General features: G+C 49.9%; 9 protein-coding genes across 15 annotated transcripts; 6 read left to right on the top strand and 3 right to left on the bottom strand.

Annotated features, from left to right (window-relative positions):
* The first annotated feature begins 943 nt into the window (after positions 1–943).
* Positions 944–53474, top strand: NXN (nucleoredoxin). Its single transcript, XM_075720063.1, has 8 exons — positions 944–1261; positions 39171–39288; positions 40622–40755; positions 41170–41270; positions 41825–41931; positions 47728–47907; positions 50589–50713; positions 53292–53474. The coding sequence occupies exons 1-8, from the start codon at positions 944–946 to the stop codon at positions 53472–53474; spliced, it is 1266 nt and encodes a 421-aa protein (XP_075576178.1).
* A 3365-nt stretch (positions 53475–56839) lies between these two features.
* MRM3 (mitochondrial rRNA methyltransferase 3) lies at positions 56840–59050 on the bottom strand. Its single transcript, XM_075719942.1, has 4 exons — positions 58779–59050; positions 58247–58491; positions 57680–57847; positions 56840–57471 (listed from the first exon to the last, which is right to left on the bottom strand). Exons 1-4 carry the CDS (start codon positions 59048–59050, stop codon positions 56909–56911), a joined length of 1248 nt encoding a protein of 415 aa, XP_075576057.1. The 3' UTR covers positions 56840–56908.
* A 91-nt stretch (positions 59051–59141) lies between these two features.
* GLOD4 (glyoxalase domain containing 4) lies at positions 59142–65741 on the top strand. 7 transcript variants are annotated; one of them, XM_075719702.1, is made up of 9 exons: positions 59142–59231; positions 60848–60897; positions 61636–61756; positions 62581–62725; positions 62933–63069; positions 63401–63487; positions 63774–63848; positions 63936–64022; positions 64615–65741. In XM_075719702.1, exons 1-9 carry the CDS (start codon positions 59142–59144, stop codon positions 64678–64680), a joined length of 858 nt encoding a protein of 285 aa, XP_075575817.1. In that variant the 3' UTR covers positions 64681–65741. The 7 variants fall into 7 exon arrangements, with proteins under 7 accessions (XP_075575817.1, XP_075575819.1, XP_075575818.1 ...); XM_075719704.1 differs by having other exon boundaries at positions 63735–63791; XM_075719703.1 differs by having other exon boundaries at positions 63735–63848; positions 63990–64022.
* A 486-nt stretch (positions 65742–66227) lies between these two features.
* Positions 66228–69434, top strand: GEMIN4 (gem nuclear organelle associated protein 4; the record flags this gene model as incomplete). The annotated part of the gene is made up of 1 exon (XM_009486539.2): positions 66228–69434. A coding segment is annotated over one exon (3207 nt), but the record flags the coding sequence as incomplete, so codon positions are not given.
* Positions 69435–71814: 2380 nt separating this feature from the next.
* On the bottom strand, positions 71815–75868 carry TLCD3A (TLC domain containing 3A). The gene is made up of 5 exons (XM_075720098.1): positions 75747–75868; positions 75177–75260; positions 72888–73101; positions 72597–72692; positions 71815–72084 (listed from the first exon to the last, which is right to left on the bottom strand). The coding sequence occupies exons 1-5, from the start codon at positions 75866–75868 to the stop codon at positions 71815–71817; spliced, it is 786 nt and encodes a 261-aa protein (XP_075576213.1).
* A 336-nt stretch (positions 75869–76204) lies between these two features.
* VPS53 (VPS53 subunit of GARP complex) lies at positions 76205–142804 on the top strand. The gene is made up of 22 exons (XM_075719500.1): positions 76205–76313; positions 79103–79183; positions 79659–79708; positions 80492–80558; positions 95759–95845; positions 96125–96240; positions 97397–97516; positions 103162–103240; positions 104470–104613; positions 105760–105902; positions 107141–107282; positions 108844–108945; positions 112762–112856; positions 117865–118107; positions 119584–119731; positions 120674–120756; positions 124591–124669; positions 129608–129756; positions 135032–135101; positions 138610–138747; positions 141800–141904; positions 142280–142804. The coding sequence occupies exons 1-22, from the start codon at positions 76230–76232 to the stop codon at positions 142448–142450; spliced, it is 2496 nt and encodes an 831-aa protein (XP_075575615.1). The 5' UTR covers positions 76205–76229; the 3' UTR covers positions 142451–142804.
* Positions 142805–150050: 7246 nt separating this feature from the next.
* On the top strand, positions 150051–153573 carry RFLNB (refilin B). The gene is made up of 3 exons (XM_075720131.1): positions 150051–150248; positions 151845–151954; positions 153243–153573. Exons 1-3 carry the CDS (start codon positions 150051–150053, stop codon positions 153571–153573), a joined length of 639 nt encoding a protein of 212 aa, XP_075576246.1.
* A 4295-nt stretch (positions 153574–157868) lies between these two features.
* LIAT1 (ligand of ATE1) lies at positions 157869–160546 on the bottom strand. Its single transcript, XM_075720097.1, is given in 4 exon segments — positions 157869–157933; positions 157936–158361; positions 159541–159738; positions 160504–160546. Coding segments are annotated over 4 exon segments (732 nt in total).
* Positions 160547–174473: 13927 nt separating this feature from the next.
* RPH3AL (rabphilin 3A like (without C2 domains)) lies at positions 174474–206301 on the top strand. Its single transcript, XM_075719687.1, has 8 exons — positions 174474–174550; positions 175910–176053; positions 178041–178170; positions 182204–182290; positions 191639–191813; positions 198691–198804; positions 199277–199459; positions 206267–206301. Exons 1-8 carry the CDS (start codon positions 174474–174476, stop codon positions 206299–206301), a joined length of 945 nt encoding a protein of 314 aa, XP_075575802.1.
* Positions 206302–209608: the final 3307 nt, after the last annotated feature.

Raw genomic sequence — 209608 nt, 5'->3', positions numbered from 1 at the left:
CCTCAAGCTTCGGCGCCCTAAACCCATCCTCTGGGCTCGGCCTCGCACACGCTCACACTTTAATTCTGCTTTGCCGGCGTGCGAGAGCGGAGGGTGCGCGTGTTCGCACGCGGAGGCGTTTGCCGGCGAGGGCCCGGTTGCAGCGTAGGCACACGGGCATCGGTCTGACGCGGCTGAGGGTCCGCGCTGCGGTGAATTCCGCGGGCTTGCGGATTACAGACTTTGCTTACAAAGAGCAAATACATTTTAAAGCCTGGTTTGCACGCCGCTGTTTATGCTTTATTTCCTTTCTCTATTCCAGCCTAGCCGGTGGAATTCAATGCGGCCGAATTTATTTGCGTTTACACTTCGGGATTGGCTTTCACGTTTTGCCACCCGCTATCGATTAAGGGTAAACACGGATTTACGTTAGATTTTTGAACACAGAAGGGAACTGCTCTCCTTCTGCAGGCTTTGTGGGAGCTTGCGCGGCCCTGAGACACCGGGCTGGGAGTCGGCTTCCTCCAGGCAGGGATTTGCAGGACGGGGGGCCCAGCGGGGCGAGGGGTTTTGGGGACAGGGCGCGGGGCTCAGCGGGCTTTGCAGGATGGGCGACTCGGGGCGAGGGCGAGCTCGCCCCCCCCCCCCCCCCCCCCCCGCCGCGGCCGGCGCCTGGCAGCGGGACCGGGCGCTGAGGCAAGGCCAGCGCCGGCCCAGGCTGCGGGCCGCCCGCCGCTCTCCCCGGGACGGCCGGGCCCCGGAGGGAACGGAGCCTGGGGCAGGCTCCCCGGGGCTTCCCCCCCGGCCCGGGCGCTCCGCGGGCAGCGGGGGGGCGCGTGGGGGCGGGGCGGCGGCGCCGGGGGCGGGCGCGGAGCGGCGCGGCGCGGCAGCGCCCCCTGGCGGGGCGGGGCGGGGCGGGGCTGTGCCTGCGCGGGCTGCGGAGCGGAGCGGGGAGCGGGGCGGGATGGCGGGCGCCCTGACGGAGGTGCTGGGCGAGGTGCTGGTGGCCGCGGACGGGGAGGAGGTGGCCGTGTCGGCGCTGGCCGCCCGCGGGGTCTCGTTGGTGGGGCTCTACTTCGGCTGCAGCCTCGGCGGCCCCTGCGCGCAGCTCGGCGCCAGCCTGGCCGCCTTCTACGGGCGCTTCAGGGGGGAGGCGGCGGCGGCCGGCGGGCAGCGCCTCGAGATCGTCTTCGTGTCGGCCGAGCAGGAGCAGCAGCAGTGGCAGGAGGCCGTGCGGGCCATGCCCTGGCTGGCGCTGCCCTTCGCCGACAAGCACCGCAAGGTGAGACCCGGGGCCGGGGGAGCGCGCCCCGGGCTTTGTCTGGGGGCGGCGGGGCTCGGCCGGGCCCCTCCGCGCCGCCGGGGCGGGTCCCGCCTGGCGCGGGGTGGGCGCCTTCCAGAAAGTTCCCGAGGGGAACGGGCCGGGGGTGGTGGTTGGGGGGGGGGGGGCGGCTGCCGTCCCGCGGGGCGACGCCGCCTCGCCCGGCTCCTCCGGTTGCCGGGGCCTGCGCGCCGCAGCGGGCGGGGAAACCCCGCAGGCTCCGTCCCCCTCCGTGAGCGGGGGGCGCCCGGGGGTCGCGGTTGCAGCGGGGCGGGCGCTGGCCTCGCCGGGTCCCTCGGAGGAGCGGGGCGGGCAGGCGGGGCTGGGAGGAGTCGCTCCTCCGAGCCCGGACCCGGGACCGCGGCTCCGCTCGGCCTCAGGACAGCAGGCCCGGGCGAGGGCCGGGGCAGGGCGCCCGTGGGCTCCGGCGTGGGTTTGGGCACAGAAAGGGGCCGGGGCCTCTCCCAGCCGTGGGAGGACATTTGGTGGTTGAGGAGCGAGTCGGAGCCCGGCTCCTCTGGGAGCTGCTGGCAAAGCTGCCGGGCGAGTTTGTGCGATGCTGTGCGTTATTCGTCTTCCTTCAGCAGCTGGTGTGCTGAGTACTCTCCAAGTTACAGCCTCTCATCCGCAGAGTTGAATCGGAAAGGCAGATACGGGACAAAAAGCGCTCCGCAAGACCCAGACGGGGAATGCTGTGCGGGACAGGAAGGCAAAGGCTGAGATCCCAACGAGCTCGCAGTGTTTTCTCATTTAAAAAAAAAAAAAAACAACCCAAAAACCTCTTTACAAATCTAATCTTTGGAAGCTATTTAGTAAGAATTAAAAAGATGCTGCCCCACAGTGCCATTTCTAAACATCTTTCTGGCGCATCATTGCGGCTGCTGGTCTCGGCGCTCCGCGAGGCACGTTCTCCGCTTCTGTGGGGATTGAGGTAACGCCGGTACCTGCGGGGCTGGGGGGTGGCTGAGCCCCTTCCGGCATCCCCCATGTTTGGGCTCTGTGAGGCTGCACCAGGATGAGAGGGACCGCTTCGGAGCGGGTCTCCAAGCCCTCCTCTGCCAGCACTTTGCGCTGTTCGTTAGGCAAAGGAGTCGTTTAAGCAAAAGTTGTCTTGTCGTCTGGCTGTGCCGTGTGATTTCCCCTCTGCTGAGAAGAGGCGTAGCTGGTTTGAAACCCGGATTTGGCTTTTTTCCTCGTTTGCTGCAGGCTTTTGTCGCTCAGCCCCCAGTTCTGCAAAAGCTCTCGCGTGTTTAACGCCGTGCACCTGGATGATGCTGCTGAAGGCCACCAGTTTGTCCCTTTGAAGTCCAGTCACTTCTAACTGGGGGCTTGCATGATGGTCACAGGTCGGGGGCTGAGATCAGTTTCATTGTAACAGAAGCTTCATCCTTCAGAGAAATTACAGTTTAATTCCGGTTTCTTTAAAACCAAACCCTCTTCCTACAGGGACGTGAAAGTGGTTCCAATTAGTAGCTGGCCACTTCCGTACAGAACATTTCAGATTGTTTAGGTGGTGGGACTTTTGCTTGCCATGTTTGCTTTAAAAATTCCACTGCAACGTAGTTAAATTGTTGGGAAATCATCAAAGTGGAAGGTGGCATTAATTTTACATGCTGGCCAATGCTTCCATCTATTAGATTGGAAGAAAACATGAAATAAAAAGATTATGGGGTCTTGAACTCTTATTCCAAGAAGCTCTAAGTTAAATTCAGGATTATTTTTGTGCAGAGTGTAAAGTAATTGAAGGTCATGCTGTATATTTTCAAAACTAAGAAGATGTGATGTGGCTTTGGAGGAAGCTTAATCTATGGATAACAGAGAACCTATTTGTAAGTTATAAGGGCAATTATGTCAGGATATCAGATTTCTAAACAGGAGATTTATAACCCGTAGTTCAGGCAGTTAGAAGTTTCCTTGTGTAATAGGCTGATTTTTAAATAGTCAGGTCATTAACCTGACTCTCCAGAAAAGCACAAACTTTCTGTGTTTCAAAAACATGCCAGCAGGACCTGGGGATGTCTAGCATATGTTCGGTACCTCGCAGGCTTAATTTGTTTAAAAACAAAAGCATTAGAAAAATGTAGGCAGTCCTTCTGAGTTATGGTTCCTTTGCACTAAAGGCTGTTCCTAAACCCGACGTGAGACAAGCCCGAGAGAATCATATAGATTTATGGGAAGAAAGGAATCTTATAGATACAGAATAGGGATAATAGAGAGGTGTGGGAACGTTGGGCTGGGAGCCCTCAGCTGAGCTGGCTCAGCCCCCGGAGGAGCTGCGGAGCCTCCATCCTTGGAGGTTGCAGGGCTTGGCTGGGTGAAGCTGTGGCCGGCGGGGCTTGTGTTGGGACTGCAGGGCTCAAAGACCTCCAGAGGTCCCTTCCAGCCAACGCTTCCCGTTGTGGGTTGGTTAATTTAACTACCAAGGTCATGGAAGCTTTGGGGAGAGATGACTTCCTATCCCATGTTGGCTGTAGCATCTCTTTTGTCGCTCAGAATTATTGAATAATACGGCTATTATAGTCCTGGTTTCCTGCTGAAACATTTATCCGTGTGTGCCTTGTCTTTTCTGGTGTACTCTGCGTTTTTTTGCATTTCTTGCCCTTCCAAACCCTGGGCATTGAACGTTGATAGCTCTGAAAAACCAGGCTCCTTTCTGGGCTCGCAGAAAAATTCCCACAGTCCTAAAAGTAAAATACCATTTTACTCTCATGGTTATTGGTGAAAGTAGTATGGGTTGTCAAAGAAAACAGCCACTCTGCGTTGAATGCCTCAGTAACTCAATAATGCCGGGGTGCAGTTACCAAGGGCATAACAGCCTGTGCGTCTTGCAACAACCAGTTGAATTTGGGTAACTTTAGCATATAGCAATTTCTGTCTCCAAACCAGTAATAAAAGAAAGCAGTACAAGTCAGCAAACATCTGGACGTGGGGAAAGCCTTTGATTAATGAGGAGGATGGCATTATGCCTCTGTCTGAGCCACAGCCAGCCATATTATTGGTTTTTTTTTTTTTTCAAGAACAAAACCGTAACATGCCAAATGAGATTGGAGGCCTTTAACTCGTGATACACATCCCTCAATTAAGCTGTTTCGCCCCGGATTTGGGTAGCTATACACCGCTGTTGATAATTGATTTGTCTTCCGATAATGCCTGGCGTTGCTGAGCAGAACATGGGGGAGAAATGTTGCTCCATGTCTTTGTTTCATTTGGGGTTTTGGTTTAACATCACCCTGTTGTTATCTGCTTGCACGAACAGCTGCTCAAGTTCTGGAGGGTTGATTTAATAACAGCTTTAATTCCTGGTTGCTACTGAGAACCTCAGTAATGTAAACAGCCCCCATCTGTCTACGTGCCCTGATGTCCGCTGGCGCCCGCGACGGGGCAGCACCCTCCCCGCTGTCACGACGATCCCAGACTTCTCCTGGTGAGCTCTGGAGCATCCCAGCTGCAGAGTCCACCTAGACTCGGGGTGAATTTGGGTGCTCTTTGAGGGCTTACGGCACGCAGGCTTTTTGGAGGAGGGCGGGAGTGTGCTGTCCTGCTGCACTGTGTTACTCTGGGGCATCTTGGTCATTTTTGCTATAAAAAAAAAATCAGCCACATTCTCCATCGAGTAGGTCCTGTCACATGGGTCCACGCAGGAGTGGGAGAAAAGAGGGTCAGGGTGCTGGAGGAGGAAAGACTGCAAGCGGGTCTCTGCTGGGAGAGAAGCTGTTTATCTTTTGCCGTTGTTTATTTGCCTTTGCTTTTGTTTTTACTTGTTACTTACTTGGCCCGGTCGTCTTCCTCATTCTTTTTAATCTTGACTTTTCTAATTACGCTTACTTGGTGCATCCACGTAGCGCCGCAGTGGTGTAGGGTCTGTGCTTTGCCTCTTGTTTTGTGTTTGCTTTCCGCTGTGTTTTATGCATCAGCTTGAGCGTTGCCCAGATTCTTCCTGGGAAGGCAAACCCGTTTCCACTGGAGCTGAAATACTTCTGCTCTGGTTTTGAATAAATGCAAAAGATGTTGATTATCTTTCTGTGATTGTTCAGTCAAATAGCTGAAAACAGTTTGAGGATCTCTTTGCTCACGCTGATAAATACACTTTGTTTGGGACAAAGTGGTTTTCTTCTGTCTTAAAGTTGGATTTGTATACCCCGCTCTATGTATTTTCTCCCACGTTCACATGAAATGTGTCTTGCTGAATTGCGTGGCAGGGGCACGTGATCCACGTGTGACAAAAACGTCCGTTCTGTCTCGCCCTAAGGAGGGGGAGAGGAGCAAGTTGGTAGTTTGGTATTTTGTTGTTTTAGTGGCTTGACTGCTACGGTAGGTGATCAGAGATGGACATGGACAGAAAAACGCCCCTTCTGTGCTGGGAGTATGTCTTCTTCGGCACTGCAAATAAAACAATGCTCTTAAGATCAATGCGTAAAATGTGACAAACCTCGTGCTTGTTCACAGATATCTCTGCAAAGTCTTTTACAACAAATACCCGCTCATTCTTTTTTTTCCTTTTTTAAATTATGTTTTCTCCCCCCTGCCCACCTTGCCAAGAAAAGGGCTTTTTCTTTCCCTGTGCTTAAAAGGATCACCTACTGTAGGAGCCTCTCCTAGTAAGATGCTGGGTACTATAGTTTTGTAGGTAGTTCGTGCAAGAAATGGTGGGGAGGAGGTACAAATGTCATTAAATTAGACTGTACACAATTTTGGGGGAGGAAAAAACCTCAAACCCTTGATTACACCCTGATTTTCAGGGTCTCGTAACTTTTCTGTTTGAAATCGCCATCTGCTGAGATCTGGGAGGCAAGTGGTCGGCACAGATGTGGGATTTGTCTAACAGAGAATTTTGTAGATCACTTGAAGCAGCTTTTGAGTTTCATAATACAAAAATATCTAGGTAATCACTTTCAGCTGTATTCCTGACTTTGTATTTCTGGGGTGGGAATGTATATGAAATCTTTGGCTCGCGGAGATGTAGATTTGAAAAATATGGTCTTTTCATGACATAAGGCTATTGAGTAAGCAGCAAGGCATTAGCAGCACCAACTGATTCTTTGTTTGCTTTGAAACTCGCTGGTTCTGAAACCTAAGAATGGGAGGTCTATGAAAGGAGCAGAGAGAAGCCTGTGTGCTGTTTTTCATTGTGGCATCTTAATCCAGATGTTGAAATGAAAACGTTCATTTAAAAATGCATGGTTGACAATTTCATTTGTTACTCTCAGGTTGCAGAAGTAAGCAAAGCAACTTTACTTTTTAAAGTAAGCAGTGCACGGTTCTTCTCCAAAAATGCATTCTTTTGGGAGCTGAACAAGTAACAGCTTTACAAAAGAAGGTACAAAATCACGGAGCGTTTTTCTGTGCGATTTTGGAGAAGTACAACAGTGAGCTTCAGTTATGACTGAGGAATAAGCTATTCAGTATTTCCACATCGTGTGGACCACATTGAAGCCAAAACATTCTGTAATTCTTCTTGTTGTTGTTGATGCCGCTTTTCCAAATTATGCCTGAGTATGTTTTATACAGCTTTGCAGTGACCGTCCATACAATTAGCAGTCGTCTCTCACACCAAGACCCTAATCCTTCAGTGAAATCCCAGGAAGCATTCGCTGCTGTTAGTAGACAGCAAGTCTGAGGGCTGCGTATTGTCCTGCAATGTTGCAAAAACATCACTGACGTCCTCGGAGGTTGGATTTCCCCGTACATCCAAACTGTGGCCTGCCCGAGTGCTTTCCCCAGGAGAGAATTAGTATTTTAAATGCCTTGCTGATATGTCATCTGCCGTGTTGTTTATTGCATCCTTCAGTCAGTAATTGCCCGTGTTTGAGGGCCAGCTCTGAAAGTCCTTGGGCACCTTTCCATCGTCAAATCCTCCCGGCTCCACGGTGGGGAGAAGCAGTGGGAGCTTTTGCTGCTCATACACGGTTGGGTCTTGGACTGGGCTCTGCAAGTGCTGTCCCAAAAACTGACATCAGGTTTTCCGTTGCCTTTTTGGATGGTGGCTTCTTCGAGCAGTTTGATAACGTTTTGGTTTGAAATGCAGTAAGCTGCCTCCTTGTTTAATACTGGAAGCAATCCTTTTGTACCATTACCTGTAGGTATTTCTTAGTACTGGGAAAGCTTGCATGAAATTCCTTGTGAGTTCATTGTTAGCAGGGACAGGTTTTGAGAGAGTCCAGGGGGTTTTGAAATTGGAGTTTTTTGATCCTTTCTCATGGACATACTTTTAGTGTTTCAAAGCGGCGTATGGTAGGGTTAGCTCACGCGGCTGGGGTAGGGTTTCACTTCTCCCGAATCGCATCTGGGTAGAGCTCTCTGTTTTGCATTCCTGTTTTTTTCAGCAACGCTCCCAGCATGGAAGTTGGGGTATGGTTTTAATCTAAGTGAAGTCAGAAGATATTGCACTTCTTGGTGATCAGACCAGGGGGATTCTTGCCCCAGCCCCACGCACCCTCCTCCCCAGCAAGGCAGATTCAACGTAGCGATTGTCTGCTCCTCGTTGCTAGAGTTTTGATGTGAAATGTAGGGAAACTGAGAGGGTACGGGAGGCTGTGATGCAGCGAGCTGAACTCTAAATTCAAGAAAATAAGTTTGAGCAGCGCTTGCCTGAGTGTTCGCTTGGCGAGAAGCTCGTTGGTGTGTGCGGATTGCTGCTGCCTCCTCCTCCTCTTTCTTCTTCCCCGCCCACTTTTTATCAGGGAAACAAGTTCCAAGCAAAATACTCCAAAGTGATATTTAATTACTCTTTAAAATGCAACTATTTGTCTTATCAGCCATGTGGATTTCTGTTTGCTGCTTTGATTTGACAGTTAGTAGTTTGTAATTTTTAAAAAGCTTACACACTCCAGGAATCTGTGATTTTTATGCCTTTGAAAGTAGAGATGTCGAATTAACTGCAGCTTTGAACTATTCACGGATAATTTCAGGCCCCCCGCTTTCAGCAAATAACAAGCTGACTCCTGAGCTTTCAGGCTGGCTTGAATACTGAATTATCGTGACTTTATAGCTGTGTGTCTTCTCTAAACCAGTTCCATGGCACATCACAGCACAATGCACGATAGATTTGAAACATTTTTATAGACAGATCGCTTTGTGCTCATGCCATCTCCAGATAATAACAATTAGGAAAGGGGGGAGTAATGCAAGCGTGGGGAGGGTGCTTGGATTCATTATGACTTGGGCTTTGTGCACATTAATTCCCCTCCGCTCCCGAGGTAGGAGCCCCGGCTGGGGACCGGGGGGTGTTCGGCGGGGGGAGAGGGCTTTCCCCCGGCGCTGCCTTGACGTACCTCTGCAGGGCAGCTTCCTCCGGGCTGGCTGGGACTGCTGCTTCTCTGCTGATGCTCTGTAGGCAAAAAAAAATAATTAGAGTTAAATCTGTAGGTCGTAAGGTAAAGGCATGGCCAGTGGAGAAACTGGGAGCGGGATGAGTTGACAAGTAAGCAAATAGACATATTAAATTCTCTCGTGGGAAAGTGAATTATACAAGTATTTCAGATTGCAACGTGAGCTTCTTGTGTGATAGCTGATCGCATTTTCATCATCTCAGTTTTCCAAAGAAAATGTAGTGTCTTACTGATTTGGCTTAGAGTACGCACAGTTAATGGAAGGGTGGAACTAAGAAGATGCAGGAATGGTTTCTGCATACTCTCACGTCTGTCTTTCAACACGGCGAACAATTGCAACCAACAATTAATATGTAAAGAATTTGCGGTCTTTATTTAGTGCGAGCGACTGCTTTGGTTGTGTCAGGGCGTTAGCTGAGCTTTTGCAATCTGATCAGCCCCCCCCTGCTCGGAGCCCAGCAAGCCCCTCTGGCCTCAAAACGAAGCGATGGGAGGCACGGGGGAGCGCGGGGGTGCTGGCTCCCTGCCCGAGCAGGGAGGTGAGCGCTGGGCACAGAGCCTAAATGCCGGGGAGGATCTGCTCCGTAAAGGATGCGCTTCGAATGATAGGTGCCATCGGAACTGCAGAGACCAGGAACGGTGCATGGCAGCAGGGAGAGCATCTTCAACGGGGTCACAGGGAAGCAAAGTCCAGGCAGAGCAAACGTGGAAGCCGAAAGCTGGTAATGAGGAAGGCAGCGGGGCTACCCAGTGCTGCCGGGGGCAAGGCTCGACAGCCTCCTCAGGCAGACAAAGCTCTGTAGCAGCCGGGTGGTGTGAGAGGTTGCGGCGTGTGTTTTGCACCCGTGAAGATCTGCAGTGGTTGAAGCTGTCCTGCCCAGCCAAGCAGAGAAACTCCAGGGTCCTTCAGCAACATTTGGTCTGTCTTTGCAACTGTGCCTAAATCGAACCTGACTTTAAAATATTTTAATGGAGAGAAGGTGCAAAGGTCCCTATTTAAAATGAATTTGCCAAGAGTTACCAGATTTTTATTTTGTGTCTGAGGTATAAAAAAATAGCTGGTGGCATCCTCAGATGTGAGCGGGGGCTTGGTGTGGCGGGCCCCCGGGGAGGGGGTGGCAGCCGGCGCAGGGGGTCAGCTCCCACCGGGAGGGATCTCTGCGAGGCTGGGCTTTGACAGCTGAGAAGGGAGCATTGTTTTATGTTTCAGTGCAAGGATTTAAGAATCTGGGTGAGAATTAGGTAATGTTTGCAGAAGAGAGTAGAAGGCAACTGAAATGAATTGCAACTGCACGAGTGAGCCGAAGAGAGAAATTCTAGTTCTCCCTCGTTCCCAAGAGATTCCCACTGGAGAGATGAAGTCATAGCCATTACTTCATTAGTGTTAACTCAGGATGCTGACAAATGAGCCCTCTTGATTTGTGCCGGGCTGGTTGAAGAGAATACTGCGCTGGCTCTCACCCCGCGCCTCGGCAGTCGCTGCCCTTGCCGTGGTGTTGGCAGAAGCGCGCGCCAACTCCCCGGCCGCGCTGATTCAGCTCAGTGTTTTCTTCTGAACTGCCACCGCTTCGTCCCGCGTGCCAGCTCCGAGTTGGCTTTTATAAATCCTGCTGCGCAGAAGGCGGCCGCCGAGGGATGGGTGGGCAGGCAAGTGTGAGCAGCAGCCTTGTACTTGCCAGAACCTCTCTCCATCAACGCCCCAGCCCGTGCCCAGTGCGGGGAGCGTTAATGGTACCCAGCGGTCCGAGCCCCGGCTTCCAGAGCAAACAGACGGGTGTAGGATCTCACCCTCACAACTTGCAGCATTGCTGTGGGAGTCCCTTTTGGAAAAAGTGTGAAATTTATTGTAATACGTGCTGAGGATCTTATGGCGGATCTGAGCTGCTAAATCCTCTAAACCTGAGCCCGCAGCTTCATTGACAGGGCCTCTCACTTTGCTCTGCTCCAAGCTTATGGTTTCACTGCTCCAATATTTTTCCATACATGGAAGCATTCCTGCCCCAGCCTGGGCTAATCCTGACATGCCACTGCATCTGGATGTTAGCTCATTTCTCGCAGCTGACACTGTGCAAAGGCAGATGTCTGAACTTACTTTTGTCTAAATAGATTTAATTCAACCAGCAAAAGTCTCACCCCGTAGGTAAGCAGGGGGGTGGGTGGGTGGGGAAGTGGTTTTCCATTTTATCGACCTCCCAGGGCTGTTAGGTGGATGAATTGGTCCCTGGTAACGCCGTGCTTTGGAAATGCTTGGTATTTAAATTGCAAAGGGTACAAACCATGTTTTTGTGTCTCCAGCAGAAGCCAAACCCATCTCCCTGCTGTTGCTCGGCAGAGAGGAGCCCCTGCCCACCCATCTCGTCCCAGCATTGCGTGTTCCCAGCCTCTCCCCTCTGCTCTGACGGCTCTTCAGAGGCTCCATGCTGTTTGGGGCGTATTTAGTAGCTCGGTGAGGGTGGGAGTGCTGCGCTCTGGCAATTGAGCCGAATGCCTTAGTTGTACGGGAGAAAGAGATGCTTGTGCTAGTGAGCTGCTGTTTGAGCCGGGGACCTGTTCCTAATCCTTCCCTCGCTGGGATGGGTTGTAAGTTTTAATTAAATGTCTGTAAGGTGCTCTGCAATCCTCTGCTGAAAGGCCCTGTTTAAGGGCAAAGCCTTCGTATAAAAGCTAGAGACCTTTTCCACCCGTCGGGAAAGAGTTGGAGCTAAAACTGTGAGACTGAAGCAGTTGAGTCTGAACAGATGTTGGTTCTCCCCATCTTTGATAGCTCAAAAGGATTATTCTGCCTCTCCCAAAAAAAGGAGGAGAAACACGGTGATTTTATTAGCGTTGCCAGGGATCTCGGCTCCATCCCCTCCTGCTCGCTGCTGGTTAAAAGGTTGCACGCTGGGCTGGAGGTGTGCGTGGAGAGTTTCGGTAGTGGGCTGCGCTGTTGCGTTCGCAGTGCGGCATCCACTTGCCCAGCCCCTTGCTGGGGGTCCCGGGCGAGGGGGCGAGTCTCGGTTTGCCCTCTCTTCGCTTGGCTGCTGCTGTTGTGTGCAGGAATAAGACGACTTGAACTCAACCAGAGGGAAGACAGCAAGGGTAAAACTGGTTTCAAATTAACCAAGCCGCGTGATGGTGCGGGAAGGAGAAGACAATTTCCAGGTTTGCTGTTGGAGCCGTGAAGCAAGTGAAACCTCCTTTGCGTGACTGTTTCAGCCCCTGAGAAGTGAGCGAGTCCAAGAGCCCGCAGGTGCCTCCAGCCCCGCTGAGGGACCCCCCGCCCCTCCCTGTGCCCCTCCAAACGCAGCCCAGGGTCTGGGTGACAGCAGCGCTGTGGTCCTTGCACGCCTACTTGGGTCTGACGGGATTTCGGCATCGGACAGATCACCAGGATGTTAGAAATGTTTATTTTTTTCCCCAAGTTTTTCTGGCTACTGTTCTGTCGCTCTCAGAGCGAATCGAAGGGCACCAAGCTACAAATCCTGCCTTGCAAGTACTGCCTGGGTGTAGGAATGCACTTCTTTTATCAACTGATAGCTGGTGTTTTAAGAGGGCAGGGAGCTGTGCTTATTTCCTTCTGAGAGGCTGATGACTCTACAAGCTTATTTTTTAGGGTGCTCCCTTTTAAATTCTGGTTTGTGGCTATAAGGCAGAGGTTGCATCACTGTTACGTTACAGCCTGCTTCTAACGAGCTCTTCCCTGTAATCTCCGCGCTCGGGAGCTTTGCAAATGGCTGCATGCATTACAGGGAAGTCCTGCTGTCTTCGTCTGACGGGCAGGGAAACTGAGGCAAAGAGGGAGCTGGATGAGTGACCAGAGCAGGGCTCTGCAGCCGATGCCGCCGGGATTTCCCGGTCCCAGCACCCCAGTCCCATGGGAGCAGCCCTGTTTCCCCAGCCCCATGCAGCACATGAACTTGAGTCCTGGGTCGTGCTCAGCTTCCCTGCCCGCCGCCACGTCAGCTGCAGCCATTGCCCCCCGCTGCTGCTGCCGTCGTGCCGCAGGCTTTCAAAATCGGTTCGTTCCAGGCTTAGAAAAGACCTGGTTTTGTGTCCTAAGTGCTGGATTTTACAGATATAGAAAGGGAAAGGTCTCAATGCCTGCAGCTTGATCTTCTAATCTGAAAGCATGGAAGTTTTTCATAGGAAGATTTGCTGCCCAGCCTTCTCAATGCAAGTTTGCACAAATATGTTTTATTTCTACAATGGGTTGTAGCAGCTGGATGCCGCCCACCAAGATTACTGATATTTAGGTCTTTGATTTTGGTGGAGACACATAGCAATAAATTAAATGAGTAGGGGAGTTTGAGAGTGGTACAGATGGTGGGAAACTGAGGGCAGGGACAGCTTAAGTGCTAATGTATGGCACAGCTTTGGCTCCTTTCTTTTTTAAAGGAGTGGAAAAAGCTATGGGCTGCTCTACCAGCAATTTTGCCTTCCCCTTGTCTTCAAAGACCTGCAGGCCACCCCTATTGCAGTGCTTCCTTGACGGTCAAGAAAGGAACGCCCTGTGCATGCTTCTGCCTGCCGGCACAGCGATGCCCTCCGTGCCTTTCTGTCCTCTCGCGAGCCCGATCCTGGCTTGCTGCGCGCTTGGGTGCTCTCTGTCTTCGGTTTTCTGCTTTCCTGGCAAATGCTGGGAAAGCCCGACTGTTAACTGAGATTTCTTGAATCTTTGTAAGTCTTTCACTTTTTTCCCTCATTAGATCTGACCCGTTTTAGGTTTCGTTCAGCTGTGGGGATTCAAGTGGAACGATTTCATTCCCTTATCCACCTCGGTCTGCGTTAACTCGCTGTGTCTCCTGACTGACGGTTTAATTATTGTGTGTGACAGGAGCAGCCAGGGCCCCATTTGGCAGAAGGTGTTTATCACTTAGGTGGTGCACAAAGTAGATGTCTGCTGCCTTGGTCGCTCCCAGGATGGGTTTTTTGCCTAGAGAGGCAGTTTTCAAGGCAGTTAATTGCCACGTTGTGAAGCAGAAGGGTAGGTGGCTGTCCCTGCCTTTCCCTGTGGGCATATCCCCGCTGGCTGCATGGGGCCAGTGGCTTTTGAGGTGGAAAGATGGTGACGTGGTGGGTTGGGGAGAGCCTCCTAGGATGGGAAGAGCTGTCTCGCGGGGGGGGGGATGGTGAGCGTGGGAGGAGCAGGCAGAGGGATGGGGAGGGATGGATGGAGAGAGGCGCGGGGACCAGGCTGGAGCGGGGAGCGGTGCCTCGCCTGGAAAGTCACTTTGCTCCAGACAGCCCGGCTTTGAATCACAGGAAGGCTCCGGATTTTACTCCATTTTAAAAATGAAACGCCCTGTGAGCCCTGCATGTTTTATGTTGCTTTTTGGCTCGGGCTGGCCGAGCAGCAGCCCTGTGTTGGGCCGCATCCAGCATCCTGTTTTTGATGTTTGTCTCCATGAGGATTTGCTGCAGTCTTCACAGCTGAAAAAGTGGAGTCGTCTGCATAAAACCCAGTAACTCTAGGTTCAGAGGCCACCAAATAACACCTCTGTCTGTGGCCATCCCTCTAATTATTAAAATAATAACCCCAGGTAGAGCTTACAGCCCCGCTGGCGGCTCAGGGTCTGTTGTGCTGGGACCTGTACAGACAACCGCATAAGAAAGAGACGGTCCTTACCCTGCAGTTGGTTATCTAAAGGAAATGTCCCCCTCGCGCCGTGGGGAGAGGGTGGGTGCCTCTCAGCAGTGACAAGCCAGGCTGGCAGAGACGCCTCCCGCCTTGCGGGCGCAGAGGTTTGGGATCTGGAAGGGGAAGGCAAGCGCAGACCTCCTCCACGGCTGTGCCCTACGTGAGGTGATGCGCTTTGCGTGGCCGCGAGCTCGCAGAGTTCTTCCCTGCCAGTGGCTGGTCCTTAGTTTTGTCCTTGTGGCTGCTTCTGCCCGGTGGCTTGGCAGGAGCCCCGGCCATGCCTGACTTCCCTGCGGCTGCCGCAGCCGCCCGTCTCTTCTCAGCAGCTGGAGGTCCGTCCACGCGACCGTGAAGGTGTGCTGCTGGCCTTCACGCCGAGATTTGGGAACCTCACCTCCTTTATGCAAAAGCATTTATTCCAGCCAAGCTTGTGCAGCTGGTATGCGCTAGGCTGCTCAGAGGAGAGAGGACCAAAGCAAACAGGCAGAAGTTTGTCGCTTGGATTCGGTCACTGTCCCAAACCGACTGGGCGGTTTGGGTCAGCGGGTTAAACTAGCATTAAAACGTGCTGAAAGCTTGGGGACGGGTGTCTGCCTGCCCGGTTACAGGGATGCCCATCGCCCTGATGCCAGTGCACCGAGTCCATGCGCCTCCTGACTTCATGATGGTGCTTTTTCTTCTTGGGACTTGAAACTGGAGATGTGATTTACACGTGGCATGTGGCTGGGGTAGAATTAAGTTGTGTAAAAGCCGGTTACCTGCGGTGGCTGCCATCTCTGGCTGAGCGCATCTCCGGCTGCTTCCTCCCCTCGGCTCTCGAGAGCTGGAGCGAGGATTATCCAGAACAAATCCTGTTACTCAGCTGCTTCTGTGGCGGAGACCTGCTGGGCGCAGGGATGAACCCCTCCTCGCCCCAGCAACCCCAGCAGCAAAGCAGTCGCAGGACAGGAGTGCCCCATGGGACATAAATCACGTTGCTGTTTGCAGATGGGTGAAGATCAGGGATTTTTAGGGTTTCTTTGCCAGAAAGTGGCAGTGTTGATTGCCAGGCTTAGTAGTGAAGAATTTGAAGTTGTGATTCATCCCTCAATCCACGTCTTAAGTATGCAGTGGTAAAGCTAGGAAAATCTGTGTATGTATAAAGTGTTTCCTCTTATGCAGCTGAGACACCCTTAGGTGCAGCAGTTATTATTTTACTTAATTGGGATTGAAACACCAAACGCTTAGAACGTGCCAGCTCGTGTCTGTTGTGGGGAAAACTCAATTACTCAATAGAAAAGTCTTTTCATCCTGCTACGCTGAAGAGAAAATAAGATCAAATCTATTGAAAAGAAAAATTCCTGACATTTTTTTTGTCATCTGCTGAGATGGTTATTCAGGCCCCTGGAGGTGGCTTGGCACAGGCGGTTCTTGGTGAGGACACAGATTTGAGAGGCAGCTCCCGAGAAGGAGGGTGGTTCTTTGGTGATGCTCAGACTTCTGGTATTTGGTTTGATCTTCTACTTTTCAATTACTCCAGCAGTTAGCGCAGTTACAGGTTATGCCTTGCCTTTGCTGTTCTCTATGTGCTTCTTGGGCGGTGTTTGCTGGCCCTGAGGAGAAACCAACCTTGTGCAAAAGTGCATGCCGGTGCTGCAAAGGCACCGGTATGTGGATGTGAATCATCATCCGTGGGGATGTTTGCTCCGAACCTCTGCAGCCGGTGAGATGGTGCCTGGCTCCGAGCAGCTCGTGCATGGGATGGTGCTTTGCCCACGCTGCCTGTGTCCACCTACAGCCGCTTAGTGACATACAAACAAGGGGCAAAGGCAAGCTGTGCCTGCTGTTCTCCTCCACTTGTTAAATAATTACAGTCAGCCTCGCAGAGCTGAAGATGAGACAGAGCCCACCGGTGACGCGTGGGGTGTTGGTGCCGCGGGCTCATTGCCAGAGGGATGCTGAGAACGCGAATCCTGTCAACAAGAAAGAAAACTTGTTCTGTAGCTGTGCAAATTAGATGCTGTGCCGCAGAGGTAGAGAGGAAAACCCCTGCCTCACCTGAGCTTGGGCGGTCACTTTTCTCACAATTTTGTTTTGTTTTTTCTCTGCCATCACTGGCAGCGTTTGCTTTCAGAGCATCAAGCTGTCTGAACCAGTGTGTAATTCCTGTGGAGGCTACATCACGCTGACGCAGAGCTGCCAGACACCTTCTGATTTCAAAGTTGGGAACTGCCATTTACTCGCACGTTTTCAGTGTTTCTTGTTTCTGCTGGTGAAAGCACCTACCGACAGAGAAATGGGTGTCGATGTGAGCAGCGTCTGCTGCAGCGCAGAGCCTGTTGTTCAGCGAACCGGGTGAATGAACAGTCGCACTCCAGCTTCCCTGTTAAGAGCCGCTGAAGAACACCGCAGGGTTTTTCCCCCCTTGCTTAACTAAATGTTACTCAAGAAAATAAGTTTAATCAAGTCCAGACCTTTTTGCAGGAACTGCTGTGCTCTTCTCCCCCACCATGCTCTCCTTCCCCTCGCAGTGAGCACCGTGCCGGCTCAGCCAGCGCTTGCCTGTTGTGTTGGAAGAGCCTTGTTTGCTTGGTGGGGTTGAAAGATCCTGCAGCGGCCATCCGAAGAAAAGAGCAAAATCCCAGTGGTCTGGCTGCCGCCCCTCTGCTCTCCTGCCTGTCGCAGCCCGTCTGAGCCTGATTTCTGCTCAGGTATGAGCTCTTTTCCATTCTGTTTACGCTCCACTTACCAAAAGAGGTTGGAGCCAGATGATTTTTCTGCAGAGGATATAATTTCATTGGAGAGAAGCGGGAGTTGGTAAAACAATCCATGGGATTAGTAGCACCTCGGCTCCTGGAGGATCTCCCCACCTCCTTCTCGAGTCTTACTTCTGTTCTTTGAAAGCTGAAATTTCCATTGCTGTTGATGCCCTGCCAGGCATTCTAGCAGGGTTACTTTCCCTTGGATGCAGTTCAAGAAACTATCGTTCCTTTTCTCTATCGTTTGTCATCAAAGGGCGGGGAGCGCCTTCCCTGTGCTGCCCTGCGGCCTCCAGCGCTGGCAGGAGTAGATGGCCATGGCTGCTCTGCAGACCCACCACGCTAGAAATGTGAATTAGAAAAGATTTTGGTGGCAGGGAAGCTGAAGCATTTGTGTCCTCAAGAAAATACACTTAGACATTTAAAAAAAAAAAAAAAAAACAAAAACACCCTCAAAATCTGTTCAGGGTACTGGCAGAGGTCTTGGTTAAAGCCCTCCTCCACCAAAGCAGCGATCCGAAGGTGAAATGTTCGTCTTTGTGATGTGCTTTAGGTTTGTAACATTCAGGCAGGAGTGGCCTAAGGACTTCTGAGAGACTCGAAGCACGACATTTTTATCTTAGTAAAGACTGCTGAAGTCAGAGGTTTTAGGTAAAAAAAGTCTTGGGGCAAGGGCAGCCTCAAAATTGGGGTGGTTTGGGGTCTACGCAGGCTGGAGCCGGCGGCAGGTCTGCCTTCGCCAGCCGTTGTTGCTGTGCCGGGTGCCGCAGCACGGGATGCTGTTGCCACGGGGGGCTAGTTGGGAGAGGACACCCACCCTCCTGCATCCCGCAGCCATGCCCTCTGCTCGGGCACAGCCCGCTTTCTCTGGCACTGGGCATGTGTTCCAGTTTTATCGTATCTTCCTTGCTTTCGGGGTTCAGGCTAACTCTTTCACATAATCGTAGCGTGTAGATTAAAAAAAAAATAGTTTGTTAGAACTGGGGAAAAAAAAAAAAAAAGAGCACTGAGTTTAGGAAGGAAAAGAAAGCCCAAGCATAGCTTTCTGCTGCTTGTAGGAGGAGCTGGCTACAGGACAGACTGTTTTCTGGTGGCTCCTCCATGCCTGTCGGTGTGATATCTTTAATCTTGGTGATGTGTGTCATTTAAGTAGACTGTGTTGGGTGAACTGGTGTGTGTCTGCTTCCTGGATGTCCACCTGATTTACCTGATCTCTCCTTATCCCCTGCCTTGCCTTGTCATAATGAAACTACAACAGGTTTTAGGGTTGTTGGGGGAAAACCCATTTTCCTAGAGAGAATATAGAGGTTCGCTGGATTTTCAGAGAAAATGTATGAGCTTTACTGATGGGAGAACCGGCCGAGCGAGTTAGCGGTAGATTTGAGATGTTAGCTTTGTGGCTTTTGTCTACCAGAGCCTGAGCAGTATTTGATGTGCAGACATGTTTTCAGACATTTTTCATAGAGAAGGTGTTGGCAGGTCTGTTGTTAACACCCTTGCCTTTAGGCCAAACTATTGAAAATTCAAGTTCAGCTTGAATCTCATTTCAATGGCTTGGAAGGCCGCAGTCTGATGGGCTGAAAAATCTCATCCAACTCCAGCCCTTATTAGGAGCTTAATATGAAGTGCAGCCAAAGCCAAATAAGGGGGAGGGCAGAAAAAAAAAAAAAACCCAACTAGTCAAATGGAACAAGAAATGTGCATCCAATTTACAGTATTCCTCTGCAACCTTAATTCAGCCCCCTGTATGCGTTACGATGCAGTTTCTCATTACGGGATCACGTATGGTTTTTTTCCATAGCACCCCTGCCCTTGCTGCTCGGGGAGGGCAGTCAGGGCGGCCCAGTGAAGGATGGGGTTGCGTGTGTAGGACCTCAGCCCTGCACGGTGCAGGACTTGGAGGGAAGGGAGTGAGGCAAGTCATGGAAAAATAGCAAGAGTAAAGCGATGGTTAAGGAGACGGGATTCCTGCTCTGCTTCTGCCGCAGGGCTCGTGTATGGCGCCGGGTAAATTGCTTTTCATGCGCAACGAGGGACTTGATTTCCTAGGTCCCCAGGCTGAGGGTTGAGTTGCAGAAGTGCCGAGTGCTCCTGCTGCAGATGATCTCATGGGAAGCTGTATGTCAAACATTTAAAATGCTGCTTGGTGCTATTTATTTTTTAAAAAGGGAGCTGTAGGCTGATTCTGGAACTGGATGCCCAGAGCTTCTCTGTACCTCTTTTCTTCAGCTGTAAACTGGAGGTGTTGTGAACGTAGTTCTCTAGGATTTTATGAAAATAAATTCACCATCGTTTGAGAAGTATCCCAGTCTGTAGTGGCAAGAGACCTTCATTTTTGCCTTGGAGCAGCACATGAAAAGTGTGAAGAGGGCTGAGTGCCGCGCATGAACAACCAGTCGAAAACCAAAACTGAATAATTCCTCACTTGTTGGGCGTCTTCTATTCTCGGTAATAACTGCGTCAGGGCTGTATGCACACGTGGTATGTGGCCATGCTGTAAAGACCCTATGCAAGTGGACCAGATTAAAGCTACAGAGAAAACTAATTTCCAGCACATCCTAGCTTTTCAGGGCTTGGCAACTGTAGTATTTTCTTAGTGCAGCCCTTCAGATGTAATATGGTATAAATTACAGGACTAGGCGAGTAAGGATTTGTGTGCAGAGGGTACAGGCATTGCTGCGTCGCAAACCTTACGGGGAGGAGGTCGAACGGCTCGATCCTGAAGGTGGTAATTCTTTTGCATTTCTGACCTGTAGCAGAAAGTGGGAGGTTTTTGGATCATCCAGGAAGGACCTTGTGTGTAGTGTAGGCTGCTAACGCCAGACGTCTGCTTTTGGCTTATCTGGACGTGGGTTTCATTTGATCTTTAGGTTGGACCACTGTTGTGTGTTGGAGCCTCACTTGCGAAATAACTCCTGTGTCCATCGAAGAAAGAGGTTGAGGAAGTTATTTTTTCTGTGGTTTTATGGAACTCTATACCATCGTCTGTCTCTAAGGAAGATGTGACGCACGATGGCTTTGCAACTATGCGGCTTGATGGAGAGGCGCATAGCTGCGGATGCTGTCGCAGGGATGCTCCAGCAAGAGGTTTGCAAAGTCGAGAGGCAGCTAGCGTCCTTCTCCCTTCTCCAATATCCTTTGGACTTTGTTCCAGCTTATCTCCTTCCCCTCAAAGTGCGGACTGGGCACTGCAAAGCTCTTTGTGGGAGGAGCAGCAGGTTTCATACCAGCCTGGCAAGGAGAGCCCCACCAGCCGTGCTGTCGGGAGGAAGGGCTGCGCTCAGCTATGCTCCTCCAGGGCTCTGCAAGGTTTCGGACGCAGCTCGCTTAAATCAGCAGATGTTGTCAGGCATGCACAGGCAAAACCTTGCTCTAATTCACTAATTATAAAAATTCCTGGCAGAAGCTCCATGTGAGTCAGCTACAAAAAAATTACTTAGGAAAAAAATAAGTTTATGGTATAAGGCTGACTTTAGCACACAAGAAGAAGGGAAGCTGGGGCTTTTTGTAAATCCAGATGGTCATCCAGCTTTAGCTCACCGCGTCCTTGTCTGTAGAGAGCGGCGAGGGGAGAAGCAGAGTGGGGAAAGCCCAGGGGCCTCATCCTGCTCTGCCCAGAGCTCTCTGAAGCTGGTGGTGTGGCAGGGGGTGGATGCAGAGTTTCTTTTCCACCGCCACAGGAGAGCCGGTGCCCGGCCCGGGAGCTGGTGTGGCTCTGGCTTGTGAATCGGGGCAAGGCAACCCTTCGCTGCCAGCCCTGGGGATGGAGGAGGCTGCTGCTGCCTGCTCAGCGTTCGTGTTTGCCTTTCACCTCGCTGCGCACACTGACCGGCACGGGGAACCGAGGAAAACTCGGATCCGGACAGGGCTTGAATTACCTACAAAGGGTGTTTGCAGCGCTGTCTCCTAGGGAAGCTACCTTTTTTTTTTTTTTTCTTTATAAACGTTGGATTTTATTTTATTTTTGTTACAAAACCCACATAACTAATTTCCCTTGGAATCTTTTGCAGGCGTCTGCTCTGAGTGTGTTTTGGCCTCACTGCCCAGTGCTGGTTTTGAATCCCAGTCCCAGTGGTGGGAAGTTTTTAGAATTAATGCCAGTTGTATTTTTTTAGTAGAATCGCAGTGTCCGCCTGTGGGTTTTAAACAAATATCCTTGGCTTTATGTTTTGCCTGCAGGTAGCCCGTATCCAAAGGGTGTGTAGTCAACAACAGTGATTCGGCAAGGATGCAGCATTTCCCCTTTGTCGAAAATTACTTTGTATTTGCTTTTGTAACCTAACGTGCACCTTCCCGACCCCGCTGCTGTACCTAGCTGTTCTGATCCACTGCAGCAAGCAGGATATGTGCCTTTGCAGGGGGCTGTAGCACAGGCTCCCAAGGGAGGTGCGTGGAAGCCCCATCAGTGAGTAATTTAAAATTACACCTGGGGAATATGGAGCAGGAAAGAATCCTGCCTGGTGCCTCTGGGAATGGATGCATCTTTAGAAGGTTGAATTTTCAGCTGGACAAAACATACTTGCTTGCACTTAGCATGCACTTGCACTGAATTTTCTGCCTCTGCTGGCTCCCTTCTCACTTTTGTACCTGGTTTTAAGATGCGGCTCCTGAAGCAGAAGATAATTTTTGCAGGATGTAACACCATCCTGTTGATTCCGACCTTCCCTTTATATCCTTTCCGGGATGTCTTTTGTAATACAACCTCACTGTGCTTCCTCTCCCTCGCTGACCGGCCAGCACAGGTTTCTGGCAGGAAGGTGAGCATCTCTGCACACCGCTCTGCCCGCCGAGGCGTGCCCCATGGACGCTGGCATCCCTCCCTTCGACGGAACACCGAGTGCAGCCTCTCCAAACTGCCCTGTCTTGCCCAGGAGTGGCTGGGATCCTGGAGGGCTGTTTTCCCAGGCAAAAAAAAAAAAACTTTGCTGGGGTGGCCGGCTGCTGTGGTCAGCCCGTTGCAGCCACACGTGCGTGGTTACAGTGATCCTGTTGTTCAGGTGCTTCTCGGCATTTCCAGTACAACAACTAGTTTCAGCGGCACTAAGTTGTTCGCAAAGTTGCTGTTGTTTGGGTTTTTTTAATACGCTGTTCTCAGAGAAGCTTTTAAGAACACGCAACTCCCCGGTGTCTCTAGTGTGGCAGTGACAACTGTAGTGCTCGTCAGCTGGATTTTTTTATAGTCTGTTTCCCTTTGGTCAGCAGTTTTTATAGTTCTTTTCCCTTTGATGTTGGTGACTGTCAGCAAAGAAGTTTGAAGCTGGTCTGATAGGTAATAGCTGATAGATAATGTGAAATACTAGTAAAGAAATGAAAGGCGAGCAGAAGACCATGCAGTGATGGTACCAGCAGGAACACCCAGTGAAAGCAGTTGATTTTAGTGTTGAGGAAGGTTAGTATAAACATGCCTTTTACATGGGATGAGAGTGGGAGGCAGAAATCCTGAAAACAGGTTTGTATCTGCATGAAGCTTCCGTCCCTGAAGAGCCGTCTGTATCCTAGAAGAAGCTTTTATTTATTCCTTGGAATCCGGAGTTTGGAGAGCACGTGTTGACCATGCAAACTCTCAGCTTTGCCATAAATCTGTGTTTTGGCAGTGCTTGTCCAAATGCCATATTATCCAGATAGGAATAGATAGGGGATTAAAGCAGAATCCTTTGCTATTTATGGACACCCTTGGGGAATATGTTGTAATATTCTTTTGCATCGACTACAAGGTAACCACAACAACCCAGTGATGCTGTACATGCTAAACCTTCCCTGTGGCCCTCCTGTAGACCTGCAGAGGGGGAAGGGGGGGATGCGGTGAGATATTTCAGCTTGCATATCTGAGATAGTGTTCTTTGGTCTTTAACAATCTGCCACCTGGTGATTCCCTGGGATTCAGAACAGAATCTGGGACACGTGCTTAATTTTTTACAAATGGGCTGGGCTGGGACCTTTAAATCTCTCCTTTAATAAGCAAGTGCAGACTTGGAAAGTATTAATTATTTTGTACTATCAGTAGCAGCATCTTTCTGTAGAAGTAGCTAAGTCCTTCCCTCCCGCTTCATAACTGTCTTTCCAAACCCAGGTCCCGCGTATCTGGGTGTCCCTCTTGGCGCGGGAGTGGCGGAGCGGGCTGGGTGCCAGCGTGCCAGACGGAGCCTGGAAGCGTTCAGCAGAGCTGCTGGCTCAGGCTGTCCTGACGCCCTTCAGCGAACTGAGCAGCAAGAACTTACCCGAGAAGGGCTTTTCTCCCCTTTTTGAAATTGTCAGCAATCCAAAGTGCCGCATATGTGCGCACAGACTTCAACCGTTCAGGCTCCAGCTCTGCCCAGTGGAGAGAGGAGGCCCTCAACCCTCCTGGAGAAAACACAGAAGATCCAGTCCAGCTGTGTTTGAGTTTTACGCTGCTGTATATGGGGGAACTGGAGGAGGGTCTGTGCAGGTGGGCCTCGTCCCTCGGCCGCGTCCTGGCAAGCAGTACCACCGAGGACCGGGCACCTGGACCCTCAGACACCCCTTCATTTGCCCACCGCCTGGCAGAACCACGTGTGTCGTTCATAACATGCACAGCAAACGCCATGAACTTCATAAATTGCAGACAAGCAAAGTTTTTGTTTAGGGGCGCAGCTTTACAGACCAGCTGGCTCCGGTTTGATTTCTCCAGGCTTGGGGATTTCCTGGGTTTGGCTTTTTATTCCAGCTGCCCAGCCCCAAGCAGCCCCTGGGGCATGTGTCTGCAAGGGGGCCAGGCTGGGCTCCTTGCCCGCTCCGTGCGGGGGGAGAGCAACGCAAAGACTGTGAAATGCTGGATTCTCTTACAAAACTCTTTCACTTTTTATTAAGGAGCAGCAGGTTTGTTCTGGGAGTGGGGGAGCACACCTTGCTTCGCGCATCTGCTTCGTGCAGGGCTTAATGCTGCCCATTTTTGTACGTGCTCGCTGAGAAACAGCAAAAATCAGGAGCAAGCGGTTGGCTGGCACTTTCTTTCTCCTTTACGTGCCTGTTTAATTGGATAATATTGCATGGCCTTGCCTTTTTGTTTACCTTCGGGTTTGTTATGACAAAGAAGATGGATTTTTCCTGGCTCTTGCACTCACAGCATGTAAACCAACACGATGCAGTACATGGTCAGTGCGTGAAGCCTGCCGCGACCTGGGAGCTCGGGCCTTTCTTCAGTGCGCCCCGTTGACATTGACTTGTTGCTCAGTGACTGCGTTGCACCTCTGCGACCGGGAAGCATGTCTCTTCTCGCGCTTGTAGCCACTTGCTCGTTCCAGATTGCTTTTTCTGGAAATAGGGGCATTTGAGAGAAGAGATACCTCTGACATATCTCTTTCTTCGCCTCTGGACCTGGTGAATTCTTGGGAAACCATGGGGAAGGAGTCTGTCTGCATCTTCAGCTGGTTTTGCTCTCCCCTTTTAGTACAAATTGCCCCCTAATCTTGGGATGATTTTTGTACAGACTTTTCCTCGAGTCCTGGATTTCTGAGCCCTTATTTCCCACGTAGGGAATTTTTTTTCTTTTTTTTTTTTCCCCCTGTGCATCCTAATTCCTGGGTGATTTCTGTAATTTATCAGTGCTAGCTTGTCATCAGAGACTTGGGATAAAAGGCTTTGTAGTGTGCTGCTTAGCTGGCTGTATAAACATGAAAGTACCAGGTTTTTAACTGGCTTGCTCACATAGCTTTCCTCTGCAAAGCTTTAGCCAAAACACTCCGCTAGATAAAAGGGATACTGAGAAAGTCCAGGTCAGGCGGAGCTTGTCGGAGAAGGGGTATCACATTGATCTTTGGTTTAGTTTTACTTTTATTTCTTGTAACTTCTCAGTAAGAGCAGGGAATGAGGATAAATTGTTTTCATGTCTCGGTGGTCAGAGATTAAGATGGATGAGGCAGTGGGCTGCCTGGAAGAAGCTGTTAAATAAGAGCCTGGCCGTGTCCCCTCTCTCTTGCATCTTGGATGAAGTTGGCTTCATGCTTCCCAGGCGCCCTTCCCCATGCTCCTCCTTGAATATCTGCGCTGGTGAGTGATTGCCTTGAGTTTTCTGAGCTCTTTGAACTAGAATAAATGAGAAGGGCTCTGGGGATGAGGCCTCTCATCTGTCACTTGCCTTTCACCTCTGAGGACACAGGTTTGCATCAGGTGTGGCATTAAATGCACGGGGTTTGGTGCCCCTTAGGTCACATCCTGCTAAGCCTGCCCAAGCTGCTGGGTGTTTGCTGTAGCTGGCGCAGATCCGAAAACCCAAGAGTTTTAGATCCAAGCATTGTCCCGTAGAGTTTAAGAATAAAGAAAGGACGAAGGAGGCTTCGGGTAAGAGGCAGTGTGGTGTTTGGGTTCAGCCTCTGGGGTTTCAGGGTCTTCGTTTGCCATTCTTTGTGCAAGTTTTCACGGAACAGGAATACATCTCATTTGCATCCCAGATTAAAATCTGCAGGGAGAAGTTTCCAGGAGACTTCGGACAATATTCATCCTGTTTTGGGAGGGCACAGGAGGGGTGTACCGCTGGGAAGTGGGATTTTCGGGCTGGTGTCTGTGGGAGCAAAGGCACTGCGTTCGTGGTGGGGGGATGTACCGCAGCATCATTGCGCTTTAGGTATTTAGTGAATTCTGTTTGTAAAAGTGGAGTCAGTTAATCACCAAAAATGCCTGCAGGCTGGAAAACGCGAGACCCTTGGGTAGGGGAAACGGTTGTGTTGGAGCCCCAGTATTTTGCCCCGTTCATGAGAAAAAAGCCCTGTTTGAGGTAGGGCGGAAGGTGTTGCTGTTTGGCACCCGTGCACGGTGTAATTAGGACTCGCTTTACATGGCAGATGTGAAGCTGCTGTGCTGGGGCAGAGCAGGAGCTGGGCTGGCTCTGCTGTGCCCTGCGGCAGCTCCTGTCCCTGCTCCAGAGCAGCCCTGCCATGCAAGTCCTCCCTCTCCTGCTTCTCTGGTCAGCCTCTCGTGGATGATGGAGAGGCTCCCGGCACCTGTGTCCTTGTGCAATGCTCTCTTAATGGTGTTCTTTTGTTAATGAGCATCTGAAGATGATCCTGGCTGGATCTGGGTGCAGGCGGGGACTGCCAGTCCCTTGCATTCTGCTTTGCATGCTCAGGCACCGATGGGGAAAGAGCGTCAGAGAAATGCTCAGCTTTGCACCCGACGAACAGGGCTCTGTGGGGTGCTGCAATAGCTGGGCTTGAGTTCTAAGGCACCAAGAGAATTCCCTACAGAAAGGCATCGCTGCTGTTTGCTGCTGCTGCTGGAATAGCCCCTGGTTGGCATCCTTCATATTGTCACTAAGATGAGACTGAAGCTTGAAGAGGCCTTTTTACTCTCTCAGCTCCTTACCCCCAGCCAAAAGCTTCGGGGTGGGGAGGAGCTGGTGGGTGCAGGCAGGTCGGGCAGGACGCTGGGCACTGGCCCTCCGGTGCGTGGCGGGACGGCTGCTTTCCTGCCCTTTGATGTGCTGCGGGGTATGTAATGAGCATCTGCCCTCTAAGAGAAAACAGATTTGAGTTATAAAGTTGAAAAAAGAGGGAGCAATTTTGCTTAATCATTTTCACACAGATCCACAGGCGTTTCTGTAAGAGCGAGCGGCATCTGGTTCAAGGGCAGCCTTGGCTGCTTTGGGCTCTTCTGCAGTCTCAGGCAGAGATTGATGTTCCAGATGCTGTTCCCAGCAATCAGATCAATGACATGCTTATTCAGACTTTTCATTTTTTAAAGAAAAAAAAAATAGATTATACTTTTTAAGACCATCTGAAGTATCAAAGATCTGTGAGCCCTTTCCCCCGGGCCTCCCCCCCACAGTAGGGCGCCGCAAATTATTTCCCTATTTATGAACACCACTCAGAAAGCAAAAGGAAGCAAGCTGCGTGCCTCGGTACCTCGATATTCACCCGTTGCCTCCCTCCAGCTTCTAGTCACTGCAAGAAATACAGGATTTTTATATTCCAAACACAAAGAATTCATTTCAAGGAGAAAGGACTCAAATGCAGAAGTGCCCCTGTGCCCCGCAAGCTGCACAGGCTGTCCTGGTATGCGCTTTCTGGGCATCTCCAGACTTGTTTGCCTATGTGGGAAAATTACTGAGCTACAGGGAAAGCGCTGGAAAGCTGTGGGGATTTGATTTAAATATGATGAAAATGCAAGACCGCTGCCTGGTTGGCTTGTCGGCTGCCGGCACCCATCGAGGTGGCTGCGAAAATGGCTGCTGTGTTTGCCACTGTGAGTTTGCCAAACCCAGGCTTGTTATTTACCCATTTCCATCTATAGGGACGTCAATGTTGCCCGCTTTGTGGTGGTCGGGGTGTTGTTTTGGAGGTGGAGAGGCTCTGGGAGAGACCAATGTCACTTGCCAGTGTCCCTGGATTTGGCAGGAGCTCTCCCTGCCTCGCCACAGCGAGTCCCATGGGAATGAGAACCCTGCACCAGCTCTCTTATCTGCTGCCTTGGCTGATGAGCTGTAATTACCAAGATCACAACTGCTGTGTTTACCTTGGGATGCTACGGCTACATTTGGCTCCTGGCATACCCTTCGGCTGTCCTGGAATGAGAGTTTCTGGTGGCGATCTGGAAAAGCCACTCGCCAAGAGAAGCAACAGCATCTTGTCTGTCTCAGGCCGGCTGCTGGGCTGGACCCTGAAGCCCATGCTTGGCTTTCGGCGGCATGAACGTGTGGCATCGAGCAGACTTATGGTCTTTGCCACGGTAGATGTTGCAGGTTAATTTTTGCCTATTCGGGGTCTGCATGCGCGTGAGATACAGAAAAAAATTCTACAAAGCGAACTGGAATTAAGCTGCAGGTTTTTTTCTCATTAGTGTAAAATCATAAAATCTGGTGTTTCTGATGTCTCTAAGGAGAGAAGGCGAATTAACTCCTGGAGAATGTAACCGGAGGATACTTAAAAGGCAAATTGTTCGCATACTTTAAAATTTGCATGAATGTAGTAAAAGGTCATCGTAACTGCAGTCTCCTCCTCGGATCCTTGCCTGCCGGTGGCTGATTGCAAGAGCCTGTTGCTAAGTGTTCCTGGAAACGGAATAAAGATGAAGCAAGATAATTGAACAAGAAGGAGGGAGAGGGGGGGAAAAAGCTTGGAGCTCGCAGCCGAACCGCAGGGCTGCCAAACGAGAGGAGTATGTTGGAGTTTGACTCAGTGGCTGCATTTAATCAGTTCTGACCCAGGGGTGGGGAAGGGGTGACCGAGTCTGAAACTTCGTGGCAGATCCTTGGTAAAAGCCACTTGGACGCAAGCGGATGATTTGCTTGCGTTTTCCCATGGCTCGTCCAACTCCAAACACGTTGCTTCCTAGCATTGAGGCTGGAGTGGGGATGGGAAGGCAGACCATGCTCCCATGGCGCTTTGTGCTCTTTTGCTGGATAAAAGCTCTCTTCCTGCAGCATGCGTTTTGTTAGCCTGGGATCTTTTTCTGGATGGTCAGTAATCACGGAAAGCAAAAAGGATAAAACAGGAATGCAAACAAACAAATCCAGAGCTTGACTAAGGCGGGAAGCCTTCAACTCCAGATGACTTGAGGGGTATTTTCTGCCCGTCTTGGGTCAGGCTCCTCTCTGAGGAAACAACTGCTGGTTGTTTCATATGTTGCATTATCAAATAAACCCCTGATGCAGCTCCTTTTTGTTGCTGAAAAGACAAGGAATCGAAACTTCCTCCTTAACTTTGGTCTTTCTCTGGTTGAAGCTCTCTGTAAAAACACCAGACTTTCTCTGTCTCCATGGATCGATTTCCTGGAAACAGTTTTAATAACTGTTTCTGGAGTGATTTTTATCATCCCAGAGCATTTTACAAACTCTGAATATAGTAACAGCTGAAATACAGCCACATCTGAGGAAGGTCGCTGCCAGCGCACAGCAGTCTTTGGTGTTTTATAAAAGAACGCACGATCGGCTCTTCCTTTTGCACAGAATCTCCCTTATTCCCACCAAAAAGATGAGGTAGCACTCCCGCCGTCTAGCCCTCTGCGTCCCCTCCCAGTTTGCCGTCGACTCGAAGCCCCCGTGGCGGAGCAGGCGCCGGGCACCCTCCTCGCTGAAGCTGATTTCCAAGCCTCCCCCTCCAGCTGGGGCTGGCTGTCAGCAGAGGGAATTAATATGCCGCATCTTATCTGACATTTTGAACGTCCCCGTGGGATTCGCGTTGTCATCGGTTCCTGGCAGCAGCCTCTCGTTCTCACCGCGGCTGCCTTCGTGCCGTGCTCGGGGCGGCGGGAGGGATGCTGTGCCGGAGGCTCGCTCGCACCAGGGGTCGGTCCTGCATTCCTGGTGCTGTATTTCATCCGTGTGCTGACTCACAGGCTCTCACCCCTTTGAGAAACTATATATTTTGTGACTTCCATCAGTCAAGTCAGGATGTAGCTGGAGCTTTTGACCTTGGTACTGATTTATCTCTGTCCCCGTTCGTCTTTTTAATTGGTTCGGCAGTTGCAAGACATGCTGCCCAAGCCTTAAAATAAAGAAGAGGGAGCCCCAGCCTGCTGTCTCATTCCTCCCCGGTCGATGGCTCTGGAGCTGGGGGCCTCTTGCGTCTCGGTGCTGGGTTTTGTGGGACGGATCGGGTTCCCTCGCTTGCCCTGCACCTGGCCCACCATGTGCGTGTGTCGTAAACCCCACATCCCCTCCCTGCTCTGCCTCCGTGCCTGGCCCAAACCACATCTCTGCTCCTTCCCTCCCACCCCCCCCGATTTCCCTGTCCCTCCGCCTTCTCCTCGCAGCTAATGCCACCCGCTTTGCTGGAGCGCAGCTCGATGGCAAAGCCCCTCTGCAAAGGAGCAGTTGAGTGGGGAAATGGCTTCTCCAGCCTCCCGCCTGCTGTCTTGTGCTGCAGTTGAGATGTTCGTGCATCTGAGCTGTGGTCGGCTTTGTTCTGCTCCGGTTTTTAATGTGTGCAGCTGATAATTGCAAATGCAGGACTCGCAGTGGCCACCTCCTGTGTAGACATCAGTGGCTCGGTGTCGGGCAGGTTTATGTTCCCGGCCTGCGGCCTTTGTGCAGAGTGGGGGAGTGTCGATCTGGGGAGCAGGAGGAAGAGAAGTGCTCGGCGGGAGAGAGTTTTCCAGGCAGCCTGACCCGTTACATCCATCCGGCCTGTGTCACGAGTTGGTCTGATGGAGTTCCCTGCAGGGCACCCAGCGCCGGCTCGCGCCACCGCAGCTCTGGGGCTCGGCCGTGCCTGTGAAGTGTGTTAAGAGGACATGGAGGCCCTGAGAGCATCGTCATCGGTGGTTTAGCCCAGAGCAGTTTCGTCAGTGGGATGTTTGCACGGGATGGACTTTAATGGCTCCAGAGGAGCAATCTCCTGTGAGCACCGCGGCTGCGCTGGGTCGACGTGGGCTGTGGGACCCCTTCCACCCCAAGAACTGAGGAGGAGTGGGATAACTCCAAGCTGTCACTGGCAGGGACTGCTCTTTCCAGCTGGAGCTTGAGAGCACCTGGGTCTGGTTAGCTCCCGGCATATTTTGACCTGAGTGCAGTTACAGAGTGAATCCCTCGAGCTGTGCCGCCCTTCCGAGCTGCGAGCAGAGCCCATTGCCTGTCTTGCATGCAAAGCCCAGAGCTGCCTCGGCAGCGTGGGCTGCGAGCAGGCGCCGGGGCTGTGGTTACAGCCTTTCTAGCTCTGCGGCTGTGTAACCTTGGCATGAAAATCCTCCTTGGGTTGCAAACCAAGAGTGCTGCCAGACTTGAGATTCAGTGCCGTAGGCTCTGAGACGCCGAGATGGATGTGGCTGTAGGGAGGGCCAGACCAACCAGTGCACCCTCTCCTGAGATCCACTGGAGCAACTGGAGGAAAGTGGTTCCTTTTAAATAGTCTGAGTGTTTGCAGTGGTGCAAGCGCTGTGTTGAGTGGAGGTTTTTGTAGTGAAGTGTCACCAGTGATGCTGTGGATGAGCTATTGCATTTCAAAAGACGCTGCGTAACTAGCAGGTTGCCCAGCCAGTGGGCGCATCAGCAGCAGTGGGCACAAGAGGATATTTGGAGGTGTCTTGGTAGTTTTTCAAGGGTCTCCCATGTCGCCGGTCTGGGGGATGTCCTGGTGCTGGCGTGTCCCGGGGAGGTCGCTGCTCACGAGGCTCTCGGCGGTGCGGCATCCTGAAGCCCTCGCTCCCCTGGGTGCGTTACAGTGCTAACAAATACTCTATTGTTTTCCAGCACTTTGTTGGTCTGATTGTGTAAGGTTCCCTTTCAGATTAACTGCTGAAAACAAAACAGAAACCATACTAATACCTCATTGTGTGCATTAAACAAAACAAAAAAATGCGATTTCCCTGCAGATTTAAAAGGCTTTTGTGTTTGGTGGGAACTCTGTCTAAACTCGGGGCTTTTCAGAAGTCTTTGTTTCTTAATGATCCGGGATTGCAAGGCGATTGACCTCAAGATTACTACCAGCGCTTGATGCCGGCTGCTTTTCCAGCGAACGGTAGCAGCAAAAGCAAAGGCGGTGGGTAGGAAAGCCAGGCTGTAATGTGCGGCGGTTCTGGCAGCCGTCCCACTTCCAATGACAGATGAGACCGGGGACCAAGAGAGACCCTGAACTTCGATTCAACGTCCCAGACTGCCGCCCCACCCCTCGCCTTTCCTATAAACAGATGGAAAAATATCCCTTCCCCATAGAGAGAGAGAAATTATTATTTTTTCTTATTACCTTTGTGTTTACATAGCTGTTTCTTACTCACTGCTAGTCATTTGGGGGCGTAATTTATAGGGGCCGTGTGTGATACACTTCTACATGTGTCTTAAATCTTTCCCACAAACACTTTAACTCCCTCCGTCCTCACTGCTTTTTATGTGTTTGTCTTGCTGTCTTACCTACCTACCAGGAAAGCGTGAAAAAATGTCAGTGAAAACAAGTAACAGAAGGTGGGCTCAAGGTGCAGGCAGACCCCCTGGGTTCTGCACCCATCTTTGTGCAAGCCCTTGTGCCCCCATTCTCCTGGGGTAAAGGGAGAGCGCTTGGCCCAAAGCAGAACCGCAGGGAGATAAATTGTTTATGAAATCTCTTGAGATGCTCACATGTAAGTGTCCTTTTAAGAGATAAAGCAAGGCATGCACATGGAGGAAAAAAAACCAAAACATTTCTTGGAAATGCAGAGAGGTGTATTTCCTAGTCCTGGGTATGATGCTGCATCCTTAAGTTCTGCATCGTCTTTGGGCTGTTGAATACAATTTGAGGAACACCTGGAAGAAAAGAGGTTTATAAAAGACATCCTTGTAGTGTTGATAGACCAGCCTGTCTGTCGCATCCTCCCTGCATGATTTGCTGCCTGCGTTGTTATCTGTATGTTTAGACAAACGCTACTTCGCCCTGATCCTGGGATCAAATCAAGCTGCCAGCCCAGCACCGCTTTGAAACTCGCACATATAAAACAACCAGGCCACCTCCCGTGTCGGCTCCGGGCCCTGGGGCTTTGCTCTCCATAGATCATGTTAACCACTCTTCAGATCTGCTCAAATTAAATGTTTTCCTATCAGATGTGGGCTGCGGAGGATCCAGCCTGTCAGCCTGCTTGTGCGTCAGGAGGAGAGGAGGCAGCTTGTGCTCCGAGCCAGGCGTGCGCACGCCAGCCATATGCTGCTCTGCCCTCAAATAAAATGCTCAGCTCGCAGTCGGTTGGACGGCTTAGCCCGGGAAATTGCAAAGAGCAATGGTGCCGGCGCTGGGCGACCAGGGTGATAAGAGGAAGAAAACGGCAGGAAGCGAGGGGGCCGGGATGTGAGGTTGGGCTGGCCCGCGTCCCTCACCCCGGGGCTTTGGCTGTGCAGCTCCTTGGGGGGACAAAGAGCAGCCCTCCGCTGGTGGCTGCCTTGCCAGAAAACCCCGCGGAGAGGATTTCCTTCCGCTTCGGATCCGACGCTTTCACCTTTGCGTTTTGTGGCTGGGAAGAACAAAAGCCCGGGGCTGCAAGCTGGCTCCTGCCTGGGTCTCCCCTGTCCCCCCGCCGGCTGCGGGGCGATGCAGGCGGCCGCAAGCCAGACCGTGCTGGGCCGGTCTCCCACTGTGGAGCCACAGCAAGGAGAGGGTGGAGGTGGCAAGCAGGACTTCTGATGTATTTGTTTATTTTTTGATCGCCTCAGGTCATATTGCTGGAATGTGGCTGGCAGCAGGCACTGCTGGGCCGAGTGCTGGGGGAAACTGGTCCTAAGGTTGGTTTTAACTGGGCTTTCTCCCACCGTAGGCAGTGTAGGGGCAGAGGGGAACGATAACACGGTAGCCTGGCTGCCCACCGGTCCGTGTGTGCCAGCAGCCCCGGTGCCCTGCGCCGTCAGTCTCAGCCGTTCGCATCAATCCTTACTGCAATTCCAAATCCTCCCTCCTCAGCTCATTAATGTTCTCGGAGCAGACGTCTCTCTCACCATTGTATTTTGTAAGTAGATTTTGATTTGCTTTCAGTGAGAAAGAGAAGCACAATAGGCAGTAATTTATCCCAAGCCTCGCTCCGTCTCTTCTGTGTCGCAAGGTCAGACCTTGGCGTGCACCATCTGCCCTCGATGCCTCCCCCACTACGCGGCTGCGTGTCATTCCCGAACCGCATCCCTTTCATTTAAGGGGGTTCCTGTACGCACGAAGGGAAAGGAGCGGCGAGGGAGGGCTGGAAGAGGAGCCTTTGCTCGAGCTGAGCTTGAATTGCAGGGACAGGCGTGACCTGGATTTAAATCGACAGGGCGAGGGAGCAGCCTGTTCTGCAGCCCTGTGCCTGCTCTCTGCAGAGCCTGGGTGGCCCCTGGTGCTTGTAAACCCTTTAAGGCACGATGTAAAAGCCGCAGTTTAACATTGCAAGCGAGCGAGGACAGAGAGGTCCCACGCAGCGCCGGACTGCGGGAGCGGAGCGGTGGGGACGGCCGCGGCTGTCTCGCCAGCCCGGAGCCGGTTTGCGCAGGAGAGCTGGAGGCAGAGCTGGGAAATGGGCTCTGCCGGTCCCCGCGGCCCTGGACCAAGGGCGCTTTCCCACCCAAGCACTGCTTGTGGGTTCCTCAGGCAGACTTCATGTTTCAACCTATGGCTCTGGAACGAGAGACCAGCAACAGCCGAGCTCATGTCTGTAATGGAAACCCCATGCGCACTCGCATGGGCGCTCATGGGGCTGCTGGAAAGCGGGGTCTTTTCCATTGCCTCACCGAAGGAATTGCGCAGACCCTGGGGGTGTTGCCTCCAAGGGTGGATTTTTAGAAGAAAAGTGGCTTTGCATTTCATTTAGCAGAAAGCAGCAGCCATCCCCATTTGGAACATGTTCATTATCGCTGAGGGATCTGCGTTTGAGTTTTTAAACCAGCGTTGTCTGGCTGTCGCTGGTCAGGGTGGAAGCATGGGTTGCAAGATGAGCAGAAGCAGGGTCTGCCCTGCTGCTGGCGTGGGCAGGTGTCTCTGAAACCTCCGCATCTCCTGGGTGGAGGCGGCTCTGTATCCTATGGCAGATGGAGGCGTGAGAGCTTTTATTGTCCAGGTTTGCACAACAGCGGAGAAGTGCAGCCCCCAAGGAGGGTGGGAGGACCACTTTCCCACCGGCCAGGGCTCATTTCACTGCAAGCAGTTGTGCTTTATGTTTGCCAGCGTTAACTGCTGCAGCTCAGGATTTATGTTAGTAAGTGAATGCGACCAAGGGCTGATAAATCAATCAGCACAACCAAAAATAGCACCCGGCAGCTGTTGGAAGTAGGGGATCCCTTCCCCACCAGTCCCTTGCAGAGCAGGAGAGGATTTCGTCTGCCCCGGCCGGGTGCCAGCCCTGCGCAGAAACAGCCGTGGGCTGCTGGGGAGACCTCTCGTCTGACACCTTTATCTGGAAAAATTACTGCGGCTGCCTGCAGACTTCTCTCCATGGTGCCTCTCGGCCAGGCATTTCCCAGTCACCAGGGTGGGGGAAATAACCGAGCCAGCCGCCGGTGCGGAGAGCGGCTTTGTGACCGATGCTGCGTGGCCTGACGTCTTGGGATTGCCTCAGACCTCAAATAATAAGTGATTGGTTTAAAGCCTCTCGTGGCCGGTCGTGGATGGAATCGCAGAGGGAGTCCAGGGCTGTGGTTTCCAGGTCCTCCAGGACAGCGTGGTGATGCTTTGTGTAGGGATAAGGTTACTGGAGGAATTTGGTGACTGTGTTTTTTCCACTGGACTGCTGTACTTAACCACCTGTGCAGGAGCCAGAGAGGTTTCTGTGAAGCTGATCAGCCTGCATGGCATCTTGCGAGGGGGTGTATTTCCTCGCTCCTTCTCCAGCGGGCGTCCTGGGGTGAGTATTGAGTTTAGCAGGCGTGCAGCCTGAACCAGGAGCGAAGGGCGCTCTGAGAGGATCAGCTCCTTTCGGGCTGAATAGTCCGTAGATTATTTCCACATCTGTGTTAACTTTGGCTCGATCCCACAGATTTGCAACAGCTGTTGGGAAGCGGAGCAGAGATCCCCTTTTTAAATGGATGATCAAATCCTCAGAGTGTGGAGTATGTTATTTCTATGTCATCCTCTTCACGGCAGGAAAAACAACTTTTAAAAGTTGCTGAGGCAGCACTCTGCCCTGCTGCCTGAGCTATCGTCCCATCATCCTGCGGTTTTAGAGCAAGTCGTAATTTGCTTTCCACATCCCACGCCCAGCCTGACACAGGATCCTTTGCGAGGTGTGCGGTTGGGCAGGTACTTGGACAAGGGATGCCTTTTTTCTCCTGGGCTCCCCTTCCTGCGTGGACCCCAACCAGCGGGCGTACGCCGAGCGGGACCGAAGAGGAGCTCTTCTCCTTTCCAGAGCCTGTGTGTGTGCAAACCCTCGGCATTTTACCCTGAGAAAAACTATATGGTGCAATAGTTTGCCACAAGACAGGTTAGGTCATCCTGGTGTTCAGAGGCTTTAGGTGGAGATCAGACGTCTTTGCTGGAAGCTGCAGTTCAGCTGTGAAATAGCGGTATGGTGTAGGAATCCCATAGTGAGCTATCTTACCCAAAAAGCCCAGCTAAAATGAGCCAGGCCTATTTCCTATCACGGTGCTGCTCTTTCAGGTCAGACTCACAGTAAAAGGAGCCATCAGGCTTCCTTCAGAAGTGTCTGACAGGCTTTGGAAAGCCGAGCCTGGCTGGAGGGGGCCAGGGCGGTGGGAATGGTGCTAGACCTTGGCGCTCGTCCTGCAGTGCATGCGTTTCTCATTCCCTATCAGCTTTCCTAGCACACAGGAGAGTCATCAAACCAAACTGCTCCCACTTCAAACAGCACATTCGTGTACTTTCCGATAAAGACAGTGAAATTAATATGGTTAGTGCGTCGAGACCACTAACTTGCAATTCAAGCCTTTTATAGCTGGGCTTAAAATGGCAACCCAGTTCCAGTCTTCTTACATGCAATTGTCGTGTTTGTTCATCCGTGTGTTATGGTGGATTTCAGTGATAGCCCAGGCAGCAAATGTGTTGCACATAGTAAGCGCTGCGCAGCGTGTATGAAGCTCTGAATGCTTGGCGTGACCTGGGGTGGCTGGGTGGTGGCGTCTGGGAGCTGCACGATGCTTACAGCTTTTGCAAAGATGCAAGGTAAAACCTGGCAGTGTTGGTTGCTTTTTCTCATTTACCCAAGGTGTGACTGAGTGTGATGTGATGTTCGTTGGATTTAAGTCTCAGAGCCTGGCGATGGACACACTCCCCCAGCAGCAGCAGATATCACGTTGACCTTTTTTGACGCTTTTTGACCCTTCCGACGCACACCTAGCTTCAAGCTTGCTTGAGGCCTTCTCCTGTGGACCCTCGATGAGTTAGAAGTGGCAACCCTCCATTTCATGGGGACAGCGTATCTAGATTGCAGATTACCCATACCACAGAGGTCTGGGCAGCCAAGACCAGTCTCTGCAAAGGCAGTTTGGGCCCAGCGGGGCCCGATGGCGCACACATCCTGAGAAGACCCAGGGCTGGTTGTTGGCGAGAGCTGCCAGGTCTGCTGGACCGCGTAGACTGCCTGAAGCCAGCCATGCACCGCTGGCTCCAGTGCTTCCAGCGAGAGTGGGTTTGGTTTGGTCTTATCCCCTTATCTGGGGTGTCCCAGCCCGGTCACTCTGAGCACAGCCAGTCCATGCAGCCTCTCGGCTCTGGAGTGCAGACCCTGCCGCTTCCCCAGCCAAGCAAAACTGCCACAGCCCGCCGTAGTGCCCCACGGGGAGCGCTGCCCATATACAAAGGGCTTGGCAAAATGAAGTGTAATGTAAGCAACTATTTAAAAGAGAACGATCCAATTGCTAGCTGTAATTTCCTCATTGTTTGCAACACCCTCTTAAATGCCTGTGATACAAAGAGCTTTTCCCCACCCTTTGAACTTCACAGAAGTGGATTTTACCTTCTGTGGTTTGAACGCGCTCATTGTGAGGGGGCTGGTTTGCATTTAGTATGATTTCTTTTTGCTTTTTCATGCCCAAGGTCATTTGGTTTGTGAATCAGCATTATGAATGAGTCTGCTTGTCCCAAGAAATACATCTATTGGAAGTCCAAAGCTGCTGGGCAGGATACAAAGTGTTGTCTTTCTCTGGATCCTAGTGGATAGAGGTTGATAAAGTCTTCCTAGATCAGTGTTAACGCTTTCCTTCAGACCTAAGAGGGTTTTGCTAACACTCCATTGCAAGCAGGCTGGCCTATGTCAGTCCTTGAGGTATATCTTTTGTAAAAAGATGTTGGAAGAAGTGTTTAATACAGTGCCATTAAAATCTGCGTGTGGATGTGACTTTCTCCCTCAGCTAGATCTCTGGTGAGCAAACCAAGGGATCCGGTTGGCTCTGCCTGAATGTTGCACCCCTTTCCTGCCCTCGTTTGCCTGGTCCCCTGGTCATTCCCATCTTGGGAAATGGGATTGCCTCTATTCAGAAATCAGGGATGGTGATCCACAGAGTTGTTGTGGCCTCTTTCTCTGGGAAAGCATCTGGGTCCAGTTTCCACATGAGATACTGGTGGAAACAGCAGCATGTCATGTGAGGGTTTCTCCGGCTCTCATGTTCGAACCCGTGCTGGCGCTGGGTGGGATTCTCCTGCCCCTCCTGCCTTTATCCCATTGCTGGGTTTTATTCTCCAAACGAGTGAGTTGTAAACACCCGGAGCCAGAGGGGCTTTGCAGAGCAGAGCTTGGGGGAAGGCAGTGATTCATTTCCTTCCCCTATGGCTCTCAGCTATGGTTTGGCTTTTGTTTAAGAGTTTGATAATTCACCGCTGGGCTGTTTAGGTTGAAATGGTTGGAAAAATGTAAGTAAATGTGGTGATTGCAGCAGTTCCTCCATGCATGGTGGGGAGACCGGCTCCTCTGGCAGCAGCCAGCCCACACCTGGAGGCTGGGCCATGCCAGGAGCTGTCGTCGTCTCGTTCCTCCCCATCCCGGGAAGCTTCTGTACATGGGTTAAGCTCCAAATTATCCTGTACCAGAAGCATATGCTGAGAAACGTCAACCCAGGACTGTGTGACACCCAGAGCACTCAGTCACTGTAGCTGTGTGGAGCCGAGCTTGCTGCAAAACATTAACAGCCAGCAGACAGCAGCAGACCGGGACACCCAAAACGCAGCCATCACAGCCTGCATGGCTTCTGTCCGGAGCCGGTGGGGACCGCTGCGAGGCTGGCAGTGCGGGATGGACGAGCTGGGCTACGCGGCCCCCGGGCTGATGTCAAACCCGTTAATCGGCTTCCCGGAACAAACCCGGGAAGCCCCAGTTGCAGAAGAGCTGTGTTTCTGTGTGTTGGCCTTGTTTTCAGCGTGGCTGTGTCTTGGCAGGGGTGGCTGGTTTGTTTAATGAACATTGAAATGGGAGGGGAGGAAGCAGGCAGGGAAGTATTACAAATTGCTTCAGAGCAGTGGCATTAAAAGTATTTGCGCTTACCACGTCTTCTAAACAACGACCTCAAAGTATGGTAAATATTATCCCCATTTTACTTGCAAAGAGGCAAATGCAGCAGGAGGAGAAGCTTTACCTGCACTCACGGGCAAGCCCGCAACAGGCATGAGCCGAACGCTGGTCTCGCCCACGGTACCGAGGGGATGGTGTTGACAGATCGTGTCTCTGCGGGCGCTGGAGGTCCAGGCTGGCCCCGCAGCTCTGGAGAGATGCCCTCACCTGCCTTCATATGCATTGCTGAAGCACCAGCTCTGTTTCTGTGCTGACCTCTGACCTCTGGTCTGAAAGATGCTAACGCCCCGAAATCTTCCTCTTCACGCTGCCAAGTTTACCTTTCTCCTCTCCCCTCCCGATCTCTTTTACAGCTGAAGCTGTGGAACAAGTACAGAGTCTCCAACATTCCTTCCCTGATATTTATCGATGCCTCCACCGGGAAGGTGGTTTGCAGGAATGGGCTCCTGGTAATCCGAGATGACCCGGAAGGTAGGACCTGGAGTCCTGTGTGCCATTGAAACGCGGGCACGCGGCTGCCTTTTCATTTCAGTTCATTTTTAATTGCCTGGGGCGGGGGGGCAGGCAGGAAGGAAACAAACAACTATTGTCATACTTAACTAATCAAGGTACTGTATTATTTTCAGCATAAAATTTTCTGCATCGTTCCTGCCAGATCTTGTGTTTTGGTTTTGCTTGTTGAAAAGAACAAAGATTTTCCCTCTAGGATTTTTGTCTGAAGTGCTAATGAGGAAAAAGTTAGACTAACTGAAACATTAAGTTTTGATTTTTCCCTGATGGAGGCATATGGACAGACAGACTGAGAGCTCAGACATGCCATACCTTGGGAGCAGAATCCTTCCAAAATAGAGTGGGACTTTATCACTTTATCATCCATCTCTGTTAGGGTAAATGAATTCCCCATTATTTACAAATGCAACAGACAAATGCTACCATGCTCCATTTCTGAGGTTTACTGTACTGGGGTTTGATGTTAAATCCATGTTCTTCCAATTTGCAAATACCAAAATGAGCAAAACATGTGCCCTTACTCATAGGCTCTGCAGATCCATCATTCAACTGCTAGGCTGTGCATGCACATGTATTACCGACCCATCATTTCTTCATGCAGTAGATACTGAGCGCAGTGACCGAGTCTTTATTTCAGGTGGCAGGAACTGTGCAGCCAGTACGCATTATGGCCTGAGCCATCTGTGATTTTTCCTCCTCTCTGGCTGAATACATAAACTGCTTGCTCTGGGAGCTGGCAGCAGATGATTCAGAGCATGTGTTTGTGTGTACGCACACACGCTTGCTTTGGGGTGCAGAGGGTTAGTCTAAGTTTAGTTTACATATAGGTATTTTTTATATATATATATAAAACCCATCCTTTACATATATACACACACAGAGACACACAAAGCTTTATAAATAAATAAATATATGTGTGTATATATATAAAAATATATGGTTAGTAACAGTATAAGGCAAGTAATCGGACTGCATTCCTGAGCACGTACCACCTTGCCCTCTGTTGTTAAAACAAACGCTGTTGATATGGAAAAGGTGCCTCCTCAGGCACAAAACCCGAGCAGGCTTTGTCAAACCGAAGGTGCTGCGACTCCAGCGAGGGTGCAGCCTACCTGTGAGAACGAGGTGACCCTGGCTCCGGTGCAGAGCTTGGCTTCCTCGGCTCCCCCATATCTTTTGCAGAAGGTGGGGTGGTTTTTTTTTTTTTTGGTGGAACTTTTTGAAACCCTAAATGCTGCATGTTCATCTTGTTGTTCTGTGCCTTCTTTCCACCCTCATCCCGACCCCTCTCCAGGTCTGGAGTTCCCCTGGGGGCCAAAACCCTTCAGTGAAGTTGTTGCTGGGCCTCTGCTAAGGAACAACGGCCAGACGCTAGACAGCAACGCCCTGGAGGGCTCACACGTTGGGGTCTATTTCTCCGCGCACTGGGTGAGTAGTAGGTGCTTTGCAGAGCAGTTAGAGCGAGCGTGGGGGGTGCTCTGGGGATCCCCCTGCAGCTCTTGCTGCAGAGCTCTGTGGGAGGGTAAAGACCTCTGGCTGGTTGGTGTTGAAGCAGTCAAGACGCTCTGGTCATTCTGGAAGAAGCCGCAGCATTGCAGTGGCCTGTCATCCTCAGCTGGCCCTTCAGAAGGGGAGGAGCAGTCAGATTTTAAAAATGGAAGAGGTTTTGTTGGCAACTTACGGGCCATAAGCCCTAGCCACGTTCAGGGCTGCTGCCCAGCGCTCCAGCAAAGATGAGGTCGCATCTGTCTTTGTACGGTCGCTAGGTCATCTGGACCTGCTGGGTGTGGGTCTGGCCCCGTGGAGGGGACGACGTCCTTATGCATGTGTTGTGTTTTGCAGTGCCCACCGTGCCGAAGCCTCACAAGGGTCCTGGTGGAGTCCTACCGGAAAATCAAGGAGGCGGGCCAGAAGTTTGAGATACTCTTTGTTAGTGCAGACAGGTGAGGAAGCGCTAACGCCCTGTGCAGGTAGAGCTGGCTGCCCCCAAGCTGGGAAGTTATGAGCGTTGCTGGTTTGATGTGAGGAGGAAATTTGATTTGGGGTAGAGCAGGTTGGCTCTGGTATCAGAAAGGCTACCTGAGTCCTTTGCCCTCTGCCCAGCGGTGAAGTGCGGAGGGGGGTTAGCAAGGGCAGCGGTGGGCTGAGAGCAGGCTCTGTCCATGGAGCAGCTCTGTAATTTTGCTTTGTGGCTCATGGGTCTGAGGTCTGAAGGGTGCTTGAGCTGCTGCTGTCACCATGGGTTGGCATTCAGATGCCCCAGAGAGTTTGAAGTATTTTATCAGGAAAAAGTGCACCACGGACCTCTTCTTGAGGGACTGGGGGCTTTAAATTCGGTCTGCCTCTCCCCGGGTTGTGTCTGCCAGCAGCCCTTACCGGTGAGCTTTGGTAGAAGGGATAAATGGCTCTGCAGGCCAGGTTTTTAATGAGAAGAGGAGAGAGCCTGGCAGGCGGAGGGGCTGCACTCTGGATCCCGTGCCCTGTTCCCCTTGCACAGGTCAGAGGACTCCTTCAAGCAGTATTTCAGTGAGATGCCCTGGGTAGCTGTGCCGTACGCCGACGAGGCCAGACGGTCGCGCCTGAATCGACTCTATGGCATACAAGGTAGGAAAGGCTGCACTGGTGCACAGCTCTCCTTTCTGCTCCTTTTGTTGAATATTTGTAATGTCTCCTCTTGTTTAACTAAAACAAGAAAACAGCAAAGCAAAGCACAGTGCCCCAGGCAGAGCCACTTCATGTTTCTGCTCTCCACAAACTCACATTCCTACCACCTGCCAGGCAGGCTGTTAGTTGAAACAGGACTTCCATAAACAACCTAATTCTTCCTGGAAACTTGGAAGCTGTTTTTGGCTTGGATGTTTTTTGCCTAATTACTGATTTATTTATTTTGCTTTTTCTTGAAGGTTTAAATTTCGTTTTCTTGCTGTTTTATGTAACGCAAAGGCAGGCCATCGTTCTGTGCAGAGGCTGAGGAAGATGGCATCTGGTTTATGTTAGTGACATGAATTACAGAAGAGTGTGTGTTTGATGTAAACCATGGCTTCGCCTTTACTGTACGTGCCAGTATTCCAGCAGCCCTGGCTGCTTGGAGGGGCAGGGGAGAGGCTCTGTCTGAGTGGCTTCAAAGTGTCCCAAAGATGACAAAAAGCTCGCAGCAGCCCTCCTGGGGACTGGCACCTTGTTCCTGCAGGGGACAAAGTGCAGCATAGACACGTGCAAGGTGAATAACTTGCAAGGAGGTCTTCTGTATGTACATAGAGTTTCTCCCTGTGGTTAAAGGGTCTTGCTGCAACGTGCCTGTTTCTTACCCATTTCCATGTGGCGTCGGTGAGGTGGGCACAGGCTGGCAGAGGGTTAATGCAGTCTGCAGGGGAGGAGGAGTGTTGCCAAAGGTGGCCAAGGGCCTGGGGAGATTGGCAGGAGAAATAATCCCTCCTTGGGGTCCTCTCCGAACACCCCGTCTGGGGTGAGCTCAGGTGCCGTCGCTCAGCTCTGTTCTCTGACCTTAAACCAAGAATAACCGTTCGCCTGCTTTAAATAGCCATCAGTTTGCTGCTTAATTACCTTCCCATGAGGCGAGAGCTTTCCAAATTCATCTGTCTCTTCCTCAGCCTGCTCACAAACCTCTCTAGTGCTGGTTTCGGCTGAGCGCTGCAGGATGGCTGCCAGTTTCACTGGGACTTTCTGTAAATAAGGTGTCCATGCGTGGACTTGAGCACCAGGCATGCTGTAGCCAGGGAAACAGTGACAACAGCTTTCCCTCTAACTCCAGCCGCTGGCTCCTTAAATGTCTCTCTTCATTGTGTGCTGACCTGAAAATGTAAATATTTGCTGATCCCCTGTGCCCTGACCCTCTTCCTCTGCCAGGGAAGCTCCCATATTACCCCTGCATTTCAGCTGCTCTCCCAGGGATGCTGACCCTGGGATTTGGGCATGTTTGAGTGCAAATCATTCTGCTTATCTATCCTGGTTTTCCTGCAAAGTGGAAACCTCTCCACAAGGATGAACTGCAGTCCCACAAAGTGGCCTTGAAAAGTGGAGGCAGGCTAATTTGCACCCTGCATGGGAAGCATCGCCTTCCCACCTGGGTGCTGCCCAGGCTTTGCAAGGCTGGGCCGGGCTCCTGTTTCCCCACCGTGGTCTGGGGTGGATGCTGGGCACCGGGAGACAAGGGAGAGGGCTGGAGGTGAACCCTTGAGCTGCTCCCCAGGTGTTGTGGGTTGTTGTTCACCCCAGTGCAGGCAGCAACTTGGGATCCTCCCCGATGATTTCGGGGGCTGCTTCGCGTGAGTGCAGCGGGCACCTGCCTGTTTCCAGTCAGGCTTTCGCAGCGGGCTGCTGCACCGGCTGTAGAGAAAGCTTTCTGCAAACAGAGCTAGATGTCGTGGGCTTAGCTCATCGCCGCCAGTGGTTATTCCACCTAAATGAAAAATTGGATCCATATAATCTGATCTGCCTTTCCCCAAATGCATGCTGCCAGGCGTCTTTGAAGCCCTCTGTAACTGCATCTCTGGGTGCTGCCTTTGGAGCTGCACATATGCGCCAGCGAGAGCGTGTAGCCTGTTTGGTGTCCACATTACCATCCCGGTGGTGCCTTGGGTTGTGAGCGCAGCCTGCGTGCGGGGCGGTTTTTCCTCTGGGTTTCATAAGGCCGGGAGCTGAAACAACAGAAGCGGCTTGTCTTCCCCAACTGCTGTAAGTTCCTGAGTAGTGGAAAGTAGCAAGAGAGTCAAATCTCGTGTTGTTTTAGTCCCGCGTTGGCCCCTACAGAATTCAAAAACTCAGTGTAAAACATAAGTTGAGTTATTCGCCTTTATTTGGGTTTACTTGAATGCCTCTATTCATAACCCATGTGCAGTCAGTGGGCTGTACCATACCCACCTATATTAAATTGCTTTTGGGTGCAGCACTGTCTTGGGAGAGAGTCAGGTCTTGTGTCGTGGATGCTTAGAAATAATTCTCCATTGTGCTTGCTGCTCCCGGTCTGCGTGGTCCTACCTTAGGTGAAATCCCCTGACATTAGCTCTCCTTCCAATGGGATAGGGAGCAGAGATAAATGTTATGCTCAGGTGGGAATTGTCCCTTCTTGTTGTGTATCTTATGAGAGCTTTTGGGTTCCTGAATATTCCCTCTGGACTCGGTGATGGCAATTCGGGATTTGCGGTCCCTTGGGGGAACTTCCAAAAACTGTTGTTTCCCCCCTGCCCCATGCTTTAGCCCAGAAGCCCACAGGTCACTCTCACAGCCTGGCTGGTGGCAGCAGCCTGGAAGTCACTGTTACGGGAGGTTTCTTGTGCCAGGTTTCATAGAATCACAGAATCATAGAATGCTTTGGGTTGGAAGGGACCTTTAGAGGTCATCCAGCCCAACCCCCCTGCCGTGAGCAGGGACAGCTTTAACCAGATCAGGTTGCTCAGAGCCCCGTCCAACCTGGCCTGGAATGTTGCCAGGGATGGGGCTTCCACTACCTCTCTGGGCAACCTGTGCCAGTGCTTCTGGAGCTTTCTTCTGAAAAGGTGAAAAAACAGCAATAAAACCCACCACCCGTCCTGCAGGCGGTGTATTCTGTGTGTTTGCTTCATGTTGATTTTGATTACTCACCCAGCAGACTTAATACAGATTAGGTTTCCATATTGGATATGTGTTTTAATATATAAATAAGTAAATGTATTGCCAGGTTCAGTAACAAATCATTTGGCCCCTGTGTTTTCATAAAGTGCTAGCCCCGTGGGAACCGAATCCATTTTCTAATGCGTAAAATCAAACCGAGCCCGTCTATGCTAATTCTCATCCAAGCTTATACAATATTCATTGCAGAGTGTCTGATCTGGGATTCTTCTTGATAAGTAAATTCTGGTGTTATGACTGATGGCAATTACCAAAGCCCCCGAAAGACACTAAAACAACAAATAGACCACAGCTTCGTGGCTGGTGAGAAACCTCTGATGTCGGGTAAAAGGTGCAGGGATTGACCCAGCGCATGTCATGCACCTGCTAAACAGAGTGAAAACCCAGCTCCGAGTTTTCTGCACTACTTCTGTTTCCCAAACATGCTAAACCCAGGATGACTTATCTTAAAGACTCTTTGTTTTCTGAGTCAGTTTTGTATTTACAGTTGGAGGTTTTAGTGGCTGGGTGCTTTGGGGGGGGGGGGGGGGTGTCCACATATGTAAATCAGGTAAAGTCTGAATGCTTTGAATAGTGGATGAAGTCCCTGATAGCTGTGGGATCAGGCTGACAATGATCTGTGTCTAAATTGGGCCCTTAATTTTCCCAGATCAGCAAAGCTCGTTTGAAGTCTCTGCCTTGGTATGCTGCGTTGTTCAGGCTGACTGGCAACAGGCGTGCTGAGCTGAACCCATGTTTCTAGCCTGTCCCTCACGTATGATGCAGGTCTGGAGAGGACGGCAAAGCAGGCATTTGGGACGGGGTTGGGAATTATAAATGGATAAAGATCCGAATCGTGGGATGCTGATCATCGTGTGCTGCTCCTGGCTTCAGTAGTAGTTTGTGCCTTGCAGGGTAGGGCAAGAGTGAGATTTCCCAATTCCTTCCAGTCTGTTTAACCCATCCCTGCCCTAGAGCTATTTTGAATACCAGCAAGTAATGAATAAGCCTTTTTGTGACACAAAATGGTTTTCTTGGCATACCCTTAGGATTTGCAAGCCCAGCCATCAGGCTTGTTCCTGCCCTGCTCTTGCACCAGCCCCGAGTGTGCAGCCCCGACGCACTGGCAGGAATGTGAGCTGTGCTGCTGGGCTGGAATGAGGGGAATGCGGCCGCTCGCCCAGACCTGCAGGCAGGCCTGGGACAGACAGACAGCCGGGTATTTCCTAGAGAAATGCCTAGAATTCAGAGAGCTTGTGAGTAACCCATTGTTGTACAACATGAGAGCGCAGTGCCAGGAGTCCGGTGGGGGCAAGCACGCTGGGTCCTCCCTGCACAGAGAATGGCTCTGCGCAGTATTTCTAACAAATGAGCTTTAAAACGCACCTTTGGATGAGGGCAGGAGGATTTGAGTTGCCTCGGTTTGCCGGTTGTGATTCAGGGGATGTTGCTGGGTGAAGGAGGAGACGCTGGATAGCGAGCGGATTGAAGCTCGAGCGGTGAGGAGCAGACAGCAGCACCTGGCACTAACCCTGGTCGCTTGACAGGTCTCTTGGGGCCTGATCCCAAACTCTCCCCTCTTCCTTCCTTGTGGGATGTTTCTTTGTCTCCTTGATGAGAGAGGAATGGTGTGCTTTCCAGATGAAGTCACCAACATGAGCCGCTCCTGTTGACTTTCCCATGACCGTTTTGTGGCCGGAAAGCCTCCTCGGTGCCTTATCAGATGGGACGGCCACCAGCTGGTGTCCACCCTGCCTCACTGCCGGCCCGGCTGGGTTTGATAGGTGACTTGGGCTAAATCTCTGCTGCAAGCACATTCACCTCCCTTTGCGAGGGCAGCGTCCAGGCAAGGTGGATGCAGATTCATTTGCGAGCATTGCACACGGTTTAGCCCTGTGACAAAGTCTGCTGGCATTAGCGTGTATGATCCCGCTCTGGCTCCACTTGCAGAGGCGTGCGCTCTCTTTTGGGTATTCCTGGGGACATTCACGGCCCTGAGCACTAAATCACCATTGTTAGTGCTGTTCCAGGGGCTTTTCTTCCACTGGTGATATCGGGTGCCTGCCTCGCTGGGCTCAGGTGATGCAAAACAGCATCCGAACCAGGTAATAATGTTATTATTGCTATATATAATGCCTGACAAGGCAGGCGCATCCCTGTGCTCTGGAAACGGCTGGGGGTTAGTGCCGAGGAGGGGTGTGAGGGTTCATAGAGAAGTTCGTAGCTGCAAAATATACGGTGTTCCTTCTGGGAAGGAACACACCCTGCTTCCTGGCTGCCGTTGTCTGCGGTCCGCCCTGCAAAAAGATTTGTCTGTGTTCCTGTGAACTGGGGACTGGGCTCTTCCAGCGGCAGCCACGTCTTGGCACTGGGGCGACGGTGCCCACGGGGCAGCGCTGCTCCGCCTCGTGCGCGGGAGGCACGTCTGCCTGGCGCTTTGCAAAAGGGAGCTTGCGAGGAGGGTCCCTGCGCGGTGTGGTGGGGGTTTGCATCCAGGAGCATCAGCATCAGACGGCGGTGACCCCTGCCTGCACTTGGGCAGGGAAAGGCAGGCAATGCCAGAGGCTGTCTCCCAGCTTCCTGCTCTGGCTGCTGAATTACAGCGCTCTGCTAGGACGGAAACAGGATCCAGGGACCCCAATTTCCACACCGTGCATGAGCTGCGGAGAGGCAGCATGCTCACCGGGCTCCTGCCAGAGCCAGAGGCGATAGGAAAAGGCCTTTCTCCCCACACCCTGTCATTGGCCGGTTCGCGCTTTGGCTGATCCCCCCCCTGTTTTTCTTCCTTTGCAGGAATCCCGACTCTCATTGTCCTGGACTCAAAGGGAGATGTGATCACACGGCAGGGGCGGGTGGAGGTGCTGAATGACATCGAATGTCGCGAGTTCCCCTGGCATCCCAAGCCCGTGCTGGAGCTGACGGACTCCAACGCCGTGCAGCTGAATGAGGGCCCCTGCCTCGTTCTCTTTGTAGGTATGGAGCATCGCTGCTTTGAAAGCAGAGCCCGTGCTTGGGAAGGGGGCTGGGCTACCTGCCAGCTCTGCTGGAGCTCGCCACCGGGCTGAGAACCTGCCTCTGGTGGTGACAGCATCTGTGGGAAGGGACATCAACCCGTTTCCATCACCAAGAACAATGCTGCGGGGTCCGGAGAGGCCATGGGGAGACAGAGGTCCCTGTGGAGTCCCCTCAAGGGATTGAAGGGAGCTAACAGACCTGGAGCCTTGCCCGTAGCAGAGAAACAGGCTGGTACAGCTCACAGGGGTTTGCCAGAGCTTGCCCGTGCCCACGGGTCTCCCGCAGCTCCAGCCCAGCCACCCGAGGGATGCGATGGAGTAGTGATTTGCAGTGGAGAGGAGCTGTTGTATCAAAGATGGTTCAGCGGCGGCTGTGGAGAGGAATGCTGGTTAAGTGTTGGGGAGTACAAGAAATGCACTGTCACGGCCGGTGGTGGTGGAGACAGGAAAGGCCTTTCTGGAGCAGGGACTTCAGGCACACGTGACATTCCAGAGGAGGCAGAGGAAGCATCTCTGGGAGGGATTGGAGCTCTGTGCTGGAAACCACAGCCTGGGGCTTGAATCCTTGAGCTGAGCGAGGCTGTGACAGTCAGAGGAGCCTCTTGCATGCTCTGCTGGTCCTTGGGTATTCCCTGCTGTGGGGTGCTGGCTGCAGGACAGGGCAGGCTTTTCCCCAAAGCTCCTGTCCCTCTTCCACTGCTAACCCACACATGAAGCTCCGCCACGGTTGGAAACAGCCCTAGAACTCATCCAAAGCACAGCTGGCTCATTCCTCATCGCTTCCCTGCCAGCGACGGACGGTTTAAAACAGGCGAGGGCCACGGCTGGGATGAGCTGCGCTGCAGGCTGGGCCCCGGCAGGGCAGGGGGACGGGCAGAGGGGTGCGCACAGCATCCCGGGGAGTGAGCCAGGGGGGTCCCGGGCTCTTGGGGTGGGGAGGCTCGACTGCCCTTCTTGGAGCACGCCTGTCCCCTGAGCGCTCTGTGGAATCGCGGTGGGGGTTTGCCGAAGGGCCCCCCCCGCCCCGAGCCGGCCGGGGTTGTGCAGGGGGCCTGGCGCAGGGCAGGGCTCGTGTCCCGCTTCCTCACGTGCCCTTTGTGAGCAGCATACCCTTCTCTGCAGCGCTGATAACATGGCTCTTGCTCTTTCCCTTCTTCCCTTTCAGATTTCCTTTTGACCCTGATTATTTATTCAGCAGAGCCCAGCAGGGGATGTGAGCGCAGAGCCAAAAATACTCTCCTTGCGCGGGGAGGACTGGCTGGCTACGCCAAGCGTGATTGATTGGGGCCAGCGCTGCAGGCCCCTGGAAAGAGTTATTTTTATCTTGCTCTAAGCAAAGTTTTTCTGTCACCTTGCTGCAAACAGCTCACTGGGAGAGCGTTATCTAGCCAGTGGCCGGGGCTCTCAGTTGGCACTTGAGGATGCACAGCCTCGGTGAAATCTGCCGGCGATGTGCTGGGGCAGGGATGAAGCTGGTGCTGCACCAAGGCAGACCAGGGGACGGGAGCTCCTGGCCGGCCCGTGTCCTGCTGGGAGACCCCCCCGGCAGACTGGTGCCTGCACTGCATGGGTAGAAGCACCCCCAGGAGAAGGCAGGCTTAGCAAGAGCCAGTTGTGAATAAATCCCAACCTTTCTACATCCGTCCCCGGAGAGGTTGGGGCTGGGTTAGCCAGAGTGTGCAGGGCTGCCTGGAGTGCTGCCAGCAGCGGTTGTTTGTAGAAAAATCAATCCCTGCAGACACCCCACAACTCTATGTATTTATCACTGTCACGCACGCAGAACAGACCCTGAAATCCAGCGTGCAGTGTCTCTGGCATCTCCTTCTTTGCTTGGAGAAGCCAGAGAGGAGAGGGATGTGTGCAGCAAGGGCAGAGAGCACTTTGTGAAGAGGCATCGCCTGTCCCAGCCAGGGGCTGGACGGGTCGTGTCGGGTGGTTACATCGGGGACCACGAGAGCTGCATGAGCTGCGTGCAACTGGGAGACCGGAGGTCTCTCTTCTGCCTTCTTGCTTTTTTTTTTCTTTTTAATGCTAAAACTTGTCCCCAAATTGAAATCATTTCATCTTGATGCTGCTCAAGGATGCAGTCTCTCTTTCCAGCTCAGTATTTGAACTTCAGTGGTGGCTGGCGTTTGATTGATGTTGCCATCTCTTTCTACTTTACCTCTGTCAAATCAAAGCTGCCTTCACAGCGCTGCTGCCACCAAGACTCGAGCAGAAAAGCTGCCGAGCAGCCGTCCTGAGGCGGAGGGATGGTGGGTGGCGGGCAGGGGTGTCAGGCAGCCTCAGATCAGTGCATTCGTTTGGTCTTCAAAACATCCTGACGCTTCTCAAACTGCAAAGCGGCTTTCTTGTGCGTGTTTGTCCCTGAGCTTCAGCAGCAGCACCAGGGAGTGAGCAGTGAAGTATTTGGGGAGCAGGAGCTGCTCTTCCGTGTTTCCCTGTCTGACATGAAAAGCACATTTCAGCTGCTCCCTAATTGCTACAGAGCCACGCGGCTTTGAAGTTCATGCTGTGCATCTGGGCTCCGGTTTCCTGCGTGGTGATGCTGTAGGATTGAGCTGCCAGCGGCCGGCCGGTTTGCATCTGTTTGATCCTAACCTCCTTTTTGTTTTGTCTCCCCACCTCTGTGCCCTGCAGATTCAGAGGATGACGGGGAGTCAGAGGCAGCGAAACAACTGATTCAGCCCATAGCTGAAAAAATTATTGCCAAGTACAAAGCCAAAGAGGAGGAGGCACCGTTGCTCTTCTTCGTGGCCGGCGAGGTAAGCAGGAGGAGAGCACAGGGCTGCATCCCGCTGTGTCTTTGTATGAGGACTGAGCTGGGTTGGGTACCACTGTTGCCACTCTTCAGGTGGGTAAACTGAGGCACAGAGCTACTGCAGCTAGTCAGGGACTGCGGAGCAAAGCCAGACCTGAGTCCTGGCTCAGTCCCCTGCACTCATTGCTAGATGTTACTTCTGGCAAAGGGGTCCCACCTGCGTTTGCTCAGAGGTGGAAAAGCCTGACAGTGGGTGAGGGAGCTGCTGGGGAGGGGCAGAGAGGGGCTGGGGGATGTGGGAGGGAGCCAACAGCTGCCCCCTCGAACCCTGAGGCCGCGCAGACAGGAAAGCTGGCTGGGCAGTGGGGAGAGGAGCCAGGATTTGGGTTTCAGCCAGGCCCAGCCAGTGCTGCCCTCCTTGCTGAGGTGCCGCTGCCTTTCTTCCCACCCGGGGAGGAAGGCAGGAACCGGTGCTCTAGCCTCTTCCCTAAGGGGTGCCTCCTGCAGGCACCCCTCATCCTGCGGACTGGGCCTGTTTCCGTGCCATGAGGGTGATGCCGGGACAAAACTGTCCCTGGGAGCGGGCAGGGGCTGCTCGGGGAGCAGTGGAGTGGCAAGGGGCTGTGCTCCTGGTCTCAGCTGCAGCAGGAGCATCCGGGCTCCACTCTGCCCTGCCCTGGGGCTTGGCTGGGCATGTCACTGCAGCGCTCCCCTGTCCCCCTGTGAAATGAGGGCTGTGTCCTGAGCTGGCCACGCTGCTGGTGGCTGGGATGGTGTTTGGGATGTGCAGGCTGCGGTGCTTGGAGACAGGGATCCGCTGGAGAAAATGGGAAATGGGGGAACGGGGCTTCTGGCCTCCCTTTCCCCCATGCAGGCACTTTGCCCTGCCGCAGGCTTGAAAATGAGGAAGGTTTTGTGTAAGGGTCAGAAAAGCTCCCAGGCCCCTGCCCAGGCCTGCGGTTCCCCTCCCTAGGCGCTGCCTGGGCAGGTGGCAGCTGCTGCACGGCTGTGCGCCTGCTCCATCCCTCCACGCTCACGTCACAGCCGCAGTGTGCTGCAAGCGGGGCCCTCTGGAGCCGCCCTGCGCACAAAAGGGTCCCCACTGCCCCACCCTGCCCCCCACCCCTGCCAGGCAAGCCCCCACCGCTGCCTCCCACAGCCCCGTCGGCCCCCTCCGGGCAGGCGCTCCCACTCCCGCCGCTGTAATGGGTCTCCGAGCATCCCAGCTCAGCCCCGCGCCCCTGAATAAGCCCCTTGTTGGAAAGGCTATTTTGGGAGGGTCCAGGACCTGCTCCCCCTCCCCCAGAGCCTGTGAAGCATTTTCCTCCCGCTCGCCGGCTGTAGCTGAAACATTGCCACTATTCATCTGGCTCCCGACGTCCCTGCGGCGGTTGGGCCGAAGAATGGGGAGCGTCCGGCACGTCCCATTCATCCGTCACCTCAATAGCCGGGAGCACTGGCCCCGGGTCTCCGCCAGCCCCCATGCACAAAGCAGCTCGGCCATGGCCGGAGCAGGCGCCTCCCATTCCTCTCCCGGCACTGTCTGGGCTGGTTTTGCATTGATTAAAAAGGTTTTCGGTCCCTTTGCAGCCATGGGATAAAGGATGAGGCGTCCCGACGCCTGGGCTCTGAGCTGGCCTGGGAGGTGGGAAGGGTGGAGGGTGGCCGAGCACCCCAGCCCCGAGGCGGCGGGCCCAGCCCCACTCACCCTGCCCTGCCACGTGGTCCGGCTGCGCCAGAAACCCCTGCAATGGAAGGGGAGGCGCGACAGGAGTTACCCTGCCGGCCGCCGCCACGTGCCGCAGAGCCACCAGCCGCTAGCCGGGTGGATTGATTTCTATTACTGCCCTTGGAAAGGGGCTCAGAGGAACGCCCCGTTTCAGATGCCACTCATAATGGCCAGGAGCGGGAGATGAATCGCCCCAGCGCCGGCTTTTGCGTTGCACAGCCGTGGCAGAGCCGAATTCATTTTTCCCCTTTGCCCAGAGCTGTTCCTGGCCAAAGGGAAGGCAGCCCGCTCCCCCGGTGAGCAGCTCGCTGCTAGGGAGCCCCGTGGCTTTTGTGCTTGGACCCGCTGGTGGGGTTTTGGCGTTGGCTCAAAGCACGGACCTCCGTCCCATTCCCATTTCTTCATTTGCTCCAGGTCCCTTCGGCATCTGCCCCAGCAAACGGCGAGGCCACTGCTGTGCTGGCAGAAGGCTGGCGAGTCCCCACATTCAGCACTTGTCCCCAGCTCCTGAGCTGTGGTTGCCGAAATTGCTCCTGCCCCAGAGGCTCTGGGGTGGCCTGGGGCAGCCTGAGGGTGCTGGGAGCTGTGCCCCGCATGGAGAGGGTTGGAGGGGCGCGTGGTCCCACCCCAGCCTGGCATAAATCAGCCCGGTTTGGTTTTGACACGAACCACGGGCAGAGCAGGCAGCAAGGCGGGTGCTGCCTGCTGCGCTCGTGGTCCTGCAATGCTGGTGCAAGGCCCAAACCCTTGGGAGATAACTTGTGGGCAGGACCGTGGTGTGGAAGCGGCAAACTGCTCCTGGTTGTCCTGGCTCTGCTGATGGCTCCTCTCTCCCTCTCATTTTGGCCTCCAGGACGACATGACCGACTCCCTGCGGGATTACACCAACCTGCCCGAGGCTGCGCCCCTGCTCACCATCCTGGACATGTCGGCCCGGGCCAAGTATGTGATGGATGTGGAGGAGATCACGCCCGAGATCGTGGAAGCCTTTGTCAGCGACTTTCTAGCAGACAAGCTAAAACCCGAGCCCATCTAAGGGGGCTTCTGCGCCAACAGACGTTATTTAAAACTAGGTCTCTCTTCCGCCACTCGTGGATTCTCCAGCGTGTCCTCACGCCCGACCCAGTATCCAACCTCCTTGTGGTGCCTTGTTTTACGCAGTGAATCCTTCTCCTAAGCAAACTCCTTGAGATGCACTTTCAGCAGGGAGTCGTTGGCGTTTGGAGACTTCGCTTGTGCTTCATGGTGATATATTCTCTAATAACCAGGCCAGAACTGTTACCGTATCGTTACTTTATACATGGCACTAGCTAGCAGGCAAATCTTTTTGCATGGTGTTCTTCCCAACGTATGCATCAGGCAGTGGATGGGGTTCTCGGGGCTCTTTTCTTCTCCTTCTCCCCTTTCTTTCCTTTCCTACCACCCCTGCTGACTAAGTGACTTGAAGGAAGCAATAAGGAAACTGTCCCCTTTGCCCCTGGCCCGTCCTCCTTTCCCACGCGAGTGCCCTAACGAGGCCAAGACAAAGTCTTAACTGCTGACAACCTCTGAAAGACCGGCGCAGCTGAGCTCTTCCTCCTGGGAGCGAGATCCTTCCAGGTGGGTTTCCCACCTCCCACCCCAAGCACCGACAGCCTTAGGCGGCGCTGGCTGTGCGTGTCGGGGGGTCGCCTGCCTGCAACGGGTGGATGTTCCCTCCCAGGACCACCACCGGGCTGCCCTCGCCTCTCTTGTCTCTCCCTTGTGCTCTCCCTGTGCCCTCTCGCCCCCTTCTCTCTGGTATGAATTGTCCTCTCCCCTCTGTGTTAGTTGATTGAGCTGTTTTTCGTAGGTGTGTCCCAAACCCAACGTTAATGGTGCTGTTCTTTAAAAAATAACCAAAAAAAGCCCCAAACAAACAAAAAATCCCTCCTTAACCCAAGCAGCACAGCCGAGCCCCTGAAAAGTGACATTGTAAAAACTGTACATGGTGATTGGAACTTTGTAATAAAACCGTTATAATAACCTCGTCCCCGGAGATGCCGATTGCCGTGTCCTGCCGTCGGGGAGAGGGAGTGCACCTGGGACCCGTGCGGCAGGAGGAGCCCCCCGCAACCAGACCCCATGGGGTAGGTGTCGGTGCCGGCAGCTCCCAGCGCTGCGGTGGCTGAGCCGGGATTGCGCGTGTGTCCGTCCCATGGCTATTCCCCGTGGGACAGTGACTCCCATGAGCTATTTGGAGACACCACAGATTGGGGAGCACGGCCCCGCTGCCCCGCGCCGCGCCCACCCACCCCATGGGCTCTGCTCGCAGCCCCCCCGCTCCCCCAAGCGAGGGTCCCCCCGGCTCTTGTGGGACGCAGCAGCGGCTGTGATGGTTTCTGCCGCCAGCGCTGGGAAGGTGGTGTCCCGGAGGCGTGCGCGGTGTGCGCTGAATAGCGGGTGTTGTGCAAGCCACTGCTTTTCCCTTTCAGCTCGTTAGTCAGTGATGGCAGGATCACGGCCTCTCCCCTTTTATCGCTGCTGCAGCAACCCACCCTGGCAGGAGCTGGGAAAAGCCGCCAGCTCGGCAAGGCAGGAACTGTATAAATCCACCCTGTGTTTTGCACGTTTCAGAGGCGCTCGTGTTCGGCGGTGATTAACTGGGGAGCTGCTGGAGGAGCGGGAGCGCTGCCCGGCTCGCAGGTCCCTGAGCTGGGGAGGGCAGGGGCAGCTGGAGGGGGCTGCGTGTGGCTGGGCCGGGGGCAGGAGCCGGCGTGAGCACGCTGGCAGCAGCGCTGGGAGCTCCCTGGGTGTTGGGCTGGGAGCAACCTACCCTAAATTAACCCTAAATTCACCTGTATTCCCCCTTTACTGGAGATTTTGGAGGAAATAGCCTTTTTTGGTGAGTTATCTGCTGTAGGGTTAAGGGCTCATGCAGTGAGCTGTGCCTGGCTGGACAGCGTTCCTTCCAGCCCCCGCTGCCACCCTGTGCTCAGCGGGTGCCTGTTCGTTTTTGGGGGGGGGGGGGGGCAATCGCGGTGGGTTTGTGGTTTGAAAGACCCTGGGGTCTGTAACATTTGGTCATGTAGCAGCGGCTAATTTTTTAAAGAGGGAGAACCTGTATTCCCCTCCTGATGGCATGGTTTTGGGCTCCTAGCGAGCTCAGCACTGCCACAGCCGCTCTGGTAGCTGCTCAGTAGGAATTGGCTCAAAGCAGCAATTTTCTGCCTGAGAATTGAGTCATTTAGGGTCAATTTGATGAGCCCAGGGCTGGAGCCAGGCTCTGGAGATGGAATTGCTCAGCTGGAGCAGTTTCAGGCTTGAGGTAACACAGCTGTGGCACAGCACACCCAGCCCAGGCAGCGCTGCACACTGCTCGGATACAAGGGCTGGGGCATGGAAGAGGCTGACCCTCTGGGTTATTTCTCGAGCAGATACTATAAATTATTTCAATGTGGTAAAGGGAAACTGGAGCCAGCAGAGAGTGGGCTGGCACTAAGCAGCTGGTTGTGTGACTTGCAGCCGGAGTAGAGGAGGCATTTTTAAATGCGCAGCCGTCAAGATGCAGCTGCCAGCGATGCGGAGAGCATTGGGCAGCCTGCGCAAGAGCCTCCAGTGTGACCAGGGCCGTGTGACACATCCTGGATTCACGGAGGTGGATTGCTGTGAGCCGGCTTGTTGCCCTTGGGGATGCACAGACAGGCCCCAGCATCTTCTTCCCTAGGGCCCGGTGCCCGTTCCCCTCTGAGGGACAGGCGCAGTGAGCGGCAGTGCCCACCACTCCCTTCCCACCCTTTCCCTCCTGCGTTCATAATTCATCCGCGCCAAGACCCAGCTGCCAGATCGAGCGGTGCCCAGGCGGCTGTGTGGGGACAGCCACCGCCAGCGGCATGGTCACGAGTGCCGGAGCTTGGGCACCCCACACCACAGCTGGTACCCACAGCAGGGGGGTTGTGCCGCTCTCATTGCCTATTGGTGCACAGGGTTTGGGTAAGCACAGGCAGGACCCATGCAGGTGGCCGCTATTTGCCCTTTCTGACCCCAAAAGCACCAGCAGCAGCCAGGCCGCGCAGCCCGGGGCTGCGAGAGAACGGACACGCCTTGTCAGCGGCATCCTGGCCGGGCCGGCACAAATGCTGCGGCGGCTGCTGCACCCTGATGCCGCAGGGAGGGAGCTGAGGCCTCCCCGGGTCTGCCGGGTGGGCCCGGAGGAGCCCTGCCCAGGGCTGTCAACGGGAGGGAGTGGGAAAGCCAGGCAGCAGGGAGCTGGCTGCCCGCAGGGTGAGGGCCTGCACCCGCCAGCCTTTCCCTTCTCACTAGCATCACCATGCGGCCGGAGCACCCACGGGCTCACCCAGGAGTCACGCACTCATCCAGGCACAGCTCCGCCGCTGCCAGAGCCGTTTAATACCGATTTACTGCAAACCAAACAGCCTGAACTGCAATTTTATTAACTCTACAGCGTGCCAAAGGGAAAAGATGTTTCTTCAGCACCCAGACCTCAGCAGTTTAGCCCACCACAGGGAACTTCTGCCTTTTGTCTTCCTGCTTGAGCCGCTGCAGCAACTGTCTCTTCCCCTCAAACAGCACAATGCCAGCAGCTATAGCGGAGTTTAAGCTGTCCACGCCTGGCACCACGGGAATGACCAGTCTCTTCCCCCCCGTGCTGGCTGCGAGGTGAAGCGCGTCTGGGCTCAGACCGTGGGTCTCTCCGCCGATCACCACTGCCACAGGAGTCTGTGTCCAGTTCTCGTAGTAATACTGCGCAGCCAGCTCTGGGACGCAGACACCCGCCGCTCCCTCCTCGTCCTCGTGCTCGAGAGCAGCCTTGGGTTTGGATTTCACAGGAGCCTTTGGGTTGCCGGGAGCATAGCCAGCCCCGCCAGCTCCCCTCGATGTGGACGCGGTCTCAGCCTGAGCACCTGGGTCTTTGTTGTCGGCCACACAGACCTGGACGCCGGCAGGAAGGTTGCTGGGAACAGATTCCCAGTCCAGGTTGGCAACGATGGGCAGACGGAAGTGAGCTCCCATGCCTGCACGGAGCACCTTTGGCTCCCAGGGATCCACACAGCCTGAGAGGGAAGGGAGGAAAACGGCGACACTGCAGCGGCTCCCACAAAGACGGGTTCAGCAGCTGCTGCTTCCCGCGGCAAATCATGTCTGGGCTGGGCGCTGCTTACAAACTCCTGGGAACAACATCTTCAAGCACCTCTTATTCCCTGCCTTACCCCCAAATTACTCAAACTAAACTTTTTTTTCCCCCCAGGGAAAGGCTCTTACCTTTGGTGAGCAGCACTTTCTCACAGCCTGCTCCTGCTGCAGATCTCAGAATAGTCCCCAGGTTTCCTGGATCTCGGATGTTGTCGCAGATGAGGAGCAGTGGCAGGGAGCTGGTTAGCTGAGCGGCAGGGTAAGACATCTTGGCATGATTGGGCTTGGAAAAGATCCCTGAGGAGACAAAGTGCTGACAGGCTTCTGACTAACACTCCCCAAGGAGAGGGCTGTCCCTCATTTAGCTGGCCCAAACTTCACTAAAGAGGTGCTGGAGAGGGTGTTAGGAAAAGCACCGCTTAAGAGAAGTTTGAGAAGAGTTTGTCACTTTACAAGGACAAATATTTCCCAGCAGAGCTGAAGCAACGTGCTACTAAAATTGAGCATTATTCCCTTCAGGGTACTCTAGGAGCCACTTCCACAGTTACCAGATCAGGGCAAATAAAGGGAATTCTCTCAAATTACGCCACTCTTGACGCACTGCCAGAATGTGTAGGGGAAGGTTACTTCACACATACTAAATGTGAATTAATTTTCCCTTTGAGCAGCATTGTGACTGTTTCTAAGGCGACTTACCTATAAGCCCCTGAGGAGTTATGAGGTCAGACCAGCTCTTAATGTCTTCAAATTTCACCTTAACTAAATTGGCCCGTTTTAGCTCCGCCTCGGGCAGCTCCTTCAGGTGCCCCACGGTGCTGAAGAAGAGAGTCTGCAGCACAGCTCCTGCCTCCAGGGCGTCCTTGATCAGCCTGTGACCCTCCAGCAGAACCTTCCCGTGATGATCCCGAAACTTCTTCGACTTGGCGATAGTCACCACTTTTCTGCGGAGAAGCCAATCAGAGAAAACGGCTGTGACGCTACCACCACCTTCAGTCTGACGTTTGCCAGCCACCGAGGGAAGCCCCGCGGGTAGCTTTAGGCCGGCTCTAACTGGCATTGCGGTATCGGCCTCTACCCAGAGCCCCCAAACGTCGGGATTTGCCTCCAACCCCGCAGGCGGGGCGCGGGGCAGCTCAGGGGCGGTTCCGCAGCCGGCTCGGAGCGGGGCATCCCCGCGGCGGGGCCCGGCTCCCTCCCGCAGCGGTGACGCCCGCGGGCCGCGCCTCACCCCAGCCTCCTGTCACCGGCCGCCGCCTTCTCGTACCACAGCCCCGGCCCGGCCGGGCTCCGCTCCACCGCCGGCGGCGGCGGCGGGGGGCGCTCCCGGGGGCTCTGCTGCGCCTCGGCCGCCGCGCCCCGCTCCTTCTGCGGCGGCAGCACCCGCACGGGGCTCCGCCGCAGCGCCCGCACCCCGCGCCGCCCCACCGCCGCCTCCCTCGGCCCGCCGGCCCGCAGCAGCGAGCGGCCCAGCCGGGCCGCCAGCCGCCTCAGCGCCGCCATCTTTCCGCCGAGCGTCACCGCCTGCGCGACGGGCGCGCTTCCGCTAACGTCACTGCCTGCGCGACGGTCCGAGTGTCGCCCGCCCGCCGCCATGGGGGCTCGGCGCGCGCTCCACTTCGTCTTCAAAGTGGGCGACCGCGGCCGGAGCGCGCGCTTCTACCGCGAGCTGCTGGGCATGAGCGTGAGCGGCGGGGCGGGGCGCGGCGCGTGCGGGGGGCGGGGCCTGAGGCCGGGGCGGGGCGGGGCGGGCGTCGCCCACCTCAGCTGCCGAGGGCCCGGGGCTGCCCCGGCCCGGCCCGGGTGGGCGCTGCGGGAGGCCGGGGGCTCCTCCGCCCTCCGTGCCCGCTGGGCCCCTGCCCCGCCCCGCCCCGCCCCGGGCAGCCGCGGGGGGTGCGGGCCGCCGCCGCCGCCTCCGGCCCTCGCCCCCCGGGGGCCGCCAGCGCCGCCTTAGGCCTGGTGGGCAGCGCTGAGGGGAACGGGGAATCATCGAATCGTTTAGCTTGGAAAAGACCTTTAAGACAGAATCGTAGAATCATAGAATCATCGAATCGTTTAGCTTGGAAAAGACCTTTAAGACAGAATCGTAGAATCATAGAATCATTGAATCGTTTAGCTTGGAAAAGACCTTTAAGACAGAATCGTAGAATCATCGAATCGTTTAGGTTGGAAAAGACCTTTAAGACAGAATCGTAGAATCATAGAATCATCGAATCGTTTAGCTTGGAAAAGACCTTTAAGACAGAATCGTAGAATCATAGAATCATTGAATCGTTTAGCTTGGAAAAGACCTTTAAGACAGAATCGTAGAATCATCGAATCGTTTAGGTTGGAAAAGACCTTTAAGACAGAATCGTAGAATCATAGAATCATCGAATCGTTTAGGTTGGAAAAGACCTTTAAGACAGAATCGTAGAATCATCGAATCGTTTAGGTTGGAAAAGCCCTTTAAGACAGAATCGTAGAATCATAGAATCATCGAATCGTTTAGCTTGGAAAAGACCTTTAAGACAGAATCGTAGAATCATAGAATCATCGAATCGTTTAGGTTGGAAAAGCCCTTTAAGACAGAATTGTAGAATCATCGAATCGTTTAGGTTGGAAAAGACCTTTAAGACAGAATCGTAGAATCATAGAATCATCGAATCGTTTAGCTTGGAAAAGACCTTTAAGACAGAATCGTAGAATCATAGAATCATCGAATCGTTTAGCTTGGAAAAGACCTTTAAGACAGAATCATAGAATCATCGAATCGTTTAGCTTGGAAAAGACCTTGAAGACAGAATTGTAGAATCATCGAATCGTTTAGGTTGGAAAAGACCTTTAAGACAGAATCGTAGAATCATAGAATCATCGAATCGTTTAGGTTGGAAAAGACCTTTAAGACAGAATCATAGAATCATCGAATCGTTTAGCTTGGAAAAGCCCTTTAAGATCATCCAGTCCAACCATTAACCTACACTACCAAGTCCACACTAACCCAATCAAGGGTAGACTAGGCTAAACCATGTCCCGAAGTGCCACATCTGCCCGTTTTTTGAACAATTCCAGAGATGGGGACTCCACCACCTCTCTGGGCAGCCTGTTCCAATTCTTGACCACCCTTTCCGTAAAGAAAAGAATCATCGAATCGTTTAGGTTGGAAAAGACCTCTAAGATCATCCAGTCCAACCATTAACCTAACGCTACCAAGTCCACCACTAAACCAATTAAGGGGAGAGCAGCAATTCCATGTTTCCTGGCTTGCTGGAAGGCGTCTCCTCCGCCCTGACCCCTCTCTCTGTCTCCCCCCTTCCCAAGGTGCTGAGGCACGAGGAGTTCGAGGAGGGCTGCAAAGCCAGCTGCAACGGGTGAGTGCCCCCGCACCCCGACCCGGCCCTTTGTTGCCCCTAAAACACCCGCCGGCCGCGCCCAGCCATGTATCCGTATTTTATAGGTAAAATAGGGCTTGGGGTTTTTTCCCGCTTCCCTTAGAATCAACGGGTCCCCTTTTTGTGTTGAAAACCAGGTCCCTTTTTTTGTGTTGTTGAAGCGCAAGTATCGCTGTAGTACACCTATACAATGATACTGAACTTCAGAAAATTATTTCTAAACTTCCCTGGAATTACATTCAACTTCGTTGTTTTTTCACAGGCATGGGGCTACCTAGGGTCTTGAGTTAAAAATCCTCCTGGTAGCCCAAAAGGCTTTTTTGTCTTTCTCCACGAATAAAAGAAATCTTACAATCTCATGCCTAACCACTTACTTTTCCTACTTCACGCTAAGGAAGTGCTCATATAATTCCAGCTAGTGAGCACCTTGCGCTCTTAAAACGTGAGCTGTTAAGAAGGAAGTAGAATTACTTTTGTCGTGTGGTCATGAACACCAGCCCAAGGTCAAAACCATTGACCGGGGCGATGCCTGTCTGCTGTGTGCTGAGCTGCAATGAGAATTCTTCACAGGTATCGGCTCCTACTTGGTGGGAGGTTACTGGATTACCTGTGCGATTTTTTTTACTCTAGAAATGCAATTCCTCCTTGAAACACTAATACTTGCAGTGCTTGATGTTTGCTTCTAATGCTCATGACAATTAAATCTGGATGTTCCAGCCCTTATGATGGAAAATGGAGCAAAACGATGGTGGGCTACGGGCCAGAAGACAATCACTTTGTTGCAGAATTGACGTACAATTATGGTATCGGAGAGTATCGCCTGGGCAATGACTTTCTGGTAAGTACTGCACTTAGCAGCAAAATCTTTCTTCTTAAGATAAGCTTTTTTATTTTTATGATTAGGAGTTTGTTCAGCATATAGGTTGTACCCGTTGCTTTTTTTTTTTTGCTGTTTGGTTCCTTAAACGCTTTTTATTCTTGCTTTTGTAGTTGTCTGCAAGTTGGAAGAACAGAAACTAGAGCAGCTTCTGTGCTCACTTAGGATCCAGGGAACGCTTCCTTGAGCACCTTCCAACTCGGTTGCTGTGTGTGTAGGACAGCTGGTATTTGCTGGCAGATCTAATGTGGAATGATTAGCTAAGTAGGATCTTGCTGTAGGAAAACACTCTTATTTATTATTACTTATTTCTTTGTTATTTATTAGCTGACAGCCAATGAAGTTTTTGTGTTTTGTCTGTGAGTACATGTCATGTGTTTGCCCGTTGTTTCCCCTGAGCTAATATTCTTCCCCTGTTTTGTGGGATGTCAGGGAACAGCTGCTTGGAGCCACAGATGTCAACCTAACCCAGTAGAACAGTTAGGAACTCGGTTTTCTTTTTCTGTACAGTGTGTTGAATTGGAGTTCTAGATTCCTTTTGCTTTTCATTTCCCTTTGGTGCGAAAGAAGGGTAGGTTAGTGCATTCCAAATATACATGGGATGCACAGTGAGATTAAGCTTATTTAATAGGAGCAAGATACCTGGTTCTCAGGAGATCATATGGTCCATCTGTTATAAAAAGTAATCTCGTTTGTGGTCGTTTGTAGAGGCAGACTATTGAAAGGTAGGACTTACACACCATCCACCCTGTAAATTCCATGTGTGTCTATTCTGTTCTCACTAGGGCATAACGCTCGTGTCCAGCCAGGCTGTGAGCAATGCTAAGAAGATGGGGTGGCCCCTCCAAGAAGTCACAACTGGTATTTTTGAAGCTGAAGCTCCAGGGGGGTACAAGTTCTATTTGGAAGACAAGGAACAGCTCAAGCAAGGTGAAACTTAGACACTCGCTCTTACTGGTGTTCAAAACCAATTTACGAGTGGGATACTGGATTGAGCTGTGCATTTATCTCGATGGCATTTTATGCATCAGAGCATGGTTTTGTTATTTCTTTGTTACTTTCCTTCTCAAGAGCATACAACTGAGTTTAAAACAACAATATATTTGTAACTAATTTCAAATTATTGCAATCTTCTAGATCCTGTGCTAAAGGTAACCTTGGGTGTCTCTGATCTGCAAAAGTCTATTAACTACTGGTCTGATTTGCTTGGAATGAAAATATATGAGAAGGATGAGGAAAAACAAAGGGCTTTGCTAGGCTATGCGGATAACCAGGTTAGTCCTTAGAAAACTTTCCAGTTCTGATCTTTCAAAGTTGCGTCTCATCGTAGAAACCTCTCATTTCATGAGAACAAAATCCTAAAGGGAAAAAAAAGCTCTTAATTAAAGCAACTGTGCACTTCATTCTGTGCCTTTAAATTAAAGCTTGCCTACACTTAACCGTACGTTTTTAAAAAAAGCTGTGGTTTGCTCTGGTAATTCTGGCTTGTTGGGAAATATGTATGTGGGCAATTTTGAAACCATCTGCATCAGTGAAAAGCTGGGGCGAACGTAGCACTGAGAACAGCGTCCTTGCGAGTCAGGCTTGCTTTCTTTCCTCTTTCAGTGTAAGTTGGAGTTGAAGACTGTTGGGGGAGCGGTGGACCACGGGACAGCGTTTGGGCGGATTGCCTTCTCCTGTGCAAAGGACGAGGTAACGATCACATTTCCCTTACCCCTTTCATTACCCAGAGCCGACTAGTGGGAGTCAGTGCTGACTTCTAGTATTAGCAAAATATCTCAGATGTGAACAAAATAATACCGAGGAGATACTTGGTTTATATATCTCGCAGTGGGAATGTAATTGAGTTGTGGGTAATGGGGAACTGTAAATGAGAACAACCTGAATGCATCTGATCTTCATCTGACTAGGGGTGATTTTTGTTTGTTTCCTGTTTAAGTTGCCAGTCATTGAAGCACTGATGAAGAAGGAGAATCAGAAAATTTTAACGCCTCTGGTTAGCTTGGACACACCTGGCAAAGCCACAGTGCAAGTGATTATTTTGGCTGATCCTGTGAGTAATGTTGGAAATAGTGATTAAATTCGATTTAAATTTCTCTCTGCCATTTATCTAACTTACCTGCTCTTAAACTTGGTTTAGGATGGCCATGAAATCTGTTTTGTGGGAGATGAAGCCTTTAGAGATCTGTCCAAGGTGGACCCTAACGGTGACAAATTGTTAGACGATGTAAGTAATGTCTGCACATTCATTTTCTTCCCGATTATAGATACCTGTAGAATCTAATTTTCATTCTGTGTGGAGATTATCTGAGCAGCAAATTGTATGGTCTTGCTAAGGAAAACAAATCAGTTTTTCAAGTTCACTTAGTGTCCTGGCTAGAGTTTTCCAGCCTCGCTCACGAGGCAGCCGAGTGGTGGTGTCTCTTGCTGGACATGTCAGCGACGCTTTGGTGCAAGTTACTACAGAAAACAATTTTTGAGCTGCAGTACGTCAGCGCAGCCAGACCTCCTCCTGAGGCAGAGGGACTCTGATATGGAGCACAAGCTATGTGGGGAGGCTGCCTTTAAACTATCCCCTTTTGCTTTTGTATTACCAGATTATCTATTTATTTGCTGCAGCAGAGAACACTGGTTCTCAGTGTCTGTTTTCCTTACTAGTATGTAAAAAAATAATTTATCCATCAGAATAGCTTTCCTCCAAATTAGAAAGTGTCCTTGTGATCAATCTGGATTTGCGGGAGACGCTGCTGAGTGCGAGCAGCCGGGTGTCTGGCGACAGGGCTGCTGTTCTGAACATGTTAACGCTTTTCTTTGTGCAGGCCATGGCGGCGGACAACAGTGACAAATGGTTTGCTGCGCAAAAAATGAAGAAGGCTTCTGCTTAGCTGGAGAAAAGGACTGGGCTGCTTGGTCGTGCCATGGTTTTCATCTGAGCAAAACGCCAATGCTACATTAACGTGTTGTGTTACCCCTTCCAGTAAGAGGGTGCCGTAATGCCCCATGCTGGTTGGTTGGTTTGATTGAAGCTTGTGTCTCTTACTGCTACTCTCTCCTTTCAAGCAATAGCATGTTCTCCTTCAAGAAAAATTAGGTTGTGCAGCAAGGACCAGATTGAGCATGTGGCTTCAAAAACAGGGGCCATCAGTTAAGAGGAAAAACTCATTTCTCTGTTGTTGTTATACTTGACAAAGAAGTCGCTGGATTCATTAGAATACCCAATCCTCTAACTAATTGGCTTATAGCTGTCTTGGATTTGCAGCTTAGAGAAGTTGTGAGCGTTGCAGGTACCCTGCTTCCATGGCGAAGTGTCAGGCTGAAGGGAAGGGCTGCGTACGGAGAACTCGAGCTGTTCAGCTGTCATAGTGCATGCCTGTTTATTGGGAACAGAGAAATTATCTTGCTAAAGCACATGAATATTCTAGTCTGGAGCAAACCCTGTTTTCATTCCAAGATGTTTCCCCAGCTTTCGAGGTGAAATCTTCACTTGAGAAGCCCGTGGTGCGTTTCTCACTGGGGTCGTGTTATTGATGGGGTGGTTTCCACCCCTTACCAAGGAGCCTTCCACATTCCGGGCGGGAGCTGGGGCCAAGCTTCAGGGCCTGCAGCAGCGCTGCGCTGTCTGCTGAGGTGCCGGGAGGTAACTTGAAATAAATATATCATGGTTTTGATGAGAAATTGCCTTTGGAAGTAACAGTTTGGGGTTTATTCCGTTGGAATGAAGTCAGTCTGCTTTTGCTCCTGGAATAAGGGCTGGGAATACAGGGAGTAATTACCAGCATTGTCCATGTCGGGCACGCTGCCGTGGTTTGTAATCTGTCTTGATGAAAACCTTAAATAAGTTTCACAGAGAAAAGCAGGCAAAATCAGCGGCGTTCGCAGTCGCCGAGGCGTGTCGGCGCTTGTAGTTGAATATTCGGAGGCGCATTTCATATTATTTCAAGCAGGAAAAATTCCTCACTGTGACGTTGTTGCTTGAGCTTTTTCATTCAAGCCCCACGACGATTTTCGGTCGCCTATCGATCGGTTTTAGAAGCGTCACGCGTAAGCTGCGCCCCCGACACCGGCGCTGCCGCTTGCCCGTGTTGCCCTTAAAGGAATAAAAGCGATGCGGGGGGGCGGTTTGAGTGCCTGCCTCCTAGCACGGCGCTGCGCCACGTTCCGCACCCTTTTAATCGGGGTCTCGGCACCCCCCGCGCGCCCAAATTCATCCCGGGAAGGGGCGGGGGCGGCGGGCGGCACCGCCGGGCCGCCAGGGGGCGCTGCGGGCGGGGCGGGGGCGCTCCCCGCATGACGTCAGAGCGCGGCGCCCGCCTTCGGGCCACGCCGCCGCCGCCAGCATGGAGGCCGGTGGGTGCGGGGCCGGGGGGAGCGGGGCCGGGGGCGGGCGGGGGGAGGCCGGGGCCGGGCCGGGCCGAGGTAACGGTGTCTCCGCGCAGGGCCGTGGGGCGTGTGCGAGGAGACGGCCATCTTGCACGGCGCCTTCCTGCTGGCCGCCCGGCTGACCCAGCCGCGGCCGCTGCGGGAGCTGCGCAAAGCCGACTGGCCACGCGTGGGACCCCCCATCACCGACGCCCTGGGGGAGATCGGGGCCCGCTGCCCTTCGCCGCTGCAGCACAGCCTCTGGAAGACAGAGGCCGTGGCCATCGTCTGGGCTAAAGTCCTGCTGCCGGGCCCGCCGGCCGCCTCGCTGGACCAGGGATGGAAGGAGGACGGCTTCTTCTCCGTGGGCAGGATGATCCCCGACGTGAACCGCACCGTCCTCTTCGAGCTGGTCAAGGCCCTCGGTGCGCCCCGGCTCTTCGTGCAGCTGCTGCTGGCGCTGCCCCGGGGTATGCACCGGAGCGAGCTGGAGCGCTTGGTGGAGTACGTCGCCAGCGAGACGTCCCCGTCGGACGTCAGGTTCTTCTTGGACGTGTGGTGGGAGGTGATGAAACGCAAGGAGGGACAGGAAGATGCAACAGTCTCTATGTTCGGCGCTCTCATACGTCAGCATGCATGTGAGTCCTCTCTGGACGATGGTCTCCAGCCCCCAAAGAGGTTCAAGGGTGACCCTGGCTCTCTGAACGACCCCCCTGCTGCTGCCAGCCTGCTCACGGTCCTGATAGAGGGGTTAAAGCAAACCTACGGGAGCATCACCCTGCCCGACATGAGGAGCTACGCCTTGGCCAACCTGGTGGAGCTGCTGTCCGTGTTCACCGAGCTAGAGCCAGAGGGCAGCCCCCTCCCCATCGCAGAGTACCTAGACAAAGTCAGCTCTGTGGTCAGCCTCTGGATCAGCGACGCTGAAAGTGAGTTCCACCACAGGGGGCTGGACGAGAAGGTGAAGGAAGCAGAGAGAAGCATGAGCCTCTTGTCTGTGGCCAAGCTCTCTCGTGAGGAGCTCTTTGTTGGCTTGGACTTTCTCTGCAGCTTGTTGCGTGCCTGGGGAGAGGAGCTGCAAGGCACCCTGAACAGCTCTGAGGAGCTCTGCTATGAGAGCTACCGGCTCCTGGACGCTCTTACCACCTTTGGGAAGAACCTGGTTTCCTTCTCGGAGACTAGAGACCTGGGTGAGGATGAGACACGGGTAGTGTTAGAGCTGACACAGATCGCCAAGGACTTTCTCAAGGAGATAAGTGCCAGCCTGAAGAGCAAGGATTTGGACACCAGCCTTGTGTCTTCAGTTGCCATGACAATCATTGAGCAAAAGCTGGACCGGCACATGGAGATGTGCTCCGTTTTTGCATCTGAAAAGACCTGGGCCTTTTCGAAGGACTGGGTTGACTGCCTTGTGAAAAACAAGGCTCTCTTCCAGAAACCAGAGCTAGTTCTGAAATTGCTGGAGACGCTGGTGAACTTTGCCATGTTCCGCCAAGACAAGGAGGCCCGAGAGCTGCAGATGCAAGTGACCAAAGCCATCGTGGAGTGTTACAGTGAGCTTTCACTAACTGACAAAAACAAAGTGATCTCGGGTGTCCTGGCATCCTGGGGCGGACCAGGTCTGTCCCTGAACTTGCAGGTTGTCGTGGAAGGCTTCCAGGAGGATCTGAATGTGACTTTCAACCAGATCACGAAGAGTGTGTCTGATGAAGGCCTGACCAGGGCTGTGGCTTCTGTGGCCAGGCTCATGCTGCTGTACCCCGAGGCCACAGTGAAGCAGGTTTGTAATCTTGCTGTAGTCAACCTAGGAGCACACCAGTTCCTCGTGCAAATCCTCTGCTCCTTCCCAGCACTGAGCTTCCTGGAGACCCACGATGATCCAGGCAGGCCACGCAACCTGGTGGTGAGGTGTCTGGAAGAGGCAGTATGGGGGAAGCTTTCCACTGCGAGGGAAGAGGAGCAGTTCCTTGAGTTCCTGACCTTTCTCGTGCAGCCAAGCTCAGCTGCCCCCCTTGTGTCACCTGCAGAGGTGACCAAAGCCTTTGTCCTTCCTTATTTGAAGTCAGACTCTGCTCAAATTGAGCTGAGCCTGCAGATCCTCAGTAAGCTTTTGGGGATACAGTCCTGTTCAGAAGAGCACTGGATCAAGTCCTGTCACCCATTTCCGCTTCTCCTCAGCCTCTGCAAGCTTCTAGATGGTTACACAAAGTACTGGCATCAGCCTAGGGACCAGCTCTTCCCTTCACTGGAGACCAAAGACCTCGTACTGAACATCCTCTGCCAGCTCTGCGAGGTGGTAAGGCCAGAAACTGCCCCCTCCCCTGAGCTGTGGGTCCAGTCGCTGGCTTGGCTTCACAGGAAGGTGGCGTCACTGGACTGGACCATCGGTCTCCGGCTGAAGCAGCTTTACGGAGACCACTTCAAGAACGAGGTCCCAGCGACGCTGTTTGAGATCTGCACGCTTCCCGAGGACGAGTGGACGTCCCAGCCTTTGCCAGCTTATGGACCGGGCAGCGGGCTCCTGGCATGGATGGAGTGCTGCTGCATGTCCACGGCACTCAGGGAGACGATGTTGACGCTCCTCACGGTCAACGTGGACAACCCTGAAGAAGTGAATCTTTTCAGCAAAGGGTTCCTGGTGGCCCTCATTCAGGTCCTCCCTTGGTGCAGCCACAGCGAATGGAAAAGGCTCATGCACGTGGTCGAAGACCTGCTGCAGAGGCAAGTCTTGCACGTCCCGTACACGCTGGAATACGTGCAGTACATGCCCCTGCTCAACCTCCGGCCGTTTGCCTGCTACCTCCAGTTTTCCGTGCTCTTCCTGCGGGGCTTCCAGCTCCTCTGCAGCTCCAGCTGTTCCACCTGGCTGCCGGCAGAGGCTTGGCTCCACGTGGTCCAGCTGTACTGCAGCAGCCTCACGGACCTGCTGGGCTCCGTCAAGAGCGCCGCGGGGTCCCCCTCGCACCCCGCCGAGGACAGGACCCCCGCGCAGGAGGTGTCCTTCATCTGCATCCAGATGTTCTGCCACCTGCTGCACATCGCCGCCATGCTGCCGGAGAAGGGGTGCAGCGAGCCACTGGTGGTGGTGGCATTGGAGATCCTCTCGCAGTACGAGATGTTCAGCAGCGCCGATACGTCTCCCAGCAACACACTGCGGAGAGCCAACGAGAGGCACTTCCTGGAGTCCATCACGGACAACGTCAGCGACGAGGCGCTGCGCAGCCCCCTCCTGCAGAAGCTCAGCAAGCTGGCAGCCCGCTCGGCCGGGGAGCCGGCTTGAGAAGCTGGAGAGGGCGACAGAGGAGAGCGCTGACCCTGCCTCAGGGGACCCCTTACGTGGAAAGTTGTAAGATCTATAATAAACCCTATCTATTTTTCCTTTTTGAACTTATTTCCCCCCTGCTGTGTTTTTTTCCAACCTGTCTAAGCAGTGAAGGGGCCGTGTAAAGATGGGTAGGAACAACTGCTGTAATATTCCAGCGGGAATAGCTGTGAACACAGCTGTTCTTGAGCCGAGCTGCCGGTCCTGTGGCTCCAGCCTTGCCTGCTGGCGGTCTGGATTTATACAGAGATCCTGGCAGCCTCCGGCATCAGGGAAATCGTTTCCCTCTGGCTCCCCTGCTGCCAGCTCTCTCCTAGTCCTGGGCGGATTGCTGGGTTCACCAAGTGCTGCCGGAGGCTGGGAAGCGAGTTGGGCGAGTTCAGGATGAGCAGGAACCTGTGCGTTGCTCCTGCCCGGAGGTGGGGTTGCAAGGGTAACCCTGTGTGTTAACACCCCCACCACCCAGAAATGAACGGCACGTGGGAGAGACGTCCAGTGGTGCGACTCGGAAAGGAAATTTTTATTGGTCTCCTGATAGTAAATAGGGCAGTGTTAGTGCAAACTGAGATGCCTCATTGGCTTTTTTTTTTTTTTTTTCCTGTCCTTACATAAGGCACATTATTTGCAATGGAAACAGAGATACAAACATCCGTAACAGGTTGCAAGCGGTTTATAACAGCAGCTGGTCTCCATCGTTAACGTAACGGTAGCGTTTCTGCAATAACTGGCCATGTGGTGGAAGAGGCCCTTTATTTTACTCCTTCCAGAACAGAGCTGTGGCTGGGACAAGATCCGACACCCAAAAGAACCAGGTCTCCCAGAGCTCAACCGTAGTTTTTGGACAGAATGAAAGGCACGGAGTGGCCACAGGTCTCCGGGCACGGGGGGCTGCTGGGGCCACACTGGTGCAGTACGTGCCCCGGAGCAGGGGATCCCCAGGCAAGCGTGGGAGGCTGTGGGGAGGAAGTGGCTGCCCTGGCTTGTGCTGGCTGCAGGGAAGGAACCGAAGTGCTGCTGTCTGACTTGCACGCACCCGTGAGGCTTGTGAACCCCGTGGGGTGGGGTGGGAAGCCTGTACCCATTTTGCTGTGAGTGAAGGTGGAAAAGGGCTGAAGTAGTGAAGGACGCAGCTCGGCACCCTGCTCTGGGGTTGCTGGTTCCTCCTGTGCTGACCCCGTTCCCTCCCTGGCAGACCTCGCCTCACGAGGGAGCGGGATGGGGCAGGAGGGACGGACCACAGGACCGGAGCTGTACCGGTACCCACGGGGTGCTGCCAGCGCTGCTGGTGTCGGCTGGAGGGAGAGCTGGGCAGGGTGTGCCAGTCGGGCTTTCAGATACCCACTGCGGGGCAGATAAAAGCAAGTGCAGTTAGGGGAAGGGGTTGAAAGTTGCATCCCCTGCTAACGAAGGGCTCTGCGTAGTGCCCAGAGACAGGGACTTGATGGCCTCCTGTCCCCATCCTGCCCTTTAGCCATGGATGCTCTGCCCTGCCAGCATCGCTTTGAGACAGCGTAACTGTTCCTCTGTCCTGGCGTGAGCTTCTCTCCCCTCCAGCTTGCTGGGGACACCGGAGCCACCCTCCCCTGGGACTATCAGCCACAGACACCAGACAGTTGTAGTGAAAAGCACCTTTGGGTGAAGTGGAGTCTTAAATGAGTTTGAGCCCAGCAGCAGTGGGAGGTGAGAGGCTGAACGCGGCTGTAGTGTAGCGGCGAAGTCAGTAAAGGTCGGGAACGGGCTGTGCAGAACTGTGCCGTGGCCCGGCTCTGCTCTCAGCTGGAGGCTGTAAACCAGAGCCGGAGGAGCGAGTCGGGGCTGCGGCAGGTCTGGCACGCAGCTCCCCCAGACCCCAGCGCTGCTGCACGGGGCTGGGCACACTCCAGCATCGCCTCCGCTGCCGCCTCCGGGCTGCCGGCTCCTTCGTGCCTCGCCAGGCTCAGTGCCGGTATCTGGTGTCAGCCCTGAAAGATGTGGCAGGGGTGTTGTAACAAACCCCTCTCATGTAACCATTAGTTTCATGCCGTCGGTCGTGTCAAATCCTAGAAGGAATGTCGTGCTTCTGGGCAGGCCTCCGCCTCGCTGGCTCCTGCCCCGGCTCCCACGGATGGGAGGACACAAGGCACTGGAGCGGCGTGGGCAGAAAGCCTTCCTAGCCCAGGCTGGCGCTGCCTGGCACAGCGGTGGAGACAGCGAGGCTGCTTCCAGCTCAAACAGCCCGGTGGTATCACTGCTTCCGCCGCTCTGCTTCCACGATGGTCCCCGCCGCGCTGGTGTTGAAGGTGGAAGAGCCGGCGCAGGGGCTGACCCTTTTCCAGCCCCCGTGCTGGGCTGCCGGCTGTTACCCGCTTTTGTCAGCGGGCGAGCTGCCGTAGAGTCGGGCGGCTTTGCGGCAGATAAGCCCAAACCAGTAGAGCTGGGGGGCGATGAGGGAGGCGTTGGCTATGTTGCAGTGCAGGGGGATGCGGAAAGGCACCATGTAAATGGGGATTCCCACCTGCCTGGCGTAGGCCGCGTACATGAAGGGGAAGAGGAGGATACGGCAGAGGAAGAAGGTCACCAGGATGAGGATCCCGTTCACCTTGTGCAGGAGCGTGTCCTGCATTTTGAGCTGGGGAAGGAAGAAGGCGAACGTGGGGTGAGCGCTGGGTGAGCAGCAGCACCCCATCGCCCCTCGGGTGCTGACTGTGCTGGGAGCATGGAGCATGGATGGGGGAGCATTTTGGAGGGGGCAGGAAAGCAGGGTGGGAAGGGATGGAGGAGGAAGGGATGGGGAGGAAGGGAGGCGTGGGGGGCAGGTGGCTGGGGCAGGAAGGAGCGTGGGGCAGGGGGGAGGTACAGACAGGAGGGGGCAGCACCAGGACACAGCACGGCCCCCAGTTTGGGGATGCCCCTGGGCGTGCTGCTTTACTGGGGAAGGGGATGCGAACCTAAGGGGAGGCGGGGAGGAGGGCAGCACTGTGGGGGACTTTGGGGTTACAGCTGTGGGGCTGCCCCACTCTGAGCCCCCCAGCCCAGCTGCTGCATGAACAGGGGCTGCTGGAGAACGGCAGCCTGGGGCAGGCAAAGGGTACGAGCCGCTGTGGGGTTCCCAGACTCGAGCCCCGTTCCCTCCTCACCTACCTGCATGAGGATTTTGCCCAGTGATACGAAAGGCGTGCTCAGCTCCGCTATGAAGATGCAGCCCACGAAGAAGTCCCCCAGCTCTCCCCTGAAGTGCTGCAAATAAAGCCAGGAGTGAGCATGGGGCCCTCCTGAAGAGGTGGCCGGGAGCCAACACCCGGCATCTCCAGGGGACCACGGGCTCCTGATCGGCAGCGATGCTTTGCCAGACACAGCCTCGACTGCAAGCCCTTGCAGCCACCCGGGGCTGCTCGCGGGCTGGGTTTCACAGCGGCCGTGCCCAGCCCTTACCTGGGTGATGGGGGTGAGCACGACGAGGATGAAGAGGTGGTGGGTCACCATCAGCCGCTCCTGCAGGAGGAAGCTCCGCACGCTGGCCAGCGAGTGCTTCTTCTCCGCGATTCCCCTGTCCCGGCTCTTGTGCCAGTGGCAGAGGTACATGACGTAAATGTCGTAGGTCATGTAGGGAACGAGGACCCAGATGTACTCTACGGCCAGCCAGTGCCTAGGGGAGGAGCAGCACACACGGAGGCATCGCAACGGCTCCCAGCACCTCGCGATGCTCTAAAAGGTGGAAGGGAGTCTTTAGGTCTGAAATGGAAGCAGCGGATTTTGAAGCGGACGGTAAGCTGAGAGGTGCCGAAATTTAACTTGATTTGGCTCAGCAGAGAAAAGGTACCTGGTACGCGCGGAGGACGCCTCCTCGGCGCTGCTCCCGCTTCGCGCTTGGCCGTGCCAGGCACCAAGCTCGGCCCAGCCAAGCACAAACACGGCGCTAATGGTAGGATCTTGATTAGCCCTAGAGCCGGCTGTTTGCCTTGCGGGCCGGGGGCACGGCACCGCTCGGGGTCCAGCGCTAATCCGACACTTTTGCAGCAGGTAATCTTCTCCCCTACGCCCTGGGACACCCAGTGCTGATGCTTGGTAGGGGAAAAACTCCCAAGCTTGGGTCCCTCCTGCCTGCCACACCTCTTTGGTTGGCTGCCTAATCCAGGGAGCGTTTGGAAAGCATCTGGAGACCTCAGAGTTAATTAGAGATGCCCAGCCTGGACTTTGGAGAGTGAAGTGCAAAAATATCTAATGTAGGCAATAAACCCCCATGAGACGTTTGTCTGTTGGGAAATAATTGCAGGCAGCTGCCTGTTCCCAAAGCATGTTGGAATCCTGGTTGCATAATCCGGGCAGCAGCAAGCCCTGCTCTGCAGGGCGACCGGGCTCCTTAAAAAGTCCTGAGTGAAATCACACTGATTAAAAAAACAAAACATAAACCACCCTACACTCCTGCTTAAAGAAATGTAGCTTGGGACCCAAATAAATCTGCTTTTGCTCTCCTGCCATCTCAAGAAAAATTTTGTTGCATTCATTCCTATTTCGGATAGAAAGATGTAAGTGATGTAAAGCAGGGAGGGGAAGTGACCGGCTATTGTGTTTGCAAAACTTGCTCAGGGCTTTGGACGGCAATTACAGTGCCAGCAATATAATATTTGTCTGCCTGTGTAAATAAATTGGCAAATTTTACTGCAACCTTTGTGATGCTTCCTGGCGCTCTGTCTTGCTGTCATTCTCCGAGACCTTCCCCGCTGAGAACTGGGCTGTATTTCCTCCAGATTCAAAGAAAATCTAGGTCCCCGACCACAAAATGTTTGCACGGAGTTGCTGGCATTGAGAGCACCCGGGCAAGTGCACAGCTCCGGGGAGGAGGGGGGCTGCCAGCAGCGCCTTCTGCCTGTGTGGGTCTGGGGTTTATCGTCTGACCTATCTATACAGCAGATATTTGATTTTAGAGCAAAAAGGTAACTCATTAGACTGCCTGGGTTAAGCAGGACTGAGCAATTTGGAGAGGTCTCATCATCTAGGGCAAGGTAGGACATTTCATATCTGTATTAAAGGCAAGTGTGCAATGACTGAGAGGGCAGCCCTCCCTAAAATCCGGTGCGATGGTCAAATTCCAGCTCAGCATAATTATATTCTTCCCTCCTACAATTTTCTCTGCTATTCTAGATAATAGCTCTGTTTTTAAGTCTTCTGACCCAGATTGCGCTATCACTCCTGCCGAGAGCTAATTCTGGGGCAATTTGTCTCAGAGCACTGAGGACAAGGCGATGTGATTTTCCTTCAGGGCAAACTCCATACTGATTTTCTCATTTCTGGACTCCTTCAGCAGCCATTTGGCACGGAAAAGGTGATGCACCTCTAAAATCAGTTCTCACTAGGTCTGCTTGACTCGTTAGCAACGAGTTTCAGTGAATTTCAGCTTCCAGCAAGGGGACTCCCTACCCCTTTAGAAGTGATGATGTCTTTATTTTTCGCTCCTCTCTGGGCCCGTGTTACAGCCCATCCTCAGGACGAGCCCCTCCGTGCTGGCAGAGCAGCCCCCGGGCTGAGCAAGCCAGTGCCTTTTGGGGGGTCTATGGCCAGCGCATTGCCCATCCCTTCACCCGAAGCGGAGGAAAGAGGAACATGAAACTGGTTTTCCTCTCCCCTTTGTACAGGCAAGCCTTTGGCATAAAATGCTCCAGCCGGCCGGGCACGGCCTCCACGTGCTCCTCGCGGGCCAGCGAGGCTCGTGGCCGGGATTACCTGTCGTACACCACGTTCTTGCAGTTAAGGACAACCGTGATCCCCGACACCGTTGCCATGGTGGCTTGGACTGTTGACACCAACCTGAAACACAGGGAGAGAGAACGCGGGTCACCCCAAATGTCGCCCCAGAAGGGCTCAGGAGCAGGGGTGGTGGCCTCGGCGGGGTTGCACCGGGAGAGCTTGGATGCCCGCTCCGTGCGCACCCCGAAAGCTTGGTCACGGCGAGGAGCTGTGCCCCCGCGGCGTGGGATGCGGCCGGGGCGGCTGTGCCAGGCGCTGCCACCCGGGGACACGGCGTGGGGGGTTCTCGCCACGTCTCGTCCCTTGCACCGCCGTGGGTGGGCGGTGACCCTGCCCGGGTCCCCGCGGGCAGAGGGAGAGCTGCACCGCAGCATCCCCGCAACGGGGGTCGCGGCACCCCGCGGGTGCAGGCTCCCGGCCGCCGGGCCTCGGTGCTCCTGGCCCGTCCGGATGGCTCCGGCTCCCGGGCCCCGCCGTGATGGGCACCGGTGGCGGCGGCGGCGGCCCAGCGCGGTCCGGGCCGCCTCCCGCCGATCGCGCCCGTACCTGCCGCTGAGGAGGATGCGGTCCTTGAGGCTCCATCCCGGGGCGGCCCAGCGCAGCAACCGGATGCAGAGGGCGAAGAGCCCCGGGAAGAAGGCGGAGGCGAGGGCCAGCGTCCGCCACATGGGAACGACAGCCGCCGCGCTGCCCTCCGCCGCCGCTTGTCAACAGCGGGCCGGGCGGCGGGGGGCTCCGGCTCGGCCCGGCTGGCCCCACTCCGCTCCGCTCGGCTCGGCTCTGCCCGGCTCCGCTCCGCCCGGCCCGGCTCCGCTCGGCTCTGCCCGGCTCGGCTCGGCCCCGCCGCTCCCGCCGCCGCCGGGACGCGCCCGGGCAGCAGGCCCCGCCCGCCTCGGTGCAAACCCCGCCCCCCCAGCGCCCCCGCCCCTATCAGGCCCCGCCTCCTTCCACGCCCCCCGCACGCCCCGCCCCGGGGGCGTGGCCTGTCGCGTCCCGGCGTGCCGCGCGGCCCGGAAGCGGCGGGCCGCCATGGAGGAGGACGAGCCGGAGCTGGCGGCCGGGCTGGAGGCAGCGCTGGAGCTGGCGCCCGCCGTGCAGGCCGCCATCGAGCAGGTGCGCCGGGGCCGCGGGGCCGGGACGAGGCGAGGCGAGGCGAGGCGAGGCGAGGCGCCGTCTGGTGCGGGGCCGGCTGTGGGCGCGGCCCGGCGCCCGCTCTGTGAGGGCCCCGGGGGGCTGTGCCGGCCGTGTCCCCGCAGCGAGCTGCGGGCCTTGCGCTGCCGGGCCGCGGAAAGCCCCGAGCTGGCCGCGCTTGGAGGCGGGCGCGGCCCGGGTGCCTGGCGTCGGGGAGAGCCCCGGGGCGGGGTGGGCTCTGCCGGTGCCGTGGGGCTGCGCTGGCCGCGGCTCGGGCCCCCCGGGTCGCGTTAGCGCTGGGCTTGTCCCCTGCCCCCGCAGTGCGAGGGCCGGGCCTGCGGTTGGCCGCAGCTGAGCACAGCTCGCCGGGATCGCTTCCCCATGGCTGGCGAATGCGGGGCAGGCCTGTTGTCTCTCTTCTAATTGCATGCTCGTTACTTGGTGCAGAAGCGTCTTAATGGAGTCAAATGGCCTGCGACTCACTCGAGGTCAGGATGATCTAAATGGCTTGGCTTGACTTTTGTGATCTATATTGCCTTCTAGCCCAAAGTCCTTCAGTGTTCCCTGAAACCCTTTGTAGCACTTGGAGCCCAGCAAAAGTCCGTGAGAACCCGGGGTAAAATCACATCTGTTGGAGTCTGACTGAGCTTGCACTGACTTCAGCCAACCCTGCCATCTGAAGAGCTCTTTCTTGTAGTAGTAGCCTGTGGACAGCCACAGGAGCTGTCTCTCAAAGTACCACTCAAAAAAGTTTTCTCACTTTCTTGAGTGTTGAGGCTTGTGGATCTCCTCAGAGAACTAGGGCAGACCTGTGGTGGCTGGCACAGCATCTCAAGTGAGCCAGCCCAGCACCCAAAGGTGAGGAGGGTAGCACAGTTTCTCTGTGGGTGCTGTGCCTGCTGTGGAATATTGCTCCAAAGAAAGAGACACCCCACATACTCTGTCTTTGCTTGGGGTTGGCACACCTGGCAGTAAGCCATTAAGTAATTTTTGCTGAAACCTTGAGAATTGCTAAATTAAATGCCACCTTCTAAAAGAAACCTGGAAGTTGTCCAGAAGAAGAATCCACTGCACTTCATAGAGCCTGTATGTTTGAAAGCCAGAGAAGCCTGGTGTGGTTTCTAACATTGTACAACCAAAGAAAGTTACCTAATGACACTTTCATCAAGCACAAAATGTCTCTTCAAGGTAAAATATGACCTTTAGAGACAGCGTTGACTTGAGCTTTCGAGCAATGGGGAGTGCACCGTATCCCTGGCTGAGTTATTTTAACAGGTAGTAAGGCTGTAGGCAGATACCCGCATCCTGAGTGCGGGGAGATGTTGAGGATGACACTGCCTCCTGCCTTCCATCACTTCCTCACTGGCACTTCCCAACCCAATAATCTTCTTGTTCCTGTGAGTGTTCCTTAATCAGCTGTGGGCAAAACCTGCCAGGTTCTGCTTAAATGAGCAGAACTGGCTCAGCTGACTTCTGCCTGAAGCGGGGTAGGGAGCACACATGGACTGGTGCTCCACCAAACGTGGGGCAGTCATTTCTCATTAATGGGTTGTGACAAAGACCTAGGAGTAGCAACTTTAGCTGGTAGAGCTGCCTGCAGCATTGATCTCTGCCTGCAGTTTGAGAGTGGAGGTCCTGAGTAGCCTTTGTCTTCCATCCTGCCCCTTGCTTCAGCTGCTCTTAATGCTTGTGGGGATTTGGGATTAATTGAACCTGCAGGAGCTGTGAGCCCAGAGCAGGACAGGCTGGTTGTGATGCTGCAGCTGCGCTTTTACGATGAGCTAATGTCAGAGCATCTTCCTTGCTCAGGCGTGACCTCATGCATATTTAACTGCTGCCTGCTTCTCCTTGGCCACAGGAGTAGCTTTGGGAAAGCTGCTGAAGAGGCCTGTTTCAGGGAGAAGTCGCTCTCATTTTAGTGGTCTCACAAACCTGCTGCTTTTACACTGCAAAATGTGTAAAACAATGTCAATGCTGCACGCGACCAGGGTGACATGCAGAGGCGACGCTGCGGTGTGAGCTAGGCAGGGTTTTGACCGTGCAGTGCGCAACTGATGGCTGTATAGATATGGAACTAATATGGTAGCAGGGAAGGGAACGTAGCATGTTTTAGTCTGTGGGGACAAAAAGCAAAGCCTAGCAGCTGCGTTTGCATCATTTGAGCTACTTCTGAGGAGAGATGAGATCTGTTTGCACCGAAGCTGCTCTTTTCCCTTTCCCGTGGGTAGGAAGAATCATTCAGCAGATTCTTTCCCTCTTTTTCATGTGAAAGCAGCAAACCCAAGTCTCCAGAGAACTTGTACAACCGTTTCTTAATTCATCATGTTTCCTATTATGTGGCTGTGAAAAGCAAATCCTTCATCTCTCACCAGGGGGGCCTTGCAAAGCCCAGACAAAGATAAGGGCAATGCCTCAGCAGGGGGGGTTCATTTCCAAGCAACAGCAGAAGCATCAGAATGGTTTGGGATGCATAAAATGGCTCTCAGGAATTCCTCGCACATGATCGATGGTGCTGGGGCTGTACGTGGAAGCATGCGTATATGTCACCTGTGTTGTTCCAGGCTGATATCCACAGGAATTTTAGTAGGTCAGAGACCTCCGGAGCATGTAGCTGCTTTACTCCTGGGCAGAGGCCTGACCGCTCTCTGCACGCTTGTTGGAACAATCGGAAGTGGGTGCCGAAGTAGTTAAAAGTAGTAGATACTGTGTAAAGTTACAGAAATTAACGGTAATGTATTGTTGATTGTATTTGTTTTCCTTCCTCTCTTCAGGTATTTCCCAGCCAAGATCCACTGGACAGAGCAGATTTCAATGCTGTGGAGTATATTAATACTCTCTTTCCCACTGAGCAAGTAAGTAGTGCTCGCAGTACAGCCCTCTCAGTGCGAGGGGTAGCCTGATAGTAAGTGACTGAAGGCGTGTTTAAACCTGTACCCAAGCCTTTTCTCCCAGGCAAGGCGAGGGCTCTGTCCCCATTGCCCACTGGAGGTCACTGTCACCACGGCGTTTCGGGAGCAGCTCTGCTGACGAGGCAGGGTTCAGGGCACCCTGCTTGCTCAGGGCTGGGTGGCAAGCGGGGAGCCTCAACGACCTGCAGGGCTGCACCCTGGCCTGCCCTGCCCTGTCTTTTGATGCTCTCCATTATATGACCGGAGGAGTAGCTAAGCTGCTGTGTGTCTCGGTTCCTCCATCTGTAAAACAAAGTCATCGCTCTCCTCTTTGCAAAGTGCCATGCATGAGAATGTGTTGGGTATCACAGCTGATGGGTATCTCAGTAAAAGGTTCCCCATTTCACTTCTCTCTGGTTTTTTTTTTTTCATGTTGTAGTCTTTGGCAAACATCGATGAAGTTGTGAACAAAATCAGATTGAAAATAAGGTAAGCGTGTCTCCATTTCATTGCATCTCACGTGGCGAGTAGTCTGGTTGTCACTGAGTCTTCATAAATAGAGCCTTTGCGCTATAGCTGATAAGAATTAATATGCTTAAAAGGCATGAATAGGGTCAGTCTCAAGTCCAGTAGTGTGACAGAGACAAAAACGATGCCCTGTAATTATAATTCTTTTTTATATTTTACCACTACTGTATAATACATGCCTTTCAGGTTATTTTAGTTGATGGGTTGCAAAGCAGAGCTTTGAAAAAACAATGAATGGTTTCTCTGAAGGCTGAGAGAACAAACTACCTCGAAGATTTGGTTGCTGAAAAATTATTCTGTTTGTGAGGTCAAAATAGCACTTGTAAAACCTCTCGTTTTGTATTTTTTAATTGTCATTATTAAAAGTACAAAATAAATATCGGTGTGTGGGAAATACGTAAATTTTCTGTGCAGTCTGGCATTACCAACCTGAAATGATTGAGACAGCACTTTAATATGTGGAAAGTGGAAATGAAAACGGACAAGGGAAAACTGACGATATTGCTTAAGGGAAGAGAAATGCAAGAAGCCCTGATTAAATTAGGAAATGGATTTTTATTTATGCAACAGGAGTTTTAACTTATGTAAGATAGTGATGTCTTGGGGTGTGGGGGGGAAGTGAGTTTAGCACTGGTAGCACCAGGTTTTTTATTTTAAATCTGTTCTGTAGCTCTAAAGGTTCCCAAAATTGATTGGGTCAGGCACACAGAGAACGCGTTTGACATTATAGATTCTTTTCTCCAGGAGGTTGGATGACAACATTCGAACCGTAGTGAGAGGACAGACCAACGTGGGACAGGATGGCAGGCAGGTATGTGCGTCTCATCTCCGGTAATGCCCAGGGTTCTCATCTTGCGATGCTGAATTGAGGAACGGCTCTGGCAGGCAGAAACCCGCTCTCATTGTTAGGGAAATGTTTCTGCTGTCTCTTACACTAATGACTTTGCGAGCTGCTCACTGAACAGCTGTTCTAGCCTGCTTTCTGATCACCCTCCAAAGGCAAGTGAATGAGAAATTGATTTAAAAATCAAAAGCAAAGCCAGGAGGTTTGCGACTGTGCCACTCTGAAGCTAATGATAAAATGAACAGGATTAAATCGGTACAAGCACATTTGCTACTGAGTAAGGATCAATAAAAGGATATTTAGCCTTTTAACTAGGTTGTTTGCTGAAGTATCCTGAAGTTGCTAGTGACTAAGCCTGGTGACTGACTGCCAGTTCGTCTTGCATGTCTTATTGAGCTGTCAGATTTTCACTTGCCTTTTGCTTGAAAGATGTGTTTGCTCAGAGGACGTTATTGAACAGTACGGCCATGGCTGCAGTGTTTGTGAACACTGAGCTTGGTGCACGTGTTATCTGGTTTTGAGGTATCGCCCAGTGCTGCTCTGTTTCCTGTGTCTGTTCTGGTTTAGACCAGGAACGTTAATGTCTTGAATCGTCCATGATGCTGTTTTCCTCATTGTCGACATTGACTCATCTTTTTAATACCAGATTTAAGGCTAGGTTGCTGGGATGGGATGGTTATTCCCTCATCAGCATGGCTGGCTGTTATTTTCCACTTCTTGCTGCAGTAGCCCTTGGTGTGTATTTCTAATCTTACCTCTGCCACCGAGTCTGTGGCTCCAAGTGAATTATTTAACTTCTCTATGCCTTCATATTGCTTTCAAAAAATGCGAGACGCTTACCTTACACAGAACTAGTTCAGTGTTTGCATGGTTCCCTGAGTATCGCTATTAGACTGGGGATGTGCTTGGGATGCGACATACCTAGGAGTGGTGCTGCCGGTAATCACTGTGCAGAGGTGAGGCAAGAAATCAAGTGGGGAGGCAATTACAGAAATTGAGGTGGGAGTGGAAGCTAGTGCAGTACTTGGAGAGTTTGGGTATGGTTGGAAAGCTGGTGCTGTTGTAGCCTTTTCGGCCCATTCGGGGTGACAAATTCAGAGAATACTGCAAAAGAGTGGGATCAGGAAGATCTGTGGCTGAGAATTGCCCGAAGTACCTCAGGACTTGCAGGTCCCAAGGATGAACGCGGTGAGAGATGAACAAAAGCAGTGCCATGGTCAGCTGTGCTTGCAGGATAACAAAAGTGTCTCTGTGCTATGGAGTTTTGGCGAGCTTTGTTTAGAGCTTTGCCTTATGTCTGTGCTTTCTTACTCTTTAATCCCTTTGAAGTTCTCCAAAGCATGTACAGATGGACTTGGACAGTATCCTGCTCTGAAGTACTGGGGAGGCAGATCTGTCTGTGCAGCCCTTCATTTCCTTTGGTTGCAAAGGAACCAATTAAATTGCTGTCCAAGTAACAGCCTTCAAACGTGCATGTGTATGTGGTGTGTCTGTGCAAGGCATCTTTCAAGTGACCTGGAGCTGCAGTTAATCACAAATATTCCTGTGTTTAGCTGTGAATTTTCCCATTTTCCATCACTTTGCTGCTTTGCAAGGTAGAAGCAGGCTTTAAGATGGGTGCCAGGGCTTGCAGTTGCAGGACTGCATGGGCTAAGGCCAGACAGTCTCCCGGAAGTGTAACAGTTGTCTCTTACTTTAAGAGATCCTAACAAATACTGAAACCATTCAATTATTGAAAGTGTTAGTTCTCTGGTAAGAAAAATTGTTTGAATCTGAAATGCTGTGAGCTTTTTGTTTCTGCATTTCTAATCCGAGTCCACCATTTCACGCTTGTATGAGCATTTTGGATGTGAATTGCTGGAACCAGACTCTTAGAGTGGCAGGACTTGGCTGGGCCTTGAAGTTTAAAGCAGTAAAGAAGCGTCAGCAAGCTCAAGCCTTGCATGTCAGCGGGTCAGAGGGACCCGCAGCAGAAGAGGTCATCTTACAGTGCTGAGGAATGCTTGAATTGCATTTCAGTTTGAGGTGGAATTTTATATTTGTCTCCCCAGAACCAGACAGGAAACGTAGAAGAAACATTTGCTGTTCCTGTCACCCCCTGCACTCCTTTCTCCGGTAGTTTATCCTGTGTGCTAGCTGGGGGAGTGAGGCAACCTTTTTCACGTGACCACCCTGTTGATACCTGATTGTCAGGGTGAAAACCTTGCTTTTCAGCTTCAGCCGCCTGTTCCTGTGCTGAAGGGCGCCTTTGTTTTACTAGCATGTTCTCAGTGGAATCAAGGATGCCTAGAAATGTTAAGTTTTTGTAGAGCAAGAGGCCTGGTTCTCCCACTTGGAGAGGAAGGGTTTCATTTTCCAATGTATGGTAAGAAATTGTTTTGAAACAACCGAAAGCAAGGTGCCTTTAAGACAAGTCAGTGCTCTGCTAGGAAGGGAGTCACTGCTACTGAAAGGGGCTTTTTTCCTTATTTACCTTTCCTGGTAGTAGTTTGTAGTTTGGTCCCACAATAAAATTAGGTTTTTTTCTTCTACTGATCTTCTATTCTTATTAAATTTATAGGAAACTCGTATCCTCAAGACCAATATTTCCCTGCAAAATTTGATCGAAGCATACACATGGATAACTAGTCTCATTCTGTGAAGCCCAGTCTGAAGATCATTATTGCATTTTATCATATTAACCACAACTGCAAACCACCCTTGATTAATAAAGAAACAGTTGGCAACCAGCTTTTGCAATAGGTTTGAAACAAAGCTTAAAACCAGCCACAGCGAAAAGTTTAATCTTCAGATATCTTTTCCCGTTTATAACTCTGCCTTACCACATGAGATATCTGTAGCCTGTAGTATGCAGTACTTTCAGCAGACCAGCTTTTGAAAAAGCCATTCCTGTCTTTTGACATATTTCCATCCCTTGACGCACTGAGAAGAGCAATGCAATCCATCATGTCCCTGAAACTGCGTGCTGTAAATAAAAAAGTATATGAACTCTGATGTTGCAGCTGCTTGAATTTCAGTGGGAGCTCAGGATCTTGTGTATTTATTGCAAGATTGGACCTGGAAGGTGTTTTGCAAAAGCCTCTTTTCTTTGCTCACGTTCTCTCCTAACAACTCACGATGCAGTCTGTAATCAGCATTTGCCAGAATTGCCTGACTGCGTGGTATCAGAGCTAGAGGAGCCATTCTTGTCTGGAGAGTAAATAATAGTTTTCATAAACATCCTTTCAATCTGACTTCCTTCCAAAGGAAACATAAACCTCAGATGCAGCGGTAGAAATAAAAAAAAAATGTTCTTGTTTAAATCAAAGCAAGCCAGGAGGGGCTTCCCTGCCGAGCCCCTACTCTCAGTTGTCGGTGTTAGCTGTGCCCTGCCTGCCCCGGGTTTGCGTGGGGACGCAGAGCCGCGCACACGAGCGGTTGCCATCCCTGCTGCCCTTGCAGGGGAGGGAGCACCGTGTGCCGTGGGTGCAGAAGCTGATTCAGGAAGCTCATCTTTGGCTTTTCCACCTCCCGTCAGCCTTAACTGCGAAACACGGGGTTGGGAGTCTCGTGTGGGCCGTTGGTTCAAGTGCTGCCCAGATCACGGGGACCTGCCATCAACTCGTCTAATCTCTTTTTTTGGTAGCGTGTTTGGAGACCAGTGATACCAGGCAGGTTCCTAGAAGACAAACTGAGGGTATTTAGCCTTTAACAGCTTGCTGTCTCTTTGGGGAAGGGGTCATTTACCGAGCCCAGCAAAGCAGCTTTTGCTCTCGCGTGGAGGAGCAGTGCTTTACTGAGCCTTGTTGAGAGCTGCACCTTTGCAGCCGTCCAGGAGAGGGGAGCCCAGCCTTGGTTTTGAGACCAGGGTAATGTTTTACTGATCACTGATGGTGAGGAAGTGCTGCCAGCCGAGGCATCTCTGAATAGTGCTGCATGTTATTCTTCCAGTTAAGGGCAATCTAAATGCCAGTCAGATCCAGTGGGGAATATGCAGTATGCGGTTATGGGAATGCGCTCTTCATGCTCCTTAAGGAAAAAGAGACCTTAGGGATAGCAAGTTCAAAATCCTGATTGCAGATCCAGCCACCGTACTCCCTGTGATTGAGTCTCCTGTGCTGTCTGGCTGGTAATGTGGCAGTGGTAATGATGGGGATAATGCTTCTGAGCTCCACCTGGGTGCCGAGATGATTGAGCAGGTCTTCGAGGTGAATTGTAGGTATGAGAAGGATGTCAGAGTAGCTTTTTATAGTCAGTCTTTAACTTTCAAACTGTTTCCCAAATAGTCTTGATCGCATACACATGTTCGTATATAATAGTACTTAGGTGTCTGAAAAAGCAGATTCTAAATCTAAAAATAAAGTTGATCAAATAGACGTGGCCCCAAAAGAGTTATTTAAGCAGCTCTAAAGACAGGAATGCTCCCTTCTTCATGAAGCGTAACATTTCCCAGTTCAAAGCATCTGCCTTTTTGAAATTTTGCCCTAGAATTTCCTCCAAATGCAAAACCCTTAAAATAGTCTGGCTCATTTGGCTTCCCCTTCCTGGTGCGATATTTCAGTAAAATCTGTAGACAATACCATGAACTTCAGAAATTATCTCACTAATGATCCTTTTATGGGAGGAAACAACAGTCGCGGGTGGAACATTCCTCTGCAGGGCGTAACAAAATTTTCCTTGGGAGTCCCAGACTTGGGCTATTTCGGATGCCTTGGGAGAGGCTGGGAATGCAGGAGCTGCTGTGGTTCAGTTGTAACAATATGTGGTTCAAGCTGCGCCTGCAGTTTCTGGAGAGCCAGTGCTATCTGATTTTTCCTCTGTAAGATTTTTCTCAGAGCTGCTGCTGAACTGGACTCTGGGCTGACCTTGCTAAGAGCTGCAGTTCAGTTGTGGCATAATTTCCTCTGTGCCCTAGGGTGTAGTATAAAAAGTTCCCATAGATTTTTCCACTGAGCGTTTAACGCACTCCGTACGTTTTTATTTGTCACTCTTTGGTTGTGTTTATTGCTAAACCTTCTGCATGGACTGGGCTGTAATTTTTTTGACAGTTGCTGACATGCCTTTACTCCTCGTTTGGCTGAAGCTGCTTCACCTACCAGGCTTTTGTCCTTGTAATAGAGTAGCCTCTGCGTTTGAAGTCTAGTTTAACCCTTGACAGTATCTGTGCAACCAAGGCATGGGTGCCCAGGTCAGTAAAGGTGAGGCAGCTTTGTACAAAATCTATTTCCAAAGGAATCAAGAATTCAAGAGGAATCCCAAGATTTGTGGCTTTATAGTTTGATTCTAAAAAAAATATATTTTTTTTTCTGTTATCTCTGGTCCGTCTTTCCCTTCCTGCCCTGTGTGCAGACATGCATAAAGTAAATGACTGAAATTGAATGAGTAAAGACTGTGTTTTAAAGAAAAGATTGGTTTATTGCTTAGGATCTCCTACTGTAGTAGGGTCTGGCTCAGCTTTGTGCTAGAACAAAGTTAAGTGTTAACGAGAAGAGAAAAGGGATGTTTTCTGGGCTGGGAAAAGCCTCACATGTTTCTCATGGCTGAAGATACTGGTTGATAACTTGGATTGCTTTGGTTGCCTCCTGCTTCTTTGCTCCGTGAGAACAGCAGTATATTTTTTTTTTCATAACTACAGCAGTGCAAGAAAAGACATGGCAGCCGCTGTGGTTAAAGAATAAAAATGTATTCTTGCTGCCTAGCCTGAACCCAGCGCAGCAGTAGACAGTTCAATTAGCCATCCCATCCTTTGGTAACCAGCGCTGTCTTTTCTCCTTGCATGTAAAAATAAACATCTCAGCTCCGCAGCTGCGGGGAGGCTCAGACTGCCTGCCCTGCGTGCGTGCTGCAGTGTCCGGCAGCGTTTAACCCTGTGGAAGGAGGAGGATGTGTCTGGCGTAGGAAAATACCCACAGGTTACTGGGTTTGACAAGGTCATGGATGGAAGTATGCGAGAGCCTTTTTTTTCCCCCTTTAAATAGAGATCAAGAAACACTTTGCAGAATCAATATAGGGAGGAAGAAAGAGATGAAGGTGGACGGTGAGCAGAAGAAGAGAGCGATGCAGGTGCTGCATGTGGCAGAGAGCAGTGGGGAGTATGGTACTCTCCTGCTGATGGGGTCGTCCTGGCTACTCGAGTGCCTGTTGAGCTAGCCACGTCCTCAGCTACAGGGCAGCTGGTGTCACTGGAGTCAGCGGCTTGTCCTCTCCTCAGCTCTGCGAGTGCTGGCTTACAGGCAGTATCAGCCTGGCAGGCAGGGAGGTGAGTTTGTGCACTGTTTGCATAAATATGCTTAATAAGCAGCACTGTTGCTTCAGCCTCTCTTCTTACCTCCACCTGTTTGTGTGGAAGTGGCTGTTTTGGCTGCGGGTTATGTTTCACGCTAAACTAAGGTAGTCAGTGCTTTCAGATCTCCTACCGTAGGCAGTTTTATTTCATTTTTTTTTTATTTGTTTAAATATATGCTCGCTTCCAGACATCAAATTGCACGCTGCTTCCTTGGCCGCAGTGCCCAGGTTCGGCTCATGTGGTTGGTGTTGATGTGCCTCTGCTGCTGGGACAGCACTGACTGCCTTTGCCTGAGCCTTATGAGAGATGAGGAAAATCATCATAAGCTCTTAATAACTAATTAAGCCTAAGTCTATAAAATATTTGGGGCCTTTTTTGCGTCACAACCCCTGATGTTGTAGCCACCATCTTTCAATTATATTCATTCTCACCTGCACAGCTAAGCATTTATCTCCTCTTTTTTTTTTTGATGAATGGGTCATTATTCTGAAATACGAATAGACTAGTGTTAGATTTCAATACGTTTTAAGATGGTGAATAGACGAGGGTTAAATATTGTGTCTTAAGCTGTGTAATTTTATATATTTAAAAAAAAAAGGTCATGCCACAGATTCTGTAAGACTCCAGTCGACTGATTAAAGTCCCATAATATTCTTTTGTAACCAATGAACAATAAACAGAAGTTGAGCTGCCAAAATAAATCAAAAGTGAGTTTCATTTAGAGTCATTTTCCTAGTGAATTATGACAGTTGGACAATGTCCTTCCCATCTAAGAGACACAGTGAGCTTTTTCTAGCCTAGAACATGTTTATTGAAAAGGTTTTTCAGGTGAATGGCATGGCAAGAAGAAATAGTGCTGTTTATTATCCTTCTGGCTACTGGCCATGAAAACTGGCATCTGCAACTGTATGAAGAGGTCAGGCATAACTTTTGCCATCTGCTGCAAAGCCTGGTTCAAGGCAGAAGTAAGTCCAAGCCTGACCTTGCCTTGCGCTTCCATATGGAATGGCAGTGGATGCACCCTGTCGCTGTCCTGCAGCCTGAGGCTGGAAACCAGGTCGCGTTTTGTGCTGGCGAAAGGCACGCTTTCTTGCTGGTGGTGTCGAAGGCAGTGCGAGTTGAAAATAAGACCGGGCTGTTCCACAGTGCTGTTTGATTTTGATGCCAGCAAAGCAAGAAGCCCAGCCTGAAACTAGAGATCATGACAACAGGCAGGAGATTTTGTCTTACTGTGGATCTAATTTTTTTCCTGTCTTGGTTTTTTTTGTTGTTGTTGTCTCACATTTTTGGTGTGTAGTAATGTTTATTCCAGCTGTGTTGCTTCCGTGCTTACGGCAGGTGAAGCATTTCCACTTAGAAATCCCTACTTGTAGGGTTCATGGTATGATTGTCCATTCCTCCCACCTGTATTTTGCCTCTAAGGTCTCAACCTGAACATGAATTCATCTTGCAAAATCTGATGCAACTCAACTGGTTGCTAAACTTTCCCCTATGTAAGTCAAGCGTGGCTCTGATATTGCAGATACGGCTGAAGTGCCACCTGCAGCATGCAAACTTGTCAGCAGACAAATTGACTGGAATCCCTCAGTTGTTTACAGACTTCCTAGGCAAATCTAGGGTGCAGCACTCCCAGTCAACAAAACCAGGCGGCTCGGTGCTGGAGCGGAGGGTGAGCAAAGGAGCGGGTGCGCATCCCTGCCACCAGCAGCCAAGGGCAGTCATCGTTCGGCACTGGAGGAGAAGCCCTGTAAGACGAGGTGTGTCGTGGGCACGGGGAGGTGCAGCTGCAGCCAGGGCGTAAACAGAAACGATGCGAAGGGCAGAGACTCACAGCTTTGCTATTCTGAAATAAAGGAGAGCGATAAGGGAAATAAGTGTCTGCTCCGGGGAGTTTCTCCTGCATGGTAATAGCGTTTAACACATCGAGCAGGACTGGGCGTGGGGGAAGGCTGTGGCCGTTCACCTGCCAACGTAGAGCTGCGTGCTGAAGCTGTAGTAACCCACCGCGAGGTCTGAGCACAATGAAGCTAAAGGCTTTGCTAGAGGGTTGTGCAACTCACACAATTGATGTTTAAATGGCCACGCCGCTCCGGTGCAAATTAGATGTAAAACTTGTGTAAAATTACTCACCAGAGCAAGACTGCTAAAACCACTGTCGCAGCACATCACAGCCTTTCTTCTTGGTGCAGGCACCAGTGTGCAGGGCTGGGCAAAGCAATAAAAAAGGGCAGCTCAGAAAGGTGTTGGACTAGCACAGGAGTGCAGTTCAGGAGTTAAGCTGCAAGGTTTCAACCAGCAAACCTGGAAATCGCCTCCCGCTTCACACACCGTGTCTGTCAGTGTTTGTGCAGCTATTCAGAACGTGGAGTTTGGTTTCTAAGCATGATTTGGGGGGGGTTAAGTGAAGGGGCAACGGTAGCAATTTCAAGCTTGGTGCAGTGTTGGACATAATCTGCTTTGTTGATTTAAAGTGTCCTGCGCAGCCTTAGCAGTTAGGACTGGAGCTGATGACAGAAGACTCTATTTTTCAGCAAAATTGCGGTAGTTATGTAGTATTTGATGAGGTCGTAGGGTAGAAATCTGCTAAAATCAAACCCGAGTGTGATGAGCCCTTCAGGTTTGTCTGCTCGGGGAAATTAGCTGGCACAGCAGCGGTGCAATGTCGCCCTGCTCTGACAGACAAGCCCTCGGCTTCAGCTGCAATGGTTTATCCCTAGCTGTAAAACTTCAGAGTTTTCTCTAAAGTGAAATCAGACTGAGAATCAAAGTATATTTCCACCCTTTCTCAATCTGGAGGGACTCATTTGTATTGAGGTTTTAGCAGCAGAAATTGTTAGGCTGGTCACAGTGTGCAAGGGTTTCTTTGAAATTCCTGCAGCTGAGACTCCTTGGAGAATTGGGGATGGGAACTTATTTTTAGTCATGGTCTAGATTTTCATTGATCTGGGTTGTAAGTGTGGCAGCAAATGAAAGAAGCATTAATGCTCTGTATTCAAGAGCGGGGACCGATCCAGGAGCATTAAATTCTCAGCATCCTGACCACAACCCAATTTGTAACATTAAAAATACATTTGGATGCTGTGAATTTGGCAGATGTGTCAAGTGTCTATAAAATACTTAGTAGAGGGCAGCTTTCTGATGTGAGTAATAACATCCAATTGAAATATATATTGGCTGGAATCAAATAAAACTAGCACGTTTCTAGCACACCACCAGTGAGCATATGGAAACTATCAAGGTATTTTAACCATTACGGGGGACAGAACAGCGTTAATTCAGTTAGTCCCCAAGCTCAGGGTTTCCCAAGCAAGCAAACTTCCTCTGAAAATTTGCTTTTTTCCTCAGTTAAGTGACATTTTGTAGTAACACACGGGCCTCTCTTAATTCCTGTTTGCGTATTTTCTAGTATTTCGGTATTTGCTTGCACAAGATTCCTGATAGGATGAATAGGTATTTAGAAATCAACGCTCTGCTGATGAGACACCGCCGCCTGACGGGAGCGATGTGACAGGTCCGTATCTAGGCTGGGGGGGGGGAAGGAGGAGGCTCTGTCCATCTGCAGCGGCTGTGGGGATTTGGAGAGACAGGGAATTCCAGTCAGAATTGGGTTTGGGGCTTGAGTCTTGTTGCTAGTGCTGGTTTTGTGTGTGTTAATGTCAATCTGGTGCTGTAAATGGCTGGAACATAAGCTTTCAAAGGATGCATCGCTTCAAAATCTAACGAATTAGATGAGGTCTTGTCCCACCTCTCCCTTGGGTTATTCTCTTTCCTCTTTTTGCTGTTTGGAAGATCTCATGTAAAAAAGTGACACAAGTGATGATGTGCAGGCTGACCTTAGAAGTTGCCTGGGATAATGCCAAATAAAGCTCTTTTTTAGGCTGTCTTTTTCTTAGTGATTTATGGTTTAACTCTGCTCCCTATTGTTTTATACTGGTGTGTTTGGAATCTTTTCCTGTTGCATGTCAAGGTAAAGAAGGTTGAAGAGCTGTAGCTGATTCACGTGCTACGTTTTTCTCTCCAGCTTTGGAGAATTTGATGAAGACCTGCGTAGCTGACTGTCTGCCCAGCTTACCTGGGGTCTGGCTGTGCACTACGGAGTTGGGTCTTCCAGCTCCCACGTGTGGCTTCTCAGTCTCCTGCATTCCATCTCTGCTGTTAACACAAGAGCAGGGGTGCTTCCACTGCGTAAATACAGGCTGGCTGAGAAACGGGGATGGCTGAAAATACATCACGGCCTTCAACTGGGAGATCCCCCTGGGCGTTCCCTGCCCAGAACTGTGTTTTGGGGCCCCGCTTCTGCGGGCGCTGGGGCCATACCTCCCCCGGTGCTACGCGTGGAGCTGGGCAGTGCCCCGCAGAGGCACCCCACCATCGCACCCTACCATCGCCTGCTTCCCTCCTGCAGCCGGGACGTGCTCCTGAACCCGCGCCGGGGCAGAGGATCGGACACGCTACGCTGGAGGAGGAAAGCGATATGTAGCCGAAGCCCGTCTTGTATTGAGCGCTCTGACTAGAGTCTCTCGCTCTGTTGCTGGTCCTGCCCTCTTTGCTAAATTGTTGTCAGAGGAGCTGGTGTACCCCAGGGACGCACGTTACAGAAAAAGCCTCGAAGCAGCCGTGGCTGCTGCTCAGACACCGCTGACCGATGGCTCTGCCTCTCTCCGGCAGTCGAGCCCTATCCGTGCCATATTTCTCAGCTGGTGCCTGATGTTCAGGGACCTCGGAGGTTGCGTGAAGTTTAATAAATAATGCTGATGGGTTAATTGTAGCTTGCAGGCTCAGTTGTTGATTAGAGTCATATGGTGTTTTTCCAGTACATCGCAGCCTTAATCTCAACATCCTTGTTTCATATAACCACAACAGATTATGTATCCAGTCTCTTTATTTATTCGTGGTCCTCTGCCCCTGAAATGAACCGCTGTTGTAGGAAAGGAAACGCAATAACTTAACTTTTGTATGCCGTTTGGGGGTGCCTACATTTACATGTTTCCCAGTTGCACTGATGAGGAAACCAATAAATTAGCAATGCAAGGTGAACCCTGCGTCAAGCCACAGATGTAGGATTACTGGATGTCGTTCATCATGTAAACCGGTTATGCCAGAATAAGAGCGATTCCTGTTCTCTTGATATTGTTATGGTTTTAGAATTTCTGTCCAAAATAAACCCGCTATTAATAAAATAACAAAAGCAGTAAGAAAATGCTTTTAAAATTCATGATTCACTGTCTTAACAGGAGCAGAGTGTGAAGGGAAATGCATTCTCTCCAATATACAGTGCTGCCTTTAACATGGCTGCAGTTTCCCCTCTCCTCTTTTACAGGTGAAAGAATAATCGTTACATACATTAATAAGCTTCTATATTACACCTTGAACAATTAGACCTACTTTTATGCCCTAGATGTCACTTTCTTACCCCTTAATAATAAACCTCACTTATCAAATATGCGGTGTTTTCTTAAAATTGATGTTTATGTTTCATTGGTTTTGCTCTTTGCTTTATTCTGTCTTTACAGTGACCAGGAAGGTGGTGTTTTTCCATTATTAGTTTTATTTCTTTCCTTCCTCTATGTGCAATATTTTACTTTCAGATGCTGCAGTTGGAATGTTACAGCCAAAAAGGCTTCATGGGTTTCTTCAAGAACCATAAGAAAGTTCAATTGTAGGCTTTGTGTGAGAAGTAACACCTTTAATTCGGTTCTGAACTTCCCATCAGAGCTACCTGACAGTGCCCTCCTGACTTAAAAATACAGATTTTCACGTAGTATTACTTTCAGCAAATCTTACATACATTTGAAGAAATGTTTTCATCTCTAGATGTAAATGATATGAAAATAAGCATGTTCATGAATTAGTGTGTTCTGGCTCAAAGAAGGAATATGCAGCTCTTTTTTAGGAGAGTAGCTAAAGATTTTATGTCTCGGTGGCTAAGCAAATATTTGGAAGCAAGTTTTAATAAACAAAACGAGTGTTTATGAGCAATTCTGGTTTACTCAAGTCTGTTAAGTTTGCTGTTGAGTTCTCTGTGTGTGTGGTTTTTTGTTTGTTTGGTTTTTTAACAGTTATGGAAACATATCCCCTTCTCTAAGAGATGCGATATGGAACTTGAACAGAAGGGCAGCTGCTGTTCGGTCTCTCCCCCGCATCCCAGCCATGTTATTTTTCACAGCAGCGGGAGGGCACAGTTCTTTAATTCATCAGACGGGGGCAGAGCACTTGTTGTTTCATTTCTGTTTTTCCAGTCTGTAAGGAGGGAAAAGCTACTAGTGTTAGGACCAGGTGATGACACCGGTTCACCTTATTTTTGGCAGTTTTAAGTGTATGAGAACAAAATGCCATTTTACTTTGGTGGGTGTTCTGGAGGCAGTTTTTAGGGGGGGGAGTTTGCCCACTGCTGCGTGCGCTGGTTTCCACCGAGCGCAAAGCAGTGAGCAGCAGGAACGTGTTCTTCAGGTGTAAACCAGTTTCCTGTAAATAGTCTCTGCTGGTTTTTGTCACAATATTATTAAATAGCACCGTCACCTGTTAGAGAAATAGATTGAGTGTGGTTTCTTAACAGTGAGCAAGAGAGAAACTGCTGTTACATGGGCCTCTTTGGGCCCTGGTTTGGGCCATTATCTGAGGATCAGTTATGGGCAGTAACTTTGGAAAAGGTCCCTATATTCGACTAGATGATATTCTGTCTCGTGAGAAAAACAGATAAGCCCGTTTTCCCTTTGTAGATGGGGATTTTAATGTAAAACCTGTAAGATCTGAGAGGGAAATCCTCGCTCACGGTATTGTTTACTCTGAACTTGGTTGCTGAAGGCTGTCAAGAACAAATGGCTTTGAGCTGCGTATTGATGCTGGAAATAGCAACTCAAATGCTCTCTTCCTTGGAGAGCCGGTTAGAGATGCCACCCCCAAGTGAAAGGATTGCGGCGGGTGGCTGGAAGTCTTAGAGTTGGCCTTGGCAGTCATGCTAAGGAGAGCTGCGGTGGCTGTTGTCCGAGCCTGCATCTGGAAAATTAACCCTGGAAGAGGGGAATGGGATCAGAGATGTGTCTGTGAAGTGTACAGCTAGTTGGGAATTTGGGGTGGTCCCGCTGCGTGTCTGCATTGGGTGTAGGACCTCCCCAGGCTCCTTACAGCTGATCCTCCATGCTTTGGCTGCCAGTGGTTCTGCATGCATGAGATCCTAAGCTGGTTTGAGATGATCCAAGGATTGAGTAAGTTTTGTGAGATTGCCTTGCCTTTGGATATGAAGGAGGATAACTTCTCTTTTCAGAGAATCTTTTTGTTGGCTGGCTAAATCCTCATCTCTTCTTCTGGAGAATTCAGCAGCTCTGACTTCCCTAGGATCATACAGAGAAATTAGCATTTAACATTAGTGCTGAAGCAAAGGGAAACATAGCAATTGGCATCTGTGAAGAATTTCAAGTTGACTTTTTTTTTTTTTTAACGGACGTATCCAAATCTCAGAATATGCAGGACAGTTGCTGCTTGCTTAATAGCCCGCTTGAGTAATGTGCTGCAGCCGTGGTCTGGGACTGAGTACAGAGTCTCTAGTTAAATATGTTGAAAGGAGCATTCTTTAGTTCTTTGGTTTGCCCTTAATCCACATGCCTTTAAATGGAAGAGAAAACTTTATTCTAAAAGGTGGCTAGGCCGGAGCCAATGAGAAGGTGGGTGGTGGTGTTCGTTTCTGATATAGCTGTCCCTGCAGCACGTTTGTGTGTTCATTCCCCTTAGTGAACATGCTATATGATAGCTGTGTGACACTAATAGATAAAGTGTTAACTTTCACATGATTCAGAAGGTATTTCAGAGGAGACTTTTTTTCCCCCTCTGGAAAATGAATTAGAAAATGTTTCCAACTTTTATACTTTTATTATAATGCAGCTATGTTCCAGCAAAAGCTCCTGGCAGATAGTTTGCTCATACATTTCCAAATGAAGATGTGTTAAATTTATTTGCTGAAGGAGCTTGTAGCTTGCGCTGTAACCTTGGTCATGGGACTGGATGTAAAAACAGAGGGACAGAAGCCCGCTTAACAGCGGGAAACAAAGTGGAGCTGAAGCTGGAAATGTTATCAGACTGGGAAGGCAAAATGTGTTGAATTACTTCAGAAGTCAGATTTTGGACATGTGATTTTGGACATGTGGCTTCACTCATTGAATCCATGTGTAGTTCACACTGGTTGTGTGAGGTCAGGATGCACCGTAGTTGTATAAAGGGGACAAGATGCCCCAAGAAACTTGCAGTAAAATAGCACAAAAATCCAGGCGAGGTCTGTTTCCCGTGCTTGACCCTCTTTACCTGCTAAACCTGTGCCCTCTCTTCTGTGCCTAGAAAGAGCCATTCCTCCTGCAGGTGGGTGGGAGGCTGAGCTGCCTGCCCTGAAAGAATCAGCAAAATATGCATAGTCTTTTCCAACAGGATAATATCCTGCTAATTCAGTGAGAGGTTTAGGCAAGTACTCAGTGTTCTGTATGAAATGTCGTGTATTTTTTATTTAGAATTAATGATGAACGTAGAGGTTTTGTGGAGGTTTCATTTTCCTGCTCTAAATACGTATTGATCAGGAGTAAGTTCTATGCATTTTTCCACGCTTTGCCTGTTGAAATCTATTGCAGTAACCTTAAACCTATTCATAGCTCTAATTACAGAGGTGCTTTCACAGAATAGCTCAGTTAGATTTTGCCAGAGCATTACTGTAAGATGGATACTGAAACCTTGGTCGACTCGGGTAAAATATCCCAACATGGTACGTTGTCTTCTGATGTGCTGGTGATATTTTCTCTCTAAGAAAACAGCTCCCTTCCACTGCCCCAGCCCGGGGACTGTACGAAGCAACCGTGTATTTCTTAGGAGGTGAAAGCTGAATGCAGGTTTTCTTTCCACTCTGACCTTGTTTCTTTTCCAGGCCCTGGAAGAAGCCCAGAAAGCCATTCAACAGCTCTTTGGTAAAATTAAGGATATTAAAGACAAGGCTGAAAAATCTGAACAAATGGTGAGCAGCAGTTTCTTTCTAGCCTTTGAAAGGGAGGGGGATGCTGACTTTTGCTTCCAGTTCTCATTAAGAAGGGAACATTTTTGTCTTTGGTCCTGCTGGCTGGTTGGCAATTTGCTGTCAAGCGTGTGTTGAACCTGAACCCTTGTCCTTGCGTTAACATGGCTGTAGAGCCAACATGCTCATAGTCCCAAAGGGAGGAGAGAGCCCTTCTTATCTCCTTAAAATTTGTTGCTGTGGCTCGATATTTAACCGGACCCTTGTTTTTTCATTCACTAGGTTAAGGAAATCACACGGGATATCAAGCAGCTGGATCACGCCAAGCGTCATCTGACCACCTCCATCACCACCCTCAATCACCTGCACATGCTGGCGGGGGGTGTGGATTCACTGGAGTAAGTATGTCACTTTTTAGTGGGACTTTGACGCCACTGCTGAGTTCTTAAGTTTGGTGCAGCGCTCTGAACAGGTCTGCAACAGCTGCTTGTTTTTCTGGAGGGAAGTTTGCTTAATAGGTTGCAGTCTTGGTTTTCGCTGGCCAATCCTTCCTGTGCTGCTCTGAGTGACCTGCAACCTATGTTGCTGTATTTAAGGGTTTGCAGCATCGATTGCTTGAATTGCTGTGTTAATCTTTGGTGATAAGGAATGACTCTGGCTTCATTAAAGAGTAAGACAGTCTGTGCAATTAGGTACCCTCGTTAGGGATGTGCTCTTCAGGGATTTGGGGAGCATTTTTATCAGTCTCATGTCTTACACTGGAACGAGATCTCTTTCGGAAAGGTCTACTCTAGTTCTGAGAATGAGTTCAAAGAAGCCTTACAGCTTGTACTGTGTATGAAGTGGGGTTAGATGTTTCTAATAATCCTTTGTGGGTTTTTTAAATGTGCTTGAGGAACACACAGGCTAGGGAAATCCAGTTTTTCGCATATTGCATCTGTGAAGTTGCGAGACCCAGGCACAGCCTGTTCTTGGATTGTAGCAAATTCTGCACGAACACTGGGTTGTTCAGTGTTCAGAATTAAATTTTGCTTAGGCTGCTGTCTCCATTGGAATGATCCTAAAGGATGAAATAAAAATCAACAAACTTGATTTTTTTTTTTCCGTCAGTTCCCTGTGAAAGTTATTAAAAGAAAAGTCAAGGCTAACAGCTCTTCAGCATAACGCTTCTCCTCCCTGTGAAGCTTTAACTCACACTTTGTGTGTGATGACGAATGGCTTAACTCAGGTCATTATAGTGAAGTAACATTTACTGCCTCCGGACCCATACTGGGAAACGGATGCATTTGGTAGTTTACATGTTCTTTGCCAAGTGTTGCTTTTGACATTTATGTCTTTTTGAAGCATTGTTAGATGTGTGCCAGATTGGTTTATTTTAGCATCAGTTAAGTGAAATTTTAATGCTGCATTGGAATGTTAATGAAGAGTTGTGTATTTTAGAAAAATAAATGCCAGTTGGGACCGCATGACCCAGTGGGAATGAGGTAACCTGTGGAATTACCACCCAGGATTTTCATCGAACCTGCCTTTGTGAATCTTTAATTTCCTCTGCAGGGCTATGACCAGGAGGAGACAATATGGGGAAGTTGCCAACCTTCTCCAAGGTGTCGTGAATGTGTTAGAGCACTTCAACAAATACATGGGGATTCCTCAGATTCGACAGCTTTCTGAAAGGTAAAATGATCAAACCCTGAGCACTCGCATGCCTGCTGGGAAGGAAGGTTAGAAAATGCATTAGGCAGAATCAGTTTTTCAAGGATGTAAAGGCTGGACATGGTCCTTTGAGCTTCTTTGCAGCCAAAACAAACAGATTAAAATTGGACACAGTTTGCTCAAATCTTGAGCAGCCTATTCTGTTAAATAGCAGTAATCAGTACGGATGTAATTCATGAATGAGCTGTGCTTCTCATTGACTGGCTTTTAATTTACCTTACCTGGAGTAATCTGGTGGAAGTGCAAATTGGTTTATGTGATCTTCATGCGCAGGTGTTTGCGGTGAACCCTGAGGTGATGCCTTCTCCCACTTTCTTAACCTCAGTGATACAGTTCAGCAGCCTGGCAGGAAGCAGAAATATATGCGTTAACACAGTGGTGCTTGGGGCCCCTTTCTGCCCAGACATGTGCCTTACTGCTGTCGAATTGCTGTCAAACTGCATAGTTGCCCAAGGGTTTAGGCAGGCAGGATTTCTTCTTGTGCGTTTGCCAAACTCGGTTAGTCTGAGCACCTTGAGTTTCTTCTGCCAAAACCTGTTCCTATTGCCCAAGTCTGCTGAGATTTGAGGCTTAGAGCGAATCTTCCCAAAACCACATGCAGCACACCTGACGTCTCTGAACGTTTATGCTGAGCTTCTGTAGTCTTGATTCTCTAACGTGGAGTTACACATCTAAATTTGGTGAGTTTTGGTGCGGCTCCAACATCAAGTGCGCACCGTTCTCGGCGGCAGCAGGTGAAGGCTCAGTGGTGACTGAGCCACCAGGTCTCCTAGGGTCTCGGCTTCATTTGGGACGTGACAGCTGGGTGTCCCTGTTCTAGGGGCCATTGCTGCCCCTGGCCAAAACCTACTCTTCCTGCTTTACAGCAGGCTTTTTTATCTCTTACATCACACACATGATGTTTGCTTAACAGCCTGTAGTAGTGCTGAGCACAGCTCAGAGGTGAAAACAGCCTGTTAATGTTAGGGATGAACCTTCTTAATGATACAGCCGTACCCGATAGTATTTCTTTTCAGTGTGAAAATTGCAAATGTATCACCACCATCCTCTTGATGCCTGAGATGGCTTTGCTCATTACAGAGGTACTTGAAGGAGCCTTTCAGGCACAGTAATTAATTTTTTGGGGGACTCCCTTTGCTAAGACAGCAGCTGGCTGCCTGTGCTGTTTAGTGATGAAAACGGCATTTGAATGATTTATTTGTAATATTTTCATGTAAATCTGTTGGATTTCCTTTATAGTAGAGATATCTCTTCCAGAAAACCCAGGTGGAATCCGTGAGACAGAGGCAAAAGAAAAATGAACCCTAAATCTATAGATGGGGCCTTGTTTTAACAAAGCGTTTGACCATAAGCATGTGCTTAAATGAACATGAACATCAAGGAAATGTAAACATATGTCACTGCTTTTCTGAATTTAGGCTGTTGCCTATTCCAGCCTCATGCTCAGAAAGATAGCTTGATTCATTTTCTTCCAGAGTGGTAATGCCCTTGGGCAGAAACCTGCTGTCACTGGCCATTTTAAGGCCAAATATAATTGAAGCCTTGGTCCAGAATTCTGGCTGGTTTTCCCCTTCTGATGGATGATTATTTAATACTTTTGTAGTTGCTGATAATTGTAGAAAACAATTCATGCTGCTGCTAAAAGGCACAGTGGTTTCAAGTCACGCCAAAGAGACTGGCAAGGACATGGAGGAAAACGTCTTTTGTTTTATTCTCCCTTCAAGATAAGGATCTGAAAAGCTCAAGAAAGTCTGTTCCTCCTATTTTTAGAATTGCCTCGGCAGGGTTTTCCTCCCGGTGTTTACACAGGGAGAGTTGCACCATCTGGTAGCGATAGAAGCGGCTGCTTGTGGGGCGAAAGGAGAGCTGCACCCAGGGTGTTGCTGGGATCTCTTTACTGCTTTGACATCCAGGCAGCAAATTACTGCAGGGAGGTCTACGGCACAGTGATACGTGCTTTGGAGTTTGACTACACGTGTACGTAGTAGGGCCCAATTTGGAGTTGACTTTTCTGTCTCTTTGCTTGGAAATACTTTTGTGATTCATGAAACATCAAAGGAAGCTTGCCTGGCTTCTCGCGGTGCTATTTTTAGAGTGAAATTGCTGGGGTTTGATATCTCATGAATTTGGTTTAATGCTACAAGTGAAGCCTCTTGGCTGTTTGCGAAAGCAAGAAATGCTTTAGTAGATGTTGGCACAGACCTGTGACAGTAACCGAAGTCTATTATATACAATAAGTCTATTATATATGCTGCTAAACAAGCAGATTCTGTTGCTTTCTTTAATAAAGAGCCTCTCTTTCTTGGTGTGAATGGAGTGAAGCCAAATATGAATGGGAAACCATGGGAAGGAAAAGTGCCTGCTCAGTGTTGTTGGATGTGCTCTTTGTCGTGGGGTGTTCAGTTTAGGTTCCTGCTCCTAGACAAACTAACTAAACAAACTAATGATGTGTTTTTAATGTTGCTTTCCACCTGTTCTGTCCCTTTGAAAATACCCAAACAAAATCCCACTGTAAGTATTCATTGGAAACCTGGACTGAACTCTCAGTTAGTTGGCTTCTTGTGCTGGTCCCGTTGAGTATTGATGTAAAAATGTCACAACTCACATCCAAATGTAAATATTTTCCTAATCGTGTTCCTAAAACAACTTCTTATATGGTGCATTGGAAGTTGTTTGTTGTAGTAAATAGGAATATTTTGTTATCTCTCAATCCTCTTCTGTTTTATGTCTGTGGAGGGAGCGTACAGTTAGCGGTCACAAACCCACCCATGAAAGTGGTCGAGAAAGCCTAGCAGATAGTGGAAAAAAGCCTGGAAAGTATTTAGGAGAAAGATGATTATGAGTTTGCCACAGAAAAACAGGCTAGCTCAGCCTCTTTTTATCTCAGCAAGCTGCCAGGCATAGTTTAAGATTTCTGGTAGCTTTGGCTAAAGGAATCGTGGTTTCTAGTAATTTAATGTCATTTGAAACATAACAGCGGGTTTTCTGGTTTTTATTTTTTTAAAGGTGGGGGAAACAGAGAACAAAAGCCACTAATAATAAAACAAAAGTCAGAGAAACAAAAATCACTAATACTCTGGTAACCAAAGGTTTTGGCACACGTGAGCAATGCCAGAAGGCAATTCCCTGCTGCGGCGAGCCTGGACGGCCGCTGTGATACCCCAGCACGCTGCCGGCGGGGAGTCTAGTCAGGGAAAGAAATCCTTATCAAACCGATCTGGGAAGATCCTAAATCTGTTATTAGGGGTTGCTGAGCCTTAGTGGGTAATTCACTTTCTGCAAGTGGTTAAACACAGTCATATACGTGTGCAGAATCGGTCCTTCAGCAGTGAACGCGATTGAAGCCAGCCATGGGGTCGAGGCTTTTACCGCTGCAGTTTCCATTGCGTGAAGATTATTCTGAATTATTGAAAGGCTCACAGCTTTCCATGGGGAGCAATAATCTCTAGTTGCTAAAGCAAGTGCCTTCCTGTGTTCTCTGCCTAAAGCAATCGCTCTGTAAAGGTTTTCATGTTTCTGGTTGCGTGCTCGTGGAAAAAAAACAATTGCGTGTCTCTGTGCGTGCTTGTGTAAAAAGTGATAGTTACTGGGGGGGCAGTGAGGCTCCCCGTCCTTGCTCACACGTACCTAAACCTTTGGCTGCTTTGATGGCTCTGCCCTATCCCTATCTTACAAAATATGAAGGCGGGGGGGAAGGCTAAAACTAATTTTCCCTGTTTGCTTTTGAGAGATTTTTAAGCAGGACAGATTTTTTTTAAAAAAAATACACTTTTAACATCCCAGTTCAGCAAGGCATTCTTGCAAAGTTTCTTAATTTAAGGATATGAGAATCCCCGTTAAGACTATCCTTAAGTACTTTCCTGAATCAGAGCCTAAAACAACAAAGCCTGTGGACAGGGCTTTTTAACTGCTTGACAGTGCCTCTTTTAAATTTGTTGAGTCTTTAGGAATCTGGCCGCTGCTCTTTTCAGTGCTTCCACTGTGCTCGCACTGCAGCTGTTGTCAAATGGGAAGGTCCCTGTAGAAACTCATTCATTTCTGTGACTCCTAATACTAAAGACTTCTTGTTTCTTGATTATTTAAAAGGTAATTTTTTTTCAATCTGTGTTTAATGTCTTTTTTTGCCTTCTTTTTTTCCTCCTTTTTCTGAAGGATCAAAGGCTTTGGTTCTGTGATGCTTTCTCACATGAGTGACTAGTGCTTACTTGTGCAATTTAAGCAGGATTATACCTGTAGTTGTGGCTGCTGGGCTGGGTTCCTCCTTAATGCTTAAATTTCCCACTTCTATTTCGACATGTTAGTGAATCCCTTTTGTTTCACAGTTATGACAGTGTTAACTGGGGATCTATACCTGGAAGAGTAGAGGAGTTTCTAAACGTTCCTGTGAAGCAAGGAGCTTAAGTGAGAATTATGTTTGACATTGCAGGCAGGAAGCTTTTCCAGCAAAAGCCCTATAAATAAATGCTGGATAAGGCAGGTTATACATACAGTTAAATCACAGATATAAAGTTGTATTTCAACCATTGCTTTTAAAGGACTAGAATTTTCTGCATTTGGCACCGTTAATGAATCCAGCCTGTTCTCCAGCATTGTCGGGTCATCTTGCAGTGTTTCGCTACTAATGGGCTCAAATGGGAAGATTAAAGCAGCAGATCATTCCTTGATAAGGTTGAGGAGTCTTAAACAACAAAAACATCCAAAGTCTTCTCCCCACAGTCTGAACAAACATTTTCACAAAAGTAAATGTGGCCACTCTTTCTAACATATCAATCTCAGTGGAAAAATCCACTACTTTGAATGATCAGTTTAGACCTTAAAGTGTTTCCAGTATAATAAAAAGTGATGGAAGAATTCAAGGGCTGCAGAGGGATGTAAGTGCCTAACTGTTTGTTTTGGCTCTTTCTAGTATGTGTAGGCATTTCCATTTCCCTAGAAGTATCAATTAAGCCGTATTGACTTTTATTTCTGGAAATTGGAAGCTTTATTCTCTCAGCTAAATAAAGAGCAAGATTGTGGTTTGTTCAAAACTTTTTCACCCATTTCATACCTTTGCTCTTATGCTTCTTAAGACATGGAGGATTTATAGGATAAAACCACAGCCAACAGCATCACATGGATGCATTTAAAAGTAGATCAGTGGACCTGGAACCACGAAAGGTTCACAATGAAGGTTGAGACGTTGTGAAGCTTTTTATGTGTTAGAAACGTACTTTCATTGAAATGTGATCAACATGCACGAATGTAAAGATAAATTGATCACATTGACATTAAAGGAACCCTGCTGGTGTCTCAGCTGATTAGCTGGCCCTTATTAGAATACTAAATTGCAGCAGGGCAAGAGCATCTAGGATGTGTTCTGCTACAGCTCAGGGATCAATGTTGTGGAGCTGGAGTTGTCATCCCGGTGTCATTCAGGGAACAAATGCTCTTCCAGTTTTGACATACAGGCCTTCTTAATGTGGATGTTTAACATGCTTTTTTTGTTCCTTAAAAACCTTTGTGTAGCTGTTAGTGTTTCAGTCCACTTTGTAGTAAAGGTTGCAGACAGTGAAACAAAGAAGTTGCTGTACCACCAACAAAGCACTTGCTTCCTCTGTCCTCGTCAGGGTGAAGGCAGCACAGAATGAGTTGGGACAGCAGATCCTGGCTGACTTCGAGGAAGCCTTTCCTTCTCAAGGTACAAAGGTAAAGTTCTCACTTCCCCTTTTCCTCCCATTGAAAAGTGTTGCAGAAAACTGTTCAACATAATTGTCATTGGTTTTAATCTCATTTTACATCTAGATTTGATCTCTCTCTGTTTCAGGAGTTATTTTAGAAAGCAAACGAGTCTCCCAAGCTGTAGGGTGCTAGGTACATTTCTCACTGTTTCTGTCGAGTGAATGTGGGAGAGAAATGACACCCTTCCTCGGTCATGTTGCGCCCATCTATTGCAGTGAGGTCTGCAAGCCAGTTGAGGAATGCCCCGAGCGATTCATGTGTGGCTCGATAGACCAGAGTGGGGTTCCCTTGGCATCTGACCCAGGTTGCTGGTTATTTGTTGGACCCAAAAGGTTTGTGTTGTGTTTAGGGAAAGCCAAGCACAGGCTGTCTGTTGACATGCTGCCACCAAGTTTGTCTGTGGTTTACTCAGACAGCATAGATACAAATCTGGGCTAGGACTAAGGCACCAAATGTGCTTCCCCAAAATTATGCATCCAAATGTTTGCAAACAATATGGGGGGTAGGTGTGAATTTGAATTTACTTCAAAGGAAACACTACTTCTGTCTTCCGAAGTACCAGCTCTGCTGGTTTCTTCATAAAACTAACAAGTACAGAAATGAGGAAACTATTTGGAACAGATCCTTGATGAAGGGCAAATCTGTGTCCACGTGAAGCAGCATCAAAAGAGCATTTTTTAAAAAAAAAAGTTTCCAAATTTCCTGTCTTCTCCACTAACGTCATGGTATGCACCAATACAGACCAGCAGATGCTTTGTGTTGCAAATTGATCGTCTCTAGGCTGCTTTTTTCCCCCCGTTAATTCTGCCTTCAGGTTTGCAGAAAAGGGGTTTGCTTGTCCCACTTGTCAGCCACTTCTCTTAGCTGTTCCTCAGAATACATAGGATGATGAAAGGCTTTGCAGAAGTGATGGGACAACGGTTCTTTCTGTAGATGGAGCTGGCTGCTCTTCTGTGGTAGGGAGCTTCCTGGCTGTTGAGCTATAGAACAACTTTACGGCCAGTGAAATGGAAACAGCTCAACTTTCATCCAACAGAAGAAAGGTGCCTAGTGATAATAAAGAGTAGCAGCAGAAGCATCAAAAAGAGAAGAATAATGGGAAAGGATAAAACCAAGATAACCTGGATGCAGTGCAATTTATAGTCACCCACTCAGCTATTTAACGTGAAATCATTTCTTCCTGTTTATTTTGATAGAGGCCCGGTGGACCCAGCAATGTCCTACGTGATGCGTGTCTAGTCGCCAATGTCCTGGATCCCAGAATCAAACAGGAAATCATCAAGAAATTTATTAAACAACACCTCTCAGAGTATCTGGTCCTTTTCCAGGAAAACCAAGATGTAAGGGCAGCTTAGCAAGCTACATTTGGATTTCACATTTTGCTCTGCTGGCATTCACGACGTTCACATTTCACAGGTTCCTGTGGTGAAATGTTTCTAACGCGAGGGCTCAGAAGCAGTGACTTGCGGGTGTGATGTGGACTGGCTGATGAGTTGGGAGTCAATGTTGTCTCTGCCAGGATGACTTCCTGCCACCTTAGACCTCAGTTTCATATATGAGCACTGGAAATATTTTCCCCTCATCTAGTAAATAAATAAATTCAAGTTAGATGTACTTTCTGCCCTATAAAGGGTTGAAAATTTAAACTCTGAAAATGGCAAACCCAAAAACTTTGAAAAACAACAACGCCTCCCCCCAGACAAACAAAAAAAAACCCCAAAATGCCTAAAAAGGTGGTGGGGGGAAGATTTCCAGGAAGTGGAATAATCTTTGTAGCTAATTTTTAAACTTCCTGTCCTGATGCTAACAGCTTTTTAAAAATTTAATCATCTTGGATTTAAAAAAAAACCAAACCCAAACCAACTTTGGATCAAAATGTATTTTAACAATTTTGAAATTTTGACAGTTTGTGACAAAGAGGAGAAGGTGGCTAAAATGTTTAATCTTAAATAGCAGGTTTCTGTCAAAGTTTTTCTTTTCGATTAATGTTTCTACTTTTTGACCAGAAAGCGCTATTATTGGGGGGGAAATCCCATCCAGCTTATGTTGTAAGAATTCTTGTAGAAGTTTGTGGGTCTGCAGTCCCTAGAGTGTGAAAACCAGCTGAACGTGAGAATACAGGAATTCCTGCGTTGTTATCCCACTGTTGACTTTAACCTCTCTGTCTGCGAAACAAAGAGGGTGGGATCAAATGAATTATTATTGGATTGAGTTTTCAATAGTACCTACATGATTTAGGAGTACTGTTATCCTCATTTTCAACAGAGCTCGCTCTCTTAATTCGCACAAGATAGGGTTTTCAGTCTGGCATGTGTTTAAGCACTTTGAAGAATGACTGTTAGCATTCGAAGCGTTATTAATAGTGGTCAAGTTAGCTTTGATCGATAGCCCAAGCTCCTCCGCGAAACTGCGGCAGCACAGTTAAGCAGTCGGGCTGAATGTTAGCAGCTGCTGCTGTTAAAGATGTTGTTCTCCGTCTTATTCAGGTGGCCTGGCTGGATAAGATTGACAGGCGCTACGCTTGGATAAAGCGTCAGCTGGTGGACTACGAGGAGAAGTACGGGCGCATGTTTCCCCAGGAGTGGTGCATGACGGAGCGCATCGCTGTGGAGTTCTGCCACGTCACAAGGTGAGTGTCTGGGGAGCTCAGGATGCTTCCCGGCCGAGTCACCTTCCTTAAAACGAAAGGTTGGCTGCTTCTTGTGGTTTAACCTGGCGGGCAGCTCAACACCACACAGCCGTTTGCTCACTCCCTGCCTCCCCAGTGGGATGGGGGAGAGAATCGGGGGGTGGGGGGTAAAAGTCATGGGTTGAGATAAAGACAGTTTAATAGGACAGAAAATGAAGGGGAAATAATAATAATAATACAAAAAACCACAAAATAAGTGATGCACAATGCAATCGCTCACCACCTGCCAACTGATACCCAACCAGTTCCCAAGTGGCAGTGCTCTGACCCCCAGCCCTCCAGTTTCTATACTGAGCATGACATCATATGGTATGGAATAGCCCTTTGGGCAGTTTGGGTCAGCTGGTCTGGCCATGCCCTCTCCCAGCTTCTTGTGCCCTTAGCAGAGCATGGGAAGCTGGAAAAGTCCTTGACTGATGTCAGCACTACTTAGCCACAACTAAACCATCAGTGTTATCAACATTATTCTCATACTAAATCCAAAACACAATACTATGCCAGCTACTAGGAAGAAAATTAACTCTATCCCAGCCGAAACTAGGACACTTGTCTTTTGCCAAATTGATCATATATCCATAGGACATTAAAGGCAGTCTTCAAATATCTATGTAGAATTGTCCATGATTAAAAGCAAGCGAAGAGTGAAAACCCTGAGAAGTATCACTAAAACTGCACGTACTGTTGAGAGTGTGAGATGATGTGGAAATCAATTTTCAGTGTAACAAAGGTAGAAGTCAGTAATATTAGAGGCCAAGTGAGAAAAAATGGGAGCTGACTGTGGTGTGACTGCCCTGGACCATGCTCTTTGCCAGCAGACATGGGGGACCAGAGGAAGGTGCCAGCTTGAGCCCCAGCAGCACCATTGCCTTTGTTCTGGGACCCCAGTCAGAGACGCTGCACTTCCCAAGGGTTGATATCGTGGGCTTTCCTGGCTGCAGTGATGCGCTGGGTGTTAGGAGATGGGGTCCTGTTACCCACAAAGCTCTAAACAACTGTGGTTATGTTTGAAATGTGATCCATAAAGCGGTTTTATGTTAGAGAGCATCTTAGGAATTAGCTTGAATTTGATGATGAAAGTGTCTCTAGGGAAATAGACTGAACTACAATCTTAGGTTTCAGATTTTTCTCTTTCTAGAAAACCACATTTGTTTTTTCTGTTTTTCCCCTCTCTCTTTCAGGGCAGAGCTCGCTAAGATAATGCGCACGAGAGCAAAGGAGATTGAGGTGAAATTGCTTTTGTTTGCCATTCAGAGGACAACCAACTTTGAAGGACTTCTGGCTAAACGGTTCTCAGGTTGCACTCTAGCTGATGGGACAGTGGTAAGGGGATTTCTAAAGAGCAACCCTTTTTAGTCCACAGCTGCTTTGAGAGGAAAAAGCCCCTTCTCACACATAGCCATGGTAATGGGAGACTGCAAAAAGCGTCACCTACAGCCTCCTCTTGCACTGGCAGGTTAGAGTGTTTAGTGTGACGTGCTTAGTGGGTTGTAGTTGGAAAGGTGATTCTTGATCTTGCAGAGTGCAGTAGAGAGGATGGCACAGGGCTTACAAGAAGGAAAGTACACCAATTTGTTTACTTTTTTGGTTTTCCTGGGCCCTGTGCTGTTTGCAACTGAAGCCACATTGCTGTGGAGAACCACAAAGTAATTATGGCATGGTGACTGCATTATAATGTTTGTTCTCTGCATGTCGATGACACATTATAACTACAAGTCCCCTCTTCTTTTAATTTCTAGTTACCACACGTTCACCGCATGGTACCATCTTTCAATCCCACGTTGTCTGTTGGGTTAGTCTTACTTGCAGGGGCGTTAGTAGCTTCTACTTTTCAGTGTGTCATTTGGTAGATTGTAAAGGCAGAGCCAAGAGAAACAGCTCAGTGAATATCTCTGGGGTCATCTCTGCTTTTTCTGTCTGAAATCTCAGCCAAGAGCTCTGCCAGCCAAGTGCCCTGGGAGCACGGAGCCCACGTGTGTCTCAGAAGCCACTGGTTTGAGGTTGTCTTCTCTGTCCAGCTGGTGTCTTGAAGCCTACTTGGATGTGATAATTCAGCCTACGAGGCAAGCCTGCTGGACCTGTTTGTAATTTGCTGTGGATCAGTAGGCACCGCTAATTAAAAAGGGAAGTCCTGTAAGGTTTTCCTCCTGGCTGAATTTAGATCTCAAGAATATGGCTTTATTTTTCTGACAAATTTCATACAAAATTTGCAGCTTTAATTAAATTGGCTTCACTGGGTTGTTATCCCTTTGGAGAAGGGAGGCGCAGAAGCTGCTATAATTGAGAAAAATGGAAGGGGAAGGTGTGTCTTGAAATAAAAGAAAATCTCCTCTGTCCCCCTTTCTGAGCTGCCTGGAGGCTATGACACTCTGGATGTCACCATCTGACCTGTTTTATATACAAAATGAAGGCTATAATTATAAATGGCTATCTGGTCAGTGCACAGTGGGGACAAGCAGTCTGGTGGGAGCCATAATGCCAGATTTACTGCAGCAGCAGAATTTTGGGGCCTGCTGGAGACCACGTGCTTCGGAGTGTGTGGTTTGAAGGAGTGGAAATCTGGCACTGGTCAAAATGCCCCTTCCAGGGACGATTCAGGCAGAGCGGGTGAGTGTGGGCGTGAGAAGAGCAGGTGGTAAGAGGGTGCTGAAGATGAAGCGGAGCGATGGAGAGGGAACCAGACTCTAGCCCTGTAGTAGGAGGGAGTGTGCTCTAACCTCGATGGAGAGGCACTGCCCGGCACTCTTCAGTCACCTCTGTGCTTGGAGAAGACAAACTGCTGTACAGTGCTTTGAAGGGCTTAGTAAAGCAAAACATGGATGCAGCTGTGTGCCAGAGGGGACAAAACAGACTGCTCTCTAAGGAGCTTCCTCTTTTTTAGCAGAAGAAGCCAGAAGTGCCACCTCCCTCCACCAACCCATTTCTGGAGGATGAAACTGGGACAGAGACAGATGAGATTGCGATCGAGAAAAGCGATATGGACAAAGTAAGTCTTTGAAGTTCTCCAGTTGTCAGTGAGGCAGTCTCTGTGTCAAAATCTCTGGTGGTGCCTAAGCTTTTCCCATCACATTGATTTAAAAGGTTTGTTTTCACAGCAATTAATTCAGCGCAGTTTTGATCCTCTGTGCAGCATACAGGCTCCCAGTACGACCGTGGTTTGCTCTGGCTCACTTCACTGAAACCAAAGCAATCTTTATTTCAGTTAATAGTGTGGAGACAATCCTGCCACGTGAGAGTGAGAGCTGGATTCTGTCTAGCCCATGCAGCAACAGCTCAAAAGTAACTACAGGATTTCTGTCAAAGAAAGATGAACTAGCATAGTTGGGTTTTCAGATCCCAGAAGCAGCTCCCACTGCAAGCAGTTGCAATTCATATTTTGCCTTGTCAGCCCAGCAAACAAAGTCTGGAGTCACCAGGCAACTCACTTAACTTTCAAGTGACGCTTTAGATTTTCACTCCAAATACATTACTTCTGGGAATTTTATCTCTATAGTGCTTTTCAGCCGTTACCTCTGCAAAGCAGGCAGCACCTAACCACTTGTAAAAGCACTGGGTTTCCAAAGCCCTCTGCAAACATTAAAGGAGTGAATAGTAAACACAATTGTTTTAATTGGCACCAATATCAAAGCCTGTAAACCCCGTACTTTTTACTCACCAGACGGATGTTTTCTAAGTGTTCAGTTGTAAGCTGCTTGGGGAAGGTACTACCTTCTCTTTGTTCGTGAGTTTACAGCCCTGATGGATGACCAGGGCCCTAGGACCTAGTCAGATGCGTGCTGCTGGGGAGATTGGGGTTGGTAGCTCTCCACCAGCACAGTTTGGTGCACTGCATCCCCTCCAGATTTTCGCATGAGCTGGGCAGCCCTCTGCCTTCCACCCACAGCACAAGTCCTGAAACAGAATGATTAAGCAAAGTTTTGCTCTTTCCATTAAAATACAACTTGGACAGTTGGTATTGAGGTCAAGGGAACTGAGGTTGTTTAGCCTGGAGAAAAGGAGGCTGAGGGGAGACCTTGTCACTCTCTACAACTACCTGAAAGGAGGGTGTAGCGAGGTGAGTGTTGGGCTCTTCTCCCAAGTAACAAGCAATAGGACAAGAGGAAATGGCCTCAAGTTGCGCCAGGGGAAGTTTAGTTTGGATACTAGGAAAAATTTCTTCACCGAAAGGGTTGTCAAGCATTGGAACAGGCTGCCCAGGGAAGTGGTTGAGTCTCCATCCCTGGTGGTATTTACAAGATGTGTAGATGTGGTGCTTAGGGACATGGTTTAGTGGTGGACTTGGCAGTGCTAGGTTTATGGTTGGAGCTGATGATCTTAAAGGTCTTTTCCAACCTAAATGATTCTATGATTCTATTGGCTGGACTTTATCAGTGATCTGGAAGACAGAGATTTGGAACTTGGGGAGACACATGTGTGGTGTATTTTTTGTAAAGAGCTTGCTTTCCCCTATCTATAATGGCTGGGAGAAGGTTGGCTCTGATGTGCAGTGCTGGGATGAGAGGACATCTTTGGAGAAGTCAGTGGTGCTAGAAGGCAGGTGAAGAGGTAATTGCAATAATTGGGCTGCTTAGGGCTGGTTTTATTGAACAGTAGAAAGCACTGCCCTGGCTGGAAGCAGTTTGAGTGCTTCTGAGAAAGGAACTGCTCTGCTCCCTGTAGATGGGGAGGCTGGTACGAAGCCATCCATTGAGCTATCCCTTGAAATGCTGTTTGTGGCGAGGTTGCCCTCTCTGGGTACGTCCTGTGTTAACGCTCACAACGCAGCGCTGGACTGTGCTGCAAGGGTTGCTGCCCCGCAGGCACCTGTCTGCCAAATGGGAGCCCCCTTGGCTCCAATATTTCGGTTTCAAAGAGCAAACAGCTGGTGGTTAATGCTGGTGAGTTCGTGTTGGAGGTCTCATCTTCTGCCATGACTAGCTGAAGAAGAGAAGGGGCAGGAAGTTGAAGATGAAGAGTTTTCACTGATAGCCTTCTTCCAAGACACTAGTCCTGAGAATTCAAGACACTTGGGAGTGTAAGAGGGAGCAAAAGAGTTTGGGGGGGGGAAATCCATGTTAAAAAAGAACCTCTTAGTGATCTAGCAGTTCAATTTAATCTGTTTACTTTGGATAGTAATGAAAGGAAACTGGGCCAGCTGCAGACCTCCTTACTGTGACAACAGTAACCTTTTATTATTTCCATCAAACTCAAGGAGGAAATAGCTTAAACATCTGCAGCTTTTGGACAGTATTGCACACTCAGAAATACAGCTTCACTGCTACTGTTAAAAGATTTAGTATTCTCTCCACCAGACATGCTGGGAGCAGCATGATGCAAAGACACACACGCACACACAGAAAACCAGTCCTACATTAGGAGTTGGCTCTTGCAGCCTGGTAAACCATAAACATCGTGAATCTGCAACCTTGTGTTGGCACTGCCATCCTGGAGACTTGGCTACTGGAAGGTTTCTGTAATTACCGCCTATTGTTTTCCTCCCGGCTCCGATGAGTGTGTGCATCCGGCAGAAATGGGCAGGCACTGGCAAAGGGGCTGGGGTGGAGAATGCTGGGTAATGGCTCTCTCCCAAAGCTGTAAAAACTTACATTCTCCAGTCATGCTCTTAGTGAGAAGGTTAATGAAGCCAGTCTCATAGAGGTGGTCTGGTCTCCATAAAACCGTTTGCTTGCTTTAGGTTTGCAGCCATATGTTAGCATTCATTGTGTCTTTGAGTCTTAATTATTTCTGAGAAATGCTTGCCTTGTCATTCTTTGCCATTTCTGCGAATGACTTTTTGCCACCTCCTCTGTCATTTAGGAGAGCATGTCCTTTAGGGTCTCTTGTTTTGCTTTTCTTATGCTAAAAAAAAAAAAAAGTCAACTGGAAAAAATCATATCTTCATTGGCTGGGAGCTGATCCTGGCTTTTTGCAGAGAGAGGCAAGAATTCCATTCCAGAGTCACTGCAGCCCTCTTTGCAGGCAGTGAAAAATTGTCAGCTTGCTGGCAAGCAACAAGAAAAATTGTCTATTGGGGGAAAAAAAAAAAAAATTAGCTGTAGGGCAAGGATGAACTTAAAGGCCCTGCCCGGCTTGGTACTTAAACAGGCACAAATTTAAGTATATGAGTAGTCCCAGTGGCTTCGGTGAGATGTGCTTGGCCACTGCATAGAGTGCAGAACTAAACTAAAATGAGAGTAAACCAGATGACTCCCAAATGGCATATGTGCTTAATGCTCTAAATGTGATTTTAAAATAGTAGTCTTTGCATCCCCAGAAACATGTTTCACAGTGAAAGCAGTCCTGTAACGTTGCCTGTATAATTCCGGCTCCTCCAGTAATTACGTTGTTTATCTAAATAAAATTCATCCAGATGAAGTCTGTAACTTTGAGTTACTATCCTTAATGTTCTAAAACATAGGGATTTTTCAATGTTGCTTCCAAAGAACTGCTGCATTTCATTTCAGAGGTGACTAGTGGAGTCTTGTTACTGTTTGAAGAGTTGAGCTAGGTTTTATTTACAAACTTCATTAAGATTCTTCTACTGAAATCTGTTTGCATGGAGCAGCCTTCTCTTTAAGGATAAGAATATTTTACAAGTGAAAAGATAATTCCTTGGAATCCTAGCAGCTCTGTAAGAGCAAGGAAAGACTTGGACACACTGACACTGTATATACTATTGATTACATGCCTTTGATTATTTGACAGCAAATTTGTGTGGTTTAATATTTCTAAAGACTTAGATCCTTCTGCGCTGTTGCATTACTATTTCTTCTAGGTCTTACAGGGCAGGTTTGAAACCAACACTCTAAATGTTTTCTTACAGCCAAAGAAGCCAAAGGCCCCTGACAATCCTTTTCATGGCATTGTTTCCAAGTGCTTTGAGCCTCACCTCTACGTCTATATCGAGTCCCAGGACAAGTGAGTAACCAGCATGCTCTTTTGGGTTTGTTTCTTTTGAATGTGTATTACGGTTGCATTGTACTAGGTTCTGTACTCAAGCTGCAGAAAATTAATTTCTTGAGTCTGCTTTCTGATTTCATCAGGAACGGTACTCATGGTTCAAGAAAGTTCGAATGAGTGGGACCTTTGCTTGGGCAAAAATGAGTGTTCAGAGGCTGTGGATGTTGGTTTCATCTGTAATTGCAAAGGCCTGCAGGAATGATGCCCACTGCCTTTCTGCGGAAGAGGCTTAGCGTTTCTGAAATTGCTTCTGTTGCCTCTGCAATTCCCACTGCAGACATATGCCTTTCTTTCATCTCATGTCTTCCACAAATAGTAGGTTTGCTTTTTCTGTAAAATACATATGTGGCTTCGTGGCAGAGGAGTTTCAAGATTTGCTTTATAGAAATAAGTTATTTGAGATCCTTAGATGAAAGCTGCTGTAGATGAGCTGGCTGCAAGATAACATTATCATCGCTCACAGATTGGGGCTTTGGCAGAGGCTTTAATCCCTAGAACCCTTCTTCATCTTTCTCTTTGACTTGCAGCAAAATAACTTGAAGGAAAGGAGCTTTCAGCTTAGAGCTCTGAGAATTTTTTAGAGCTCTCACCACACTTTCTTGTGCACCTCGATTCACACCAGGGTTTAAATAACATCTCTGTAAAAACTGCAGTGCCAAATGGGAGAGGAGATAGTTGGAAAAGGGTTAATACAGTCTTTTAGTGCAGGTTAGTGGCTGGAAAGGAGAAAGAGGTGCCCGCCTCATGTAACTCATCTCTCTATGCCCTTCTATCTTCCAAGGACTTACACATGAGAGAGTGCGTAACTCGAGGCTCGTAGTGTCCTCATTTTGTCCAAACTCCAAGATAGCCATTTTGAAAAAGGTTTCCCGTGTCCGATCAACCTTTTATGCTTAAAATAAATAAATAAAACCTTGCACAATGGACTGTCATGCTGGGCTTAGGTTCCACTCTGCACTATAACAAAGGGAAACAGATATTTCCCCCTGTGCACTCAGCCAGCTGAGCACTAACTTGTTTGAATATTTCTTCCCTTCTCACTGGGGGCCATTTTAATCCCCATTTTGGTAATTCTACCCCACTGCACTCCTAGCCCTTTCAGTTGCTTTTTTTTTTTCCCCTTTTCCTTTACAATTCTGAGATGTTTTATATTAGCTTTATAGCCACAGGCTGCAAGGAGTTCAAAGAAAAACTGCCACAGTATTCCCTACGCTGCCCCTGTCTGCCAAAAACTGCTTTCCTTTATGATTTTCTCTCTTCTTCCCCCTTTGATTGAACTTTTGAGGAATCTGTTGCTGATGTCTGAAAATGAGTTGCTTAGATAATTAATTGTATGTTTGGGCTCTGAATGGTGAGAGTAGTGTGACAGTTTTGTTCATTGTTGCCTTAAGTCTGTGGCAGAAAGCAGCCTGGACCTTTTCCGCTGAAAAATTGTTTCCATACCCATTCAAAGAAACACAGTGCCAAAATCTGTAGCAATTTAAGAGGAGACACCTGAAAGAAAGACTTTAAAGATGCTGCTCTCTCCACCCTTAGCTGCAGTGTAAATATCAGATTTCTTAACAGCAAAGCAGATTTCATTTCTGCCCCCTTGGGATAGTGTCTTTAGCTCTTTGGGGTCTGTTGGAGCAACGGGAGCGTACACGTGTGAGCTAAGCATTTCCGATGGAGTAAAGGAAGAGCTCTGTCAGGTCTGCAGTGTTGAGAGTCTGCAGAGCCATGGTTAAGTGTGCTAAAATGCACGTGTGCGTTCAGATTGTTCGGAAAACTGGCACTTTCTCTTTGCGGTGGGTGTTTGCGGCCTCATGAGCAAAGCCAAAATACCCAGTCCATGGAAAGTATCCTACAAGTGGTCCAGGTGTCTGAATGCCATTGCCCTTCCCCAGTGCCCAACAGATACCAACTGTTCCCATCACTGAACAGACTGACTTGCTAAGCACTGCGTTCTTCTCTCAGCTGCTGGGTTGCCGTCTAGTTCCTCTCGTGATTGCCAGAGATGCAGAAAAAAACACTGAACAGGTTGAGTGAAAGAAAAAAGGCAGAGGAATATAGGAATGAAAGGATTTAAGAACCAAAATAAAATTCTCTTTATAAGATTTAATTTCATATTTTCTCTTGGAGAGTTCTTGCTCCCAATAAGTATGCTGCTGTTAGGAAATACCACATCTGCGCTACTAGAGAATTTGCTTTGAGCTTTTTTGCAGGGTCTATTTAGAGAAAATGTTCATTTTCTGTAGCTCTCCTACCTTCTTCGTGTTTCATCTCCCAGTAGCTTTTTCTGCCAAATTCCTTGTGCTCCCACTGTACCACACAAAGGTTGTTAGCCTTCATATTGTATTGGGGCCAACTGAGACCAATGTGAAAGTCTGATTGACATCAGCCGAGGTGTGCATTAATAATATATTAGTTCCCTTAGTGTACAATATCCTGATGTTTTGCTTGTATCAATCTCACGCTGAGGTAAGAGCAGTCCTCATGGCCTGCCTTTGATGGGCAGTTTGTCCAGGTTAGGATCAGAGCAAGCACGAAGCTCTAGCGCTGCTCTCCCAGCTATTTTGGACAGCTGCATTTGCTCATGCATCCCAGTTGACAAGACCTTGGGGGACCGGGAAAATGTAGATACATTTCACTTTGCCTCGGAGAAGAGGAGAACATGTGGAGTAAGCATAAAGAAACAAAAGCCATTGACATTCCTCACTGTGTCTTGAGACTGAGAGAATGAAAAAAAAAAAAAAGTGGCTGGTGAATGCTAAGAAAGCTCCACTTTGTTGCCCAGATGGAATAAAGCGCAGATGCAGAGGTGGAAATGCAGCTGTTTAATTTAGAGGGACTTTTGACAAGGAGCAAGCCACGTCTGCTTTACTTGAGAACCTGAAGGAATGCTGCAGCTTGCAGCACGTGTGAGCCCTCCTGCAGCAGCCATCTGTTTGGCTCTCCTACAGCTACGGGGGGAGGTATATTTTGCTTCACTGTGGTCCACTACAATCAATGCTTCGGTTCAGCGTTCAATTCCTCGTGCCAGCGTAGAGATTTATCACATCAGTTGAGCAGCCTGATGTTTTTACCGTTCTTGTAGCAAAGCCGAGGAACTGTGTGTGTATGTGGAATCAGAGCTATGTAGAGTACTCAAAGCAGCAAGCAATAAGCATGAAAAAAGGGGCTACTTGCCTTTGCAATAGCCTATGAGCCTAGCTTAAGCCAAAGAGCCTTGCTTCATGATTTAAAGCCCTGATATTGCAAGCATATTTCTGTAGATTAGTTTGGCCCAGTGGATGGTCCACTGTAGGAGCTCATCCGTTTTGGTGCAGCAGTCTAAGTTTATCAGGGAAGAGCCAGGTCACCTTTTCCACTTGTGCAGCATTTTGAATTCTTTGGTAAAGTGGAATCAGAGTGGTTTTTCTCTTTCACAAGATTAATAGAAAGGAAGGACAGAAACTGGGGAGAAGTTTTTGTTGTTGGCGGGTTTTTTCGCCTTTCATTGGCAGAGGTAAGTGAGAATGTGCTGAAGTCTCAGCCGCTGTGCTGGCGGTAAGGCTGTACCCATCCCAGGAGACCCTAGTGCAGTCTCCTTGCACGAACTCTTGTGTTGTGCTGGGTGCCCTGTGAGCTGGCCTAAGATTAGGAGAATATTTGAAGTTGAAACTCTTTGACAGGCTTTTAAAGAAAAGTTCTCATTTCCATGGACAGCATTGCAATTCTGTTAAATAAGTCTGTTCCTGAAAAATAATAATACATTAACTGTAAAGTAATGACTTTTTTTTTTTTTCTTTTTAAAGCTAGTTCAATTTCTTGTGGGAGTTACAGTTCAGGTTCGTTCTTCTGCCATTCTCCTTTGAAGAATTTGGGTTTCTACTTAGGTACCCTGGATCGTGGCATGGCACAGCTGTAACACCCTCAGCAGTGAGAGGGTTGAAGGCTGTGCTGTGGGAAGGGGAGAGCTGGGGCAAGTGGAAGTGGGAGTATAAAACCAGGAACTTCACAACTCCGTTTGGTCAGCGGAGTGCCACTCATTCATCTGAAAGGTCTCTATATTCCTCAAAAGCCAAACGTCCTTGTGGAAGTTTGAGTGTATTTGTGTGTCTGGGGGAGGTTTATTGCTGTAATTGAGCTTGTCTGGCGAAGGTTGCTCCGCTTAGCTGAGCTCCGGTGTCAGGAGGGCTGGTCTTTGTTCCTGATGCGGATGTGCTGTCTCTGGAGGAGCAGGACCAGAGGAACTCCCCAAGATCAGAAGACTTCTTTGGTCCTGTATTGATGATTCTGGCCCTCCGCCACGCTAAAAAGCCTTTTTGTCATGATGTGAAAGGGTGGAGTGAAGTTTATTGTTGCCTAAAGACCAGAGTATTTGAGTAAGGACCAGGTTATAATGAATCACTGGAGACAATAGGAGGGCTTTTTGTGCTTTTAAAAAGAGTTTAAGTAGGAAGCGCACTTTGCGCTCATGCTAAATAAAACTTATTTAAAGGATGTGTGAAGTTGTGCAAAACCAGGTGGTATCCAAATGGGACCAAGAAATGGGGAATGGCATGCCATTTTGAGCACATCCCTTTAAAAGCCATATTCCCCCAGGTCTGCTCCGGAGGCCACTGATATGGGAAGCCCGACTGTTACTTTTGCCAGTGTCAGGAATGAAACTTGAGCATATGCTTTATGCACTTGCATCAAATGTGCTGAACCCAGTCCTGGCAGACTTGCGAGCTTTTATATGTGACTGGAGAACAGATTGAAGCTGCCACTAAAAGTCTTTGAGTACGAAAGGTCGTTACTTATCGGTCCAGTCTGCATTATTGTATGAGGTTTGGGCTGAGAGGGTGGAGATAAGAAAGGGCTGGAATACCTAACTGCTAAAATCTGAATGCATTCGCTGGTGTCACAAGACAGGGCATCTGGTTTTAAGCATTATTTTCTCTCTTCCCTCCATTTCCTCCCCCAACCTACTAAATACCTTTCTCTTGTTCCCCTGCATCAGAAATCTCGGCGAACTGATTGACAGGTTTGTGGCTGACTTCAAGGCTCAAGGTCCCCCCAAACCCAACATGGACGAAGGAGGAGCTGTCCTGCCCAGCTGTGCCGACCTCTTTGTATACTACAAGAAGTGCATGGTGCAGTGCTCCCAGCTCAGCACAGGCGAGCCAATGATAGCCCTCACCACCATATTCCAGAAGTACCTTCGGGAATACGCCTGGAAAATTCTGTCTGGAAACCTGCCCAAGTGAGTTTTGCTTCCCAAATGCTGCAGCGCTGTCTGCTGAGACATTCCAGTGAGGAGCAGATGCTTTGTAAAGATAATAAATACATACTTGTGAACACTTAGGTTTCGCTGTCAAAGAAACCACGTAATGGCGATATGACTACATTTATTTCACAATTTTCTCAAAAGTTTGGTTCGTTGCACTGAGAAACAGCAAGAGACCGAATGGACAGTCACAGCGTTCTTTTTCTTTTAAGGGCCTCTGGAGGATAGCTTCATATTTGGCTTTGATTAGCAGTCAGATTTACAGTTTCTTGAAGTTCCTTTTGAAATGCCAGCCCAAGTCTCTTCAGAGAGGTCTGGCTTTCAGAATTGCATTTCCCCTGCCACTTGGGTAACAAAGTCATACTGTGATTTTTAGCTGCCTTAGCTCATCATTATATATATAATAATTTATAATGAAGGTGGTTTATTTGTGTGATGCTAAAGTGCTTATCTGTAACTCCCTTTGCTCTGTAACATTTTATATATGTATGAATAAAATATGTAGATGTAAATCCAGTGAAAATAAAGGAAATCATTATGGGTTTACCGCAATATGGGTAAGTGTACAGGCTAAAGGAGCTCCTTCAGATATTGCCAACCTTAACTACAGATAATTTTGTGTGCTATTTACCATCTTCAGTTTGTTTCCCTTGTAAACCTGGGAGCAGCAGAATGAATTTCTGAAACCAGTAAAATCTTTTACAGATGGAAGGGGAGAGGGTTACATCCAGACAAGTGGAAAGATAAATTTAATGTGCATTCTCCATCAGACCTCAGTTGCATTCTTTACACGCATTTTTTTGTGTGCTCCATTTTTGCTGTCCAAGATAAATATCACTGTCCTATTTTTTTTTTTAATGGATTTGGATTATAAAGAGTTGAGAGGTAGGGAATTTCCTGAGTCTAAACTGTTCTGAGTCTTTCTTTGTTGATACACAGCCGTTAATCACTGGAAGACGGTGGAAAGAAGCAACATCTTCTGTAATTTACTGTGTTGCTATCACCAGTTTTTAAAACAGGTTACCAAAATTTCAAATGCATATTGACATCTGTTTAGTACTGAGAAGATAAATATGACAAGCTGCCTGATAGTTGCTGAGATTTTTCTGTAATCTTTAATTAGATTTTGAGTAACTGGCAGCGAAGGTGAAGCTAGCTGGGGAAAGCTGTGTTCCACTTGCATCCTAATCTACCATGTTGTGAATGAGCAAATTGTCCTTTGCCTGAAGACCTGATATCAAGTTCTGTTTGTCTTTCTGAAAGGTATTTCTTAACCAAAATAGCAGTTGTGGGTTTGGTGTAGAACGACACTGACCAGTGACGTACAGGACATTGGACTTTGTGGTCATACGGGCTTTTTATGGCATTGAAATCTAGTAGTAGTTTTGCATTGTGTGTGTCTGTACACCTGAAAGCCTTACAGGTTTTGTTTTGGTTTTTTTTTTTCCCCAGGACAACTAGCAGCAGTGGTGGGCTCACCATCACTAGTTTGCTGAAAGAAAAGGAAGGCTCTGAAGTGGCTAAGTTTACTTTAGAAGAGCTCTGCCTCATTTGCAGCATCCTTAGTACTGCAGAGTACTGCTTGGCAACCACCCAGCAGGTGAGCTTTCCTCTACAGCACCTCTGAGAAGGCACCCAGCAGCAGCCCCTCTTCTGTCACAAGATGCTGTGCTGCTCCCCCTTCAGGGGTCGGCTGCTGTGGAGACTGGAAAAGTCAGGAGTACTAAAATATCCATAGTAGGGTCTGCTCCACATAGCATCCCGTTGATTATAGAGTTCTACGTTATTAAATCTACATTTCAAAGCAATAAAAGTATTGATTTTGCTGGTTTTACCTGAGAAAACTCATTTGCTTGTAATCCTGCTTTGCAGCAGCAGTTTTGGATGCTATCCTTTTATGCTTGTTACATAATTTGTTTTGGAGTGGGAAGCAAATTTTTCATAAAAAAAATATTCTTCTCATGGTTCATGATCTCCCTTTTATAAAAACAAGAAAAACAGTAATTCAGAATAGGTTTGGGAAGATGCTTGCATGAAATATCGGGGCACGGTGGAGTGAGGAGAGAAGGTATTTATGCTGATATGCTTTGCAGCCACAGTGCCCCTTACATTCAGGTGCTTTCAAAATGCCGTAGGTTAGGAGATGAGCTGTGATGTTTGGCCGTATCAAGGCCTCTCCACCAGTCAAACTGGCAATTTTCCTCCTCTGCAGTTTGGGCACAGACAGGGTGTTGGAAAACATTTAGCAGGGCAGGTGCCACGGTGTTAAGCTAGTACATTAGCGTGTCATGCTAGAGTTACATACGTGACCTTGGAGTTACTACTTTGAGGATGCAGTGCCACCACAGCCCGTCCTGGCAGATCAAGATGTCTAGGGTGTCCGACAAGGAGAGATTTCTGTTGTTCACAGGCTGAGTTTTGGATATAATCTGGGCACAGATTAGGTTTTAAGCAGCTGACTTTTCCAGGACATAAGTTTTCAAGACTGGTCATTTCAAGTAAGAAATCTGATCTTTCTGTTGCTTGTTTTGTTTCCTAACAGTTGGAAGAGAAACTCAAAGAAAAAGTGGATGCAAGTCTAGTGGAGAGAATCAACCTGACGGGAGAGATGGACACTTTCAGCATGTATGTTCAGCAGATGCATCCTCCCAGAATATATCAAACATCCTAGTTTGTCAGCCAGATGGTGCTGGAGTAATACAAGCCCAAGATCCCAGTGTCGTAGGGCCCAGCCAGCAGCAGGACCCACCCAGATACGCAGCCTAGGCATAGGCATTTCCCTGGTGAAGGCATGGTCATCCTTTGGCTAGTCCAAGAGCAGCAGTAGTACAGACTTCAGATGTAGTTGTTCCCCATCGTCCTAGCCAAAGGAACAAGAGCACTGGAAAGGGGAAAGGAAATAGTGAGTTTCCATTTGAAACATCGTTTGCATCTTGGCAGCTCTGTGAGGTGGCTGTTACATTTCAAGAAAGGAAGCTATTTCGGTACATTCCTTCCTGCTTTAACTTCCCACTGTTAATCAGCAGCCTTGTCAGTATGATCAAACCCCATTTCAGATGACATAAAAGACTGATCCAATCTTATATTTGGGGATTATAATTGAGAGAAGATTATCATTCATTTAAATAATTTTTCATGTAACAATGCTAAAAATACTCCCCTCTAACATCCTCTCCTCTCCACCACTGACAAACAGATTGAGTATTTTTTGAGAGAAGGAAATTGAGGCAAAAAAATAATTGTTTTGCCTCACAAAGAAAACCTTGGCAAAGCTGGGAAAATAATCCCTATCACCAGCTCCCCTTCTCCGTAAAACTTAAGATTCAGCCCAGATAGCAGTAAGATTTTTTTCAGAAGACTTCCTTCCTGTGATTCCTCCTCTCTTCCTCCAGTGGGCGGGATCCCACTGAATCTCCATCCAGGTATTTCACATGGTCTCGGGCTCCATTCCAGGCTGCAGAGACTCCCTTCCCTTTAGATATTTCTGAGATCTTTTTACGAGTGAATCCCTGACCGAAAGCTGGGGTCACTGTGTCCGCTAAGCCAAAGCAAGCAGGGTAGCTGGGGAATAGAAATAAAATATGCCATGCAATGGGATTTTCTTAACGTGGACAAGTCAAGGGCGAGTTTTGCGTTTTCTCGTGACCTGTCCGGCAGGAGTCAGCTACCTTGCGTCGCTGCTCAGTTTCCATGGCAGCTGCCTCGCAAGGTGGTTGGTCATAGGTGGCCAATATGATGTGTTTTGGAAATTGTTTAAATGTATAGTTCACATTTGCTGGTTTGGACAGCTTTAAAGTTAAACTGACAGGCCTGATGTATCTTGTAACAAAGGCTTTTTAATTGACTTTCAGCCTGTTCCAGTATAGTGCTTTGTCCAGTCTTCTGTCAGTGTAAGTCATAGTTATAAACCTCTCTTAGGCGTTTGCTTATTCAACATCAAACAAGTTGTTTCTTCTGGGATTTGATGTCTTGTTAGGCATGGTCATAAAGAAAGTGATAAAACGGTGCTGCTTACACACCCTGGAAAGTGTTTCCTCCTCCGCAGAAAGGAGAGTGCAAACCCACCCCAAATGTGTATAAAGCGATCAACTTGGCGGGGCAGAGTTGCCCCTGGGTGGCTAAGCATTTTCTTTAGGAAATATGGGAAAGAGAATGAGCTCTTGTTGAAACTCAACAGAAGGAAAATTATTGTCGTGTAGATCCAGAAATCCGTGATTCCCACCCCCCCTGCCCTACTGAGCCCTTGTGAGATTATGGGCAGCATTCAGAGACCTCTTGAAGGTCTGAAGTGTTGAGCTTACCAGGCTCTCTTAGAACCATACTGCTCATTTATGGCCTCGGCTTCCCCGTCTGCCAGCTTCTGTGTATCTGCAGGGATTGTACGGGCATTCAGTAACTGCCCCGAAGTACTGTTACGTGCTGCCTGGGGCAAAGGTTTGAAGTGGCTTCTAGCAGAACCAGGATCCAAACCCTCTTGGTGTGTCGTGATGTTTTGTGTTTGCAACACGCTTCTTGCTGCACCATTACCCCTCTATAGCAGGTGTATTTATTTTGAAGTGTAGATGAATAGGTTTCTCTCCCTATTTGCAATCTTGTGGTTTTCAGGCAAGAACCTGTACTTGGTGACCCAGCTTCAGACAGACTCCTGACGTGTGGAGACTCGTGATGAAGTCACTTTCCTCCCACTGAGAGAGTTGTGTTTCATTTTGGTGCTAAACCACAGCTCTTTCCTACAAGTCACTGCCAGCGGGCGCGCTGCAGGAGTCAGCTGTGCCCAAGAGATGGTTATTTCAGTCCGGCTCCCATGGCATCGCTTGAGCTGGTGGTATCCCCCAAGGGAGTAAATCCTGCAGTGCCCAGCAGAAGCAGAGGCACCAGCAGAAACGGTCACAGGCTTTTTTTATCCCAATGCAAGTTTCAGATCATGTAACTTGAAGCCAGCGGTCACTTCATCTCCCATATTAATTTTTCCAACTAATTTTGGATGAGTTTGCCTTTACAAACAAATTAATTGCTCTGAAGGAACGGTCTTTTACTTGGCATCCTGTTCCAGTCTTTATGTGCTACAACTCTAGGAAAGGGAATAGACAACCTCTGTGGGCTGCGGTGAAGAACAACACCCAGATCCCAGCAGCAGTTATGAGTGGGTGATCATAGAATCATAGAACGCTTTGGGTTGGAAGGGACCTTTAGAGGTCATCTAGCCCAACCCCCTGCCGTGAGCAGGGACAGCTTTAACCAGATCAGGTTGCTCAGAGCCCCATCCAACCTGACCTGCAATGTTGCCAGGGATGGGGCCTCTACCACCTCTCTGGGCAACCTGTGCCAGTGCTTGACCACCCACATTGTAAAAAATTTCTTTGATGATACCGTATCTTGATGAGGACACTTAAAAACATTTTGAAGAGTGAACTCCGGGGTAGTACCCAGAACTGCACAAAGAAGACGAGGGGGAGGAAAGATGGTTTGAGGAAGCACTGGTCAGATTTCTTACAGATCTGTGATTCCCATCTGTGCTAGCATCGTGAGAAAGAGCAAAAGTAAAATACAGTTCTTATGTATGTAATCCCGAAGTTGTAAACAGGCATCTGTGGCAGATTTAAAGTTTACACTGTTCTTAAAAACTGTACTTACTTAGCGAAACACAGTGCCTTACTACTTCTAGCAGTAGTTGTCTGTAACGCGAGTACTGGGTTACAAGCCCTTGAGGGTGGTCCCAGTTGCCGCACTGTTTCTCGGCTGTTTTAGGAACAGTTGCACCTTTATGCACATCGTAATATGGTGGCATCACATATGTCTTCAAGTAATATCACACTGTTTAATAAAAAAAAAAAGGGGGGGGGGGGGAGGGAAATGTTTGACTAATGTGTCCTTTAGTCTGGTATATGTCTCTGAGAAACTCAAACAATGGATGGCAGCAATCCTAGACATAGTGTAAATAAGACATCTGCCTTGATCTTCTCAAATGGGAGACACATTCGGAACTCATACAGATGTACTTTTTTAAAATCCTTTTTGCAAGTTTCTGTGAGTAGTAGAATATTGACTGTGAATAAGTGGAGAGATGATAAAATGTTAGGTTTATGCAGACTGGATTAAATTTGAAGCCGAATCCCAGTCTGGGCTCGGTACTCAGGGGTTTCTCCTCTTCCTGATGGGTGGGCTGGGGGGTTACTCCATCTGACACCTTTGATCTTCAGCCCCTTCTATGTGTCAAAACAGAGAAAGGTCAACTATAAATATGTCCTCTCTACACTAAAGCCCGCTGTGTAGCTCCACAATGAAGAGCATGCAGAACTTCCCGGCTTCTTTTAAGTACAAGTTTTAGCCATGTGTATTCACAGCATAATGTTACCGTCAGCTAGTAGATGATTTTCCTCCTTTCGCAGTCAAATATGCCAGTTCTGGCGCTGTGTTGCTGAGTCCTATTCTAAAATTCGTGCTTGATCTTTTTTGCAGTGTGATCTCCAACAGCATACAGCTGTTAGTGCAGGACCTGGATGCAGCCTGTGACCCTGCCCTGACTGCTATGAGCAAGGTAGGGCATGGATTTGTTTTGGGAAGAGGTAGTCTTAAGATCCATGTGGAGTTCTTGTTTGCTTTGATTGCTTGATTTCGTTATTGACATATCCTTTTACGCTGCCCTGAGACTTAGCCATATATTGATTTCTTCTTGCTGCTTAGAGCAGCAATTGCTGTAGTTATAAATATATCCTTTGCTCAAAAACCTCCTATCGTTCAGATTAGAGCTTTCGTTCTTTTGCAGCACGTTGAAACACATGGATAATAAAATACTTTCTGTAAGTATCTGAAGCTTTCTCTTTCCACTCCTAATGCCAGTGAGAGTCTTTAAAATTGGGAAAACTTTTGTTAGCATAAAATTTCAAATACACCTTCTCGTTTGCTGTTCTCTTTGTGTTCTTTGACAAGGAGTTTTACTAGCCTGCTTGTTTGTGGCTGTTAAATGGAGGTACTCAGAGGGTAATATGGAATTGAGATTGAGCCCTATTGCTTCTGTGATCCTCTCAAGGACATATGGAGCCATTCCTAGAGAGGCCCATGTGATTAGTGCTTAAGGATTTTGTTGCAGTTACACTGCTGGCTTTTATACGTTTGAAATGCAGAGCTGTGTTTTCTTGCCAAAGTATTGTGAAAACCCAGACTGCTTTAGACAGAGGTGAAGACAACAAAAGTGGATTGAACTATTTTTTTAATTAGAAATATTAAACATAGAGCTCCATTTTTGTAGGATCAACACACTGTCTCACTGCCATGAATTTTAATAGCTTTCTGCTTTATGATGTATTCCAGCTGTAACTAGCCCCGCCACCCCCGGCTAATATTTGAAGTGGAATGCAGCTGGTAATAGAGCTTGTACGTGTTCCAAATGAAAAGAGGATTTTTTTTGCCCAGTAAAATAACGCCTTTAGGAAGGGCTCAGCACTTCAGGTGTTGTGTGTGTGACATGACAGTTCCTTAGATCTCCCTCTGAACCTACATAGCGTAGTAGTATTTGACTCGCTTAGCTCTGACTGTTTGTACCCAAGTAAACCACAACCTTGAGAAAGCAGCAGCTGGTAGGCCATTTATTTTTGTCTTTGGAACACTGGTAAAATGCAGCGCATGTGATGGGACTGATGATATATAAACAAGCTAAGTGTTATGAAATTAGCTAAATAAATACTTGTCACTTGTGCACACATTCCGCTATTTGCATCAGACAGAGTTGCTTTTATGTGATTTTTTTTACTAGACCTGGGTTTGGTGCAAGAGTTTTTTTTCCTTCACCTTCCTCCTCCCTTTCCTTCAGGGCTGGGTTATTACCCTGACAGTAGAATAAGAAATGCATATGGTTATTTAAACGCAGAGTTAGTATTTGGACGTGTAAAATTTAAAGGAATAAAGACTGTGTGCCTGATCCATTCCAATTTTCCTGTACTGGGAAGGCATGTCTATCTCAAGACCCCTACTCCATTAGGGCTTTTCCTTTGTTTAGCTGCTTTTCATGTACTTCACTCTGGTGTCCTCCAAGATTTAACATTCCCAGTCCTTTGTTGGAGTCTGACTTCTTTTTTTCTTGCAAAAATGTTCGGTAACTATAGAGGTAAATTAAGAAATACTTAAACCTCTAAACCCACTTTGGCTGCAGGCCACTTTGAGAGATTTAACACAGAAAATGGCATTGTGAATATTGCTTTCAGCTGGGAATGGTGCTCAGTTTCCTTGATTCTTTACCTTGTGTGTTCTGGAAGAAATGGTAAATGACGAGAAGGCCCAATATTACAAAATTTGTAGGTGATAATCTTTACTCAAACTTTACAGCAGGTGTAGAATGATTAAACACAGTTGTAGGATGGGGAGCTGGGATGTGAGGTGGGAGAGGAATTTGCCCTAAACCCCTGTTGTTATTTTCTGGATAACAAAGTGCTGTGAATGTGTGGTACTGATCTGTAGCAGGCGCTTAAATTGCCTAGTGTGCTTTATTTTTAATTGTTAGGATGAGGGAACTGCTAATCTGCGTGGGATATTTTTTCCCCAATTAAATTTATGGATTGCACTGGATAAGGTTTGATTTACCTGCTGGATTAAGAATTAAGCATCGATTTATATGTAAAACTGTGCTTGTAAGTGGGGCTGGGGGACATTTTAGTGACTCATGTCGATTGCTTGCTGGTTTTTTATATTTTGCTAAAACCTTTTGGCACAGCTGCAGTTTCCTACCTCTTTACAACCAAGTGGACAACAGCAAGCACTTGAACACAGAGCTCTACTAATCTCTCCGATACATACAGGGAAAGCCCCAAGAGCAGAGCATTCAGAGCAGCCAGCTGCTAATTAAAAGTCAGCATGAGTGCGTTTGAACCGTCAAACAAGGTGCAGCATGCAACAGCGCAAACCAAAACTTGTGTCAGAAAACAAGGGAGGCAGTTTCAAAGGCAGCAATATCTGCCGCCTGCAGCACCCACTGGCTTTCCTCTCCCCTCCCACCTTTTCCCACATCAGCAACACAAGGTCAAGGGAGAAGGTGCTGGCCCGGCGGTTACGGCTGCTCCCTGTGCCCAGTCCAGCCTGTAACGATAAGCCGGCAGTGGGATGCTGCTGAGTGCAGGGAGGCTTCAAGACCGATTCATCCTCCCTTAAATCACAGAGCAGCCCCTTTTGCTAGAGACCCGCGTCAGTGCTGGACGTGGAGGAGGCACCTGGCGGTTCCTGGTTTGGCCCTGCCACCCCGCTCCTGGCTCCCTGGGGACACAGGGACATGTGGGGACATGAGGACTGACAACCAGGCAGACCCAGGAGTGCTCTTGAGCCTCTGCTATGCCCAGAAGGTAGGGCGTCTCTTTTACGTACCAAACCACCCCAGTTTTGCTCAGGGTTTTCTCTTTTCTCCTCTCCTTTTTAAGAAAGCACCCTAAAATCTTGAGGGTCCTGTGGTTTTTGTTGTAAAACCCATCGTTGAAGGTAGCCCCAGGTTTTCAAACCCGGGTCCTGCCCTTGCAGGCGGCCGCGTCGCCCCGTGTCCCTGCGGCGTGCAGGTGCCTTTCGGCTGCTGCCGGGGTGTCCCGTGCGCTGGGCCGGTGAGTGCGAGGCCTCACTGCTGTTGTCCTTTGGGCTCATTTTCAGCTTGTGTATGTAAACTATGTGGATATCCCAAGAAAAACATAGGACGAGGGAAAAAGATGAATAAATTTAAAATGACAGGAACAAAGCTTTACCAGAAGACTTGGGCTCATATTTCTTTTGATGACTTTTCAGTATGTGTACTATGTCTTTCATTGCAGCTACTGAGGTTTTTTTTGGGTGAAACACACCCCCTCACACACACAAAGGGCTATTTTTACTGTTCATGCTTTAAAGGTTTGGTTGTAAAGTATTGCTTTTGGAATGAAGACCGACAAAATGAAAAAGCTACTGTTTTATTGTTGTTGCAATAATTCAACTCGGCAGTCCCTTCCCGCTTTCTGGCTGTTCCCGCTATGTGAGGATGGTCTGTTCGTTGAGGATCGCTGTCTGTTGAGAAGGGCCAATGCTGGGAATGTGTGAGTCCGTCAGGGAGACAGGCACAAAGTATTTTCTTTGGATATGACGAGTACTGTGAGGAGTAGAAAAGCAGTTGTGTCTTGAGCGATCTTCCAAATGAAAATAAGATGGAATGAAAACCTGTAGAGCAGGTGCTGAGAGAGATATCCCTGCTAGCTACCCGGGTGGTGTGAGATGAGCACGTTGGGGTTTTCTTTGTTTGGTTTAAATAAAGACAGCTTTGGTAGGACACGTGTAGACTCTCTCAGACACTGTGGTTTTGCAGAGAATTTGGCTTCTTTTCCCCATTAAGTCACTTAGGCTGCATGTTGTTTGGATGGAATTGAATCAGCTGGGTTGCAGTGGACAAAGTAACTGTAATTAAATTAAAACTAGGAATAAACCAAAAAAACTTTACATGCAGAATCCAGAACTTGAGAAAACAAGAAAACAAGGACAAACCTTCCCTCAAAAGAAAAGCCCATCTTCTGCATGTGCCCTGTTTCCTGATTTTTGTATCCATTTTCCTCCTGTTTTATCCCCAGCATAAGGAACAGCATCTCCAAACGGTTGGTGCGCATTGCAGAGTGCGTAGTCTCTGAACAGTAGCAGAGCTAAGAGCACTTTTCTGGATGCTCATGTTCCTCAGTGAGACTTTGTTATATACATGGATGCTTGGTCAGGCCTTACCCAATTACCTCTTTTTTTCACGTGACTTGTACTGTGTACTCCCTGTGTACTGCAAACAAGGCTTAGAGAAAGTCAAGGGAGTCGCACATCTGGCTCACAGGGGCTATTCTGTTGCATTTCTGCTGACGGTAAATGAAAACAAAATGGGAGGTTGAGTAATTCATCTTGTTTTGTATTTTTTTTTTTATGTGTGTGTTTGGGATGAGCTGAAGCTGGCATCCTAGCTTGTACACCAGAAGTGTTTTCAGTGTGAGCTACGCTGGTGTAGAGTGCTTTGGACTTTTAAGACTGTTTCTACCTCTTCCATCTATCTGTCATCAGTCTCACCAGTATTAAAGTCTTGGCTGCCATACAGGAATCCAGACTTTGCAAGCTTGCAGATATTTTCTCAAATGCCTGTAATCAGGATTTATATGGGCACTTCATCCCGGCAAACTGGAAACTGTTAAATATTAAGGCAGCCTGGCGTGCTCCAAAAGCCTTTTTAATCCTAGTGGTTCCCATTTGTGTAGGTTACCGGTCACAATCTCTCTCTGCTCTGGTGCAAAAAGGGCCATTCTGGGTTTTCTTTGTATCTTGTTGTGGAAGGGTTTTGCTTAATCAGTATAGTGACGAAGAACTTGACCTTGGTGGCGAATTGCAGAAGCAATCTCTTGATGATTCCTTAGAGATCTTTTGGCAGGAAGTTTGTACAGTTTTCCTTACCTATTGCTTGAATCCTAATGAGTTAAACAGTCTTTTTGGTTGTTTTTTCCCCTTTGTGCAGATGCAGTGGCAGAACGTAGAACATGTTGGCGACCAGAGTCCTTATGTCACCTCAGTGATTCTCCACATTAAACAGAACGTCCCCATCATCCGTGACAATCTGGCCTCCACGAGAAAGTATTTCACTCAGTTCTGTATAAAATTTGCAAAGTAAGTTACCAATGTGGCACAGAGTTTCTCGGGGTCTCTGGTTCTCACTCCTCTGTTTGTACGTGATGGTCTGTTTGCCTTTAGTGTGCAGCGCCAGCGGCACTCGGTGTCTGGGTGAAGACCCTCTCCATCCCAGGAGGGCACAGAGGGAGGTGGAATAGGGCAGCAAACACCAGCAGCTGCTGGCAAGGTTAAAAGATACTTTGATTTCTTGTCTCAAGTTTCCTGCTGCGGCAGATTTTCTCAGACGTTTGTATTGATTAGTTCCTTTTCACGTGCCTAAACCATCCCATAAAATACTGTGATGATCGCTGTCCACTGTTTGCCAAGTACAGAAGGTTTGGGAGTTGGACGTCTAAAAACGGCTTTGAATGTCTGAATGCAGACACAACTCTTGCTATGGGAACCTACTTTCCTTCTAGTGATAAGAGGCTGCGGTGCTTCCAGGTACTGAGAAATTTGGTGCATCATTTGCCTCAAAATAACTTTTATAATAGCTATAGCACTGTAAGGAGGGCATGTGTGATGAGTATATTCTACCTTCACAGCTACTTTTCTGTGCACAAATAGTTCCATAAGGGAGGGGAAATACACATTCAGATTTAGGGGGATATGATGAGCATCTTCCTGGCAAGTCACTTAATGTGGGACAGCATGAAAGAACTGGAAGGTGAGACACAAATTCCCCTTGCCTCTGGATTCAGGGTTGAGGGTGCAGCTCTCCAGCATCTCTTGGACATCCCAACTTTGAAGCTATGTTTCTGAAACAAAAATTCAGTTCTTTGTGAAGATACTTTGAACTCTTCCCTGCTTGCCTGTGGCCAGCTGAGCTTTGCATGCCAATGCCCCAAGAAAAACCCTCAGGAGGACTCTGCCAGTTATAGCTGCTGCTTTTGGTGTTGCATGTGACTGTGCTGGTAGACTTGGGAGCGGTACCATGCATATCATGTGTCACTCTAAAATACCTTAACGTTTCATTCATCTGTAGTAAGCTAATCATCCTGAAATAAACTGTATGGCCTGGCAGTTACTGTGTGGGTTTGCGACCAGAGCTTCAGGTCCTGCTTCATCAGGGAAGGATGCAGCAGGCTCTCCCGAGAACCATTAGCTTTCGCAGCAGGGACGCTGGCCTGAGAGTTTCATCTCAGGGTACTCATTAGTTTGCATTAAGGAGCAGTTACTGATAAGTCATATTATGACGTTGCCCATAATCACTGTTTGAAATGCTGTCTCAGTGAAAATTTATTACACTTCAGCGTTCTGTGTGGTTACGCTTGAATTTTATATCGCTAACATGGTGATAAATAAAAATCTCCATTTACTCAGCTGTTCACAGCACACTCTTAATACCTCAGCTTAGCTGCCTCCCTTTTAACTTTATTGCTAAGCACATACCAAGTAAACTCCGGATAAAATACCCAGCTCTCACATTTGAGAAAAGTTCACATCTAAGCTGAGTGCCTTCGTCACAGCTTGTTCCATAGTAGAGCGCAGAGACCTGCAAAACTACCGCTCCACTTCAAAACCGTTTTCACACAACTACAGCTCTGATCTGCAGCACATTAAACTTAGGACACAGTCCTGAATTCACTGCGCCGTGAGTCAGGTGTAGAACTGAAAATTTGGTTCCTGAAGCTTGTTTTTGCTGGACTGTATTTAGAGTCCTTCCGTACAACTTGGTTTTAAGGAGAACTAGCCCAGTGGTAAGGGTGGACTGACCTACTTAAAATGCTTATGACATTTAAATGCATGCAAACATTTGTATTTTTGAAGCTCTGAATTCTTACGGAATATGCTGACCTGCCTAATATAAATACCTGGTCTTTTGTGTGCTCCACAATGCTGAAAATCCTTTTAACAGGCATTGTGCTTCTCCGTATGTTAATGCCTGTGTCTTTTTGAACTGCCAGCCACTTCTCAGCTCTAATGGATTGTATAAAGCACTCGTGTTGAGTTACAGGACCACAGGGGAGAAGGCATCTAAAGTCACTAAATTTAAAACCAAGGGATCTGAGCCAAGTCTGGAAGAAGAAAAATGGCCATCAGAAATTGCATCAATCCTCTAACTTAATTTGTCATTTTTGCTTTGTTTTGACCAATATGCAACCCTCACTCCCTTGAAATAGTGAGAAGCAGCCGGCTTTCCAGGAGGCACTCGCAGGCAGGGTGAGGGGCTCTGTTCTCACTGCACCTCGGTCCTTATCCTTTGAAACCAAAAACCGCAGCGGTGAAGCCGTGGCTGCTACGCTGGGATGTGTTTGGGAAGTCTGTGACCTGACCTCAATGAGGAAGAGATTAGAACAGAGAGACAGGGAAAACAAACAGCTCTCCCCCTCGCCAGAAAAGTGCCGTGTCCATCACGAACAGTCAAGCGTGGCGGGTAACGGCAGCAGGCATCCTCCCAGTTGCTCCAGCCTTCGCATCGTGCTTTTAGTGAGAGGAGTTAGGTGGAAGAAGATTGTGATGAGGAGGCTCCTGGAGGTTTTGAAGCAGTGGCTGAGCTAAGCCTGGGCGAGCCTGCAAGGGCTGGCCACCGCCTCAGAGGGTGGCATAAAGGAAAACCCTTCTCAGCTGCAGTGACTCAGTGACACCAGGATGCTTTGAATGATGTCCTGTAGTAGCTCATCTCCTGTCAGACAGACAGACTGTGGTTGCATCTCTGTCTGCCTTGCTTAGCAAGGCATTGTGTTTGATGCATCATCGGTGCAGGGGATTAGGAAAACACAGGCTTTGGCAGAGCCACTCCCGTTGGATGGGCGCCTCTCAGATGCTGTGGTTTCTGTGCTTTAGGTTCCTAATCTGTCTTGCGCTGCTTTATTTTTACACTGGGGACTTGTCTGCTTCTATGGAGGGTTTGCTGGATTCAGTTTTATAGCTAAAACTGTACATGAATTCTGGCATCCAGTCTAGCTCTGTGGATGTGCAGGGAGTAAAAGCGTTTAGAGTACAAAACCGCGTGCAGAGCATTACCATTGAATACGCACATATTATTCACATCAGGATCGCCTGCTGTATGCTAAGAGAGCCAAGCGTTGAGTCCAGCCTAGGCAAGAGACTCAAGTGGATTTTTCATTTAAGTGCAATTGCTCTTGATCGTCTCTGCTAGTCCAGAAAAAAAAAAAGAGAAAAATACCAGAGCAGCCCTTGGATCTTACGGTTTGTCTTGTCTGTCCTGCTGGAGTTGAGAAGCTGTTTCCAATAAGGCAGCATGAAATAACAGGCATGTGAGGATGGAAGGTTGCTTTACTCTTCTGCATTGATTGTGGGTGGCCATCCTAAGGGGCCTGGGAATTGTTTCATGCAAGACAGAATGCTGTCTATGGGAGATCATGTGGTTATATAGAGAAGAAGATTTAAAAAAAGAGGGGAGGGGGTCCTTTGGCTGCCGGTCTGCCACCCTGCAGAAAGAAAGGCTTGCCCTGTTCCTCATACACAACGTGAGCTCCGTGCCTGACCTTGCAGAGGGAGGGAGAGTTGGACCTACGTGCAAGATCAAAAGTACAATTAATCTCTTGCACTCTTCTGCTTGTAGCAAGCTGCTGCATCCAGAGCTGCTACCGAATGATCATTTTATAGGATCACCTAAGCTCCAGCTGTGCTTGGCACTCTCTAATTGCCCTCTGGAATTAGTTATACACCTGAAAAATGGACTTCTAAAACAGATAAGTTACATCTCTGCTGTAATGCTTTTGTGCAACAGGAGACAGCGCTTGTTTTCCTCCTCTTACTTATATTTTGTTGCCAAGGTTGTTTCTCTGGTGGCCAAATTCAAAGCTGTTTGGGGCAGCCCAGTAGCTGGTTCTCAATAGTAGTTTGAAGTTGTTCTCCTTGACGCCTCTCCAGGAAAAGATGATTCACTGACAGAGGTCGTGGCCGTGGCCGAGGGAAGGGGAAGGGAAGGAGCCTTCACTTGGAAGGACTCTTCCTTGAACCATTTCTTTCTATTTGCTCAGCAGCTTGGCATGCTCTGTGCCTAAGTTATGCTTTTGTCATATTTCCATGAGAAAGGGCGAAAAATAAATGTCCTGACTTGGAAAACAGGTGGCAGGACAAACAAGATGCTGTCCATGCTCCTTGCTTCATGGGAAGGAAACAAATGGCTTGACAGATGCAAAGGGGAAACCACACTGAATTTAGATCATCACTGTAAACGGCGCCTCGTTCCAAAAGGACAGAAAACAGACCGACGTACATGAACTTAGGACAGAGCCGTTAAAATCTAAGACCTGCCACCAGGTCATGGACAAGGTCCTGGAAACATGCCCTTTATAGGCATTCAGCCAACGTGTGAAAGAATAAGAGTACATTAAGAACAAGGCAGCAAAAGGAAGAGTATGAGTGGCGCGGTCCTGACAGATGGAGTTTGTGTTGGTCACGCTGGCCCCTCTCCTTGCATTCAGCTCCTGAGTTTTCCTGGTGCTGCACCTTGGTAGAGTAGGTGGGGCAGGAGCTTGTCTTGCAGGTGCTCAGCCAGTGCTTTTGCTAGAACGGAGCATCTGCTTCCTCACTGAAGAATTGAAACTACCACAAAGTCTAAAATCAAGAAGCAAAAAGCTAAAACCAGAGCTGATGCTCTGGAGTACATTGTCCAAGGTGGCAAATATTGGGCTTCCATCCTTGCCAAATTCTCCCGGGTTAAGTGTATGTGCCTTAGTCATTTTTCTGAGTCTGAAGTCCACGTTAGTAAAATAGGGTAACAGTGTTTTCCTTTTCACAAAACTTTTTCTTGTCTTGATTGTGTTGGCCAGAAGCTTTCTGGAAGAGTGCCTTTCTATGTGAGTGTCCAGGGCACAGCAGACCTCCAGCCTTGGCTGGACTTCAAGTTCAGTGTGTAATATGCATGTTATGGAATTACTTGTATGCAGTAAAATGTAGGTTCTGGATACAATCAAGATACTTCCACTCCGTGAATAGCTATGCTAATCCTGGCATGTTGCTGTTTTTATTACGTACAACAGTTTGTTTGCTTGTTCTTGGCCTTGTACTGTAATATTTCATATATAGTTTGTAGCAATTTATTTACATAGAGTATGTGTGCAACTTCTCAATTAACTTAGAGATCAGTACGGATTAAAGCAAAAGAATTGTACCTAGGGTTGGTTTGCTTGTTATTTGGTATACTTAACGTGGCTGGAGTCAGCTTGAGAACCAGGCACTTACAGTGTCTTTGTGGAAAGCCATCCTGGTTTGGTTTTGCATGCTTTGTTATCACAGAAGACTGTATGACTCCAAATACTCACATGTAATTGTGTCATTTTCTTTCTCTTCTCTGCAGCTCCTTCATTCCCAAGTTCATTAACCATCTCTTCAAGTGCAAACCTATTAGCATGGTGGGCGCAGAACAGGTAAGAAAAAGTAATTGCATTGGCTGTAATATTTCATCACTTTTGGGTTCAAGAAGTTGAAGCAGTTTTTGTTAAAAAGGGGCAGAGAGCTGAGTTCCGTGTCCTGAACTCTGGTACAGGTGGGGCAACGGGAATACATGCTGGTACAGGGCAGAGTGGAAGCAGGTTTATAGTGATCCTGCCGCAGTTGGACCTGTCCTGGGCACCTTCCCAAGCAGGGGAGCTCTCGCTTTGCCAGCCAAAGTAACAGCAGCACAGGAACAACAAGCTTCTTGCGCACCTCTCTAAGGTGTCGTGATGAGATTGTCTTCCGTGTGCTCATGCAAAGGAAAGAATGTTGCTCGTGGCAGAAACTATTGCAAGAAGCTCCCATGTCCTTCTCGGAAAGACTTGTTTTTCTGTCCCGTCCTTTTCACAAAATAGGTCATCGCTCAATCTCCCTCTGCTGCTACTGTGCCTCCTCCTGGGGTTAAACTCAAGACTATTGCTTTTCTGCTCCGAAGAGCTGGGGCATGGTCAACCCGTAGTTGACAACAGGAAAAACTTTACCAAAAAGCCAACCTCCCCAACCCAAAACCCCAGGTGTCCAGGCAGTTTCTCAGCTCAGGTAGTTTAAACACTGAGACTTTTTTTTTTTTTTTTGCAATCTTTGAACATAAACCACACACAGTGCTTGGTCTCACATGACAACGTGTATGCCAAGAGCAGGTTGGTTCCTACGCATTCCCCGCATGGGCCCAGTGACGGCGGTGCTCGGTGCCACATGCCCGCGGTGATGGCATGCCTAAAGACAGGACAGTTTCTTTCCTGCATAAATACCTTCCACGCCTCGCTTCCTCAGGCATTGCAAACAGACATCACAACACTGCTGCGTGGTGGGGGAGAGCTGTCTCCACCTCTGTGACTCAGTATCTGAGATCCAGGGAAGTGGCGACCCATCACCTGGGGCTCAGGACTCCCCAGCTTTCTCCCAAGAACCTGCCTCCCTGTTGCGCTTCGAGAGCTGTAGATACTGCAAGATGGTGAGACGTCATCTCGGGGAAGAAAGGACGCTGAATTATTGCCACTTGTATTAACGTACACATTTCTGTTGAAATGCTGCCCCTTGACAGGAGCCCCTGCCCCCACGTTGCACATGGGCGGGCAGCGCAGGGCGTTTATTACCTTGAGACCGTGGGTACAGCTGCAGGGCTGTGACACCCCATCTCCCACCCCTGCCTGTGGGCTGGGACCCCGCTACTCTGCAAGGGTGAGGTTTGGATGAGGCAGGCTTTCAGCTGTCCCCTGCACATACAGCTGCTCCCCTGTGGGCTGAGTTTAAAAAAAAAAAAAAAAAAAGGCAAAATCATCCCTAATGGGACTGCTGTGAACTTCAAATCAGTGCCTTAAAAGCTTGTTGGGTTTTAGCATCAAAGATGGGTTCTGAGCAGTGTGTCTGTGCAAAATGAAACAGGACCTTTACATCAAAACCTCCCTCTTCCTTAATGGAAAGCAAACGAGTGAAGCATGGATCGTGCTCCTCTTGTGCGATGAGCAATAACCTGAGAGTGATTAAACGAAGTCTTTTTTTAAATAAGTGTCTAAAGTGATTAACCGGTTGCCAGCAGTGGGCTTGTGTCTAATGTTAAAAGGTTTTAATATTACTGTATTGGAATAACAGGCCCAATTTGGTTCTTTAAAGCAGACCGGGAAGGTTTTTATTAGCCCGATTCACAGTGAATATATCTCATTATAAGTGGGACATACCTTCCTGGGGTTAGATGTACAGAGGTCTTCAGAAGCTGGTCTCCTCTGTCTCTGCAGCACGTAGGTCCTCAGTTGCCGTAGCATCTTTTGAGCACCCCCCTGGTCACCCACTAGCATTTTTCCACACCGGTTTCTCTCCCCTGGTGCAAATGTTGCTGTGGAATATGCTTTCCCGGCCTTCCCGGTCCTAAACACAGCTTTTCCTGCTGTTTGCTAATAATCACGTTTGAAATCTGGACACTAGGGCAGTATTTACAGAGGGATTCAGAGTGGGGAACGAGACCGATGGGGTTTCACTTTCTGTGGGTTTGTGTCTCTGACTTAACAGCAATTCTCCAATTTGGCAGTGAGTTAGCAATGCTGGGGACCTGGAATGGATAACGGGGGGAAGTAGGGTGAGGGGACGGAGCCTGCGAGTGCTGCGTCTGTGGGAAAGGCTGCAGAGTGTGCAAAACTCCTGTTAGACGTGAGAGGGTTTATGTGGGAAAGATGTGAATTCCCCAACCGTGGAAAAATCTTCCATCTATGGGATCCTCGCAGACACGCAGGAATCCAGCTATGACAGCCTGAGCCGACACCAGGCTCCAGCAGCTCCGGGGTGCACAGAGCTGCTCGTTTGTGCTGTGGTTTCCTGACTTCCCAGGATGAGATTGATGGCATGGGTTCATCTCATGCAAACCATGAAACAGGCAGCACACAGCAATGATACGCTGCCGCAGATAACAGGGTCCAGATTTGAACTGGCGTGACCTTCCCCCCTCCTCCTCGGCTCACTCCTTTGTATTTGAACGGAGTTCCCACGTGTGCTGGAAGCTCTACCGTAAATGTTCATATTGTTCGCGGTGACTGCTGGGGGTTCTGCGGTGCCCATAACGTTGTGTGTTGCTCCAGAATGAGCTTCCACCTGCTCCTCAGAGCCCTTTTGCAGGAAATGCACGGGGTGTGCCAACAGCCCAGCGGGTTTTCACACTCACTGCTATATAAATAAATTGTGCTCTTCTTCATCTAGTTTGATTTCAGGTTTCTGTCCTTCCTTGGTCTTGTCTCACCTCTTTAAACATACCTTGTGCAATCAGAAGAGTGCGGTATTTGGGGTAATTTTGCTCTAAGAAACCCTAACCCGCAGCATTTTGTCATCAGATAGTGCTTGTCTGCCCTTGCTGAATTTCGTGGCTGCTGCTTGCTGCTTATTTAGCCGCTGGTCTAGTAAAAACCAGCATACAGGCTGTGAGTTTGTGTGCCGCTGAGCACAGGATATTGAGCAGTTCTCAATGTAGCTGTATTGTGTTGCGGTTTTCTTTTTAAAGAAAAAAAAAAAATCAGCATGGGGTTGAGTAAATGCAGAAAACCTGACGCAATGGGTGGTTGGGTGCAGGAGGAAGCATGGTGTTAATTCATTTGACCTCAGTATCTAAATAATGATACAGCTACAGGTAATCGAGATTGTTTCATTTTATACTGTCAAGGGGAAGAGGACTGGAAATTCATGCCTTATGTGCCAGATGTTGAGCTGCCATAAGTCATTTCAAGTCAGCAGAGCAGTGCTCTGTTAAAATCAACAAACGGTGCTGATATGTAGCCACGGGTGATCGTGTCTCCTTGAAGTCTCATTACATGGGTCAGTCCCTCCTGTTCCTGCAGCCCAATTACCAGGACTTTTTCCAACGTGGGAAGTGTTAAACTTTTAAGCATGTTGGATTATAGCAGCTAACGGAGCTTGATAAAAGGGACTTGAGTAACAGGGTGTGATTAACTATTGCAGCTGCTCCTGGACACGCACTCCCTGAAGATGGTTCTCCTGGATCTGCCCTCCATTGGGTCCCAAGTGGTGAGGAAGGCTCCTGCCAGCTACACGAAGATAGTGGTGAAAGGCATGACTCGGGCTGAAATGATCCTGAAGGTAACTCAAGACTTTTGATAACCTGCCAGCCAGACTGCTGGACTGGGAATCGGAGCGAGCGAATTCCAGGGGGCCCTTCCTTTGAACGCGGCAATCTGCAATTGCACGTGAACGTATGCGAGCTTGTTGGGGTGCACCGCCAGCTGTTCTACAGAGCTGGCTCATCGGCCTGGGTTTTGCCCCCATGCTCTTTTCACATCGCATTTGAGTTTTCATCCTCATTTTTCAAGGTAACCGAGGGCTCAAGTTCTGCTTACTAGGAGAGCTGGGGCACCAGATTCCCTCAGGAGCTTGTGAAAATCAGAGCTAGCATCCGTAAGTGTCTGCTGCAGGGCAAACCCTCCAGTTCAGGTTACTCCAGGCCTTTGTGCAGACTCCATCGCGCAGGGGAGCCAAGCCGTGCTTGAGTCACCTGTTTACTGTCTAGTGTAACAGCCAGTGCAAACATGTCTGGGTTACTGTATTCACCAGAGTCCTTTTTCATTTTCCAGACCTGGTGCCTGGAAAATGACCCAAAAGCAGTGCGTTGTCTTCATAAAAAGTAACAAGCAAAGCAATCTCCCCTTCCCCCCTGTTGCTGGAGGAAGAAGTTAGGTTTGATCCCAGGAGAAGCCATAGGAGCTGTGCAGTTGGACCCTCCCGGGCGATGGGATTGTCCCCTGCTCACCGTGAAGATGTTCCTTTGAGTGAATTAGTGGGGCCAGGCAGGACAGGCAGCTGCCAGCCAGAGCCTCTTGTGAACCACAGCCAAGGCAAGGAATGGGTGCAGAGCCCAGGCTCTCTCCGTGTTTGCGGGCTGCTCAGTGTGGCTTTGCTCCCATGCCCAAAGCAGTGTCACAGCTGAGTTTGCATTCTGAGTTCAGAAATCAGTTCTGCAATTCCGTGCTTTCAGGGTAAGGTGACAGAGATGTTAGTGGACATGTTAAAGCAAGTCTAAATTTTCTTAGAAATTACCTGAAGGAAAAATACCCTGGTACTGCTAACAGAGGAGCAGGGAAGATTGGTGCCCGTTGCGTACAGAAACAGGTCTTTCCTTGGAGCTTATACATGAATCGGAAAAGTCATGGAGTTAACTTGTCTACCTTTAACATCACATTGGCTTCATTGGGATTGAGATGAAAGCAGTATAGGAAGTGCCTCGGGCCGGGAGCGCAGGCTGCGGAGTACTGCTGGTCCGTAGGATGCGGAGTAGCAGTGTGAGTGCTTTTTCAGACATCCCGAGCTTGCCCTGCTGCTGTGTAAAGCACTTCTGCTGGCTGCGAGCGAGGGCTCGGTGTCACCGTAACCACTAATTAAACAGCAACACGCTCATGGCGTTCAGCGCTCCGCAGAGCTCTTTTACAAAAGGATGCCTGTGTAATCAGTGGGTGATGGGGCTGAATGCTTGGCTGGGGCAGGTTTGTTCATCGTAGTGGCTGAGTAGATCACCCTGAGCCTAGGTAACCCACACACAGCGTCTGGGGCTGGTGTCAGCACCCATCTCTGGGGTTGGGAGAGAAAGAAAAGCTCTTGGAAGTGCCTGCTCCCGCTGGACCACCACTATTTCTGTAGGAAGGTTTTCTTGCAGGAGCCCAGAGCTGACCGATAATCTCTGGCAGTTGTGTTTGCCTTGTGGGTTGTCTCTTTTTATCAGCGCTCAGACTCTCTCTGCTGTTTCCAAATTGTACATTAAAGAGTTTTTTCCCTAAGAACTACTTCACCCCATCAGAAGCACAGGCCAATACACTCCTCCTCGGCATTTTCAGGGCTCTCCTGCCTAGTACTGAGATGGCTCAGAAGCAATGCCTCTGTTGTGTACAACAATACCGCCATACAGGAGCGTGCCCAGCTAATTCGGTAGGAGCATCACTGAGCCCGTAGATGGCACAGACAAATTCATTCAGCTGAGCTCTACAAAGCACAGATGCAAGCGGGGAGGAGGGCATCAGGGTGCGCACGTCCCGCAGAGCTGTTTCCTTTCTCCTCTGGCTCTGCTGTCTGAAGTTCCAGCTTTTCATCTTGGCAGAAGATTTTTACAAGGGTTGTAAATTAAGGATTTATAAGTGTATACATGGCTATGATGTTTCATTGGTCTGAAGTGCAGGAAAAGAAAGAAATGTCTCGGTGACAGAATACAGTGTGGGGTGAGCTGGGTCAGTGGAAACATATGGAAATGTTTTCAGAGACAGGGAAGAGTCTGGCCCTGTGCTGTTTCTGCCCTGCGTGTGCACACACACACACAGACACACGCTCTCTTTCCCAGAAGGATGGGTTTGCTGCCCAGCATTATCAAAAATGTGTTCTCACAGTGGAGCTCACTGCTTATGTAAGGAAAATACAACGAGTTGTACAATCATCTTTCCAGCTGCAAGGCTATTTTAATTTTTTTTCCTGACTTGACCATCACTGGGACTAAGAGTGCAGAAGTGAGCTCCGGGGCAGCAGTCAGCAGGGGGTTCGCATGCAGCATCCCGGTCTCTCCAGAGAAGCGTACAAGAGGAGCTGCACCTGAAGGACAGAGCGGCTTCATGTGGCACCGCTCACCCGTTGAGTTTCGTGTCAAAAGCAGGACTGCAAAGCAGATTGCTGTGACCCACACCGTCCTGGGGACAGAGGGAGCAACTGCAGAGTGTTGTCGGATTCCCCTGCAACACACTGTTTCTGCTCTGGGCAGGAGCAAGCAAGAGGGTTTCTACATGTTACCACCACCAGCGCTGCCTTTCTCCCCCAAGCAACTCCCCAGCTAGTCTCCCCCCATGCAACAAGATAAAATCTTGAGCTTTGCCAGTATGCCGGTGCCTGCCAGCCCACAGGCGTACAGACAAAGTCCTGTGGCTCTTTGAAACACGATACGCAGCCCTGTGGGTCCGAGCACCGCTGCTGTGCGGAAAGAGACCCCTTATTTCACTCACATTTACCTCTCAGTTACTAGCAGCACGTACAGCCTCTTTCTTCTTCCTTAAGCATTTTATTTTAGAAGCCAGTCCTGCTGTCACCCGTGTGCTTGAGTTGACTGGGCACTGGCTTGAACTCCTAGAATTTGTCTGATCTCTCTTTTTTCCTGTCTTGGCAGGTGGTTATGGCTCCGCATGAGCCCCCGGTTGTGTTTGTCGACAATTACATCAAGCTCCTTGCTGACTGCAGCACCGACACTTTCCAGAAGATACTAGATATGAAGGTTAGAACCAGTCCCACAGACTCTCTGCTCGTGCACTAGCACTGCGTTGAGATTGTCAGTGACTTTTTTTTCCAGCAGAAATATAGAGGGGTTTGGAAGTGGGAAAAGCACTCTAAGGCAAGCGTATCCTCTGTACTCTGAAAGCGTGTAGAGTTGCTACCAAAGAATAGCTTTTTAGTTCACTTTGCATGCTCATACCTGCTCCAGCTCCCAGGGCTGAGCTCAGTTGCCTCCAGAGGTCTACAAACAGCTCTTGGTGGGTGAACAAAAGGTTGAGGTTTGAAACGGGCTCTCCTGCAGCTATCCTCCTGCACAGCTGCTCCCAGATCAATGAAGTCTAACTGGCTCGCTTCGCTGTTCTCTTTGCTTCCGCAGGGCCTGAAGAGAAGCGAGCAAAGCAGCATGCTGGACCTCTTCCGCCAGCGCCTCCCGGCTCCCCCCTCCGGAGTGGAGAACGCCGGCTCCCTCTCGCTGAGCGCTCCTACGCCCGAGCAGGAGTCCTCTCGGATACGGAAACTGGAGAAACTCATCAAAAAAAGACTCTAAGTGAGCAGAAGGAAACTCCGTTGCTCGGGACTAGCTGCGGTGACTGAGAGCAGAGCTCGTCAGACTTAAGATTTACAGTATGCTGCTGAAAAATCCGTGTCCCATCACTCCCATGCCCTGTGATCTCTTAACTGTCGAATACCGTGGCGCTGCATCCGCATTCAGACCAAGGGAGAATCCGACCGGGGGGTTTGCCCGTAGACAGCTTAGCAGAAGTGAAACCCAGGACATTGCTGGGTCCTCGTGGTGGAGAAAATAGAGGTATCTGGAATTCAGCAGTTACGAGAATGGTTTAGGTGGATTCAGAGAATATCTGGCTGGGATACGCTTGGTGTCCCACTCCTCAGCCTGGCTGAGCTGTCCTGCTGCAGCACTGAGGATTTTGCCTGAGTTTGGTGTTACTGCTCACTCCCTATTGCAGAGCTGTTCCTCTGTATCTTTATTTACTGGGGGGGACCCAACCCCAAACCATCACCACCACCAAAAAACCCCAAACTCTTAAACAGCTGGGATCCAGGCGTCTGCAGCTCCACTGAATTAATGAGATGCCCAGGAGAGAGCCCCAAAGCAGATTTCTCCCCTGCTCCTGGGACAGGCGTGCATAAACCACCAGTAAACCGTCAAGGCAGATCCTTTTCAGAACAGGAGTAAAGGGCTGAATTAATTCCTTCCGCACCTTGGCAAACCTGCCAACAAGCCGGCAGCCTCGGTCGCTGTTACAGCTTAAAGGCCAAACTGGGCATCTGCGGAGCCCATCTCCAGCTGCTTGTTACTTCTCTCGCATGTGCTGGACTTGCCCGCTGTCCCTGATGGGAGTTCCCGTACCGCATCTCGCCCTCTCTCCACCAAGGGCCATTCAAGGAGCAAGCATCAAACAGCACCAGCCCCCTGTTCTGGTGCCAGCTGGCATGTCCCACGCAGGGGTGTACCCCTTCGGCACCTTCGCTGCCCTGCAAGGAGAGATGCTGGAAATGTTGGCTTTAACGGGGAGTCTGGGCCTTTTCCTGGGACGGGATGCTTAAGGCAGCCTCAGACTTTGAGGGCCTTCCTCTCCTCCTCCTCCGAGCTTCAGCTTGCAGCAGTGCAGAGAGGAGGAGAACCAGAGGTGAAATATTTAGGATAACTGAGCCACAAAACCAGCGTGGAGCGGGGTTGGGGTTGGTGGGTGCCTGTGCCCTGCCCGTTGTGTGAGCTTCCCTAAGGCTTCCCCAAGGAGTCTCAGTGCAGGGAGACATCGCCTCGTCATTACCAACGCTGGATTTCTTCCCAAACTCCTCTGTACCCATTTTTTGGGGGACTTCGAAGGCATATGCCCAACCGTGAACGATTGAATCCCATGTGGGTTTAGGGGCAGATCAACCAGTTGTGCCTGCTTTATTTTAACTCAAGCTTCACTTGTATGTGCAGGAAGAAGTCCTGTACCAGTTTGGCAGGTGAGGAGCTATCGCACTGTCACATGCCTTCCTGAGAGGGTCATGCTCCCCACCAGGCCAAGTTTGGGCCTTAGGACTGTATTTATTAGGGGCTGCGCTCGCTAGGGATTATAGTACCCACTGCTGCACATCTGGGGAGGGGGGATCAGACATGCTCCAGGAAAATGAGCTCTGGCCACCCAAACCCAGAGCTTCCCTGGGACCAGGGAGGGAGGAGGTGAAATGAGAAATCCCCGCGTGAGGCAGAGCCTGGGCTCACGCTGTGTCTGCCTCTTCGTGCTTCAGCGCTGTCCCCTCGCGGGTGCAGCGGGGCTGCGTGTTCACAGGGGCGCTGGCTGCGCCCCATCCCTCTCCTCAGCCCCGTGGTTGTGGGAGGGCAAATTTGGTGCCTGGCTTGGTAAAATCCCGTCCTCCCTTTGCACAGCCGGCAGGTCAGCCTGCGCTTGAACAGGCAGGAGTTGATCACAGGATTTGAGCGGAAAGAATAAACCCACAGAGACGAAGTCCTCCCTGGTCAGGTTTTCTAACGCTGCTCAGCCCGATCCGCTGGTGCAGCAAGGTGTGCATTAACAGGTACGCTAACTCCAACTCTTCAGGATGTATTTTCAGGGGTGCCCAGGCTTGGGCCCTGCCTGCGGGTGCTCAGCTGCAGAGCGCCGTAGCGGTGATGTCCATCGCAGAGCAGCCGTAACAACACTCGTGGGGAGGGACGGCAGTTTCTCGTCACTCCAGTTTTATAAATCTTCCTGAGTCCACTGCTGCTTCATTTGTTTCCTCGCCTGTTTTCACGTCGGGTGACGAAAGAAGGAACGGTGGTTGAAAGCACGTCGGGATTATGAACGGCCGTTCCCCAAGGAGAGATTATCTCAAGGTGCATGTGCAGGGTGGTTCGCACGTTATCAAATGCAATAGCCGGGGAGGAGGGAACATGGGGTTGCAGAGATTCATTATTCCCATGGGGGGATGAATAATTTATTTTAGATTAATTTTTCTTTGCTCTGTCTGTGGATGACTCTAACTAAATTACGAAGAGCTGCAGATGATGTTCAAGTTACCGTCTTGTGTCTTTCCCCGAAGGCTTCCCCTGTTTAATTCTCCGCATTTCATTCTGGAGATAAGAGGAAATAAAAGGAAAAATGAATTCTTAATTTCAGCCTTTGAAGAATGCTACAGGTCTGGGTGTTTGGGGTTCCACTTTTAGAGAGCAAGTCTGCATTTTTCTACTTCGGGTATAAGGGTTTTGTCACCCTGGCTCTTGAGTATTTATCAGATTTGGCACGTCTGTATGTGTATGTTAGTTGTTTGGGTTTACATCTCTGGGGAATAAAGATTGTGGGGAGGTGTTTCCTGTATAAAATGCCACTTTTTACGGTTTTTTGGCCGAGGTGTAATTCTGGCTGTATGTCAGAGCGTGACACTAAAATGAATTAAACGGTTACTGATGTTCATCTGCTGGGTGTTTTCTGTACAACTGCCATCAACAAACCCCAGCGGCCGGGACGGACCTCACCCAAAACACGCTGGAGCCAGGGCTCCGCGCTGTCCGTCTCCGTTGCTCTCTCCTGCAGCTTCTCTCTTTTCTGGCTTTTCCACCTTCTGCCGCTCCAGCAAGCAACACTCCGCCGGCAGCATCTGCGTTCGCAGAAGCTCTCCGCACCGTGCAGGAAGTTCAGCAGAGCTGACCTTGCACTCCGAAATAATCGTATCGTTTCTGATTACTTTAACTACTGGAGAGATTTCTGAGAGATGCTAATTTTTCCTTTGAAATTAAGAGGTAATGCCTTTTTTCTGCACCATGCCTGACGTTGGAGGCGTTTCTTTTGCTTGGAGGATTAATGACTCATTTGCTTTTCGCTACCGCTCTGCCGGTCCTGCCCTCTCCGCCCTTGGGCAGGAGCAGCCTGCGCCGGGCAACGCGGGTGTTTATTTCTTTCACCAGATTTACAGCCGCGAGTTCCAGCATCAGAGCGACGACGTCCAAGTCTCCGCAAGACTTCTCTTGGCCGCAGCTGGGCGGGTGGCAGACGCGGGTGCTGTTCGGCAGCATCAGGCCACGGCTCTGCTGTGCTTAGGAAAAGGAGCTGAAGCGTTTGTCTTTGGGCTGTGTCAGAAGAGGCTTTGGCGGAAGGCGTTCCTCTGCACGCCTGCTCCGCTGTGGCCGGTTACGCCAGCTAGCGCTACCGTCACCCAAAATTTCTAGGTTAAAGCCTGTGTTTGTTCCCTTCTCTCAGCCAGAGCAGGTCCACTGGTCCCGAGCCGGAGTCTGGGTGGGATCCCGTGGGCTCGAGTACTTTGCCAGCCTCGCCTTTGGGAGCGCAGGGACGTCTGGGGGTGGCTGGGGCCTGGGGCTGGCGCTGCTCAGGGTGCTGGGGTGTTCCTGCTGGGAGCAGGGCGGGGGGTGCTCCCTGGGCCCTCGCCTCGCCCGGGATATGGGGTCACCAGGACCAAAGCACCCCGGTTTCACTGTGCCCCTGGGAAGTGGCGGTGCCCTCCCGTTCCCGGCGGGACACAGGGAGCCTGCGGGGCTGCCATCAGGGGCTGGAACCAGCGGGGAGGGGAGAAATCAGCCTTTGCCGCACGTGGAGCTTCCCGAAGCCCTGGGAAAACCTCGGCTTGTGGCTCGGCCGTTCACGAGGGCGGCGGCAGGGCTGTAAAAGTCTATCAAAACTCAGCAGCTTCAGCGCTGTGCCGTCAGCGTTCGTCCCTGCAGCCGAACTGCTCCCAGGGCTCCCGTCAATCCCACCGCTCGGAAGCATCGCTGTGAGCGTGACTCCCGTGCCTGGCAGGTTCCCGGTCCGCTCCCCGGGGAGCAGCCTAGCATTTCCCATCGTTTGGAAATAATTTTCCATCGTTATCAAATAACACGGGATCCTTCTGATTTGCTTCCCCCTGCCCGCAGCGACGGCCCCCCACCCCGCATCAATGTGCCTATTGTTTGGTTGCTGATTAAGCCCAGCATGCCCAGCCCGGTGGAAAGTCCTCTATGGAAGGAGGATCTTGATAAGATACTCGTATCTGCTCTGTCCCGGCTGTGCGCGGGCAGTTAAAAAGTAAACATGGACAAAGAGGGTGTGATGTACAGGCAGGGGAAAAGCTTTCCAATGCCATCAGGGATTGCACAGATCAGTACGGTTTCGAGACGGGCTTTCCAAGAGGGCAGAGTACACATGCCTTAAACACAGGGCCCCTGTATATGGTGGCTGTCAATAGTATTTTAGTTATCGAGTAGTTCAAATTCTGGTTAAACACTTCCTTTTCATCCTAGCAGGCGAATTTGCAGCTCTGGATGTTGGCGCTGCGGGAGATCCTCGGGCCTGAGCCCAGTGTGAGGCAGGGCGGGCAGCGGAGCCGCCGCGGCTGCTGAAACACCTCCATTTCACCTGCCAAGCCCAGAACCGAGAGCCTGGAAGGGCACAAAAAGAAAATTGTCATTTGCATCAAGCCAGGCCAGACAGAGCAGGAGGGGTTTTTTGCTAAAAAAAGAGCAGCAAGATTTCCAGAAGCCTGCGTGCAGCTTTGCTCATCACAGGCATGGCCGGCTGCAGCCTTGCACGGCTCCCCAGGCACCGAGGCCCCTCGTGTTCGGACCCCGATCCCCACGGGAGCAGCCGTGGGGACACCCGTGGCCCTCGGAGGTGGCTGCTGGGAGGTGCTACGGGGTCCCCACACACACAAAATTGCACTTACTCCGTTACTGGCAGCGTGGTTTTTAGCCCAGGAGCTGCACAGCAGCTCTGAAATAATGATTGCGTTCATCTGGAAACTGCTCCAGCGCCTTCTGAGGCGTCTAATTTCATAAAGGGCTTTTATGGGAGATTTTGGAGCGAGGAGTGATCAGCTTTCCCATTGCTCACGGAGACCAGAATCTTTCTTTTTTGGGGGGGATGCATTTAAATCAAAAGGAAGAAAACACCTGTCCAGCACATTTGCTCAGACCCCAAAGATTTCCATCAAAATTTTTAATGTTCTTTTTCTTTCCATCTGCATTTTTCAGCAAAGACAAACAGCCTTTCCTATTTCTTCAAAGGAATGTAAATTCCTTGAGGAAGTCTCCGGAGTTCCCAGCACCGCATAGCTGCAAACCACAGACGCCTACGGCTGAAAGCTCTGCTCTGCTTTTAATTTTGGGGCAGGGAAGGAATTCTTTTCAGAGGTTTGGGTTCACTTGCGCTGGGCCCGTCAGGCCAGACTGCTTGTTACTGCACAAGGGAGTGTTGACTTTGGCCGGCTGCAGGCAGTTGCTTTCCCTCCACAAGAGTATTCCCCCACCAAATCTGATGACACGGCGCAATTATTTCATTAGGATTTTCCAAAAAAACTGTTCCCTCGGTCTCATCTAGCGCTAGAAAGACCTTTTCCCTCTCTTTTTCTTGTTTTGGCTTCGGCAGCTTTGCCTGAAAAATGCAATTAAGGGTGGCAGTGCTGCTGCGGGAGTCCAAATCCTGAGAAAGAGCAGCCTGGGGGGGAATGGTGTGGTTTGAAGGGGTTTTGAAGGGGTTTTGGGGGCATTAACCACCGCAGCCTGTCCCAGGCCCAAACTGCCCCTCGCCTGCCAGGAGCACCCAGGCAGACAGCGGGGGTCAGGCCTGGTCTCAGCAAAACCGCTTTACTTAATAAATCTGGTTGCGGTGCGTGGACACTATCAGTAATTCCCGGCTGCTTTTCTGTACCCTCCATCCTGGGCAGCTGTGACGCTCAGGCCAGGGGGGGCCTAGGGGGTCTGGGGGGCTTAACCCGGCTGCCAAAACGCCCAGCGGACCCTCGCTACTGGGGAAAGCCATGTGTTGGTGGGGCCAGCCCAGCAGGATCCGGCAGTCGGGGCTCGCTCTTTCAGTACTCCCCAGACCCCATGCTGGCGTGGGAACGGGCAGCGCATTAGGACAGAGCACAATGCAGAGGTTTGGACTAGGGCCGCGTTCAGGGCAGCCGTCGGGAGCTGGTTTGGCCGCTGCCGTGCGGCTGGGGGCGGGAGCAGGGGCGCAGCGTCTGGGCAGGGACGCAGCCTGGGGATATGGGGATGGGGTCACTGGGATGATGGGGGCACTGGGAGCATGGGGGCACTGGGAACATGGGGGGACTGGGTCGATGAGGGCAGCAGGAGCGTGGGAGCACCTGGATGGTGGGAGCACCGGGAGAATGGGGACACTGGGAGCGTGGGAGCACCAGGAGCATGGGGGCATGGGGATGATGGGGGCACCGGGAGTGTGGGGACACCAGGAGCATGGGGGCACCAGGGTGATGGGAACACTGGGAGAATGGGGACACTGGGAGCGTGGGGGGACTGTGGTGATGGGGCCAGTGGGCTGATGGGGGCACCGGGATGATGGGGGCACCAGGACGATGGGGGCACCGGGAGCACTGGGAGCACAGGGGCACCAGGAGCACGGGGACACCAGGATGATGGGAGCGCCAGGAGAATGGGGGCACCAGGAGCCCGGGGCACCAGGATGATGGGAGCGTCAGGAGAATGGGGGCACCAGGATGATGGGAGCACTGGGAGAATGGGGACACCGGGAGCGTGGGGCCACTGGGCTGATAGGGGCACCGGGATGATGGGGGCACCAGGACGATGGGGGCACTGGGAGCACTGGGAGCACAGGGGCACCAGGAGCACAGGGGCACCAGGATGATGGGAGCGCCAGGAGCATGGGGGCAGCAGGATGATGGGAGCACTGGGAGAATGGGGACACCGGGAGCGTGGGGGCACCAGGAGCACGGGGGCACAGGGAGTGTGGGGGCACCGGGATGATGGGAGCACCAGGAGAATGGGAGCACTGGGAGCACGGGGGCGCTGGGCTGATGGGGGCACCAGGATGATGGGGGCACCGGGAGAATGGGGACATCGGGAACACCGGGCCACCGGGAGTGTGAGGGCACCGGGATGATGGGAGCACCGGGAGCACGGGGGCACCGGGGTGATGGGGGCACGGGGATGATGGGAGCACCGGGAGAATGGGGACACCGGGAGCACGGGGGCAGCGGGAGCGTGGGGGCCCCGGGCGCACGGGGGGTAGGGGCTGGGCCCCGGGGCGAGGAGGGCAGCGGCCCCCGCCCCGCCCCGCCCCGCCCCGCGGCCCCGCCCCTCCCGCCGGCCCCGCCCCCCGGCCGGGCTCAGGCGGCGGCGGGCGCGGAGCGGCGGCGGCGGGCGCGGGCAGGGCGGCTCCGCCATGGTGGGGCGGCTCAGCCTGCGGGAGGTGCCCGACCTCCCGGACATGAGGAAGCGGGGCGACGCGGGGCTCGACAGCCCCGACTCCGGGCTGCCCCCCAGCCCCGGGCCCGCCCCTCCGCCCTGGCCGCTCTCCGCGGGCAGCCCCGACCGCGCCGCGACCAACGGGCTACCGGAGCCCGACCCGCCCGCCGCCGCGGTGAGTACCGGCCCCGGCCCCGGCCGCCCCTCCCGCAGCGCCGGGCACCCGGGGCGCGGCGGCACCCTCCGGCCCGGGGCTTGCAGCCCGGAGCGGGACGCGGGACCGGCCGCCCCGGCCACCCGCCCCCGCCGCCGCTCCCGGGCTCGGTGCCGCTGCGGCAGGTGCCGGGCCCCGCGCCCCGGAGCTGCCTGCGGCCGGTGGCGCGGAGGAGCCGCTGCCCTTTGGGCCCCGCCGCCGTGCATCGCCCGGGGCCGCCGGGCTGGCGGCGGGGCGGCCGGCGTGGGGACGGGGCGGAGACCGGCGGGCCCCGCTCCCCTCGCTGGCACCGCGGTGCCCCTGAACGCACCCGTGCGGGGAAGGAGCCCGCCGGGATCCGGGGCGGCCGCGGCCGGGGCCGTGCGGGGTCAGGGGAGCCGGCGCTGCTCTTAAAAAGCCCCCGGCTTTGGGGTGGGTTCTTGCTGGTGCGAGGGAAGCCCCTTCTCTCCTGCCCCAGGCAGGGGTTGGGGCGGCGTCGCAGAGCATCTTTGAAAATCCCTGTGGAAGACGAACTCTTGTTATTCCAGAGAGCAACCCAGAGCATCTTTGAAAATCCCTGTGGAAAATGAACTCTCGTTATTCCAGAGAGTGACCCAGAGTAGGAAGTTTGCATGTTAAACCATGGCTTCGGTTCATAGTATCAGGTAGAGATGCGCTAATTTTTCGCAAAATGATTTTTGAATGTTGACGCTGAGCTGTTGGTACAAAGACTTTGGGAACCGCAGACCTAGAGGAAAGATCCCTTTCCCACACGGGTGCTGCCGTGAAATCGCAAAAGGCCGTAGCGGAGCCATGTGTCGAACAGGAGAGATGCTCGCAGCCCCCTCGCCCCTGGATAGTAAAGCACGTGTGCACAAGTGGCTTCAAAACCACAAGCGAGTTGCTTCCCTTCGGGGCCGCTTTGGTTTCCTTCTGGCCGTGGGGCGTTGCCGGGCCGGTGTTGGCTCGCGGCGCTACCTGTCTAGGAGAGGAGCATGGGGATGCTCCGTGAACTGCCGCTCAGTGGGAATGTTAATCCTTCCAACAGGCTGTGTGTGAATTAGCTCGGATTTAATGCCTTCAAATAGTAGCCATGGCGTAGCTGTGAAACGAGGAGGTTGCTCACAGCGAGATGCCTGGCGATAATTTCCTGCTGTGATCTGCCCGTGGGGATAGGGGATGAATCCAGCAAGGAGAGCGCTCTCATACGCTCATATAACATTAGCTATAAATTGAACGTGAGCTCGTACAGCGAACGGACTCTAGTTCATGCTGCAGAAAGCTACGCTGCACCGAGGGGCTGTATTTCTCTCTCGTTTCCCAGAATGGCTCCTCTGAAGTAAGCTCCCGGAGTTAGGACCGTGTCTTCAAAAAACGCACCTGGCCACAGCTTTGGTGCTGTAGACCAGTGTCAAGTCAGACCTGCGGGTTGCACCTGCGGGCATGTCTCGGGCTAGCAGATCCTCCTGCACGTAAACGTGAACCTCGACAGCTCTCTACCAGCGGCTAAATAAATGCATTTGCTTGAGAATAGACCGAATTGTGACATTAACGGAATTATTTTCACATTTTTTGCAGAATTCTGTGTTCTCTCCCAGCCCTGTTCTCCCCAGCTGCCCTCCAAGATTGTGTCCTTTATCCTTTGGCGAAGGAGTTGAGTTTGACCCTTTACCACCAAAGGAAATAAGGTAAATACTGCGTTACAGTCATCTAGTTTTGAAGGAGTTAGCGTGTAGAGGAGTAGTTAGGCCTTATCAGTGCCTGTGAGTCAGGTTAATTTATTTGCAGAGCTATTATTCCATGCAGCTGTACATTCCTGGACCTGGACGTTTGTACAGGCTGAAGGAGCATTCAGCATCTTTTAATCCCATATGGTTTTTTTCCAGGAAGACTTTCCTGTATTTTACTCTCCTGCTTATACTTCATTGCACTGCTCCAAAACGTTGCCTTTCAGCTGATTGACCAGAAGGTAATCGTGTGGGAAGGTCTTCAAAGCAGCCATCTTTCTAGCACTGTTTTATTAGGAGAAAGGAATTTTTGCTCTCCTAACCTCATGGGTTTGTAATAAGTACTTTCTATCTTATCAGCTGTGGCTGGTTGTGTGAACTAAAAGAAAAGTTAATATTAAGAGAGCGCGTAATTATTTCTTTAATGTGCTGTATCACTTCGCAGCCTGTGAATTATTCATTTGAACATCGTGATTGGCAGTAATGAGCAATGAAGGCTCCCAGTTGATTACTGTGCAAGCCGAGGTAGACTGGTAGAATGAAACGGAAGCCTAATGCGGGGAAGGGCAGAAAGCGCTGGATGCCCTGGCATCCTGGGGAAGGAGCCCGCCCCGTGGCTGGAATCGAAGGCAGTTAGCACCGTGAAGAACCTAACACAATGTTGTCGCAGTGGGAAGGAGAGGAAAGCTTTCTTTTGCAATCCAGGCACAGAGGATTTTCTTGCCAGCAGAGTCTGATGTGCAAATTGTAGTATTTTCCTGCCAGTTGAATCTTCAGAGAGTGCCCCATGCCGGGAGCGATAGCAGAGAACTCCTGTGTGACTCTTGGCAGTGGAGAATTGAGAAAATAACGTGTGCTTCCACAGACTTGGCACTCAAAGGAATTAGGATGCTTATGTGCAAAACCTAAACGTGGATCTAGGCCTCTGGGTTTAGGCGCTGGGGTTTGAAGGAGGTTCTTAGCTTCGTAGAGCTCAGGCTTAAAACGATGGACACGAGGATCGAGAAGGTGTTTGGTAGTGCTGGAAGCTGGACAAAACAGCAACAGTGCCAGGGTGCTGCTAACGTAAGGGTTTTTCCTTAAATGAGTGAGTGGGACACGCAGGCAGTGTTTGCGTTTTGTGGCTGTTGAGGTGGCCGGTGCCACCTCAGGGCCGAGGAGCCGTCCCGGTACCTGATGGCTCTGTATTTCGGAAAATGCAGCCTGCTACTCCAGAGCAGAGCTCACTCACGTGTCTCTTGTGTTTCAGGTACACATCCTCAGTTAAATACGACTCGGAGAAGCACTTCATCGATGACATCTATATGCCAGTGGGCTTAAGCATTTCCTCTTGCAGTCAGACGGTCATCTGCGTCCCAAACTGCACGTGGCGCAATTACAAAGCGGAGGTCCACTTCGAGCCCCGCAACAAGCCCCAGCGTTTCACCAGCACCACCATCGTCTACCCGAAGCACGCCAAGACTGTGTACACCACCACGCTGGATTACAACTGTCGTAAGACCACGCGGCGGTTCCTCTCCAGCGTAGAGCTGGAAACTTCGGAGTACCTTGGGAACGACTGTGTCCTGGACGGTTGCTGACTGATGGCTCTCTCTCTTGCTCTGATCCATCCCAGTCCCATCTAACGTACTGTGCTAACTCCACTAGCTAAAGCGGGTACAGACCCTCTTTCTCAGCTCTTAATTCCTGCTTTAAGCATCAGAATGGCCTGAATGCAGTTTTCTGTGGGAACATAACTTAGTAAGGAACTTCTTTCTTTGCCTTTAAAGTCGTGAGTTCCCCCCCTTCCCTGCAGTGCAGTAATCAGATGAAAATAAGGGGAAGCATTTTCCCAGAGAAAAAAAATTCACAGGTAAGAAAGAATGTGGAATAGTTCCTGGCAGGTGGAAATCCATTTGATGCTTTGTGGTGATGTGCAAAAATAAGGGCGGTTCGCTCTCTTGCAGAGAATCTACCAGGTCATTTGGTTACAGATAGCCAGAGCTGTCACTCATTTCAGTTTAGATCACGAGACTGTTTTCTCTAGAAGAACCGTCTGCTGGAAATTGCTGGAAAAAGCTAACAAAAATCTGGAATTCTGCATTTAACAGAAACAAAAAATGTTATCTTACGGCATTCATGTCCGGTTTGAAGGTGTGAGTTGGAAAGGATAGGAGTTCTGAGTAAAGCAGAGGATAAACTGCTTTTGCAGCTCCAGGCAGCAGAGAAAGGATCAGGTAATTCAAGTTCTTTAGGTGAAAGGTGCGAGGTATCTTCTGTACCTACAATGACATCCGCAGCACTGTAGTCTGTGTAACACGCTAGCATTTGTGTACTACGTGTAGTAGGACTTGTAATGAAGAATATTGGGCCAAAAATTATCCCTCTATTATTGGAAAGTCAGGTCTTGACAGCGTGGTGGTGGAAAAACACCAGTGCCTAGTTTTTACCGACTTTGTTCTGCCTGCACTAAGGGAGTCGTAACTAGGAAAGTTTCAGAAAATGTGCCATGTATACAGGGACTGAGAGTGGAGAAGGAGACGCTGGGATCGGGTGTGAGATGCTGTCGTGGTGGGGGTTGTGAAGAGGTAGACAGTATCAAAGGGCAGGCAAATTTTTATTGTGTAGCAAAATCCGCAGCTGTAGCTCTACTTCCCCGTTGAGCTTCTGACTGCAAAGGTCCGTGTCCTCTCTGGACTTGAATATTCAGGATGTCACTGGGATGGGGTAGCATTTGCCTGTCTGTAGGCTGCTGAATAACCCCTCCAGTCCCAAGTGCGTGATGAGTTTGGGGACCAAAGGGAATAACTTCAGATGCTATGCAAGGCCATCTGGATGTTACGTGCATTAGTTTATCATGAGCTTTGATGAAAATAAGACGGAGAGGTTTCTTACTTTACTTTACCCAAATAGAGGATATTTTTTTCTATATTGACAAAGAGCAGCGTAGTGTGGAGAGCATCCGCTTTTGGGAGCATGGCTTATGTTGGTAGCTAGCTTGGTGTAGCAGCTCAGAAACGCTTGGTAGACTTGGCTTCACTGGACACGGCTTTTCCATGTGTTCCAAAACTTCTCTGAGGTGCAGGTCACCTTCTGGTGCAACATCAGCCCTGGACCTGCTTTTAAAGAGGACTTTGCTCATGCGTAGCCTCAAGGGTGAATTTTGTCAGTGGTGAGGTAGAAACTTGGGAGCCTGTTCTTGAGCTGTACTTAACGTGTGTTTGTGCAAGTGCTATGAATGGTGTGGAAATGTACGGTAGTGTGAGCTGAGATGATTTGGGAGACTAAAATGCAGCAGGAAGGAAAGCTTGAGTTTGTGTGGTTTGGGTCTTTTGTTGTTTTGTTTTGGTTTTTTACTTATTTATTAGCTCAGAACAGAATGTCCTTAATCTTTGGTATTTGCCTCAGAAAACCAGATCCTAAAACCAGGGTGACAGAGGATGCCAAAGGCAGGCAGGCATAGCTCCAGAGTTGTTAAGAGCAGCACAGTCTTCTTGATAAACGCGTTGGTTTCAGACTACAGTATTTAGGAGATACATCTTAAATACATGTCACGATTCTCCCCTAAACACTGCCCCAAGATACACTTGTTGCGTAACAGAAGGCACAACTCGGCCCCTAAGTGTGTGGGGTTTCAAATGGACAGACCTCTTCTTTGGGGAAGCTATTGCGTCACGGCTCGCTATGCAGTTTCGTGTACCTCGCTCCTGAAACATCTGGTGCTGGCCACTGTTGGACGCAGGACGCTGGAAGAACACGGACCCTGGATTGCTCCAACAATGCTCTTCCGATGAATTCGTTTGCAGGAGATCTGAGAGAAGATGATTTTAAATTGTGATCATGAATTGTCCCTAGTTAAATTAGAAATTAAATGACCGTTACGCTATGGTTTTAGGATAAAGCACCTGATTTTTATAAAGCAAACAAACTTAATTATGTATCTCTTAAAAATATTTTAATTGGTAGAGATACCTTTTAAATTATTTATGTTCCAACATTTGCAAAGCTCTGATTAGCTCTGTGCAAGTGTTCTGATGTCTGTGACGTTTCCCACCCCCTCCTTCTAATTTTCAATTTGTCTTTTACTTTATTGGTAATAAATGATCTGAAAACCATCGTATAGGGACGTCTCTTTATTTTTCATTCAAAGCTTTTCAGTGTTTATTATGGTATTTACTTAGTAATAAATACATAATATATCCTGCCAATCCCAGCTCCCCTCTTGTTTCTCTTATATCATGTGTTGCTGTTGTTTACATATGCTAGGAAGGCGTTTCCTATATAAAACTGTGCATTTAAAAAAAAAAAAAAAAAACAACACCAAAGGTTGTGGTTTTACCAGTTTAGTAAGACACTTGAAAAAGTGCCTTGAAGACAGCTGAAAATCCTCTCTGGTATGTATTTGAGTCTTTCGTCTGGTACAGTTTTATTTTTAAAGAGAGTTTCTGGTATGGATTTCAGCATATCCTGCAAGTGAAGCACTTGCCCTTTTCAAATATAACAAGTATTTAACCAGACAGGAATTTCTGTTTAATTTTAGTTAAAAATGTAGATGCTCAAATGCTACTTTAGTAAATAGAGCATAAAAATAAGACTAGAATGTGTTATGCATTAAACTTTATAAAAACAAAATAGGTGGTTACAACTATTGTTTCGAGATAAATGCTGTAGTGTTTTTTCTGGATATTTAATCTGTTTTTTAAACCCTTCCGAATTTGCAGGCATGCTGATTTTGTTAGTATATCTGGCAGAGGAGAAATGGATGCAATTGAACATCAGTTAATTAATTCATAATGGGATTTTTTGCTTACTTTTTATTGTTCATCTGGTTATCTGCTTGCAAAAGCTCTAGATTTGCATGTAATGACATTATTGGAATCTAGGGAGCTTTGAAGCTATTCTAAAGCATGCCGCTGCTCCTGCGAAAGTCTGTGCAAGCATTTGAGTATCGTGCCGTGTTTAAAGTATTAAACAGGAGAAAAGCCATATATAAACGTCAATTGCTGTATAAAAGACAGTCCATTTGAAGAGCCATTAAGAAAAAAACTTTTAAAAAATCAGAACAGTATCTTTCAGGAGGGCTTCAGGAAAAATTTTCTCTCCTTTCAGATGTGCCATCCAACTTCCAGATACTTCCTTTAGTGTGGCCTGGGCTGTTTTCCTTTAGTGTTGTAGTAATGCTCTGCATGAAAGATGTTCATTTACTATGGGAAGTTGAAGTAGGGGGTACAAGGCAGCTTACTCCTTGATGTGATTTTTAATTCATGTTGGCCAAATAGGTTTCTAGTTAGTGCACACCATGACAAGGATGACCCTGTTGTTACAGATACGCTCCATTTTCCTTGTATCTATGCTGTGCTTCTCCAGAATGTCAAATCTGAGGGTCTGATACAATTAATTTTTATAACAAAATAAAATACTGTACCTAACAGTTAGATCACAAGCCAGGAGACGAGGGCTGGTTTCCAATCCCGATTTTGCAGCTCGCTCAGTTTCGAGTAGCAGGTAAGTTTGTGTGCCTGCAAGTCCTTTTAGCCTCCAAAGAAGGTACCCGCTCATTCAGCTGCCCACGCTCAGTTTCCCCATCTGCCATGAGGGCCGTGCTTGCTGGTTTCAGGACCAGCAATTCATGATGTGATTTACCTGAAAAGCTCAGGTGTAATGCAGCGAGTATTATTTTGAAATAAACTAATAGCAATAACTAGGGATGCTCCAGGACAAATAGGCAGTATTGAAAGGAGCACTTTTAATTGCTGAAGTAGTCTGAGTTGCATCCATATTTTAACTAACAGGTTGCTTTGTTTTTAAAATACAAATGTCCTGCTCCCCACGCAGATATAAGACGGTGAGTAATCAGTACTAAGCTACAGATCTTCTTGAGAGATTTTGAGTGACACTACTGGTTGCACTTCGGAGGCTGTGCTAGCTCGAGCATCCAGGACCAGTTCACGCTTGCTCCTCTGGAAAATAACTGCAGCAATCTTCTTTACATACCGTGTGATCGCTGCTTGTGCACAACACCCTGTGATGAAGTAATGGGGAATGCCTGACAGTTGGGCATGGCTCAGCGAGCAAATGTTGCTGGATATACAATTCGTACCGTTTCCTTCTGTTCATCTTATAGATACGCAGCCTTTCTTCCTCTGCTACAGGATCTTCAAGAACCCCGTCCCATCGAAGGCTTTCGTTAAGCTGAGCAGAAAGACCTTGATCTGTTTGACTAGGGTCCAAAACGGTGGAAGCCAATACTGCAACCTTGTTTATTTCTGCATCCTTCTGATTCTCTTCTGCATTAATTTGGGCTGAGTCAGGGTTCCTCCCAGGACTTGGGATTTCAAGCGATGGAGGGGAGCGGGCCTGCTGCTTTCTGCTTTTGTGGTGGTGTTTATCTGTTAAAATGATAAGCGCTGTTAGCAAAAATGTATGCATTGCCTCCAAGGCTTTCCTGCTTATTTCATAAAGAGGATGATGAGACAAGTGCTTGCTGTGCCTTTACATGCCCGTTAATAAGACACCAAATCTATAAGAAAATATAAATGGCCTAAAAAAATCTTATTTTTAAGTGGGAAATATATATTTATCTGATTGGCTAACAGAATGATTCTCATACCTGTAAAATGTATTTGTTGAGGCTGTTAATGCATTAATAGCACTTCTATACTGGCATCAAGTTTACTGTGCTTGTCTAACTCGATTTAGGCAGGAAATTGATTCTTAATTGTTGGGGATTTTTTTTTAAGCTGTTACCTGTTAATTAAGAAGCAATGTGATTTTTTTTTTTTTTAAAAGTACAATGTATGGAAACTTTCAGGCACCTTTTGTACTAAGATACTAGAACTGAACGGCTATTCCTTTACATGGAAGATTTTTTTAAATTAACCTCTGCTTCTGTAGTTATAACAGCAACTCAACCCCACTGATGGGAAGTTAGATCAGTGCCGTGAGTCATGCCCGTGGAACGGCGAGTATTTAAACTACTATACTGTAGCTCACCAAAAGAAAACCACTAAATATTTACAACATCCCAAATCTTAGGCAGTTTATGAAATTTCCTACTTCTTGACAGATGTCTTATGCCTCCTACTGCTTATGCTGTGTAGTTACATGTACTCAATCTTTTTTTTTTGATAGATTTGTAGCTATATATGAAACTATAAACAGGCTACAGGTTGAGTGAAAGGTTTTTGAAGTGCCATAGATGATTTCCTAGGGAAGGCTGTTTTTTTTTTTCTCTCCAGGGCAGTTGTCCCGCAGGATGGAGGGAGAGCCGAGCACCGCATGCTCTGGCCAACAAGGACAGGTGAATCCGAGCTGCCTTCCTGCTGGTACACACCCTCCAGCGGCGTGTCCCTTCACGTCTGTGCACCGTCAACTGCACAAACACGCCATGTTGAGCAGTGGTCACGTACCCGCCTGGTGCACGCTTGGCTTTGCCCAATGACCCCTTCCCTCCCCAGCCCTACCCGGACCCTGCGTGGGGCGTTTTGGGGCAGCTGTGGGGAGCGTGACGGCTTCATGGGGGACGGTGGCCATTGCCTGCGCCTGCTGTGGCGGCCAGCCCAGCTCACCTGCCCGCACGGTGGTGGTGGCGGCAGTCCTGCATGGCAGCTGCTGCTGCTTCTTTCTCCGTGGTGGCTTCGTGCCAGGGGCCTGCGGTGGAGGGGGGCCCGGGCAGCCCCTCGCCCCCCGCCGCCTGCCCGTGCCGCGCTCCTGCCTGCGGGGCCCTGCGGCAGCCCTGGCATGGCCCCCCACGGCCGCCCTCGAGCCTGGTGGGGAGCAAGGGAAGGAAGGTCAGCAGCCCTGACCTGGCCTCCCTCCTTGTCTGGACACCCCCTCCATCTTCAATGCCTTCCCCCTCCATCTCTCTCTTCCTCAGCACCTTCCCCCTCCATTTCCCCTCAGTGCTTCACCTCCCCTCAGTGCCTTCCCCCTCCATCTCCCCTCAGGTTTTGCTCTTCCATCTCCTCTCCCCTCTATGCCTTCCCACTACATCTCCCCTCAGCTCTTCCCCTCAGTGCCTTCCTCCTCCATCACCCTCAGCTCTTCCCCTCAGTGCCTTCCTCCTCCATCACCCTCAGCTCTTCCCCTCAGTGCCTTCCCCCTCCATCTCCCCTCAGGTTTTGTCCTTCCATCTCCTCTCCCTTCTATGCTTTCCTCCTCCATCTCCCTCAGCTCTTCTCCTCAGTGCGTTCCTCCTCCATCTCCCCTCAGGTTTTGCCCTTCCATTTCCTCTCCCTTCTATGCCTCCCTCCTCCATCTCCCTCAGCTCTTCTCCTCCAGTGCCTTCCTCCTCCATCTCCCTCAGCTCTTCTCCTCCAGTGCCTTCCTCCTCCATCTCCCTCAGCTCTTCTCCTCCAGTGCCTTCCTCCTCCATCTCCCTCAGCTCTTCCCCTCAGTGCCTTCCTCCTCCATCTCCCTCAGCTCTTCCCCTCAGGCCTTCCCCCTCCATTTCCCCTCAGGTTTTGCCCTCCCTCTCTCCCCTCACCGCTTTTCCTCTCCATCTCCCCTCAGTGCCTCCCCTTCCACCTCACCTTCCCCCTTCACCTCACCTCCCCTCAGCACCTTCCCCTCCATCTCGCCGCTGCCTTCCCCCTCCCTTTTCCCCTCGGCTCCCCTCAGCACCCGCCCTTCAGCCAGGTCTCCAGGGCAGCCATGGCGCAGCGGCAAGCCTGGGCCTGCCTGCTTGGCCAGGGGCCCAGCGCCATTGCTCTGGGTGAACAACCCTGTCCGGCACAGGTTTCCTCCCCCGTGCCCCTCTGCGTGTGTAGGAACTGGGGCTTGCCTGAGGTAATATGGCCACAGCAGGAAGAATTGGCTTGTCCGAGGCAGTACAGCCCTAGCAGCAGGTGAAGTATTGCAGGGCTGTGGGGTTTGCAGCACAGCACTGCTGCAGAGGGAAAAATCAAACCTGAATCCATTGCAGGGAGACCAGCTATTGGGGTCCTTCCCACCCCTTTGTAGTACCTCAACCCTGTAAATGAAGGTGCTGAGGGAAACTCCCCTCTCCCTTCCCTCCCCGCCGCCTTTCCCCACATCAGAGCCGCGAAGGTACATGTTGAAACAGCTTCTGAGGTGGCGATGGCTCTCCCGAGTGTTTTGGGGCTGGTGCAAGTCTCAGATCTCCTGCCCTTGCTGCTGCATTGTGTGGTGAGCGTTTTAAGAGCCTCACCAGCGAGGGAGATTAGCACGTCTCCTTCGGACGTGAGCCTGGACGAAAAGCGTTCGCGGGAACTCTAGCAACAGTTGCTGAAGCAATCCACCCCTTGCTTGTCATCCTCTCCCTGGAAATAACACGACATTTAATCCTGGTTTGCTTGCTTTCTCCCCTTCCCTGCCTGCCTCTTTCCTCCTCTCCTTCTGATCTATTTCGATGTGAAATTTGGCAGACGCTCGCGGTCGCATCCAGACAGGTTGTGATGAAATCGGGCTCCCGGGAGGCCGCTTGACGGCAGATCCCTGGGCTGCAGGCAGCACTTCTCCGACTGCCGCTAATGGTCTGATTTCCAAGTGTCAGCAGCGGGGGTTTCGCAGTGATGGTTATTACTAATGCTGTACAGCAGCCAGCAGCTCTCCAAAGCCTGTGTGTGGATGAAAGGGATGGCGACGCAGGGCAAAAAGGCAAGGAAAATGGGAACAGCAGTGACTGGATGTAAATAATTCATCCAGACTGAAAAGTGAGTATAGTATTTTTGGCAAACAGCTGAGGGAAGGGGATTACTCGTAGCTAGTGGTGGTTGTCGTTCATTTTATTATGATAAAACCTGACTTGCCAGCCAAAATTAGAGCCCAGTGGTAGTGGCTGGCCTGAGCTACATACAAAGAAAATCATCTTCTGACAGCTCCTGCCTGGACTGGTAGGACTAACGTTTGCCTGGTTAACCTGCCCCTTCTGCTGCTGCAGTTGGCCAGGGCGATGCTGAGCAGTGAGGTGCTCCCCGGCAGCAGATGAGTTTATTCTGAAGGGGCATCGTCCCCAGGCAAATCCCTTACCCTCTCACTGCTTTCTGTCATTTTTCTCTTTGTCCCCCTTTTCTGTTTAGACTGAGAGTCTCAAACTCTGCCGTGCCCAGCACAGCTAGACTCCAGTCTCAGCGGATATTCTACCTGCAATTCACAGTAAAAATACTGAAAACAAACTTTCCACAATCCTTTGAAGGTTTCACTGCGTCTTGGAGGCATATATCTTTTGAAAATAAACATAGCATGAATTCATAAAACAGAAGTCCAATTTGTAAACCCTTGCCAGGAAGGGTAATTGCATTCAAGCAGTAGATCTAATCTGTATGTGTAAGGGTTGTTAGATTTGTCTTTCAATTTGCCTGACTATTCCTACTGTCCTCTTTAATTTTAGCTTGAGTGTAAGATGAAGTAAAGCTACTGTCGCATTTGTTTCCTTTGGTGAGACGGGGTGTTATGATGACTCCCCCGCGCCTTCAGTATAAAATCTGGGTAATGCAACAGGCAGGTGCCTCTGAGAGGAGATTTGTGAACATGCCTTACATCCTGATTGGAAAAATTAGTCATTTTATAAGCAATTATATAGAGCTGGTGACATGAGGAAGGAAACTTGCAAGCCTTAAATTCAAACCCAACCTAAGCTGGTGTCAGAAAGTGGATCTTCTATATGTGTATTTTTATCAGGACATCAAAGAAATGCCCAAACCTCAAATATATAACCCACGGCTGTTGCGTTCTAACTCAAATGGCTTTTATTTGGCAGGGAGGGTGGTGTTCTTGGTGGACTTTTTGACTTCAAATGCAACTACGCTGAGAAATTCCACTAGATTTCCCTGTGGAACCAGTTTACTTTGAAACGTGCATCATTTTCCTGTGCCACAGATACACTGAAACTGCATATAGACCTACTGTGTGGGGCTACTGAGGAAGTCTTCTTATGAAACGTTATAGTTGATGCTGTAGGCTTACCTTGAACAAGGAAAAGAGAATTAGACCGGAGACTTTTTCATGCAAGCAAAAAGAGCAGTGGATCAGAATGGGGAGCTGTCTATAAAACAGGTAAAAAAAGCAGCTTAATTTGCAATGAAACATCAGTATTCTTTAAATGGTTCCTTTGTCTTACATATTCTTTAGCAGGTGTGCTCTATAGGCAAGATTTTATTTGTTCAGATTACGGAGTGAATCATTGCCCTTTTTATTGAGGAATGATAATTAGAGGGACAAATACAAATCGAATCACTGAGGACCAAATAGTAGAGGATTGCAATGAGAGTAACAGCTTGGAGAAAAATCCTGGCCTTCTTGCTGTGAATTGTAAAGCAGCTTGACTGAGCCGGAGTGGTCAGGGCAATGGGAAGGGAGCGCCAAAAATCTCTGGCTGTGGCAGCTCCTTGCCAGCAGTCAGCCTGTGTCCCTAGGAAATGCTCTTTCAGAGATAAGCAGCCAGCCAGTTTGGCCTTTGGTTATTCTTTGTGTTTAAAATGGCTCATAATTAATACTCTTATTATTATTTGTGCATTAAAACACTAATTGTCCACCCCAGATTCTTGTGTCCGATGCTGAACACACAGATGATGAGAGTCCTTACCTGAAGGAGCCTGTGATCTAAGCAGAAAGAACAGCCCAAGTGTGGAAAGCAGACCAGCAGCGCAAGCAATCAGCTCTGATTGCCCAGCAGGACGCGGCTGAGAACGGGAGCCCGCACCCCTGCTTACCAGTCCAGTGTCCAAACTGGGAATCATTTCCCCTAGCACTCCAGCATTGCTACAATTAGGATTGTTTTGCTGTACAATAGGGCTGCTTTTAAGCATCTGTAGTTCTTCCGGAGGACACCTTCATGCCCACAAGTTTAACATCCCCCTGAAAATGGTGGGCTTTATTTTTCATTTCTCGAGAATTGTGCCTGTCCGGGGGGTGACACAGAAAGGCTGCTCCCCGGCGTGCAATTACGGTGCTGTGCTGAAAGAAGACTGGATCAGCTTGGGGCATCCGTGGTGCAACTGTCAGCATTGCTGATAGGAGAAGGTTGCTATCTGTTACAGTCCTTGTCATGTGTATATTTAAAATTTTTGGCAGCTGTGATCTGGTGAATAATTCAGTGAAACCCATCATCGATAAAAGAGAGATTTTTGAAGGGTTCTTTGGGTGGAAGTGGCTGCTTTCTGAGAAACGAGTGTATTAAAAATTGACTTCATGCTATCAAGATAAAACTCATATTTAGCCTTTTTAAATTTTTAATGGAACATCATATTTATTCTCCGTGACTTCCAGCTATCGAGGCCCAGCCTTGCAGTCGGACTCCGAAGCATCTGTGGTTCTGTGGGGATCCCGGCGAGCAAATTCAACAGCAGAATGGATACATGCTCGGAGCTGTGTGTCATTTCCTGCGCCTATTGCTCCTGCCAGTACAGCTGGTTAAATAAGGTAATTTATCGTTTTCCTGAAGTTGGCTGAACCGTGTGTTTAATTTATTTATATTATCGACTGCATGGAGGACTACCCTGGTGTGAAATGTCATCTTCAAGTGCTTTCTTCCACAGAAATACAGGCTCTGTGTTAATGCAAACACTGCTGCCTCTGATGTATTTTTCAACACTTGCCCAAACCAAAAAGCAAAATATATACTCAGGCTTTAAGTCGATTTAGGTAAAAGGTGGCTCAGGGTCCCTAAGCTTATCCTGTGAGGTCTTGTGGATGTATGGACATGATGGGGCTGGCAGGGCCACCCGGTTTCTCAAGAGCAGGCTCTGAGCAGGCAGTAAAAGCACAGGCTGAGGACGTATTTTCTCTTCCTTTCTCTTTTCCTTTTCTCTTTTTTCTCTCCCTCCCTTCCTGCCACATGGCAAATTTACTCACTGCATCCATGGGACGTTGAGACAGTAATGAGCCCTAATTTCTGCGTTCACAGGTTAGTGCAAAGGAAAAATTGTTTCCCTGTGATTTTCTGTTGACTCACCTGGGATCATAATCCCAGGCTGTCACTTCACCGAGTGACCAAGCTGCCCCCTCCCTGTGCTGCACGGGGCAGTAATTACCACTTGTACAGCTCTCCCGAATGCAAAGCGAGACACGTTTTATTACGACGAAGCGTGAGGGAGAGGGCTACAAGCAATTGTTGAAAGCAAAAGAAAAGCCGCGCCGGTCCCTCGCTCGCTGTGCAGCGAGTTGGTCGAAGCGGGTTGGCTGGGTTTGCCTTGGCACGTTGGGCCCACGCTGGGGCCGCGTTGGGCCCACGCCGTGCCCCGTTTGCGATCCTTCCTGCAGATGAGCTTCTACCGGCACGGGGAGCCCGTTCACAGGACCGTCCAGGGCAGTCCTGGGAGGAACGGCATCACTGCAAAAAAAAGTGAGACCAAATTTTGCTGCCGATCCCAAGCAACCTTCTGTAGCTGGTGTCTGTAATTAGGATCGCTCTGCAGATTTGGGCCCTTAATTTTTAACAGTTATGAGCTCCCCGCGGTTGTTCCCGGGCCCGGCAGGTCACCTTGCTTTGCTACGGGGTGCTCTTGTTCTGAACTTTTTTTCTCCCCTGCAAAATTAATTTTTGTGGTGGGGTTGGTTTTTGCTGTGAGGGTTTTCTGTTCGTTTGTTTCTTGGGGTTACTTTTTTTTTGCCTCGAGGTTTTGGGATTGGGGCTTTGGGGGTGATTTTTTTTTGATTGCTGGGGTTTTTTTTGTTTGCATGGGTTTGTGTTTTAGTTTTTTGGGCGTTTGGGATTTTTGGTTTTGGGGGGGGGGTTGTTTTGTTTGGCTGGGTTTGTGTTTTGGTTTGAGATTTTTGGGGGTTTTGGGTTTCAGTTTTTTTGGTTGTTGGGGTGTTTGTTTTGTTTGGGTGTGTTTATGTTTTCGTTTGGTTTTGGGTTTTGGGGGTTTTTAGTTGTTGGAGGGGTTGTTTGGTTTGTGGTTTTGGTTTTGGGTTTCATTTCTTTGTTTTTGGAGGGGTTTGTTTTGTTTGGGTGAGTTTATGTTTTGGTTTGTTTTGGTTTGGGGTTTTGGGTCTGGGTCTTTGGGGTTTTTTTTTTAGTTGTTGGGGGGGTTGCTTTGTTTGGGTGGGTTTGTGGTTTGGTTTAGTTTTGGGTCTTTTGGGGTTTTTTTTGGTTGTTGGGGGGTTTGTTTTGTTTGGGTTTGTGTTTTGGTTTGTTCTGGTTTTGGGTTTTTGGGGGTTTGGATTTTTGGGTTTTTTTTTTAGTTGTTGGGGGGGTTGTTTTGTTTGGGTGGGTTTGTGGTTTGGTTTGGGTTTTGGGGGGTTTCTTTTTTGCTACCGGCTTTCCTTGTTTGTAGTTTAGGATTTTCCCGCCCCCCCGGGGTGGGGGGTGTGTGTGTGTATTCCCTTTTGGGGCTCTGGGGCGCGGCCGCCCGGTCCCAGCTCCCATCTGCGGGGCGGCCCCGCTCCGAGCCCCGCCGCTCCGGGCCGGGCTTTGGCAGCGGCCGGCGCTGGCGGGGCGGGTGCGGCGCGGCGCCGCCAGGGGGTGCCGGGGCCCGCGGGGGGCGCCGGCGGGGCGGAAGGCGCGGAGCGGAGCGCGGAGCGGAGCGGGGCGGGGCGGGGCCGGAGGCGGCGGTGTCCCGGCGCAGGTGCGCTCCGTTTCCGCCTTGTCCCGGGAAAAGGGAGGTGGGGGCGGCTCTGAGCCGTGTCCCAGCGTGGCCCGTGGCGGAGGCGGCCGCGAGTTTTTGCCGGGTGCGAGAAGCGGGGCCGGGCCGGAGGGCAGGTGGGTGCGCGGGGTGCAGGGCGCGGGCGCTTCGTGCGGAGTTTGCAGCGCAGTTTGCAGCGCAGTTTGCAGCGCAGTTTCGGTGTCGGTGCGTGCTGGCTGCCGGGAAACCTGCAGGGAAACCGCTGTGTCACCGCTGTGTCCGGGGCCCGTGGGCTACGGCCCCTTCCCCTGGCCAGCTGGGACGGGGGGGAACAGCTTTTGGGGGGGCCTGGGGCACCCAGACCCGGAGCTCCACTGGTAGGAGAGGTCCTGTCTAAAATGCTGCTGAAGGCAGCCCGCAAAGACAGCAAGGGGAACTACACAAGGCTGAATTTAGGTGGAATTCCGCTTCCTGAAGGTAACCGAATGTGACAGAGGGGTGGGGGGAAACAAGCCAGAAGTGGGAGGTTGAAAGCGATGTGCTCCATCGAAAAAATTATCAGTGCCTGTGTGCTTTTGAGAGTTGTTGGGCTCGCGCGTGTTGTGTGGCGGGAGCAGCCGTGAGCATCTTACGGAGGATGGATTGTCATGGTTCTTCTGGGCTCTCACACGGGGTGATGGGTGCTGTTGTATGTGCAAGTAAGAATGATGTGCTGTGCCCACCCCCGAGGTTTTTAGTCTGCTGCAGCTTGGGTCAGGTACTCCCCAGGGCTTGGTCAAGGTCCATGGCTTTCTTTTTGCTCATACCAACAATGTTCAGGGTGATAAAGGTCTCGGAGTTACTGCTGGCCATGCTGTGCGTTGTTCAAAGGCTTCCTAGGATGCCTAAACCCAAGACTATAGCTTAAGGATGCTGAGAAAGGGTATTTCATCCTCTGGATGTGATGGCAGGCCTGTGGCTCGGAGCCGTGCTGGATAGCGAGTTTTTGGCAAGGCCTGGGATCAGGCTGCTCAGCAGAGTTTCTCCGCTGGCCACGAACATGCTTTTCCTGGTTCACTGAGGTTACCCGCAAAATAGGCTGGCATGTGGTTCTCCTGCAAGGGATTCCTTGACAAACCCTGGCCCTTGCTCAGTACTTCCCTGCTATGTCCAATTCTTTCTAAGAAACTTGATGCTTCTCTGGAGGCTGGGAGGTGCGGATTCCACCCTGCCAGTCTCCAGCTGTAGAAGGCCTCCTGAGCTTTTTTAGCATATCAGAATAGCAAAATGAATCTCTCTAATTGGCCATTTAGATGCTAATTTGCTTCTCCTAGGCCTACGCCAGATCCACCTGCCCCAGAATGTGAGTCAGAAAGAGCCTCTTGTCTTCATGAATTATTCACTTTGCACAATGCACCTGCCTGGCTGGGGATCAGAGGGAAATAGGGCCAAAGTCTTAATAAATAAAGATACACCTTGGCAGGTGGAATAGTGCTGGCTTTCCTCCCCATCATCGCAGGGAGCTGGGGAGCTGCTTTGCTTGGGCAAAAACTGGTTCTTTATAGCTTACCATATATCAAATAGCCATGCTAATAAGTGCCTCTCATTAATACAGGATTGTTGGTACGGTATGTCAGTTTTCCTGTAGAGCTGATTTTATCTTCCCACTCATAGGACTGGCATGGACCTCCAGGGCATTGTGTTTTATAAGCTTTTTAACAAGCTCTGTCTTAAAGGGAGTTTCTTGCCACTACTGCTAGGATTGGGAAGCAGCTCTGGTGCATAGGAACCTTCTTTGTTTTCCCCCCCAAATCTCATCCCCGCTTGCTCCTTTTCCAACTTGGCTTTGCATGATAACGATGCTTCTCTCCCTTTCCATGTGCTGACGCTGATATGTGTTTACCTTGAGCTGGGCCAACCAAAATTGAATACACAGCTCTGAGTGAGGTCTTCCCTGTTTCGCTGGTTCTGGTACTGCTTAGATTGAGCCTTCATGGTGGGACAGACAGGTAGAAAGTCTGTCTGATTGGGTTCTTAAGTTTTTGTCCCAAAGCTTGCCAAGGTTTTATTTGGACATTGTGTTTTCCTTGTCTCTGTTGGCCCAAGCCGCAGAGCTGCGAGTCAAATCTGATCATGCGGGATTCCTTGTGTCGCTTGGCTCTCCATCTGCCGCTGAGGGGTTGCGCTAACAGTGGTGATTTATCGCAGTAAGAAACTGCAAAAGGCTGTTTTTCAGCCGTGCCCCTGTGCGCCAGCCCAGCGCGCTCACTTCCTGAGAGCGGGCAGCAGGAAGGTGTTGAGGATTGCTTGGCTCCGCTGTGCTTGTTCTTCCTCCCTGCTTAGTCCCTACAAAATGTCAATGCTTATGTTACTGGAAGGGCTGAGAAACTGCTAGATGTAGGTATGAAGGGGCAGTTTAAAGTGGTTTGTGTGTGAGAAGAACTTCTCTAAAGCCCTGATTCAGGCCAGCACTCATACAGGCTCAATTACTCCCCTTCTCTGGCTCTGAGACTTGGCCGTACCTTGAAAGTCAAGTGTGTGTCTTCTGCCATGCTTCTACAGCCACGAGGGTTATTCTGTCACTTTTAAACAGTCATGTGCTTTGAAATACAACTGTGGCACTAGGATCCTTAAAACATGAGGGAAAGACTTGTGTCTGGACTAAATAGCCTTTCCCTGCCTGCTTGTATTTGTCTCCCTGATGTGTGACTGGTGTCCGGGAGGAAAAGGGACTGGCCAGCGGTGGGTGGGAGGCAGAGGCTGGGTTAACCTTATCTATCTCCGCTAGTCATTTATCCTCTGTCATAGCAACAAGAGCAAACACTCACTTAGTTGCTAAGGTTTCCTAGGGATAATGGGGTCTGGTGCTTGGAGCAGAGAGTAATTACACTGCCTCTTTGAGGGAGCAGCAGCTAAAAGGAAAAACTGGCCAGCACAGTACCTGGTGCAAGCTGGGAGTCCCGGGGGAGGCGATGCCCTCAAAGCCGGCAAGTTAATTACACCGGCACAGCTCAGCTTGGGAATTGGGATCTCATCTCTGGCCAACTGTTTAATTTTTATTTTTTAAATGAAGTATTTAAAAAAAAAAAAAAATTGCCCAATTCATTTCCTATAAAAATAAATTAATATAGACACGAGCTGCTTAGCTGAAATAACCAGGCAAATGAAAGCTGACTGGAGAGCTCCTTATGGGCCTGTATAGGATGTTTTTGTATTTGCAGGGCTGCGAGGAATTCATGCTGCCTGGGCACCTGTAATCAGCCCAGCTGCAGGAGGGCTCATGCAGGCTGTGCTTTCGCTGCCATGAGGAGGTGTTTTCTAACAAGAACCTTCAGTTTTAACTTTGATGTAGTCAAGGTAAAGTCAAAATGTGTTTCAGGTGGAGGAGTGGGGAAGGGACTTGGTGTAGTGAGATGATGCTAAAAGCGTACATGAGCTGAAAAAGCAAGCTGATACATTTGGGACAGAAAAGTGTTAAGGCTGTTAAATACAGAGCTACAGCCTGGCTCAGGGAGTGCATGATCGAGGAATCTCTGGAGGCTGGGAGGGTATTCTGGAAAAGTATTGCTGTGTTGTGCTCTGTTCTTATACTATTCTTTAAGCATCTGCTCTTGGAGCTGGTCAGATAGCAGGTACTGTGCTCACTGGATCTTTGGCATGACCTGCTACAACTCTGGTCTGTTGTTAAGGTAAAGGTACGTGGTGTTCATGTTGCTATTCTGCTGAGAAAACTGGCCTTCTTTCACAGAAGAGCCTGAAATTCTTTGAAGAGTGTCACGTCAGAGGGCTGTGTCTGCATACTGCCATCAGCCAGGGTAGTTCTGGCACGTGCCCATGCAGCAACTTTCTCCCATTGCGGCTACCATTTGTAGTTGGTACCGAACATGTTGGTTATTGGAAGGCAGATCAGGAGTACGTGCAGAAACACCTCCCACTACTGTTCTGCTGCTGCTTTGGGAAGGTGAGCTTCCTGCAGGATCCATGGCTGTGTGGCTTGGTGGGGTGGCGTGGAAGGGCACTCGCCTCTCCCCAGCCTGTGCCTGGGGGACGTGCTGCCCCACAGCCGCCTGCAGCCCACCTTCACCCTCCAGGCCAAGAAATGGGAACTGTCCGGTGGGAAAGATCCCGCTGGCTTTGCTCTCTCGTGGTCGCTCCGCAGGGATGTGGGTCCAAGTCAGCAGCATGGCCCTGCTGCTGTTCCCTTCACTCAGACCCCACCTGAAGATTTTTCCCTCACAGACTAAAGTCACGTTCTCTGGCTGCAGAGCGCAAGTCTCATCATGGAGACAGCAGAAGCAGTGCTACCACAGCGCTGCAGGCAGAGATGTGCTCAGTTGTGCATCCTCTGAAATGCTCCTGGCCCTGTGCAGAGGGTTGGCTCTCTGCGGGGCAGCACTCCTTCCTTGCAGTGCTCCCCTTAGCTGCTGTGCCAAGGGCAGCCAGCTGAACTCAGATTTAATGAGGTTTTGTTTCACATGACTTCCTCCATCATAGGAAAGGAACAAACAAGTGGAGGGTTTTTAAAGCAGGTCATAGAGTATTGATAAGAGCTCCCTTTTAATTCTTAATTCAAGTAAAAAGCAGGCTCTTGGGAGTGGGAAGTTTTTTTTCTTTACATTAGGTACTTGTGCTTCCCCTTTGTTCTGTATCCAGTGTACTTGCAGCAGGGCCAAAAGCTGTGGATTTCATTTGCTCTCTCACTGCTAGAGACTGTCTACTTCTGCTCTTCGTTTGCTTGTTGAGAGGAGCAGAGAACAGGGAGAGGCTGGCTGCGTGAGGTAGGTGCTAACTGGAGCATTTTTGGGTCAACAGTAGAGGCTGGCTGCAAGAGAGGGCTGTTTCACCACAGCCTGTAGAAATGACTCCCCTGGCTGGTGTGGTTTTGCTATCTTAGTGTTTCTGATTAGGCTGATTCCACTGTACTTCTTGTCCTGTACAGAGATAAGAGGGAGGATGCTTCACGCCTTCCAGATACTGGTACCATTTCTCTGGCATCGTTCCTGTGGCCATGCAAGATATTCCTTTCCCTCCAGTCCTGCTAGTGCTCCTCTTTCTGCCCCAGCAGACTGTGGCCTGCAGTCCCATGTCCTTGTTTCCTTCTACAAGGTAGTTGTGTCAAACCACACCGGGCTTTTTTTGGAGGCCAAGGTGCAAAGCCACCTGCAATGCCAGTTTACATCAGAGGGAGCAGCAGATACCCAATGCTGCCAAAAGAAAATGCTCCTGTAAATATTTTAGGGAATAATCTATCTGAAGACTGTCTTGGGATGCGATGGATCTCTGGGCTGTGTTTTGTTTTCCTTCTCTCCTTGTAGATGCTGCTCAGGGAATGGTGGCGAACAAAACGTATGCTGAGTAACAAGAGGCGAAAGAGCATGATGTTGCTTGTTTTTGTTCAGTCATGCTGAGCAAAGTGCGCTATGGTATGGGGCTGGAGAATGCGTTTAGGTCTCTCCTGAGAAAAATGCTTAGCTCGTGCTCTATTCTGACTCGCATTCAGCTCTGTTAGAGCAGATAAAGCTCTGCAGAGGAGCGGCAGATGTATTCAGCACTGCTTTCCCCCCTGAAAGCACAGCTGCTGGCAAAAGCAAACTCCTCTGCCCTGACCATGGTGTGGGGCTCATCTCCAGCTCTGGCTTTTGTGCTAAACATCCCACAGCTGCCAAGCGCTGGTCGTGTTGGGATGGTTGTGTGCGTTCAGCCTCGCCGGTGGACATTGAGTGTGTGGGCTGTGCTGTTCTTCAGGTGTGCGTGAGTGGGAGGGAAGAGTATGTGGTGTATCTGAAGAGTAATTTAATATATGCATTTGTGTGTGTGGGTACATGTGTATATAATCCTGTAACAACACATCACAGGCTTGGAAAATATCTGGAAAATTCCCAGGTCAGTCGTTCTGTGTGAAATTGTAGCGTCTCTCTGCTTTTAACACTGGCCTGGGGGCGGGAGCCTCCGTATTCTTTCGCTGTTAATGCTTGATTTCTCCCCTGTGTGTGAGCTGCTGTGGGACGTGTGCGGGGACTGCGTTCTCTCCTTGCTTGAAATCATGAAGAAGATGAAAAGAGCAGGAGGTGTTCTGGGACAAAATGGAAACGCAAACCCACAGTGTGCGTGGCACTGAGCAGAGCAGGGAAAGTAGTTGGTAAATTGAAGATGCCAGGGTTCAAGGATTTCTTCTAGGGATGATCCCTTTCAAAAGTGATCACCTTAAGTAATGTAGTAAAGGTTTAAAAAATTGCATGCGACACTTCTGTCTGTCCTTGCTGTCTCAACCCTCTTTCTCTGCCAAACCTTTCCTGCAGCCTCCCATCTCCTCCATGCCTCACTTTGCTGTACGGTCGGACTGTTCTGCTGAGCATTATGCTGGATTGTTAGAGCCTTCACCCTTTTTATACATCTGTCCCCTTGCACTGAAAGAAATCTGTGCTTCGTGTGGAATTCCTCCTCTTCTCTCCTGCCTGTTGTAAGTGCTGAGTTTTCAGACTCTCTCCAGAAATTGGATGGTCAGAGAGGAGGGAACTGGTGCATTGTTCGTGACCATTTTGGCTCTCAAGGCTGACGTGGGGTTTGGCAGGAGATAGCTGTCAGTTCTGTAACACGGGTTAGTGTTTCTGTGGCGGGGGGTGAGCGTGGTGTGTGTGGCACATGTGAGCTCAGCGTAGGGAGAGAGAGATTGATCCGCGCAAGCTATGTGCCTGCCTGTGTGAGAGGGCCAAGGCCGTGCAGCCTGTGATGCCTTGTGTGCCTGGCACAGAGGCAGAAAGTTCTGTGTCAGCAGTAGATAGCAAGCGGAGGTGCAGCGCACTGAACTACGGGCACTGCTGGGGTAAGTGTGCTGTGGATTGAGGCTGGAACATGTCTTTTCCTGGGAACTACTGCACAGTTGGCAGGTGATATGCCTTGCCTGCTATAGTATCTGATTTGTGTTTGCCAAACAGCATTAACCATGTTATCTCTGCCCAGCAGGTATGGTTTCAAAGCTGGCAAGTGTCTGTTCTGGGGAAGGTAAGTATTAATACCTGGAAATTTATGCATCAGGTCTTGTGGGACGCTTGCTCTGCTGGAGAGCAAATCCAGCTGGAGAAAAGCTCGGTACTGCAAGACTAGTTTCGCCTCCATGGAAATCTTTTGGCTTTGTCTGTCCCTTGGTGCTTCCCGTTCATCTGAGCTGCTGGTAGGACTCAGAACTGCTTAGCTGCAAAGTCCCTTTTGGGGATGTGTTTCTCCCATGAGTGCGTGGAAGTTGGCTCTTGCTGCCTTTCCTGATCCGTTCACAGCGGAATTGTCATTGAACACAAGGAACCGCTGGTGTGACCATGCTGGTTACAGGAGCCGCAGTGGGAGATCTGCTGCAAGAGGTGCTGTCTTAAACATCAGAGAATGCAAACAAGCTGCTATTGTAGGCTGTAGTTATAAATATCAGGCTATTATGGAGGCAGTTTTAATGAACGAAATGACTTGCCACTATTCATGCTGATTGTCGTGTGGGTTTTTGTTTGTTACCCCATTAAGAGGTAAAAAAAAAAAAGCACTGTAGCTTCTTTGTGTCCTTTAGAGTGGCTTTCTCTGTCAGTACTGCAGCATTGGGGCTCTAGAGGTGGCGGGGCAGAGATTATTCTTACAAACAACGCTTTTGTCTAGTTTGAAATGAAAAATCACAACTGACAAAGAGTCTCTGGCTTTTTTTCAGAGTACCATCAAATCTAAACTTCCAGCCTTGTCTTCAAGATATTTCAAGGTATTTATTGGCTTATATTTTATGAGGATGATGGTATGTTTTTATTGCTGTCTGTGGGTGACAGTCTGTCTACTTCCACTGCGTGTGACGCCAGCAGATCACCTCTGTTTTGCTTGCCAGAAGAGCGGCCCTTTGGCACGGTTAATAAGGCTGTGCCAGGCACTGCCCTGTGCTTTCTTGAGGGTGGGGTGGCAGCTCTGCTCAGTGCTGGTGTTTGCTTCTCACAGGTGGGATCCCTGCCTCTCCTGCCCAGCCTGGTGCCATGGCCGACACGATTTTTGGCAGTGGGACAGGCCAGTGGGTGTGCCCCAATGACCGGCAGCTGGCACTACGTGCCAAGTGAGTCCTCACCGCTCCCTCTTCTCCTTCCAGCCTCCGCTCCGGACTGAATGGTTTCCCGGTATCTGTGTGGAGCACTGGCCTCATCCACAGCCTGGTTGGGAGGCAGGAGTTTGCCGGTCACGCAGACCCCTGTGTGCCCCAGAAGCGTGCTGCTTGGCTGGGACAGGAGCCTGCTAACCTGGGCCTCGGTGCTTGGCTGCTGCCTGCCTGCAGTGGAGTTTGCAGCACGGCTGGTGTGTGGTGGGAGTCCGTCCCACCAGCCCTCCCCTGGGTGAAAGAAAGGGCTTGGAGGCAGGCTCGTATCTCTGCAGCACCCTAAATATAATTGATAGCATCCCCCAGCTGCCAGTGCTCTCTTGTTTTAGGAACTTGTCATTTGATCTCATTTTCCCCTGAAGTTAAATTACTGCATAACCTAAAGACAAAAGGGATGGAGATGAGTCAAGCACCAGAATTGCATTTGTTTCTTGGATGCTTTCCTTCTCTGGCAGCCAGTACCATGCCACTGCCACTCTTGTCTGAACCTCTGGGGTCAGCCTGCTGCAGAGTGTTAGAGAACAGGAGGTGACCCCGTGTCTGAGGGGACTGCCTGAGTGTGAACTGTGCATGCCACTGCTGCTTCTCCAGCCTTCACCCGAAAGCCTCATTAAGACAGCTGTGTCTGATAGTGCCCTGCATTCTGCCAGCAGCCCTGACTTTATCCAGTGACCTCTAAACTGCTACTGAATGGTAATTAATTGAGCTGTGAAAGCTCCCACCTGTCCCCAAGTGAGCTAAGGAGAAATCTCAGCTGCTGTATGTGAGGCAGGGAGGGAAGTGGCTTGCTAAAGTCCTTGTGCAGGCCTGGGTTAGACCAAGGGAGGAAGTTGCCAAATTTATATTTCCAGGCGAGCCTGGTGATTTGTGTGTTTGAACTGAGGACCTTAGAAATGTGTGATCTGGAGGGAGGAGGGCACAGGTAATCCCTGCGTTCTGGAGTCTGCTGTTGGCATTTGTGGTGTTTGGCATCGGTACCCACCTCTGCAAGGGTACCCCCATAGCCAGCCCTAGGTGTGCTGGTTTTCTTTATGGGCGGAGTCAAACAGGAGTGAGGACATGGAGTGGTAAAATACAAACTGGAGCAGAAAGGGAAATGAGAGGGCAGGGAGAGGCAGCGCAGTGCTCGGTGCTGCTAGAGGAGTGACGTCGTGATCTGGTCAGTGAGAAGAGACTCCCGCTTTGGGCATTAGCCAGGGAACAGACTTGTCTGATGGAAGGCTGACGCAGGCTCTGTGTGCCTGGCAGGTTTGGCCTGTGGGGCAGGTCAGGGGTTTTGTGCTTTCGCAGCTTAATTCTTCCCTCCACCCCCTCCTACAGGCTCCAGACGGGCTGGTCGGTGCACACGTTTCAGACTGAGAAGCAGAGGAAGATGCAGGCTCTGAGCCCGCAGGAACTTGAGGTCATTCTGGAAGTCATCCGTAAGGCGGAGAAATTGGACATCATCGAGCAGCAGCGCATTGGGTACAGTCACGTTCATTTGTCCCCTTCCCTCAGAAGGAAAGGTCAGTGCAGACAGCGTGGCTCTCCTGACTGCCTGAGCTCAGCCTCCATCAGTCAGAGCACCCCTTAGGTCCCTTATTTTCCCCTCCCATGTTGCTCGTTTGGAGGTGGTGAACATTGGGAAGGATGTGATGTTTTCCTTCTCCCCATGTCTCAAGCCTTTCCTGTGCCTTCGTTGAGCCTTGGGGCTTGCTGTGGTTGCAGCTACTGACAGAGTCCCTGGCAAAGGCGGCCTGCGCTAAGGCAGCTGCCCCAGTGCCTCTGGGTGAGGCTGGGGAAGATGCCGAGCTGTGCAGCTGCACCCACTGCTGGTGGATGGCATGGTTCAGAAACTGCTGCTGGCAGCACAGTTAGGTTTTCCCTTGTCTGCAGCAGCCCCTGGGATTTTGCCTGGAGCAGTGAATGAGTTTATGTTCTAGGTGGCTGAGCCCTCTGGAAGGGGTTTGCTCGCTTGAGTTATTTAATTTATGGGCATCCTTTTGCTGCTGCAGATTTCCATTTGCTTTCGCTCCTGCTGGAGGTCTGGCCTCAGCTGTGTCTGTGGACATCCTACGCTGACTGCCTTTAAAGCTGGGGACTTCAGCAGTCCTGCAGCATTTCCCACCGGTGTTTCGTGCTCGCGAGACAGGACACCCCAGTGACTCCCAGCCCGTGTCCAGCAGGCCCAGGCTCCTGTCCCTGTGCTTCGCTCTGTCCCTGTGCTGTGCATGTTAGTGAGTGCTAACGAGAACTGACAGTGATGTTTGTGTGATATATGGGAGCAGCCCCAGAAGCAGCCAGCGATCCTGAGGGGCCGATCGTTCCTGTGCAGTTGTTGGTGTAGCTTGCAGAAAGCAGAAGCATTCTCTGAAATGCCTTTGTTAACTCCTGGGAGTTCTCTTGTGCTGAAGTCAAGGATCATAAATCCAGTAATGATGGTTCAGCCTGAATGTGTGCTCTGACCTCATCACCATAGGCAGTACCTCTTTCAAACAGACCTTGCCTTCCTCTCAGTGCGGGACTTGGTTGATGGGACATTAGCGCTAATGAGAATGGGGGTGCATGGACAGCAGGATTGCAGTTCCTCCCTGGGCCGCATGCATGCGCGTGGCTGTGGCTGGTCACTGCCTCTGATAAATGGCCTGGCTGTTATTGTCCCCATCTACAAATGGATGCCTGAGAATTGCCAAGTGGTGATCTCGTGACAGCAGCCTTGCTCTGCATGCTCTCTACATCCTGCATCCTAATTGCTTATCCTGCCTTCCTTCCCTTTCATAGTCCTGCTGCTACGGACATTGTGTGTACATATGTGCTTCCTGTCTTCCAAGCAGTCTGTCGAATGAAGCAGGGAGCAGTTACTGGCATTCCTGTACTGCAGCCGGGCTCATTTTGGTCTGATGGCTTCAGTCTGGCTTTGCTGGTTCGAATGGGATGTGAGCAAGTGATATGCCCACACTGCTGCTTTCAGGGAGCGTATGTAAGAATGGAGCAGGGCTTGGTAGGTCTAACTCCTCTGCCCTTTCCCGGTGCTGTCTGACTTGTCCTGATCTGAGCATTAAATGCTTTTCCTGCTCTACAGGCAGGAAATCATTGTGCTGAGACTGTGGGGCCTCTGACACTGAGCTCCTAAAAGGACCAGGCCCCTCTTGTGAACTGTCTGTGCTGCACTCGCTAGCTGAGTCAGACCTGTCAGTGGTAGCTGCAGTTTTGATTATTCTGGGCTTGCTGAGCATCAGTAGATGGGTTTACAGAGGTTTGTATCATCCAAGAGCCACCTGATGGGAAATACTGAGTGCAGAGACTGAAGCGAAAGTACATATGGTCCCAGCAAGGGGCCCAGAACTGCACAGAAGCAGCAAATGTAGGCTGAGTCTGCAGCACATGTCTGCAGGTTTTTGGCATGCCTCAGTACCATGTCCCAATTTCCAAGGTGAGTGCTGTGACCCCTGCTCTGCCTCATTCCCCGCAGGCGTCTGGTGGAGCGGCTGGAGAACATGAGGAAGAATGCGATGGGCAACGGCCTCTCCCAGTGTCTGCTCTGCGGTGAGCTGCTCGGGCTGCTGGGCAGCACGTCAGTCTTTTGTCAGGATTGCAAAAAGGTGGGTTTGGTCACACAGGTTCTGCCTGTTCCTGGTACCAGATCTGTCTAGAAAAGGCCACTAGGCCTCTCGGAAGCTAGATAGCTCTGCAGAGTTAACTTAGCCCCACTTGGCTAGGTCGGTGCGGTCAGACCATCAGGTTTTCTCTTGCACCCTGGTTATCTTATTCTTCAGGATCCTGAAGTGCCTAAACTGCACTTCGTGCTGAGATGGGGTGCATCAGCCCCCTCTGCACCTCCCACTCTGGAGTTGGCAGAGTGGGAGAAGGGGCAGGAAGGTATGGCCATCAGAGGCAACTCATAAAAGGGTCTGTGTGCTTTACTGCTATTACTGCAAGGTCTGCCCTTAGACCTTCCAGTAATGTGTCTCTTCAGAGGAATCCAGTCCATCTTCAAGTTCCAGGCCAGCGTAAGGTTTCCAACCCTGATACATAAATTAGCCTGCGCGTCGATGACTGCCCGTGTTTGCGTATGTTGTTGGCAGGACTGCACGGGTGCTGTTTGAAAGGCAGCATCAGTTTGCAGGGAGACTGCAGTTCTACCAGTGCCCTGGGGGACGATTGTTTCTTGTCTAGACTCTACAGCCAAGGGGTTAATCTGCATTGCTGTTGAGATGATGATCTCCAAGGCAACCACTTTCTCCTCCCTCTGCTGGGAGGCTGTTTTTCCTGCATTTGAAGCCCATCTTTCCCTGGGGAGATACCTCTGTAAGTGGCTTTGCCTCAGTGTGTTGCCTGGGGAGAGGTGAGGGTACCTGCTGGGTGCAGGAGTGTTTCTGGCTTGCTGGTGGTAGGGTGGAAGGGAGCAGCCTGTGCTGACTCTGTCCCTGGTCAGTCCTGGAGCCAAGGAGACGTTTGCCCATGTCACCCACCCTGTCCCGTGGAGCCCACAGGACAGCATGTAGTAAAACCTGCTCCTTTACTGTGGAGTGGTGCATGTTGGCACCTCTGTGGTTAAGCAGCTGGGCAGGCCACAATGGAGAGCCTTTTGTGCTGGCAGTCTGGATTTGTGAGATGCAGTTCTCATGCAGAGCAGGCTGCCGGGCTGGGCCTGCACTGGTCCACGGTTGGCTACAGCACTGCTGGGCTTGGAGCTCTTGTAAGAGAGGGAAGGGAGGTGGGTGCCCCTTGCAGTCAGAACCAAGGTCCCAGCATCCCTCCGTACATGCTCGCTGGGCAGGGAGCTGCTGTCGGCTGTGCTGCTGCTGCTGTCGAGTGAGTTTCTCCACTGGATTCAATTTGCAGAAGTAGCTTGACTGAGGCGGAGAGGTTATGCAGGTTATTGCTTGTAAAGCAGTGACTGGGAAAGTAACCTCAAATCTTTGAACCCCTGGGTCCTAAGCCAGGGATAAAGTAGCTTTTTAGGAAGGGGTGGGGAAGGAAGCAGCAGTAAGGTGCTGGGGAGTGAAAGGTCTGGTTTAAACAGGAGCTACAGGGCAGCTGTCTGGGAGAGGAGCATGGGCTCTGTGCACATGTGTCTGCAGAGAATAAAGGGCTGGATGGCCGACAGGAGAGCGCTAGCTGTTCCTGAATTTCAAGCACGCGGAATAACAGGATGTGCTGTATTCTTGCCTCCTTCCCTTGACGATTGCTCTCATCTTGTCCGAAGCCAGCTAGGTCACGTTGCCACAGCACTTTCTAACCTCTTTCCTGTGAGCCTTGTACGCTAATGAGGAGGCAAAAGCTGGCACAGACGCTTCCCTGCCCTATCCATTTGCAGTTGCAGGTAGTAACCCCTCCAGCTAGTGAGGCTGCGTGAGTCTGAGGCTTTGGGAGGGCTCTGACCAGAAAACCCCGGAGAAGGGATGGGTTTTTCTGTGGCTATTCCCTTTTTGTCTGGAGTCTTTTGGGCAGTTCAGGAGGATTTGTATCCAGGTTGATGTAAATTGAGACCCTACTTTTCCAGTGTGCCTTCTGCATCTGTCTTCAGCTTGGCTGCACTTTTCAGCTGTGTGCAAGCTCGGGGCAATGCTGACTGGGTGCCCTGGGCTTCTCCCCTTACTGCTTTTTAATCTTGTGAACTCAGGGAACAGTCAACCCTGTCAACAGAGTGGACTGTTACTTTAAGCTTGTTCCCTCTCCTCCAGGGATATCCATCAGTCGTGCAGTGTTGTATGCAATAAGCAATGACTTGGCAGGGAATTATGGATTTTTAAATTTCATATTTTTCTTGCTAGCGTTGCTCTGTTGCCATCTCATTGCAACCCGTTTAATTCAGTAACAGGAATTGTTGTAATGATGCATCTGAAACATAGCAACGAACTTACCTTCAGCAGGTCCCTTCTGCTGAATCAAGGTTCTGTATTTCTTGTAGCCTGGTGGATTTTCTAAGTGCCACTTTCTGTTTTATGAAGAATATTTTTAATGTTTTTATTATCTTAGAAATAATGCATCATGGCAAGACAAAGATGTATGCAAATGCAGATGTGTTAACAATAGCAGTGGTTAGACAAAGCATAATGTGCCATTTACCACGCAGAGGGTATCAGTATCGTGTATAAAAGGTGAAGTATAAGTAGGAGAAGAAAGTACTTTATCTTGTATTTAATGAGAAATGGGGCTGCGTTTAATGTTCTTGATTTTTATGTCGTCTTCTGAGGGGTTGTGAGGGGTGCTGAATTTTCCAGCTAGTCTGCAGAGAAGGGGAGGAGGAAAGCCCTGTTTTATGTTGGAACTTCCAAAATTTATGGCTAGGAATAAAATCACTTGGAAACTTCCACTAGAGGGAGTGTTTGAATGTGCTATACACTTGGGGATTGGGATCTTTGAGGGTATTTAAGACTGAGTTGATCCCTCAGATTTTTGTTTGAGGGAGGGAGAATTTGGCGTAGCTCAGGTGGTGTCTGTTAATTGCATCCGGAATCCCTTTTGGCTTGGGTAGCACCATGTTGATGCACCAGACCCAAGAGGTTGTTCCTTATTTCTGTGGGAGGATGAGGGCGAGGACAGGAACAGAGAGGTGGAGAGGAGCACCAACCTCTGTGGGGCTGCTGGTACCACCTCCCACTCTCTGTGCAGCCTGAGTCAGGGACAGACCTGCCTCTGCACTGTGCTGACTAAAATAGTTGGGTGCGTTTATTCATGCGATGAAGCCATTGCCTCGGGTACCATCGTTCTGCCGCTCTCCTCCTCCAGGCGTGGGCACTGAGGGCCGAGTGAGCCACTGAGACTTTCGTCCCTGGACACAGACCTCCTGGCTCAGAGGAGGAGCAGCCTGGTTAGGGGGATATGTAAAACCTTAGCTGGGGAGATTAAATTCACATGTCTCTAAGCAAGGTTTTGCTCTTAAGAGGGCTCTGGTGAGTGGCTTTTGCTCTGTGAGGATCAAAGAATTCATCCAATTTCTCATTCAAGCTGTAAGCCAAGCCTGATACACATCAGCTTCATTATATAATATTAGGTGATTCAGGTTGTAAATGGCTTGTAATGCCAGCGGAGACATGAAAGTTCCCTTGTGCAGCAATAGAGGCCGTCTGGTGCTAGCAGGCTTTCTGCTCAGGAAATGTGCGTGTAGACACGGTCGTGCCCGCTTCCTAAGCAGCCACAAATCAATAGCTGCCGAGTGCTTGCTGAAATGGAGGGGAAGCCATGGGGTTTCCCATGTGAGGGAAGGGAGGAGAGGATTTCCAGTCTTGCACAAACTCGTGCTTGTTTTGTACTTGGTTACAGCTGCTTTCCATGCCACAGTGCTTGGGTTTTAGGATTTAGTAGAATAAAAAAAAAAACTGCTCTAGAAATATGCCTATTGGTGATGGAGTTTGATTTACCCTGTCCAGTTCTCTTGTCAACCTGCAGTCAAGGACTGTGCTGTAGATTTGCCTTTGTCTCGTGCCCATATAGACCTGAAGTAGCTTCCTGTGATGAGTGGTTCTCCACAATAAATAAGAAAATTGTGCCCTATCTAGATTTTTAAGGAAAGGAAAACAGAACTGTTGGGACAGATGCTTCTCGACCTTCTCTCTCCCAAGGTGCTATATGGCTGTGGGGTGCTAACACCACCTTTTTTTACCTTTTTTTCCTCTCTCCTTGTTTCAGAAAGTTTGCACCAAGTGCGGAATAGAAACCTTTGGAACCCAGAAACGTCCTCTTTGGTTGTGCAAGATCTGCAGTGAACAGAGAGAGGTAAAATGCAGCTGTGGAGAGATGGGGCTCAGCAGCATACACCTACCTGCCCCAAGTTGGTGCTGAGTGTGCGTGAGCTCTTCCCTGTGCTTGGGCACTGGGAGGGAAGCTTGGGATGGGGTTTGGGAGGTTTGGCTGGAGGCCAGGCAGTCTCGATGAATACACACAATGGTGACAACTTTGGCTTATGAGGGGGTGGAGGGAAAAAACCCACACCAGCCCCTGCAGCCTGTATGGCTTTGTGGAATTTTTCTAGCTATGGTCATGAAGAGACTTACCTTTTGCTACTGCACTCTCCCTCCTAGTTCTATGACAAATAAACTTGGCTAATGCTGGTTCTTTAATACAGCTGGAGAGATCTATGGCATAGCTGCAATATTTGTCCCTCTAAAAATAACTAGGATTGCAGCTTTTAAGTCCGTTTTCCTTCCTGCCTGCAAAATCCCATAACTTGCCAGTGTGTGAGACTTCTAATGTAGATCTCTAAATTTTTATATCCTTCATCCTTGACTTTACACTGCAAAAAGTAATGGCCTGCCTCAATTCTTGTCTGCCAGCCAGCATCCACCAACATGAGGGCTCGCTGCTCTAGAGTGAAGTGCAGTCAGAGAATCTGTTCTGTGATTACAGAAGGATTTTCACTTGTTCCCATCAATTTATTTTGAGCTTTTGCTTGTGGTCCTTGAACATCAATCCAGTGCAGCTATTTCTGACCACTGTAACCAACTGTGAAACCTGGGTGCTCTGCTAAATCATTTTTTGAAGTGTAGTGAGAGCATTTGTGCAGGTGTTTGAGATGCTGAAATTTTTTTATACCAGTTGCGGAAACTTAGCATTGCTTAGGTTTTACATAGGAGGGGATTGTCTGTGTGGGAGCACTCACAAAGTTCGTGTTCAGGTAAGATGAGGGGGACATGGACGCTGCTGGCCTTTAACTTTTGAGTAGCAGTGTGGTTACGGGTAGGGCAGGCAGAGAGCATTTCAGCTCCCTGGATATTGCTAATAATGTGATGCACTGAATCATCCAGATGTTTTGAATTCCACATGGAGGTCCCAAAATGGAGAGTGAGGCAGGTCAAGATATTTTGTGCGTTCTGCAGGGAGATGGGTATGGGACTAAAATTGGCTTTTACTTCTTTTTTTCCTGTTCTTTCTGTATTTTTTTTCCTCATCCCCCACTATATAATTGGTTTATTTTTCCTATTTATTATAAAAATAATGAGGAGCTGTGGTCACTGGACAGAGAAGAATATTAACCTGTCCAGTCAGTGTTATGTGCCACCGGCGTATGAGAGTACGGTCACCTTCAGAGTTCACTCTCTCCGTGAAACCTGAGATATGGCCGAAGTGCTTCCCTAATCAAAATGGATGGAACTCTTAGACTAACTAAAAAAATTAGCCTCATCCTACCTCCCAAACCTAAGCTTCATCTTTATTTTTTTTTATTCTCTTTAAGGTCGGTTCAGGTCTGTCTCCTTTCTTGTTTGTGGTGGTGCTGGTGCCCTGACTAAGAGAAGGTTGGAAGGATCACAGTGTGGACACGCAGTCAGGCATCAAGTCATACATCCCCTCTGTCTTCCCACATGCTCTGCTTTTATTTTGGGGGAAGGCAGGGAAGCATTGAGAATTAGCAGAAGCCTTGAGGCGTGTCAGACAGGGCAGGGAAGTTGAGGCAATATCGGAATAAATGCCTGAAAAGTGACTTTGATCAGGTCTTCCCTAAGAGTCTGTGCAAGGAAGAGATAAGACTCTTAGGCCTCAGGCTGTTTGGCTGGTACTAGTGCAGTCCCTGAAGCTGGTTCAGGCGTCTTGATATTACAGGGCATGCACTAAATTACCAGGTTTCTTTTAAAGACTTGTGTTCACAACCAGTTCCTTGTTACCATCTGTTTCTGTGATCTGGATCTGTCTTGTATGGCCATCTGCTTTGGACCAAACCCCTTTGGTCATGCGCTTTGCTGAAGGTTATATTTGCTATCAATGAGTGCAGGTGGATGTCTGCTCTTTGGGACCAGATATTCTTGTTTCTGTCTAACCTCTGAATCCCCTGCATGGTGAGTAGGTATCAGCCCCATTTTATTTCCTGGGATCCAGGCAGGGAGCTGCAGGAACCCACCGAAGCACTTCAGGTTGTGTGACAGTAACAAGCCAATACCACCCTTCTCTCCCCTTCTCAATGCACAACGTGACTGAGCAAAGTTCTTCTTTAGTCCACGCCAACGGCCGCAGAGCTCTGGCAACACCTCCCAAGTTGTCGGGCCATGCTCAGGCCCCTAAACTTGGTCAGCTCTAGTGGGTGAGTGTTTGATGCTGGTCCAGAGTGCCCTCCCCCCCCAGCAGGTGTGACAAGATGTGGTGTTTCCAAGCTAGGTGATTCCCTCCACATCAGCGCTTTGATCGCTGTCTGTAATTTTCTGAACCACTGCTCAAGTTATTTGGGCATGATATTTATGAAGCTCTCAACTCTGTTAGTGAGAGACTGTCAGGGACTGAAGTGAGAAAGGGAGGTCATTCGGAAACCTGGATGGGCTAAATGATGTTGGCTAGAGTTAATAAGTGTCATCTGGCTGGGACAAGAGCCTAGGACTATAATTGTCCCCGTTAGCCTCTGCCACGCACTGAGTGAGCACGTGAGTCTTGCGGCCTACCAGGATGTCAAGCCAGGATGGTGGGGTTGGATGTTCACGTATACCAGCTAACAGCTAAAGTGTGCAGCATTGGTCATACACGCTAAAGCTCTCATCCCTCTGTCTTCCTTGTTATTATTTATCCCTGTAGGCTTGATCTAAGCTAGGGTAAGTTTAGTGAAGCATAGTAGTCGTCTTCCCCCTTCTGCTGTGTGGGCAGAATCTGTGCTGGCTTTAGTTATGATTAAATCGTCAGTATGCCTGGGTCAAAATGAAGACCAATGTAACAAGCTATTGTTTACATCAGATTTTCAGCTGGAGTCGAATGCTTCATGCCCATAGATCCCTTTGGGAATGCCAGCCTCAGCCATTCAGGAATGTTCTTTGCTGCTTCCTGTTTCTTCCAAAAACCTCCACTGGGAAGGCTGTGCTGTGTAGCAATGAGGAACAAGTTTCTCTGACACTGTCTTATTTCTGGAGAGTGGAGGTGATTGATGGATTCTGCTTGCGTCCCAATCATCCAGAAGCAAATTGGCATGTATGGCAGCACTTGAGCTGCCAAGCTCGATGTGTACATGCAGGGTGAGGGGCTCCGAGCCGCCAGAGAGGCGCAGGGAGGAAAATACTGTGTTCTCACGCGGCTGGGACCTGACAGAGCCTGGATGTTCCTCCTGGCAAAGAGAACATCCCCGAGGACCAGCAGACACCCCTGTGTCATAAGTGCATCTCTTCTTCCTGAAATAAGACAGACCTTGTGTGCTTTAGGCCAGAACTGGCCTGTTGGAGATACCACTTGTCCCAGCTGTTTGCAGAAGCATCTGTTGAAACCCCCCTTTTGTTCTTCCAGGCTTCTGTGGACATTTTCCTTTGCAATGTCTTCTGAGGGCAATGGAATTAAAGCTGGTGTGGATTGTGTTTCATTGCTCCTGCAAGCAAGGGTAGAAGCAAATTCAGTCAAGCTGACATTCACTTTCGAAGGCAAGAATCTCCCTTCCTTCTTCCCTCCTCGATGTGCTGCACTGCCTTTCTTGTCTTTGCATCTTGCATTGCCTTTCTGGAGACTGAGCGTGAAGGGCTGATCCTCCTCGGGGCAGTCCTGTTTCTGCATGCGTATGAAGTCTCATGGCACGATCCCTGACTGTGGCAAGCACTGGCCACGGGTTTGCAGCGAGCCTGTTTGCTACCTTGGCAGTGAGGCAGTGATGCACCCACGGGAATGAGAGTGCAGGGCAGAAAGGGAGCAAGTCCTCCAGCAAAACAGGCTTATTTCAGCAGCTGTCAGGGGAGCAAAACTGCCTGGGAGGAGCTGCGATACAGCTGGAATGATTCCCTGCTGCCAGGCCTCTGGCAGAGCACGTGAGCTTCGTAATAGCTTGGGCAGCAGTGCCCATGTTGAATTAGTCGTGTGTGGCTGAAGTCTGCCTGTCACCTCCTGGCTTGAAGGGGAAATGGGACCTGCTGTGTTTTGTCAAATCCCTGCCCAGTCATTTAACTCTCTGCACAGCCGTGTTCTGACTGATACCACCAGGTTCTGCAAAGCACCTTCCTGAACTACCGCTTTATGTATATTTTTTTTTAATATCCATAATTAGCGATGCTATCGTCGTAATTAAAATCCTCTTGGAAGCGTTTGTGCACATTTACATTTGAATTGACACATCCAAAATTGTAGCGATAATGAAAACAGTTTAAGTAGGGTGGGGGGAGATAGCTTTTTTTAAACCCCATTGAATACGAAAGAGAGCGTCAGCTATTGTGGACCTGCTAAAGTTTTAATTTGCCCCCTCTGCTTCACTTTCCCTTTAATTTCTTCTCCTTTGCTAAATGGCATTTTCATGGCTGGCTGCATTTTTTGGTTTATCACAATAAACCATGCAGAGGAAGAGGATCACTGCGCTGGAAGAGCAGAGTTGTCTCCTCCTGTTTTGCCCCCAGGGCTTCCCTTTTCACATGTACACTCATACCGTTTTGAACATTATAAACCAACATAGCCTGGGGTTCTTCCTGCCTGACATGATGATTTCTTGGCAATGTACCATGCTGATGGAGGGGAGTGTTTATTTTGGGTGACTCTGGATTGAATTGAAGTGATGTGCACCTGTTTGCAATTCAAAGAACTCATCAATAGCCTGCCATATTATTTTGGGGGGTGGTAGCAAGTGGTTAGACTCAAAATAGTGTCCTCTAGAATAGAGCCACAGGAAAAAAAGAGGCCTGATTGAGAGGGGAATGATAAATCATTGAAGGCTGGCAGCCATTGCAGCTTGAGAAACGTTGGGGTCAGAGGTGCGATAGATTTTGCTATTCCGGAAACAAAGCTCCGAATAGCAATTTCACTGCCTTTTAATTTTCTTCATCCTCAAGTGCTGAATGTGGGAGTTGACAACAGATTGCTGTAAATAATGTAATTGGAAATCTCTGTGTTATGGAAAAGCAGATGAATGCAAATAACGAAGCTGAAGAGTGCTTGCTCTTTCTCCCTGCCAGTGGTTTGCGGCATGCCAGAGCCACGGTGGAGAGCTGGGACAAAGTGAGTGTGTGGGCATGTGCTGCGTGAGAGCAATGGCAACGAAGTCCTCCCAGGGTGGTTGCGTTTGCAGGTGCCTTTCTCTTCATTAAGCATTGTAGCCCAGGAGAGCCTTTTTTTCCCCCGCCTTTCGGCTGCTGGGGGATTGAGCCAATAATGCTGCTATCAGCATGGGAAGCTAAGGGTAGCTGTTTTCCTCTGGCCCAGCCCGGGCTGCTGCGAAGGAAGGGGGCTGCAGAATGAGAACAGCTACTGTGTGGCAGGCAGTAGGTGGTAGAGTAAAACACGGCTTTGCAGTGAAAAGCCTTTCTAGGCAACTCTGTTTGGGGGACTCGTGGCTTGGTGAAGAAAACTCTTGTTATGATGCCTTCAGCTGTGACCCTGTCCCTTGGTCAGCAGGTCCTAATGTTTTCTCTGTTTAGGAGCTTGTTTTAGCACTTGTATGTTCAGAGAAGGAGGAGGGAGAAGTTTGAGCAGTAACATGCATTTCACCAGGGCCCAGTGATTCTCCTTTAGGTCCAATTTACAGGCTGCAGTTGAATGTGCTAGATAAAAGTATGCATCTGCTTCTGATTGTCTCATCCTGTAGCTATAATGATGGCTTGATGCAACTTTAATAGGAGTATTATCAGGGTTATAAAAAGCATTGAGCTCTCTGGACTTGTCATGGCCATGGCTGTTTAAATTGGTTTGAAGTAATAATAATAATAAAAAAAAAAGCCTGTTGCTGAAGTAGCTCTTCTCCCCCGTGTCCTCCCCCACATTGCTTTAGGGTAGTTTAGGTGTCAGGGGAGGCAGAAGGACAGGAGCCTGAAGGAATTCAATATTCAGTGTGGATTTTGGTTGTGTCTGGCTGGGCCAGTCTGAGCACGGCGGGCTGGGGACAGCTGCAGCCGGTGACCCATGGTGTGGCTGCTCTGTCCTGAGCCACACGCCGGGCCACCACATCCTGATCTGGGGTAATGCAGATACCGATCTTTACTCCCCTCTGTCAAGCACTCAGAGCAAGGAATGATCAATGTTACTTAAAACTGAGTTGTTGCAAGGGACTGGAAAGGGCTGGCTGTCCCCTTCGCTGATGAAATTCCAGCTCCACCCAAACTCAGGCTGCTGTGCGGGCTGGTTTTCACCTTGTGTGCCAATGGGACTGGTGGGAGCAAAACTCTCTCCTCCTTAGAAAGAGCAAACTCCTGCTAATAAACAGGAGTTTTCTTCTCGAAGCACTATTATAGATTTATTAATTTAAAATCAAGTGAGAACTTTGCTGTCAGGCCACTCTTGCGTTCAGTGAAGCTACCATCAATAGCAGTCAGCAACATCGATTTGTTTTGATGCATGGATGCTAAAACTAACCTGTATGCCCATGTGCAGAACTGAACGTGAACTGCGGTCATTTTGGATGGGGCATGCTGCTAACCTGGCGGGGGAAGCAGAGGTACTAAATTAATATAGGGGGGAGCATCTTGCTGCAGCTATTTCAGAGCTGATTTCAAAATAATCTCAGTACTGGTGTAATGAGACCAAACTCTATTAGAAGCACTAATTTAAAGTGAATATGTATGCATAGAATCAATTTTATACTAGTATTGCTACATCAGAGCTGGGTGTATTATATCATTAACTCTTTCTATAACTGGACTTGCTTTGGGGTAGTGAGAAACCTGGGGGTGACCAGCCTTTTCTTACAGCAATCCTTGCTGTGTCTGATTGGTTTTATGGTGTGCCTAAATTGTAGTTCGCCTGAAGATAATAGGTCTCTTCAGTGCTTCAAATTAAATTACAGATGTTGCAAGGTCTGTTCAGAAAATGATTGTAAGAAAGGGTTGCTTCCTCCCTGGTAGTTTGTGCAGGGAAGCAACGTGTGCCCCAGCTACCCAGTGCGTGGCAGGGGACGGACAACCTGCCCTCCTCAAGCCATGGCGCTGGTTGGGGTGCAAACCCCGTGGCCGCAGCAGTCCCTGTTCTGCCCGCTGTGTCCTCTGCGTGCAGCTGCGCCCCAGGCCTCCTGCCTTCCTGAGACACGGGAGACCAGGGCTTGTCCAGCCTGCAGCTCCTGCATCGTGTATGTTTACCTGAGTTACAGTGGACTACGCTCCATGTAGAGACACCTGTCCCAGACTTAAAAGACATACTGCATTTCCTGATTCTTGGTTTTGCGGGGATAGCAGAGCACGTTCCTCCAGGGTTTCTGTGCTGCACTGATGAGTGCTGTTGTACAAGCTGTACCAAATGCTGCGCAGTCCCGACGTGCTGGCAGAGGGGACAGAAGGAGCTGTGTCAGCTTGTGCCTTCACTGGCTGGGTCACTGTTTTGCCTGTTTGCATGCTGGTGAAGGAGCTGGTAAAGTGGCCTGCCTGCCAAGGCCCCCTCTGTAGAAGAAGAACTTGCAGTCTTCTCTCCTTCAGGGAACTGGCTTCCCAGCTTTTCACTTGGATGGCAGACTCACTGTCGCGCTAGGCTGTTACCCAGAAGGAAAATGTTGGTGTAATTGCAGGGTGCTCTCACCTTCTGGTTTCTACATCCTGCTGTGGTGCAGGTGAGCTTCTCTCTTGCACTCTTACAGTAACTGATACGTGTGCTGGGTCACAGCGATGCTCTGCTTTCTTCTGCTGGGTACTCTTCTTCTAAAAAGCATACTCTCCGGTTCCCCTCTGAATTTAGATCACCTTCACTTGGCTTTCAAGACCCCAAATGCAGAGATTTTAGCTCTCTGTGCTGATGTCTCTGGACTAGGAACTGGGCAACCTGCTGAGCAATCTCCTCCCATCAGTGAAATGGTGATGGTGGTGTCCTGCTTTTTGTGCCTGCATGAGAGGAACCTCTCATGAGTGCCAGGTGTTGTTACTGCCCTCTGCTTTGATTAAGCCCTAAATGCAAATTGCAAACATATTGCTGTAATTAGGGATATCTGCATTTGCACCCATTGCCATCATGGTGATTCTATATGCAGAATGCTTTGGAAACTTGGAGTTAGAAGCACTGATGATCTCCTTTACTCTGAACAGAAGTGCAGGATTTCTACCCCCTTGCATGAAATAGAAAATAATGTTTTTACTATATTAACTTATTTTTGCCCTGACCGTCTCATTAGCTCATTATTAGACTGCTGGAAGGCACAAAAGAATTAGGTTTTTCGAGGCCATTTCTCCTTGTCTCAGCTGCCATCCTTTCCCTTCCTCTGGCTCACAGCAGGCTTTATATTAAATATACTTAATAGAGCTCCTTCATCATAAGCTGCATTAAAACTAAATTGGAGAGTAGAGGGTGTTCTTACAGGAGATATTACAGTTTAGCACTCGCAGTCCGTTTCCTGCTGCAGGTTCGGGTTATTTGAGTGTCGTTCTTCTCGTTCTGGGGTTTTCAAGCACATTTGTTAAATGATCTGGCTTGGCATGAATTGCTCTGTGAAATGAATGCCGAGGTTGTGCCATTCGGTACGGCACGAGGCAGTGTTTCTGCTGTCCTGGCATTGCCGCTTGCATCCCCCAGCTGCTGTCGGTCTTTGACTCTCTCAGAAGTAAAGCGACCCATGCTGAGGGACTCGGCCCGGGAGGAGATACTTGTCAGGACTTGCTACCCCTCCAGCCAGTGCAAGGCTGGTTTTACTCTAAGCAAAGCATGTGCTTGGGGCTATTGCCACCCACAGCACATGCCTGCTTCCTCTGGGAAGCTTTTCTTTTTGTGGATTCCCAGTGGGAAAGCAACAGATGCAGAATCTGAACTGCCCGCTGCTTAGTGCAGGCCAGGGAACTTCATCCCCATATCCTTGTAGTAAGCCTGGGAACATGTGTTTGTCTCAAGCACAGCATCAGAGAAACATCTGGTCTTGTCCCAGAGAACATAAGAAGCTCTGTGGTTTGCATGATCACCCTCTGCTCCTCCTTCAGTCTGTGCTTGTTGCTTTTTCAAATTTGTGATTTTTTTTTTTTTTTTTTTTTAGTGGTGGAAGAAGGACCAAGGTGAAGCTGGGCTGACAGTGTGGGGAGGAATTTGGGATGCTGTAGTAGTTGCAGAGCACAGGGGAGCCGTTGGGCTCTGTGAGCTGGAAGGCTTGAACCCCCCCGTGTTTGAGTGGGGTCAAGGTAGCTCAGAGGGAGCGTCTGGGCCGAGCTTGGTGGGGAGCTCCTTGGTGCTGATTGTGCTCTCTTGCTGTAAAAACCTAGGCTTAAGGTGTTGTGTCTCCATCTCCAACAGGTTTGGAAGAGGTCTGGTGCGTGGTTCTACAAAGGGCTGCCCAAGTACATCACGCCTTTGAAGAGCAGCAGCAAATCCAGTGAGATGCCCTCGCAGCCTTGGCAAAGTGAGCCAGCTGTGCCGGAGGTGGAGAGTGTCAGGACCAGCCGATCCTTCACCTGGGCCAGGGGAAAAGGTTGATTGTCTGCTCCTTGTCCAGGAAACAGGCGGGGAGAGGGGGAGGATTAGCAGGATTCTACTAATAGGGGAGGCTCTCTGTTAGAGGTAGGAGATAGCCAACAGGATGTGGTGTGTTTCCCGTGTGAGCAGTCGTGGTTTTTGTTGGCTGTGGTATGTTTTTCACATTTCACTGTTACTTAAGTGCTCGTTGGTGGCCCAGACTAGCTCCTGTCCTCCTGGAGTCCCTGTCCTTCAATCCGCCCTTGCTTTCCTCCATTCTTTGCAGCCCTCGCTGTTTTGCTGGGACTGCCAAAGAGGGATGAGCCGCGAAGCAGACGCTTGAAGCAGACTGCAGCTCAAATTGCTGCTCCTGCTGAACTACATAGGATGGTGCCAGTGATGGACATAGTTGTGCAGCCAGGGCTGACAAAAGGCTGGTCTCGTTCCTCCCTCCTTGGGGCTGCTTGCTTCTTGCTTCTGCTACTCCACAGAGCACCACTGGGCAGATACCTCAAGTTGCTTTGAGCTGGGTTAGAAATTACACCCCCAGCATCTCCCTGGGGTCTTCCTGAAGCCTGGAGCAAGTGGGCAGACATGGTCTTCTACAGTCAGTGGGCTGGAGCGAGCTGATGCTGTCTGTGTCCTTTTGTGCCTGAACCCCTGAGCAGGTGAGACTGGTAAACAGTGAAGTTTCTTCCCCAGGCCTTGGGAAGGAGGCTGAGGTTTGCAGCATGGAGAGCTCAGGGCTGAGTTGTTCTTTAAATGTGTCTCGGAGAAGCTGTTGATTAACTTAGCCCTGTGCAGGGCTGGGGCCAGAGCACTTACAAGCCTGAAGATTTATTAGCTTCAGCACTCGCATCTCTGTTCTTTGAGGTAGACCTTGATTGAAGTAGACCGTTGCATCACATGTGGCATCTTGGATCGCTGCCGTGTCAGATCCCATTCACAGCGCTGCCTTGTAGGGCTCTCCCCGCCCCCACCCCCCCCTTCCATCTGCCCACCCTGTCGTTGCTCGTATGCCCACTGCAGTGCTGTGCCTAGAGCCAGCTGGGGGGAAACAGCAGCTCAGCCTTGAGGAGCTGAGCACTCAGGGTCAATAACACAGCAGCGGAGGGAGGGATGCTGCAGAATTAAAGCTGCTGCCAGTCTGCTTTGATTTCTCTTCATTTCTTTCTGGTGTGGATTAGCAGAACTGTCTGGCCTCTCTCCCCTTCTGTCTTTTGCTGTTAGATCCCCTCAATTGGAGAAGACCTCTTCAGCGTACCAGCAGCATACACTCTTCCACATCAAGATAAATTTTATCAGTGGTGCAGGGGGAAATAACCTTTCAATAAAGAGGACTCAGGAGAGTTGGGTTTACAAACCTTCTCCTCAGGCCCCAGCTAGGAAAGCACTCCCAGCCCTACTGTAACTTTTGTAATTAAAGACAAATTAGATCAACGATAGATGGTTGTGCTTCCCTCCAGGAGACACTTGGAAGGAGTTGTCTTAGCAAATGAACTGATCGATGAGGTATTTTTCTGTTCACATGATACAGCAAAACATTATGAGTCAAAGATGTTGAGCCCAGGCCTGGCCTGCTTTTTAGTTCAGTTTTTTAGTTGAGTTTTGTTTTGGGGGAAGGCCTCCCCCTAAATACTGGCAGGAGCAGCAAAGGAGCAGGTGGAGGACAGCAAAGTGGCCTTTGGTAAGCTTTGATGTGGGTGGTGAGCTGCCTTTCTCCCTGTGCTCTGATTTTTGGCTGGCTGCCGTTCTACGGGTTGGACAATATTAATTTATGGTTTTATTTTCTGGTGCTTTCTTTCCTTGTTGCTCTTCTCTGTTAGGCTGCCTGTCCTCTGGATGGCTTTCAATGGGCACTGCGGGCTGTAATTCATCTCTGAAGCTGGGAGCTTGTACCTCTTGCCCCTCCATTTAACTCTTTTTCACCTGCCAGTGTTGGGATTTCTGCTGTTTGTCATCCGAAACCTCTGCAACGTGCAGGGCAGCTGCCTTCCCCTGTGGAGATGATGTAGCTGTGATATTGCTGGCGTGAATCTGCGGCTGGCTCTGGACTGAGCTTTACAAGGCTGTGGCTGACAAGGCAGCCTGCCTTACCTCTGCCTGGCTGATAGCGTTTGTCAGCTCGCACCTTGTATGCCCTCATCTGAACACGTCCTTTCGGCACTGAGTAAAGCCCTGTTGCTTGTTTGGCAGGATGTTCTCAAGAACGAGCTCTGGCATTTAACATGCCTGACTCTGACAGGCTGCTCTCGGTGGGGTTTCCATTATCTTGGCCAGCCATGTCTAACCCCACCGCTCGCCTCCCAAGGTGCTGAATCATAGAATCATAGAATTGTTTAGGTTGGAAAAGACCTTTAAGATCATCCAAGGTGCCGTTTCTCAGCTATTAAGGGATTCGAGTCAAGTGGGACCAGCACAGGCACAGCCATGTCCCAGCACAGCCCCTGGAGAGCCTGGGAGAGAAGAGCCGCGGTTGTCCTTTTGACATCCTCCATGCCAAGAGCTGCATTTCAGCAGGGATGGGGCAAACCTCAAGTGTCCCTTTCCACCCCCACCCCCACCCCCCCCCCCAAAAGGAGGGGATCAGTGCCAGGCCCTGGGCACTGGCTGCTCTGGGAGGGTGGGAAGGCAGCGGGACCGAGGGACTGCAGGAATGTGCCTCTTGGAAGAAATGCTAAACCCACCAGGAAGAAGTTTTATTTTTACACACCCATTATTTCTCTCATGCTCGCTGACACTGGGATTTGTCGTTGCCTTTAGGTTTTCTGTAATAAACAAGCAGTTGCCATGGGAACCCTGCTATTAGTTAAGGCACAAATGTATTGTCATGGGGAGAATAGCAGTAATATTTCTTGTGCTGGGGAGCAGCTCTGTTCCATGTGGTGGAATGTGGGTGGGTTTCTGTACTGGGTCAGGCGGGACAGGGCCGTCAGGGGGTGGGGAGCGATAAGCAGCAGGACTTTCCTTCCTCTGAACTCTGAGTTCTGCAGAAAAAAAATGTGAAGCAACTGGGTGGAAAAAGGAAGTGTGATTCCTGAGGTATTGCACTGTTTGGCATGAGGGCTGCCTGCTTCTCTGCTTGGTCTCTGGCAGTTTCTCCCGTCAGAGGCACAGGAGCAGCGGCTGGGCAGGGGGATGCAGCGGGTTCATCGGGTGTCTGTGTGCTGGAGGCCAAATGCCCAAGCGATGGAGCAGAGAGGAGCGTGCTGGGGCAGGTCAAGGGCTTTGCAGGCCACCGAGGAGTCATCCAACTTCTCTGCAAGTTTGGGCAGCACTGAAGCTGCACGTGTGCTGCTTTGGAAGGGGAGAGCAGATGGGTCCGGTCCCTTCCTCCTGCTGGGAGATGTCCCTGTAGCTGGGGGCGGCACTGGGTGGGATCTAGCGTGGGAACTGCACTCGGTGACACGCTTGGGTTGTAATAAAACTCTTCATCTCCGACCCTATCACCTGCAGTGACCGGGAGCTGTCAGCCTCCCCACTCCCCGGAGGTCAAGTTTGCAGAGGCTGGTAATACAGGTGCTGCAGGGGAGCTGTGTGCTCAGGGGCTTGTGCTCAGCCTGCTCATCCAGCGCATCTTGGCTGTGCTGGGCGTGTGCGGCTGTTCAGAGCTGTTGCTGCAGGGTGCCCATGTGGGTTTTTTTGTATTTTTGGCAGCTGCAAGAAGTGCCGAGCTTTGGGCGTGCAGGGACTGAGCTCTGCCCTGCGATGGGCAGCGGGAGGGAGCGTGGCTGGCTCTTCCCATCGCAGGCAAGCCTGCGCCAAATGAATGCATTTAATATTGGAGCTCAACCCCAGCCAAGCGCTCCTTTCCCCTAGGCCTCGGCACAGCCTCCCCACATCCTCTGCTGCTGGGGTTAAGTGCACCCTGGCAGCCCTCCACAGTTCCCTGCGGCTCTCCCTGCCACGAGGCTCCAGTACCTCTGGCTCGGAGGTTGAACCACGTGTCGGAGGGATTGTGGGCTCCGGCAGCAGCCGCGGGAGTTCAGGCCCTCGATGAGTGACCCATTCCCTGTGAGAATACTGCTTTTCTTGCAAGTTTTATCTTGGCATGTTTTTTTTAATGAGCTTTTTTTCCAGTCAGCTGGAGATGGAGAGGGATAAATCTGTTACATTCTCTGAAAGTACAACCGTCCAACGACTCTTATTGATATATCAGCAACTGCTGGAACACCAGATTTACAACTTCTGGGCTCTGTAAAGTGCCAGCAGAAGGTCTGGGAGCTTTGGGAGAAAAATTACCTTAAAGGGAAACATTGGTGCAGTGGGTAAAATACACTCTTCTCGGCAGCAGAGGAAATGAGAACAGACAGGGCTGCTCCTGCAGTGCGAGTGCCTTCGTGTCATTAATATTTTCCTCCTCTTGTGCTGATCCTCTCTGAACTGGTGAATGGCAGAAGGGAAGGCAGCTAAAGTCACCTCCACTGACTCACTGGGGCCTTCTGCAAATAAATCCTGAGTTCCAACATTTTTAAAGGATTCATGGAGGAAGGAGCTGGTTTAAAGCAATGGATTTTATGAATCCAGGAGGCCAAAAAAGGATGATGACCAACTGGGACAGGAGTGCATTTGCTGAGGGAACTGGGCAATGGGACAGTCAGAACGATTCTCACAGCTGAGATTTGGATTTTGTAGCAAAGAGCCTGGGATGTATGGGTTGTTATTAACAGTATTTATATATAGTCCCCCACCTCTCCCAGGGAGCTTTGGGGAAGTAGTGAAGCTGGCTTTAAGACAGCAAAACCCAAAGCCAAACCTTTGCTTTGAGAACTCTTAGTCAGAAGTGCAGCTCCCCTGCTTGTAACGGGGCTTCGTGCTCTGCCCAGCTCAGCTCCACAGCCCCTTTCCCCGCAGGTGAGCGGTCCCATTTCTGACGGTGCTGGGAGGGGAAGGCTGCGGGCGCAGGAGGAGCCGGTGCCCGGGGGAAAAGCTGCGTGGGCAGCGAGGAGGGGGCCTGGGAGCCTGCCCTCTGCGCAGCGCTTCCCAGCGGCACAGCATGCATGGGGAGCTGCCTGCCAGGGCAACTTAATGCTTTGCAATAACACTAGCAGCCAGCTTTAATATCCTCAGAGATATTAACTCCATAAAAGCGCTATTTTAGGTATTAATTTTTTTTTTAATAAAATATTTTGTGTAGTACAAATCGCTGCCTGAGTACAGGAGTGTCTGCAGCGGTCTTTGGCAGAAATGTTTGACAGCTTGTGCTCGCCTTTGCAAGGGGAGGGGTACCTGTCCTCCTGCTCAGGGTGGTGTTAAAGGGTTTGTAGCTCTGCGAACCACGGGTAGTGAATTTTAGTGCTGATGTAGAGAAATGAACTGAGAGCTCTCTTTGCTACCCCACGTTTGCCACCTTGTACCACTGCACCCGCGTCCCTCCTGCGTCCGGCAGCACCGTGAGGCTGGGCGCAACAAGGGACGGTGAGGGGGCAAAGAGGTTTGTTCAGGAGTAGAACAGGGAACTCATTTCTCATATAAATGTGAGCTTATAAGTACATACTGACAAATATAAAGAAATAGTTAGGGCTTCCTTTTTTCTACAGTAGAGGCTGTAGGTTGCAGTGTTGCCTACTCTATGTCCGACATGAGCTGATATTGTACTTTCCACCAGGAATTGTGACCTGCTCTTTGAAATGGCTTCTGAACTGCCAGGAGAGCTGTTGGTCAGATGGAGAAATGCTCAAGGTGCAATCCCTCAAACAAAAGACAGCTGTTTTCCTGTTACCTTCCTCCTCAGCCCCATCATTTCTGTTCTGAGATCAGAAGGTTACAAAAACCCAGGAGATGGAAAAACACCTTTCTCATTTTACCCAGAGCAGCTGGCAGTCGAGTTACCTTTTACACTGGTATAAACAGGAGAGGTACTGGCATAATTGCATGGAAAAGTGGAAACAACCTGCCAATTTGGGAAGTCGTGTCTGGCAAAATGAGGCTCCTTCAGCTCTTGTGGAAACTATGGAGGGTGGAAAGCAGCAGGATTAGGGCCAGGATTCAGAGTGGGGGAAAGAAGGAAAAAAAAAAGCAGCCTTGAAATGGGGAAAAAAAATCTCCTTAAGGAAGAGGAGTGACCCTTGCCTTTTAAGCCTTGGGGGCATAGGAATAATATATTTCTGGGCAGCGTACTGATAGGGGTGAGTCTCTGCTGAATGGATGATGAGCTAATAAGGCTGGTTCTTCGTGTAATCGCTGCAGGGATTTTTTATTTGATGTGCTCAGTATTTATCTGGTGTTTTCCTCATAGATCCCGGAGCCTCCGCAGAGGCCTGGCTGCACTTGAAACGTGGCTTGGAGGAAGCCAGCCCCTCTCCCAACATTGCTCAAATGTGGATGCTCTTATGGTGGAGCCAGGACCCCTCCACCTGCAGCTGAGCAGGAACCAGCCTGGCACCCAGCCCAGCCCTGCGCGTGTTGCTCCCGCATGGGAGATGGCAAACGGCAGGAGGAGGGGGCTTGCTGGTGTGCCGGTACAGGGATCAGCGGGAGCAGAGCCCGGCTCCCAGGCCAGCCACGCCGCGGGGACTCTCGGCTTTGCGGCAGGGAGCTTTGGGCAGCAAAGCGCAGCACAGGAGCGGTGTGGTCCCCGTAGTCCCAGCCAGGTTTAGGAGAGATGCGCTGGTGGTGTGTGCATCTGCTTCAGGTGCTGGCACCACTGGAGTGTGTGCGGCGGAGTTATAAATCATCTGTAAAAAGTAAAAGTGCATTGTGTTTAGGAGAAAGAGTGAACAGCTGTGGGGGAACTGCAGGTGGGGCTCCTTTTGGAGAAGGAGAACGTGATCAGCAAGTCAGCATTTGTTCGTGTTTTATTTGGATCCATCTGGCACACTCTTTGGTAAGTGTTACAAAAATTATGAATAACTGTCTGTCTCCTCTCCCCCCACCGCCGATCTTTTCTGCAGTGGTTTCTAGCGACAGTGAGAGCGACTCGGAGTTCAATTCCTCCAGCCTGGATGACAAACCTTTACCTGCGGGGTCAAAAGGCTCACAAGGCAGAAAGTACCGAGCAGGACTTGGTAAGGAGTTGCTGTTCCTTGTGGCTGGAGGGTGGGAAGTATGAAGTGCTTGAACATTTAGCTCTTGGTACTGTGGGGTTTGGCTCAGCCGCTTGCCTGCCCTACACGGGTGCAGCCCATGAGCTTTAGCTGTGCCAGGTGAAGATCTGGCCCTTTCTCACTGGAATAGTGTCAATGGGTCAAACTGGTGGTGGGTCGCTCCGTTGCCTGCAGCCTTGCAGGGTCTGCCCTTGCAGCTGGGAGCTGCTCCCGGCCTCCTGGCAGCACGTCTCCGGCCAGCTCCTCACTCCTGACTTTATAGCACTGGAATCACCGGTACCGTTTTAGGAGTGGAGCATGGGAACTGGGTTTTGACCTGCTCCTGAGGGTGCCTGCCTGGGAGCAGGGAGGCTGCTGCTCTCTCAGGACCTGGCCCAGCATCTGCACCCACTTCTCCCTCCTACTGCAGCATCTCTGTGTTGTGTCCCTGCAGCACGCATCGGGGAACCCAGCCAGGCCACGGGCAGGGCGCTGGGGAGCACCCACTCCCCTGCCCTTTCAGGGAGCCGCAGCAGCCTGGGCAGCGAGCAGGGGGCTGCCCTCAGTGCCACAGAGAGCTGCCAGGACGACCAGCCAGCGGACGGGCATGACAGCGATGTGGGCGGCAGAGTCCCTGGTAAGCTGAACCTCCTGTCTGGGCAGATCCATGCTTTTGGGGCTGACTTCCCTTGAAGCACAGCTTTCTCAGACACACACCTGGCAAAGCTGCAGCCCAGGGTCACCTGTCCCTGCCGCTTTTCTCATGGCAGATGCTGTCACAGCATTACAGCTTGCTCCTTCCCTCTTCCCTGCGTGCAGAATCTATTCTGCAACATGAGTAATTGTCTGGGGTGGGAGCTGTCTACGCCCACCTCCAAGAGAAGCCAAGGCCTGGGTCTGTCCCCCTGCAAAGGCCCGGAGCTCCTGTCTGCCCTGCTGCAGAGGCAGCAGAACAGATTGAGCTTTTACTGAAGCAAAGCAGAAGTCCAGCAGCTTTATGAGACTGAATAAAAAATTTTCCTAATGTTAGATGGCTCTTAAAGCCAAGCACAGCTCTTCCCAGAACTCTGCAGTGGAAAAAAAAAAAAAAAAAAAAGACACTTTTTCCCCCTCAACAACCTTGGAACAATTAAGTGACTGTGAGAGCAGAGGCTGCTATCACATCTGATCTGGAGCAGCTGAAAGAGATGCAAATGTGTTCTCTCTGCAGTTCTCGCTAATCTATTCAATAACCCCTTAAGTTATCGTTTAGCACCACTCCCTCCAGAGCGTTCCTGCCGCCCTGTGAACTGCCACTCCTTTTGTTCCTGAGCCTGTTTTGTGCTGTGCATGTTGAGGCGTAAATTGGATTAGAGAGAGCAGGTTTATCCTTTAGTGCAATATAGAGTCATAGTCCCCCTCCCCACGCTTCCTGCTAGAAATAGCCAGCATAAAATTGTTTCTCTGCTCTTCCCTCCCTTCCCAAGTTTCAGGGATTTGCAGTTTTCTTTCATTTTAGTTTTCACAAAGCAAATCAGATGACTGATACTCTTGCTCTGTCCGTCCACTCTCTGGATTATAGTGCTGTCCCAGACTGGGCCGTTTATTTTAAGCCCCTGCGGCATTAGAGATGGCTGATTCCCGTTGCATGTTGGCTCTGCTGCCTACCGGGGCGGAGCAGCAGGTTGCTCGGCAGGATTGAAGCGGGTGGTGGTGGATAGTGGGGATGACCCCTTGGGTGCTTTTTCTGCTGGCGCTACGTGGCCATGATGAAGTCTGGATGGATGCACACCTGGATGGTGTGTTTGTATAGTGCTTAGCAGTTCAGAGCTTTCCTGCCAGCTGTTCCAACTGACTGCTGCCTTGCCGTGACAGTGCAAACAATATCTCAGAGGCAGAAAATGCCTTTTCCTGCTAAAAAACTCATATGCAAAGCTTGGCACAAGGGGTCAACGCTTTCCAGTGAGAGCTCTCCTTGCTAGGCAGGGGAGAGCTGAAAATGACAGGCAGCATGGACATATATTTAAAAACCTGAAAACTATAGTAATCTCATGAGCCCAGTTAAAATAGTCCCTGAGATGTAGAGAGGATCCTGCTAAAGAAAAGGTTAAGCCAGGTCGGCTGACTAGAGAATATCTGTAAAGATCTTTATTATGTCTGGGGTCATTTATTTCCCAGTCTTCCTGCTGAAGGGACTGCTTTGTTCAGACATGGTGCTTGCAGCAGCGAGTGTGGTAGGAGGGTTCTGCAGCCCCCAGAGTTGGGCAGGGGAGACAGCGGCGAGTATTTCTGCTCGCTTGTGCTGGGGGGGAATGAAGCTGGTGGTGGTTTCAGTCAGCAGGCACAGGCTTGGGAACTGATGGAGGGTGGCAGCGGGCAGGGTTCTCTTGTCGTGTCAGAGAACCAGTCGCCAGCCAGGCACCCTCCCGGGCCCGGGAGCTGCTGCGGGCTTGCAGGGAGTTAGGTGGCGCTTACAGCTACGGCTCTGCGGCCACAGAAGGTGGCAGGATGGGCTACAGAGCGGCTGGCCTGTCTTCAAGCCTGTCCTGTGCTGGCATTAGACCTCGCTCTCCTTTCCGCAACGTGGGTGCTGGCGAGGGCTGGTGCGGTAGCGTTTGAGACTCTACCAAAGGTCTCTGCGAGGAGGCAAAGCTGGAACCTGAAGGTGTTGTGGGAGGCACATGATGTGCCCCTGTCGTGTTTGCCATGGCTGTATGCTCTGCCCCACAGCGGGGGTCATCTTCAGCACTTCAAGGTGGGGAGGAGAGGGAGAGGGACTTTGTTTTCCCTCCAATGTGTTTGGGATGTGGCCTTGCCTCCATGCAGCGAGTGAGCAGCAGGGGTGAGCGTGGTCGGCGTTCGTTTACTCCGAGAGCACTTAACGTGCCCAGCTGGAGAGACGCTGCCACTATGTGATCTGCGCAGCAAACTATTGGCAATCACAATCCATTACGCATGAATTCAGTAATCAGCATTATGCAGCAATACGACTCACATGGCCTCGTTCTGTGCAGCTCCATAGCCGGTGGTTTGAGCAGATCAGGCATCCAGGAGGCTGCAAGACTGAATGTCCCCATGCTTTGCCAGCAGCCTGGCAAGAGCAGAAGATGGAGAAGAGCAAAACCAGCCCTGTAGTCCCCTAGGAAGTCTCCTGCTCCGCAGAGGGGTTCATGTGCTCTGGGGTGCCGGGGGTCTGGGGCATGCAAATGGTGGGAGCCTCAGGACAAGTGGCAGTGCCTCTCTCCCTCTTTATTTAGATCAGAGGATGCTCCTGCTGTTCATCTCTTTAGAGAGCAGTGAAGGTGACGGGTGCTGTATGTCAAGACTGGCAAAACTCTTCACTGCATCTCCCTGCCTGTGGGACAGTCAGACCCAAAAGCTCAGGCCCAAAAGCAGAGCAAGGGGCAAAGATCCTTTCTCATTTAAATTGCTGATCCTCAGTTGCAGACTGAGGACATGAAAGGGAGATTTTGCTATAGCTTTTCTGAAAGGCTCTGCAACTTTGTAACACTGTGTTGGGAGCAATTTTTGCTTCATATTAGCACCTCAGGTGTTGTTGCACTGGTGACTTTCTTTTCGCTTCTTTTTCTCACCTCTGCTCTAATTCTGCGCTCAAGTGCGACTTTGCAGAACACTTTAGCATCCTTAAATCCCAGGCCGCAGCCAGAACAGGGAATTAGGGAGTGGTACTGCAAATGCAGCTGCTTTCATAGTCCTTAGCTCTTTAAGCCTGAAGGCCAAGACAACAGCATGGTCGTGCGGCCAAGGGAAAAACAAGGAGCTATTAGGAAGAGTTTGTAGGTTTCCAGCGTGTTGCTCCAGCTCCGGCTGGGGTTTGGTGAGGCAGATAATGAAGCCTGGAGTTTGTCATAAAATGACTCATTGTCAGAGCTGCATTGGGATTTAGGCAACCTCAGCCCATGAGCCAAAGTTGCAGAAGAGAGTGGTGAGTTGAGAGGCTGCCAATTTTTTTTTTTTTTTTAACCACCTGCTTTCAAACTCTTTCAAAAGCATCATTTTCTGAGGGTCTGACGTTTCTTCTTCTTTGGAAGCTCCAGTTCCTGGAGGTGCCCACTTTGATGTGATAGCTGTTAAGAAGGTCATGCGCTTTTTTTCCTGGAGAATGTTTTATCCTAAAGAGAATGAAATTTGCACACAGGAAAGAAGCACAATCTTTCTTTTTCCCCTTGTCCCCAGCTAGAGAGGGGACTCGCCTTGTTCTGGCTGTACAGCTGGTATGTTAAGAGGTGCCTCAGTTAAAAAAGAGCAAAATCCTCCCTATTGTTAATTATGACATTTTTATTAAAGAAATGGAATATTAAACAGAATTAAACAAATCATCAATATCTTACAGTGGTTTTCATTAGCCCATGGAGAGCTTTTAATGGAGATAGCATCTTTGAGCTTGGACCTGGCTGCTGCAGAGATAAACTAAGAGCAAAAGACATTGCTCCTCAGATCCGCAGCAAGTTCTGCTTTGATGGGTCCCAGTTAATGGGGTCCTCACTGTCTTCTGAGGAGCTTGTCTGAGGAACGGGTTAATCCTGTTTGGTATTCTGTGGGTCACCTGGACAGCTTGCTGGTAGGGAGCGGTGAGTGAGCTTGGCATGGGCAGTGGGGCTGGAGAAGGCTCTAATTTGTGCTTAAAAGAGGAGGTTTGAGAAACAGCCACAAGACAAGCTAATGAGTGAGTAGCATACGTCTGAGTGCAAATCACAGTCTCCCCATCTCTGCTTGTTTGCCAATGTGTTGTCTAAATCATTAATACTTAAAGAGTGGTACAGCAGCTGGCAGTTAAACAGAGCCACATTAAATGGTGGTGTTACTGAGTCTGGGAGCTGAGATGATGACGGCAGCACCTGGTGTGGGGTATAAGAAATGTTGTGGTCTGCAATTGCAGGGTGAGACTGGCTGGAAGGACCCCCAGAGTTCAGCACGTCCAGCCTGGACCCTCCTTCTCCCAGGGTGCTGAAGCTGTAGCTTCTGGGTGCCTGCCTTTGGCTGCTTGCTTTGTAGCTGTTGTGCTGGGAGAGGCTGAGCAGAGCTGAGAAAAAGGCCTGGAGCTGAGAGAGATGGGCAGGAAATGCTGCTTCCAGCTTTCTTAATTTGGGGAGATTTATTCCCTGTCTTTCAGGAATTGACTGGATTTAGAAATGAGGTGGTGTCACTCTCGCCGTGGCTCAGTGCCTCCCTGGCTGGGGTAGGCATCAACTTTTGCTCATAAATATGCAAGCTGTTAATACATGAGACAGGCAGAGCCATTCTGCATTATTTTCATGGCAGGAAATTCTCAGGGCGTCTTTGAAGTTAAAGCATTAACTTCTTTTTTTTCTTCCCTTCTGTTTCTCAGATGTCTGTTTTGCTCCCTCAGGGGCGATGAGGAGGTAACATTTTGCTTCAGTGGGTCTAACTACTCCATTCTATGTAGGAAAAAAAAATTGTCCTAAGAGTAATTAGGCTCCGAATGGGATAGTAATTTCTTTAATGACTTTCTTCATGGCAGTCTTTGGGGAGGTGGCTTTTATTTTCCTGTGCTTGGTAAGAAAATTGCTTAAATGTTTTCAGACCGCTTGTTCCCTCGTCCATGTGAGCTACAGCCAAACGGCATAGTCTTCCAGGGCTGGCTTTGCAGTGGAGTGAAATAAGTGGGCAACCACATGAGGGAGCTGTGCTCGCAACCCCTGCTCTTCCTCACTCTGCCTTCGGCCTCTGCCTGCACTGAGGGCACAGGATAGGAAGGAAGGGGAGGGTCGGACATGGAGGATAGACCTAGCCTCTCCCTCCTGCACTGGCTGCCTCATCAGCCTTTGGGCACCGCTGTTTGCCGCCCCTTGCTCAAAGCTTGCTGCCACTGCCACGGGATGGAGTTTTCCTGCTTCCAAGGAGGATGAGTTGTCCCTCTTCCACAAAGTGAAAAAATTGAATTGTGCCTTCATGGCTGAGAAGCTTTGAGCCATCTCTGCCTCCTTGTATTGGTACTGCAGAGCACCAAATGGTCCTGCTGTATTTATAAATAAAATGTGTCTTTGGGTAGTGACAGCATTAGGAAATGATTCAAGGTTTGCATTCTAGATACGATGCATTTGTAAATATGAACCTCAGAAGAAGCATATGCCCCCCTTCTATGTTTTAAGGAATTAAAATATTTTCGTCTTCAAGTGGTAGAACCAAAACATTTTGAGCTCTATTGAGTCCACCTTGAAGTTAAGTGAATAAAGGCTCGAGTACCTAAAAAAATAAATTACTTCCACTATTTCTGTAACTCTTTATGGAGTTTTAAATTGAAGACTTTTCCCCTGAAAATAGAGGCATGACAAAGACTCATTCTCTTGCCTCTTTCACTCAATATATCTGGAAACAAGTCTGCTGCTGAAGATGAAACTCCTATTTTTGTGCCTTCTTTCACATTGCAGAGGTCTGTGCTTTGGTCTTTGATCAAACAGCCTGTCTGGCCTCCTGCCCCCATGTCCTTAGACTTATTCTCTGCCTTTTGCCATACGTTTACTCCTTGTGCTCCCAACTTTCTATTCAGCATTTTGCACAAAGCAGTGAGGGCAATAGTTGGTGTAATCTTTCAAAACAAAGCATGAAGGAAAGAGCATGGGAAGTCAGTAATATAGAAGTTAAAAGTCTGGAGTCTTTGTAAACACATTGAGAGGTTTTACGGCCTGGGAGGTTACCTTTCAGCTGGGATGTCGGCCAGTAGCTGGTGGGAGGAATTTGCAGCACTCCCTGCGCCTTGAACAGCAGTGACTGAAAACATCCTCTGTCCTTTTTTCAGCCATCAACGTAGTTTGTGCCCCCTTCAGAGAAGGGGGGGAGAAGTTAGTACTGACCTTGGAGCTGCCTTAGAGCTCTCGGCATTGCCAGCCCTGCATTTCACCCCGTGCGCCGGAAGCAGCGTGTCCCAGCAGACCCTGAGTTTCGCCAGGGGCTGCTGAAGTGATTAGCTCAGGTTCGTTTAGTTGACGTGAGCCAGAGTGCCTTCTGCAGCAGAGCACTGCTGTCCTGCGCCCATCCCCGGCCACAGGCAAGGGCTTGGGTTCTGCTGTGGCTGCTGTCCACGGCCCAGGCACACGGAGGGCAGGAGGCTCACGTGGAGGACCTGCTCTGTGGCACATGGATGCTGTCACCTAGCTTGGGAACCTCTGAGAGCTGAGCCTTGGCTTTCTGTCCAACTTGGCCCTTTGAGGGACGCGTGTACCGGAGGACCAGTTCTAGCAGTACAACTCCTCCTTTCTCCTTCTTTCCCCATTTCTTTCCCCTGTCTTTCTTTAATAAAGTTTAATGGGCCCTGACTGCTGACAGAGTGTGGAGTAATGATGCACAGACGTTCTCTTCATTATTATTTTTAGAAAGCTCTTAAAATGGCACTGAGTATGTAAAAGCAACATAAAGTAACTTTGTCAAGTCTCTCCCCTTCACTTCTTTCCAAACAAAACTTTTGTCTTTGTATGTTTTGAAGGCAAACGGTACGTCCACACCAGAACACGATGCTGATGAAGGTGAAGATGGAGCTGCTTTGCCTGGATCCAGCGTTCACCCCTTGCCCGCTCCTGTAGACCTCATTCCAGACACCAGCGGCTGCCAGTGTTGACTTTACGATGCCAGCTCTTGCACAGGCATTAGCAACACGATGGCACCTGGGAAAACGCCTGCCTGTCCTCCCTGCCTCACTGGTTTGCTTTGGTCTGGTTTCCCCTTCCGCTGACTGACATGCACTTTGGGGTGCTGCTCAGAGAGCAGTGCTGTGCCGTGCGGTTGCTGCCATAGGGTCCAGACCCGTGTTTGTTGAAAGGGGCATGCAGAGTGCTCGCTGGAGCCGCAGAAACGTCTGCCGCCTCCGCTGTTCCTGGTTTGCCAAGGCCAGCCCTGGGTTCATCTCCTGGCTTCGCAGTCCTGACTTTGCAGTCTTCAGGAGAAAGGGAAATTCACCCCTATGTCCCTGAAATGGGGTGTGAGGAGACCGCAGCCCTTCTACTGCTTCTCAGCCCAGGGGTGAATTTCCCTCTGTGAACCAGAAGGGTGAGACCGGGACTCCGATTTGCACTTGACTCCCATGGGCCTAGGGTGTCACCCCTTGTGTTTCTTGTCATCGTTGCTCTGGTTTGAGTCAGTATGAGTTTGGTGGGGGCATGCTGAATCAGCTGGTGAAGCTGTGCTCCCATTCACTTCCACTGAGGTCGGTCTCTGTGATAGGCCTGTCTGCTCAGGGAGACACTTGAGTTAGTAAAGAAACATTTGAGGGAGTTGTTATGAATTTTGTGGTCCTGTGTGTCCTGTGGTGAGGGTGATGCTTTGGCAGGGGGGTTGTGGCAGCGTGCGTATGCTGCAGCTCCTGATGGGAGAACACCCACTACCCCACGGCCCAGCTGGCTGCCTTTGCGCACCCAAATTGGATAAAAGCTTTCAAATTACGTTATCTTGTTAAGCTCTGCAGATTCTCCTCCCACATGCATACCTTGTCATCTCTTGCATGAGCGGGGGCCTTTGTTTTACCTTTTTTCCTGCAAGTCTTGAGCAACTGCCTGACTGTGGTGGTGTCATTGTTAGCCAGGTTGTAGAAAGCTGCCTGCTTATTCTCCAGATGGACAACTCCCCTCTAAGGCCTGACAGATGAGAAAAATCAAATTACGTGACATCTCTAGAGCAATTACATCATTGAAGGCTTGAACAAAACCCATACTAGGCAAGTAGGAGTCTGTGGATTTTTATTAAATGCTTTGGATCTGACCTGTCTTTTGCTGAAGAAACAAAGGATTCCAAAAAAATTCTCTCTGAAATCATGGATTTAAAGGCAATTTGTGCTTGTTAATGTCAGCCTTTTCCCTTGGTTATTACTCTTTTGTTCTATTCTCCTTTGCTGCTGGGTGCTTTGTGCGCATGTTGTATATGCTTTTACAAATGACTGCAGTATGAAGATAAATGAGATTGGGCGCTGGAACGCTCTAACAGGAGATCGGAAATCAATCCTTGACTTTCTTTCTAAATGAACATGGTCCAACAGAGGACCGTTCCCTTACTGTTGTTCCAGCTAACATGCTGTGGCACATTGGTGGGAGAATCCTTCTAGCTCTTCCTCCGTGATCTGTCTCTGCCCTTTTAAAAATGAAAGCAAAACGTTTGGAGGACGTGGGCTCTTTGAGATGGCATAAAGAGAAACCACTGAACGTGGACTTCACAACATTGGTGTTGAAGAGAGCAGGGGATGAGGTTCTCCACTGAGGGATGCTTTATGTCATGGTCTGTGTTGTTTAAACCTGGCCGTTGAGACTCGACCAGCTGCATCTCTGAAAGGGGTAATGCCAAAATTATTAGCTGTTTCTGAAAAAGTAAATCCAAAAGTCAGCTTTTGCTGAAATGCCGGTATGATTTCAGAGCACGAAGTCATGAAGTTTCTTCTGAGAGCGGTAGGGTCTTCAATTTCAGAAGTGTTTTGCCGCCAGAAAAGTCCTGTCTTGCCTTGGAGCTTTTGACAGTCCTACTGAGGCTGTCTTGCTTGCGCTCTCATTACCGCAGTGCCTCAGACAGCCTGGCCTGCCAGCCTAAGTTGATAGAAGGAGGAGGAGGAAAAGACACTTAAAAATTGACTCGATTTTCCTTAAACCTGTTACTTTCTCATCAAAAACTCTACACTGAGTTGGAAAGAGTTTTTAAAATTGAGCGTGTTGTTTCTAGCTCTTTTTGTGTTTCTTGTGCTTCATTCCTGGGCAGTGCAGGCAGGTCAGTCGTGTTTTGACCCCCACCCTCGTTCTTAGGGCCATTTACCCCACTGTGGGTTGCCAGCTCTGCACAGGAGCCCAGTAATCCTTGCTAGCTTACTGTGCTGCTTTGAGGCATGAGTTTGATTTTTAACTGAGGCTAGGTTTTATAAAACACTCTCAGAGATAAATTTGGGACTGCTCTTGCACCAGTGAGACTGGAAACCTTTCTTTCTCACCTCTATATTTTACCTCCATGGAGTAATGCCACCCGAGTCCAAACCAGAACCATTTGATCGTCTGTGGAAAGACTCCTCTTGGGTCAAGGGAAGGATGTAGCCCAGGAGAATGTGATCTCCCACATATGAATGTGGTAGGGGAACATCCACAGCTCTGTGCCTGTATTTTCTATTAAAGACCACTCTTCTCTTTGTTGTGTCTGTCTTGGTTGTGTTTTGTAGCTTTGGTTGGAATATTATCCGAAACCTGTACCAGTTGACTGCCTTTTTCGTTGGCTTAAGGTGGGCAAGAAGGGCTCAGTGAACGGTGCTCAGTCTGCTCTGGTCGTTTGTGTTTCTTTTATTATTTTGTTGTTCTTGTCTCCATCCCTTAGAACTTTTATGTAGTGTTTTACTACTGGAAACAATAAAGCTTTGGCTCAGTAACAACTGCTTGCCATTCTTGAAACAGTAAAAAGTTTTTTTCCATTCCCAGGTTGTGGATATTCTCCAAATCCTTGGGCTGGCTCCAGCAAGGAAAGAAAATAATCCAGCCAGTGGAATGGTGATTCACATGGCTGGAGCATAATTGAATTCTGCACTTGAAAGTCATCTTTTGTCTTGCCTCTCTTTGGTACCTTGTGCTGGCAATGGCAGGGGGCACAGGTCTGCTTCTCGGCCCTTCCGTGGAAGGTTTCCATTTTGTAACCACTAAGCATAAAGCAGCACCAATTGTTATTCTGTCAAGTGCTGTCCCCATGGCCTCCCAAGGCTCGTTGCTCGCTCGGGTTTGACAATTGGGGTCCATTTGGCTTTGCCTACAAACGTCTCCGCGTTGTTCGCTGAGCGTGTGCAGCCCTGGCTGCTCTGTGTTCCCTTCCACTCGGC

Source organism: Pelecanus crispus, chromosome 12, assembly GCF_030463565.1.
Source record: "Pelecanus crispus isolate bPelCri1 chromosome 12, bPelCri1.pri, whole genome shotgun sequence".
Lineage (NCBI taxonomy): Eukaryota > Metazoa > Chordata > Aves > Pelecaniformes > Pelecanidae > Pelecanus > Pelecanus crispus.
The sequence above is the reverse complement of the archived record's forward strand: the minus strand, read 5'-3'. Positions and strand labels throughout refer to the sequence as shown.

Bases quoted from the DNA above. Each gene is read 5' to 3' on its own strand.
- NXN (XM_075720063.1), top strand. From the start codon at position 944: ATGGCGGGCGCCCTGACGGAGGTGCTGGGCGAGGTGCTGGTGGCCGCG. The intron at 41,271-41,824 runs GTGAGGAAGCGC...CCCCTTGCACAG, and splicing joins CTCTTTGTTAGTGCAGACAG to GTCAGAGGACTCCTTCAAGC. The intron at 50,714-53,291 runs GTAAGCAGGAGG...TTTGGCCTCCAG, and splicing joins TCTTCTTCGTGGCCGGCGAG to GACGACATGACCGACTCCCT.
- MRM3 (XM_075719942.1), bottom strand. From the start codon at position 59,050: ATGGCGGCGCTGAGGCGGCTGGCGGCCCGGCTGGGCCGCTCGCTGCTG. The intron at 58,492-58,778 runs GTGAGGCGCGGC...GCTTCTCCGCAG, and splicing joins GCCGGTGACAGGAGGCTGGG to AAAAGTGGTGACTATCGCCA. The intron at 57,848-58,246 runs GTAAGTCGCCTT...TTGTCTCCTCAG, and splicing joins AACTCCTCAGGGGCTTATAG to GGATCTTTTCCAAGCCCAAT.
- GLOD4 (XM_075719701.1), top strand. From the start codon at position 59,142: ATGGGGGCTCGGCGCGCGCTCCACTTCGTCTTCAAAGTGGGCGACCGC. The intron at 63,070-63,400 runs GTTAGTCCTTAG...TTCCTCTTTCAG, and splicing joins TAGGCTATGCGGATAACCAG to TGTAAGTTGGAGTTGAAGAC. The intron at 63,849-63,935 runs GTGAGTAATGTT...AACTTGGTTTAG, and splicing joins TGATTATTTTGGCTGATCCT to GATGGCCATGAAATCTGTTT.
- TLCD3A (XM_075720098.1), bottom strand. From the start codon at position 75,868: ATGTGGCGGACGCTGGCCCTCGCCTCCGCCTTCTTCCCGGGGCTCTTC. The intron at 73,102-75,176 runs GTAATCCCGGCC...CTCCTCCCCTAG, and splicing joins AAGAACGTGGTGTACGACAG to GCACTGGCTGGCCGTAGAGT. The intron at 72,085-72,596 runs GTAGGTGAGGAG...TTCCTTCCCCAG, and splicing joins TGGGCAAAATCCTCATGCAG to CTCAAAATGCAGGACACGCT.
- VPS53 (XM_075719500.1), top strand. From the start codon at position 76,230: ATGGAGGAGGACGAGCCGGAGCTGGCGGCCGGGCTGGAGGCAGCGCTG. The intron at 79,184-79,658 runs GTAAGTAGTGCT...TTCATGTTGTAG, and splicing joins CTCTCTTTCCCACTGAGCAA to TCTTTGGCAAACATCGATGA. The intron at 95,846-96,124 runs GTGAGCAGCAGT...TTCATTCACTAG, and splicing joins CTGAAAAATCTGAACAAATG to GTTAAGGAAATCACACGGGA.
- RFLNB (XM_075720131.1), top strand. From the start codon at position 150,051: ATGGTGGGGCGGCTCAGCCTGCGGGAGGTGCCCGACCTCCCGGACATG. The intron at 150,249-151,844 runs GTGAGTACCGGC...CATTTTTTGCAG, and splicing joins CCGACCCGCCCGCCGCCGCG to AATTCTGTGTTCTCTCCCAG. The intron at 151,955-153,242 runs GTAAATACTGCG...CTTGTGTTTCAG, and splicing joins TTACCACCAAAGGAAATAAG to GTACACATCCTCAGTTAAAT.
- RPH3AL (XM_075719687.1), top strand. From the start codon at position 174,474: ATGGCCGACACGATTTTTGGCAGTGGGACAGGCCAGTGGGTGTGCCCC. The intron at 178,171-182,203 runs GTGGGTTTGGTC...TCCTTGTTTCAG, and splicing joins TTTGTCAGGATTGCAAAAAG to AAAGTTTGCACCAAGTGCGG. The intron at 182,291-191,638 runs GTAAAATGCAGC...CATCTCCAACAG, and splicing joins TCTGCAGTGAACAGAGAGAG to GTTTGGAAGAGGTCTGGTGC.